General features: G+C 38.7%; 4 protein-coding genes across 10 annotated transcripts; 2 read left to right on the forward strand and 2 right to left on the reverse strand.

Annotated features, from left to right (window-relative positions):
• Positions 1-2,564: 2,564 nt before the first annotated feature.
• Positions 2,565-90,269, reverse strand: RELCH (RAB11 binding and LisH domain, coiled-coil and HEAT repeat containing). Of its 4 annotated transcripts, none has more exons than XM_037508443.2 (29): positions 89,686-90,268; positions 76,637-76,726; positions 68,106-68,177; positions 67,941-67,996; positions 67,725-67,838; positions 66,319-66,522; positions 66,120-66,211; positions 65,220-65,510; positions 62,655-62,730; positions 61,622-61,717; positions 53,627-53,739; positions 49,146-49,236; positions 46,184-46,255; positions 41,882-42,022; positions 40,926-41,090; positions 38,705-38,852; positions 33,631-33,787; positions 32,916-33,039; positions 30,737-30,785; positions 28,489-28,568; positions 26,958-27,064; positions 25,908-26,007; positions 21,027-21,109; positions 20,761-20,824; positions 18,795-18,933; positions 14,616-14,732; positions 12,306-12,394; positions 7,127-7,197; positions 2,565-4,250 (listed from the first exon to the last, which is right to left on the reverse strand). In XM_037508443.2, exons 1-29 carry the CDS (start codon positions 90,203-90,205, stop codon positions 4,130-4,132), a joined length of 3,642 nt encoding a protein of 1,213 aa, XP_037364340.1. In that variant the 5' UTR covers positions 90,206-90,268; the 3' UTR covers positions 2,565-4,129. The 4 variants fall into 4 exon arrangements, with proteins under 4 accessions (XP_037364340.1, XP_037364341.1, XP_037364339.1 ...); XM_037508444.2 differs by lacking the exon at positions 21,027-21,109 and adding an exon at positions 21,615-21,697 and having other exon boundaries at positions 28,489-28,559; positions 89,686-90,267; XM_037508442.2 differs by lacking the exon at positions 21,027-21,109 and adding an exon at positions 21,615-21,697 and having other exon boundaries at positions 89,686-90,267.
• LOC119242999 (cytochrome c oxidase subunit 7B, mitochondrial-like) lies at positions 52,002-52,376 on the forward strand. Its single transcript, XM_037508446.2, has one exon. The coding sequence runs from the start codon at positions 52,019-52,021 to the stop codon at positions 52,307-52,309; it is 291 nt and encodes a 96-aa protein (XP_037364343.1). The 5' UTR covers positions 52,002-52,018; the 3' UTR covers positions 52,310-52,376.
• Positions 90,270-91,491: 1,222 nt separating the features above from the next.
• Positions 91,492-184,932, forward strand: PIGN (phosphatidylinositol glycan anchor biosynthesis class N). Of its 4 annotated transcripts, none has more exons than XM_054694000.1 (30): positions 91,492-92,081; positions 92,527-92,662; positions 93,654-93,905; positions 97,836-97,957; positions 98,431-98,529; positions 100,319-100,425; positions 101,716-101,840; positions 102,903-103,033; positions 103,860-103,976; positions 105,843-105,883; positions 108,923-108,982; positions 110,104-110,196; positions 110,915-110,970; positions 122,669-122,747; positions 123,665-123,847; positions 128,767-128,906; positions 131,389-131,488; positions 131,588-131,680; positions 133,034-133,125; positions 134,651-134,759; positions 136,829-136,937; positions 140,083-140,185; positions 143,320-143,422; positions 145,462-145,548; positions 147,688-147,743; positions 148,015-148,090; positions 149,873-149,946; positions 156,859-156,901; positions 165,275-165,327; positions 181,350-184,932. In XM_054694000.1, exons 3-30 carry the CDS (start codon positions 93,685-93,687, stop codon positions 181,471-181,473), a joined length of 2,796 nt encoding a protein of 931 aa, XP_054549975.1. In that variant the 5' UTR covers positions 91,492-92,081; positions 92,527-92,662; positions 93,654-93,684; the 3' UTR covers positions 181,474-184,932. The 4 variants fall into 4 exon arrangements, with proteins under 4 accessions (XP_054549975.1, XP_054549974.1, XP_054549976.1 ...); XM_054693999.1 differs by lacking the exon at positions 156,859-156,901 and adding an exon at positions 178,103-178,148; XM_054694001.1 differs by lacking the exon at positions 181,350-184,932 and adding an exon at positions 178,103-178,137.
• Positions 94,636-95,057, reverse strand: LOC119243001 (protein BEX1-like). The gene has a single exon (XM_037508448.2). The coding sequence runs from the start codon at positions 95,040-95,042 to the stop codon at positions 94,656-94,658; it is 387 nt and encodes a 128-aa protein (XP_037364345.1). The 5' UTR covers positions 95,043-95,057; the 3' UTR covers positions 94,636-94,655.
• Positions 184,933-280,500: the final 95,568 nt, after the last annotated feature.

The following is a 280,500-nucleotide window of genomic DNA, read 5'->3' on the forward strand; positions in this document are numbered from 1 at the left end:
TATTTACGTGTACAAAACTATCACTCAACATCAAAACTTCTACGCATTATCTTATAAAAATACCTTACAAACATTAATGTAGAATACCACTTAACATCTTTTACTTTTTCCTACATAAATAGAAATATGAGAAACCACTTTTTTCTACATAAATAGCAACATTAGGAGAAGTCATCTCAAATATCGTTTTTGTCCACTAACGGTAGGATGCCCTGTGGTAGTGACAGTAGCGGCTCATGGTTTACAGAAACTAATATAAATGTGACTTAAGCTAAATCCCTCATATCTGTAAGCACCCATACAATCAAATTTTGCTTATATGTAATAGATGCAAAAAAATTTTTAAACAAGAGATGCTTTCACATTTATGAAAATGAAATGTTTCCAATTCTCAAAAAGTACTCGGCAAACAGTGACTTCTTAGACTGGGGAAAAACAAGGCACATGATACAAATACAGGAATCAGGTTTATTTGAAAACTCTTTTATATGGATAGTGTGAGCCTCACCCTGGAAATCCCCACTCCTTCCCACTTCTGCATGAACTCTAGTTTTCAGAACCAAAAAGGTAGCATTAAAACGTGGCTGTCACCTTTGTTTCTAGTGGATGGTTTGTCGTATTCTATTAAATATTAACAATCTTCACTTGGGCACCAAGACACCAAATGCATATATGTCAGCAAAGGAAGAACTTAATCAGTGCATGTAATTTTTTTTAATGGGGTGATCTCAAGTGAGTATTACTGGGCACAGAGTTAAAGAGAGCAGATAAAGTTAAGTAAATAGAAAACTTCACAAATCTTACTGGAAAAGCTTACTGATAGAACAGCTATTTTTATTACCCTGACATTCGGCTCTTCCTCACTACTCTTCCATGAAACATTTTAAGTGAAAAGAAGCCGTTGCTAAGTCAGTGTTTACCAGAGGTAAGTCAAGTGCAATACACCCAACAATAAAACAAAAGCATTTAACTGTACATGGGGCCACTGACTGTTGCTTACTCTGGCAGACAAGAATTCCTTTAGTTCTGCAGATCTGGTGTTCAAAATGAATGGATTTCTAAAGCGTGTGAGTAGAACTCATAGTTATCACATACCTTTGGGATATTTTGTTAGAGAAAACAGTTTCAAGTGGAAACAGGTATCTAATTTGCATTTCCTTTCAACAGAGAAAATGGCTGCATGTCCTGCACACAACCACAGGGACGAGGTTATCCTCTCTGTGGAGGGCAGTTTTTTTTTTTAAGATTTATTTATTTATGCATTCAAGAACTGGGGTACAGGCCAGAGGTGTCTGGGGTGAGAGGATTCACCCGAGACAAAGTGGAGAACAGAACAGGCAGATCTACTGAAATACACAGCTGAGGGGAGCAGTGAGCAAGACAGGAGAGGTCTGCTGCGCCATGTGGGTCAGCTCCCTGGCTGGGGATCGAACTCATGCTGTAGTGGCTGTGGGTAGCTTCATAGTACTGTGTCTTAACCCCTTGTACCACCAGGGAGGCCCTCAAAACATTCTTAAAAAGCAGAAGTATAGTCATAGTATACTGGATTCAGTCCTCCTACTACAACTGATCAAAGGCCTCCCTTCCTACCTCCTAGCCACAGCGTACAAGGCCCTATCTGATATGGCTAGCCCACTCTCCAATTTCCTCTTCTGATAATCTCATTCAGTTTACCCTAGCACAACGGTTTCTTTCCAGTTCCTTGAATATGTCACTGCTTCTCAGCTCACAGCCCATGTCCACACTGTGCTTTTCTCTTCCTCCTATATTTCGCATGGTCAAAGTCTGTTCTTCCTACTTTCTAGGTAAATTGTTGGAAATTCATTTGAAATCTAGTGAATATTTTACTAGCTGTTGCCTTTCAAAAATCATTAGCATTTAGATAAATTAATAAAAATTATCACAATCAAAATACATCATAGTTATTTACCTGGTAACAAAACATACTTATTCTACTCTAGTTCAAAGCAAATGAATTTAACATTTTTCTTAAAATCATGTCTGAAATGTGTTAAATTTAGAATAACACATTTTTAGAGAATAACACATTTATTTAATAACACATTATTATTTATTTTGTTATTTTAGAGAATAACATATTTCTGTTTTTTAGAGGAAGTAAACTAAAATAGGCAATTTATAGATTATATTCCTAAAATAAGATAGCAGTACATTTTTTTTTTAGGTTTATTATTTTAATTAATTTATGCATATAAGAACTGAGGTGTAGGCCAGAGGTGTGTGTAGGGGGTGTGTGTGTGAAAGAAAGGATTCACTAGAGACTGAATGGGGAGCAGAACAGGCAGATCTACTAAAATACACTGCTGAGGGGAGCAGCGGGTGAGACAGGAGAGGTCTGCTGTGCCATGTGGTCAGCTTGCTGCCTGGGGATTGAACTCATGCCACAGTGGCTGGTGATAGCTGGATAGCACAGACTTTAATCCCTGTGCCACCAGGGAGGCCCAGTAGTACATTTTAATGAATATATGCTTTCTCACTTTCTTTTATTTGTATATAGGATACATTGTTTGCAAATGAAAATAAATATGCAAAACCAAAACAAGTATGGAAAAACATTTTATTTATAATAGATCAACATATTTGACATGAAAGGTAGCCACTTTCAATTTCTCAAGAATGCCTAAAATCCAACAGTTTCCAGAAAGACTAGTTAATTAATTATTTCACTGTAGGGAAAAGAAATAATTTCTGAATGGACTTTTAAATGGCTTTGCTCATGGCAACTTATTTCATAAGCTTGAATGTGTGGTGAGCTAGCTTTCCAGGATGTGAACGTAATCCAACTATGTTCCAAGTATATTAAACCAGCTTATACAACAAACATGAGAATCATTTAAGAGTATCAACTGTGCTCAAACAAGAATTCTCTTTATCTAAAATATTCATTTTTTAAAAAGGCCTCACATTAACCCCTCAAACCAATCACCCCCTTCTATGTCTATGACCTCTGTCTTCCTACTTCAAGTTGCGTTACCCTAAAGACGACTGTCAAATTCCACTGGACCTTTACACTGACTTAAGACTATGTAATATATATCAAACACAGGAACAGTCACTGACTTTAAGCGACAAGATGATAAACTAACCAATAATTCAGCCGATGTCGTTTTTAGTTTAGAGGGGGAAAAAGCAGCCCCTAAATGTTCTTAACTTTTTGGTAATTCTCTATAACATACAGAATGAAAAGGTAATCTCTGAAATCAAAATCATTAGAAAATACCTTAAATAAAATATTTGATGTAAATAAGAGTTAAATTTCAGATTCAAACCATATTTTATTCTGTATTTCAATTTGGGGAAAAAATTCAGAATTATTAGCTCTTCTTACACTTATTTTTGAGTATTTTAATCGACTCCAGGCAAGTTTGTTACTTCACTCCCCATGCTTATGTGCTATCTTTCCTCAGGTAAATCCATTATATACATGTAAGTGCCGGGGAGATTTAAATAGCACTTAAAGAATACTCATGACAGCTCTGAAATGTCAAAAGTTTCATTATTATCTACTTACTGTAGGGTTTGTAATTCAAATTCATCACAGCATTATCAATACTGTGTGAATGGAATGCACGCAGTTCCTACAGACACAAACTGAAGTCCAAAAGGCACAGAGTAATGCTGGTGGCTCTTTCTAGTCAGTTAAGAAACAATAAAAAGTCTGCATTATTCGTCATAATTTAAATACTTAAGTAATCTCCACTTTTATTACTTTATAACAATGACTTCAAATTTACATTATTTTAAGTACCATTGTAATAGCGTAGTGTATAATACAGGTATTTGCTGATATCCCATCCAAAAATTAAAAAAAACACAACTCTTCACTATATATATATATATATGTATATATATATAAAATTATCCTGAAAGACAAGAACATAAAGAGAGTACAGACTATCAACTCATTTTCTTATCACCACAGTTAAAACTCCAAAATAAACAGATATACAGCAATAATCAAAAGCAGTGCAAATATCTTTGGAGGTTAGGAGAAAATTATAATGCAAAAACATACAACAAAGAAATAAAAAAGGTAAGTACTTCAAGTACACGGAACCGGTCTGCTTGAGGTCCATCTTAGTGTTTGTTGGGGGCGTCTGTCCTGCTTTTACTTCTTTCTCTGAAACACATTGGCCAACATGGCACCTGATGTTGTCAACTGGCCCATTTTGTTCAAAAACTTGGTCTTTGTATCTTCACTCACTAAGCTTGCAGCAATTGACATTGAGCTAGGAAAGAAATTTTGGCATTCATGTAAAGCAATTGAAATATCCATTTTTCCTCTTGTTAGTAGTGTCATGCTAATAAATACATTCTGAACAGGTACCACAAAAGGTAAACTAATATTTATGGGCAATTTTTAGGTACCACACTAAGTGAGGGGTTTTCATGGCTGTGGTTTATGTTAAGGAGAACAGTATAGTGGATTGATGAGGAGCAACCTTGGAACAAGGCTGAATCCTGAGTCATTTACCGGCTGTCTGACCTTGAGCAATTTTTTTTAATGTCTGCTTTCTCATCTGTAAAGTAGAGATAATGTTATTGCTCTATCTCATAGGGCCAGTGAGGGTTATACAGGTATAAGGGGCTTGTTAGCAGTGCAGGGTATGTAGCAAACTGTAAGTGTTAGGAGTTGCTCTCCTTATCAGCATCACTTCATCTATGAAGTTCTTGTCTTAATCTGTGCTGATAACAACCCCCAGGACATTCATATTCTTTTACTTTGGGAGGGGGCAAGTTCTCAATTGCCAGTTGCATAAGTTTTAATCAACACTTTCACATTCTTCTTTGATTTCACTTTTCACTTTCTTCTTTGATTTTTTTTGACCAACTTCCTGTGTAGAGAGTAAACAGAATCTAAATGACCACAAAATACTGCTTTTTCTCAACCTGCTGAACAGGGTGCTGACCAAGCACTTTATTCCTCTAGGGATCCAACAACTGTGCTGTTAAGATTCAGAAACCCAGCTTATTGACCTTGTGGCTTTGGCTGAGATGCTCTGGATTACTCTGCGTTTCCTCATCTGTAAAATGCAGATTTTAATCACCATTGCCAAATATCCCGGGGACTAAATAATAGAAAATGTTTGAGGGCATTGAGTGGCCAGGCGCAGGTGTGCAACAGGTGTCTGCTGAATCCATGCGTATGTTTGAGGCCACCAGGCACTTCTGTTTCCGAGTAGCCTTGAACGGTGTGCAGCGCGCATTATTCAGGCCCACACCCGACCACAGGCATCTAACTTGTTCCTCTGCCAGGGCAGCAGCCTGGTCTCTTCCTTCCTGTGTTTGACTACTCCTCTCCTGATGTGTTTTCCTCTTCCAAAAAGTAACCCTTCACAAGTTTCAGGATTTGGCTTTCAGTTCTTCAACTACAAAACATACTCTCAAAGTTTCATATATTGCCCCCAGAAGGATGGCTCTAAAATATTTCTTGAATCACACCTTTTTCCTGAAGGCCATATATTACTATTGTTTGCTAGATAAAGCCAATGGTCTCAAGATTTTTCTCACACTCTTTAACTTTAGAAATAACTCCCCACTTTAGAGAATGGCACATATTAAAAAAACTAGCAACAACAAATGTTGGCGAGGGTGTGGAGAAAAAGGAACTCTTCTGCACTGTTGGTGGGAGTGCAAACTGGTCCAACCACTATGGAGACTGTGTGGAGATTTCTGGACCTACTAAACATAGAGCTTCCATAGGATCCAGCAATTCCACTCCTAGGTATTTACCCAAAGGACACAGAAACATCAATTCCAAAGAACACCTGCACCCCTATGTTTATAGCAGCTCTATTTACAATAGCTAAGCTTTGGAAACAGCCCAAATACCCAAAAATAGATGACTGGATCAAGAAGATGTGGTGCATATACACCATGGAATATTACTCAGCATTCAAAAAAGATAAACACATGCCATTTGCAGCAACATGGATGGCGCTGGAAGGGATCATGCTCAGCAAAATAAGCCAGAAAGAAAAAGAAAAATACCGGATGGTTTCACTCATAGCAGTAATCTAGAAAACTTAAATAAGGGACCAGGAAAATGAATAACTATAAGAAAGTGAAAATCAAAATCAACAAAAAACTATGAACCAGAGACACTTTTTGGGGTGGGGGGCGGGAGGGGAGGGATTGGGGTCAGAATGGGGGGTTTGCAATTGTATGGGGAATATAAAAATAAAATTTATAAAAAAAACTTCACATTTTAAACAAATGAGATCCCAAATACTCTTAACATTCATGGGCAAATTATTGCTTTGGTGTTTATTTCATGGATTTTGTGTTCAGAATAGAAATCTATCAAAGTGTTTTATTGTTTTACCTTTCGGTGGCTAAACTGCAGAAGCATTCCTACAGCCCTCGTGAAAGCAAGGGTTCTGGTACATAGTAAGAAGCAAAAGGCAGTGTTCATGTGTGTATTGGGGGATAGGGGTGTGGAGGAGTTGGGGTGTGGATATGTTTACCTAACTTGATTGGATGACACATTTATTCCTGGTAGTAAGCTTTATAAAGGAAACACTTTTGAGCTTTTATGCCTAACATTTCACTTAAGATTAACTGCTTAGGGTTACTTCAGCAAGAGTTAAGAGCACACAGTAAATTATTTCTTTTCCTGAATGCCCAGCTTTACTCTTGGACATCTATGTTTGCATTTTCATGTCCCGAGTATTTGAATTCTAATTAGCTTGGTTAGAAGCATGTGATTAGAACAGTCAGAACATTATAATCCTTTATGAAGCGAACGAAGTTATATCTTACAACTCCTGCCACAAATTTCTAAGAAATGATTTTAGTCAATGATTCCAAAATCCAACTACATATTAGAATCATTTTGGAAGCTTTTAAACATACAGATCCCAAAGCTGAATCAGCAGGTGGAAAGGAGAGGACACAGCATAGGGTAGAGAGCTGAAATTTAAATTCCCCAGGTAATTTTGAGACATATGGTTTATAGATGAGCATTTGAGAGCCCCTGATATAAAGAATTTTCTTGTCTTCTAGATAAATGACTACAAAATAAAATACCATGACCATTGACAGAAAATTCAGATAGAGAAATTAGGGTTAACATGAAATCTCACAAAAAGAATTAATGTCTTACCCTTGAGGCTCTTGGACAGTCTTGTTCTCTACTTTTTGTTCACATTCTTTTATCATGGAACTTAAAATAACCTGGTTAAAAAAAATAGGCTTTAGTGAAATATAGTTTACATAGTGCAATGCTATGTTATAATCGAAAATTTTAAACTTTCCTCTTCTCCCTTAGTTTCCCCCACCATCTAATTTTAAAATTTTTTATGTATATATTATGTATTAACTATTATATATAATAATATAATAATTTAAAAGTTTATATACTTATTATATATGTTAAAAATTTACATTTATATATATATATGACATGTACAAATACATGGGAACAGACATTTTCCCAGAAAAAGCTTGTTCTGTTCCATGTACCTTTGCTTTCTCCTGGTTGCAAAGAGTAAGATGCTGTAATTTAAAGTCTACTATAAAGACCAGGTATAGGTCTGTGGCTGCTAATATACAACTGGGATAAAATGGCGTGTCTGAGAGCTAACAGCACTCCTGCAAGGAAACAGTGTGGTGGAAAGGGTGGAGGGTCTAGGTTGTTGCTCCAAATGCTAGCAACAGAATGGCCTTCCTGAATATTTGCTGGCCCATGGTGTGGGCATGGAGGTCACTAAACAACAGATACCTAATATTACCTACATGTGTAGGAAACTTATTTAGACAGAGGATACAGTTAACAAAAACAGACAAACATTCTCTCCTGGTGGAAAGCTTATGTTCCAGTACAGAATAAACACTAAAAATAGAAAAATACATAATAAACTTGAAGGTATTAGGGCTTGGAAAGAGCAAGACAAGGGGTACTAGAAGGCCAAGGTAAAAACTGCTACAGTTTATATGGCGGTGTTCAGAGCACTGTTCATAGGGAAGATGACATTTTAGCAAAACCTGACGAGATGGAAGAAGATGTGATTAGACACTGGGAGCAGTCTGAGCTGAGCAAAGGCTCCAAGATGGGAGCATGTCTAAGCAAGGAGGCCAGAGTGGTGGGTGCAGAGTGAGCAAGGGAGAAGGTAGAGAAGCCCAAGATGTAAGGGAGGAGGGGCTAGGTCCTGCAGCACCTTGCAGATGATGATGAAGAGTTGGGCCTTATTCTCACAGAATGGGACTTCTGTCATATGCATGTTGGTTTAGCGGACCAGTCCTTCTTAGAATCTATGATATCCTGCTCACACACCTAATATTTATTAGATACTTCTGTTTGGCTTTTTTTTTTTTTTTGCTTTTGTTGTTTTGGGGCAAGTTCTTTTTGTATTTTATCTTCTGTTCCCCCATTGTCTAACTCTGTTTCCGCTAGTATCCTCTTTCTTGCAGGTATATTTTCTTCTCGGTCTTTGATGTTAGAGACTTTTCTCAAGTGGCTGGTGATCTTGGGATATCCATTAAAGACTGGGACACTAAAATGCTGATTAAAATCTCTTCATGCATGAGTAACTTCACTTTAAGGTTAACCTGGTACAAACCTAACTTTTTGTCCATTTACCTCACCTCCACTGTGGGTATAGTACAGATGGCCAAAAATCCTGCAGCTAAAAAGGGAAAAGGTGATGAAATTTCTAATCACTAAGTGCTTTTACTTATAGTCCCTCTTTTTTGCTATAGCACCTCATTCCTATCTTAGCTATGCCTGATATCCCCAGTCTAGAAAATAAAGCTCTAATCTTCCATCAAGGTTGGGAAGGGAATCTGGGAGTCTGACCATTCCAAAGACTTTTAACTTTCAAAGACTCCTATTTCAGCCCCACCCTACGTAAATTTAGATCGTCAAAGAAGGCTAGCTTCTTGTTTATTCTATCCTACCAATTTTCCTTTATCTAGGATACAAACACCCTCAGCAAGATATTAGCAAACCAAATTAATGCTACATATAAAAGGAGTTACACACCACAACCAAGTGGGAGTTATTGCAGAAATACAAAGGTTGGTTTAACATGCAAAATGTCACTAATGTAGATCATTGCACAAGAGGAAAAGAAAAAACAAAAAGTAACAATACCAATCATCTCAATAGAAGCTGAAAAAGCATTTGATGATATCCAACATCCTTTCAAGATAAAAATACTTAACTAGTGAGCAATAAAAAGGATCCTTTTGGGTGCAGGAGGGGTATGAACAAAGAGGGAAGGAAGCACAGTGGACTATGGGGGGGGGTTGTCTATGGGTGATTTGGTGGTGGGTGCACTATGGTGGCAATATCTGATGGGGGTAATCAAATATTACCTCAATTGAAAATAATTAATTAATTTGAAGGAAACTTCTTCAATTTGAAAAAGGGCATTTACAAAATGAAACGAATACTAAATCTAAAAGGAGAAAATATAACTTCTAGGGCCTCCCCGGTGGCGCAGCGGTTGAGCGCTGGGTTGCGAAGCTGCCCGCGGCCTCTGTGGCGCCGGTTCGATCCCCAGCTGCTTCCTGGCCACCGGAGGAGGGTCCCACATGGCGCGCAGACCTCTCCTGCCGCCCGCTGCTCCCCTCAGCAGTGTACTTCGGTCCTTCTGCCTGCTCTGCTCCCCACTCTGGCTCTGGTGAATTCTCTCACCCTCCCGCGCTTCTGACTGTACCCAGTGCATGTATAAACAAAACAAACAAACAAATAAAATAAATAAAGCATGCCTCTATAAAAAAAAAAAAAAAAAAAAGAAAATATAACTTCTAATTATAACTTTAACAGATCTTCCAATACCTGATAGAACAAGCAGATCACCAAAAATTAATACAAATATTAAACATAAATGATAAATGCAAATGAAATATAGCAAATGCAGGGGATATGGCTAAAGGGATACTTAAGAAAAGAAGAAAAGTTTAATATAAATAATCTAAGCTTCCTATTTAAGAAGTTAGACAATATTTAACAAAAATCAAACCTAAAGCAACCAGAAATAAAGATGAAGATGAAAATCAATGAATCAGAAAACAAACAGATGAAAATCAACACAGTTAAATATTCAGTCCTGGAAAAGATTTTAATAAAATTAGTAAATCCCTATCAAAATACATAAGTTCAAAATAAAGTTATATTATTTCTATACACCACAAAGAAGGGGTTAAAAAAATAAATAACCCTAAAAAAGAGATAGCAGTATAACACTATAGATATAAGGTGTCACATTATCAAAAGACATTAGAAAAGATCTAAATAAATGTAAGACATAGCATGCTTTGGATAGGAAGAATCTAAGTCATGATAATGTTTCTCCAAATAAATTTACAGGATCAATTCCATTTTAATCAGCATATGAATGAACTCTTTCTTGGGACTTGATAAGACAATACTAAATATTTTATTATTTATTTATTTATTTATTTATTTATACAAGCACTGGGTACAGTCAGAAGCGCGGGAGGGTGAGAGAATCCACCAGAGCCAGAGCGGGGAGCAGAGCAGGCAGAAGGACCTAAGTACACTGCTGAGGGGAGCAGTGGGCGGCAGGAGAGGTCTGTGCACCATGTGGGACCCTCCTCCGGTGGCCGGGGAGCAGCCGGGGATTGAACCAGCACTGCAGAGGCTGCGGGCAGCTTTGAAACCCAGCACTCAACCGCTGCGCCACCGGGGAGGCCCAACAATACTAAATATTACATGAAAAAGCTAAGGGACAAGAATAGTCCTAAAAAAAACCTGGCAGTGTGCTGGACTTGGCCATACTAGATTTCAGGACTTTTTAATGAGGCAACCGTCATGAAGACAGAGTATCATTGTTACAGTAAGTGACCAAGAGACACGTAGGGAAGAATATTCCCCAGTAACAGATACCTACATACATGGAGACTCCATATATGACAGAGCTGGTACAGCCATCAGTACAGACAACATGAACTGTTCAATAAACAATAACAGGACAACTGGGTATCCATTAGGAAAAAATTAAACTGTGGCACTCCCTCATATCATGCATAAAATCAGTTCTAGAAGGGTCAAGAACTTTATTTTGAAAATACAACCTTGAACATTTTAAAGTGTAAGAGATTTTTGGGGAAATGATCAATCTATTTGGCTGCCAAAAAATTAAGAACGAGTACTCAGAGATGCCAAAGATATGAAAAGTCTTACGCCATATTGGAAAAAGATATTCATAAAATACAAAATTGACAAAATATTAGTATTCCAAATATATAACAAACTTCGAAGAGGTAAGAAAAGAATCCAAATGAGAGGCAAAAAACCTATACAGTGTTTGATTGAAGAACACAACTAGTCAATAGCAAAGGATGCTCAAGTTTGTTAAGTCAGGAAAATGCAAATGACAAACTATAATGAGATATCATTTATATTCACCAAATTAAAAAGTCTAAGAATACCAATGCTGACAAAGACATGGATGAACAGGGCCAGAGCTGTCAGGTCTGAAGTGTGTTCTCAGTGTGGTGCTGTCATCACCAGGGCTGTGGAGACAGCAGTCCACAGGGTTATGGCGAGGGTTGTGCCAGCGATGGGTCAACAGTGTGGAAGTTCTGAGAGTGAGTGGAGACTCTCAGAAGGAAAAAGATAGAGGGGAGGGATAAAAAGAGCTATTGTTTGTTTTGTTACATTTAAGATGAAAGAGTCAAACACAATGATAGGTCAAAGAAAAGCTGGTAGAAAAACAAGTTGACCATATAAAATAGGAAATAAATGGTAAATAGGATTTTGGAGGAACAGGAAGACCAACAGAATGAGTTGTGAGAAAGTGGAGAAGAAAGCAGGAACTTTGTTTCTAAGAAAGTTGATGGTCAGAGATAACATTGTATAGCAATTTACAGATTAAAAAATATTCATGTACACTATCTTCCTAAATTCTAATTATACTCAGTAGAGGAAAGCATGTTATTGCTATTCTGGGTACTAGAGGAGATGTTAAATCATACAAACACAGGGCTTCCCCAGTGGTGCAGGAGTTGAGCGCTGGGCTGTGAAGCTGCCCGCAGCCTCTGCAGCACTGGTTCGATCCCGGGCCACCGGCAAGGGTCCCACATGGTGCGCAGAACTCTCCTGCCTTGCCCGCTCATCCCCTCAGCAGTGTATTTTGTCAGTCTGCCTGTTCTGTTCCCCGCTCTGGCTCTGGTGAATTCTCTCACCCCCCCCACACCTCTGACTGTACCCAGTGCTTGTATGAATAAATAAATAAATCTTTAAAAAACAAACAAAAAAAACATACGAACACAGCACTGATAATCACAATGGCATTGGCATCCCAGCAGCTCACCTCATGCTCTGGAGAAAGATGTTCCATGTCAATCCGTAAACATCTGAGACCGGGTAAAAAGTGATTAACCATTAAATCCTCCGAAATGACTTGATGCAAAATAGTTAAGGAAATTAAAAAAAGCAACTATCAATAATATAGCCAACAGAATAGAAAACTATAAAAGAAGACATCTCTTAAATGCTGTTTGTGGCATGCTGATTGCTTGGAACAAACATGCTTTGTTCACATTGGACTCTCATTTGGATTAGTGTAGAGACTTCTTCTTATATTTACTCTAGTAACATTCTACACCTGTCCGAACACACAATAGTACTGAATATTTCTTCTACACAGACTTCTATGTGCTTCAGAAACCACTGCCTTGCCCAATTAAGCATTTTGGTTTTACAGAAATCACAAAATTTTCATCTTTTGATTTTCCCGAGGCCAAGAACTTTAGAAACTCTGTTATATAAGATTACATATGAGTTTTGGGCCTCCCCGGTGGTGCAGTGGTTGAGCGCTGGGTTGCGAAGCTGCCCACAGGCTCTGCAGCGCTGGTTCTATCCTTGGCCGCCGGGCGAGGGTCCCACATGGCGCGCAGACCTCTCTTGCCGTCCGCTGCTCCCCTCAGCAATGTACTTCAGTCCTTCTGCCTGTTCTGCTCCCCGCTCTGGCTCTGGTGAATTCTCTCACCCTCCCGCACTTCTGACTGTACCCAGTGCTTGTATAAATAAATAAATAAATATTAAAAAAGATTATATATGAGTTTTCACTTAAGTTTTAACACAAGACTTTCGCAAAATCTAGGGAACAGGTATAAACAAACATACCAACATTTTCTTTCTTTGAAATGCAAACTCTGCTATGCCTTTATTACTTTCTTGTAAGGGCCTCCTCACTTCTCCTTTACTAAAGAATTCTTCCTTGGTAATCCAAAATGTCACTTCCTCCTTTTGCTTCCTCTATTTTCTCTTAGTTTTAAATGCCAACAAGATAAATCAGGAATGATAGTAAGTTCTGCTTTTAGAGGAATTAAACTTACAGAAGATATACAGAGTTGCATTACAAAATTATCAAAACCTCTGCCTACTTTATAATGTGTATTATAAAAAAAATACTTATATCACCCAATAGATAGTAATGTAAGGGTCCCAAAATGAAGTGTTTAGTCAATGCATCCAACTTCAAGTGTTAACATTTCCAAAAATACAAGTAGCTCCTTAACATATAGCCTTATGTTTTTTACTTTCTCTATTTGATTATTCGAAGAAAAATAAGCTCCCTCTGGTATATTCCAGTCAAGAATCTGGTGCCAATAAGTTTCGGTGTTGTTTTGGAACAATCTCATTTTATCTAAAACTACCTGTTTACTTTATTATTACTTCAAACTGGTATATAACAATGTGGAAATACTAACACTATAAAGGGTAATCTTGAAATCTTCTGTCCTCTATTTTCTCACATGGACCACTACAAACCTCTCTCTACTGTCATTTTTTTCCTGTCATAATCATAAATCTCTGGTTATGCTGTCTAGCATGTACTTTTATAGTTCTATTTAAGGATTCTCCCTTTTACTCCTTTTTCAGTCTTTAATTTCCCCTTTCTTGAATGCGCCTGTCTTTTAATGGGAGAGGCTAGATGGTGGAGTTCACACTGCTCATCTTTTCTTCCTTCTTAGTTTTATTTCATAAGTATAGTAAAGAGAACATTTAAACAGCACAGCTAAAATTCATTGCTCTAGTCACAGTTTCACTTTTAACTATAACAAAACTGAAGCCACTAATGTCTTTAAGCTGTAGTTAACCATTTATGAAATGTAATGCCTGACTTGGGGTAGACAGTCTCTCATTTTCCTGGAGATGATTAGCCACATGGTGATATACTTTATAATTGAGTGAGGTCTACCCGGAAGATACTCATAATTTTCCACTGGATACAGATGCTTAAACATTTATACAAAAACCCAAATGCTAATACTTTGGATTATCAATAGTCTCAGCTATAATTCATGTTATAATTACAGCTCTCAGCTATAACTATAGTCTCAGCTATAATTCTTATTCAGTTATCTAGTCAGCTAACTCAAATCAACTCTAAGTCAATGTTTTCAAAACTATAAAAGCACAGAGGACTTAAAATTATCTTTTCAAATTATGAGATGGTTTGAATAAGAAAGGGGCATGTCAAATCCAATTTTTGATTTTCTACAATTCTTATATAAATTGAAGAGAGGAAATTCTGCTCCTCAACCTTTAAGAATCGAGCTTCACTGTAAAACTGGTTATCTGTAAATGTAGATACACAACAAAATAGCAAGGATACAACAACAGGAAAGTGCACTGTAGGCTTCAAAAAGATGGGTAGCAATATCCAGTCTTTTAGAATCCACAATTTGTAAGTTGTTCACCAAGGCTAACTTATGCAAATGTGGTAGGACAACTGAAAAAAGAAAAAGAAAATGCTACATTTTACTCTAAACCATGCACATCCACAATACTCATAACACTCATTCATTACAAAAACAATTTATCATTTTAAATTTATAATATATACAAGTCATTTTGTCTTATTGTGATTCAATTTCCCAATCTGAAAAATGAAAACCAAATAAACAAATATAAAAAATATACTTTTTACAAACACATTTCTTTATGAAAATCAGATCTAAGCATTGCTATTAAACACAAGCTAAACATGGTATACTTATTCAGCAACAAATCACCTCTTTTTCATAAAACTAGGGTTAGTGTCAGTTTCTCAAATTCTTAGAAGAGACAAATGTCAAAAATCATAGGTGGCTGAGTTTTCAAGTCACTCTACAGAATTAATATCTTATATCTTAAAGACTAATAAAAAATTTAAAAAATACAGACAACTAAATCTTTAACAGCTCAAGAAACAGTGACCAATTCAGCAGTATGGTGTACCCCTTGTGCCTAAATACTATGTGTTCTAAATATCATTTCTCCAGGGTTCATTGGAGAAATTGCTCCGGGGCCAGTGATGATTAACATTTTTTATCACATAGCAACTTTCTAGTCTCTTCTTGGTTGGGGAACCCAAAACACTACTCACAAGCACATACTTCTGATGAATGGTAGTGATGTCTCTCATGTTCACATTGAGTTTGTGTATGTCAAAGTCACAATCCCCTACTAGAAAAATGCCTTCTTCCTCAATTAGCTGACATTTATTATAATCACAACTTTTATGCTTACCATAGTAAATGGTAAAAACCCCCACAAAAACTTTGAATAACAATGGCCATTTGTAGGGGACTTTTTGACTTACCAAATCAGCATACTTAAGAGTTGTAGAAAAAATTGGGACACAAAAAGTTCAAACATTCATTGATTTCCCAATGAAGAAACTGAACTCCAGTTTGCTAATTAGCATGCTTAAGGCTTGCTTCAATAAAATTGCATCTCTTAACATTACCTTTCAGATTCTCTAATTCATTTCTGCTTAAATCTTTTGAAACATATCTTCCTTATCTATTCATGCATGGCTTCTTTATTCCTTCTACTTCTTCTCTGATCTCCTATATAAACAATCTTTTTCTCAGAAACTAAACAAAATTGCTTACTAGAAAACAAATCTATAGAAGTTAATTTAAACTCTGGCCTAAAGTCAGTTAAAGAAGATCTTAAAATTAAGGATCTTCTTAAATCTCAGAAGATAAAAATTTATTATAGAATTCAAGATTAATTCTTAACTAGTAACTCCTTAAATGGTTAACAGTAGTAGGATAATAAAAACTAGGAGGGTTAATGACCTAGATGTGCTCAATTTTCAATAGATTTTTGGTGGGCAAGGAAAACAGGAAATACTAAACATAAAGCTACTACTGTAAAAGCCCTTTTCTTAAGAGCAAATTGGATAAAGATTCAAAACTACCAATAAAATAAAGATAAATCAATAGGAAACTTTATAAATATAGATTACAGTAACTTAAAAAAATATTTTGAGGCAGAGCAACAGCCAAAGTAAAGGGAATCTTGCCATCTCCTTTTGCAAATAGACTTAAATATGAAACACAGAACTGTCTGAAATGTGAAATGGGATAGTACTATGATATGAAGTCTTCGTTGTAAGATTAACATTTTAAAGAGCCCTGTAAGTGAAAAGGTGAAAACAAAAAATACATGGTGATCCAGATAAGACAAATGAGCACCTGTGAAGGAAATCAAGACCAAAAGTTCCTGTGATAACTAGGAACTGTGAAAGAAAAAAAAAAAAAAAAAAAGACTACTGGAAGAACCAACGTTTTATAGTAGCTAAGAAATGAAGGAACAAATCCAAGATGCCACTCCTAGGAAGGTTTATCTCCCAGCAATGCTCTGCTTCCTCTAAACTTCCAAAGGGAATTGCCTAAAATACAGACAGTTAACAATATAGCATTATTTTTGATATGGGAACTCAACCATTAACGTAATTAACATGGGACATGACATCCCACAGGTTAAAGTTTTCAAGCAAAAGGGAAGTGAAGTAATTGAATAGTAAGTAGAAGAGGGGAAAATAAAAAACCAACCAGAAACGTCCTATTCCTGAATCCAGGAGCCAAGGCTTATTCTCCATGGCTCAGAATAAAATAAGCTTTACAGAGTTAGCCAAAGTACCTCAGAGTTTTCACTAGGATCACCTATAAATCTGATGTTAAAATGTGGGGAACTATCTCTGTTGCTAATTAAAATATTAAAACCTACTTAGTTAAATAATTGTGAAATATTGTCACTTTCTCCCCTTTCAAATTACAAATACTATTACCTTATCCAATGAGAAATAATCTCATGATTTTGTTTCTGCAGGTCAATAAGGGTTCATGCCCTCAAACAAACCTTCTGGACACTATGGTTCAAATCTTGACGTATTTTGATGACTGATCTTAAAAACAATGAGAAAATCCCAGGCTGGATATGCAATGACTAGTCTGTGGGGGGAGTCCAATTTGTACTAGAAACCAAACTGATTTAAGAAGTCAAACTTGTGGTCCTTCCTAGAGCATGTCAAATTGTTAAAAATAAGACAGCAGCAGTAGAGTAGTGCCAGTGGACATGCTTTTGGAATAATAACTACTTGATGCTTTGGTGTCACCAAAAGAAATTGTTGTCATGAGGTTGAGGTTCACAGTAGAAGAGGCAGAAACTAGATAAAAGGTTTTAGAGGACATTATCAGATCAATAGCAGCTCAATAAGCTGATAACTGACACAAAATGATGGAGTACAACAAAATGGCTAAGTGGGAGAAATTTTCTTTTAGAAAATATCACAAAAACCACAAAAATTTCCTTAAAACTAGAATTGAGTAGTAAACTCTAATACAAGGCAGCATAGTATTTTGCAGTCAACAGTTACTAAGAATTATTTAAAAAATAACTTCAAATTATGTTTATGAGTTACTTTTTGTGTCTTGAATCCTCTCACCCTCCGGCGCCTCTGGCCTGAACACCAGCTAGTGTATAAATAAAAACTAAATCTTTATGTGGTGAAAAAGGAACTCTCCTACATTGCTGGTGGGAGTGCAAACTGGTCCAGCCACTGTGGAAAGCTGTCTGGAGTTCCTCAGTTTACTAAAAATGGAGCTACATATGATCTGGCAATTCCACTCCTAGGGATCTACCCAAAGAACATAAAAACATTGATTCAGAAGACCACCTGCACCCCTATGTTTATCGCAGCAATATTTACAAGAGGAAAAACCTGGAAACAACCCAAATGCCCAAAAATAGATGACTGGAACAAGAAGATGTGGTACATATACACAATGGAATATTATTCAGCAATCAAAAAAAGATAAACTCATGCCATTCGCAGCAATGTGGATGGAACTAGAAGGAATAATGCTCAGTGAAATAAGCCAGAAGGAAAAAGAAAAATATCGGATGGTGTCCCTTATAGCAGGAGTATAGGAGAACCAAATAAGACATCAGTGTAAAAAAAAAAATAACAGCACAAAACACAACAAAGCAAAACCAGACAATTATAAACCAGAGACATACTGCGGTGGGGAGGAGGGAGAGGGAGTAGAGGGAGGGAGGGAGGAGCACAGGGGACTGTGGTGATGGTGCACGGGGGCCTTGGGGAAGAAGATTCTATGGAGACTCAATCTGAGGCAGCGGGGGGAAGCAAATATTGTCTAAAAAACGTAAAAAAATGATAAATGCTAAAATAATATATAAATATGGAGCTTAAAGCAAAAAAAATCTTTAAAAAAAATAAAAGCAAAAAAATAAAAAAATAACTTCATATTGTGTTTATGAGTTACTTTTTATGTCTTACAGCATGTGGATTACTTTCCTATAACTTACAGCAATCAGTATATAGTATCAGAACCATACACTAATAGAAATACTGGTCAATCCAAAATAACCAAATTGTTTGACTTTCAGCTTTCACTATGTGAGAGAATGAGAGAAATGTAGGAATACTTTATTTAACACATGACAAATGATCAGAGAAGCTATAATTCAGAGGAAAAAAGCAGAAAATGTAACTTACACTCATCTCGGAATCTTGGTTCTGCATTAGGCCCAACTCTACCGAATGTTTTTATGATCTCCGTATGCAAAGAATACTGGTCTTGATACTGAGGATCTTCCAGGAAAGAAGCCAACTGCATTTTCACTCTTTCCAGCAACTTAAAATTGGATATTGTACAGTCATTATATAGAATATTAAAAACTGAGTAGAATTGTTTAAAAGAAAGATACACATGAAATATGGTTTGCAGCACTGGTTACAAATGATTTATAACAACATGACAGTAGAAATTTGGAATTAAAGAACTACTTATTGAGTGTTTTGGCTCAGAAAACATTTCACATTTTTGCTTATGTTTATTAATTGTTCCCTTTTTTGTTTATTAAAAACACAAATATTCCCTGACAAACTTGAAGAACATTAGTAAAGACAGGAGGTAAGTTTATGAAGATTTTGTACTTAAATAATAATTTTTGTCCTCCCTCACCCCTCTTAAATTATAATTTAAAAAACACATCACAGGGCCTCCCCTGGTTGCGCAGTGGTTGAGTGCTGGGCTGTGAGGCTGCCCGCAGCCTCTGCAGCGCCGGTTCGATCCCTGGCCGCCGGCGAGGGTCCCACATGGTGTGCAGACCTCTCCTGCTGCCCGCTGCTCCCCTCAGCAGTGTACTTCATTGGTCTGCCTGCTCTGTTCCCAGGTTCTGGCTCTGGTGAATTCTCTCACCCTCCCGCGCTTCTGACTGTACCCAGTGCTTGTATTAAATAAATAAATAAATCTTTTAAAGAAAAAAAAAAAAAAAAAAAAAAAAAACAACACATCACAGTGCAAGTCACCCAGTTTTTCACCTTCTCAAAGCAATGAGTCATTAATGACTTACATCTTACTCACATTTCCCTAAAAGATATTTTTATTTTGGGATTTGAGAACATGTTGAAATTCAGCTAAGACTGCAAGCATTGCAAAATGATGGCTTTTAATGTTGCTTTACCAGAGAAATATATAAGTGAAAAAATGAAAGACATATCTTTCCATAACTAAGACATTTAATTTTTGTTATTAAAAAAACCCAAAATGACAAAGGGATTTTACAAATAACTCTTCCTTTTTGATGAAAAGTCTATTCAATGGAAAACCTTGTTTTCCACTTAAGTGAAGAGGTACCAAGTCCACAAATATTTATTTTCTAATCTATAGGGGTTTTCATTTGTGTAAGGACATTTCCAATTTGATAAAAGAATGACACTATGATACTAAATTCTGAGAAGTGTCTTACAGGTAATGCCACAGATAGAACCTAATAGGCTGGAAATTAAATCGTGGTTTCAGAATCAAAATACACTTCAAAGTACAAACCAGAGTACACGTTTAGGGAGGAAGACCTTGACCGTCCCCTAAAGCAGACATAACAAAGGGTTGTCATGGCTGACATGGACTGTGATAAGAGGAGCCCAGCCAACAGGAGGACTCAAGGATTGAGCCCAATAACACCCCATAAGCGTGACATACAGGTGCCGTCAGCCTTCAGTTGTAAACTGAGGTAGTTTTCCTTAAGATTGTGTTTCTAAGGTTATCTGTCAAAATAGTCTTCAAATCTGTGCAAATAGGCAGTCAGGAATTTGTGGACACTGGTCAGAAGTTACTGGATAATTGATGACTTTGGAACTAGAGCTAATTTGAAAATTTGAAACTAGAGCTAATTTGAAAATAGGTTATTCAAAACTGTCACACCCAGCTAGACTTAAAACAGCTGAGAGTTGGCTTATACTTAATTTTCTAATTGAGAAGAAGACTAGAGATTCCTTAAGAATGTGAAAATATACTTTGGCCAAACTACATGCTTCCACATACAGAGCTCCTCCTCTACTCCATAACTAAGAAACAAATGAAAGGCATGATGTTCCTGACCCCTGGGCAGATGTGTGATAACACATCATCATCATCTCCGTAGCACATAAATATAGAGAAAATGCAATCATGTCCTACCTCTCTTTGAATAACTGTTTCCATAATGGTGCCAAAGGCTGGAATTGTGGCAATCCTGACCGAGCTGTTAGAATTAAAAAAGAAAAAAACTGAAACTTTCTTAGAGACAAAAAACTGATTATTAAAATGTATATCAAAGTAAGTATAAGGTAAATACACTGTATTAGCCTCTAGCAATGACAAAATAAATTTAAAAAAAAGCAGACCAAGAAGAATGCTCAAAAAGACAGACAGGATAACTTAAGGTCGCAGTCTGTGAAACTCACAATTCAGGATCACTGGACAAGGTAACAAGGGCCGGAGCAACCCGCTTGTCAACTAAAGCTTCACTCATGCCTCGAAGAGTCAGCTGTAAACCAGTCAACATGCAATAAAAAATGGTTTGGTAAACTGGAATGAGAACTGGGTTAGCTGTGACTGAGGATGGGCAGGCAGACTCACTGGCCTTTCTTGGTTTAGTCACCCACAGGAGACATTAAAATGTTAAGCCTCTGGTTCATGCCCCTACACCTACTGATAACAAGTTAGTGAGATTAGCAGAGCATCCCTTCTTGGCTTGGAAGAAATAGTCCATCAGCATGTTTTAAGTTTTAGGAATGTTTCTTGAAGACTCATATGACAGCATTTTTTTTTTTTTTTAATACATGACCTCCAAATTAGGCTCACATTGTGAAAGATGACTTAAAAAAGACACATGAATAGTAATATGACAAAGTTTAAAATCAAGTAAGCATACTTCATTATTATTTTAAAGAGATAAATATATTCTTTAATAGATATAAAAGCTGATGGTTATTTCTTGACAGGCATATTTTGAAAGGATACTGAATGTAAAAGGCAGGGACAACACTTACATTTCAGGGTCACTGGAGAGGGTAATGAGAGCAGGAACAACTCTCTGAGCTACCAGAGTTTCATTCACCCCCTTCACCAACAGCTGATTGGTCAGCGCAGGGGGTAGTCACAGGTGATGCATGGAAAAGAGCAAACACAGTGCCACGGGAAGAGGAAAGGAACAACCAAGAGAAAGAGAGAAAACACAAAAGCAAAACCAAAATTAGAAGCTAAGCAAATATTGCTACTGGAATGCTTTATAAAGGCAGAGAATGCTTAGAAAGAAAATAAAGCTAAAATAGCCTAGCAGTCCACAAAAAACAGAGTATGTCATCAATTCAATGGCAGTTTGTACTTTTGGTCAAATAGAATGTAATTTCCATGTTCAATTAAAATGCAATTTAAAAGAAAGCTTTCTTTTTTTTTTTTTAAGAAGCCAAGAAGAAGACACATATTGAATTCTATGTTTAAAGTTCTCAAAGTAACTCATGGCCAACAAGGTACAAACTGGACTGTTTTTAAATCCAACTCAAATGGCTAGCAGACACCACTAAATTGCTTCTGATAGTTCTATAGCAGGTACATTTAAAAATCACATAGGAAAACTCCCGACCTTTTACATCAATTTTCTTTTTTGAGGTACGGAGACATAATGTAGCCTAGTGCATAGTATTACCCATGGGAATCGGATCTGGGTTCAGACTCCAGTTCTCCACTTATTAGTGTGGTATAACCTTACATATATTACATACTCATTTGAAACTCAGTTCTCTCATCTGAAAATAGTGACATTATCTATCTAAAAGTACTGTTGTGCTGCTAGCTTGCACATACTATACCTAAACATTGTGTCTGACAAAGACTAGGCATTCAAGAAATGGGGGTTTAATATTATAACTGTTTTCAAGGATGTAAGATTTGTGACATATTCAAAAAAATAAGTTATTTAATTGGTCTTTTTTGGGGGCTGAATCAAATTGTAAACATTTACAAATAGTTCTTTGTTTTATATTTCTACAAAAGTTCTAACACACTTAAAAGTAAATGCAATGAGCATAAGTAGATCTTTTTAATCTAACAAAAATAATTCATTCAGCAAGCCACCCTAAATTATAGAGTAAGAGGACAATATTGACAGTATGTATTTTGTTTTTAACAAAATTACTGAAATTTTATGAGTTCAACAGAGAAAGGCAATATTCTAATCCTACAGCTTCAATTTCAAAATGTAAAACAGATGAATCCTAAATGCTAGTCAATCTGTTCACCTTGTAAAGGAAATAGTTTATCAAAGATGGAAGATATCATGGAAATTTTAGTAATTAAAACCTAATACTGTGCATATATGGTAATACATTCCTCCTCTGCAACACATCAGAGCACAGAGCTTACTTTAGGTGAAGGTTCTAGATTTTGTAACAATCAATTACCAGTTAACAACTGACTCACTTTAGATAATGGATAATAAAGCAGGAATAAAATGACAGGTAATTTTGTTATTTCCTTAAACATTACAGTTATAAGGTTTAAAGAAAAAAGACAAATAAGTTCAAATACAGCTGAATAACACTTTCTTCTCTGTATCACTTTAAAAATAAGACACCTTAGATTTGAATCAGTAGAGTGTACCCTGAAATGTCTGCTCTCTTGTGTCAACCAAAAAGCATTAAAAAAAAAAAAGGGACAATCTAAGGGACAAGTTAAGTTTTCATTTATTCTGGGTTTTAAAGTTTAATTTCTTTATTAAGATAGAAAACCAGAATTGATCAATTGCACACTTTATATGCAATATATTGATCTTTAAATCTGATGAAGTAAGCGTAATTATGACTTGACAGATGAAGAAATTGAGCCTAAGAGAAGGTAAGTAGCTCGTTCAGGGTTTTAGTCAGTAAAAAAGTAGAGCTAGAAAATGAACTTGATATTTCTTGGTCTTTGACTAAGATCAAATGTAGAAAATGGACTCACATCTGTCTTTAAAAAAAAGACCTAAAAAAGCCTTTTTTGCATTATGCTCTAATGTTAATGACTTCTTTCCTTATGAGTGATGTAAGAAATCATTATGTGAAGTTATTTTCTGCGTCTTTTGGGAAATTCATTATGTCATTCTAGGAGTCACATGATAAAGTAGCCTAATCAACTCCAGCACTAATTTACTACTTAAAAATATATATATATATTGCCTCTTTTTGAACAAGGACTGAAATATGACTGATTGGGTTTCTGCCTGAAAACTAAGACCTAGATTTAATGTTCGTTTTTACCAAGTATTTCGTGTTACTGATTTATCATCTCACATTCTTCCAACAGTATGTGGTCTCATATTTAAATTTTAAATTATAAGTGCTATTTTTTGTTGTAATTTAGAATGAACCTATTTTGAGAGGAAGTAAGAACAATTATAAAATATCAGTATCAAAACAAATTTTATAATGAAGTTTGCTTGTTCTTAAATACAGTTTTGTTCAAACTAAGAGGCATTAAAAAATAGGTAATTTTAATTTTTCTTACTGATGCCTTTTACTGACATGCTCAGTGAAAATTTATGAGTAAATTTGAAAAAATATGAAAGTGTCTGAAATTAGAGTCAGCAGTTCATAATCAACCTGAGAGAACACTGAAAGCTGCTTAAGCATTAGATAGAGTTTTCAGACCAGCACTAACAGCAAACATATAAACCAAAACCAGGCAAAGCCACATGTAAGAAATAAGGCAGAAAAAGCCAAAAAACAAACAAACAAACAAACAAAAGGGAGGATGCTTCCTTTTATTTATTTCATTTATTTTCTTTTATTTGGTATGCTTCACTAGTTCATACATACATTTTAGAAACAAACTGTATACAAGAAAGCAGTAGGTTTTAAAATCTTTATAGAATAAAGTCCTATGAAGAAAGCATATTTAAGAAATAGCTCTTCATTAAAATGATTTATTTTCTTTCTTGGGAAGAGGGGATTAAAGAAAGACTTTTTTTCTTTCATGATAATGCCCCTTTTTTTAGCACAATGAATAATCAAAAATTGTTCACATCTGAGTGAAACTTGCATTAGACATTAAAGCAAACCTATAATGTGGCATTTCCATTAACAAAGACTTGATTAAAATTTTTTTAAATCAAATATATAAAAACTGAAGACTTTTCAACTTCCTGATAATAATGGAATTTTCTTTGGATTTCACAGATCTATATTTATTTAAGAGATTTAGGATATATATATTTTAAATATATCAGTACCCTACCATTCCAATTGCAATTTATCTCAAAATATGGAAAAATTCTGAAATTCAGGAAGAACTGAATGATCCAATTTTTCATACAGAAATAAATTGTTTAAAATATTTTAAGAGTCACTTAAATAAATATTATATGATAAATATATGATCACTGATCATTACTAAGCTCTTATTATGTGCTGGGTACTGTTTTAATGGATTTGCAAGTATTAATGCATTTAAAATCAGTCAAATTCTTTGTGATAGATACTTATTATTATTTTTATTTTGTGGCTGAGGGAACTAAGGTATAGATAAGTTCAAACTTGCCCAAATAATTTATGAAACCAGTAAGTGGCAGAGCTGGACAATGAACTCAGACAGTCTGCCTGTATGGCAAGACTCTACTGAAATAAGAAACACTCTAATTGCAGTGCTCTAATACCAGTTCTGAAAATATATTAAAAAGATATAAATACACCAGGCTATGGAAATTTTTTCTATGATGGGTATAAAAGACAGGTATTTTAATTTTCATACCTAAGTAGCAATTTAAAAAAATCTAGTTAAATTATAAGAACATCTCTCTCTTCTAAGTCTATGGGAAGTTAACTTATAGGGATTATATTCCGGGTATGATATGTGAAGAAACAGTGAAGGTGGAGTAATCAATAAAAATAAATATTTCCATAATTACAATAATTTTCTAAGGCTATTCATGAATTCAACTATATTTTATAACTTGAAAGATACCCTATGTTGTTGTAGCTTATTTTAGTAGTTATTTAGCTCAATAACCAGAAAAGTATAGTAAGAAAGATTTACAGACTGGAAATGAAGAATTTAAAAGAATATTTGAGAAATGGAACTGGCTATAGAATAACATCCAAGGAACCAATAAGGCTACAAAACATTCTAGTATATGTCAAAGCTAATTTCTGCCCCATCACACAGTACACAACTAGTACATAACTGCTCAATGTCATCAAATATACATCAACATAGCATAGTATGCAGTCTTTTTATTTTTAAAAAATTCCCATTTCCCTCTCCAAAGAAAATCATGATATATGAACAAACAGCAGCATTTGTTTACATACCTCAAACATTCTAGCAGCAGTGCACCTCACGAGGGCTGAAGTATGGACAACACCATACCATAAAACAGTTAACAATAACTCATGGTAGGCGGGATTTGCACTGAAAGAAAAAAAAAATACTGCACAAATAAAAAGCCATAGTGCCTTACTGGTATGCTGAAAAATACCATATTTATAGGGATTATTAATGATAAAATTATTGGCAAAACATATGGAATTATTTTGTATAGTTCAATAGGTCACTTCTAAGATTCTTTAAAAAGGAAGTCACCTTATAAGGTGATAAACTTTCAGGATATTTGGAAATTTTACTTTTGGCTTCTCTGAGCATTTGCAATTATAACAGAAAATGCAACTCTTTAAATAACATGAAAAGGAAAAAAAAAAAAAAAGTAATAAAATTAACCTGTGAGAAAAAAGGGAAAGAATCAGATGGGTAAACTCTGGGGTTTTAGTTTCAGCATCTACAAAAATTGGTGAAGCAATGATCCATGTCCTATTTATGTCAAATGGTTGTTAATGAGGCAAGTAAGATCAGCTCAGATCATCTATTGGGAAGGGTAACTGGCTCTGAGGCTTATCCAAATGTAAGATGGTATTAATAATAAATGCATTAGTTTTCAGTAAAGGCTGAGCTGAAACTACTTTAAGTAGCCAGATGATGTCATTATGAGAGGTAGCACTAACAGTATCAAATGGAATGGGAAAGAAGGCTAATTAATGAGCTAGTTTTGGGGTTATTTTCCATTAGGGGGAAACTAAATTTTCTTCAAATTTGAACTTGATTTTATTTCTCCAATTGCTTCAAAGAAAACATGTATCTGTGCCCTTTCCCCAATTTTGTTAATATTTTATGAAAATACATACTTAATGTAAGAATATTAAAAAGGCACAAATAAGCAAAAACCAAAATGAAAACAGCACCTTAAGTCTCACACCAAGAGATTTGGTGTGTATTCCAATCTTTTCAGACTGAAAGTATGTATTGCATAAATCCAATTTAAAAACTTTTTATATAATTTAAAAAACAATATAGACTATTGCTTTTACCCTAGTTCCACAAATGAGGCCTTCAGGCTATCAAGAGGAGCATGAGATAATGAAAGTAGGGTCATTACGTCTTCTAAGAACCCAACTAACAGTTTTCGGTCTTCATCCTACACAGGAAAAAGATGACAATGAATTTTCAAGCAATCAAGAACTAAAAATCACAATTTCCTATTTATAATTAGAAAATGTTACAAACTAAGAAGAAAATATCCTAATTTGGGAGCATTGTAAAGATATTTGTTAAACATGTCTATGATCATGTGGTGTGAGGACAAGCTATTAATGTTATATGGCTTAAAATAAACTACACACACAATTCTGTATGTATCTATACCATGAGGTAGTTTTAGAAACTAACATTGAAATGTTTAGAAGTATACGGTGCCACTTTAACAGAGCTGGAACTTCTAGTGCCAGGTAGCAAGTGATACTGTAGAACTATACTTTTAGTATTGTTAGACTGTTCTAATCTGTTTTAGAGCAAGAGTACAATATATAAGAATTGCTGTACTTTGAATTCACAGGTCAAAAGAAATAAGTTTTATTTATCAGTGGGGGAAAATTCAGGAAAAAGGGTACTCTTTTTTGATTCCCATATTCTAATTTCTAAAAATACTTTATCCTGAGTCTACATTTTCACCTTGCTGGTTAGACTGTCTCACACTTAAAAATAACTACTAGGTTTTAATAAGCACTGTGTGTTATTTACTTAAAATAATATTAAGTAAGTAGTGTGGAAGTCTGTTATATGGGTGCACCACGAAGAATCACTCCTCCTGGTTCACACCCTCCGGAATCTGGGCTGGGCCTGTGATGTGATTTAACTGACAGAATGAGAGGTACTGACAATGTGCCAATTCCTGTCTAAGCCTTAGCCTAGCAGATTCTGCTTTTGTACTCTTGGGAGTACATGGGCCAGCAACATAATAAGTCTGGCTTTTCTGCTCCAGAGAGGCACTACGAAGGGACTAAGACATGGAGACTGAAGCTCAGTCATCCCAGCTCTGCCTTCTGATGACCAATCAGTTGAAGGCAGCATCAAATCTGTACTTGATTTTATTTCAAGTTGAAGCTGAAGGAGTAATAAACAGTGAAGCAAAGTCCATAAGCAACTAAAATGGTTACAAAATTATGCTTTGGGGCAGTTTATGATATAGTAACAATAAAGAAAAATAAAGTACTACTGAAAAGTATTTTACTAAAAAGGATGATAAAATATGGTATTCTCAATCATTTTTTAGCTTATAACATGTACTGTTTATTCTTTAAGAAATTAACATGCAACACAAACTGTGAATAAGCACAATCTAATACTGGTAACTAAATAACAATAAGCACACCATCTCCAAGTTTATCTGTTCAACTGAAATCTGACTCATTTACTATTTAAATATGTTCTCTACTATAAATAATTTATGAAGTAAATAATTTTCCTTTATGGGTAACATTTTCAATTAATGTACATAATGAAAAGACATGCTATCTTTCTAACTGCAAGTACTTTTACAGGAAAATGAAGATTTTCCCTTACCTGAATATAGCATGTGAGCACTCCTGTTGCATAAATGGGAACTGTAGCTTTAGTGAGCACCCCATTTCCTGCTGAGGAATCTAAAATCATTAAAATAATTTTTTAAATTTGAGTGTATTTTAAGTGTAAAGCAAAAAGCCACAATGCAAATTATATTTATAATGATAACTTATCGATAGAAAGTTTAGAAATGAACAGGAGCATTACTTTGGAAATTGTGATTAAAACATACACTGTTATTTGTAAAAAAAAAAAAGATACCCCTTTACAGAACCATTAGCATAAATATTTCTGATAGAAGGAAAAACCTTAATAAACAAAATGAGATGCTATATATTTCTACTTCAAGAATCAGAAATTAGTTTGCTTTTAGAGTCTCTCCAATGCCTGTATAAACACACTGATCTTCATCAATTTTTTTATACTTTCAATTTTTAGCACTCAGTAAAATGTAAAGGCACTACGGTGGAAAAGCAGGCGCCCAGATACATATTATTTAGTCAGCTTTCGGACATGAAGCTAACCCAGTACTGACCTAACTCCAGAGCCCTTTCCACACCTTTCTCTAGGAGTTTTCAGTCAGGCAGAGCCTGGATTATAATTATGGAAGAGGAAGGAGTAAGGCAGGAGGAAACATCCTAGATAGATGAGCACTCTATGGTAAAATAAGAGATTTTCTTATGGGGTATCTGTAGATGATTTCAAAAGAAAAGTTTCTGAGCTAATAATGAAATGACAATTACTATTGATAGCACCAATGCTCCCGTTTATTGATCATCAGGCACTGTTTCAACTACACACTCAAACCTTTCTATTATCTTTTTCTATTTTAACTTGGTTTTAAATTCTTTTCAGATATAGAAAGAGTTGAAAATCAAAATCAACAAGCAACTATAAGACAGAGACACACTGGGTTGGGGGAGGAGGGGGGAGGGATTACGGTCAAAACAAGGGGGGTGGGAATTATATGGGGACGATAACCAAGATGAAAAAGCATACATTGTGCAAAAATGAAAAATGATGTAAAAAATATATAAAATAAAATGTTAAAAAAAAAAGGAAAGAGACTTGAAAAGATTTATTTAACCAACTACCCTACAGAATTTTCAGCAAAACAGGAAGTTTCCATGTTCATATCAATTCAATTTTGAGGTTTGTTTGTTTATTCCCTGGATAAAGAGTAATTTTTTCTTTGGGGTTGATGAAATGTGGCTGTGGTAGTTGAGAGGTAAATCTGAGGCTAGAAATATAAACTTAAGTTGAATAAATAGACTATACATACATGGGTTAATAGTCTATAAACAATTAAAAATTCATAGCTAATTAATAATTTTAAATTCTGTAGTTCCTGATAATATTTCAACTTCTGCAATAATTCATCATCAGAAATCAAAATTAAACAGATAATACCCACTAGTAGGCAGCCCAACATTTATCCTTTAAGAAGTTATTAAATATAACCTGCAGGAAGCACATGCAAAATATCTCTTCAAAACTTTCAAAATTTAAAAAAAAAAAAAAAAGAAAAAGAGTCCTTTATATAGGACTTCATACAGCCTAAAATGGGGTTTTCCAGATCACTTAAATCAAATCACTAAAGGACTAGGAATTATCTACAAAATGAAGATCAATCTACTTTAAAAAAAAAAAAAAAAAAGAGGGCAATACATATTTTCTTAACATTTCCCACCATTTATTACTTGAAACTGCAAAAACACACAAAGACAACATGAGTCACACACAAGTGAGTTCTTGTGCCAATGGTGCTGCAATAACTAGACTTCTTAAGACAGATAAGTGAAAACTATCAACAGGGGGGCAGGACTTGTCCATTCAAGCCTGAAGTTTCTTTAAAATCTTACATTTCATTTTAAAAATATGTATGGATTCTTGCATTCTATAGCATTATTTATTTGTTTTAATGTTTAAAAGGCTCAAATAACTCATTATGAATGGGATACTCTTTATTTTATAGTTTGTAGTATCTTGAATATGTTACTTCAAACCCCAAAGGGTAAAAAAAAGTATTCAACTGACCCTCTCATTTTGAGAGGGTCAGCCTTAGAGCAATTAGATTACAAAGAAGACAGATATTTATAATCAAATTGATAAAGATTAATTTCATTAACACTTCATGGGAAGAATAGTATATAAGTCACAATTGTAAAACAAAGAACTCTGTAATATAAATTTTCCTTTTCAAAGACTTTAGAGATTCAAAATTTTTTAAAAGTGGTAACACACTTACCAATGTTTTCTTCAGATAGTCTTAAAATCTCCTGAAATTGAGGCTTGACCTAAGTAACCCAAAGAAAAGAGCCAAAAAGTTCAGGTTCAATGGACCAATTAACTAATGTATGATTAAGTAAAGAAAAGGTCTACTACAACTCCAGCAGCTACTGCTGTTGCTGCTGCTGCTATTACTACTATTTGTTTGCTTTATAAAACCATTGACTCAAGTGGTCTGAAATAATTCTTCATTAAAAGGCTAACGATAGAAGAAAAGTCAAGTTACTGAAAACATCTTTAGATAAAATTAAAAAATATATATTCAGGTAGCAACATTTTCTGAGTGGTGTTTGGTCTATCACTAAGTTAATACAATTTCCAAGATGATTGTAAATGTTAGAAATAATGCATGCTAAAACTGAAACGGATGACAGAAAGGTAATTCAGGTACTTATAACATTATGCTTAGTATTATTAAAAAAACACTATATTTAAAAGGACTGAAAGGAAATTCCATTCAGTTAGTAATTCAATAATTTATTCATCATGTGATGTGATATACACCTGTTTAGATTTGTCTTTTAGTTTTATTTCTATAAAATTTAAATAACAAATACAGAATTTAATATTTTAAGTTAGTGCCACTGCTTGTTTCAATTGTTTATTATTAACATGCTCCCACAGATTTCAGGTCACTGAAGCCAACTACTTACTGTTAAATGCTTAAGTAGACTCCTACTTGCTTTTGTAAAAAGATGTCAAAAATGTTGCCAATACAGATAATAATAAAATCAAATTTTATTCATTTAATATCTAGATGTTAGCAAAAAATATAAAATGATGTTGTTTGTTCTTACAGAAACATTAAGATCTGGTTTTTGCCCTCCTTTTGGTAGGTCAGGCATATTAATTTATACATTCAACCTAAAGTGAGGGGAAAGATCACTGCTAAAAGATTAATCTAGAGTATTTTAGTTATGGAATTAAAAGAAGCAACTTCACTTCACACAAATAAGACTAAGTGCAGATAAATCACTTTTTATAGGTCACACACACAAGGCCTTAACCCTAAAATTTTACTATATGAAACATTTGATTGAAAAACATTTTAAAGTGCTTATTTTTTCTGAAGGCATTTCAAAAATAGCTTTATAAATTAACAAGCACTATGTCTTTGAATTGAAAGAATAATAAATATTCTTAAAGAAAATTTGGAGACACAAAAAAGTACAAGTAAGAAAAGCAACCCCTAATCAAAACAGAAAAGCTACTGGTAGCATGGCAATGTATTGGCTTCCAGCTTTTCCTGTATGTGTACAAATGCGTACTAAATTGGGAATATGTCCTAAGTAGGCTGCTTAAATATGCTTTAAAAACATTATTTAACCAAGAAAGCAACATTTTATTTTTTCTGTGTTGAGTGCTAGTGATATAGAATTGTAGAGGACAAACGATTTTACCTTGAATGTTTCAATAACTACACTGAATGTTTCAATAACTACACATTACGGAGTAAATAGCTGCCTAAAATTCTTACCTTTTAAATGTCTTGATTAACATCTGACTATATCAACTACATCTTTTTACATTTTTATTAGGTCCCTAAAGGAACATGTTATGAAGAAAAATGAGTTAACAAGATTAAAGAAGAAACTGGGATTGGAGGACTTTATAACTTTAATATCTAAAACTACAAAATGACCTGGAAAGGCAAATGTTACAAATGGTACTTTTGGTAGTGACTGAAATACGCAGTATTCATCTCAAGTGTCCATGTTTTTCTATGACCTAGTATCCTGGTTCAAGCAAGTCTTCGGTTCTATAACTGCATTCAGTTTTGACCACGGTGTGCAGAGCAAAGAGTTGCTTCTTGAATCCATAGCAGACAGTTAAAGTAACAAAGCACATGTGGCCCCTGGCTGATACTTCCTAGGTTGGAAATATTTTGAGATATTTACAGAGAGTAGGTCTTATTTCCAATGCTTGCTATAAACTAAGTTTAAGCTAAATCATCTTCTGAAAAATCAATATAGGACTATTAACAACAAGAATTTTCTTTTACTATCATAGCATTCTAAGATATTAAAAAATAATTAAAGGAAGGGCTCATCTTTTAATTTACTCTGTTACAGCATTAATTAACACATTACATTTCTATGTCTCTTGCACATAAGAAAACATGGAATACAAATTTTTACCTTAGTGTTTGTAAAAATTTTGCCAAATGTCCGGCAAAGGCGCCAGAAAAATCTGGAGAATTCATGGACACAGGCAGTTGAAGTAACATTAATTTTGCCAACTATTTCTATAAGTTGTGGCAACCTGAATATGAAAGGAAAGAAAAATAGGCAGGGGACACATAAATTACTGTTTCCTTGCCACTTTGTGAAACAACTTAAATCTAACAATCTCTTCTGTTCTGCTCTTCATAGCCAGTAAAATTTTAAAGTAAAGGAGCTGTTTTGGATCCTTTGAAAGGTTTTAAATTCATATTCTCCTTTATAAACATCTGAAAATAAGTTTTAAATGTTTGCTATTAAGTATATGGAACCCTAATGGTAAGAGTTTTGAGTGTGGAGTTAAGGAGACTCAAATCTCTAGATTTGATGCTTCACCCAAGTGATTGGCTAAATACAGAGCATCCATTTTAGCTTAAAATCAAAAACTTGCAGGTAGTTTATAGAGGCAGCAGACAGAGATCCTTTGATGTAACACAGCAATACCATTTTCTTTGATAGACAAGTACATATCCAGTGGTGTAGAGAGATTTACAAAGACGATGCCAAGTTATATTTTGTTATACTGTTTAAATTTTGGTATATTTTTTTCCCTCAGCGTCAAGACTAAATATAATGAGCTACCGTCTATTCAACTGATTAAGATGTAACAAATGAGTTTGGGGTGGTAACTTACAATTGATTGACAACCCATAGTAAACTCTCCCAGCCTGTTGTACCCTCATGTTCCAGCTGGTAATCATAAAGCTGTAGCAGCACTGCCAATTGCTCACGGCTTCCAATAATAGCAGACACATCTTGAAGAGGCGACATAGGCCGAGGGAACCTTGTCACTATAAATAAGCAGCAAAATAAATAAATCACATGGAAAATAAAATGGCTGGCTGGGAAGTTAGTTACTCTGTCAAAAGGAAAATAGTTTCTTCAGGTATTTAACTTTAAATATAAAATTAAAATGTAGGAATCAAATCATTTTTAGAAAAAAGAAATTAATTCTTAGCACATGCGAGCAAATTAAATAAATTTCAAAAACTGAAAAATTTTATTAAAGTTAGTAAATATCTAGGTGAAATTAAAAGTAGTGCAAACTTAAGATCTCAGCTAAAATATGGATTTAAATTTGTTTTTTTTTTTTAAAAAAAATTCACCAAAATGTTTATATCAATGCAATAGTAAATATAAGTTTCCTTTAGGAAGTAAGAAATTAATAGGTTAATAGCATAGAAAAAAACCAGTATCAGAGAATAATGATATGAAATACATTTAAGCTTGAACTTAACAGGCTTCTTTAGTATTTACTCTCCAATATTAAATAACTTATTTATAAAAAAAAATCTCCATAGGGGCCTCCCTGGTGGTGCAATTGGTTAAGACACAACCTATGAAACTATGTGCAGCCACTGCAGCATGAGTTCGATCCCTCGCCAGGGAACTACCCACATGGCACAGCAGACTTCTGACTCATCCGCTGCTCCCCTCAGCAGCATATTTCAGTCATTCTGCCTGTTCTGCTCCCCACTCTGTCTTTGGTGAATCCTCTCACTTCCCCTACCTCTCGCCTATACCCCAGTTCTCGTATACATTAAATAAATAAATCTTTAAAAAAAATCTCCATAGTTGGACAGATGTCAAATACAAAGAGTTAAAGTCAGCCAATGACCCGTAAAATAAGGCAAGTGTACCCTAAATACTATAATCAGGGTGTCATGTATATATTTTAAGGTCTTGAGAGAAAACCAAAAAAGAACTTTTAAAATTATGTAAATAGGGCTTCCCTATTTACATAATTGGCGCAAGGGATTAAGCACTGCACTATGAAGCAATTTGCGGCCTCTGCAGCATGAGTTCGATTCCCGGCTGGCCAGGGAGCAACCCACATGGCACAGCAGACCTCTCCTGTCTGGCCCGCTGCTCCCCTCAGCAGTGTATTTCAGCCAGTCTGCCTGTTCTGTTCCCCACTCTGTCTCTGGTGAATCCTCTCACCCCCCACATCTCTAACCTGTGCCCCAGCTCTTGTATGCATAAATAAATAAATCTTAAAAAAAATAAAATAAAATTATGTAAATAAAACATGACTATACTTAAAAGTTTGAACTTTGAAAGTTGAAACACATCAATTCATTCTATGATTAGAGTCATAATTAGATCCCAGACTTCATGGATGGCTAGTAAATGATTAATACAGGCCAAGAGCTCATTAACTTGGTGAGACACTCTTAATGGCCCAAAAACCCCTACACAGAAGCTAACACCCTAAAAACACACAGACACTCTAAAATATGGCATTTTCTCAAAGCACTAATGGCTTAATGATAACGTAAATTTAAAATGCTGAAAACCTCAAATTAGATGTTATTACCTTCCTATTCTGCCCCATGTTTTTAACAGAATAGGAAGTACCTGTTAGCTGAACTTGCCTACCTGCTATTGTGATGCACAAATGAATATGGACCAACATTCCTCACTGTCAGAGGAATGTTATTTGTTAATTTAGGAATCAAATCAAATAGATTTGGATGGTAAGGGATATTTACACTTCATATTTTTATATCATGTCAAGGTATGTCTGATATAATTTCAAACAGGTTATATCATATTGGTCACAATCTATTCTATGATGGAATGAATGTTTTCCCTTCCTGAAAAATAATGGAATAATTAAAAGTAAAATAGATATGTCAAGATTTATTGTAGGAAGAGTGAGGTACAAAGATTTAAAACTAGGTCCAACAGAAGCAAAACAATATCAGGAAATAAGCAACTACTTGGATAACTGTTATTACAAGCAGAATAGTTCAGGAACCGCAAAACATTATTGAATTTAACATTAACATAATTTTAAAAAATTGAATACCTAATATAACAATATAAAAAGTTTTCCTGAAGGCCATTTTAATAAGCTGGCAAAACACCAGCATTTTATTATCAACAAAGTAACCACACTATCTAGGAAAAACAGCTGCTACAAATCTTTAACCTCCTGCCAGAATACAAACTCTATGATGACAGAGATTTTTGTGTATCTTATTCATGAGTGTATCCCAAGTGGTTAATTTAGCGCCAACTGTAAATATTTGCTAACCCTGCAGAATAGATAGGTAATAAATATCTGGATGTACAGACAGAGTCATAAACATTTCTATGCTAGAAAAGGTATAATTATCTTTTATAATAATTGAAATATAATCTTGATGTAGGTATAATAACACTAAAATTTATAGCTATTGTCAAAAGTCAGAGTCAAATTATACCAACAAGAACTGAAACACGTTTATTTTTGGTATGATGGGGACATAATCAGAGAAAAGGTCACATAAACACTAAAAGGAATACATTCAAAAGGACGCTGCCAGCGTGTGCTTGGCAACAGGTGAATTTTAAGCTTTATTTGTTTGGTGAATAAATGAATGATAGCAAATGGTATGAGTTGAACTATGTCTCCCCTAAAAATTCATGTGTTGAAGTCCTGACCCTCCAGAACCTCAAAATATGACCTTATTTGGAAACAGTGTATTGCTCCAGACATAATTAGATATGATGAGGTCAGAGTGGAGCAGGGTAGGCCTCTAAGCCAACATGACTGATCTTACAAAAAGAGGAAATTTGGAAAGAAAAACAAGAGGAAGGATGGAGTGTGAAGAAGAAGGCAGAGATTGGGGTGATGCATCTATACTTAGATCTCAGATTTCTAGCCTTCAAAACTGCGAGACAATAAATTTATGTTAGTAAAGCACTCACTTTGTGGTACTTTGTTATGGCAGTCCTAGCAACAAGTATAGCAAGATAAAAAGAGAAAAAGAAGGAATTAGAAAGATAGGGGAATCCCAAGGCAGATGAAGTGCCTTGATGAGTAAAGGGGCAGAACCTGAGTTGACCAGCTGTGAGTACTTTGTAAAGTCTTCAAATTGTGAATTTACATTCTCCTCAATACTATTTTAAAACATTAAACTAACTCTACCCATTTTAAGTTTTTCAAGTAAAGCTAACATTCAAGTCATATATACCATTTTTATGCTGCTTCATTTATCTTTGGACACAATGCTTTATGGTCCAAAGATTACAGGTAGCCCATAGTTTACTGCAATTCTAAGAAATTAAGTGTCTATTGATGTTCTTGATGATATTTCTGTGTATGAGAAACCAGTAAGAGACACGGATCATTTCACATATCTGAAAAAGCTACAAAGGGATCTTACACATAATTATGACCTGCCTTTCACCATTTATGTTGGGGTTAAGTACAGTGAGAGTCACAGTTGCCATGGAGCAAAGGTCACTTACTGGCTAGCTGGGAAGTGAAATAAGAAAACACTGGGCTCCATTATCAATTTCACGTATTTCCAAAAATAAGTTATATTCCTTCTTTGGGAAATAAAGGGCAAATTCTGCTGCATGTGCTTGTATTTTTGTTAAGAACACAGTAGGAAAGAGAAATTACATTTACCTTCCCTTACTGAAAATAAGATGAAACAGCTGGGGAAGAAAAAATATAAAGAGGAAATGACAAGTTTCACGAACTGGCACTAGCAACTATCAAGTGAATCTTTTCACTGAGTCAGCTTCTTTTAATAATAATAATAAAAAAAAAAGGACACTTAGTCCAGCCACAAAAAAAAAAAAAAAAAGGTTAACGACTATAGAACGGGAATGGAAATAAAGTATAAATCTTATAAAATAATACCATGAGGCTTTCTCCATAAAAGATGGAACCTTATTGTTTACCTTTGATAGGCTACAATATACAACCACAAGATTCCACACATGTGAACACGTCAGTAATTATGCTATCATATAAAGTCTTTTTAATACTTTAATCAAAAACAGTTCTTTTGGAGCTGATGAGACGCAGCAACAACAAAGAAAATAATCCAGTCAAAAAATGGGCAGAAGAGCTAAAAAGAAACTTCTCTGAAGAGGAAATGCAAATGGCCAGCAGACATATGAAAAAATGTTCAACATCACTTGTAATCAGGGAAATGCAAATCAAAACTACCTTGAGATACCATCTCACACCAGTGAGAATGGCACATATTAAAAAAACTAGCAACAACAAATGTTGGTGAGGGTGTGGAGAAAAAGGAACTCTTGTGCACTGTTGGTGGGAGTGCAAACTGGTCCAACCACTATGGAGAGCTGTGTGGAGATTTCTGGACCTACTAAACATAGAGCTTCCATATGATCCAGCAATTCCACTCCTAGGTATTTACCCAAAGGACACAGAAACATCAATTCCAAAGAGCACCTGCACCCCTATGTTTATAGCAGCACTGTTTACAATAGCTAAGCTTTGGAAACAACCCAAATGACCAAAAATAGATGACTGGATCAAGAAGATGTGGTACATATATACCATGGAATATTACTCAGCATTCAAAAAAGATAAACACATGCAATTTGCAGCAACATGGATGGCACTGGAAGGGATCATGCTCAGCGAAATAAGCCAAAAAGAAAAAGAAAAATACCGGATGGTCTCACTCATAGCAGGAATCTAGAAAACTTAAATAAGGGACCAGGAAAATGAATATAAGAAAGTGAAAATCAAAATCAACAAAAAACTATGAACCAGAGACACTTTTTGGGGGGTGGGGGGCGGGAGGGGAAGGATTGGGGTCAGAATGGGGCATTTGCAATTGTATGGGGGAATATAAAAATAAAATTTAATATTAAAAAAAAAAACAAAAAACAGTTCTTTGGGAAGCTAAGCTGCTAATATTCCACATCTTCCTTCTAAAGTTTAAATTCTGTACCTTCTATCTGTGGCACTTCACCATGAAGCTTGGCTTTGCTGGAGAAAGGTGCATTCTGTAGCACTAACGCAAAGAGAGATGGGATCAAGGACTGCAAAGCAGAAAGATACATGTGGAGCTTATGTTCATCCAGCCCATGTTCTCCTTCCTGAAACATAAGGAGGTAGAAACTAATTTTAGTTTTCTGAGATTATGTATTTATGATGTCCTTCCTTTCTATGGTAAATAATAAAACATTCAAAGACCTGTACATTGCACTCACAGCATACCACCTAATTTCTCTAAGTATGTGAAATGTGAAAAAGCACCAAGGCACTGTAGAGTAACAAAATCTCTCATGTGGAAAGCTTTAAGGTGAACAGCAGTCATTTCCATTTGTATGAAGCTTCTTACAGGTTTTTTTTTCTCTCCTCTTAATAGGGTCTTACCTCTTGAAATTTTCTAAGTAAAGGTAAAGAAATTCAAGTGAGTCCCCGGCATCATCTTAAATGCTTAATTGTTAGAACAGCAGCAACATTTGCCACTTCCCCTCTCCTATTTCCTATCTCCTTTTATAGATTTGGTTACATCTGTAGTTGTCAGCACTGAAGGACTTTAAAATAATTCAGCACATAGACAAAATGCAGGAGAATAATTTTCAAAAGAAAATAAAAGAGAGGGGCCTCCCTGGTACCGCAGTGGGTTGAGTGCAGCACTGTGAAGCTCCGCAGCCTCTGCAGTGTGGGTTTGATTCCCAGCCAGCCAGGGAGATATCCATATGGCGCGGCAGACCTCTCCTGTCCTGCCCACTGCTCCCCTCAGCAGTGTGTTTCATCAGTCTGCCTGTTCTGTTCCCCACTCTGTCTCTGGTGAATCCTCTCACCCTCCTGTGCCTCCGGCCTGTACCCCAGCTCTTGTATAAATAAATAAATCTTTAAAAAAAAGAATGAAAGAGGCAGCAGAAAGGAAAAAAGTTGTGAAAGGATCAGGAAGACACAGAAACCAAATATTTCAGTGAGAATAGAATCATTAGAGATGAAAGTATTTATTGCTCTCCAAATCCACTTGTGATGTCATTGCTGCATTATAAAATAACAACTGTGTCAGAAATACTAGAGACATGAGTTATTTACTAGCAAGTTCTGAATTAATTTCTTCATGGAGTATTGTGTTGAATACTGCAGATATGTTTAGCTACAACGTGGAATCAAGCTATGTTATGCATGGCAACAAGATAATCAGGTATGGGTAATTGTAAGGGAGGAGGAACGCAAACACATGAGAACAATACTTTAAAAACTTCCCTAGATTTCAGAAAAAGGAGTATTGCAGTCTAGGCATTTATTTAATAAAATATTTAATACCCATTTTGAAATTTATGTAAATTATAAAAATTAAATACAAGTGTATAATATAACACCATCTATAGAGTGGCTATAATACTTTATGGAAACACCTTCTAGAGCCTTTCAATTTGGGTAGAAAAGGCAAGAGTTTGGAGCCAGAGACTCAAAAGAGATCAGATCCTGGCTCTGTCATATGACAGTTGTGGGTCCCTGGGTAAGCTCCTTAAACACTAAATCTCAGCTTCCACACAAAAATCAGAGCACAATCCATACAGTTATAGGAACAAAATAATATACATAAAGCATCTACTTTAATGGTACACAGACATTAAATAAACAATAGTTTTTCCTCTAGTCTCTAAAGAAACTTTAGTACAAAAATTTAAGACATTTCTACGATGTCCTCAACTTTTCGATTCTTTTACCATGGAAGAGTGAAAAATTCATTTAAAAAGTGAGAAAATGAACCATTGCAATGAAATAAATACAGTTAAAGCACTTCGACATTGTTTAAATAAGCAAGCTTTAGGAACGCATATTTTATCTGTTATATTCTGGGAACTGCAGCTGATATGTTAGCTAAACTATTTCAGCCTTCAGAAAAAGCTAAAGATGTATGGAGAAGCTGAACAACATATGAGTTAGTTCTACAAAGGCTCTATTTCAACTAACAAACTCAGAAAAGGTGACCTTTCTCTGCCAGAGTCACCAAACCAATGCTTCCTGCACATCTCACTTGGCTCCAGTCAAGAAGAATCTTTACCTGGCAACTTATCAATTTACTAGAATGTTCCACTAAATGAGACTGTCTGTCTCTGCTCCCCAACATTTTTCAAGATGTCTTATAACACACCTCTTACATTTTCTCAAACTATATAAATAAAAGAAGCACATACCCTGAGAAGTTTTTCAATCTTGTTCAGTAATGTAGGTATAAGATGAGACTGCAGATTTCCGAGTTCTGTAGTCCAGGCAGCATAAGCTGGTAAAAACACTTGATGTGTTGCACTAACTACTCTTTCTGAGGGATCCCCCAAGGCGGACAGCAACAATTCAAAACCCTGCCAAAAGGAAACAGACGCACCAAAGATTTTTAAAAGAATAACCTTTTAAAAAGTCTCAATTTTGTCATCTGCCTAACATGGATGGAATTGGAGAGGATGACACTAAGCAAAATAAGTCAGAAGGAGAAAGATAAATACTGGATGATTTCACTCATGTGGAAAGAAATAACACAAAGGCAGGGACAAAAATAACCAAAGCAAACCCTGGAAATATGACCAAGAACAAGGCTATTGGAGAAGGAATGATGCGGATGGGGAACAAAGTGAGGATGGGCACTGATGGACTTTGGTGGGTGATTCATGGGTGCTTGGGTGGTAAATGTGATGTGGTAACAAACACCTGAAGAGGTTTGAACTTCTAAATTATAACAGTGCTGTAAATAAATGTTACCTCAATAAAAATAATAAGATTAAAAAAAGCCTCGATAAAAAATAATAAATATGTGTTAGAGTACATTTAGGAAACATCAGAAGCAAGAAAAACAGACGTCCATAATCCTACCCTTGTCATTTTCTTTAAAGAAAATGTCATGTACCATTGATGAGGAAACCAAAGAAAAAGGGTGGTAAATAAGGCATACTTGATGCCAATTTCCTGCCACAGAGTTTGGGTACTTAGTGTAAATGCATCATAGTCTTCTTTCCTCTGAATTGCAGAATTGAAATGAGGCAGCCAACTCCAACTGATTACAGTTGACATACCTGCCATCCCTACTATATGAACCAGAGATTTGGAATATTATTTGTAATCATAATGGGGCAAATCAGGTTCAATGTGAAAAATGTACCTGTTGATATTTGTCTGGATCATCAATGTATCCCATAATGATACCGAGGCTTTTGATCACAGCTTCTCTTACCAAATCTGCCTTATCTTCCATTAACATCTGTTGCAACATTGACAGAACCAAGGAGCTACGAATTTCTTTCTGAAAATAAAAAAACGTTTTTACTATTTATTTATACTAGCAGCGGGAAAATAATATGACATCCACATTTTAAAAATCCTGATTGAATAGACATCAACACATTGCTAGTGTGCTTCAAGTTTTCAGTTTTCAAAGACATACATTACACATATAGTCTAAGAGGCATTCTCCTTTACCCTATCTCCAGAGATGGTAGCACCCACCCTAAATTCCATATTAATCATTTCCAAGCATGTTTTTACATTTTTATTGAATATGTGCAAATCAAAAAAGTCAATACTCTGCTACAAAAGGACAATGACTCTTCTATCATTATTTGGTGAACTCAGAGGAGAGCACTGAGTTACAATAACAGGGGAGATTATAAAATCCTGATTACAAAAATCACTGGTAATCAAAACATTTGTCTGGGGTAGTAGTAAGGAAACATTACAAAATCCTAGTGTTTGTAGGTTTGTTTTTTTCCTTCAAAAACTGAGCAAAAAAATTCAAACAGTAAAACATGAATATAAATTTTAGAACTATTTTAAAAGGAACTGCATTGCTATTTTTATGGGCTACTATTTAATATAACGTCTATCACTGCCATCTCTATCTTATTTTCCACAGCTACAGAATGTTTTAGCTAATTAGTGACTGAGGTTTAAAAAAGTTGTTAATATACAGATAGTTGATCTTCCTGCCCTATTTTGAAACTTTATTGTAATTTTACCAATTCAGAGAATTCTTTAAACCTGAATTGAGTTAGGTCTGTATTTTTACATGTAATGGTTAGGAAAATATATAGAGGATATGGCCATTTTCACAAATTCAGTGATACCTAGTCTGCAGAACTAGGTGCTTAACAGACATTTTAAAGTGACCTAGCTTTTGACTTTTTAAAAATAAAATTATATAATTCTAACATATTTTTGGACACATTTTAGGTACGTGAATATGCCATTTGGTACAATCTTACTTATTTACCCGTTAAGCTACAAATTGCAGTCCCAAAAGCCTTATAGTATCTTAATGGGTTTCTTGGGTGGTATTGGTACAGACAATACTACAGAGGTAAATAAGCATTAGCTGGGTTTTTGCTTCACATTGACCTGGCGATTAATTTTGTTAGACCACAGAGACCCCACAGGACATCCAAAAGTCATTATCCACTTAAGCACTTGAGATTTTGCTGCTATCGGTTATAAAGCAAGTGTAGAACCATGAAGAAAATTTTAAGCCTACTGTTAATATTGCTTAGCGTTCTCATATCAGGAGCAGCAGGGAATATCTTATCCTTTCTGAGCACATGGTATTCCTCTCTGTATTTGAACAATAAATAGTGGGATACTCAAATTTAGTTATATGTGTGCATATATATATTTTTTTATGATTTAGCATTACGATTAAGATACTAGTTTTAAGAGAGGAAAACATTAAAAAATATTTCATAATGCCTAGTTCCTGGGTAAATAAGAACTCCATGCACTGTTGATAGTATAAACTCTGTTACCTTTGTTGGAGACAATTAAACAGTGTCAAAAATAAAAAATTCAACAAATGATGAATGAAGCAAAATGCAGAGGTATTAACAATATGAGAATTTTTAAAAAAGATTTATTTATTTATGCATACAAAAACTGGGGCACAGGCCAGAGGAGCAGGGGGTGAGAGGATTCACCAGAGACAGCGGGGAACAGAACAGGCAGATCTACTGAAATACACTGCTGAGGGGAGCAGTGGGCAAGGCAGGAGAGGTCTACTGCACCGTGTGGGCAGCTCCCTGGCCGGCTGGGGATGAAACTCCTGTTGAAGTGGCTGCTGATAGCTTCTTAGTGCTGTGCTTAACCCCTTGCGCCACCAGGGAGGCCCAACAGTATGAGAAATTTAAAAAATGCAGATAGTCACAGATGCTCAGAGTTTGTCAGCAGTGTTTACTGTCAGGAATATAGAACATTATATATAGTATGATTAATTCTGGGTAAAAAAAAAAATTTAAAGGATATAAAAATGTAAGTGGGTATATATATATTTTAATTTTTCTGCATTAATTAAAAACTATTAAAAGTAAATAGATATCCTTACAGAGAATGCCTAGGGGCCAGGGAAGGTATATCTTTGGTTTTCATTTTATTCGTTTTTGTATTATTGAAATATTAAAAAAATTTTAAGTAGTAGGAGACTATAGACTATCTAAATGCAACTTAGTAAGTAGCTCATGCAATGATGTAGAATTCTATTATGTATCCTTTTTAAAGAACAATCTTACCAAAATAACCCTGTTAGTAAAGTCAGCAAATTTTATGTGAAGGGCCAGGTAGTATACACTCTTGGTTTGGGGGGGGGTCATAAGGTCTCTGCTATTGGAGAGCAAAAGCAGACACAGACAATATACAAGCAATATATTTGTTTCCCATAAACTTATTTATCGAAACTGTGGACTAGATTTGGTCTCCAGGCTGAAGTTTGTTAAGCTCTGCTTTAAATGATGGTTTTCAATTAAAATAACTGTGATGTTAACCGCATTCTCTGTACTCCTTCTAAGCTTTGGACCTATAGGAAGTCACCTAGAAGGATGAGGTAGTCCAATGTTCTCAGTTTCTTTGGTGGCAAGATTTTTTAAGTTGTTTGAAAATGAATGAGCCCCACAAATAAGTTTTGTTTTGGATGGATAAAATCTATTAACATTAATTACATTAGAAATTAAACCTGAAAAAATTTTAAACATTTATCAATTCAGTTAAAAACAATAAACTGATTAAATGTTATCATGAATAACATTTTAATGAAAACAACTATAATACAAAAAATTTGCAAGAAGAATGGCAGTTTTACATTTTGTTGTAAATCTCTAATGTCTGGTTTAAAAGACAGGTAAAATCTTTGCGCTGTTCTGCATTCAAGTTGTTGTGAAAATGCTGCTTTGGCTGAAGTATTTAAAGAAAATATGGTCTCACACAGACAATAATTGGAAAAGGAAGGAGCATTTTAAAGCCTTTTCTGATAAGAATAGATACTTTACTTTGGAAAAGTAAGAAGTGGTAGCTTCTTAAGGGTTAGTTAAAATTTGGAACCTGGAACTATGATATGGTTTATTGATAATAAACCTTTAAAACACTGATAGATTAATTGCACTGGTCTAGCTTGGATTTTGCCTAACTTTTTACCCACACATGATTTTGAATATTATGCATTGGTCATTTGGGAAACATTGGACCACAGGATTAAACAGATATTCTTTAACACTAATACATTTTATTATAATGTCAAAAAAATCACATTTGTTAGTATTGCCACTAGTCTCATCAGATAGGTATTTACATACCTAGAAGCTATCAACTCTAGGTAGTAGACACAAGTTTCCCAAAATTCTAGCTCTTACTGAAAAGCTCCAATTTTATCATTAGCAATAAATGTTGTCTACTTGTTTTCGCTGAAGGGACAGGCTTATTTCACTCATTTTTATGAAAATGTCTGCCAGATACCCAAATGTGAATAACTATAGCTTGTCTGTCAGTGGTTGGCCAAGTGAAATCAGTGTCCCATGAAAAAAAAAGCTGCCAGTTCAGCTGACAACTCAAACTTTTTGAAGTGCTTTCCTCCAAGAGTTATCAGCATCATATGAATATTTTTCATGTTAGCAAACAGAAGAGTAAAAAGATGTACACTCAGTGGTCAAAAGTTATAATTTTACTGGTTTATCAAGCCTGTATTCCAGTCAAACTGGCTTTTTCTGCAATCATAATCAGTCTATCTGGGTGTCACTGCCTTGTTACTAATGCACTGGCGTTGTGTACTACAACTTTTCCAACAACACTGTAAATGTCAGCAGAAAGAAAAAGACAAAAAATGTTTTAATATTATTGTGAAAATAATGTTCCCCTCAAAGACCTCTGACAGGATCTCCTGCAACTCCCATAGTCCTCAGATCACACTTTGAGAACTATTGATACAGTCTGATAATATATTTATACTCATGTAAACACAACAGTTAATGAACCTATGTGCCTGCAATGCTGTAATGTATCAATGTGAGCCTTTTCTTTTTGGCTTATCATTGTTTTGTTGTTAGGACAGCATGCCCTAAGAGAATCTGGATTCAAAGGTTTAAGAAATTCAAAAAAGGGTTTGCTGTTATTTTAAAAGAAAAAAAAAAAATTAAGGAAAAATGACAATTCTTACAGGAAGGAAAGGTGCCAACGCGCCACAGGATTCTGCCACAAGCAGTCGTCTTTCTGGGTATTTGTGATTAATCTGGAGTAAAACATAAAGAAATCAGGCATAAACAATACTGCCCTCCCTTCCTTCAGCACAGAATTATTTTTCACCACAATCCTGTTAAGAACACAATAAAGCTGCTTCCTTTTCCATTCTGGGAAACCCTGCGTGGCTACACCTGGATCAGAAAGGAATCAGGCTGAGACTAAAAAAAAAAATGAGGTCACAGGGGTTATCTGTTAAAGAAAAAAGGATAAAGCGAAGACAAAAATTTGGCAAGGTGTCTAGAAATTGTGGGTTTGCCAAAACTAGGCTTTCTTTAGGAAGTTAGGAGGAAGTTGGGATCCTTCCCTACTAACATCAATATACTTTAAAATTTGGAAACCCAGATTCTGTATACTACAGATAGATATGGTCCATAACATGTTCCAGGAATGAGCCATCAGTCCTCTTTTTTTACCTAAGGGAATAGGAAGTAAGTTAATTAATAACTAACCAGACTCCTAGACTAGTGACATCATTTTGTTTTTAAACATCTTCAATCCATTCCTGTTTGCATATTCGAGATGTTTGGATTTTACTATTGTGATGACTACACTGAACCATAACAAAAATAACAAAACAAAACAAAAAATGACACATACTGGGTTTTGTTCCCATATGTCTTCTTCATAGAATATAAATCTTTCTTTGACTGGAAAAGAAGTATATCTGTTCTCATATTCCCATATGAAAAGGTGACATAATTCATTAATGTATTGGATGCCTAAAATTAAGAAAAGAAATTATATAGTAATCTACTGGGCAACAAACTGGAGGTAGGTGGCTAAAAGATCCCCTAAATCCATGTATATTAAGGTTACAGAAGAAGTGGTAGTAGAGATGTTCACACTGACATCTCTGAATTAAATTTAATCCAGAAATATTAGCTTCAAAGCAGAATGGTTTGAATGTCAAAATACGTATGCATAAACTTTAATTTGCTTTTCTTCAGCTTAGCTCAGTAAGTCTCAAAATTAAATGTCCAACAAAAATCAATTGTACATCTGAAATATATTAGCAATAAAAAACCCCCAAAATTAAGAAAACATTTCTATTTACAATAATATCAAAAAGAATAAAATACTAAGGAATAAATTAAACAAAAAAACTACAAATATATTCTGAAAGCTATGAAACACTGTTGAAAGAAGTTTTAAGAATGTAAATAATGGAAAGACATTCTACACTACTGGATTACAAAGTTTAGTATTGTTAGGACGGCAAATTCATCTAAAGATTTAACTCAATCTTTAAGAAAATTCCAGCTGACTTCTTTAAAGAAATTGACAACTGATGCTAAAATTCATATGGCAATGAATTCATAAGGAAATAAGGGGCCTAGAGTAGCCAAAACAAGCTTGAAATATCAAACCATGTGTGAGGGTAAGGTTTCTTTTTCGGATGATAAAATTGTTGTAAAATTGATTGTGGTAATGACTACGCAACTCTGAAGATACTAAAAACCCATGAGGGTAAACTATTTTTTTTTTTAAAGATTTATTTATTTTTATACAAGAGCTGGGTATAGGCCAGAGGCGTGGGAGGGTGAGAGGATTCACCAGAGACTGAGTGGGGAACAGTAACAGGCAGATTGACTGAAACACACTGCTGAGGGGAGCAGCAGGTGAGACAGGAGAGGTCTGCTGCGCCATGTGGGAATCTCCCTGGCTGGCTGGGAATCGAACTCGCACTGCAAAGACTGCGGAGATTCACAGTGCTGCGCTCAACCCGCTGCGTCACTGGGGAGGGCCGGTAAACTGTATGTTATCTCAAAAAGGCTTAAAAACACCCACAAAATGTTGAAGAAATGATTAAAAATTTAATGTACATATGAATCGCTGTACCTTCAAAGCTTTGTATGTTGTTTCCAAGTTAATTTGACTTTCAATGTCACCCTAAATTAGTATGCACTATAATTTATAGAGGACATCAGGGACTGTCAGAGGTAATTATGACTAATGATGTTCAATTCATATATTGAATCTAAATATGACTCCAAATTTTAGAGACAGAAATGAATATTCAAAGAAATTGGGAACAGAATTCTAAAGGCCACATACTTTAGTGATACTCCAATATTTTCCCTTAAGAATAATTGGTATTTATCTTCATAAAAAAGAAATCCATCTTTTTAAGATGGAAAAATAAGCAGCTTAATGACCAAAATATCAAGTCTAGAAAAGTCAATGATTCTGAGTATTACAGAGGAGTAGGTATTAAAATCCAACAAAAGTATTGTTAGTAAATAGTGAGTTGAACTATAAATACAAAACCCTCTTATATCAAGGCTTATATTTACTTTCTGCCTGTGTTTTTAATACACACAAGTATAAATATAAGCAAGATATATTTCTATCACACACACCCTTCTTGCTCTTCCTTGAACTCATCAAGCAGACAAACAACTCAGGGCTTTCGTATTTTTAGCAGCTCACTTTATTCAGATTCTGTCTAAACATTTTTTCTTCAGATTCCTCCTCTGACTGTCCTTCATAAAATATCTTTTCCCATCATTCTCGAACTCCTTATCCTGCTATTTTTCTTCATATTATATATCACTATAAGATAATATATCATATCATTTTCTTTCTTCTAATCTCTCTATTAGGATGTCTCTGCCTTTCACATTGAGTCACTATCCCTAGTGACTACACTAGTACTAAGCACTGGAACTTGTGTTTTGAAGTAACTGTTAAAAAAGTAAGTAAAAACAAAGCATCCAGAGCAGTTCTTCAGCACTATTAATGACTGTGCTTGGCTACAAAAACAGCACCATAATTTATATTCCAAGATTTCCTAATGGCATTCAAAAAAGGAAACACGAACATAAATTAATATATGAGAATATAATAGCTAGAGGGAAAAACCCAACACAGTTACTTACCTGTTCCCAACACTGTGGTAAAAGTTCGGCTTCTACACGAGTTGGTCCAACATGACGTGCAAATGCCACACAGCCTGTTAGTATCATTTGCCTGGAAAGAATACACATAAGTACAAAATGCATTTGCATTCCAAAGCACAATTATGAATAAGGATGAGAGTCAGCACATCAAGCACATTTTTGTACGATTAGACTTTTCCAACAATGGACCAGACTGCCTCCAAGAAAGTGAGTTCATTAAGATTGGTTCCTCCAGAAGTAGCAATACCATTTGTGAGAGATGTGAAAGGATCCTTAAATGTGAAAGAATCTCATAATTTCAGTGCTTTAGCTTCTTTTGAACTTCAGTTTCTAGCCACTAAAACAATCATTGATTTCTCTCCCCCCCCCCCGCCCCGTATCACTGTAATTAAAAACTGTCACATTATAGTGAAATGATATTTCTTAAATTAAAATTTTGGTACTACACCCAAGATCACTATGGTAGGAAACTCCCTACATGGCTCCATAATGTCCCTCTCCCAATATTCACACTCTTGCTGCAATCCCATCTCTCTTGAGAGTAGACTAACGACTTGCTTCTAATAGACAAAATAATGGGGAGAATGATGGGATATCACATCTGAGGTCAGATTACAAAGGTCTGTGATATCCATTTGTGGGACTCTCTCGCCTGCCTTCTCAGCTGGCATGCTTTGAAGGATGCTGCCGTGTTCAAGGGGCTTGCAGGGCAAGGAACTAAAGGCAGCCTCTGGCCAAAAGTCAGCAAGGAAAAGAAGCTCTTGGTCCAAAAACCCAAGAAACTGAATTCTGCCGGTGACCAACCCTGTGAGTGAACTGACAAGCAAATCCTTCCTCAGTTGAGGCCGGAGAATAATATAGCCCCAGTCAAGAACTACATGACAGAGAGCCTTCTAAGACGCCCAAAGCAGAGGACACAGATTAACATAGCCACATAATAGTCTGATTAAAATGTGGCATTTTAAACTGCTTTCTCGTGGGGTGATTTGACACAGAATTGTAACTAACTAACTAATAACTTCACTTAACAGATTTGAAACTTAATGAAGTTTAAAATTAAATTTTTCATTCTTCAGAACAAAATTCCATTTAAAATTACAGTACAGAACTGTTTTTCCACGTTTGATTACCTAACATTTCAAAAGAGTGAAACCTGATGAGGAAAAAGTATGCTTTCAAATAGAAGTCTGAAAGCAGACAGCTTCAAGGAAAATCAAATTAGAATGTTAAATTCTGATTAGTAATAAAATCAGCATTTTAAGTCCAAGGTCTACTCAATATTATCAATTTAATTTCAATTGCAAATGAACCTTAAATTTCTATTTAGCCAAATTAACTATAACTGTTCTCTCAGGTAGAGGACAATAACAAGAAGCACCTAGACAACAATTAGGGAACTGTTGGGCCAGTGTATGTTTACTACACACTGCTGTTTCTTCTGACCACAGCCATGTGAAATTTTCTCTCTGATTCCCCTTTATATTTACATAATTTTCTTCTAGGCCTCTGTAGGGTTAGGTAAAAGTATCAGTCTTTTCTGCCCTCCCGCCATTAGGATAGATGAGGGAACCCTGTGGTCCTGAATGCATGCCTGATGGTGGGCACCTGCAGTGAGTTCACCTGGGCTGAGAGACTGAGTTCATAAGGGTGGCATCATGGGGACGCCAGCAGAAGCCAAGAACGAATGGAAACGAGAGAAGAGAAGCAGAGAGAACACCAGAGAACCCAGATAGAGTGAGGATTTGCTGGGTGCTGGGAGGACTGCCAGCCTCCCGGCCCCCCAGCACCCCTGCCTGCCATATGCCTGGTAATTCTAAATAAAAGATCTTCAAAAGCCACTGAGGACCCTGACTCCTCCTTTACCCCGTCTGCTGGATCAGAAAACCTCCTCAGTGGTCCTTTCTGCCCCTACAGCCTCTCTCTCTGCCTTCCCTGTTTTATCTATTTTTCTTCTACTTTAGGAAGGTAAATGAAATGAATATAAGGAAATGGACTCCCAGTTTACAGACAGCACTTCAACTGTTCACTCCCCAAGGAAAATTCCCTAATATCTGATAATTGTTTCCCCCCACAAGTGTTCTTAAAATAATGAGAAGGCATAAACATAGATTCCTTAAGTGTCTAAGAACTGTAATACACAAACTTTGGTGAAATGTTACCATTTCCAACACTTGTAACAAATATACACTTATATATGATCTTCCTGTGACATTTACTATCACTATACTAAAGACATGTGAACTTGTTGAAAAAATGTTAGGCCCTTCAAAACAAACTTACCAGACTTACACTGGAAACAGACTCTTGCACCGTAAAAATCAATATTGTTCCTATATGGAATATGGAATCACAGGACTGGGGCTGTTTGACCACTATTTGACATAGGTAGCAACATGGTGTCATTTATAGTTGCTGGCAAAGAGCTAGCAAAAGGCACATTTATTAAGCATAAAATTAAGTTTTCATTAGGATACAGTCAAAGAAGTCAGAAATTCATTATGGAAAAATAACTGATTCTAAATAAAAATTTTTCTTTTACAATTTATTGCCCACATTATATACAGCTAATCAATTGATTGGTCTATTTTAATAAATAATTGCACTTCTGTGAGGTGAGAGATTTAAATATGGAGATGAGTTGCTTAGATCGTGAAAGGGCACACCTTTAAATAAGGCTAAGGGGTACTTCTGGCCACCAGGGGGCATCTATTAGCTTTAAACAGGCTATAACTACAGGATTGTCTTGCCAATTTAATAATGCAATAAATGGGTTTTTCAGCGCTCTTTGCAAGGGTACTAGACGTGTAGTTGTGCCAGCCGCTGCAGTTGCTACAATTCTCTTCAACTTCAAGATGTTTCCCTTGGCCCAAAACGCACTAAGTCATCTCCAAGTTCGAAACATTCAGCAAATGATGGCAAGACAGAGCCACCAGAAACGGACACCTGATTTCCACGACAAATATGGTAATGCAGTATTAGCTAGTGGAGCTGCTTTTTGTGTTGCTGTGTGGACATATACAGCAACACAAATTGGAGTAGAATGGAACCTGTCCCCTGTTGGCAGAGTCACCCCCAAAGGAATGGAGAGATTAGTAATCATCCCAGCCGGTGTAACACTAAATTGTTTCAAAATCAGCTTATAATTGATGCCAAGTAAAAACACTGTATCCATTAAAATATGGCATTACTAAGGAAATAAAGTACATTTGAAACTTTAAAAAAATAAATAAATAAAAATGCAATAAATGACAATGTAATAAATGGCATTACACCAAGATAAGGAGTAATATTCTTTAAAAATAAAATAAAATATTAATTTTTCTGTATAGCACCATCAAATTATCTTAGAAAAATTTCAGTTTGCAATAAACGGTACGAATACAATGATTTAATTTTCTATATTTCTATTTGACTAGCATTTGAGGACTGCTGGTATAGATTGGTCAGATGTATTTTGGAAAGAGCAGGAGGAAATATATACTTGGAGTTTTAAAGCCCACATATAATTTTATTTTATAGTTGAGAGATTCCTTGTATTTTAAATTTTTAACTTAATTTGCCTTATGGTTCATTTTTATTTATGATCTTCCAACATCCTCAGGAAAGGTAAAAATTTTAACAGTCAGTAAAACAAGTACTGATTATACAAACTTACATAGTCATAAAGTACAATTCTTTCGTTTTGCAAAAGTATTAAGCAAAAAAATTCTTCCACTGAAAAAGAAAATTATACCATGAAAAAACATTTAAAGTGCCTAATTTGATCTGACTGGTGCTTAATCTGCTTACCCACATCCCAGGATGCTTTGTCGACATTCACACTTTTGTAGTTCTTACTTAGTATAATATAGGGGCTTCTCTCTGAGGCAGACATCTATCATTGTTGTTTCATCAAAACTCATCCTCTTTTCTTCTACAAAGTCACCATGATGTGTGACCCTCTCTACCTTACCATCCTCAGATGCAACTAATTTCTCCAAGCAGGTGTGCCTGGTTATGAGCATTGGCCTCAGGCCTAATTGAAACAAAATTCTATCTCTCCAGCCACACAGCAATTAGCATACAGATAGACCAATCATGCAGAAATTCATATATTAAATATTTTATTTCCTATAAAACATAACCAGTAAGAGGCTGTGATATATTTAGTTCATCTGGGGGAAAAAAGAGGGAATATTTAAAGGTTCTTAGAAGAAAAATGTGAAAGATAAAGGCAGAGGATTATTTGAATTAGAAGGCTAAAGGTAACAATATAAAAGGGTGCAAATTCAACACTAGTAGCTAAAATAGGAATGAAAACATTGCAGAGCATTGTAAATGAAGTTAGTGTTTCCTCTGCTTATTAAAACAGGTATTGAGGAAGAAAGAGGCCTTCAGATAAAGATGTTAATCCAGATGCCATATTAGTCCAATTAATAAATCAACTATATATTAATTTTCTAAGAAGTGGTTATACGTACCTTTGCTCATCATCTGGCCTCTTGATCAAATTGAAAAGTATGTGGAGAAGTTGATCTCTCTCTTTAGGCTCAGGATGTAGGCAAGCTGTACACAATATGAGGGGGATCAACTCCTAAGAAAATATGAAGGTGGAAAAATTCAAAGTAAAAATACATAGCAAAATATTCTGTTTTTCCCCAAGAGTATTTTAGATAGACATTTAAACTGAGATAAACTCCAATATAAAAAAAGTAAATTTTAGCTTTGCAAGGTTGATAATTCAAGAGAAAATACTGAACCATATTTATGTGTTGATTGTGCAAAAAGTGTAAATCAAAGTAATAAATAAAGTAACTTAAGATTCAACTAACCTTGCCTTCTTATCAGTACTTCTGAAGGGCCTGCTAGTTTTTACACTAAATAGCAATCCATCTTACTGTAAGTTAATAAAGTAATTTTAATTTTGAAAGTGTTTTTAAAACAAAAGCTGCAGAAGTTAACTCTAGAAGGAAAAAGACAATTCTCTCCACTTCCACAGATACAACGATCTTTCTTAAGATTAAATATAATTTATAACAGTGTACCCTTAGCATGTGACCCAGGAGTTAACACAAAAGAAGACCCGTTCCAAGGAGTGAATGCTCTAAGTACAGAGGCCTACCAATAGAAATATTTTCTGTTCAAATGGAATCTTTTGTTTGTTATATATTTAACATGCAAAGGTAAATTCAGTATTTTGTAGGAAATGAACACACGAAAGTTTATTTCTTCTAATTAAAGTTGGAGCATTTTTTAATTAAACTATGACAACAGTCTAAGATACACTAAAAAGATTGTCATTTTGGCATATATTTTCAAATCTAATGAACAGAAGTTCAACAGTCATAAAATATTTTGAGAAATCTTCTAAGTTATAAGAACAATTTTAAAAAATATTTTGTGGGTATTCTTTATATTTATAGGTAATTGAAAGAAATCACTGTGATGTAATAAGAAGGTATGCTTACTCACTCCCATTTCTATTTCCATATACCTCCCTACCCACAATAAGTGTTGTAACAGATATAAAATGGAAACTGATCACCAAATAATAATACTGCATGATACCCTGAAGAAGAATTTACATTGTACAAGTATTCTTCCATTTTGAAACAGATGATATGATTTTTTGGAGTTGAGACTGAAATTAAAAGGCATGATTAGTAGTCTTTTTCCATTGTTTCTAATACCTTTACATTATTTTAAAATTATAATTACCAGGTATAAATCTTAAACAGGAAGTAGAAAGATAAAGCTGAGAAGAGCTAAGAATCAATTTGAGAAGTACAAGTGAATTTATTCTGTTATCTTTTTTTCATGGGTACCTTTGTAGATTTGGGCTTACTGAATAACAGAAAAACAAAAGAAATTTAAAAATTAAGGAAATAATTTTGCACTGGGAATAGAAAACAGTGCGTATGGATTATATACTGTTATGTAATGCTTTCACCTGAGGTTTAATGTGATGCTTAATGGTTTAGTCTTGACTTTGTAGGAGAAAATATACTACCTTTTATAAAATAGTGGAGTAGGAAACTATTAATAGCAAGGATTATCCTAATCCTTAGAGGATTCCATGTAGGCTGCTAAAGTTAATGGCACTAAATGAGGACTAAGACATTGTCTCATCAGCATATCCACTGAGAATGGAAATCTTAAGACAAAAAAGTAGTTATTCTAGAAGACACAAACAAAAGGAGAAAATATTTTAATGCTTGAAAATCAAGAAAGGTCCTAAGTATTTTATTTGTATCTTTACCTCATGTCAAATCACTCTGGGTCTTCTTACTAACCCTTTTTCCTGCTATTTCTCCTAATGTCTATCTATATATACTTTACATTATCTTAATCCATTCTCTTCCTATTATATTACTCTTGAAAAATAAAGTTATGAAACGTAGATAAGATATTTGCTATAATTGCAAATATACTTTTTAAAAGAGTATGATATTTAGCTTCTTTATCCCAGAAACAAGCATATCAAAATAATTCCTACTTATTCTTTGTGCCTTATACTTTTTCTTTCTCCTTTTTTGTAATCACGAGGTTTAGTAATTCTTAATCACAGAGGAAGTTTATGCCATACTTTAATAAAGAGAATCTCTTAGTTGGAATAAGGGCAAATAAAACATACAGGAATTAGAAGTAGTACAGAAATAAAAATACTTCACATACCTTCTGCAATTTCCTCATCTATTGCTAATTTTGTTAAATTTTCTTTCTGAGATCAAAGCCTCAAAAAGGCCTCTCAACACCACACATATCAAAGCACTTCCAGCAACACAGCAGCCATTACCAATTGCTCCAAATTGACACAGCGGAGGAAACCATTTTTCAGTCCTTGTCCCCTTCAATTCTAAAATTCTTCAATTTTGGGCTTGAAATATAAAACTGATGCCCTATTGATCATTACAGAGGAAATCAGTATAGAAATCCAATTGCAGGGATTTTATTACCATGATAATAAAATATTTTAGAATTCATTAATCTAAAAAGTTTAGTAATTTCCACTTCACTCAAGTAAATGACTTTTGTGAAGACTATTTTGAATTGTACAATTTTAATAACAAAGCTAGTTCTCTTTATATAAAGGATCTTCCACCCCTCAATCTTAGATGACAGTGGAATTTTGTAAAAAATTAAATAGGAAAATGCTTTCAGTTTTCCTTCAGTTCTACGAGTAAAACAAAATAATTTCTAGCAATAATCAAGAAATTGATAAAACAAGAAATACTTTAGATTTCATTAGATTTTTACATGAGTTCATGAATATTTTTACTCATTTTTTTTTCACTCATAACAAATTTCTGAAGTCCCTACTAGGTAGTGTCTATTTTCCCAAAAACATATCATTTGAGGATTAAAATCTTAAAAAAAAACCAAACAGCCAAGAATAAGATTAGTGTGTATATAGACTGTAAAAATAGAAAAAACAAAAACATCTAAAAGAATCTAAAACAATAAAAGTTGATTTGATATAAGTGGGAGAAAGGGAAGAGAAATGAAGCAGGAAATGAGAAAAGAAATTTTTTAACATTAAAAAATGCATGGAAATATTGATAATGGCTGCAAGATCTGAAAGTTATCTAAAACAGAAAAGGAAGCATCATATTTAGATCAGATGCCAAGGCATAAATGTTCAAATACAAGAAGCAAAATTCTATATTTCTAGAAGGCAATACATTAATCTCATAAATTAAGAGTTCACTGCTTGCCTTTGTTGTTTCACTGACATTATAAAACCTGTCAGGATGCTAGATAGCAACATGAAAAGAAAAAAATAAAGAACACCAAAGACTTATATAAAGAAAAAATATGATTACTCACCTCTGGAAAAGTCCTACATTTTAGGGGTTGCTAAAACATCTACACCTAGAATTATTAAGAGAGTAGTCTTCCTTATTCCTGGGGAATATATTCTAAGAACACCAGTTCATGCCTACTATTGTAGATACTACTGAACCCTATTTACACTTATATTATTTTTTTTTCCTATACAAACACATCTATGAGGGCCTCCCTAGTAGCCTATGGATAAGTCTCAGTGCTATCACCTCTAGGGCCTGAGTTCAAACCCCAGCCAAGGAGCTAACCCACGTATGGCAGAGCAGACCTCTCCTGTCTCATTCACTGCTCCCCTTAGCCTTGTATTTCAGTAGATCTGCCTGTTCTGCTCCCCACTCTGTCTCTGGTGACTCCTCTCACACCCCTATCCTGGCTATATTCCAGTTCTACGCAAAAATAAAGATTGAAAAACAAAACAAAAAGCACACCTAGGATAAAGTATATTTTAAACTAGGTAAAAGAGCAGATTAACAACTATTACTATTAATAAATAGAACAATATAATAAAAACCTTATGAATATATCTCTGAAGATATTATTGTACATATTATTTTCAGACTGTACTCTACCAAAGATGAATGAAACTGAGGAGTGAAAAACAACAGATTAGTGGGGACTACTATATGTATAATTCCTGGGGTTCAACATTTAGGAAGCCTAAGTGAAATATTTAAAAGACTTTAAAACTCCAATAAGGCCAAAGAGTATGTGATTCACTCCCAAAATTAAAACACATGCACACTCACACACAGACAAAATAAAGATAGGCCGAGCTTATCTAATTCACTCTACTCTGTAGTTTACTTATTCACTATATTACTGTATCAATCTCAGTTATTATTATTGGGAGCTATTATTATTATTTATAAGTCAAAAAATTTGCCACTGAAGCAATCACAAATGGTGATATAAAAAAAGCAAAATTTTGTTTCATAGAAATGAACAGGTCTACTTCCAAAAATTTATGGAATTGGTTCTTATATTTGCCTTTTTTAAAAAAAAAAAAAGCTTTAATGTATCATAATTTTTGTATGTATCATACAATTTTATCCAATATGTATCCAATGCATCATAAAATTTATCTACTTCATGTACATTCAGATTTTCATATATTTAATTTTGATGTAATATTTAAAAATGCCTTCAGAAGTAATTCTTTATGAAATTTTATTTTTTAATTACAGAATTCCCCCTTCAAATGCATTTAAAGATTCTGAAAAATCAACTTCTCTAGCCTATTTACTAATTACATGTATCAAATAACAAAGATATTCATTTCACAATTAGGTGTGATAGATTCAAGTTCTTCAATCAGCCCACTAAAATGTAGGTGCAGAACATGTACTTAAGCCGCATAAAGAAAATTAGTTAATCATTTTAAGTTTTTCTCCAAAAATGAATAGTCAAGGAAAGAAGTCTTTATAAATACAAGTGCCCACATAAAAAAAGTAACAAGGTCCCAAATCAACAACCTTGCTCAAAACCATAAGGAACTAGAAAAAGAGCAAACCCAACCCAATATCAGCAGAGGAAATAATAAAAATTAGAGCAATGAAGAGAAATGAAATATCAATTAGAAAAACAATAGAGAACAACAAAATCAAAACAATCAACATGAAAGGCAAAAAAACAAACCTCCATTTTTCTATTTCTACATGCTGAAAATGCATTTGAGAAAACTCAATAGTCTTTCATGATAACACTAAGCAAACTAGGAATATGGGAAAACTTCCTTGATATTATAAGTGCATTCTGGTTTCCTAAATGTATCATACACAATGATGAAAGAATGAAAACTGTCACCCTAAGATCAGGAACAAGACAAGGATATCTGCTTTCTCAAAACATTACTATTCAACATTTTACTGGATATTCTAGCTAGAGCAATTAAGCAAGAGGAATAAATAAAAGCCATCTAATAAATCCACAAAAAATTTACTAATACTAATACATTAATACTAATACTAATAGTAGAGTAATCAAAATAGTGTGGTACAGGAATAAAGACAGGCATAAAAACCAATGGAACAGAATTAAGAGTCCAGAAATAAATCCAACAGATATTGCCAAGTGTTTTTCGACGAAAGTCTTTCAATGTGGAAACAACTTCTCTTCAACATACGGTGTTGGGACAACTGGATAACCTCATGAAAGAATAAGGCTGGACCTATGCTTCACTCCACATCTCAAAATAGATCAATTACCTAAATGTAAGTTAGAGCTATAAAACTATTAGAAAGAACCATAGGGGTAAGTCTTCCTGAATTCAATTTGGTGATGGTCCTTAGATTTGACACTACAGAACAAGCACCATCAAAATATAGATAAACCACACTTCATAAAAATAATAAACATCTGTCCACCAAAAGATATTGTCAAGAACGTATAAAGACAACCTGCAAGCTGGGAGAAAATACTTCTAAATCATATATGCGATAAGGGGTTAATATTCAGAATTTTAAGAACTCTTACAACTCAAAAACAAACAGTTCAAATAAAAAATGGGCAAAGGACTTAAAAGAATACACTAAAAGTTATTCAGATCTGCTGCATGTAGGGTTGTGGGTCACTGATAGGAGGTTTTGTTGTCATGTATCTTTATTTATAAAGATGAAAAATATATAAATATATTTATATATTTAAAAAATGTTACACCATATGAATATATTCATTAATCAAAACCTTAAATGCTATTTCTAATATTGTATTTATTTAGTCAGCTAGGATATATCTGATTGGAGAATATGTAAAACTTAAGAAATAAGAAAAAAAAGAAGATATTAATTTTCAATAACAAGACCTTTTAAAAATATAAATTTAAGGAACTAAGGTGAAATATTAAATAAAAGCAATTCAGTATCAAAGGATGAAATGAACAAAAATTTTTGTTGCTTTATGTCCTGAGATTGCTTTCAAATCAAACCAAGATTAATTATTAATTATTTACCAATTTAATCTGAGGGAATACAAATTTGGTATATAATTAATTACACATTAGGTATACATATTTAAATAAACAAAGATAAGTGATAAATTCTTGATGAAATTTTAAGTAAACATTTTTTAAACATAAAAAAAATTAAAATCAGGCAGAAAGGTAAACACCAAAAAGGAAATAATGTATGTGGTATGCCTGTATGTATGTATACACATGAATGTGTGTGTGTGTGTATATATATATATATACACACACACATATATTTAAATATATATAATGTATCTGATTATTGATGATGCAAATTTATAAATGTCATGCAGTACAATCAGTACAATCAGATTTTAGAAGTAGTGACTTCGATGATAAAAAAAAGGGGAAATAAAAGAAAAAAAGCTTAAACTGTATTTCACAATAATTAGGTTTCTGTGATATTTTAAAGATTACATTAAGGAAAAATAGTTAAAGGGATGCAAACATTAATGCACTGCATGGATTATGTTACAAGCTGAAAAAGGAAAGAAGCGCAAACATTCTCCCAGGGAGAACTGCACAACAATCTGAAATTAGACACTGATCCTTCAAGACAGAGAAAAATTTCTATACTTATTAGTATATCACAACAATTTTTAAATATTAGACAAAATAAAACATCAGTAAGTCATTTTTATCTTTTTTAATTAGAAAATAGTTAAAGGAATATTTTTAAAGTTCTTCAGATAGGTTTTCTTGAAGATCAGTACAAATTTCTTGTGCTAATGGATAAGGATAAGCTTTATGTGGGTTTTGCCAATGCATTGTGTACCTGTCATACTGTAGGTCCCATTAATTATGATTGAAATCAGTGGTAAATATTACAACGATAACAGAAGAAACTTACATTAAACATTCTAAAATACTCTTACCCCATTTTTTAATAAAAAGTTTTGGGAACTGGAAATTGACTTCAGAAATTGAGTAATTCAAATAAAACAACTAACTAAATTTGCTTTCTTTATTTGCAAGTAAATCACCTGTGATAAGTTAAATGAGATTTACAAATAATTTTTCTTTAATCTTTTATTAGGTAAATATAATTCTACATGAAACTTTCCATAGCATTCATGGCTCATAACAGACTGTGTATAGTAAATTTTTGCTACTTTTGAAAATAACAGGTTAGCTACAGGAAAACAAAAACGGCAATTTCAAAAGTTATTTTAGTCAATATTATCAATTCTATCATCACAAGACAAGTATAGTTATTGCCAAACAAATATAATAAAACTAACATTTATAATAAGTAACTACAAGTACATTAGTCCCTGTTAATTTTCAATAGGAAGAGTGTCCATTTCTATAGACATACCAAGCATATCATATCAAGAGCAGAGATAAAATAAATTAGTTAACTGCAATGTAAAAAAAAAGGACAGTGTTTATGGCACATAATGGACCTACAGTAATAGTTAGTGTTGCAGAAGCTAATGATGCTTTAAGCAAAACTGGAAAACACGAATACCATGCAGTTTTACTGAACTCACCTGACAGAGGTGTAAAACCATTCTCTAGGAGCAGAGATGCATGCACAAAAGTAAGAATATGATTGCAAGTAATAGACTTTAACAAAACAAAAACATATACTAAACTTTCAAATGACAAAAAAAAGGACAACATGATGAGATTACTGCGATGAAAATATTTTTATGTGTCTCACCTCTCTCTTTGCCAACAGCACATTAGGAACAATGTGTGGGAGGCAGCGCCCCAGCATTAACATAACGCTCTTCTCACTGTCTGCAATCCGAGACACCTAGAAAACCAGAACATTCAAGAAGACAAAGGTGGAGAACTTCTCTGCATGATGGTACTTCAAATTCAAGTGTTAGATTCTGCTACCTCTGCTCTACATACATCCAAAATTATAATCTGATGATGACTGCAGGAAGGCCCATTAGGCTTTAAGTTCTGTGAACAAGCAGAGATATCACTGGACTGGGGCACTCCAATGGCTTATCTTTTGTCTTTGAAAAGATGTCCACAAAGCTATGATTTTTGGCTAAGGTAGTAGACTGTAGAGTGAAGCTATAGGCAAGGGGAGGCCCCAACAGGCTCACCCGTTCTTTCACTGAGGATTGCCAGAACTGCATGCCAACCACCCACTAGCTCTTTCGTATTCCCAGTGACACTACAGGAAAGAAACCAATGATAGGCCAAGTGGACTCAACCACAAAAGAGAAAGGGAGGCATGAATATAAAGGTAAGAGGAAAAAATATATATCCTCTCCTGAAGAGCCCGCAACAATAACAAAGCACTTGAAGAAAACTAATCTGAGCGCTGATAACATGGCAAAGACAACTACTCCCTATGAAATTATAATGAGTAATCTAAAAATAAGAGTATAAGCAATATTACTTAAATTACTTAAATAATACTTAAATTATAAATTTCATTATAAATTAAATCAGAATTATACCAAAATGAAATATACACCATTTCAGTAGAAATAACAAATAAAAATAGACTACAAAATGTCACTTATTATTAAAAAATACCTTTAATCCAAAAACATAATCAATTGCCTTCCTTCAATATTTAGAATACTAACAGGAATTATTTTTCTTAGAGTATTATTTTAAATAATAGATCTGTATTAGAAACAGTCTTATCACACTTGTTTTTGGATGAGCTACTAAGAATAAAAATGGAATGTTTTAAGAAAGCTTTAAGTATATTTGACATAAATTACCTCTGATCCCAAACGACTATCCGCTGACATTCGACAAAAAGAGAGTAGAGCTTGGTGGAAAGCTGGAGACAATTTCCTAGAAGAAAATATTGGATGAAAAGGGGACAATACCAAAGGAGATACAACTTAAGGAGAAAGTAAGCTGCAGTCCGTTCCTGTATGAATGCTACCATAAGCCATAACTATGTGCTCAATCTAAAGAAAAGAGCCAATAATACAAAGTTACGTAGAAAGGGTTATTCAGTATACACAACAAAGTGGCAAGGCACTCAGTATTGTGGAAACAGAGTACCAGAGCTGAGTCTGTTTGCTCATGTATAGTCATCCTCTCACATTCTTTCAGTGGAGGGAGCCAAAATCCAGTTTATCTAAGCTAGGAGCTGCCAAGCAGTCTTTATCATTCCCTTTCTTTTAATCCTAAATCCAAGCAATCTTTTTTTTTTTTTTTTTCCCTGGGACCCTTGCCGGTGGCTGAGGATCGAACTGGCACTGCAGAGGCTGCGGGCAGCCTCGCAACACAGCGCTCAACCGCTGCGCCACCAAGGGAGGCCCAATCCAAGCAATCTTTAACCTTCTAACTATGTTGTAAATCTCTTCATTTCTTTCCAATCCAAGGCAGGCCTCAATTATTTCTTTCTTGGATTTTCCCAACAGATAACCCATTAGTCTCCTCCTCCAGTCTTGCTACCCTACAACTATCTCTACCCTAGAGGTCTTTTTCCAAAACTTAGATATCATCATGTCCCAACTCGCTAAAAGTGAGCTAACATGGTGTATATGACTGTGCTTAATTTTCCAACTTTATCTCCTATCAGTCTTCTCACTTGTGTTCTTTGTTTAAACCTTACCGAATACTTGGCTTCCCAAATGCACCGTATTCTTTGTGCACATGCTAGTCACATTTAGTAGCAACATTTTCTCTTACAGCTTCACCTGGTTGACTCCTACCTAGTGGTCAGGTATCAGGAGAGATGACATTTCTCTCATAAATCCTTTCTTGCTCTGATGACTAGGTTAGGTGTTCTGAGTGTGTTCCCATCACAAGCTGAACTTTTACATCACTAAATTTCAGTGATTGTCGGTATCTCTCAAACTCTAAGATATGTGACTTAAGGACTTAACATGTGTTTTGCTTACCATTATATTCTCTGAACACTGGCTGGCACATAGTTAAGAGGTAAAATATTTTCTCAACAAATCTAACCATCAACTATCTCCAAAGTGAGGCTCTGGAATATCCAGAGAGACATAAGAAAGTACTCCTAAACATTAAAGACCTACTGCAAATGCAGTGATTGTTGAATATCCTAACACAGACACTTATATCTTATCCATAATAGAATAAATGCACCTTGATGACTGAGCCATGTCTACCTCAAATCTTTCACCTACAAAATAGCTAAAGAAAAAATATACCTCTAGTAGGATACAAAAGTTGTGGCTCATGAGTTGAAAGCTTTCTTCTCACTAATTATGAGTACTGATAAGTCAAAAACAAATTTAATTATGCTTTTCCATTATGTCCCAACACTTGATGTAATTATCCTCTGTTTAATAGGAGGAAGCATGACTTTGTGGCTGAGAATATACCATAGGGTATTTGTGAGGATTAAAAAGGTCAGTATACACAAAACATTTAGAAGGACCTGACATATGCAAAAAATTCAGTAAGTAAAATTTTCTTAAAATTATTATTGACATTATAATCTAAAATTTTTTAAGTTATATTTTGTCTCCTCCACTGGAAAGCATGATCAAAAAGGGTACAGGCCATGTTTTGTCATCTCAATTCAATCACTGCAACCTAGTAAGATTTTTAAAAAATGACTTCAGAATAATGATAACAATATTAATAATGGAAGCAGACACAGGAAAAAGCATTAGCAGCAAAAACTATTCCTCTCTTTAATATAGGTAACTGCAATACTGAAATCATCTTCCAAGTCTCATAAGGAAAGACTAGAGACAAAGTAAAAGCGCTGGGTAAAAGTCTTGGCAACACATACACATTAGGTGAGGGTTTAAATAACTTAGCTCAGACAGAACCTACCCATGTATGTTTTATTCCTCTTTAATATAATTTAACTTAATGATGTTTTTGGTTTGAGGTATTTGTTATGTAAGTTCATGCCAAAATAAAAATCCATACATTTGATCTATAAAAGCTGTTCTAGGGGCCTCCCCTGGTGGCGCAGGCAGTTGAGCGCTGCGCTGTGAAGCAGTCCGCAGCCTCTGCAGCTACGGGCTCCACTCCCGCTGGCCAGGGAGAAACTCACATGGCGCAGCAGACCTCTCCTGTCTTGCCCGCTGCTCCCATCAGCAACGTATTTCAGTCCATCTGCCTGTTCTGTTCCCTGCTCTGTCTCTGGTGAATCCTCTCACCCTCCCATGCATCTGGCCTGTACCCAGTGCTTGTATAAATAAATAAATAAATCTAAAAAAAATTAAAAAAAAAAAAAAGATTGTTTTTTAAAAAAAAGCAGTTCTAATTAGAACTGAAGCTCTTTGAGTTTGACAATGTACTAAATGCAGAAAATACATTTTAAATACAGGATGCATACTAACCTATTGGGCTTGTCAAAATGGACTGTACTTTTAGTTGGTGGAGAAGAAGGCGCGCCTTCTCTTTCTCTCCTGGGGAAGGAATTTGGGAAGTTGTCTTTAGAAATAGTGGAATCAACTTCATCTGATTTTGAAAGATGGATATCCTCGTTTTTTCCCTTTTCTAAACTATTTATAGCTGGATTCTGTCTAGTGTCTTCAGAGTCTTTGTGAAGAGATTGATCCACAGAAGGCTGAACAGAGTCACAAACTACTGGATTGGCAAAGTGTTCATTTTTTAGGAAGTCCATTTCACTGTAGAAAGAAAGAAATTATCAGAGAACTACAAATTTTTAAACCTTGGCAAAATCATAACAGGCTTGTTATTTTAAAAGTACAACATATTAATAGAAGATGTTATGGCGACTGACTAAACCTTTTTTGTAGCATATATACTGATGCTTCATATACCAAAAAATGTATCTATAAACTCTTACCAATGAAGCATAAAAATGGCCTGAAAAATTGTTTTGAGTTAGCACTTAACTTTCTTTTCCTCATTTCTGAAATGGAGAGAATTCCATTGAACCCACAGGATTATTATAGCAGTTAAATGAAATAATGTATTGAAAATATGCACAACATTAATGTGAAACAGTTTTTTTATTGATACTGACATGACTTAGCAAAGTAAAAAAAAAATCTTATTTCTTGCTTCCAAGCATAAATAATTAAGATCACTACACTGATTTAATTACTTTTTTGGAAGGAAAAAAAGACATTAAATATATAAAGCAATTATAATTCCTTTAGAAATGTGAAAAATTATGTCTTACAACTGAAATGTTATTTTGTATGTTTATATAATCTGCCAAATTCTTTAAAAACTTTGAAGTTTTACAGAAATGATCATTACGTACTTACCTTTCAAGTCTTCTGATTTGCTCCATCAAAGACCATTTCTCAGTATTTAATAAACTAATTTTATCTTCTAATTTCTGTACTAGTAAGGAGTTCTAAAATAAAAATGGGAGAAAAATAGAAACTCAGGATCTCATAGCAAGCTTTTACAAAGTTTAAATAATTTCTGTGGCCTTAACCAGTTAATTAGAATATATCTTACCTCTATAGTCTGAGGAGTTTCAAGGGTTGGAGGAAGGTTGCCTACAGTTGGTGTAAGAGCCTCTAATTCATCTTCTTCTACTCCACTGGCCACATCTACAAGATCTTTGCCAGTAACTTGATGATTTCCAAAATCTCGGTAGAGTTGCAGTAAGTCTGGAGGTTTTGGAATGTTTAATCCTACATCATCCCATAGTTCAAAATCCTTAAAAATAAAAAACAATAATATAAAAAAGACCATAAGACAATTTATCCTCCATTTTTGAGGTTCTTTTTCTTATTGCATACATATCTTTAAAATGCAACAATAACAATTTTATCATAATGTCAGTGTGTATGTTTCAAGTGAGTAAATATGATTTTTCAACTTAGTTTACATGTTCTACTTTCCAATATTATTCCTATAAGTTTCCTGATATTCTAGGTAGTAATAAATGCCTTTAAGGCTATAGAACAGAAAGTAAAATAGGGTAAAATATCTTAAATTTTGGCCAGAGGCTGAACCTGAGACAAGTTAAGGGCTTTAGGTGGCACTGTTTTTAGGCAGATCAGTAGAAATTAGCACTGAATTTTATTTTAATGATGAAAGAACAGATTACTGATCATCTCTTTCACTTCCTTTATAGAAGAAAACAGGCGAAACACTCCATGACACTGGCTTCAAAGATATCTTTGTAGATTTGTCTCCAACAGCAAGAGAAACAACAAAAAATATAAATACTTGGGCATTACATCAAACTAAAAAGTTTCTGCACAGTGAAAGAAACTACCAAAAAACCAAAAAGATAACCTACTGAATGGGAGAGATAGATGCACACCATACATCTGACAAGGGGCTGATGTCAAAGATCTACAAAGAACTTACATAACTTAACTCTTTACAAATAACCCAATCAAAAATGGGCAAAAAAACTAACCACGCACGTCTCCAAAGAAGACACACAGATGCCAACAGACACATGAAAAAATGCTCATCATCACTTACTGTCAGGGAAATGCAAATCAAAACCACAGTTAGTTGCCACTTTATATCTAAACAATGGCCCACATCAAAAACACCAGAAACAATAAGTGTTGGAGAGCATGTAGAGAAAAAGTAACCTTCACATAGTATTTGGTGAAAATGTAGACTAATCAAGTCCCTATGGAAAACTGTATGAAGAAATATTAAATACAGGATTAAATATTAAATATTAAATACCATCTGATCCAGCAACTTCTCTCCTAGTTATATATACCCAAAGAATGCAAAAACACTACTTTGAAGGGATGTATACACTCCCGTGTTCTTATAGAATTTTACTGTATGTATAACTTAAAAAAAATAAAGAAATCAGATACAAGAGAACATAAGTAAATTACAAGTTATAAAGTAAATGAATCACTGTTAAAAAAATGTAACTGTACCTGGTCATCATTTTCATCTGAAAAGGTTATTGATGTAAGCTTATAGTTATTCTTCAATAAAAATTCATTGACTAAGAAATTTAGAGCTCTCTTTTCAAGAGGTTTGATTGGCTCCTACAAGCAAAAGGAAGGACAAATAATACGATAAGTTTTTCTCCTTTAATACTTATGTTACTTCTTAATGTGAAAACACTTTTAGATTTGTCATTTACCTACCTGAATTTCAGGACTTGATTTGTAATTTTTTCGTTCCTGTAAAGGAACTTCATGTTCTGGTGGGAAAAAAATATAAATATTTTAGTATTTTACATTTGAAAATATCTCAGCTACTTCTACATTGTCAAAGTGGAAAAAGTCTCAAAAAAGTTTTATGTACACCACCTGCAGCCTTTGTCAGGTTGGCTCGGAGGGCCTGAATGGTCTCCTTGGCTTTCCGTAGTTCAAACTCCAGGACTGGACAGGGATTTGGAATAAACACACACAGGCATCCAACCAAGAAAAGGGAAACAAAAATAAAAAAATAAAAAGCAAGGATGGGTATGAAAAAAAAATACAATTTGTATTGAAAACAGAAAGCATGCAATCTTTATGAAACTTGTGAACGCATGCAGCAGAGTTGATTTGCAAGCAAACTGGTGAATGCTTTCCATAGTTTTAGAATTCAGGGGACTGTTGAGCAACTGTTCTAGCTGTCTGACAAGGAAAATCTCTATTTAAAATTAAATCTATGGCACACTCTTCTTTAGGTAGATAAAAATATAGTATACTGGTGCTTCTGCTTTACTCAGTCTAGGTAAGAAAATGCAGTGGAATATTTTCAGGAGACATAGATTTAGGGGGAAAGATAAAAATTAGATGAAATTCAAGCAAATATACTTAAAACCTTAGGATTTTTTAAAAAAGTATTTTTAAAGGACATTTTATATTTATATTTTATCTAGAATAATGTTATAAATCAATGTATAGAAATGCTAGTGAATATATTCCTTAATTAAGATGTTTAAGGAATATGGCTTAACTAGTTAATAAATGTTGGGTTACCAATAAATTTCTAATAAACAAATGTATGCTTTCTATAAATAGTGTAAGTATGTTAATGTTAAACACGTATCTAAAAAAAGGTCAAGGATTTTATTCTAGGTTTCATTTAAAGCCAAAGGGTAGAATATAGTTTGTGTTTTAGTTTCTTATTAGATTATTCTAAGCAAAAGACTATGTATCATTCTAAAAGTGTAATAATCTAAAGATACTGAGTAATATTAAGCAGAACTTCAAAGTTTCTGATAACTCTTCAAATAGATTTGTTTGTTTTAAGACGTACCAATAAACTCAAAATTTTTTCCTGATTATAAAATAAACAGAAATACAATGTTCCACGAGGAGCAAGATTTTACTATGTGCCTTAACTTGTAATTTTCCTTAAATATATATAAATGCTAGCCTGAAGGAAAAAAAAAACTTAGATGTTGTGAGGGGGGGCCATTTCCAAGAATTGAAACTTTGGGAAAATTAAGTGACCTTTGTCACATGGGATATTAAAAAATTATAATATTTAAAGAGTTCTGCATAAAAACTAGGAAATCAAAATTTTTAAAAATTTGAAAATTACAACATTTTAAGATGCAACTTTCTGGTTGACTAATAAACAGAAAAAAGAAGATGGCAAATGAGATGCATCAGAGAACAAATTTATAAAAATTTATGGAAAAATTGGGATTCACTCAGTTTGCATATTTTCATTAAAAACTTAAGATGTAACTATATCACATCTAGTACATGAAGGCCAATTATTTTGATGCACAGAATTTCACTGCAGCAACACAGAAGCACAACTTAAAATTAGATGACATGTATGTTACTATTGCTTGTTGGTAGTCAGCAATGCTGATCTGCAAACATTTCTGTGCAACAAAGTTCAAACATTTTCCCTAAAACTTACAGTCCTGAAAACTCTTAAAGACTACATATTCAGTGAGGTAAGAAAATAGGTTTTTAAAAAAATCTAGATAGCTGCGTTTGGCTTTAAAATACTTAAATATATCTTAAGTAAAATGAGTATATACATTACGCTTTCAATATAACTTATAATTTACTAAGACATAATATAGAACAATTGCAGATCAGAAATGCGCTGCACCATAATGATAGAAATATGAGGAAAAAAATGGAAAAAAAAAAACTGGTCAAAACATAAACTGAAAATTTCAAATTCACTTGGTGACCAAGAGCAAAACACTGAATGATCAAGGCACAGAAAGCCAGAAAAACCCATGTCAGACGGCAAGAATTTGTATTTTTATGCACATCTACATATACATTGCCAAATGTCACAAAAAGTTACCAATGCTATGAAAGGATAGTCCCTAACAAAATTATTCACTCTGCTGCATGTTTCTTAATAAACAATATAGACTTTAAAATTTCTGAGTATCTTTGAAGCTATAGAACATCTCTATAAAGTCACAGAATAATCAAGGAATTGCAGTTATATAAGAAAGGATTTCATAAGGACTGAACAAGGTTCTATGTTTATACATATATGAAAGTTTTTTTTTTTAAAGATTTATTTATTTATTAATACAAGCACTGAGTACAGTCAGAATCGCGGGAGGGTGAGAGAATTCACCAGAGCCAGAGCGGGGAGCAGAACAGGCAGACTGATGAAGTACGCTGCTGAGGGGAGCAGCGGGCGGCAGGAGAGGTCTGCACGCCATGTGGGACCCTCGCCCGGCGGCTGGGGATTGAACCAGCACTGCAGAGGCTGCGGGCAGCTTCGCAACCCAGTGCTCAAACACTTTGCCACCGGGGAGGCCCTGAAAGTCTTTTTATTAAAAATATTGGATTAAAGTTCAAAATTAATCATCCTATAAAGAAATACATTGCACCAAACAATCTCTAAGTATTTTTCAAATATAATTCTTTACAAAAGCTTTTGAGAATTTATGTTTTTAAAAGTCATTATAGGAATAAACTACCCAACTGCTTGCAATCCTGCTGGATGTAATTGTATTGGAACTAAAGTAACAACTGCAAAGGAATATTAGGAATATTCTAATACTGCATAATACAATCTTACCAAAATAATGAATAAATCAGTAGAAGCAACTCTGAGTAAGTTGAAACAATTACTTCCTGACCAAGGTTGGATAATACTGGTGTTACAGCAGAGGTAATTAAGTGCTTACATATTGTGTTGTGTTATATGCTAACACAACTTGGGAGATGTATTACTGTGTGGAGATACCAACAGTGAAGTGCCAAATTTCTTAACAGAATAAAAATAGCAATACTTTGTTGCCCCAACTCAATATACCACTAATATTATCTTGAAATATCTGCTAGTCTTAGTTTATTTTGGCATAAAATTCAAAATACTATTTTGGAAGAATTTTCCCCCTAACACTGATCTTTAGCAAGTATTTTTTCAGTCCCATTCCTGCTCACTATCTAAGAATTTAAATCAAGAGGCCCAAGGCAAGGATGATGCCACCTCTCAGAAGACACAAAATTGTCTTATGTGAGAATTTCCTGGCTTTCCCCCCTGAATTTAATGTGATTTGACTTTATAATAAAATACTACTTTCCCATCTTTAATACTACTTTTATTATGCCAAGAACAGCTTCAGGAAAAATTCTCTTAAGAATGACTTAGAATAAAAATTTTTTTCTAAAAAAAATTTTTTTTTCTCCTAATAGCACACAAATCCTAAGATGGTACATCACTACCCCTATGCTTTAGAGCATTTTTCTGCTTACTACAGACATCAGAAAGGTACAGTACTGGGACATAAGACTTAATAAAATAGTGAGAAAGAAAACAAGATGCAGTCTTCACGGTTTGAGGACATTTAGTTTTCTATATTCTCTTCAGCGGGAAAAGCATTCTCTTATCAAGTCTTAAAACAAAAAAAAAAATTCTTCCCCTGTCTGATCCTCCTGCTCATGTTCTCTTACAGATTTCTTCATCACTCAACTCAAAGTCAGTCTTTCTCACGGTGTCAGCTTTGGGCTTTTTCTTCCGTCACACACTCCAGTGGGAATATTGACTCTTATGGCAGAAGACTCAGAATGTATCTTCAAACCTCCCAAAACCTACTTGATCATTTCCCAGCTCTGCTCACTTGAATGTGTCATAGTTTTGAATCTGATCCTGTCTAAACGAATTTTATCCACTTTCTCAAAAGTCTCTCAAATCTGTCTCCTTCCCCTACCTTCGCCCCCTTCTTGCTGTCTCTCTCCATTAACTGTAACACTATCTACCCAGTTGCTCAAACAGGAAGCCTGGAGATTAGTCTTCTCTCACCCCTTGCCTTTCTCCCACATTAATTAAATGTCCAAGCCATACTGATGCCAACACTTAAGCACCCCCTGAATAACCATTCACCTCAATCATGTCTGTAACCTGGTTCAGACATATATGATTTATTGCAATAATTACTATAACCCACTGACACCATACTAGAGGCCCTGAAAAATCAGATTTTTCCAAATTCATTTAACCAGGAAATTCTCTTTTCTTATGCTTTACCATTTTTGTTTTCTCCCATGAAACTAACAATTATTAAATGAGATACACTGAAGAACTGTTGATCTAATCATAAAAAAATCCCACAAAAACTCAATGAATAATCACTTTTATCTTTAGCTTAAAATATAACAACATGTGTTTTTTCCTTGAATCTATTTTAATTTCATGATAATAAATGCGGAGTTGCTTATGCTACCTCTCCTTTTTATAACCCTGTTGGAACATCTACCCTATTTTAAATCACACAAAGTCATAAATAACATTTTAGTATGTATAAAATAAAAAAACCAAAAGTATTGCTAATAGGAAGGGCAGGTATCTGTCATCGGGAAGAGTATAGTAAGAAGACAAGCAGCCTTACTTAATCCTGGTAAGGTGGCTATGTATACTGCAGGCTACTAGCTAAGGAATGACAGGACACTGATACTGTTTCTTATCCAAGGAACAGTCACGTTATCCCATAGGCAGTGTCAGATAACACAGGCAGTAAGTGTCATTTTAGAATGTCTAGTATCATGTAAGCTTTATAAAGACTTCCTATGTCTATTTTGTTGATTGTTGTTCTCAAAACAACATTAATATCAACATTAAATACTCAACAAATATTTACTGAATGAATGGACATCCCAATACTTGATGTCATATACAAATCTCAACCATTAATGATCTTACCAGCATTCAGGATGTCTTTCTGTACATATCAGAGAGCACAGTTCTTATAGTTCTCTAGATCCCAATATAAAAGTTATGGTGTACTAGAGAATTAGTTAACAGGTGAAGATATGAGAACAAATAAAATTAGAAATTCTGACGTTAAAAGAAGGATCAGGTAAACCTGAGATAAGGATATGACATGGTTCCAAAATCAATAGATTTTTATCACTGCCTCCAAAGTACTAAGTATTTGTTACAGATAGCGCTCTGTTTCAATACAAATTCCCTAAGGGCAGGAGCTTTATTTCATGCTTTTATATCTAGGGCCCGACATAATGCCCAACATAGAGCAGATGCACGAGATGCCTAAAATAACAGCATTCCCAATATTTTGAATACAGATTTCCTTGCTATCTTTAAGAAAAGGAGGGAATAGGAGAAAAAACTTGAAAATTTAGGAGTTGCACAGTATATGTACTAAGTAATACTAGCTTTGTTTAAAAACACATGGAAGGTTTGTTACTGAAAAAATCAGCTACATTAAGTTTTTTTAATTTGTTATCTCCTACTACTTAAATCATTTTATAAAAATTTATACTTTATCCAGAAATGGAAAATATTTAAAATAAAAAGACTTTAACACTACTTTGTAAAAAAGAAAATGGCTATACTGAAATTGTCTAGTAGGGAAGTATAATATTCTACTATGCACATTAATGAACATAGGAGGAAAAAAACCCATATAATTAGAAGTTAAATAGCAGGCTCTGGAATAAAAGCCTTTGAGCTCATGTCCTGATCTTTCCCCTTGTTGTACGGAGGCTTCTGGGCAGTTCTCAATCTCAATAAGCTTCAGTTTTTGAATATATGTGTAATATAAGTATATCATTACCTTTTTTCCAAGATTGTAAAAAATTTTATATAAAGCATACAGTATATAGCAGGTGCTCAATATAAATATCTCGTCATTTAAAGATCAAAACAGCTGTATAGATTTTCAAATTTGGAGCAAAGATGGTAAGAATGATATTGAAAACAAATGTAGTATCTATCTGTTTCATGAACAGCAACAGCTCATTAAAGGTCGGAACAGACCCAACATTTGCCTGGCAGGGAAAAGGACTCAGTACCTGCGTTATCTATAACCTCCTTCTGCCCAAAACTGATGTAAGAAAATAATAAAGAGATTTTCGTTCTTTCTTAATGAGGTCTATATGTGACCTGATACAGATGATAGGATAATTATCTATTTGGATTGCTCATCTTCTATAAGCTTTTAAATCACTACCAATGACTAGCAAGAAGTCAAAAATATGTTTTGAAATGAGAACTGTCATGAATGGAAGCTTTTGCATTAAGTGTCATTCATCTATCACATGTACATCACATACAAGAGTATCAAAAATCTAAAAGTTAGGCTCTTGGAGTAACGTAACTTTCCCTTCCTCTTCCTCATGAAAATGAAAGAGCGCAATTTATATATTAACATGCTAATCAAAAATTACTTTATCTCCTCAAAATTAGAGAGTATAATCTTTAGATTAAAAATATAAGGTCAAAACTACCATGTATTTAAAACATTTCATCCTGCCTATGATTATAACATTTTGTTTTTACATCAATATTCCCCCAATCAGAAATACTAAAATACCTAAATAATGAGAATGATTATTTCTTAATTTAATGATTATTTCTTAGATATTAATAAATTTAAAGGTCAAGATTTTGAATGGAAATTAAAGGAAGAAAATAGTTTGGTGGCCAATTTCTGGGTAGGAACTATTTTCTAATATGTAACCATTTATATAATAATAAAATTATACAAAACTAGATACACTTGGTGAGTCTCTAAAAAACCATTTAACATTTAACATATAACAAATACATACTACATAGTTTTATCTAATATATCTTGTTAATAAATGCTATATAATTATATTAACATAGCACTACTTACAATGGATTTAATAACATAAATTAGTGCTAGGATTATTTAAATAATTTCTGTTTGATTTGCTAATTTCTAGATATTACTGATGCGATATCTCCACTTTCAAACAGCTGAAAAAAGGTTCATGACTAAACCGTGTTTTGATTGGGGAACCATATTAAATTCTTCCAATGTCTTTCCAGTTAAATTTATTTTACTATTACTTACATTCCTGAATACTCTCTCAGCTTCTGCTGAACTGAAAACAGTTACTTTGTTGTTCCCTTCCAACTCATAATACTGCCTGAGAGTTTTCAATATTTAATGTCTTTATTCTTGAGCAATGAGGGGAGGGTGATGACAATCATAGAACTCAATGAGTTAATATACATCTAAAACTGTTTAGAATGGAATATATGTTCTACATAAAAATTAGCACTCACTTTTATTCATAAATGAACATGGGATAAGTAAACATTTGTTAGATTTTAACAAACTTATCCTAAAGAATCCGCATTATGGACGCTCCCTGATCCCATCTTGCTCCATCTGTCCATGAGGCTTCCCTCCTGCTCCAGGAATACCTACCATTTTGGAGGAAATAAAATACTTGACATCTGTCTGCTTCCCCACCCTCTCAGAGCCAAACTCCTACAAAAGTTACAATTCCTACAAGGCACCCACAATGAGTTCAATGGCAGGTAGTTGCAGTCTAGAAGCACAAAAAAGATACAAGACATTGAAGTCATTCTGCAGGTGCTTTGTAGTTGATCCAGGGTTGACTCAGCAAAATTCAACTGACTTCATCTTATGTGGGCAGAACACTGAGGGTACAAGTTGGTCCTCTGAGGTCCCTACAGATCTAATGCCAATGCCTAGAAGCGGAGCAAGTGGGAGGACAGGGAAAGCATGGAGACTGGAGTGAGCAGCCAAGCAATTAGAAAGGTTGTTTGTGTTCTGATTAGAATAGATGTGGTCCTGGAGGCCACTGCTGTACTAAGCATTAACCCTTTATTATTTTTTTTTAGATTTATTTATTTATACAATAGCTGGGGTACAGGCCAGAGGCGAGGGAGGGTGAGAGGATTCACCAGAGACAGAGCAGGGAGCAGAACAGGCAGACGGACCAAAAGCACTGCTGAGGGGAGCAGCGGGCGAGACAGGAGAGGTATGCCACGCTATGTGGATATCTCCCTGGCTGGCCGGGAATAAACCCACACTGCAGAAGCTGCGGACAGCTTCACAGTGCAGCACTCAATCTGCTGCGCCACCGGGGAGGCCCAACCCTTTGTTTTTATGGATTGTATGGAACTCAGGATAAATTTCTGAAGAGGGGCTGTGACGGCTGGGGAGCACTCAATGAGCTCAAGACAAAGTTTTAGTCACCAAACAGGATGGAATTTTTTAACTAATTTTTAAGAATCAGTAGAATTAATAGGTATATAACGCTTGAGTATCAGCCTTGGTTTGAGGAATCAAAGGAATAGGAGGATAATTACAACTAACTTTATAGTCTAGCATGGCTAAAATAAACTTGTTTTATCCCAGTTTTATTACTACATGGTTGCAAACTATTGGCTATAAGCAGAATTCAGCATATTGTAGGTGTGCATACCACTGGAAGAGGAACTATAGGTTGAGATGTTCCCTTTAGCCAATAAATTGAGTAACGTAACTTTATATATTAACTACATAACTATATTCACGTACCAAATTGTAGTAAAAAGAGAATTCCTCAAGTAATTTTATTGTTTCTGGAATATAAAAGAATCCAAGTCCAACTTTACAAATCTCACTCACCTGCCACTCTCTCATCTGTTTCCCTGTTACCATCATCTGAGTATCTTGCAAAGTCTAAAGAATCAAGGGTACTGATGCTCCCAGCTCGATCTGTAATGAGAAAAAAAAAAGTATTAAACAAATTTTTACTTAATTATCAAGACAAGGACTTGGAAAATAAGTGATCTATTTTTTCCAGTTAATAAAACTATGATTTTTAAGATCTAGGAATATTATTAAAACAATAAGATAAAAATGCTCACAGCAATTTATTTTAAAATAACTTGTTTCCTTGCACAAATTTCTGGCTAACTTCTGAGTAACATACATATAGAACATACTTCAACCAGCCCAGCTAAGAATAAAAGACTGAATGAAATTTGAGCTGATACCCAATATCTTGAGTTCAACAAGATAATTTGTACTAAACACACAACATTGTTGAAAAAACAGAACAGAATCAATCTAATTTTTACAATGTAACCAATACATTGTCTTGTGTATCAAGTTCAAAATTACTTGATACAGGGCCTCCCCGGTGGCGCAGCGGTTGAGCGCTGGGTTGTGAAGCTGCCCATGGCCTCTGCGGCGCCGGTTCGATCCCCGGCTGCTCCCCGGCCACCGGAGGAGGGTCCCACATGGCGCGCAGACCTCTCCTGCCGCCCGCTGCTCCCCTCAGCAGTGTCCTTCGGTCCTTCTGCCTGCTCTGCTCCCTGCTCTGGCTCTGGTGAATTCTCTCACCCTCCCGTGCTTCTGACTGTACCCAGTGCATGTATAAACAAAACAAACAAACAAATAAAATAAATAAATAAAACATGCCTCTATTTAAAAAAAAAACAAAAAAAAAAAAAACAAAATTACTTGATACAAAAGAACCAGTGAAATGTGAATTATAATAGTCTCTAGAAAAAAATACAATCAACAGGGATCAGTCCCAAAATAATCCAAATGATGGAATAAGGAGATAATTTATTTTGAATAACTTATAATTGTGCTCTGTGCAAGAAATGATATATGTACACACAATGAATGAAGGTGAAGAAATCTTAGCACAAAAGCAGAGACTATAAAAAAAAAATACCAATGGACATTCTAGATCTGAAAAATATCTGAAATCTAAAATTCACTGTATAGTTTAATAACAGAATGGAGATAACAGTAAAGTCGATGACCTTAAAATAATTTAGTGGAATTTATCTAATCTGAAGAATAGAGAAAAAAGATCGAAAAGAAAATTAATAGGGCACTATGGGATAGTAACAAAAGGGATACGGGATAGTCTGACAAAAGTAGAACTGGAGTCAACAGATGTAAGAATTGGGACAAACATAAATTCAAGAATCCCAGAGGACACCAGATAAAGAGATGATAGAAACCTACATACACATATTTGTAGAAAGCAAAAATGAAAATATTAAAAGCAGGCAGAGAAAAAATAGCATATTATATGCAGAACAACAATTTAAAATGCTGACTTCTGATTTAAAAAACAAAAACAATGGAATCAAAGCCACTCAGATTATAAAGGTGACAGTTCTCTATATATTTATGCCTATATGAAGATTGTCTAGATATATATATAGTAAGGAATCCATTAAAAAACAAATGCACCCAATGAATCAGTTTATTGGAGTTTTAGAAAACAAAGTAAATACACAAAATCAATCATATTTTATACTGTGTTGCAAGAACTGTTCTCTTCCCTAGTATTTTGAAGCATATGCACAAACACTGTTTAATAGCCACTTCAAGGTTAGCCAGTTATCTTTTGTCCTACAAAGTAAAAAATTAATTAAATGTAAAATTTCCTTTTCATATTATCTGCCCAGATAAAGACAACAATTAAATTAAAAATTGATCAGGATCAATGTGACTGCTAGAATTAAAAAAGTTCTAATACTGGAAAATAACTATTATCTCTTATTGTCTTAAGAAGCAAAAGGTATTCCGAGTGTTTTCTCCCTCTTTCAAACTACACAAATGGTAGTCACTAAGAGAAAAGAAACTTCAAAATATGGTGTAAATTTCTAATTATTTTATTTAAACATCTTTAAAAGGTGAAAATATAAAATGATAGACTGGAATAAAGCACTAACCTATAAATATACCTGGTTGGTATATTTATATTTCATTATAAAATGAAACGCCTGGGACATAATATATATATATGACACTTAAAATTTCCAACTCCTTAAAGAAAACTAATCTCACCACTTTTCTACAATGTTTTGTAATATACCACAAAAGATCTTTTCTCTAAAATTATACAATACATAGCATAAATATAAAGGTACATTAAAAACTACATAATCACCCCAATCCCACTGAAGTTGGGGGTAAAATGAGATATCATTAACATTTTCCCTAGAATTTCTACTCTTTTTGGAACATTTTTCCTATATCTGAGAATGTAGATATAGAATATGTAGAAACTGAATACATAAAATTTTGCATTCTACTTTTAAAAAAGCTTATATAGTGAGAATTTGTCATCTTATTAAATATTGATTAAATATCCCTATTACTTTCCAAAATAAGTATTTATAGCAATTTGAGTTCCATCAGCAGCATATAATAGCAATTGTCAATAGATTATTTTTAATCTTCAGGAATTCAACATATGTATAAAATTAGTCTGGTTTAATATATACATGTCTTTTAATCCTGTTGAATATCCTTTGAAAAATATATTGGCATCTACTCTTTTTTTTTTTTTTGGTAGTGTGAGAATTTCTATACACATTCTCTGATCATCTAGATTTTCCTGAGATATTCATTACTGCCCCAACAAGACACTCTACTTTAATACTATCCCTTCTGACGTCTTAGCTTCTCACTAACTCTTCTGATGCCTCCACCCTGGATATTAAAACATATATAAATCCAATAGGATCAACTTTCATCAACAAATATTCTAGTGTCACTGTACCAGTCCTCACTGTTTTATTCCTGATTTTTATGGAATATTAAGTGTGATGTTGGTTGTTAAGTTCAGATATTTTTTATTGTTATCTGTATAACAATGTATTTTTATTCTAAGTGTTTCTTTTCCTCCTCCCAGTATTTTTTTTTTTAAGATTTTTTATTTATACAAGAGCTGGGGTACAGGCCAGAGGCGCAGGAGGGTGAGAGGATTCACCAGAGACAGCGGGGAGCAGAACAGGCAGACGGACCAAAAGCACTGCTGAGGGCAGCAGTGGGCGAGACAGGAAAGGTCTGCCACACCATGTGGGTATCTCCCGGGCCGTTTGGGAATCAAACCGGCACTATGGAGGCTGCAGACAACTTCACAGTGCTGCGCTCAACCTGCTGCGCCACCAGGGAGGCCCTTTAGTTTTTTTTTTTTTTTTTTTGAAAGATTTATTTATACAAGCACTGGGTACAGTCAGAAGCGCGGGAGGGTGAGAGAATTCACCAGAGCCAGAGCGGGTTACAGAACAGGCAGACTGACGAAATACACTGCTGAGGGGAGCAGTGGGCGCGGCAGGAGAGGTCTGTGCATCCTGTGGGACCCTTGCCGGCAGGCGGGGATCGAACCAGTGCTGCGGAGGCTGCTGGCAGCTTCGCAACCCAGCGCTCAACTGCTGCACCACCGGGGAGGCCCCCCCTTTAGTATTTTTAATACTAGTATTTTTAATCATACACACAGACCCAGATGAACACCTTTTTGAACATGATACATCAATCTCCTCCAAAAATCTCCTAATTCATTAAAATCTGTTCTACCATATCAGGAAAAAATTATGAAATTTCAACTTTGATTGGATTACACCTACAATAGATTTGGTAAGTAAAGTCTACTTTGGATGTAAAGACTAATTTATAGTTCCCAGATAATAGAGATTGATTCAGTCATAGTTCTCTTTTAGGGCAAACAAATGCCTTTCCAAATACTCTAATATGAAAGAGGGAGAGTTTGGAAAATTAACCTCCCTTACTAAGAAAGAAGCCACCATTTTTTAATATGAAGTACACAACTCATTTATTAAAATTCTAGATTGTATAACTTCTTAAGAATTCACTTTATAAGTCAGAGACTGAAATACTGGGACTTTCATTGTAGTTGGCAAACTGGTAAACCCTGTTGTACGTTTTAAGTCCGAGGACTAAATCCATTATATACAGTGTGACTGTAAGGCACACATATGCATATTGATTTTACAAATCATATATGAAAGCATCCCTTACATTTCCATTATCATTTAGTACTGACACAGTACCGATACAGTGTACTTTTACAATAGTTAAAAAAAGTGAGTTTCAGATCCTTGAAAAGGTATCTTTTATGGAAATTGCATAGTACCCTAGAAAGTAAATGCAGCATAAAAACTGAGCAGCTGCTGCTGACTGGTGGTATATTGGTTATTTCAATTAAACATTTATTGAGTGACTAGTATTACCAGGTTAATGACAGAAATTTGCATAAAATATTAAAGGATACCTTTTTAAGGGATCTGGCGTTTCTTGTGTATGCTCATATATGCGTTAAATGTTTTTGTATAGTAAGCTGCTAATTATAATGGACTGTAAGGAGAATTAAAAATTTTCCTTACATACTCTTCTTTCCATTGTTTGAATTTTTGATTTGTATGTTTGGCATGTTTCCCCTAAAGACATTGAATACTTCTAATAAATTTATATATATATAAAATAATTTAAAAGTCATGAAAATACTCAATTCATAATTACAGGATAAAGAGAAAATAATATCAAGCAATTAGCTTTAAATTTCAATTCTTTTAATAAGTTATTTTACTAAAACATTCTTTAAAAACTTATAACGATCAAAAAAAAAGAAATACATAATACATAAATTCAATAAACAAGTAACAAATTGATCTTAAAAGTAACTATATTAAATACATATTAAAAATCCACCTTAAATGTTACACACTTAAAACACAGACCTCAGAGATATGACAATGATAAAATTCAAGTTATTATATTTTCTGATTCTCAATTCTTCTCCAAAGCTTGGATTCATTTTCATTGATCTATATGTTCACAATATTTAAGAACTAGGGAGAATCCTAGAGATAGTCCAACCCCCTTCCCTCATCTTTAGAAATGAGAAAACCAGTTTATGTATTCATTTAGTGAATATTTATTAACCCAAAGTGGGGACAACAAAGATAAATTTAGTTAAGACTTGTTCTTTGCTTTAAAAAAGCTTATTAAAGTACTGGAATAAAGTCAGGTACACACTATCATAAAAACAATACAGTCAGGGCTCCCTGGTGGTGCTGGCGGTTGAGTGCAGCCTTGTGAAGCTGTCCGCAGCCTCTGCAATGCTGGTTCGATCCCCACTGGCTGCGGAGATAAAACCCCATGGCGCAGCAGACCTCTCCTGTCTTGCCCAACTGCTCCCCTCAGCAGTGTATTTCAGTCAGCCTGCTTGTTCTGTTCCCCACTCTGTCTCTGGTGAATCCTCTCACCCTCCCACACATCTGGCCTGTACCCTGGTTCTTGTATAAATAAATCTTTAAAAAAATATACAATCAAGTCACTTTATGTTAAAGATTAAACAAATTAATCTGTAAGCAGGCTAGGTGTAGAATTCAAGACTTCCAGTTTGTGCAGTCTACTGTCTTGTCTTTGTTGTCAAAAGATTTCACAATAGATGAAACTTCAAAATCAAGAAATTTAAACTTAGGAAGACTTAAAAGTTGAAACTTCATTTTTCCCTTAAGTTAAAATTTCTATAAAGTTGGATGATTCTCCCATATTAAATTCTGTTAAAGAGGAGGATTATTAACAACAATAGTTATTATTATATTCAACATTTTTGACCACTTATTTTGAGCCAGATACTTATTTTTTTACCTTTCTACTAATCCCCTGCAAAAGGAATTACTACCATCTGCATTTTATGGCAAAGGAAACAGAGACTACAGCGGGTCATATAACTAGAAATGACAGAGTAAACAGATGAACTCAAGTTCTTTGACACCAAGTCATGAGCTCTGAACTGTCAGTTCCCTTAAACAAAATGTAAGATCATGCAGGCTCAGAGGTCTTAGATCCAGGTAAGTTGGGTTTGAGAATGTGAATGACTTCAGAATGATCAGCCTTGACTCAATTTTGCTCAGGCAGAGTTAAAGGGAGAAAGGGTAATTTCACAAGAAATATATCAAAATTTCCTAATTATAGGGTACTACTAGTGATCATTTATTTAATGAAGCTTGTTGTCAGGCACAGTATTAAGTATTGGTCACACAAATATAAGTAAAACATAGTCTCTTTTTCATACTCATGAATTGCCTTCACATATATTCTATCATAAAAACTTCATTAAAAACCCTATGACTAGTGCTGGGTAGAAATGATAACTCTCCTGCATGCAGAATAAGAGAGTGATATACCCAAGGTAATATACCCGGCAGAGACAGGACAGAAGACAGATGTTGGTACTACAAATCCATTGGTTTTCAAATAGGCCAAGTGCAAAAGTGAGGTTAGTGTAAACTGGCACAGACCTACTGCTGCCTCAGTTATGTATCTTTTCACTGCCACTCTTATCAAACCTATATTTCTCTGTTTAGTTCAAACCAAGTGAGAGATTGTATATCTTGTTACAATTCAAACACATCAACCCTAGGACATTTTTCTTGATCCCGTGGTAGTAAACTGTTATCTTTGGTGGATCTTAGAATATTATTGCTGTATCCAATGCTATTGAGTATTGGGTTATCAGAAATCTGAGGAATCTATTTTAAAGTAAATTAACCAATTTTTATTCAATTTGTCCAAATTCTCCTATACAGATTTCCTATATGCATGTATATGTGGAGTTAGAGTCATCAGTGTTGTCCCACACCAGCAATTACAAGCTTCCAATTATAAGTCAGTCCTGGGGATACAAATATACAGCATGTTGAAATATACATATATAATGTACAGCATGTTGACTACAGTTAACAATATTGCATATTTGAAATTTGCTGAAAGAGTAAATCATACAAGTTCTAATCACAAGACAAAAAATTTACGTATGGTAATAGACAACCAAATTTATTTTGGTATTATTTCATTATATACATATACACTAAGTTGTACACCTAAAACTAGTACAATGCCTTCAATTATATTTTAATTAAAAAATTCATTGCAATATTAAAACAAATACTCGTATAGTAAGGGAGTTGAAATGGATCATCTCAAAAACCTAAGAAAATCCCCTTAAAGTTAAAGAGGCAGTATGTTCAAAGTATGGTCAAATAGCAAGAAATGTTTTACTTAAATATCAACAAGTATGTTTTTAGTTTAAACAAGAAATCATACTTTATCTCATATCTTTCCCTAGAAGCCAGTAAAAACAATTACCTGTAAGAAAAAAATAGGTTGTAGTATTTAAGTCCTTTCTCAACAGATACATGTAAATTAAATATAAACGTTATATTTTTAGATCAAGGTAAAAACAATTTTAGATGATCATTAATAAACTATGGGGGGAGGGTGGCCCAAGAAAAAAGTATGAAAAAAAAAATCTAACCAAACTTAACCAATTATTTGATCTCAAAACACTTAGCAAATGAAATTTACACCAATCCTTAAAGGCTTTTTCTAACCAAGTTAACAAATAAACAACCATACATCCTGGGTCACCACTAGCTTTCTTGTTCAAAAAATAGAAGGTGTAATTTTAATTTTTGATAGAAATAAGGTCTGTTTTGCCTGATTAATATTCCTATCTCACTTCCTTTTAGGGTAGGTACCACAACGTGAAGCTTCAAACTGCATTTTTACAACTGCTCAAACGGAATCACTTCATTAAGTTGGTCAACCACATTACGGTAAGCATGTTCCCATATGTTTTAAGCAAGGCAAAATATAAAATAAGTATTATCTTTTCTTTACCCTCACTTCCTTTTCCTGACTCAGGATAGAGTCTAACTATGGTCAAGTAATAGAGTTACTACTTAACATTCCACCCATCATCAAGGGTCAAATTTAAATTTTATCTGGTCCACCAGGACTATTTCTTTACCACAGTCAACAATGACTTCTCTGTATCTGAAAGTTTACACGATTATCTGCACTACACAAGCCTATTCCATAATCCTTTCATGTGTTAGTCTTACCTCCTCATAAAGTATATAAGCTCAAGGACCTGCATTAAACTTCCTTTGAATTCCTATAATCCTTAAATGATAACATAATTTAATACAGTAATCAATGTAAAATACTGAGTATCAACTATATTCAAGTCACTGTGCTAGGCAGTGAAAATACCTGATCAAATTTTCACAAGAATAATTTTGAAATTACTTAGAAAGGGATAAGCAACAAATACATGAATTTAATAAAATATATGGTCAATTAGCTAAATGCAGTGAACCCAGCAATTTTTAGAAATATTCTGTTGATATTTCTCTATCAGAAATTAGAGGAATTGTTAAGCCAAGTCTAATCTCAGAAGAATGTGCTTTATAAAGTTGAAGAGATGGGAAATTTGGAAGATTGTAATCATGACATGATAGCATTCCTGATAATAAGAAAAGAACATTGGGCACAGTAAAAGAACACTGAGCACAGTAAGATATGTACTCTGAAAAGTTCCTAGAAAAGATAAGCAGGACCACAAAACGGAAAATTTTAAAAGGGAAGATGACTCAGGAAGGTTGTAGGCTCACAAGTGAATATGACACATTCAGTCATAAATGACTGCCTCCTAAGAAGCTGTCTTATAAACATTTGAGGGCATGGCAAAATCGGAATAAAAGAAATCCATCACTGTGAGGCATGTTACTTGCTCTTCCCATTTGACCACCTACTGTTCCTACTATACAAAAACCTGGGCTCATCCTATGAAATTACAGTCCAATTTTGATCAGCGCTCGAGGATTTCAAGTGGAACAGCATTTCTCTGGCTAAAATATCACAACCTGTATTAATGACATTGCCACAAATTTCCTCTTGCAATCTAATTAGAAAGCAAAACACTACTAAATACAATGTGTGTGTGTGTGTGTGTGTGTACACATACACTATATATATGCTGTGTATATATTCAAGCAAGTAATGGTAAATGTAAGATATAAAAACTTTTAATAAGCCAATCAAGTGACCTAGTAGTAACACCGTGACGATGCCACAATTTATCCAACACTGAGACTTGCTCTTAAAGCATCTTACACTTATTTAGTTAATAGAAATTCTTCTTCCACTGATAAATATCAGGTATAAAGCTGTAATTCTTTTAATATTTGAATCTTTTATAAAGGTGGATTATTCTTCTAGTCAAGGATAGAGTATGAAGACTTTGTAACACCTTTTAAAACCACCACTACTCTAAACATATTAACCTATATGTGTATGATTCCTGCAGATCAGTTGCAATGGGGGTGTCCAAGCTTCCCCACATCAAATAGCAATTCTTGGACCCCAGCAGGGTGTTTGAGAATATAACTCAACTGCCTCATTGTCTACTCAGAGAGAGCATCAAATCCCACAGGTTAAGCAGCTCAGTTTTCCAAGACGTCCCTCTGTGTGACTCACAAATTGTAAGACCTGTGCTTTCGACCGACTGGCAATAGATCAGAGATTTCCAGGTCACCCTCCTCAGGTTTGATTAATCTGCTAGAGCAGCTCACTGAACTCAGGAAATCCATTTACTCTCTAGGTCAATGATTTATTATAAGGGATATTATTCAAGATCAAGCAGATGGAAGAGACAACTAGCACAAGGCATGGGGAAAAGTCTAAGAATTTCCATGCACCCTCTGGGTGAATTATTCTTCCAAAATGTTCATGTTTACTACCCCCTATGTTCTCTAAGGCCCTCCCTCTTGGATTTTTGTGGGTGCCTGCTTACTTCCTTATGCAGACATAAGTGATTAAGTCATGGGCCATTGGCAACAGAACTCAACCTCTAACTCATCACTCCTTCCAGCAGGTCAGAGGGTAAGACTGTTAGTTCCAATCCTCTAATCACAAGACTAGTTTCCTCACCAGCCTCAGGTGCTTCCCTAAAATGTCACTTCATTAACATAATGAGACATCTTTATCACTATTAACACTTAGGAAAATACAAGGTGTTGGGGAGCTGTGATATGAAGACCAAATAGGTTTAAGAAATATATTTGTCATCTGGATAACCAAATACATATTTCTTAAAATTCACAATAATGTACCACATCAACAGATATTTAGGAAAAAATTCACTGTATCTTGCAAAATAAAATTGTTTTTAGACATCATTAAATAAAGGAAACTACTTTTCATTGTATAGTGATTATTCTGAAAAAGTATTATCAGATCAGACAAAAACCAAAATACATTAAAAAAATAAGCGAATGCTTTAGATAGTCCATATTACCAATCTTTAAACTGTCAATAAACCAAAAATTGCTTACTGAACGTTGTAAAATCATAACCCAACTAGCAGCAATCAATATGCTAGAACTAAATATAGAGAACATTTAAAAATAGGCAGTAGTCCAGTAGGAAAGAGTCTTCTTAAGTATTCCTAAAATATAAATTGTGTGGTCAGTAGCTAGTCACTAAGCAGCTTCACAGACCAATTTACCATTTATCTATTTTCTGACCAGATAAGGCATTTATAGGTACTAATATATGAAATATACAGTGCATTTACTCTTATACAGTACTATCGCTTATACTGAAAATGTCTACACATTTATAGGAATATTTAAGAAGTATTTCATCTTTCTATGATACTTTCATTAAAAGGCAGTCCTGACATTATTGACTTAAAAGTGAAAGCTAAAACTGTAAGACTTCTAAAAGAGGAGAAAAAAATTTGCAATCTTGTGGTAGGTAAATATTTCATGTATAGGACATAAAAGAGCATGAATCATTAAAGAAAAACTCATTAGTTGTCTTTTGACATAATGAAGTAAAAAAATTGTTCATAAGACATTACTTAAAAAAAGAAAAAGCAAATTATATTGTGAGAAAATATTTGTAAACCACAGATTTGATAAAGGACTTTGGTCCTTTACAGGCAAAGGGAGGGGGCACTTTTCCCTGATTGAGAACCATTTTTATAAATAAGTTTTGTCTGCCTTAAAGTTTCATATAAATGCAATCATGGAGCATATATTCTTTTCTGTCTGACTTCAGCACAATGTTTTTGAAATTCATCCACCTTTTCCTTTGTATTAGTAGTTCATTCTTTTTTGGTTTATCCATTCATTTGAGGTTGGGCATTTGTGTTTTTCCAGTTTTGGACTATAGGAATAAAGCTGCCAAGAACATGTTTGTACAAATTTTTCGATGAACACGTTTTCATTTCTTTTGGGTAATACCTAGCAATAGAATTGCTGGGTCATACATACAGTTAATATTACATTTATAAGACACAAACTGTTTTCCAAAGTGGTTATACCAGTGAAAATTCCCATCACCAGTGTATTAGAGTTGCAATTTACATACATTCCTCCAACACTTAGTATTTTCAGGCTTTTTATTTAACTCATCCTAGTAAGAGTGCTGTGGTATATCATTGTGGTTTTAATTTTAATTTCCCTGAGGATCAGAGATGCAGAGCTCCTTTTCCTGAACATTTTACCATTAGCATAATTTTATTTTTGCCATTAGCTTATCTTCTTTGGTGCACTGTGTGTTCACATCGGGTGTTTTTATTGAAAGCACTACAATGAGAGAGAGCCAAGTAACTAAGTTAAGTCTGGAGAGTGTGGCAAGCATTTGCAAAGATGATATTGGAGCTGGGGTCTTGAAGGAGGTTAAGCTATAAATAAATATGTATACTTACTGGGAAAAATTCTATATTAGATAGGGGGATCTACTGAGGATGTACTTTGATAGAAAATGCACTCTGAACTTTTGCTCAATCTGAGTTTCTCAACATAAATCTCTGTTACCACTTAAAGGTACAGAAACAGGGCCTCCCTGGTGCACAAGGAGTTGAGCACCGCACTATGAAGTGGTCCGTAGCCTCCGCAGCACATGTTCAATCCCAGCCAGCCAGGGAGCTACCCACATGGCGCAGCAGACCTTTCCTGTCTTGCCAGCTGCTCCCCTTAGCAGTGTATTTCAGTCAATCTGCTTGTTCTGTTCCTCACTCTGTCTCTGGTGAATCCTCTCATACACACACCCCCACCCCCATCTCTGGCCTGTGTCCCAGCTCTCCTATGCAAAAATAAATCTTTAAAAAAAAAAAATAAAGTACAGAAACAAAAAATGATCAATTTTAATACAATCTTTAAATTACATATTTAACTTATGTTAGTAAACTCCACATGTACTATATACATATGTCATATATAACAACACACAAAAACACCTCACACCAGCATAAGGGAAAAATCTAGGATGTCTCCCAAAAGGGGACACGGGGAACCCAGCATACATCTTTACAGTAAGTTCAAAAACCCTAAGTAACGTCATAAATAGAAGACGATTGGGGTAAAGGATTACGCTGAACTTCTAAAAATGATTGCAAGGCAAGAAGCAAATTTCTACCTTATGCAGAGACGGGACCAGGCGGCACACTGCAGACGGAGCTTGCCTACCCTGCTCCTAACAGTGCCTGTCATTTTGGAAACTACTGAAATGCAGGCATCGAAATTGAACGACACAGACCTCATTCACACAGAAAACTCAATTTTTGAGTGAGAAAGTCAACCCAAAGACAAAGAGAGGGTCTTCAGCGGACCTGACTTTGCTGAGAAACTACACTTCCCATTCCTTCCTCTCTCGACTTCTAAGCAAGGAATTGCAGCAAGCCGGTTCCGAGAAACACTATTTCCTGGGGGTGCTGATTCAGGAAGGTGGAGGAGAAGGAACCACGATGAACGCGACAAGCTGGTTCACCAGGGAACCTTCTGAGTTCCGACAGTCAGTGACCTGGAAACTCTGGCGATTTTATAAACCCAGACCCCAAAGGGGAGCCGGGAGCAAACGTCAACTCAGGCCAGGGCTGGAGGCACGCAGGGGACAGTCTCGCCAGATCCTCTGCGCCCACCTCAAAGACTTCGCCCCCCGCCCCTTCTCTCGAAAACGCCCCAATTCTCAGAAACACCCCCTTCCCCCACAAAACTGCAACCCCAACAACCCCGACGGGGCGACAGGCTGCGGTCACTTACTGAGCTGTCCCCCGCCCGACGTCGTGCTGGGCTCCCGGCCTCCCAGGCCTCCGACGCCCGCGGCTCCAGGGATGCCCGGCGCCCCCATCCCCGGCGGGGTCCCACTCTGCCGCTCGAAGTTGCCCGGGTTGGAGAAGTAGTCGCGCAGCCGAGGCAGCTCGCGGCCGCTCTCCAGCAGCTCGGTGTGCAGCTCCAGGGCTGTCAGCAGGTACTGATCGCGCAGCAGCTGAGCGGCGATCGCGTCAATCGACAACCGGGCCGGGGGCTCCCCAGGGCCCCCCAGGGCCCCCGCGGCCGCCGACGCCTCCCCCGGGAGCCCCGGCCGCGCGCCGCCGCCCAAGGCCACGGGGTCCTGGGGCGACAGCGAGTCCGCAGAGCCGGGATCCAGGCCGCTCCCGGCGCCCAGCCGGAGTCCCGCCCGCCGCTCCTCGCTCGCCGCCACCTCGTCGTCGTCCTCGTCGGAGTCGCTGAGGAACGGGTTCACGCCGCCGCCGCTGCCCCCGGGCGCCATGGCCGCCATCTTATCCAGTCAGGCGTGTGGGCGCCTCCCTCGCCGGCTGACAGGCCGCGGCCTGAATCCCCCCCGAGTCTCAGCCGGCACCGAGCGCCTCCACAGCCCGGGCCCGGGCCGGGCCGCCCCCCGCCTCCCCACCAGGGGACCAGGCGCGGGCGCGGGCGCAGAGGACCCCGAGCAGCCGCGGCCGCCGCTCCAACCGCTGCTGCACCAGCAGCCCAGCTCTGCAGGCGTCTTCCTGGTCCCCAATCTCGCGAGAAGCCGAGCAGGCCCCGCCCCCGCTCCCCGCCTGAGCCCGTCTCCGCCCCGCCCACTCCCAGCGCCAACGAGCAAAGATTGAAGGCCCCGCTCCCCGCTCAAAGGAAAACCCCGCCCCTGCTCCTGCATGATTGGCCGGAGCACAGGACTGGCATGGCGGAGGCGGGGCCTGGAGTTATCGCGAGAGCTGCGGCCGGACAGGTAGGTGCCGGGGGCGTTCCGCGCTTGGGGGTCCAGGGGGCCGACTCGGGGCTGCGGGCTCTGGGGTCGCGGGGAGGGGCCGCAGGCCGGGGTCCTGCCTTCGCCCTGCAGCGGCCACCCCCAAGATCGGGCGGGCCCGAGGGGACCCCGGGAACGGCCGGCCGCGCCCGCCCCGGCGCCTGAGCCCGCCCGCTCCTCCGCGGGGCCCGGGCCGGCGGCCGGATTCGCCCTCCCCGCTCTCCCCGGGCTGCCCGCCCGCCTGCGGCTCGGCCCGGCGCGGGCACCGCACGCCCCTGCGTGTCCGGGGGCGCCGTCCCGCTCCGAGGGAAGCGCGGGGGCGACAGTGTGTTAAATGCGGGGGGGTGGGTGCTGCGCCCCGGAGTTGGCTGTTTGTCCGGCAGAGGCAGTCGGACAGTCCCACGTGCAGGCAGATGCGAACTTGACTTTGTGACTATCCCGATTGCCTCTGCTTGGATAAATAAAAATACTTTCAACGCTTAGTGTTATAGGGCAGCCCCGATAATGAACGGGTTCCTGGCTGTGGGTCCTCACCCGCGCGCTAAAAAGGGGCTTATGAATACTCCACTACAGGTACACACAAAAGGTTCATAAAAGGTTTATTTACAAGGGAAAAGGAAATAAGGAAAATGGACAACTCAGGGAGAAAATAGGGAAATAAAGTCTTTAATGCGTCCTACCCGATCTGCCGACCTGGAAACCCAAAAAGCACTTTCCGAGCTGGCCAGAGGCTACGAGCTGGCGGAGAGCCAAAATGGGGGAACCCCCAAAGCCCACGTGTCTGGTTTTATACCAACCTGGCTGCTTAACCCCACCCTCAGGTCCCAGCCACCTTCCCTTGGGTGGTGATGGGATTTGGAGTTCCCAGGGTCTTTGGCTTTGGCCTGGGGTGGGGGTGGAGTCCACAAAGCCTGTATGGAATTAGCTTTAGGACAGCCTTTTCCCCCTTACATTAGTAGTAACAATGTCCCCCTCTCGCTCCCTCCCCCCAGCCCCCAAATATGCAAAACCAAAGCAAACCAAAGTCTCAAGCAAATGAAAACTGGTTTGCTGAGTCTGGGTAAACTGAAATTAATGCAAACCATTTGCTTGAATCCACTTGCCTCTTCTTGGATAAATAGCAAACTCTCAGGGCTCAGGAAGCACCAGCATTTAATACACACGTTTAATACACACATTATAGGTCCTTCAAAATAGCTGCTGTCCCATCAGTAGAAAGATAAATGAATTTGAGACTGGAGACGTTTGATGACCTGGTCGAGTCCACCATGCCAATGAGTATTCAAAGGAGCTAAAAGATTGTGCTTATCAGGTAGAAGAGCCTGAAGTTCATAGCCCAGTTCTACCAATTATTTGCTGTGACTTCTCTCAGCCTTAACATTCATCTGTCAAAGCCATACTGAAGGTATACAGAATTAGAAATGTGCTTGTCATACTGCCTGGTACCTCCTACACAATAAATGTCATTATTGTAGTAATTTATCAATTAATACAGCATTAGTTTATATTGAGAATATTTGACAGGTTTTAAAAAATAAAACAAGTATCAATAGCAACTCAGGGTAGGAAAAGCAATTAAGTCCGATCCCCGGCCACCTACGAGGGTCCCACATGGCGCGCAGACCTCTCCTGCCGCCCGCTGCTCCCCTCAGCAGTGTACTTCGTCAGTCTGCCTGTTCTGTTCCCCGCTCTGGCTCTGGTGAATTCTCTCACCCTCACACGCTTCTGACTGTACCCAGTGCTTGTACAAATAAATAAATCTTAAAAAACAAACAAACAAACAAGGGATTCTCTTTAAGGTCTGAATATAAAATATAAATTGAAAATAGATTTAAATTATGTTTCCTCAGGGCTGTGAGAAATTGGATATAGAAATTCTTCTATGATTGCTTTTCTATGCAAATCTGTACTTCATATCCTATAATCATGGACTTGTTTATATGACTCTCCAAGCTCATAACACACATCAACTGACCAATCTTCTCAGTAAGTACTTTTTTCCACAATACAGAGAGCTTTACCTATCAAAATTTTTTAAGAAGTAGCATATACTGGAGTATTAATTATTACTGATCTGTACTTATAATAATTTATTATTAATATTGTTGGGAAGTTTTCTATTTATAGGAGTTACATTAATCTAGGTCTATACAGGTAATGTTTCATTGAATAATCAGGATAGTCATTAAGGCATGTATCTTAACTATGAAAATGGAAAAGATCGCCTTTTTTCAAACATTTAAATCATTTCAGTAGGGCCTCCTGGGTGGTGCAGGTGGTTGAGCACCACACTGTGAAGCTCTCTGCAGCCTCTACAGCGCCTGTTTGATCCTGCCGGGCTGGGCGAGGGTCCCACCTGGCGCGGCAGACCTCTCCTGTCTCCCCGCTGCTCCCCTCAGCAATGTATTTCAGTCAGTCTTCCTGTTCTGTTCCCCGCTCTGTCTCTGGTGAATCCTCTCACTCTCCCACACATCTGGCCTGTACCCTGGTTCTTGTATGTATAAATAAATAAATCCTCTCACCCTCCCGCGCATCTTGTTTTTTACTTTTTGATCTTATGTTAATTTTATGTATTTAAATTTATTATAAATAATTTATTGATGCTGATTGCCTATTTTGGTATACTTCTGTTTATTTTTATTGAGGTAAGATTGGTTTACAATACTGTGGCACTGAGGGGAGTAGTTTCACACTTGTGCAGGTATGTGTGACCACACCACACCATACCTACCACCAAGCTAACTGCCTCTTATACTTGACCTTTTTCTTTTTTGCTTGAGTGCACTTTTATCATGTGTTTGATTTCAGTATTATCTCTTATTAAAAAATGTTTGTTGTTACCACAACAAATGAAAATGACCTAAGATCAACAGTACTTTAAAGTATATATTCAATTTACTTGCAGTCTTCAAAAAATGAGAAAGTATGTGTCAATGTATTAAAGTTTACCTATATTTAATTCTGTCCCCTCTTTCAGTTTTTTTGAAGATTAAGTACTTGTGCTGGATATGATGCTCTTCTTTATTTTGGGACTGTTCGTACATTGTGTGTTCTTCGCCTCCATCTTTGACATTTACTTTACATCTCCTTTGGTTCATGGAATGACTCCTCAGTTTACACCATTGCCTCCTCCAGCCAGAAGATTAGTTCTTTTTGTTGCTGATGGCCTGCGAGCAGATAAAATTTATGAATTAGATGAAAATGGAAATTCTAGAGCACCATTTATTAGGTAAGCATGTCAACTGGTATGAAGACATCTCTGGAAAATACTCTGATTCTACTTATCTCACATTAGGCACAAGGATAATAATGAGAAGGAACAGGGTTAAAGACGCAACCTATTGAAGCATACCGTAGACACTGCAGCATGAGTTCGATCCCAGCCAGGGAGCTACCCACATGGGGCAGCAGACGCTGCTCCCCTCAGCAGTGTATTTCAGTCCACCCACATGTTCTGTTCCCCACACTGTCTCTGGTGAATCCTCTCATCCCTCTCACCTCTGGCCTGTACCCCTGCTCTTGTATGCATAAATAAATGTTTTTAAAAAAACCCTGTTAATTTTTTAAAATAACATAACGACTAGCATAAATATTAATGAACTATTAATTATAATTGTGATTAACTAGCAGATATAGACTTCAACTTAAGATACATCTTTTATAAGATACATAAAACTCTTCCAAGTCTGTATCACTGTTCATTATAATTTTAGATTCTCTCTTTTTTTTTTTGCTTTTTTAAACTGCTTTATTAACTTCACAATATATAATGAGCTTTTTCCCATGCAATAGGTAAAATTCCTCTGCTAACAAAATCTTACAGGCTGGCTGAAAAACACAACATTCAACTCTAAGTTGGTAGTAAGAGACCCACCAGAAATTAATGACATCAAAAGGTTTACAACAAAGGTACATCACAAACATGTAAGTTTAGGAAGCAGGCATGTCTCCCCATTAGCTTCAGGCGAAACAACAGGATTCAAGGCATAAGGCAAAACTCATCATGATGGTCTTGGCGAGGGGGCTCTGTGCTAACTGCGCGCAGACTCTGACTGGACTGCTTTTCCCTCAGCTTTTCCATCAGCTGCCTCACCTCCTCCCCAGTCCTTTCCATATTCTCCTCTCTCACCCTCGCCTGTGGCTCTCCAAGCTTCTCAATCACTGCCCATCTATACTGCTGGATGGGCTGCCGGGCGTGGGACCGCCTATGGCTTCCTCTAGGCAAAGAATTTTCACCAGCTTCCAAAGGGAGGGCCAAGGGCTCTCCTTTATTAGGGTCGTGCTCCTTTTCCTCCTTTTTCTCATGCCCCGCGTTGGTATTTTCCATGTTGAGATCTTTTGCCACTTGTTCCTCTTTGGACTCCATTATCCTGGGCCTAGCCTTGCTGTCTCCTCGCGATTCACGCTGTGAGGTGCGCTGTGCCGCTTGCGCCAGCAGACCTGCTCTGCGCTCCCCGGCCGGATGCCAGCCCGCCATGCAGTTGCCTTAGAGCTCCGGGTCTATGTGAGAGCCCCCAGTCACCGCAGAGCTCACCCTCCTCCCCACCCCACCGCACCCCACCCCCATAATTTTAGATTCTCTTAAGTGACTTTGAAAAGACATGTTTAATGTTTGAACTTATGGGGATTCTGCAAACAATTGCTCTTTTCCCAATTAGTAGCAAGCTCCTCAAAAGCCTTTTATGTTTTGAAGTATTTAAAATTCAAATTCAAGTGGAAATTTATCTAAAATATTCCATCTTTCCCTGTACCCATCTGTCATCATCACCCATCGTCATTCTATTTATCCTGTTTTATTTTCCCTTATAGTACTTAGCCTGTGCAAGTTCCTTGAAGTCTGGGGTTTTGCTTTGCACACACCTATCTCTTAATTCCTAGAACATAGTCGGTGATTAATAAATATTTGTTGATTCCCAGAAGAATGAATAGACTTGAATTTTATGTTGAATTTCCAAAAATAAATTTATGGTGGCTCAAAGAATTCCATAATAAAGGATTAAAAAATGAACAACTCAGGGCAATTTAGGAAAATCTGAGTAGGAAAATAGATCAAGTCAGGATTAAGTTCAGTATTCACAAATGTATAACAAATTCCTACAAATTTGTGGGATATAATTGGGTGATTTCAAAAATTTAAGGGCTATATTTAGGTGGATTTCTTAGTTGCCAAAGAAAGTTAAAAAATGCAGGCCATTGAAAAATTAACAAGATGAAAATATACTGGTTGTTAAGGAAGAGGCAAGCTTTTCTGGCAGCCCTGGTTTCTCTTATGGGTGTTTTATTGTGGCCCCAAGGCTGCCACAGGGGATGTGCCTTGTGTTGTATTCTGTTGTGTGCTTACAGTTTCAGGAATCTTCTGGTTCATTCTAAATCTGTTTTTGAAAGGTTCTATTTGTTCCAGTCTTCATATTTTAAAAAATTGATCTGAATTGATCAAAATGCTTTAAAACAGAGGTATCCAAATTTCTTGAGAACTCCCTTTGTGTTTGAGCTCAGTTTTCATTATATAACTGAAGAAGTTGAACAATATTTATCCTTTAATATGTGGGTTAGTGGGGGCCTCCCCTGGTTGCACCGGCAGTTGAGCGCAGCGCTGTGAAGCTGTCTGCAGCCTCTGTAGCACTGGTTCAATCCCTTCCATCCTGGCTGGCTGGGGAGATACCTGCATGGTGCAGCAGACCTCTCCTGCCTCGCCTGCTGCTCCCCTCAGCAATGTATTTCAGTCAGTCTGCCTGTTCTGGTCCCTGTTCTGTCTCTGGTGAATACTCTCACCCTCCTGCACAGCTGGCCTGTACCCCGGTTCTTGTATGCATGAATAAATAAATCTTTAAGAAAAAATGTGGGTTAGTGGTTTTATAGCCTTTTACTTACTATGTATGTGTTTTATACAAAATACCTTTATTATGAGGTAAATCAGTATTAAAAGTATCTAAACTAGTACTTACATTTTTCTGCAGAGCTTTTCAGAGTCAAGCATTTATTTTGAAAATAAAAACACTGCAGTGTTTCACAACTTGTTGCTATGCTGGCCTTCTACCTGCAAGGACATGGTGGTGGCTTTGCTTTCTTCTCCACATCTAATATGAATCATTGTGATACAACTGAAGAATATTGATACATTTTAGCAAAAGAAACATATTGCCTGTTTTAATCTCAAATGGAGCAATATAGTTTTACTTCTAACAGGAGTGTAGCCATTTTCCTTTCCTCAATTTTTTATTTGTTTTTTAAAAAATAATCATTTATGCATACAAGAGCTGGGGTACAGGCCAGAGGTGTGGGGGGGGGGGTTTGAGCGGATTCACCAGAGACAGAGTGGGGAACAGAACAGAGTGGGGAACAGAACAGGCAAACTGACTGAAATACACTGCTGAGGGGAGGAGCGGGTGAATCAGGAAAGGTCTGCTGTGCCATGTGGGTAGCTCCCTGACCACCTGGGGATTGAACTCATACTGCAGAGGCTGCAGACAGCTTTATAGGTTGTGTCTTAACCCCTTGTGCCACTGGGGAGGTCTCCTTTCCTCAATTTTTTATTTTGAGAGTTTTTCAACCATAGAAAAGTTGAAATTATTAACCTATATACCCTAAACCTAGTTTGAACAATTTGCAGTTTTTTTTCATATTTGCATCCTTTCTCTCAATACACATTCCTATACACCTGAACACACATGCTTTAACTTTAAACTATTTGTTCCCTAACAGTTTAGAAGCATGATTTTTTGGAGGCTTCATCCCTAAACTCTTTGGCATGCATCTATCTGCTTCAAGGACGTTCTCCTACATGATCACGATACCATCATCACACTAATAAAACTTAACATGGATAGAATAGTGTTGTGTTTAGCTGTTGTTCCTTATGTAACAAGCCATGTCAGTACTTCTTGGGTTAAAATGGCAATAGTGTGTTTTGTCTCATGATTCTGTTCCATAGTTGGGTGATTTTCTTCCCTTTACCTGGTTTCGCTTCTGGTCCTCATCTTAGCAGGTCAGAGGGCTAGGGCTCACTCAGCTGGGGTCAAAAAGATTCCTTCTTAAATTTGACTGGCTTTTTTTTTTTTTTTTTTGGTTTGATTCCTTCTGTAATAATCTTATTTTTCTAAAGCCTCAACAATGACTTGATCACAGTCTATGATAACTATTCCTCTGCAATATCTTTTAGAAGCATCATAATGCATGAAGGCAGCTGGGGGATATCTCACACCCGTGTGCCAACTGAATCTCGGCCAGGTCATGTAGCCCTGATAGCTGGGTTTTATGAAGATGTTAGTGCAGTTGCCAAAGGTATGGTCTACTTAGATGATTTTATCATATGAAAAATTTATTGCATAAATACTTCTTCTTTCATACTGAATCATGACACAAAGTGTAGTGTGTCTTGTGATACTTCTGATAAGTGTTTTAGCATGCCTTACCCCTGGAAAAGTTTACACACTGGTATTGATTTAAGAATTAAGCTTCAGTCTTTTACCATTTTGTGTTATTGATTGAGTGGATCCATGGTTTTCTTACATGTCCAAAGTTCCAAAGTGAGTCTTATTTCAGTAAGAAGTAAATTATTTATTGTGAGGTTTTTGAAAGAAATTGTGACAAAATACATGTAACATAAAATACATGTAACATAAAGTCAATTATTAGTTTTGAGCTGTTCTGCAACTAATTCCCATTGTTATTAAAAGTACTTCTTCAGGGGCCACTTCCCCATATATCTATTTTACTCTTGTTATTGCTTCCTTTTTTTTCTCAATGACGTGAAGGATGGAAGGAAAATCCTGTAGAATTTGATTCTCTTTTTAATGAAAGCAAGTACACATGGAGCTGGGGGAGCCCAGATATCTTGACTATGTTTGCCAAAGGTAAGAGTCATTGATTATGTTTCATCAGAGAGTAAAAAGGCAAGAAATTAATATGGTAGTTTTTTATATATTACTTATTCATTATATTGATTTTGAGATACATGTTTTCATACATTCAGCATCTCTGAAACAGGGATGTGTGTTAACAATGGCTAGGCATACCAGCTTTTCTGTATTTGATTTTTCTATATAAGTTGTACTTGAAATGTTGGGATGTACACTTATTAGTATCTTGGATTTGATGCAGTGGTTTATGGCGCTAACATTTAACAGCTTTATAATGTTGGACAAGTTAGATAATATCTCTGAACTTCAGTTATCCTTTTTTGTAAAATGTAATAATAGTAACTTATTACTTCTATATCAAAGACTTGTTTTTAGGATTAAATTAGATACTTCATGTGAAACATTTGGCAACATGCTTATCACATAACTCTTCAGGATGTTGATGTTTAGTACATTTGATAAATTATTAAGGCATTAGTAGATACATAAAGATTAATGTTAAAGCTTGTAGCTGTACTTCTATCTTTACAACTTAATTCACATCTTTTGGGTTTGTTGTTTGTGTCTGTGCATGAGTTTTCTTCAAGTATTAGAACATCTCTTGATTGGAAAATTCCTTTATGTTATTTTATAGAGTCAGCGGATCCCTTTTGAATTTTATGTCATGAAATGGTTTTTAATGGGAGCAGAATGGCCATTTCACTTCATGATGCATTTGCAGTATTATTCTTAGCCATGGGTATAATTTACATAATTGTAATTGTAATTATTGTAATTATATCATGAAAGTGTAATATATACTTAGAATTTTATGTATGCTAGTAGAACATTATTATGTATGGCAGGCTGCAAAAACCTCCAACTGCTTGCCATTTATGTACATTTTTCTTAGGAGGTAGTTTAGTGTTGAGGGTGACTGGTGGTGTAGTGAGGGTAGATTAAGCTGATCACAGTTGATAGAACAGGACCAATGCCTGAATCAGAGACAGTCAGTAGGAATGGTAACCAATAAACCCAGTCAGATCTTTACTTAGGATTTGGGAAGTAGAATGACTAAGCAGTAGAATAGTGTCATTAGGCTGAACTGGTGAGAGATTATTATTGCTTTGTTATAGTCTTCCTTATAACCGTAAGAACCCATTTAACTATTTAACTCAAAAATCATTAAACTATAGATTCTTAATAAAATCTTACAAATGTATAATTAATATATTTGTTGATCCCTCAAATTATTTGGCAGTAACATTATATAATCCCTTGTATTAAGAAAAATATATACCCTATGAATAAAAGAAGTGAAATATTTGAATTTTCTTCTTGCTTTAGGAAGTTTTGTCAACCACTTATTTTAGATTATAAAATCCTAAAATGCACATAGTTTTTGAATAGTTTAATTTTTACAGGGAGCTGGACTTTGCTGTTATTTTATGCTGTTGTGTCTTAGCATTGTGATTTTGGCAAGTTAATTAACTTACATGTAGTGTGCAAAATTGGAATATTTTATTTTGAGAACAAAAAAGCAGCAGCATCTGTTAAATATTAATCATCTACCCATCTTTCTCTTCCCCATTGTACGTTGTGAAAAATTCTGTTTACTCACAAAAAATCTTTAAAACACTAGCTCAGATAGCTCTCCTGCCCGCCTGTGACTGCCTTTTCCTAATAAACCTGTCATTTTAAAATATAAAGGAAAAGAAAAGAAAAAAAGAACTAGTTCATATTTTTAACAGTTTAAAAGGTTGTTAATGTTCCCCTCCACACACCCCCCCAATTTCCTTTTCAGGTGCTAGTGGAGACCACGTATTTGCACATACGTATGACTCTGAAAATGAGGATTTTGGTGCCCAAGATGCATCAAAGCTGGACACCTGGGTTTTTGATAGAGTTAAGGTACGTACTATTGAGTGGAATTAGTCTACAGCGCACACATTTGTACCTGAAGTTGTAGAAATGGTTTTGTTATTAAATGCATCTTAGTTTTTTTTTCCTCCTTGCTTGAACTTGAAAGTTCTGTGTTATAGCACATTTTATTAAAAGACTGGATTCTATATTTCACATCTTTTGTCAAAAGACCACCTATCTGAAAGGTAATAGCTATCTATTTCCTCAATGAGTATTTCCTTGCTTATCAGATCTTTTGTCCATTTACGAATGAATTATAATTTTTGCATAGCTGAGTATTTTTTATCAAATGGAACAAATTACAGATTTAACTCAAGCTTGGTTGCTAAGTTTTATTGTTTCTTTCTTTCTTTTTTTTTTTTTCTTTTTTCTAGCTTTCAATTATATCTTTGGAATTTAACTGTTCTCTTGCAGAAACTACCATAAGACTTTTGTCGGAAATTTAAATATCTCTTGCTAAAATTAATGTCTTAGAGATGTTTATGTGAACGATAATTCTATGTCTTGACCTAGCCTGTTGACTTATTTAAAATAAATTAATAGTAGTTTCCATAGGTACTTGCTTACATGTTCATGTATATGTTAGTACAAAGTGAATGCTTTCTTTCAGAAGAGGTTTACCATTCCAGTTTTCATTTGGAATTAATATAAACATTTTGGAAACAGATTTCATTGAGTGAACATTTTTCAACCACGCAGCATGAAGAACAGAATCTAGCCTTGGGGTAAAGGAAGTAGCTATGAGACTATTTGCAATCTTCCGAGTGAAAGATTATGGTTGTATGAGGGTGGCAACAGACAGGACAATTAGTGCAGCTCTGAAAACATTTATAAGTGATAATAAAGCATTCCTAAGCTGTTGCCTCTAGTACTCTTTTGTTTTGGACTCTTGTTAAATATTTCTTCAGTCTGCTGTATTAGTATTTTTTTTAATTGCGGTAACATTGGTTTACATTATTGTTGGGATTTTGGAAGGATAGGATTCCCCTTCAGATATTGCCACTGTAGTGAGATATAGGGTGGTTAATGTTATGAAATCAAGATTTCCAAACTTTTTTTTGGCCTAATTATAAGATAGAGAATCGTTCCTTGTTATTTGAACACAGATAGATGTCTGAGCTAACAAGAACTTTGTTTTGATATGTCCTGAGGTCAAATTTAAACAAAACAAGATTATTTAATGTTAGTGTTAATGTACGAATTTCATGAATGTGTTCAGAATTATTTTTTAAATAAAATATATGAACTAAATCTTTTCCACTGATTTGTTACGTATAGGAATTCTTTCATGCTGCCAGAAACAACCAGTCTTTGTTTTCTCAAGTAAATGAAGACAAAATAGTTTTTTTCTTACATTTATTAGGAGTAGATACAAATGGACATGCTCACCGACCATCATCTAGGTAATTTTAACAGTGTGCTTACTTTTATGTTTTTGAGGGTATCAGCTATAATGTTTCAACTTTTAAAGTGTTATGATGTTTTCTTTGTAATTAACAGCAGAAATTATATTTTAATTAATTCTAAAGCAGAATACAGTCTCAATTATGTGAGCTATAGTATGATATATTGGATAAAATTCCCTGTGTTGGTCACCTTGCACATTAATATAAGTAAAGTATTTCTTGTACTTATATTCCATATTCCAGGGTTGGGAGGGAAAATGGTATGTATTTTAGAAATATTTCAGGTAATTTTTAAAAGCATTTTATGGTGATCCTATATCACCATAAGGCCTAATTTGCTATTCCTTGTGTTTCACCTAATCAATATTATATCTAGCAAATAAATGTATACAGTTTTATATGTTATGTTTCCCCTTCATTCCTTATGCAGAAGAGCATATATTTCTCTCACTTTTGCAGACCATAAAAAGGAGGAAGTATACACGTTACGCTTCTGTTCTTTACTTCAAATTTGGTTTAGATTAGTCTGACTGTAACTGGGAAGCCAACAGTTAGCTACCAGTAATGAATGCCTCACGCTTGTCTTTTACATGATGCACTTTAAATAATAGAATTCATGCCAAACCAACCTAGTTCAACTGTATGGAAAACTAAATACATTGTATTATATTGTGTTATGCTAATTATATCTTATATCACAAACACTCTAGGTGATGAAAATATTCTTTACTTGGAACAGGGATGTAGCAAGAACATGTTTTGTATTATGTGGGAGGTAAACTTGAAAGTCACCATTATCACATTTAAGACTTACAAGAGCATTCATTAAATTTTCCTAATCAATCCTTCCTTTTAAAACCATTTCTGAAAACTTTCAGATTTTTTTGCTTCTTTAAAAGGAAAAAATTAATTTTAACAATCTCTAAAAAGCTTTGATTTTAAGATATTGAAATATAAAGATATTTCAGGAATTATTGACTTTGAATATAATGAGCTCATATCGGATAAATTTTCCAAGTTAATGTAATTTACTCTTTTTTTTTATTTCTTTTTAAATAGGGAATATGAAGACAATATTAAGACAGTTGATGAGGGAATAAAAGAAATTGTGTCTGTGTTTAACCATTTTTATGGAAATGATGGAAAAACGGCATTTATCTTTACTGCCGATCATGGAATGACAGACTGGGGTAAGTGTGTCCTTAAGTAATGTATAGTTTCTGATTAAGGTAGTGGTAAATGCAGCTTGCAGATATACTGTTGAAGAGGATTAGGTGTCTCAGTATATGTATAATACCTAGCACATAATATTGCATACTTCAAATGTTAATATTTATGAGAAAGATTTTTTTATACAAAGAATCTTCTAGCTGTAAAAGAAATATATTTTCATATAAAAGGAGAAACTACAGAAAAGTGTGGGAAAGAAAACAAAAGTACCTATTTACCTAGAGTTAACTATGCATGATGGCAAAAGGGCGAGTTGTTCGTGTTCTTTTACTGAGAGTCCTAGGGTTACTGAAAATGCCGCCTGCATGAGCCAGTCCTCGCTGAGAGATTCCCAGGGTAAATACAACATGTGCACAGAGAAAAAAGATGAAGATGAGGTTTGGGTCTCCCAGTCACAACGTAGAATTCTACTTAGCTGGTACCACTCTTGGAAGGAATTTTGGTTCTCCAGGCAGAGTAGCCTGAAAGAAGGAAGTGTGGAGGCTCTGGCGTCCTTTCCCGAGCAGACCTGGTCCCCGCTGCTGCCCCACACTGGAGGACCACTTCTCAAGGGGTGCTCCCTGTTCCTTCTGCCTTGGGTTCTACTCTGGTGCCATCACCTCCAAGTCTTATTGGTATTCTTTCAGCCAGTCAGTAGACATTCCACTTTTTGATTTTGTTTGATACTTGACTTGCTTTGAGAATGTTTTAAAACTAATTGTATACAGAGTTGCAAGCAATAAATATTTAGGTATAAATCAGTTCTTAGGTACTTTGTACTGTCTTATCATTCTTGTTGTCTTGTAGGTTCCCATGGGGCTGGTCATCCTTCAGAGACTTTGACTCCTTTAGTTACCTGGGGAGCTGGAATTAGGTATCCCCAAAAAGTATCAGCTCAGCAATTTGATGATGCATTTTTGAAAGGTATAAACATTCATTTTTATTGTTTTTACAAATGTAACATGTAAAAACCAGAAGCAAAGTTTAATATAAAAAAACCTTTTTCAAGTTGTGTTCACTTTGATATTTGTGTCATTATTGTTTTTATTACTTTTTTTTTTCAAGATTTATTTATTTATGCATATATGAACTGGGGTACAGGCCAGAGGTGTGGGGGGTGAAAGGATTCACCAGAGACAGAGTGGGAAGCAGAACAGGCAGATCTACTGAAATACACTGCTCAGGGCAGCAGCAGGTGAGACAGGAGAGGTCTGCTGCGCCATGTGGGTCACCTCCCTGGCCAGGGATCGAACTTGTGCTGCAGTGGCTGCAGATAGAGTCATAGGATGTGTCTTAACTGCTTGCGCCACCAGGGAGGCCCCTGTTTCTATTACTTTTGTATAATTTCGTATCATTTGGTTTATAACATTCAGTTTGAAATTTACAGCCTCACTTACCTTATGAAAGTGTAAACTACATATAGTATTGCTTTTTGTAAAGTCTTAATGTTACTGGGATTTAGATGAAACCCGAGTCAAATCTTAACCTATGATGACTATGAGTCAAACAAATCACACATATGTCACAACTGATGTTTCACAACAGGACAGATTTTGTCCTATCTAGAATTTTGGAAGACTGAGTGTTGCCCAAACCTCATTTGCTTCTCACTCTATGAAGAAAAGGAATTCTTTTTTTTCTTGGCATTCTGAGTATTTTGTAAGGTAAAGGTTTTTTTTTTGAGTTTTCACCAGTTGGACAAAATTCCTCTCAAATGCCTTACTCCAAATTAGCTTTTATCCAAACACTTATTAAAGATATAAATGTAAAAAAATACAGATTTCCATGCCTTAGCACTAGCTATTTGATTTTGTGAATCTGAGTGAGGTCCCAAATTTATCTTTTTAAAACTTCCAGGGATTCTGAACTCATAGCCCTGATTAGGTATTCCTACCATAGGAGACTTTTTTTTTTTTTTTAAGATTTATTTATTTATTTATACAAGCACTGGGTACAGTCAGAAGCGCGGGAGGGTGAGAGAACTCACCAGAGCCAGAGCGGGGAACAGAGCAGGCAGACCGATGAAATACACTGCTGAGGGGAGAAGCGGACGGCAGGAGAGGTCTGCGCGCCACGTGGGACCCTTGCCCAGTGGCTGGGGATCGAACTGGTGCTGCAGAGGCTGCTGCTGCGCCACAAGGGAGGCCCAGGGGAGACATTTTTTTTAAATGATACATGTGTCTTGCAACAATTTTTTTAAATCTTTTTTTAAAATTTATTCATTTATATTTGCATAGAAGAACTGGAATGTATGCCAGAGGTGCAGGGTTGGGGGGGTGGTGGTGGTGTGTGTGTGAGAGGATTCACTAGAGACAGAGTGGGGTGCAGAACTAGCAGATTGACTGAAATACACTGTTGAGGGGAGCAGTGGATGAGACAGGAGTGGTCTTCTGTGCCATGTGGGTCAGCTCCTTGGCTGGTGATCGAACTCAGGCCATAGTGGTGATAGCACAAAGACTTAACCCTGACACCACCAGAGAGTCTCCCTGTCGGAGACTCTTTTTTTGGCTTGTATAATAACATTTCCTTAGATTTTTTTTCCAGATTCTTTTTAATTGAGATATAATTCTTACACCAGAAAATTTATGTTTTAAATGTACAATTTAGTGATTTTTAGTGTATTCACAAGGTTGTGCAATTGCCGGTACTATCAGGGTATGCTTTACAGAGCATTTCATTACCTAAAAAATACTCCTTACCCATTTTCCATTAAGCACTGATCAATCAAAATAATGAGGTGCTTCATTCTGTTTTAAATCTTAACATCAGTTCTTGCTTTGCATCTTTCAGAATGGAAGTTGGAGAACTGGAAGAGGCAAGATGTCAATCAGGTATTCATTTTAATGAAGTCCAAATTTAATCTTATCTCCTATAAGAGGTCTAGATCAAAAAACCAAACAAACTGGAAATATATATTGATAATAATGATGTGAGGATTTTTTAAAACATTTCAGTTACCAAAGGAAATGATCTTAGTACAAATATTTAAACCAATTAATTATTTTTACAAAATATAAAAAGCCGCAAGTAAAACTAAAAGGAGAAGACTCCCTATAAATAACACTGGCTAATGAAATAATTAAGTAAATTGAAATCTGCATGCCTGTTAAAATTCTGGGATTTCTTGTCATCGTTGCCTTGCTTAATTGCATTAGGTGCAAATCTAATAAAATCTCACGATAGGTTTCTTTCTGACCATTTCTTTTTCATTAACACATATTTTATCTTTAATTCTACTCCATATCCTTATAAATACAGTTGGAAAAAAGTGACAAGAATATACACTACTCAGCCAGAAGCTTTATGTTATAGCAAAATATATTACCAACCTAATCAGTTAGACTAATAACTTCATCTGTAAAATGAGGCTGTGTAAACAGCCATCTGCACTATTTTTAGAAGGCTTGATATCATTGGTAGGTAGCTTCCAAAGTGGTAGAAATATCGTACCTTCCCCAGGTCACCTCACAAGTTGACCTTCTTTACTGTGGTGGGTAAACCAAGGTCGAGAATCTCATTTTCAGGCCTGTGATTGCAGAAGCATGTTCTTTCTTAGCATGTGAAGAATGTCAGGATGGATGTGTACTACCTGTGTAATGAAAATATATAAAATCAGAATAGCAGCTTATTAATTTGCTATAAAAATCACTGTAAAAGAGATAGGAATAACTTGAAGATCATAAAACAAGACCATGTTTTTCTTATAACTAAAACTGAATATAAATTCAGCTCTTGCTCTTTGAATATTCCCACTTCAGATCTATATTAGATGAGAATTGATTTATTTCTTCCTTCCATTAACATTGCTATATGTCTACAGTGTGTTTATTTATTTATTTTTTTTTTAAAGATTTATTTATTTATTGTATTTATTTATACAAGCACTGGGTACAGTCAGAAGCAAGGGAGGGTGAGAGAATTCACCAGAGCCAGAGCGGGGAACAGAACAGGCAGACTGACGAAGTACACTGCTGAGGGGAGCAGCGGGCGGCAGGAGAGGTCTGCGCGCCATACGGGACCCTCCTCTGGTGGCCGGGGAGCAGCCGGGGATCGAACCGGCGCTGCATAGGCTGCGGGCAGCTTCGCAACCCAGTTCTCAACCGCTGCGCCACCGGGGAGGCCCTCTACAGTGTGTTTAAACATTGTATAAACATAACATTAAAATAATATTAAACACTCTGTAAAGGATATAATGTGAATAAAAGCAGACACAGTCTCTGTCCTGGAAGCTATAATTTAGGGTGAGAACAAATACTAATCAAATTATTATATAAATAGATGTAACTATTTACATATATAAATAGTTATCATGTAACTATGATAATACTACAGAAGAGGCCTGTGGAGCCAGAGAGAGCAGAGAGTGGATGCATTAGATAGACTAGTCAGCAAAGGCTTCCTGAGAAATGGAGGGCTGGGCTGAGATTGAAGAGTAAAGTTACCAAGCCAAGGCAATAGGAGAAAGGCTTTTCAGGTACAGGGAGCAAAATGTGCACAGCTGGTATATATGTCAACTTTTAAGGATTTTGAGGGAAACTGGTGTACAGAGCAACAGAGACTGGTGTGATATGAGGCACTCACTCTTGCAGGGCATTATGGGCATTCTGGACTTATTCTTGGGGAAGCCCTTAAAGTGTTCGAAGCCTGGAGAGTGACATGATCTTTTATTTATTGTGAACGGATTTCTCTGGATGCACAATGGAGAACAGACTAGAGAAGGTCAACAGTAGACTCCAGGGGAAGGAGAGAAGGTGATTAGGAGGTCTTTGGGGTTTTCCAGTTTTCCCTGGCATAGTACTTACCAAGGATCCAGATGGTAAGATGTATGAAGGATTGAGAACTGGGACCAAGCTCCAACTTTAAATGGGGGAGACTAGAGAAAATACCTGGAAAGCAGCCTCATAGTAAGAATACTCTCAGTTGAGTGTGGTGTCACAGAGGCACGAGGGAGTGGGCCACACAGTTCTCTGCGAGGCCCACTGAGCAGCCACAGCAGCGCTTGGTAGCCACTGGTCCTGGCAGGATTAGCACGCGCCAGGTACTTTTTAGCCACTGAAATCTCACTTAATCCTGCTGTAACTCCGTAAGGGGGAAATTTTTGTTTATTTTTTAACTGATAAGGAAACTGAAGCATTGAAGAGGTTAATAACCTGCCCAAGGTCTCAGAAATTGCTGGCAAGGATTTGAAACTGGCATTCTGATATCCAAGCACTTTGCTGCTTGAAAAAATTATTAGGACTGAGAAAGCTGTCAATGAGGTTTAGGAAAATGAAAGATACTATCTTAGTGAAAGCCGTCTGTGGGGTGGCAAAGGGTCAAGTTCAAGTGGGCTGAGGGGCAATGGGGAGAGGAGAAATGGAGGTGGGGGGAAGGGCGCAGGGAGGGGCTGGGACCAGAGAAGCGCCTGAGGGAGCTCCCCAAAGCAGAGGGGCAGGCAAAGCCCATTCCGGGCTGTGCTAGCCATGGGTGCCCCTCGGGCTGCACCCAGTCCAGGGAGCGGGGAGAAGCCAAGCCAACAAGAACAACTCTCCTGGAAAGATGAATTGATGGGGAGCCATCCAAAGCAGTATTTGGGGTCTTGTGTCTACAGAGCTTCTTGCCTGCTTTATATCTTTCTTTAATTAATATTTACATTTTTCTAGCTAAACCCTACCAGGGGCTGTTAGTGGCTGCTTTTCAAAAAAAAATTTTTTAATGAATTCATGTACCTGTTTTAAATGACATTTTTAGAGATCATTATCAATAAAGATTTGAAGAAAATGGATTATAATGAAGACCATGGTTAATTCCAAAATATATTTGCATGAAATTCTTTTGTGTATTTGTTGATGTCTGTAGACTTTGTAGAAATGAAGTTTTTTTGTTTGTAGGCTGACATTGCACCATTGATGGCTTCTCTTATCGGAATTGCCTTCCCCCTTAACTCAGTGGTAAGGAATACAGTTTTATTATCAGATCTCAGAATAAAAGATTCTCGTGCAGTAAATTTATTTTTATGTTTCTGAATAATCTTTGATTACATTTAAAACTATAATTCCTTATATACTTTGCAGCTATGTACTATATTGTGTATATATTATAATCTATAACATGGAACATAATAAGCCTAATAGTATTTCTTTATAATTTTTTTATTTTCTGAAATATACATAGATTCTTAGCTTTGCAGCTTACTTTTAAGTGATGAAGATGTGTAAATAACTTGTGATTGCAAGATATTGGTGGTTTGCTAAATCAAAGGCAGGAATCAGAGAACTCCAGAGACTCAGAAGAAGGAACCAAACCATGTTCTCACAGCTGGGCCTGCCTACTCAGGGTGCCAACACCAGGGAGAGTAACCGTACACTGTGTCTTGACTAAGAGTTGACTTCCAGCACATATATTGGAGTGGGGAGGGCAGGACCCCATCAGAGAATCCCTGTGCTGTGTTCAGTGGGGAGACTGAGGGCAATGCTGTTAAGAATGGGAACCTGGTACGGAGGAGTCAAAAAGCAAACAAATATCCTTCCCAGTGAGCCCTCTTTTCAACTGTTTAAATTAAACTTACTTAAAAAAAAAGTCATCTATTTTAGGACTTGAGCAAACAATGTGACGCTTATAGTTGTAAGTGTGTGTGTTTGTGTGTGTGTGTATAACTGAAACAAGTTTTATTAAACAATTTAAACTCATTTATACAGTATAATCTCATATTTTTTATTATATTTCTTTTTTTCTTTTTAAGTATGCTGGCTGTAACCCCCCATAGTGATTGTTTTGCATGCATAGAGCCATTGGTTCACAGCCCAGTACAGAGAAATCTTGAAATAAATATTAGGCTTATTGAACTTAATGAATCTCTTTGGCTTTATTTATTTTATTGTAACTACTTTTGTGAGAAAAGTAATAGAACATCTTTTATTTAAGATTTTAATAGAATTTTTAATGTAATCATTCCAGTAATCTATTTGTCCATATGACTTATCTTCCTTGTTTTTCCTTTGCAAGACTGTTTGTTTTAAAAGAATAATTGAGCTTTGTTAATACTAACATTAAGCCATTTTATTATTTCCAGGGAACCCTTCCTGTGAATTATCTTAACAACACTGATTTCTTCAAAGCAGAGAGCATGTTTACAAATGCAGTACAAATTCTTGAACAGTTCAAGGTAAAACAAGGCACACACAAAAATGGATATACGACAATTCAAAAATATCATGTGTTAAGTAAAAATATTTGATATTGTGTTTTAAGAAATGATTTTATACAATTTATTATCTTTGAATTTGGTATTTGACTAGTGTCATAAAGTTTTACATTTCTGAGGTGCAGTTTCCATGAAGCAGTTTGAGGATGAAGAATTATCTTTGAGGAATGTCCCTAGTTCTAAGACTACCTTATGTGCCAGTGAAGATACAAACCAAGTCTTTATTGATTAGAATTTGTCATAGAAGGAATAACAGACATTGCAACATTTCTTGTCATTCCATATTAATTTATATATTAAGAACTTAAAGAAGTGACTGAATCTTTTATTACTGCTGCTTCTGTTAATGCAGCTTGGTTTATTTTGTTTTCTAAGAGTTAAAGTAGTAAATTTTAATTACATTCAGTATGTTACTTTGCAAGCTTAATGTATGTTAATTACTTTCAGTGTGTTACTTTGCAAGCTTAATATACTTAACTCTCAACTTACTGTGAGAGAATGGTAATGGTTTTCTTTAAATATTTATGAAATAATATAGTATTACAAACTCCATTTATTTTCAAAGTAGTTAATCATCTCTGAAGAATCACTTTAGAGAGTAGATATTTTTATTTCAAAATAAAATTAACTTTTTCTTCTCATTTATAATATAATAAAATATGTTCATAATTGATTCCAGGTGAAAATGAATCAGAAAAAAGAAGTTACTTTACCATTTTTGTTTACACCATTTCAGTAAGTCTCTATTCTTTTTTTATTAACGTGTATGAAAAATTTTTAATGAGCTTGATGGTGACAGGATAGTTACATAGAAATTTGTCATTTTTGTGTACTTTTATGCAAACTCCAAATAGAAAGTCTCTTCTATTGTTTTTGTAAATAATGAACCAAATGCTAGATGCCTTTGAATGACTAGTAGGACAAATGGAGGGCAGAGAGCAATAATGAAAATACTGAGGAGATGAATTCAACAGGATTTGACGGGTCTGCTGAGAAGATGAGGGAACTCTTGACTTGGCTGATTGGGAAGATCCTGGTACATCAGGACTTTCAGAATGAAAGAAGAGCTGATTTGAGAGGCAAGGGTGATTGTTACTGAGTTCAACTTATGTTTTAAGTTATGAATTAATTGGTTGGAACTAGGAACTTGAATCTCAAGATAGAGATGAAGATTGGTTATGAAGATTTTGGAAACATCAACATAAAGATGGTGGTAGAAACTGGTTACACGTGTAGGAGGTTCTAGGAGAGTGTGGAAAGTGACAAGAAATGGCTAAAGATGAAATTTTGGGAAACACTGACAGTCTCTGGGTGGGCAGAGAGGAGTACTGCCTTTGGTGAGCAGCAGATTTTGCTGTCACAAATTCCAGAAAGATGTGGTTTCCTTGAATCAGGAACTAGTCACAAACCTGACTGTACATTGTGGCTTGGGCAGGTTTATGCAGCCTCCTGGGGCTTCATTCTGAATTAGTAACGATTTGTGTTTGATAAGGAAGAATTTTGCTCTTGGCCAAAATAAACAGAAATTGTTTGAAATATGAGTGTGAGGGATGTGATTGAGTGACTTTATTGAAATTATTTTTTCAACTTAGGTAGCATTGATATAGAAGACTTAAATATTGCATTGCCATCTGAAAAATGTGATTTTATGTGTGTATGTCTGAGTGTGTGTGTATCCAGGAGAGTAAAAACAAATTATTTTTTTTAGTCTTTTCTGGCATGAATTTTGCAAACTTTGATCATCTGAAATGAATTATCCTAACTGTTGTATTATAAATACACCAAAAGAAATTACCTTTGAGGAGTGTCACTATTTCTAAGATTGTAATATCTGGCTATAAAGAATATAAGCCAAGTTTTTATTGGTTGGGATTTGTCCCAGTTAATACCATATGTATATCATATCCATCTGTTTATGCTATTGTGGTATAGTCAGGCCATAACAAAATAAACAAATAAATGAACGAGAGATATATTATTGATTCATGATGTGCAGAAAATACCCAGGACAATGAAAGTGAATAAATGAGAGTAACTTTAGATCATCTTTAGAAAGCCTGGTCTGGCAAAAACTCTTCTACAAAGGGTTCAAGTACACACTGTCCACCTTCTTTCATTTGTCCTGTGGAGAAAACTAAAATTCTCCTTCAGGATGTAACAGAAGATATGAAAAAACATTGTATAGTAATGTTTAACATTGTAAAATTGTAATCCTTTCCAGATCACAACCTAAATATAGCATAATAGCCAAAGAATTTTAACTGTAACTCAAGATGATGATTCTAGTTTATATGGAAAAATAAATTTTCAAGACTAGTTTAACTGATATTAATGGTACTGAGAAAAAGACCAAGATAAAGAGATTTGCTCTACTGGATAGTAAAACACATTTTAAAGGAGTTTTAATTATACCAAATGTGCTATTGTTGAGCCTGTACATGTAGATTGAGAAACAGATTAAAGAATACAGAAACTGTAAGGGATTTTGATTATGATTAAAGATGACATTTTAAGTCAATGAAGGAAAGAATTATATTTGGAACATTAGGTATTCATTTGGAAAAATTATAGCTAGATCCCCTACCTCACCTCATTCACAGAACTAAACAGCACATTGATTAAAGTATTAAATATTTAAAAATAAGTGTAAGTGTTAAGGCTGTAATTAAGAAAATGTTAGTCACAGGAAAAAAGTGGATCATTTGATTACATCAAAATTAAATGCTTTCAAGGCCTCCCCAGTGGTGCAGTGGTTGAGCGCTGGGCTGCGAAGCTGCCCGCAGCCTCTGCAGCGCCGGTTCGATCCCCGGCCACCGGCGAGGTCCCACATGGTGCAACAGACCTCTCCTGCCATGCCCACTGCTCCCCTCAGCAGTGTACTTCCGTCCTTCTGCCTGTTCTGCTCCCCGCTCTGGCTCTGGTGAATTCTCTCACCTTCCTGTGCTTCTGACTGTACCCAGTGCTTGTATAGATAAATAAATAAATCTAAAAAAAAAAAAAAAAAGAAATTCTTTAAGGATCTGGTGGAGGTAAATTAAAAAAAAAATTAAATGCTTTCATTCAGTAAAATAAACCATGAAAGTAAAATAAGTACCGGATTAAGAGAAAATATTTATTAATTATGTAACAAGAATTATTTATAGATGCTATAAAGAGTCTTATATATCAATATTTAAAAATAGACAAATGATAACTGAAAATTCACAAAGATAAAAATGCAAATGGTTCATAAATTATGAAAAGATTTGCCTCACAAGCAATAGCTAACCAGCATTTACTGAGTGTTCAGTATTCACAAAGTACTGTTTTAAGTTCTTCACATGTATTAAATAAACCCCCCCCTTCCATAGTAAATAAATTATTTCTCAACACAATTGAGTAGCTATTTTTCCTGTTTTACAGATGAGGAAACTAATGTACAAGAAAGTTAAGTCAATTTCCTTAGATTTTAGCCTCTTAAGTAGCAGCACTGGGGTTTGAAACAGCCCAGCTCCAAAATCAGATGTACTCAGAGAAATACTTGCAGTATTATTCATCATTGTGGCAACAACTTCAGTGGTCACCTTAATGTTACGTTAAGGATTTAATGCCCATACGGTGAATTAGAATAAGGCATGTACTTCCATACTTATACAAACTTGAGAAAATTTGTACTATTGCTTGGTGAGTGAAAAGTATACACAACTATAATACAATAAGATATCATTAATATTAAAAATATAGATTGACACTACCAGTACATTCGACAGAGTGCTCTAGTGAAGATATTAAGACCTTATTAATTAATTGTTTGTACATTAAATTATATAAGACACCTAAACCAAGTGGGCTACTAAATTGAAAATTATTTCTGTCATTGGGGATCTCCAAATGAGTGGTTTAAATTGTGTTTAATTATTTTTAAAAGAGTATTTACTTTTACCCATAAAAAATTTATTTCTCCTTTCAGCTATTTAGAAATAATTATACTTGGAGGCATTGACTAAATTTTAGCTCTTGTTACAACAGTTTAATGTTCAGTATACCAGGAGAAACAATTATCACCATTTACCATCTGAGTATAATGGACTGTTTCATTTTTATTTCTCTAATCCAATGAATTTTTTTTCATTTTTATACCATCTCTTTTCTTTTAATCACAGTTATACATACATGTGAATTTTAGCATTTTCCATTAGAATTTATATCAAGTAAATATTGGCACATAAATATGTAAAAGGTGAAAGAATACTGTGTCACGTATCCTTTTTGCAAAACAGCCCAGATTCTTATAAACTATTGTGCAATGAAGTCTGTCTCTGTTGACTAAGTGCCATATTTCCTCTAGTGCTTAGAACTGCTTTGTTCACTCATAAGTTCTTAAATTGAGAAAATTTATCTTGTGAATATTGACATCTGAAAATTCATAGTCGAGATTTTACTTACATGATCCATTTTACCGACATCACTAGATCACAGTCTGTTTCTCTACCATTATTCCATTTTTTTCTTTAGTCTTTTCTAGCATGACTAACTGATGAATAATGAAATAATTCCTAGGGTGATGAAATAATGAATGTTTTGAGATAAAGGAAGAAGAATGCCAAGATCCTGCATAATCTTAGACTTGTAAAATTGTCTAGCTAATTGCATGCCCTGTTTTATCCTAACCTTTAAAATATAAGTAAATCTTATCTTTGATATTTTGAAAACATCTAAGAAATAGCAAAAATCATGAAATATCTCTTCTGATATTTCATGTTAGAATTGCTAAGAGGTAAAGCTAAAATTTGGTCCATTGGGCCCTGATAGTATGCCAAAGGATGACCAGCAGGTGGAGCTACATGACTAGGAGAAGCATAAATGGTTTGACTATATTGGAGAAAGTACATTACAGAGGATGAAAAACTCTGTATTTGAAAAGTGTATATTCTAGAAGCCAAAGAAAGTAAAGAGCCAATGAAATAGATTAAAAAAAGGTTTTTAAAGAGTCAGTTTAGGGAAAAATTGAAAGGAGATATACCTCTCCAAAAAAAAAAAAAAACCCAACAAAAAACTAAAACATCTGTTATTTTAAAATCACTATTTGAAGTCAGGTTAAACTTAAATTTTATAAAATATTTTAATCTATTTTATACTAAAATGACATACATATTTTGGTTCATTTTAGTGTATTGATTAGTTTAGTCTGGTATATATTAAAATTCCTCCCTTACATCAAATTTAAACACATATTTTAATGTGAATCTTTCTGCTACTTCACCTATCTGATATACTAATTACAAGAAATATAATTTACTGCTTTAGAACTGAAATTCTTCTTTTAAAAAAATAACATCACATATATATGCAGGAAAATATTTGTTTACTCAGTTATGACATGAACGATAAAATTCTACACCATTGATAAGTCTGAAGGAATGCAAATTATTCTAGAAGTAATTTTTTTATCCTGCTTTCCTTTTATTTATCTTGAAACATTTTCCCCTTTAATCTAAGTATATATTATAAAGTGAATGGCCTAGATATCACTAACTTTCTCTAAAATATGTGTAAATGCAAGTGAAATAGTCTTAAAATGAAAATCTGAATACAGTATTTCAGAGCTGCATTTTAAGGAGATTTTGTCCTCCAAAACACTAATTTACCCTGAATATTTGATGATAAAATTCTTTTTTTTTTTTTTAGCATTTTTTTTAAAGATTTATTTATTTATTTATACAAGCACTGGGTACAGTCAGAAGCGTGGGAGGGTGAGAGAATTCACCAGAGCCAGAGGGGGGAACAGAACAGACAGACAGATGAAATACAGTGCTGAGCGGAGCAGCGGGTGGCAGGAGAGGTCTGCGCTCCATGTGGGACCCTCACCAGCGGCCGGGGATTGAACCGGCGCTGCAGAGACTGTGGGCAGCTTCGCAGCCCAGGGCTCAACCACTGCGCCACCAGGGGAGGCCCATAAAATTCTTGGTAATTCTAAAACATGATTTACTTTCTTCAGAAAATTATTTTCAAAAGAAGGGATAATAGCAATCACAGCAAAGGAATGTGCACAGTTAGTACTTCTCTTTTTACTTAAGCTTAACATGTGCTAGCAGATTCTTTTAAAATTTAATGTTTTCAATATAAAAGATTTAGTCAATGAAAATTTTCCATACAAATTACAATGTAGAAATGTGTTCAAGCATATTGTTATTCAAATAGTACTCTATTCATATCTGTAATCATACAGAGATTAAGGGTGAAACTAACAATGTAGAAACTTTAACATCATTTTGTTGTTGAGCAGCCTGCATTTGGGCAGGTACTAGGAAGGTGTATTAGTTCCCTAGGGCCACCTTCACAAATTACTGTATCCTGCATGTTTTAACACAACAGAAATTTATTCCTTCATATTCAAGAGGCTAAAAGTCCAAAATTGAGGTGTCATCAAGGTGATCACCCTCCAAAGACTTCCTTGCCTTTTCCTAGCTTTTCCATAGCTTCTGTTGGTTACCTGAAGTCAGTCAATTCAGGGAGGGGGCACCCCTGAACCCCTAAACCTGCCTCCTCTAAATAGGTTCTGCCATCTGCTTCATCAAGACAAACATACCCTAGTGCACAAGACCATTAATGGAAAGGAACTTTAATACAATTAGTGTGCAACAAGCAAAAGACAAAGAATATAGATTCTAAATCAAGCACCTGAAGTTACCCATCCCCTCGTGGGCAAATGTCCAGCCAAACAGGGTTGCTCACAGCAGGACCACTGAGGCCTGAAAGCCTGCCGTAAATCTAAGGCATCTCCTAGTGGGAACTGATAGGACAGGGGCACACGGGGCCCAGCATGTCTGAGACAGAAGGAGCAAAATGAAGGTAAACGCTGCCATTGTTAACCTCCCCACAGGGTCACTCACCCACGTCTGTTTCAACCAATCCAGGACCAAGAAGCAAGCACAGGTTCTTCACATGTCTGTCTGCTCCATGTGCCTCCTCCTGGTCTCCTTCTGGCCATCCATCCTTCTGTCCTGCTTCCTTCCTTCTCCAGGCTCCTCTCCAGCCTCTTCTTCACCCTGCTCAGGTCTACCCTCCCTTGGGTGAGGCAGGGTATCTGGAACCTCCCCTTTTCCTGGAGACCCCCCTGTTACAAATCCTTGTGACCCTTGACTGTAGCTATATCATTCCAGTCTCTGATTACTTAGTCTTCTGTCCTCTGTGTCTTTCTGCAAATCTTGTCCTTTTATAATAGCAGTTATTAGATTTAGGGCCCACCTGATATATCTGAGATATGTAACTCATCTTAACTTGGTTATATATACAAAGACCCCATTTTAAAATAAGGTCTCAATCATAGATACCAGAGGTTAAGGACTTTAACAGATTTTTTTGTGGGGGACACATTACAGCCTTCAACAGAAGGTAATAGTTCACTTTTGTCATCATTTCGCCACTGCAGAGAAATTCCCTATAATTCTTCATTAACTTACCCAGTGTAAGTTAATGTGTGTGTGCCAGGCGCTGTATTGGGTGTTGGAGATGAGACCGACATAATGCCTATGCTGGTGGGAATAAAGACTAACACAATACAATAGTATTATATGTAATACTATATTAAATATTATAAAATTATGATAGTACGATAAGGAATAGTGCATTGTGATACTTGTGTTAATGAATCACAATATGTTTTCATCAGAACACAAAGAGCCCAATAATGAGAGATATAAATTTATAGGAGCTAGAGAAGGTTGACAAGACAACTCCAGCGAAAACAGTGCTGGGAAGAAGGTATTTGTATTTCTTGTTGCTGCCTCAGAGAGAAATGTAAGATGGAAACTTAAGTCTTAAGCTTAGCACCCTTCTGAGGTAGTAAAAACTCACAAAGCTGTTCTCATTAAGTTGGCATTAATTGCTGTGGACTAGAGTGGATCATACAGAATGAATGTGTAGGTAAGAATGTGGGACACTGGGACATCCCTGGTGGCACAGGAGCCAAAGTCTCAGCACTATGAAGCTATCACCAGCCACTGCAGCATGAGTTCCATCTCCAGCCAAGGAGCTACCCACACGGCACAGCAGACCTCTCCTGCTTCTCCCCTCCGCAGTGTATTTCAGTAGATCTGCCTGCTCTGCTCCCTACTCTGCCTCTGGTGAATCCTCTCACCCACACCCTGTGCGCCACCCCCCTCCCCCAACCTCTGGCCTATACCCCAGTTCTTGTGTGCATAAATAAATAAAAATAAATCTTAAAAAAAAAAAGAATGTGGGACATAAAGTAGGAAAGTATTGCAGTGATATGCTGGTAAGAGGACTCGGATTCGGTGGGGGGGGGTGTGTTGATTAGTAGCGTTTATCAATTTCAAGCTACCTAGGAAATGACAAGACCTGTGCACCATTGCCTCTGGGGAGTTAGTGTGAGCAGGCTCCAGAGGCTGCCTGCAAGGAAGCTAGGGGATGAGGCAGTGGGGAGCAAGTATGGGGGGAAGCTAAGAGAAAAGCCCATCAACTTGTTTCTGAATTGTCCTTTGACGGTTACTTTGCACTGAGTGGGACAGATCTGCAAACCTCTCTTTTAAATCCACATAAAAGAAATGTAATAGTTCTTTTGCTTTATGCTTTTTCATGTTAAAATCTATTAAAGCATGAATTATGGCACAGGGGATAGTAGATCCAGGCAAGATAATGAAATATAGCTTCTAGAAATCATGGAGTATATAGAATACATTGTTTTATATTAATGATTCAAAACCCACTTTGGTAATACAAAAACAAAAGAGGCTCTTTTCCTTATATTGACCTACATGAACTCTTTTACTCTTTCTTTTCTCTCTCTCTTATTTTTCAAATCTCAGCTGTCCCATGTGAGGCTCCAGTTATACCCTGAGTTTAAGCTGTGTTCTCTAAGGACTAGGCAAGGATTCCTGAGTTGAGTACTTTTCCCTCCTGGTGAGCTCTTATGGACCCCATCTGTTCTAAAGTTCCTTGTTTAAATGTAAAGTACCCCCTGTAGCTTGGTGGTTTTAATTATATTTCTGGCTTTGTGATCTGATCACTTAGGAGTGTCTTTGGCCCTCCTCCTGGCTGGCCTCCAGCCATTTCTTTGTTTATACTCTTTTATCACAGCCAAACCTCAGCTTTTCTAGAAGTCTTCAGTTTGTCTTAGCCTTTGCAAGTGTCCAATAGAAGGGGAGAAAAAAATTCAGATTTCCCCCTCCCTCAAGTTTGAAATTTGAAATTTTACACTTTTTGTTCTAATGTGTTACACTGTATAGTGATTTTTTTATGTGTAGTTCTTTTTACATGTGATATTTTAAAATTCAGGAACAACTATAGATGTTATGAAATTTTTTTTGACTTTTCATTAAAAATAAGTCTTCTGAACCAAGAGTCAGAAAATTTAATGAGGATTTTTATAGTTATTAATATATTTTTCTGTGTAATTTTCTACTTATTTTTTGTATTTTTCATTGCGATATTGTAAAATACCAACCAGATTTTATAAAGCCTTCCTATCCTAAATAAGACTGGTTTAGCACAAAGGTAAGTGTGGAACCAAGCTTAGCCGAGGTTTCGCCATTTTGTATATCCTCCACCTTGCTATGTTAGTCCTTGTCCAGCCGCATTCCGGAGATAGTTTCAGCAGTCACAACCCTCACTCCACTTGGTGACGAAAAAGCAGACCACCCCAGCCGCCAATGAGGGCAGTCCTATCCATAAATGGGACAGCATCTCTAACCGTCCAATCAGTTTGAAACTAACCGTGCGCACCAAAATGCCTTTGTAGCAGCCAATGAGTAATTGCCAGCTTCTTGCAAAGTTCGCGTCACTCGCGACCCTATAAGATACCCCTGCTTCCTCTGTTCGGGGCTCTCGACCTCTGCCGTTGCATCGGTGCGTGTCGAGGGCCCGGTCTCGAGCCCGTAATAAACTCCCTTTTGCATTTGCATCAGCTGTCTTTGGATTCTTGGAGGCTATGCTCGCCGAGTCTGCTGCTCTTGGGCACAACAGTAAGTTGAGTTCGGGACATTTGATTTGGCTAAATGGAGATGCCATTTTCTGAGAAGGGGAAGGGAGGAGCAGTTCAGGAAAAAATCATGTGCTCACTTGGCATTAGCATTACAAGGTGTGGAAGGAGGGAAAACAGGAGGCAGAAAGCCAGCTGGAAGACTGTTGAAGCGACTACAGCAAGCCTTGAGGTCTTGCTTCATTACCTACCGTCCTCACAAGACCTGCTCACATTTATTACATGCGTAGAGTATGTCAGGCACTGTTCAAGGAATTCACATATACTAGCCCTTTTAAGACAGGGCCTCCCCGGTGGTGCAGCGGGTTGAGCACAACGCTGTGAAGCTGCCCGTAGCCTCTGCAATGGATTTGATTCCCGACTGGCCAGGGAGAGACCCACATAGCGCGACAGACCTCTCCTGTCATGCCCACTGCTCCCCCTCAGCAGTTTATTTCAGTGGATCCACCTGTTCTATTCCCCACTCTGTCTCTGGTGAATCCTCTCACCCTCCTGTGCCTCTGGCCTGTACCCCAACTCTTACATAAATAAAAAAAATAATAAAAAATAAAAATAATTCTTAAAACAGCCCTATCTGGTTGGAACTATTGTTATCTCAATTTACACATGAGGAAACTGGAGCAGAAACTTCCTCCAAATAATAGAATTAGTAAATGTTGGGGCTGGAGTGGAACCCTAACTAGTCTGATTAGTGAATGCCCATCTTGGTTTCCCCAGCCAGTAAAAGTAAACAGTTTGAGGAGAAGGAAAGTAGTTTAATTTGTCCACAAGTTGAGGAGGGCAGCAGACCCACGTCTGAAAGATGATCAACCCGCTCTTTGGCAGAGGGTAGGGTATTCATCCAGAATTACAAGGGAGTAGAAGGGGGGAAGTAGGTAAGAGTTAGCATGGCTATCCTTGTGATGCAGGCATCTGGAGATTTGGGGGGAGATTCAGATTGGTGCCAGCTTGCTTTGCTATCACTTGGTAGTCAGCAACTTCGATGCTATCTTCTTAGGGACGTTTCTTCTTTCCCTGGATTGTAAGAAAGCAAGGTTGTTAAATCTAGAGGGTCTGGTGGGACAGGAAGAGAGACATGTCCTTTTATCACTGCATCATTCCTGTTTCAATTTTATACTCATATGTCCTAAATATGCATTTGGGATAATGGGCAATAAGGTAGAAGAAGAGATGATTATCACTAGTCTAGGAGATCTAGAATTGATGAAATATACAAGCTTCAAGTAATTTAGAAGGCATGGTGAGTATTTTAGGGCGTTTAGTGCTGCACCAGAGAAAGGAGAGGGATTTCAACTAGGAGGGTGTGAAAAATTCAGCTTAGATATAGCCTTCAAAGAATTCCTGTGGCTTTGGCTCAGTGCTTTCATTTCTAGACTTTCAGGAAATCTTTATATAATATCAGGTGTTTGAAAGACAGGTAACTGGGTCATAGCAACATTTTGAAGTAACTTGTTTTTCTTTCTTGAGTTCTTGCTTCCCTAATGCCTTTTCCGCCCAAATCTCGGTGAATCCAGGGATGGGAGTTTTCCTGCAGTCTGAAATAATGATTGAATTCCTCTGAGTTGAAAGATTTGGGAGGTCTTGGAGTACTCACAGATTCTTAATCAGGGGTTCTGTAAACACTAAAGGGATCATGGATGAGCTTTTGGGGTTCATAAGTTTTCTGAAATATAGATTATGTGCATTTTCTAGACAGAATTTATCTAGACTGTTAAAGAACTCAACGACCACATCCATATTAATAACAATTAAAAGATTTACTTCCTAAAAGCCTCAGTCATCTCTTTAGAGACTGCTAGAAACAAGTAAAAAAAGAGTGATACACACACACACACACGTGTATATGGCTTATGCGGTATTAGAAGTGTGTTGTTGTGTGTTAAAGATTTCTACTGTGGCAAAACAAGGCCAGGAAATACTGGAAGGAGAAATGGAAGACTGGAAACCAAAAAGATATATGGTTTACTATACAAATGGCAAACAAGTTCAAATTGTTCACTAACTTTGAGTGTTGGTTAGGCTCTGCCTAGAGCTCTTTGATAAGGAGAATTCTCAGGTCTTCTCTGGCTCAAGGTACAGAGCACCATCATGGATCTGCCCTATCTGCCATGAGTGTGGGGAACTCAGCAGTAGGATTCAACCATGTATTTGCTATTCTGTTAATTACATTGTTTTAATTATAATTTCTTTGTAGAGTATTGCATTTCGTGAAAGTGGATTGTATGACTCTCATGAGTATCGACTGGCATTAAAAACTTTGAGTGGAGAAAACGAAACAACTACAAGCTGTTTCTTGGAAAAGTTCAGATAATCAGCAATAATACAATTAGCTACGGGCTTCTTTCGTTTGTTGTTTTGTTTTGTATATATATATATAATTGATATGAGATTGATATATATATATATATAATTGAAATGAGAAAACAATTAAAATTTAACCTCTTTCTTTTGTAGGTTGCTGTCTGAGTCTAAACAACTCAACATTTTAAGAAATGCAAGATCTTATATTAAGCAGAAAAAGTATGATGAAGCAGTAAGTATGCAAACTTGTATATATAAATACCTGATCATCATTTCAGGTATAGGGAAGGATGTGATGTAATAATGGGGGGCAAAATGGACACCTCAGGAAGCTTTCGTTAATCTTCAAGAAGCTTAGTTGCTGCTTTAGATATGGACATACTTCTCTTATTTCAGCTAATATTATAGGTAAACCTCTTAGGTTAGCATTGGAAATTAACAATTGCCATTTTTATAATGAGTCTATTCCAAGTTTCTGTCACCTTTCTGCTTAATATTTTAGAGTATGGCATATTTGTACATTTGAAATTATCAACACACAGTCAGAAGTCTAATGATTCATATCGAAACTTTGACTCTTCCAAACTCCTTCCCACTATTTCTCTCATTCATTTTGTCAATGTTAAATGGTCATATAATTTTAAAATAGAAAAGAATTCTATTTTCAGTTTCTAAAATGTCTAACTCATACCATGCATTTCTAATGCTAATTTTTGTTATGGTTTTAAGATGATAAGCTATTTTTTACCCTCTAGAGTATTAAGCTATTTTAATATTTTTAATTTATTTGGGTGATCTGATATGATATATGGACATCTTCATATTTGGTACCTATTTTAGAGCGTCTTCATGTCTTTCTTTCTTGTATCCTATGAAGATTATTTCCACAAAATGAATTATTTTAAAACACTACACATATCATGGATAGTTTGCTTTTTTTTTGATAGTTTGCATTTAAAATGTTCTTATCAAGTTGTAAAATTTATTGTATTCAGGAATTTTTGTACTTTCAAGAAAATCTTGTAACAAATAAAATCTATTCTTGGTCCATCATCTACAGTTATTCTAATTTTAATACACTTGCTTTCTCTGAAACTTAGGTTTACTTATTCTTTCTATGTGGCAAGTTACATTTTTCTTTCCCCCTAGGTCTCGCTTTGCAAGGAGCTGATTCATCTTGCACTAAAAGGATTATCCTATTATCATACTTATGACAGATTCTTTTTGGGCATCAATGTTGTTCTTGGTTTTGTGGGGTGGACGTCATATGTGTCTCTGCTGATCATCAAATTTCATTCCAACCTCACCAGATGTGTTAGTAAAGAAATTAAGGTATGTTCAAAAAATATAATGAAGATTCAGAGGAAGGTATAAAATAACTAGTCCTATAATTTAAAAGGGCTATAAACATAGTTGTATAATTTAAATTCTCCTATGGCATTGACTGTGTTGGTTTTCTTTTTTTTTAATAATCATTGAGCATGTTGTAAGTATTCTATATCTTTCTAATACAGGTGGCTTGAAAACTACTTCAAAACAATATGTCAATATGTTAAACTTTATCTGACAGTGAAAATTGAGGGATTGGAAAGTGCTAAAAATCAATTATTCAAAATATTTCTTTTAAAATAATGTATATGTATTTCTAGCACTATTCTTCCTTTTTTTAACTTTCTGAAATTTTTAAATACACTTTCCAGAACTTTCTATTCTCATTTTAAGAATTGGTATCTAATTTAGTATACTTTCAATGCAGAAAAAACCCTCACAAAGCTAGCTTTAATAATATTTCATATAACTGGGAGAACAAAACAATATATATCTGTTTCTCCTACATTACAACACTTTACTCTTTTAAAAATATACTGCTAGCTATCATGTACCAGGGAGAATATGCTACTTCCATTTCCTTTACTTCTTTCTCTCAACTGATTATTATCATGTCCAGGTCCTCTAAAAAAGCAATATATCAGATGGTGTATTATTAAGAATAACAGTTTGCAGACCTTTCCAGTGGTAACTTTCTCCAGTTTTACATTTGATTTTTCTGTAATGGAAGGAAGAACAGCTATGTTTATTCCTATTTTATAGTGCTTTAATGCATCATAAATAATTTCCCCGATAATTTTCATTAATTGAATGTATATGAAATTGACTTGAATAGGAATAACTTCTTAGATGTTAAGAAAAAAGACAAATACAACTGTGTTCAGCAATGGATATATCTAGGCATTCTGCTGTGTTCTTGGAATTTATTTTGCTGTTTTAATCTCATAATAGTACTGGAAGTAGATATTGTAATTTCTCTTTACAAAAGAGAAAACTGAAGCATAACATAACCACCTTGTCAAATATAAGCCACTATATTACACTACAAAAGACAGCTTTAGAGTGTAACAACATAAATATATGTTAATATGTTTGTGATACAAAGATTCATGTTTCAAATCAAGGAGAGTTCACTTGAGTTAAAGTGATATAACAGGAAAAGATAAGTCTTGGTGGAAACTTAATAGACTATATAGGAAGAGGATGAGAATTAAAGTAAAATGAATAATATAAACAGCAATGGAATTGGAAAATGTATTATAATACCAGGATAAGTAATATTTATTGAGCACCACTATTCCAAGACTCTCCTGGGAATTTTACATGCATTGTTCAGTTCAACTTACCACTACCTTAAATTTGGTTATGATTTTCATCAAATGGATGGAGAATTTGAACTCAGAGAGATATATGTTTTCTTCAAGGACCCACCAGAATTAAATGACAGAACTAACATTTTCTAAAACTTAAATTCATGCTCTTTCTACACCATGCTGCCTTCAAAATAAATAGTTCAATTTGGGAGGTTTGTTCAAGGATCGAATGAGAGATAATATTGACTGTAGATTAAATCAAAGTAATCAAAGGCATCAACTGCTGAGAGTTTCACTTTATTATGGTGATGAGTTGGCTAGACTTAAACCAGAGGAACAAAACCAATAGGATATTAAGAGATTTAATGTAAGAGTTGGCTTATATGATTGTGGGGGCCAATTAGGCAGATTCTAAATCCATAGGTTAGGTCATCAAGGACACATTGGAACTTGCAGACAGGTGTTCTTAGTCTCCTAAGAACTGTTCTTTAAAGTCTTTTGACTGCTTGAATCAGGCCCAGTCACATTATTAGGATCCTCTCTCCTACGTAAAGCCTACCGATTGTGGACTTTGATTACATCTACAAAATACTTTTGGAGCATCTAGATTAGCATTTGATTGAATAACTGGGGACTATAACCTAGTTGACACATAAGATTGACCGTTACAGTTGACTGAAGTAATTAAAAGTATGCCCTTTGGTTCTGTTTATCAAGACATTGATTCCCCTTAATCAAGAGTTTATAGTCCAGTGAAGTGACACAATTTAAACAGTTCTTAAGGACAAAGAAAATGCTGGCAGTCCATAGCAGTAACTGAAGGGAGGCATGGTGAGCTGTCAGGAGGTCTGACAGTTGACTACAACTGTGCATTTATTAGAACACGATGTTTGCAGTTGGGGGTTGGGAGGGTTCACAGAGGAGGTTATGGCCAAAGTGAAATCTTAAAACGTGAATAGGGTAGCCGAGAGTGTGGGGTTGGGGGGGAGGGAAAGGCAGTGCAGAGAGCAGCAGGTGCTGAATGAGGAGTGGGGCGCATGGCTTCTTGAAAGAAGTGCAAATCATCAGCATGGCTAGAAAGAGAGGGCCTCTGGGGGAGCCAGAGGTGAGGTGAGCTGGCAACAGGTATCCTCCATTGACAGGTGAGACAACAGCTTTAAACTAGCTAAATGGTTTAGTCAAATTGACAAGCAAATGGAATGTCATCTTTGGAATTAAATCTAAGTCTAACTTCAAAGTTTGTCACTTCTATCTGACAGAATCCCTCATGTTAGAGGGTTTTGTTTTTTTTTTTTTTTTTCCAATTTGCCACTGTCACCACTAAGGGAAATCTTCACTGAATATTCTGTTTTCTTTAAAGGTAATTGCCATAGTGTCTCCTCACTGAACTCTGCATTTAACTTCTATATACTCATCTTCTTTGCTCTTGCTAATTCTGGTGTCTTTTGCTTAATACTAAGTATTTTTATTTTGCTACATGCTTCCTCTTGTTCTCTTATTACCTAGTTAAGTACCAACATATGAACCCCTTAAACCAAATCTCTTGATTCTCTCTTCACTGTATGGTTGTGTAAAGTCCTTAAAGGCCAGCCCCTAGTACAGAGCATAACATATGGCTTAATAAATGTTGGATGGAGGGGTAATCACCAGACACACAGGATGGTTTATTATCATGGGGTGTTGGGGGTGGGGGAAATGCCAGGGAGTCAATTCATGATGAAGTAGAAAACACCCCCCCACTCTTATTATTTAACACTTGCAATTTTTACATCAGCTGTATCAAATCCTTTGCTCTATGATTTCGTTTTCTACAACTCGATGTCCTTTGTAAGGTCTGTTACTGTATGTGTAAAGGATCATGTAATTATACCATATTGTTTTGGGTCTAGAAAAATCCTTGGAGTGTTTTTTTAGGTACTCTTTGAAACTTAACTTTATTATTTTACTATTCTCAAAATGATGTGAAACCAGTCCTCAGCTGCCTCATGAATACCTGCGCCTGCCACCTTGAGCTTGAGGCTCTACCTGTCCACATCTCTTTGAGATTTGCCTCTTCTACTCCCACCTCTTTGCTATGGAACCTCCATTACTCCATCCCTGTCTCCACCTCTTCATTCTCAGGCTACTGATACATTTCTGTAGAAACTGCTAGGATGGAGACAAAGAATAGAGGGGGAGAAAATAAGGATACAGATAGTAATAGCAGCCATTAGTATTAAGCAGCAGTAATATTACGTTTTGTTAAGCTCTTTACATAATAAATACACGTGGAATCACTCTTTCCATTTTATAGTTGAGATGAAATGAAGTCTCAAAGAAGGTTTGTTTTGCTGATGCTCTCACATTGAGCAAGTGACAAAGCCAGGATTTGAATTCTGATCTATGTAGCTCCCAGCTTTTAACCACAGTGCTGTGTTTCACTTAACATCCCTTTTGGCACCTGTGCCTTAGTTTCCCATGCTTCTATTCTGATATTTTATGCCAGAAGGGAGTTATCAAAAGGAAGAACATCTCTTGCTTTTCTTCCCTAAATTCCCCTACTACACCAAATCATTCTTAATTCTCACCTTACTTAGCTTTGGCTAACAGAGCAAGGGGAAAAGAGAAAGCAGAAGGGCGGCAGTGGAGCGCCACATTAGCCCTCCCTTATTGATGTCTTCCCTGTGCTGTTCTTAGTCACAACTTCTTGCGCATGGCCTAATCACTGGAATTTCGGTCACTGACTTTTTTTTTTTTAAGATTTATTTATGCATACAAGTGCTGGGGTACAGGCTAGAGATGCAGGGGGTGAGAGGATTCACCAGAGACAGAATAGGGAACAGAACAGGCAGACTGACCAAAGTACACTGCTAAGGGGAGCAGCGGGCAAGACAGGAGATGTTTGCTGCGCCGTGTGGGTTGCCCCCTGGCCGGCCAATCGAACTCGTGCTGCAGAGGCCGCGGATTGCTTCATAGTGCGGTGCTTAACCCCTGTGGATTGCTTCATAGTGTGGTGCTTAACCCCTTGTGCCACCAGGGAGGCCCTCGGTCACTGACTTTTGCAGTGTTACTTCTGCCCAGCGCTGGTCTGCTCTGCTATCACTGGTGGCTCAAGTGGAAGACTTCCTTGTTTGGAAGGTGGGTGGGATGAGTAGCTGTGACTAAGTGAATCTCCTGTGACTGGATGCTGTGGAGCCAGGTGTGGGCTGTGTGTCACTTTGGAGTTTGCATAGCTGGAAGCATTGTTCCAGATAAAGATCAGGTTCCACAGTTGATTGTGGATTCGGTTGACTTTTGTGAACTAATCAGAGAACTCAATCAACATGTATAAATTGTTGCTAAGGAGAAATACGTTCAGGCTTTTGAACAAGTTACTTGCAGACAAACTATAGGAAAATAGTCGCTTTTAAATTGAGAATTGTCTAATTGTAAAAATTCAAGGCTATCCAGCTTTTTCGTCAGTAACATGCTTCTCCAGTGACAGCTTCTCTCAAAAGCAGTTCTTCGATTAATCATCTAGTTGTAGAATCCTCAAAAAAGGAATACATTTTCTTCATTTTATGTCTTTTTGAAAAGTTAATTAGCATGGATTTGAAAGTATTTCAATATATTTTTATTTTGATTTTTCAGAAACCAAGCCATCTCCTGTCATGTATTTTTATAGCAATTGGCATTTCAGTAGTATTTTTCTTACTGATTCAATCCTGCCCCTGGACTTACTACATATATTGTTTGTTGCCAGTGCCGATATGGTATGCGGTGCTAAGAGAGTAAGTAAGCATCTTGCTGTCTTGTTTTTCACTTCATTGACAGTTAACTTTGTATTTAAAATGCAGATTTCTATAGCATAAGTAATCAGAGACTTACCATACCGTGAAATCTCTAAACCCTCCTCGTTTGTAACAGTATAAATATTGCATATAAACATCCTTTCTGTTTTACCTTTTTTATCTTCATCTTTACTGCCCTGAGGTAGCACTGGCCTTGTTCTTTTCTTTGTATATCTTTTCTGAGGTAGCATTGGCCTTGTTCTTTTCTTTGTACATCTTTTCTAAGAACAATCTGGAGTAAAGAAAGACAATCCTGATTATGTTATGCCAGAAGTCACTTAACCTTCTCACCTTGTCTCATCTCAGATTCCAGTGTATCTTCTTATATCACAAAGAAGTCAGCATATTTTCATCCCTTGCATTTTTTGTTGCTCTTTCCTACCTGTTATGTGAATCAGGATAAATGTAACTGCAATTAAAATCTACTGTAGTAGTGTATATGTACCGGGATTATATATATTATTTCCACCTGTTTGACTCTACCTTTAAGTGCGTCCTCCTAAGTTGAACCTAAGCTAGATTGTCGTCAGAGTGGAAAACACCAGAGGCAGAGTTCAGACATTTGAAAAACCCTCCATTGTGCTGATTCATGTTCATTGGCAGCAAGGATCCTGTCACAGATCTTGTTGATGTCTCTATTTGCACCAGTAATGTACAATTGAAACTTAGTTTTGGGCTACCAAGCATCCTCTGAGAAAACCGGACCCCAAAAGCAGGTTAGGAAATGAAAGCCTGGATTAAGGGGTCTTTTCACGCTGGGCTGGCAGATGTACCTTGACATAGGTATTTATGCATTCTAAGTTTTGCTAACTCCAGCTTTGACCATCTCTTCCATCCTTTAGAAAATGAAGTATTAAAAAAGACACTGACTATCATACTGTTACTTCTCCATTTTAAAGGAATAAGGTTCTTAGACAAACACATTTAAATCAGATTTTTTTCCTCTGGTTATTTACTCTGCTTTTAAAATTCTTAGGATGAAAGGTTTTTATCCTTGCAGAAAATTCTACTATAGAACATTGTAGGGGCAGGAAGGAACAGAGCAGGATCTCTATGATCCAAGCAGATGGGGTAAGAAGAGAGTCCTGGAGCCCTCAGTGGTTTTTGCAGGCGTTTATTGGGATTTACCAGGTACACAGCAGGCAGAGGTGCTGGGGGGCTGGGAGGGCTGGGAGGCCTTCACTCTTTCTGGGCTCTCTGGCGTTCTCACGCGTTTTCTCTTTTTCTCTCGTGTTCCTGCTTCTGCTTCTCTGCTTCTGCTGGCATCCCCGTGACGCCGCCCTTATAAGCCCTGTCTTAGACCAAGTGAATCCCATCTACATATGCCCACACCCTATTCCAGGTGCCCACCATCAGGCATGCATTCAGGATAGCAAAGATTCATCATCAATCCTAATGGCGGGAGGGCAGAAAAGCCTGATACTTTTTCACTTACCCTACAAACATCTTCTTAGTAACTAAAAATTCTATTTATGACAAAGACACATTTAAATTTTAAGAAAAATTGGCATTACCCAAAATATTTTGTACTCTATCTTTCGATAGACTATATAGTAAATAAAACATAAAAATTCATTCTTCAAAAAAAATTCTAAATGACTTTACAAATTTATCTCTTATTTCTATTTGTCCTTCATAGTTGAAAACAAAAGAAACATTTCTGCTTTTGACTGGTGTTAGCTTTTCTGTCCTGCATGGCACTTTAACAGTTTTATATATTATGTAACCATTGTTTTCAATCAGAAAAAGATCATAAATTTAATGATATTAACCTTTTATAATTACCTACTGAAAATGCTAAAGGTTTTTTTTTTTTTTTTTTGGTGATGAAATGAAAAAAGTAACCCACGTATGTAATACATTTTTAATGGTTGTGAATTCACATTTAATTACAATTAGTGACACTTTAAATTGGGTTTGGAAAGGTTATTTAGCTCAGTGAAAAAGCGCAATTAAATTTTTCTCTTCTTAAATAAGGAAAACCCACCTTTATTTCATTAAGGCAATTGAGATTTCAATATAAAAGTAACCTGGGTAAATTAATTTTCTTTCAGTTTTATTCATTTGGGTTAATGTTATTTTATTTGTTACTGTACCTGTACTTAATTCCATGTACCCCTATTTAAATAAGATCAAAGACTCACTTAATGTCATTAATGTTTATAAAAAAGCAAGCAAACTTGTGTTCATTATCAAATGAATTCAGAAATTACATTTTTTCCTAAGATATTTCTAGATTTCAACAAAATATTTGTTACAGTTATTGAAACAAATCTATTAAAGAGATTATCTTAGTTCTTGAATTATCTATGAATTGAAAATTCCCTAATTTCTAGCTTTGTGCAAAATTTTTATTTTTTACTTTGTATGTCTTAATTTTTAAATTCAATGCAATCTTTTAATAAATACTTCTGTTAAACAGATTTCACGTTATTCAAGACCTTGTCACATCACTATTCACCTGTCCACTGAGTCATTTTGCTGGGTACCTGCTACTCTTTACTCTGGGAATTGAAGTATTAGTAAGTCATTTACCAAATTACATTTTCAGATCTTTTTTATGTATATGTAATTCCTTAAATGATCTTGTTCTTCATTTCTTCTTTGAAATGCATTGCTAGGTTCTCAGTTTTTTCTACCGCTATATGCTCACAGCTGGACTTATTGCATTCGTGGGTTGGCCATTTTTCACTGAGCTGTGGACTCGAGCAAAGGTATTAGCACTCACTTTGACAGATTAGTAGCTTCTTTGTTTTCATATGTGCTTAACTTGGGGAATTGTTCATTATTTTAAAAGATTTATTATTTATGCATACAAGAACTGGATTATAGGCTTGAGGTGCAGGGGGTGAGAAGATTCATCAAAGACAAAATGGGGAGCAGAACAAACTGACTGAAATACACAGTTGAGGGGAGCAGCGGGCAAGGCAGGAGAAGTCTGCTGCACCATGTGGGTAGCTCCCTGGCCCACTGGGGATGCCAGGGATTGAACTGGTGCTGCAAAGGCTGCGGCTAGCTTCTCAGTGCTATGCTTAACCCCTTGCGCCAGCAGGGAGGCCCGAATTGTTTGTATTGAAAGAAAAGGCTAGAATATGTCCTTACATAAAGAGTCTGTTCCTTTTTGACTGGAGGATTGTGAAGCTGCTTTAAGGTTTCAGTGATTCACGTGGACTTTCACATGACAATGAACTAGTGGTGTTTGAAATGCCCCAGACACAGAGGGAGCAGAGGTGCTGAGTCCTCCTCTGAAGTACTCCTTAGTTCCCTGGAGGAAACTAATTTCAATCTCTAAACGATGGAGCAGCCAAGGAACTGCCCAGAGCAGGGCAGGGACACAGGGTCCCCCTCTAAACTCTGGTCACAGGAGTCACCACCCTCCTGAGCTGACCTGAGGAGTCACCTCCTATCTCTCTTTTTTCCCCTAAAGAAGTTTATATTCATGGTACATTATTTTTAAATATAATTACTCCTAGGCTGGGTGTTACAATGTGCTTCTCCAAAGAATACTCTTCATATTTCCATTTTTGATACTTTTTGATGGAAGTACCAGGAATACAGAGATATCGTCTTTCTATCCTATGAGAAGTTATAAAATTCCCCAACTAATGAGGTTATTGATCATTTTTATCTTAATCTAATCATAAAATATTTTAGCTTATTTCCCTGTGGGGCTCAATTATTTGATGATGATTACAGGCCAACTTTGTAATAGATGTGATTGAGGTATGGTATAACATTAATTGAATAAAATTCTTGCTTTGAAATATCAAGCCCAGGTTTATATACTGGCTATTTCATTTACCACCATGAATCAGTTTCCTCATCTGAAATATTGTGAAGAATATAACCTACCTCTTGAGGTTATTGGGAGAATTAAATGAGATAATTCTCATACCTGATGTAGTAGCTACTGAGTAACATCCTTGGCAAAAAGTGGCTATCTTACTCTTTAAAGTAAACAGATGTCTTGTATTTCCTTTTAGTTTCACAGCCATGTAGTCTGTGAAATACTGAAGGCAGTTTTCTGTATGCTATTTATCTAAAGATAATTGTTTTCTTTCTTTTAGAGCACCTCACTGAGTTGGGCCTTCTTCTCTGTGCTCCTGGCAATGTTCCCGTTGATGCCTGTCGTGGGACGAAAGCCAGATATCTTTCTAGTGTATGAACAGCATTTCAACTTATTTGCAATGCAGTTATTTTTCTCAATCATCACTATGAAATATGAATCTAATCTTGGTTCTGAGTTTAGAATCACATGAACAGACTGGAAGTTAGAAAGTCAGCTTCAAACCAGTAGTCATGATTTGGACTTGACTCTGAAAGGCATTAAACCTCCCTGGAGATATTTCTGGACTTTGAGAAAAAATGAAATTGTGCCAATTAATGATAACTTAAAATGCAAAAAAAAAAAAAGCCTAGATTTTGTATATTAGAGAAATCATAAAAGGTTTCATATGAAAAAACGTTCTGTTGCCAAAACAAAAAGGTTGAAAAGTCATTGATACAATCTCTATCCTTGTTCACACATTAAATATCTTAGAAAAATGCAGTTCTCTGCTGTTATTTTCCAAATGGAATAATCTCCATGGGAAGAAGCACTGTGTACTTGGGCAGCTTTCCCATGCTGAATCACTTCAACCATTAGAAAATTCTGTATAACTTACCTGAATTTGCCATGCTGCTGTCATATTTCTCCTTAGTATGTCCCAGATAAATCTGGAAAATAATTGGTTCCCTTTGCTTTTAACTTTACTTTTAAATTATTACTAAGTAAGCTGTGAATGTGCACACACTAACTACATGACCATTATTTCATTTTAACAGCCCCTCTCTTTTTTTCCTAATCATGTGGTATCTTTGTTACTTTCCTTTGACTGCTGTATAACCAACTTCTTTATCATCTAATCTTTAATAGATGAGGGTATATGTTTTTTAATTGAAGAAAGGCTAAGTAATATTTTTTAAGTGAAGTATTAATTTTGAAGTACGTGCTTTTTATAAAATAACACATTTTATGTCACTTCTGTGAGAATTACAGTATGGAATAGGTCAGGAATTATTCTAGTAAGTCAATTTAATAGCAGAGTCCAAAATAATTTTGTTCATTTCTAAGACCATATTGTAAGCTATCCTTTAATAGTTACTAAGGAAAAACATTTTGCAGTTGTCATAAACTACAGTGGTATGTGAGAAGATGAATTAAAATATCCTCATTATTTCTTGCTTCCCATTGTTCTGTGAGTTCTCTTGTCCCTGTGAAGCCCCTTTTTGTCCTTCTGCATTATAAATGCAGATTCTTATTGTATGAGTAAATGCCCTTAGTCAAACATGTATGTTGTAGCTACAGATGCTATGTTTGCTTAGCTATTTTTCATATTTTTTGTAAATTTATTCAAGTCATGCTAAGAATTATGATAGTATCCATGAGTATTTTAAAAATCAAGCTGTAGAAATAAGGTGAAGATAGTTAAAAATTGTGAGAAATGACAACCCCACCCCTACACTATCTTTATTTTAAGAATTTTATTCCTATTATACCTGTGTATCCACTTTGCTATTTCATCTTGGTTAAACCACATGAATGGAAGACTTTCTACTGAGTAAAATGGCTACTATTTTGATATTATATGTGTTCAGTAAATATCTTAAGAAAATTTTAAATTGTGAATTGTGTTTTAAAACAGAATGGGTGCAGGCTTGCTGGTTCTTCTGCTGTCCCTGTTTGTTGTAGCATCACTGGTAAAAAGAAAAAAGAGCTTTGTAAATGGAGAACTGTTGTTGCATCTATTACAGGTCAGTTATACATTTTCTATACTATGTTACACTGACAATATACAAAAATGTATCTTATACATTTATATTTAATCATGTTGTTCTTAAGATGCCATAGTATCTTCTGCTTAAGATACTACATGGAAATACATTCTTTTCTAAAAGGTATGAAATAGCAAAAAGGTCAATAGGAGGTAGCTCAGTGATGCCTAGAGGGCAGAGGCTACAGAGATGTGGTCTATATTGACTCAAAAATTTACCTGAAAGAGGCCTCCTCTGGACTGAGATTCTGTGTTGTCCTCATTTGGCTTAGGAAAAGGTAACTTTGAAGTAAAAGCAGCCTGTGCATGTTTATCTGAAGAAAAACCACTTTAAGATTTTATACAACATCTTAGGAGAAAATAAACTTGATGCTAGTTGGTGGCTCTGGTGTGGTGAAAATACTGTGAACTTGATGTCTCAAAATAGTGTCGTTACCCAGTCACACTACATGTTAGATGTGTGATTTTCAGTAATGTAAATTCAGTATGCTTGTTTTTAATCTACACAGATAATACCTAATAGCTTGTGAGAATTCAAAATTGAGTAATGTCATCTATGAAAATACAGCTTTTTCACAGACAAGAGTAGAAACCACTTTTTTTCTTTTAAACCATTTTAAAAAAATAAAAATACATCTAGAACAGTGACCAAAAAAAAAAAACCACAGCTTATATAAGTCTTCTCCAAAACTCTCCTCGGAACAGAACTGAAATAAGAAAGTATTTCCAAGAACACTCTGAAATAAAAATATGCAACACTTAACAGATGTTAATTCATTCCTAGAGAACATGTAAAAGAAGAGATATTTTGTCAAAGATCCTATCTATTTTTTACTTTTCATGGTACATGACTGGCTCTTCACTCAATATGAATAGCTATGACAGAATTTACCTGTTGTAACAAGCACTTTGAATGTAGTGAATATTTCTGAATCTCAACCTCTAAGAGCCAGGAATATCCTGTTAAAATTCTTAAGAACTTTGCTAAATGTCCTCCTGAGTGTAAGGTAAATCTGCTTTGAAATCCCTCTTTACACTATTAATTTGCATCAATTTCCTCTGCTGCGGGGTATATTTTTCATTGATGTCTTTTCACATTTTAACATCTCTGAAATGAGAATGTCGTACAATGTACAGGAATCTAGGATTATGTCATAGCTTTATTGGTAGCATTTTTTTCCCTTTTAATTCACTGACAATATAAGATAAAATATATTTTTATATAAAATATAAAGATATAGGTGAATTCTATCACTAGGAGATTACTAATTCTATCGCTAGGAGATTACTAATCTGTTTTCTAAGAGAGTTCACAGCCATAGCTTAACTCATTTCTTAAAATGGCAGTTATTCCACTAGTTCAGGGGTCAGCAAACATTTTTACTAAAGAGCTAGACTCTAAGTTTTTTAGTCTTGTGGGTCACATGGAGTCTGTTGAAAATGTTCAGCTTAACTATTATAGTACAGAGGAAGCTATAATCCACATGTAAATGAATGGCAATGACTTTGTTCCAATAAAACAGAATTTTCAGAAGAGATCAACCATCTACAGGCTGTAGTTTCCCAGCTCTATGCCAGTTTCTCTATATTCCCTGAAGAATATTATACTCCTTGTATTTCAGCGCCAGCCAAATACTCAGATCACAAATACATGCTGAATGAATAAATGGATATGACTGTAGGCAAGGATGGAAATGAAAGACACTAAACCATATACACTAAACTTTACATTTCATCACCCTCTGCATTTCCATGATTTAAGAAACCTTCAAGATTAATAATGAATATTTCGAAGTATAGATTGTGTCAATGATTGCCAGCTTACTCTTGAAAGTGTAAAGTGCCTCATTTCATGTTTGCTTAGGGAAGATCTGTGCTGAGTGCAAGTGTTTTAACTCAGCCTTGGCCTCAGAAGGTTAGCTGATTGAATTTCAGTAGCAATTTGGCCAAATTCCAGTTGATCAAGCACTTTCCTAAGTATTCTTTCTAATATGTAAATTAGTACCTCACCGCTTTTCTTTTATTCACATGCTCTGTGTTTGTTTTCAGATGCTGAGCACAGTGCTTTCCATGTGCGTTGTGCTTAGCACCAATAACAGTCTACTCAAGAAACAAGGACTGCCTCTTCTGAATCAGATCATTAGCTGGACAATATTAGGTAAGATGTCAAGCAAACAAATGGGATAACTTTACATCAAGTTATATCTTAAAATTTTCCATTTACATCTATGTTATTATTATAGAAAGACATAATGTTATTGCAGGGAAATAATAACCAGCTATTATTTCTATCCTCTGCTGGAATCTGCAAAGAAAATTAGAACTTTGCTGAGCATTCACATGTTAATAAGAATTACTTAATAGAATTATTTATCAACTGATAATAAGACTGTGCACAGTGATAAAAATCAAAGTAATTCCAAAGAGAGCCTGTGAAGAGATTCTTAATGCTGAAATTCATGTCAATGCATAAATTCTTACACAAAGACTAGGAAACAGTTAAATTTTACCTGTATTTCTCTTGCTGAAAATAGCATTGATAAGTTACCCCCTAACACATTATATGTTTTAAAAAGCCAGGCGAGTGTTTCTAAACATGTCTCTCTATAGTACTCTGAAGGATGTTGGAGCAGATACATGATTTAAGGGCCAGGGTTTTGCCTCCCAACTGGAAGCCAGTAACAATCTTCAAGTCTAGATTTTTCCTTTATAAAACACACTATGTGGGTTGTGCAGGCACTTGAGCGCAGCACTGTGAAGCTGTCTGCAGCCTCTTGAGTGCCAGTTTGATCCCCGCTGGCCGTGGAGCAACCCACATGATGAGTGGACCTCTCCTGTCTCGCCCCCTGCTCCCCTCAGCAGTGTATTTCGTCACTCAGCCTGTTCTGTTCCCTACTCTGTCTCTGGTGAATCCTCTCACTCTCCCACACATCTGGCCTGTACCCCGGTTCTTGTATAAATAAATAAATCTTAAAAAATAAATAAATAAATAAATAAGACACTGTAATTCCTGGGAATGGTGTGACTTCCAATTTAATCTTTATTTTTTTTAATGATTTTTTGTTGTTGTTCATCGTTAAAAAGAAAAAGGTGTTTGGTTGGAATTTCACCTTAAGAGGAATAAGAGATAGGGGTGTGTTTTTTTTTTTTTTCTTTTCTTTCTTACTCCTAAGATCCAAGCAAAGGCTTAAAGCTGCAACAGGAAGTAGACATGTATCTCCTAAAATTTTGATTGTTTAATTTTCTGAACACCTTGCTCAGTGTTTAAGTTGAGGTTATACTTGGACAAGCATGCCTATGTTTATATTTGTGATTTCACCTTGCCTATGTAAATTTCGTTTCATCATGGGCATTTTGCAAGTCTTTACTTTTAAACTATCTCCATTTGCAGAGTTACTATTTATGTTCATTCTGCATGTACAATATTAATTAATGCTCCTTTATTTTAAAGATTTGCTTTTGGTTTGTATGATGTTCTGGCAGTTCTGGTACCTGAGAGTAATAGACCAAATCCCTGGTCACCTGGAGCCCCTATTCTGCAGGGACACTGTTGGGTGGGGCACTAATATTCTAGTGAGGCGACGCTATATGTGAGCATCTCTCATGGTAACATATTAGCTTTCAAACCCACAGACAAGCCAAAAATGATGAATGGAGCTCTAACATTAAAGGGAGTCTTTCTCTTAGTCTGCACACCTTCACAATTATACGGTCACATACAGCACACCCAGCAGATGGACAATGTATGGCAGATAATAGATAGAATTCCATGTCCTTAACATTGCAGCCCCTCTCTTGCTCACTACAAGCCTCTGTGGAGCCTGGCTCAACTCCTTAGTTTTCTTTCCTATTGAAGGATAAACTACAATGAAGAAGAGAAACAAACAAACAAACAAAAAACCAGAATTTGTACATACATCATTATACCTTATTTTTATATATCTAAACCTTCTAAAAAGATAAAAATTTAAAAATGTACACTTACCAGAATTACAGAAAACTTCGAGTGCTTTTCCTTTATCTGTTATTAGTATATATGTGTATAAAAATACTTAAATACCAGAATCAATATTTTTATCTCTTCTACCATTCTCATGTTAATTTTTCAATTGACTTAGTAATGTCCTTTATGGTATTTTTCCTTTCTTTGTTTTTCATGACATTGACATTTTCAAAAAATATAGTCAGCTTCAACCAACCCTCCCCTCAATGGACTGTTACTCAATTTGTATTGTCTGATGTTTCCTTGTAATTAAATTGAGGCCAGGCATTATTGGCCAGACTACTGCATAAGTGATGTTGTATCCTCCTTAGGGTCACATTGCGAGGCACATGATCTCTATCTGTCCCTTATTGGTGATGTTAATTTCCATCACCCTATCAAGGGGTTGCCTAGTCTTTTCACTGTATATTTATACCATATATTTAATGTTTTTTCCCCCCTCCCTTGCAACTAATCAGCTCTCTGGGGAGACACTCTAAGACCAACAGATAATCTTCTCATCAAAATTTCTTCCTAAATATTTGCACATTTCCTTTCCAAAGCAGACCCTGGGGAGGGGGTATGTGTACTGCCTCCTCTCCCCACCCCTCATTTCGTCTGCCCTTCTCCATTAAAGTAGTTGCTTTCTTATCCAGTGGGGGAAGGTTACTTTATTTATTAAGATTAGTCCTAAGAGCACAAGGGACTACGGTGATGGTGTATGGGTGATTTGGTGGTGGGAATTTTATGGGGACTACATCTGAGAAAAGAAAGCAGCCATTGTAAAAAAATGAACAATTATGTAAAATATATATAAATAAATAAATTATTTAAAAAAGAAAAAAGATTACTCCTGTTACAACTCACATGTATGGTGAAGCCCTTTTGTCTCTGATTTTCTAAGTAGCATACTATAACTTTCAGTGCAGTTTGTAGTGGGAAAACTTGGAGGAAGAGAGGGTTACAATAGATCAATTTCTGGGATGTAAATGCCTAATTAAGAGAAGAGTTGCTGACTATTCAGTAGTATTTTTATCATATTTTTTATTTGCATTAGAAAATAACATTTGGAGTTAATAGAACAGTGAGTTAGGCTGACTATAAATTAAGAAAATCTGAGCAAATTGTTGTTAAACCAGTGAAATGTAATTTTCATTTAGACTGTGAAGTTTCAAATTTCTTACAAAAATGATCAAGTTAGTGTCTTGTTTTAAAGCAACGCAGACAAGAAATGCTATAAACAACGGTAGATTATTCAGTGCCTCTAAAGTCCTCAGTTGTGGCCCTAGTGCTGACACTGCCCTGGTTTGTTTTATTGCAGCCTCTTCCTTCATCTTGCCACTGCTGAGTCCCATGGTTCTCTTTGAGCGATTGTTCAGCATATTTCTCTCCTCGATGGCCACCTATCTACTGCTAAGCACAGGGTAGGAACAAACTGCTTTTCAATTTCAAGTAGCAAGTTTTAAATAATGTATTGAAAATCCCTATGAGTTTAACCTCTCAAAATGAAAAGTGTATAAATCTTGAGGAAGAAATTATATGCTTTTTAAGAATTGTATATGACAATCTCAATTCTTTAGTTTTCTTTTTCCTACCATTTTCATGGTACCACCGGTTATCTTTGTCTTTGTTTATTTCCTAAAGTATCACTATTGGTGATAATAAAGTATTTTAAATAATCAGTTTAATAATTATAAAAGATATCAAAACCTATTATCATAAGCATATTTAAGAAAAAGTAAAAATTTACTCGTAAATACAGAATACTGATGAATATGATCTTATTAATGAATGTATTAAGAAATATATTTTTCAACATCAAAAAGTGTATTTACCTTTGTAAAGAAATTTAATTAGGCTATGCTCAAAACAGCACTGTCTAATAATTTCAATTACTGTAGTTTTCAGTGTTAAGTCAGTTTTGCAAAATATCATCTACCTGTTATTGTTCCATGTCACTATTTTGAAAGACATGGTGGGTTCACTATGGAAATTAGTGAATAGTCATAATTACAGGATATTTAAAAGAAATGCAGATATATTACTTTATAGAAATCAAGTAATAGTAATCCTAAATTCTAACAATGCATTCTTGATTTAATGAATAAAAATTGATTTTTAACCAGCATTTATTTTTATGCTAATGTATAATTGAAAATAGTTATATTTTAAGTTGTTAAACCTTTCCCCTGAAATTTTATTCATATGCCCCTTTGCTTAGCAAACTATAAAACAAAGGTAAATGTCTTTTTAGCTTGTTCACTTTGCAGAGACCAAACTAGCAGGCCCTAATTTAGTAAGGTTTTATCATGTGTACTGTGAGCTGTGATGACATTTTATTGATATTTCATTTTATTAATTCAAGTATGCAGGCTTGATAGAAAAATATTGATTGTCTAAAGTCCCATAGGAAGATTGTGTCAGATTTATTTACCTCATTTTCACAAAAGAAAATAATCATAGTTTATAGTTTTTGAAGGAAGATAAGTCTGCAGCACTATTCGTAGAACTATTTGTGTCCTTATATATTAGGAAAGAATAATTTGATATTTAACTACAAATATTTTAATAATCATAATCCTTTTTTGCTTAGCATTTACACCTTCTTGATTCAGTTAGCCAACAATTGCTCATTTTCACATCTCCAGAGTCCTGAGCACTGGACAGATATATAAGCCAAACAGTCCATCCCAGGTGTATAGTAGAGTTGTAAGTTGCTATAAAATAAGGATGTTATTTTCCAATATAAAATGCAGCAGTTTATTGTGAGTTAAATTGTAACTTGTTTGACATAAAGAATGACTAGAGAAAGAATTCGAGTAGGGGAGCTGAATTGATACCATCAGTGATTCATGTGGAAGTTGAACTAAATTTTGAAGAATGGCATTCTAAATCTTTGTTTTCAATTATTTTTTTAATCCTTGTAAAAGTAGCATAATCACATCTAGGATAGTAGGAATAGAGAAAAATCATTATTAACCCACCCCTCTTGTTAATGTTCTGGTTTATTTCTTTCCAGTCTTACCTCATATTTGTCTTTTTATCATAGTAGTAATCCTTGTACTATTTTATATTTTTTTCCCTACTCAACATTATTATAGAAGCTTTTTCCCATATCACTTACAAGCTTCCTAACTTGCATTTTAATAGATAGTTGATATTTTCCAGTGTGGCTGCACCTTGTACTTAGCTATCATTCTGCTATCATTTTGTTTGCTGCTGCTTTTTATTGTCATGACTAGTATTTTGAGTTATGTTTTTATATATAAGATTTTATACAGTTTAGATTATTTCCTTTGTTCATGTCTCAGATGTAGTATAGGTGGGCCATAGAGTATGAACTTTTATTTTTAAACTTTTGCCTTAAGGACAAGACAAATTTATAATAACACTGGCAGTCTTTGGGGGATCCTATTTCATCAGAGAATATTAGAGTTCCTTTTCCATTATGCTCTTGTCAACATTTTTTAAAATATGGGTAAATATACCTTCCTTCCTATTAGTATCCCATTATTTTAATTTCTACATCAGTTATCAATAAGGTCAAACAGGGGCCTCCCCTGGTGGCGCAGGTGGTTGAGCGCAGCACTGTGAAGTTGTCTGCAGACTCTGCAGCACGGGTTCGATCCCGGCCTGCCAGCAAGAATCCCACACGGAGTGGCAGACCTCTCATGTCTCGCCCGCTGCTCCCCTCAGCAGTATAGTTCAGTCAGTCTGCCTGTTCTCCCCACTCTGTCTCTGGTGAATCCTCTCACCTTCCCGCGCATCTGGCCTGTACCCCAGCTCTTGTATGCATGAATAAATAAATCTTAAAAAAAAAAATAAGGTCAAACATATTCTTAGATTTATGGGCTCTTTTTTCTTCTTGAGATGTTTCTGTTCCTACGTTACACTCATTTAAAAACATTTGGGACATTTTCTTTTCTGTGTATATTAATAATATTACTTGAGTCACCTCTTTACCATTTTCTTAATATTTTCTTTGTTTTATGTATATCTATAGATTACTTATGAATGAATTTTATTTTTAAATTTTTTTTAAAGATTAATTTTTTTATGCATACAAGAGCTGGGACACAGGCCAGAGATGTGGGGGGGTGAGAGAATTCACCAGAGACAGAGTGGAGAACAGAACAGGCAGACTGACTGAAATATACTGCTGAGGGGAGCAGCGAGTGAGACAGGAGAGGTCTGCCTCTCCTGGGTTGCTCCCTGGCCAGCCGGGGATTGAACTCGTGCTGCAGAGGCTGCGGATTGCTTCATAGTATGGTGCTTAACCCCTTGCACCACCAGGGAGGTCTTTATGAATAATTTTAAATATACCTACCATTTTAAAGACATAATGATCTCAAGATTTGATAAATTTCAAGAAGATAGTGTTGGAATTGATATTTCAATGTAACTTCTCTTCTTCTGGAAAGTTTAGAAAATATAAATTTTGTGATATTATGACTTAGAAGTGTTAAAAGGATTGTTTTAATTTTGAGAAATACCTCAGTATAAATTTACATTTATATATATATTTTTTAAATTTCTTCCACTCCTTTTGCCCATTTAGGTATGAAGCTCTCTTCCCTTTAGTGTTGTCATGCTTAATGTTTGTTTGGATACACATGGAACATGAAACCCTACAACAATCTGGTATTTCCTGTAAACAGAAGGTAGTTTGTCAGCCACTGTAGCATTTATTTGAGAATATTAAAATATTTGCTGTTCTATAATGAAGCTATGTTATTTCATCTGCAATCATTCCACTTGAAATTTTATACTACCAATGGCATTAATAATTAAGTTAACAAACAGTTTGTAAGAAAATTTTTCACTTAGTAAAAAAAGCATGATTTTTTTTGTTTTATAGGCATTGTACAGGTTGGACTTTTCTTAGACCTTATTTGAGAATCACCGATGTAAAAAAATTAATGTATGTAAAGAAATGGAGGAGAAAAAATGTCATTTATTGTATTTTCCGCATCTAACTTTTTTCCTCCATTTTATTTTAATTGGAAGAATGTTTATTTTGTTACAAATCAGTTTATAAATTTGATCATAAGGTGACATTTACCTAGTGTTGTTTTTCCTTTCTAGTCATCCTAGTCCAAAATGCTTTCTGTCACCTTAGTGATTGGGCCTCAGTCAAATTGTAGACTGTTTATACACGGTATACTTTTATTTGACTAAAAGCCAGCCTCATTTTAAGGGCATGATTATCATTTGGAGCTACAGAATTAAACTGATGTCTATTGCCTTTGTTTTAGAACTGAAGTAATTATAAGAAAGTGGTGATAGAGTATTTATAATTTTATCGCGGTCAAATAAAATGAATAATGCAGAAAAACACCTTCATGGTTGATCCATCCTTAACTGGTTCCAGTTGAGTTTACAGGAGTAATTGGTAATTTAGAATAATTAATTTCAATTAAAAAGAAACTTTATTGAAGTATTTGAATAATTACTGGCTGTTAACTTTTAGCCAGAGAATATTAATATATGAAAAGCAGTTTTAATGCAATTTAAGTAAATGGTCAGATTGTCCTTAATATTAAGTACTTTAATATTAAATAATAATACATTTAAATTGAAGGTCATTGTATCTTTTTTAAGTCTTTTATTTATTTGTTTGTTTATTCTTTATTGAAGTAACAGTGGTTTACCTCTGTAAACCAAAACACTGTATATGGTTTGGGGAAAGACTGTGCACACATCCTCAGATTATGAAATCTGTGTAATGAAACATTTCATTATTATGAAATATTTTTCATAATATTTCATTATTATGAAATAATGAAACATTTCATTATTATGAAATCATACAGCATTTGTCTCTTTCCTCATGACTTATTTCATTTAGCAAAACCCACTCTAGTTTCATCCACATTGCTGCAAATGGCAGAGTTCATCTTTTTTCATAGCTGAGTAGTATTCCAAAAAAAGAGAACACTTCACAGATTTGCATATTATGCTGGCAATGGGGCCATGCTAATCTTCTTAGTCTATGTGCTGCCAAAATAAGCACTTAATTCTTTTTTTTTTTGGTAGCAGAAATTACATCAGTCTTTTTCTAGAAAAGAGTATTAAAGCATTCTGGAATTTATTAGGAGAAAAAAAACTTATTGGGAAATCACACTGGAAAATTCCCTTATTCACCCACCAGGTTTTCTTTTTATGGGGGAGAGGTACTAAACAAAGTGTACCCGTCATGTTGAAATTGAGTAACTTTCTATTTTACCAATGACAGGAATATTTTGATTTTTTTTATAAAGTGAAAATTATTTGTCTACAAATAGAATTAGCAGAGAAACAAGGAAACAAAGAAATATTTAATTTTGCCATGCTTTTAAAAAATACCACAATATAACTGGGTTTGAGAAGGGCTCTAAGACCTTTACATTGTGAAGAGCAGAAGAATTCTATAGGGATTTAAAAGGGAAGCATTCATATGGGATAAGAAAAAGCCCAGTTCTCACTTTCATTGCATATGAGACCATGCTTCAACCCTGTAAACTATGTTATTAGCAACATATTTTACCTTCTGGCAGATTTTATTAAGGAATAATTAAGCTACAAGAAAACATTTGTTTTTGATTTTTTTTTGGTCAGTACAGGGTATCTTTCTAACTATTATACCTTAACCTGCAAGTTTGCCTTTGAGGATAGAAGTAAACTGTTATTGTGCATTCATATGTTTCTTATTACCTTATAGGTCAACAGTATCCAGTTTGCCTACAATACTGATATAACCCAGTTTCGACAGCTCTGTCTAGATGACATCAGGAGGGCCTTTTTCCTTGTATCCTTTGTTTGAACTTTTGTTTTAAGGAGCCACAACCTCCTGTTTCATGAAGTAAAAAAGACATGGAGGTGTGTCTGTCCATTACATAGCAGTGGTTGTTACCTTAGCAGCCAGTTTATTCCCTTCTCAGCATAAGCTTCACATAGTTCACACATAGAAAAAATGTTGAAACTATAGAACAACAAACAAATTGATATGTATTTCTGCTATCCAAGATGTTAACAAATAGTCACACATACATACATTTTTTAAAAATTAAAACATCACAGTTAAAATTAAAGTCACGTGTCTCTGCTGAAGCTGAACTCTCAGTGGTCTGCATGGTCTTCCTGAGAGTGCAACTTAAGCAGAGAAAACCACTCTGAGAGCTACTCCTCCAGTGTTGACCGAGTCTCTCCTGACCTTAAAAACTATGTATCAGGCCCTCCCCAGTGGCGCAGCAGGTTGAGCACAGCGCTGTGGAGCTGTCTTCAGTCTCTGCACCACGAGTTCGATTCCTAGCCGGCCAGGAGATACCCACATGGCACGGCAGACCTCTCCTGCCTCGCCCACTGCTCCCCTCAGCAGTGTTTTCAGTCTGCCTGCCTGTTCTGCTCCCCACTCTGTCTCTGGTAAATTCTCTCACCCTCCCGCACCTCTGGCCTGTACCCCAGTTCTTGTATAAATAAATAAATCTTTAAAAAAAAATAAACCATATATCAGACATCCTACTGGGCCTCACCAAACATGTTCCTAAACTGACAACAACTGCCTACCCCTCTCTAAGTCACCCCTGCAGGCTTCATCTCATCTAATGGCATCAGCATACTCTCGCTGATACTACCCTAGCCAGCAAACTTGTCACATTTAGTTGCTCTTTGTCCAGTTCTAAAGTGCATCTTTCTACCTTCATTCTTGCTTTCCCCTCCCACCCGTACCAGTTCAGACCTACCTCGCCACACATGGACTAATGAAACAGCTTCCTCATTGGATCTCCAATCATCTGTTTTCCTGTCTGAATCTCTGTCACTGGTATTTCTTGATTATGTCATTCACCTAAGTGATACATTCATTGTCATTGTCTCACACTAAAGTTCAAGGCCTCATTCTCTCCACAGTAAAATTCAAAGCTTTTTATTAGTATGCCTCCAATCCAATTTGCCTGCATCTTTCAGTATCTAACAGTAAACCCTATGCTTCTCTCAAAATGACTCTGTCATTTTCCCACTGTTCCTCTTGAAACAACCCCCCCCATGTACTTATACAGAATGTCATAATCTTAGTCACTAAATACACTTCATTCAAAACTTATTTAATTCACATTTCTGCCTGTGACATATACTAGACAATAAATGTTGATTAGTTGATTGGTTGAATGAATGGATTCATGAGTACATTGAAGACGCAAGTCACCAAATGAAATGACACTTTTTCATTGAAAGTTGTCATGATTCATATTTCCTCTTCAGGGTTTCTATACCACTTTTGTGTGTGTGTCTATAATAACAAAAACAGCTAATATTTATGAAGCCCTTTCAGTGGGCTAGGCACTATTTTAAGTACTAACTTAGCAGTAAGTTCTTAGATACTAACAGAAAAATAGCTACTTTTGATTACTGCACTAATACAAGTTTAAGAAATGTCAGAGAAGATGTTGAATATTTTCCTATGTCTCATTCTCTATTGAATTGTTGTCGAACATGGTATCTTATTTCTTTCTGAGCTTTCAAAAAAACCTAGCACATTTCACATGTAGTGGATATAGAACATGTGTATATGAACAGTGTTGAAGCTGATAATGTCTATCACATACACTGGGCCCACATTCTCCTTTTGAAAAAACCATTAGCAGCTAACTACACATAGAATAAAACAACTAGTTCATGTTAAAGAAGAGGAAAATAGTAAACTTCCCAAGGTGCCTGATGACAAGTGAGGGTGACCTCCAGGCCTGCTTGTTCTTAATACTCGGCTTCTTCAATCTAGTTCTTTAAAATGCAGTCACAGACATCGGTGGAGCATCCATTTACAGTTTATGATCCCCTGCCCAAGTGAAAATGCAGATTGCCCTCATGGTAGAATAGGCATATCTTTTCTAAATGAAAGGAAATTTTTATGATTTCTGACTCACGTTGGCATTTCCTTAACCTTATTTAGGTTTTCTTCTTAATGACAGCATTTTTTGGAACTGGAAATATAGCTTCTATCAACAGGTAATTTTAAATGAACATAGCCTGTGTATAACCAAAAATAATACAAATTGGAATTTTGTTCTATACCTTGCTTTTGGAGATTGGTATCTATTAGTACAAACAGACCACCTCATTCCTTTTAGTGACTTTGTAATATTCCTTGATGTGAAGTATGCTTGTGTTTTAGTAGCAGTAGATTTCAAAAATTAGCTTAAGCAGTGTTTTAGCAGAACAGTCTTTTAATGTTATAATGTGGATTCTAAAATCCTTTTTCGGTATGTTGTTTCCTTAGTTTTGATCTTGCCTCAGTCTATCGCTTTGTGACCGTGTTTAGTCCATTTGTGATGGGAGCCTTGATGATGTGGAAGGTTAGTTCTATTTTCTTATTTTATGAAGACACTGATTTATTAAGAATAGGAACTAATTGTGACATTGAGATTGTGTGATATTAAAAATATTAGGTCATATGCCAGTTACATAGCTGGGAACGAAGATAGCTCCTCAGACCCTGTTGAATCCTGATGGGACTCTCTAGCTGTTGTTCCAAAATATAGTTAATCTTTTTGCTACTTTTAAGTACATTTAACTTCAAATGTGTAAAGATTCATATGTTACTCCTGGAAAATCCTATCAAAGGAGATTAAAATCTGTGGGGAAATGCAGTGCATTGCTTCTCACTACTCTGAGGCACCCCAAACCATGTTTCCTATCCAAAAGACTGTCAACATATAATCTTTTCTCATTCTCCAACATATAATCATGTCTACCTAGAAATGATTCATTCATTCACTGAGTGTTTACATTCAGTAACATGCCCTGTACCAGCTGCTCCTGGGGGTACTGAAACAATGACACATGCTCAGCTTTTCAGGGGTTCAGACGCTCTGCGTTTTTTTCTTATGCTCATCTTACTCCCTCTACCATAACACCCTTGGCACATTTTATGTAGTTAATATATTTTTTGATTAAATAAAATACCTAATATGTATCTCAAATCTAATTGCCTCTGTTCAATCACAGAAGTAGTAATTATTAAAGGTTATATGTCTCTTATTAGGGTTAATAATTTTTTGTCACTGTACAAAAACAGATGTGATTTTAAGAAATGTTAGAATGATGTTCAACATTTTCCCATGTTCCATTCTTTATTGATTTTTGAAATGTAGTTTCTCATCTTACAGTATATACAAAAATTGAATCATTGTTGTACACCTGAAACTAATATAATGTTATATTCAATTACATCTCAATTAAACAAAAGCATGTATTGTTTTCTTGATCTTATTTACATTTTTTAATGTGGTTGTTCTTTTTGTGGCCTATTAAAAACCATGGATCTTTGAAAACAAGAAAAAAAGACAAACAAAAGTTTAAATTAGAATGCCCAATATCAGTGAACTTAACTGATAGAATGTGCTTGATAACTTTTTTCAACCTATGTGAATGTCCCCTGAGCTCTGTTTGAGTTACATATTCTTTACCTGCAAAAGAATCTTATGCAACTTAATCATTTCTTTTCCATAGCTTTCCCCTCCCATCTTTTTTAAATCATCAAGTATATATGCACACACATATGCATACATGTATGTATTTAAATTGGTCATTGGAAATCAGTATCTTAAAATATCTTACTAGCTCTGGATTATGGATTTTTAACTAATATAGATTTTATTACACCTTTCTCTATTTTTTCAAATTTTTTTACTGTCATATGAATTTTATAATAGAAATGATTTTTTATTAAAATAAAATAACTGAAAGCAATGGTGAAGCAGCTAAACCAGCTGGTTTTGGGGATCTATGAATCAAATTATCGGGTTCCATAATTTATTTGATTTTGGCATTCTGTGCTTTTCATGACCTCTTGGAATCATTTGAGCATGGTCATTAATTATAATGAATTAAATAGAATGAAAATTTATAATGGGTTTTATTGGGATGTGTGTTGATGTCGATTGCCTTTTTATACCACGTTTGCTATTGAGTCCATTTTTAAGTTATATCATGGCTTTATTTCAATGTTTGTTTTTCAGTAATACATAATAAAAGTTATCTGAGAAATTGAAATATTTCTACAAACAGAAGTAGTATTTATTTGAAAATTTTTCAAATACTTTAGCTACCTGTGACATCATTTGTTCTTTAAACAGATTTTAATTCCCTTTGTTCTTGTGATGTGTGCTTTTGAAGCAGTTCAGTTGACCACCCAGTTATCATCAAAAAGGTAAGGTCGATGTTTAAGATGCATTGGATTTGTGTATTCTTAAGAAGAGTCGCATTTGAGGATATTTCATGTGATTGTTACTAAGACACTAACATAGATTATGTGCTACAAAATGAGAGAGATGTTACATCTTTTAAATAAGAGTTTAGTTTTCATTTGAGGAAAATGGTTGATTAGAATCCTAGCAGACAGATTTCTTTCTCAGTAATAAAAATATAACAGTGTATTATTTTGGTTAGTGAAGAAGCTTCCTAGAAAACAGTAAAACATAAATATTCAATTATTTTGTTGATGACTTGTTTGTTTTAGATATAATTGTGCCTGCAAAAAAAAACAAGGTATATCATTCTGTTTTGGGCTACTTCTTAAATTGAATTATACAAATATAATAATACTAAAATTATATCATTTTAATTAGCTTAAAATTATTCTAAATACCAATAATTTACAGTTTCTCAATTTTGGTTTCTACACATTTGACAATTGGGATGGGAAGTATTCTTTCTGAGTTTGAGGAATTTCTGGAGCAATTCCAAATTTAGCAATGAAGACTCAAAGAGAAGCTGTCAACTTACTATTTGCTTTTTTAAACCAATAAAATTGCCTTATCAGCCCAAGGCTGATCACCCTCTCTGAAAAACACATGAAATAAATCTGAAGCTTCTCAGCAGCTTTGTTATTCTTGAATCAAATTGGCATATTCCATGCTGAAAGAAATAACTGATATTAGCATAAATTTGCATGTTCTTCTTGATGAGTTTAAACTACAACTCAGTTTAACATATTATGCATATGCCATTATTTTAAAAAGGGATTTCTTCCACTGTTTAAAAATAGTAGAAATCTCATTTCTAGTTTGATTTGGTATAGTTTTGCAGGATATTTATATGACTTTAACATTGAAAGCAGTTACACTTTGTCAATAGCACATACTAGGTGCAATGGAAAACTGGTAAATACATGTACTCTCTTACATCTCTGGTAGTGAATGCCTTTATTTAGAAGGGATTTTAATTAAGGTTTAAATAAGAACTGGGAACATGTGGAGTGAGAAAAGTAGAAGGCTCATCAAAATGTATGTGTGTGCGTGTGTGTGTGTGTGTGTGTGTGTGTGTGTGTGTGTGTGTGTAGTAATTGAATCCTGAGACTAGAACAATGGAAAATTAAACACAAAGGGAGAGAAGTCAAGCAAAGGTAACAAAGTTAAGACTTTAGCAAAGTCTTCTCTTCACCTCTAAACCTTTACATTTCTTCTTCAAAGTCACCCTTACCCCTCAAATATAATATGTCACACCTTGAATCCAGTAATTCCTTTTTTTTGTACTGATAGTGAATGCATTTTTCTACCAGCTCTTCATCCTGTTTTCTTTCTTTAATCCATTACATAGCCTGTGTCCATCTGTCCTTCATTGCCATGTCCACTTGCTGATTATCACTGACATCATCACTGACACCATGTTTTATATTATCCTAATCTGCTATATTGTTAGATCTGTAATGCCAAGGACATGTTGCTTGTTAGATCTGTGATGCCAAGGACAAGTTCAGTGTAGCCAGTGAGGTGATTCTGCTTTTCTTTCAGCTCATCTCTGGAGTAGTGTTGAACAAAGGTTAAGGAGAAAAACTGTGTGTTAGCATTATTTTGTTTTACATGACTTAACAATGATTTTCTTCTAAATATCAGTTTCCCAAATTAGGTAGCAGTCTTGATAACTGACTTTGTCACCAAAGATTTGTGTATTTTGAGTAGAGTCCACTAAATGGAAGTATCTGAACATGAAGGTTATGATGGATCCATTAGGAATGCTTTTGGCTCTAAGTAATGAAAATCTAAGAGTAGCTGAGAGGTAGGGATTTATGTGTCTCACATATCATGGGGATAGGCCGTCCCTTAGCAATCCTGCCTTTCTATCTGCCACTCTCAAGGGGTTGGTTTTTCTCCTCATACCTCTGTGAATTACATCTGCCATAGGCAGAAGGGGAAGGGAGAAAGGTCTGTGTTAGCAGAGTCTCCCTTACCATCAGGGAGGCAGGGTCTTTCTCAAACACTCCATCCAACAGATTTGGATGATATGTCTCAAAGGCCAGAACTCTATGTAGCACACATTCATTCTAAATTAGAAGGTGGTTAGGGAAAAAGAAGGGGGTGAAAAGGAGTTGAGGGTGGGAAGCAGCCAGTCAGAGCCTCTATCACGGATGGGGAAGATATTTGAGGTCTAATCCATTTTACAGTATGAGGTAATAGGCCCTTTGAAGACCTTTGTTACCTTCAGAATACAAGGTGTACGAGTATCAGAAGGCAGTTGAGAAGACAAATCTTAGAATTATGGAAGTATTCAATAACCAACCAAATAATGAGATCTAAAAGGAATAATTTTTCAGTTCTAGGTTTGATTCACCTATACAAGAGAGTCATGGTAAAATGGTAGTGTTTGGGGGGAAAAACCTGGGGCAGTCAGTAAAGTGATTTAGCAGCCCAAAGGCTTGTTTTTTGTGCCCTATGTGAATTGAAATGACTGAGATGTTTTTATACATCATTTGGATATATCATTTTGCTTTATTGGATGTTTTTACCTTCAGATGTTATGCTCTCAGATTTAAGAATCCAAATTAGAATCAGAATTAAAATAATAGCAAATAACTTTTATTGAAAGAGTATTTTCCAGGAGAAACTCTTAGTAAGTCCACTCATTTTTTTTTTAATTTTAAATAAAGTGAAACTGAACTATTTTCAACTATTTTCATTTAGTTTTTTTAATTTATTGAAATTATTTTTATTGGGGCCAATTATTTTTTAAACTTTAACAAAGAAATTTTGTTCACCTTCCTGGCTTTTAAAAACAATCTGTCTTAAGATCTGTGACTTTAGCTCCGGCTAGTGTATGTTTTTCTTTTATGGTTATTACGTCTGCCAGGTCTAATTTATGTAAGTCAGATATTATAGACCTGGTTTTTGTCAAGGTTTCTTCTTCACATTATGATTTTGTCAGTTATGGATTTTACTCTATGGTTCTAGCTTTTTATGGTGTAATTTGGTGGTCTTTCTACCAAGTCTGTTTTTTCTTAGATCAAATTTTTTGAGAATCCTATACCAAAAAGAGGTTCTTAAGTCATCTTGTGTCTAAAAGGGATGTCATTAGCCAGCTTCAATGCTGACTCTTTCTATTCAGTCTGCACATATGTTTCAAGTTCTATTATATGCCAGGAACTGTTCTAGCCACTGGTGATACACTGGTGAACAGAGCTTACCATCTTTCTTGGGGAGACAGATAAATAAAATGCCTGCTATAACAATAAAATGTCAGGCAGAGTTAAATGTTAAGAAGAAAAATAGATTGATTAGGGGCGGCTTCTCTGAAATGTTTAAGCAGAAACTGAATAAACACAGAATGAACCATGAAACTGCCTGAGTAAAGAACATTGCAGGTAGAGGAATGTACAAAAGGCCTAGGTTGGACGTGTGCACAGTGTACTTGAGAAACAACCTTTAGTGGAGTGTGCTAGTGGAAGAATTGTAGGAAGTAAATGGTGGAGAGGCAAGCATGGGTTGGATAATGAGGAACCATTGGCTATAATTAGAACTTAAGAATTTTCCCTAGTTATGGCTAAAAACCATTGGAAGTTTTCAGAGATCTCATTGTCTGTTCTATGGACAACACCTTTAAGAGTACAAGAGTGAAAGCAGGGAACTCAGTTAAGAGACCATTGCAGGGAAGCAGTCATGGTGGGTTGGTAGAGAAAATAGAGGTAGTTTTCACTATCAATTGGATAAAAACCTGTAGCATGTATTTATACGATTCAAAGAATATTCCCTGGGTAAACCTAGAAGACCTAGGTGCTCAAAACAGCCGAGAGATAAAATGATGTCCTAAAACTAACGTGCCTTTAATGGAAATTGTATCCAGAACAAGGAGAGTGATCGCCCCATTCTGCTTTCATGGTGATTTGATCACCATGAATATTGAAGAGGGTGTTTGATTTATACTTCTTGTTTGAGCGATTTATGAATAAACAAGGGAAACAAGCGACACATTCAAAGGAAAGGCATGCATGTGCTGAAGGCTCCTGAGCGTCAGCAGCACCCACAGGGAGAGTGAGCCTGATGCTGAGGAGCTGACTCAGGCCAGACGCCACACGTCAACAGTCTGCCTGCTCACTACCTGGGTCATCTCGGACGCTTCACTTCTCATTTCCCCAGTTTCCATAGAATGGTTAGAAATATGACTGTTGATCTGGGAAAGGCGTTTTCCTTCTTGTTAAGGCATAATTCACACATCATACTCTCTCATAAGTTTTTCTTTCCCGGCTGTGCCCTTCCCCCCAAATTCCTAAGTTAGATAACTCATATGGAAATAAAATTATCTCTTACTTTACCATTTTACTCCTTATTGTGGGCTAAATTGCGTCTGCTCCTTCACCTTCCCCCCATTCATTTGTTGAATGTGACTGTATTTTGATATAGTGCTTTAAAGAGACAATTAGCATAAAATGAGGTCATATGGGTGGACCTAGCCCAGTGTAACTGGTGTCCATATAAGAAGAAGAGACTAGGACACAGACACACAGGCAGAGAGAAGATGACCATCTTCAGGCCAAGGAAAGATACATTGGAATGAAACCAACCCTGTTGACACCTTAATCTTAGCTTCCAGAACCTTGAGGAAGCAAACTTCTGTTACTAAAGCTACCCAGTCTGTAGTAGTCTGTTGTGGCAACTCTAACTAGTGAACACCTACCCCATGAGGCAGAGAGTGGATCTTTCCTTGGATCTTTAATTTTATTTAAAGCTTATGTTAGTAAGAGTGAGAAAGAAACCAGTACTTTAGACATTTACCATCCATCTATACTTACTGTAGCAGGTTCTTTTTTTTTTTTTTTTTTTTAAATTTATTTATTTGTTTGTTTGTTCGTTCGTTTTGTTTATACATGCACTGGGTACAGTCAGAAGCGCGGGAGGGTGAGAGAATTCACCAGAGCCAGAGCGGGGAGCAGAGCAGGCAGAAGGACCGAAGCACACTGCTGAGGGGAGCAGCGGGCGGCAGGAGAGGTCTGCGCGCCATGTGGGACCCTCCTTCGGTGGCCGGGGAGCAGCCGGGGATTGAACCGGCGCCGCGGAGGTCGCCGGCAGCTTTGCAACCCAGCGCTCAACCGCTGCGCCACCGGGGAGGCCCAGCAGGTTCTTTATGTACATTGCCTGACCTGATTTTCCCAATAATACAATGAAGCAGGTATTGTTATGCCCATTTGTAGATAAGGAAACTGATGCTGGGAAGACAGTAAATAACTTAGTCAGATGTGTCATACATCATCCATGTTTTACAGTAAAATTTTTTTTTTTTTTAGAAAAACAGCATTTAAAAATACCAAGCAAAACTTTAACAAATATAGTTTAAGGTCTGTCGCATTTAAATTGTGTTTATTCTTTTTCTTCTATTCCAGAATAACTGGATCCATAGGGTAGAAGTTTTGTTTCACTCATGATTCAAAGAAGGAAAGCACTGTTGGAGCTGTCTAAAATTGGGGTAGAATCTGTTACTGGAACCATTAAGCTAGTGCTAGACAAAGCCTTCATTGTAATTGTTACTTTAGGAATCCATGCTTTCAGTAGAACCATTGTATTCTCGACAAACTCTTAATTTGATTAACCATTTTATTGTATTTATCTTTTATCACATTTGTTTTGAATGATCATACTTCACTAAGGATCAATCTGACTTGTAGTATCTATCTACATATGTGAGATACTTATTGAGTTACCTTTCTATGTATCAGTCCTATAATCAGGCTAACAATTATTTTTTAAAGTCGTGAACCTTGACTGAAACCTTATATAAAACTTAAATTGGGCCAAAGATTTAAACTTTCAGAAAAAAATTAGAAGAAAATCTTTGGGATTTGAGCTAGGAAAAGAATTAGAATTAGACACCTAGAAGGAAAAATTGGTAAGTTGCACTTCATCAAAACTAAAAACTTTTGCTCTTCAAGAAAACAGTTTAGAGAATGAAAAGAAAAATAACATACTAAGAAAATATTAGGGCCTCCCTGGTGGCTCAGCGGTTGAGCGCTGGGTTGTGAAGCTGCCCGCAGCCTCTGCAGCGCCGATTCGATCCCCGGCCACCGGGTGAGGGTCCCACATGGCACGCAGACCTCTTCTGCCGCCCGCTGCTCCCCTCAGCAGTGTACTTCATCAGTCTGCCTGCTCTGTTCCCTGCTCTGGCTCTGGTGAATTCTCTCACCCTCCCGCACTTCTGACTGTACCCAGTGCTTGTATAAATAAATGTTAAAAAAAAAAAAAGAAAGAAAAGAAAATATTTACTAAACACGTATCTAACAAAGAACTACTCTCTAGGATATATAGAGAAGTCTTAAAATTCAACAGTAAAAATAAAACAATTTGATTAGGAAATAAGCAGAAGATCTGAAGAGGATTTGCAGATGACAAAGAAGTGGATGGAAAGATTTTCTGCATTATTGGCCATTGAGGAAATGCATAATAAAACCACAGATTATCTTTATATGACTATCAGAATAGCTAAAGTAAATGTAATTACTAGGTAGCTGGTGATAAGCTTTGTAATATATCACCATTGGGGGAAACTGGTCAAAGGGCACAAGGGAATGTCTCTATATTATAATTTCTTGCAATTGCATGTGAATCTATAATTATCTTAAAATAAAAATTGCAATAAAAAAATTTAATTCATGTTCCTTTTATACCACTAAAATAAATATTCAACATGTTGAATAACATTTCTGCAGTTTAGTCCATCACAGTAAGCTTTTGTCATAAGTAGTATATTTAGAAGCAAAAATACTGACAGAATAGTTATTTGATTATTCTCATTTTGATTTCAATGTGCTTTAGAAATGTACCTATTGTATAATATTTAATTTTTCTTTTTTTTTTCCCAGTCTTTTTCTCATGGTTCTCGTCATATCAGACATTATGGCTTTGGTAAGATGTTAATGGATATTAAATATAAATATGATGGAGAAACTCAGTGCTGAATTAATTTAATCAGAAATATGAATTATTTCTATACATGATATCTTTAGATTGTAATCTAAAAGTGCTGGCCTAATTTAAACATATCTATTATTTTTTTTTTTTTTTTTTTTTTTTTTTAAATATTAAATTTTATTTTTATATTCCCCCATACAATTGCAAACGCCCCATTCTGACCCCAATCCTTCCCCTCCCGCCCCCACCCCCCAAAAAGTGTCTCTGGTTCATAGTTTTTTTGTTGATTTTGATTTTCACTTTCTTATATTCATTTTCCTGGTCCCTTATTTAAGTTTTCTAGATTCCTGCTATGAGTGAGACCATCCGGTATTTTTCTTTTTCTTTTTGGCTTATTTCACTGAGCATGATCCCTTCCAGTGCCATCCATGTTGCTGCAAATTGCATGTGTTTATCTTTTTTGAATGCTGAGTAATATTCCATGGTATATATGTACCACATCTTCTTGATCCAGTCATCTATTTTTGGGCATTTGGGTTGTTTCCAAAGCTTAGCTATTGTAAACAGTGCTGCTATAAACATAGGAGTGCAGGTGCTCTTTGGAATTGATGTTTCTGTGTCCTTTGGGTAAATACCTAGGAGTGGAATTGCTGGATCATATGGAAGCTCTATGTTTAGTAGGTCCAGAAATCTCCACACAGCTCTCCATAGTGGTTGGACCAGTTTGCACTCCCACCAACAGTGCACAAGAGTTCCTTTTTCTCCACATCCTCGCCAACATTTGTTGTTGCTAGTTTTTTTAATATGTGCCATTCTCACTGGTGTGAGATGGTATCTCATGGTAGTTTTGATTTGCATTTCCCTGATTACAAGTGATGTTGAACATTTTTTCATATGTCTGTTGGCCATTTTCATTTCCTCTTCAGAGAAGTTTCTTTTTAGCTCTTCTGCCCATTTTTTGACTGGATTATTTTCTTTGTTGTTGCTGAGTCTCATCAGCTCTTTGCAGATTTTTGTGATCAGTCCTTTATCATTAGTGTTGGGTGCAAAAATGTTCTCCCAGTTGGTGGGGTTTCTCTTTGTTTTTGTTATTGTCTCTTTTGCTGTGCAGAAGCTCTTTAATTTGATGTAGTCCCAGCTGTTTATCTTTCTCTTCACTATCACTGCTTTGGGTGATGTGTCTGTAAAGATGTCTTTGATGTGCAAATCCCGTAGTGTTTCGCCTATATTTCCTTCTATGTATTTTATGGTTTCAGTTCTTATGTCTAGTTCTTTAATCCATTTTGAGTTGATTTTTGTGTATGGTGTGAGGTAGTGGTCAAGCTTCATTCTTTTGCATGTAGCGACCCAGTTTTCCCAGCACCATTTATTGAACAAACTTTCTTTGCTCCAATGCATAGTCTTTGCTCCTTTGTCAAAGATTAGTTGACCATAAATCTGTGGGTTTATTTCTGGATTTTCTATTCGATTCCATTGGTCTGTATGTCTGTTCTTGTTCCAATACCATGCAGTTTTGATGATTATGGCTTTGTAGTATAGTTTGAAGTCTGGGAGTGTGATGCCTCCATTTCCTTCTTTTTTTTTCAGTAGAGCTTTGGCTATTCGGGGTTTTTGGTGATTCCATATGAATTTCATCAATAATTGTTCTATTTCTTTGAAGAATGCCATTGAGATTTTGATTGGAATAGCATTGAATCTGTATATTGCTTTTGGTAGGATGGCCATTTTAATAATGTTTATTCTTCCAATCCATGAGCAGGGGATGTCTTTCCATTTCTTTGTGTCTTCTTCTATTTCTTTTAACAGTGTTTTATAGTTTTCTTTGTATAGGTCCTTTACCTCTTTTGTTAGATTTATTCCCAAATATTTGATTTTTTTTGTTTCGATAATAAAAGGGGTGGTTTTTTTGATTTCTTCTTCTTCAGATTTATTGTTTGTGTATAGGAAGGCTACTGACTTTTGCGTGTTGATTTTGTATCCTGCCACTTTACTGAATTGATTGATGAGTTGAATTAGTTTTTCTGTGGAGATTTTGGGGTTCTCTATGTATATTATCATATCATCTGCAAATAGTGATAGTTTGACTTCTTCTTTTCCTATTTGGATTCCTTGGATGTCTTTCTCTTGTCTTATTGCTCTGGCTAGGACTTCCAGTATTATATTGAAAAGCAGTGGTGAGAGTGGACATCCTTGTCTTGTTCCAGATCTTAATGGAATTGCTTTCAGCTTTTCACCATTGAGAATGATACTGGCTGTTGGCTTGTCATAGATGGCCTTTATGATGTTGAGGTATGTTCCTTGTATCCCAAGAATTTCAAGGGCTTTTATCATGAATGGGTGTTGCACTTTGTCGAAAGCTTTCTCAGCATCTATTGATATTATCATATGGTTTTTATATTTCTTTTTGTTGATGTGTTGGATAACGTTGATTGATTTTCGGATGTTAAACCATCCTTGTGCCCCTGGAATGAATCCAACTTGGTCGTGGTGAATTATCTTATGGATACATTGTTGGATTCTGATAGCTAAAATTTTATTGAGGATTTTTGCATCAGTGTTCATTAGGGAGATTGGCCTATAGTTTTCCTTTTTTGTGTTGTCCTTATTCGGTTTTGGTATTAGTGTAATATTGGCTTCATAGAACGTGTTTGGTATTGTCCCTTCCTTCTCAATTTTTTGGAAGAGTTTGTGAAGGATAGGCACTAATTCGTCTCTGAATGTTTGGTAGAATTCATTTGTAAATCCATCAGGTCCTGGGCTTTTGTTTTTGGGGAGGTTTTTAATTACCATTTCAATTTCGCTGCTTGTAATTGGTCTGTTTAGGTGTTCTATTTCTTCTTTATCTAGCTTTGGGTGATTGTAGAGTTGTAGGAATTTGTCCATCTCCTCTAGATTGTTGAACTTGTTTCCATATAACTGTTCATAGTAGTTACTGATTATTCTTTTGATTTCTGCTGTGTCCGTTGTGATTTCTCCTCTTTCATTTATGATTCTGTGTATTTGTGCTTTCTCCCTTTTTTCCTTTGTGAGCCTGGCTAGGGGTTTGTCTATTTTATTTATTTTTTCAAAGAACCAGCTCTTGGTTTCATTGATCTTTTGGATTGTTTTTTTAGTTTCAATTTCATTTATTTCTGCTTTGGTTTTTATTATTTCTTTTCTTCTACTGGTTCTGGGTTTTTTTTGTTGTTCTTTTTCTAGATCTTTGAGCTTCGAGATTAGGTTGTTTCTTTGAGTTCTTTCTTGTTTTTTGATGTGAGCTTCTATTGCTATATATTTTCCTCTTATTACTGCTTTTGCTGCATCCCATACATTTAGGATATTGGTGTCCTCCTTGTCATTCAATTCAAAGAATTTTTTAATTTCTTCTTTGATCTCCTCGTTAGTCCAGTGGTCTTCCAGTAGTGTGGCTTTTAATCTCCATGAGGTAGGATAGTTCCTTGCCTTCTTTTTATGATTTATTTCTAGTTTGATGCCTTCGTGGTCAGAAAAGATGGTTGGTATGATTTCAATCTTGGTGTATCTGTTGATGTTTGTCTTGTGCCCCAGTATGTGATCGATCCTGGAGAATGATCCGTGTGCGCTTGAGAAAAATGTATACTCCGTTTTTTTTGGGTTTAGTGTTCTATAGATGTCTGTTAAGCCCAAATGCTCTAGGTCCTTATTTAGAGCTTTAGTTTCTTTACTTATTTTTTGTCTTGTTGATCTATCCATTGTTGATAGTGGTGTGTTGAAGTCTCCCACTACATATGTGTTTTCTCTGATGTCTGTTTTCAGAGAGGACAACAGTTGTCTGATATATTTTGGTGCTCTTTCGTTTGGTGAGTATATGTTAATGAGTGTTATTTCTTCTTGAAGTATTGTCCCCTTAATCATAATGTAGTGACCATTGGGGTCTCTTTTTATTTTTTTGAGTTTGAAGTCTGTTTTATCTGATATAAGTATAGCTGTTCCTGCTTTCTTTTTTGGCCCATTTGCTTGTAGGATTGTTTTCCATCCTTTGACTTTGAGCCTATTTTTATCTTTTGTAGCTAAATGTGTTTCCTGGAGACAGCAAAAGGTTGGGTTTTGTTCCTTAATCCAGGCTGCAACTCTGTGTCTTTTTATTGAAGAGTTTAGTCCATTTACATTTAGAGTTAATATTGATATGTTAGCATCTGTATTTGCCATTATGTTTGTCTTTCCTTTGATTTTATTTATTTATTCTTTTAATAACTTTTTTTTTTTTTGGTCTTCTTTTGTTGTTATTCGTCCCTCTGAGGTTCTGGCTTTAGGATTCCTTGTAGTATTTTTTGGAGTGGGGGTTTAGTCGCAATGAAATTCCGGAGTTTCTCTTTGTCTGGGAAGGTCCATATTCTTTCTTCATGGAGGAAAGAGAGCTTTGCGGGATAGAGTATTCTTGGTTGGCATCTGTTTTCTTGGAGTCTGTTGACTATGTCCCTCCACTCTCTCCTTGCCCGTAGTGTTTCTTCAGAGAAGTCTGATGTCAGCCTGATTGGTTTTCCTTTGAATGTTATCTGTTTCTTCCCTCTTGTCAGCTTCATTATTTTTTCCTTGTCCTGGATTCTTGGGAGCTTTACTATTATGTGTCTTGCTGTGTTTTTCCTTTCGTCGTGGAAGTTTGGTGTTCTTCTTGCTTCTTGTATATCAATTTTCAGCTCCTTCTTCTCATTTGGGAAGTTCTCTTCAATTATATCCATGAATATTTTCTCTGTTCCTACATCTCTCTCCTCTCCTTCTGGAATTCCTATAACTCTTATATTTCCTTTCCTCATGGAGTCAGATAGTTCCCGAAGTCTTTCTTCATTCTTTTTCCTTCGTACTTCTCTTTCCTTTTCTGTTTTGGTTCTTTTTATTTCTGTGTCTTCAAGATTACTTATTCGTTCTTCCATTTCATCTATTCTGCTTTCATTGCTTTTCCCAGAGTTCTTTAGTTCCTCCATTAATTCTTTGATCTCCTGCATTTCTCTTACTTCCCTCTTTAGGGACTCAATTTCCTTCTTCTGATCTATCACTTTTTTAATCATGGCAATTTTAAATTCTCTTTCTGGAAGGCTCAGAAGTTCTTCCAAGTTGCTGTCGTTGCAATCTGGGGAGTGGTTTTCTTTTTGTGGTGTGCTTCTTTCCTGAGGAGTTTTTAGGTTGCGTGTGGTTCTTCTACTCCCTACTGTCTGTTTTCTAATTTGTCGTATGCGTTGGGACACTGTGTTGCTCGGACTGACTGACATCTTGGGTGAACTTCTCCGCTCCCCTCTGGCTCTTCCAGGAGCCATCTCTGTCTTCTGGGGGAGCTTTCTGCTGGTTTTAGGCAGTTTTTACTGAAGAAATGTCCCTGTTCTCAAATGGCGAAGCGGGATGCAGTCCCTGCGCCTCCGGTTTCAGGCACACTCTTCTGCGCACCCGGTCTGCCCCGGACGTGGGTGCCTGCTCCCTCTGTGGGCTCAGACTGCTGGTCGGAAGGGGCCTGGTGTGGAATAACTTCCCGGCTGGCCACTGGGTCCTCCAGAAACCTTCTGCCCTTTTCAAGCAGACTTAAGAGATGTCCTGTTTTATAGGGTGTTAGTGACTTTTTTTTTCCTGGTCGCTAGGTGGCGCCAGAGATCTCTCCTATTGTCCTTGGGGGGCTGTTTTTCGCCTCCCCCCACCCCGTGGGACAGAGAACAGAGCGGGAATGGTAGGGTACACCTCAACAGCTTTGGGGTGCTGTGTCTGCCTTGTGCCCCACCGTCGTGGAGAACCCACGCCCCGAATTTTCGTGCCGCGGGTCTCAGTTCAAAGCCCACAGGTCCAGGACGCGGGCTGTAGCCCAGTTCAGTGGCGCGGGAATGGCGCCTTTTGCACCCGGCTCCCGTGCCTGGGCGCCTGGTTCCTGCTTACTCAGGGAGGGACCTTCACCTCAGTGAGGACCTCCGTGCGTCTCCCCGCAAGCCTAGGTCGTCTCCCCGCAAGCCTAGGTCGCAGGCGCGGGGACCTGGGCAGCCGCGATCCCGGTCTGCACTTGCTTTTCAAGTGCGCCAGGCGCGCCGCGTTTCCCGCGCAGGCTTACCGGCAGCCCGGGCTGTGTGCGCGTCTCCCGGGGTCTTTGTTCTTCTCTAATGGCGCCCGGAGCCGTTCGCTCACCGCCGCGGCGGATCCTGCAGGGTTCGCCTCAGCTCCCGTTCACGGGGTGTGGTGGCTGCAATAGTTCCTTTCCGCTCACAGTCCCGCTTGCTGCGTCGTTTGTTCTTGTTGGTTGTTTTGGTTTGTTGTTTCCTCCTCTCTGCGGGTCGGAGAGTGCCGCCTCTGTGGGCGGGGGAGGGGAGCAGGGTTCTGCGCTTCCCTCCCTTCTGGTCCTCTTTTATGGCCACTTTCTTCTTCGGGCAGTTCGCTGGCGTCACCCGTTTATCTTCCGTGTCCCAGTTCTCACTGGGACCTGCCGCTTTTCCTCCCTATTCACTTTTTTTAATGGGAGATCTTACTCGCAGCGTCTCCTCGCCGCCATGTTGCTCCGCCCCCCTCGTAAAAATTTCTATTATTTTTTTTTTTTTTTTTTATAAGACTTACACAGTAAGAATGCTCTTATTAAAGTAACCTGATTTATACGTCTGTCATTTTATACTGAGTCCTCCATGACGCATTGTGTCTGAAATGAACCATCCATAGGAAATTGACCGCAGAAGCTAACCTTAGATAATTCATCATTTTGCTTTGTGAAATGTTGACTTTCAGCCCTATAATCACATTGAAAAATAAGGGGGGAAAAGGAAGGAAGAATGAAGGAATGAGGAAATAGAGCTTTTCGAATCAAGACAATAGCTGTCATTTTAAATGAGTTCTGAGTGAGGTGCATGTCGGTTGGCCCCTTGTATGTAGTGTTTTAACAAAAAGGACCTGCCAAGTTCAGAATTACCTTCAGATTTGATAATTCTTTAGATGGATTCATAGAACACACACAGCTGTTATGTTCGCAGTTACGGTTTATGACAAGGAAAGGACACAGATTAAAGTCAGCCGAGAAGAGGCAGAGGGCAGAGTCAGGGGGGTCCCAGAGCAGAGCCTCCACGTGTCTTTTCAGGACAGCGTGACCCTCACCAAGCTGAGGTAACAGTCTGCCTGGAGGCTGTGCCGGCCAGGCTCATGGGGCAGTGGTGTCCAGACTCGTCCCAGGGGATTCCCATGCTGACCTTTCATCTCCAAATCTTCTAGAGGTGGAAATGACTCCACGGTACCCAAAGCCTCCTACGTAAATCTCTTCATTGGACTGTCTGGTGGCTGAGATCCCACAAGCAAAACACTTGACTGGGCATGACATTCCCAGGGTCTAGAAATCCGCACTCAGGAGTGAAGGCAAAGGCCAGACTTCCCTAGGGGCAGGCTTGGTGCTTCGCTCCATAACATCCTATGCCAGAAGTGGCCAGAGACCCCACTTAGGGTAACTTCCTAAGTCACATTCCTGGTCACTTGATTTAGATGAGAGCATTTTGCTTTGTTAATTGGTTATCCTAGCTACTGTTCTAGTGAAGTTGATCACACAGAATATTAGAACAAATCAGCTTTGAGTTTTGCTTACAAATTGACAAAAAAGATGAACATTACATTAGTGGAAAGAATTTAAATTATCTGATTCCTTTTCCTTGTGAAGCCATTGCAGCTTGTTTCTGCTCTCTTGACAGGCCTTTCCTCTCACCTCTCTCTCCTTGTTTCTCTACACCAGCCTCACTTTGGACCTGCCAAGCTCTACCTGGGCTGTTGATGTTTATATAAGTCATTGTCTGTCACAAACTTATTTCTCCTTCCATCTCTCCAAGCTCCTGATAATTTGAATTATTCACCAGATTATACACCTCCTGAGAGAGTTTCTCTCCCAGACCTAACACCTATAGGCAGTCAGTGAATATTTGTTGATGAATGGGTGATGTGGCTCTTTTTCACTGGGGCTTTTGGTATTATTTAATGTCTTTTATTAAAGTTGGCTGGTTTTTTTTTTTTTTAAGTCCAATGTATTTTATTATTTTTCTCTTATTGAGGTAAAATTAATTTACAACATGGTGTACGCTTGTCGTGGGTGTACAGACAGTGCGTCAGGTCAGCAACTGTATATATATGTCACCTCCCATCACCAGCCCATCAACCCCCACTATCTATTCGCTACCCCGGTGGCTTTTTTGGCTTAAGAATTCGAGTTATTCACAAATTTCACTTTTGTGTTCATCTCATTGAATAGTGATGCTATTTCTGGCTTTTAGTATAAGCAGAAAATCTCAGAAAGAAGCATATTCTTATTGATTCCAGTCAGATCGTAGAGTCAGCTCCGAAGCACGTACTCCTGAAACAATGCTTTTTAGATGCTAAATAGTCTTTGTTTTTAATGAAACCTATTTTATTTTACAGCATTTTTTCTTCTTGGTCAAGGATTATGGAAGCTGGCTTGATATTGGAACAAGGTATAGTATATATTCACATAGAAATACTTAAGAGTACAGGGGAAAAAGTAACTTGATACCTTAGCATATATAAAGGTATCAATTTGATTCTTGAGGTAAGCATAGCAAGTGGCAATAATTTTAAGTCTCTGGAAGTGAGACACATTTCTGTAGTTCTTGGCAGTAACAAGAGTTTTCTTCTTAGAGGATGTGGGGATAGATATTAAGTTTGGAGAAAACTGCAGGATGGTGCAGGAGAAACTGCTTGAATTTGGATTTCAGGGCAGGTCACGCCAGTGTCTTGTCCTTTCTCAGTCTCTATTTGGAAAAATGAAGCTATTCAAGTTGCAGTGTGAATCTTATGTGGCGGCTGACATTTCATGGTGCCTCTTAGGATCTTTAAGATGGGAACATTTTGATGTGATACCTGTAATATTATGAATTATCGCAAAATCTGAACATGAAACCAGTTTCCTTTTTATTGTGATTTGAAAATCAATGCCAAAATTTGTTTAAATTCCTTCTCTTTGAGAGGAGAAAGCAAAGGTGATCCTTTTACCATTTTGTTTTCAAATGCATTGGGAGACAAGCTACATTTTTATAGGTTGACTGGCTTTGTTTAGTCACTGCGTAGTCAGATCTGCATGTCAGGGGCTGTGCAGGGCTGGGCAGCCACTCTAGTTCAGTCCCTTTCTCTGCGGCAGCTCAGGGCTTTTCCTGCGTCTTCCTCATGCATGTCGCTGCCTCCCCCAGTAGTCCTCGGATTTGAATTGCTTCCATTCCACAAGTGCTAGCACATCAAACATGCTCCATACATCACTGATTTTTTTTCATTAGCTCTTAAGTTTAAGGACTTAGGGCAAGTTTTTATATCTCTCTTCTCACCAGCCCTCCGGTCCTAAAGTATCTCAGGCAGATCGTGGGTCAGAGTGTGGGCTTTAGAGCATGTGGGATTGAATAGTTTCTGCCACTTTGTAGTTGTGAGACCATCGCAAATGTCTCCTGTCACTTGTAGTCATTTCAAGTAGATTAATCCACATAAAGCATTTAGCACATGCCTGGATTCTAACAGACTTCAGTAGATGGAAGTTGTTATTGATGTCATTTGTAGTTCTATTTTTTTTTATCCTCATAGTGTGTCATATAACTGGCATACCTCTTCTTACTCTCTCCAGAATTTGATTAATTTTTCATTTTAAACATAAGGTAGAATTTTGTTTGGAAAATTTTCCTCCCAAATGCTAATAAAATATAGCATTTGTGTGTGTGTCACTTTTCATTTTATTTTTTTGAAGTTCCTTAATATTAACAGATTATTTCTTTTATTTCTTTTTTTAATTTTTTATTTAAATTTTATTTTTATATTCCCCTCATTTTATTTTTAATTGAGGTAAAATATGTGTATTATAAAATTGCCAATTTAACCCTTTTTAAGTGTGCAACTCAGCAATAATAATTATACTTCCATTCTAGTGCAACCATCACCACCATCCACCTACAGAACTTTTTACCTTATAAAGCTCAAATTCTGTGTCCACTAAATAATATCTCCTGTCCCCCTTCCCAACATTCTGCTTTCTGCTCTAGGAGTTTGACTACTCCAGGTTACCTCGTAAAAATGAAATTATACAGTAGTTGACCTTTTTCCTTTTGTGATTAACTTATTTCACTCTCTGATATGTCCTCACTGTTCATCCACATTATAGCGTGTTTGAGACTTTTTCCCCCACTTTATGGCTGAATAATATTCCATTGTATGTATGCACCCCATTTTGTTTATCTGGTCATCGCTTCTTGTACTCTTGGGTAGCTTTTGCTGTTGTGTCCACTGCTGCTATGAATACAGTATGAGCCTGTTCTAATGGGAGAAATTCTCTAAAGAGTTGCCACAGAATGAAGAGGATATAATTTTCACATGAAACTATGCATCATTAATTTATATACAGCATCATTAATTTATATTATATACATTAAGAATTTGATTTTCTCTAATTAGCTTGAGGTTTATCTTTACCAGGCAGTTTTTCTTCAAAGTACAAATTTTACTGTTACTAGCAGAACTGACATATAAAACACAGAGCATACCACACATATTTACTGATCCCCAACTATATGCCAGCTGAGTTGCTAGGGAGGAAAAACACAGTCTTGGGTGTTTGGGAAGCAGCAAACAGATATATGAGCTCGTAGCATGGTGCAGTGTGACAAGTTCTAGAATAGTCTTGTAGGTCCTATGGGGACATTAGCCAGGGCATCTCCCCCAGCCTCGCCAGGTAAAGGAAGACGTCTCAGGGGAGGGACTGTTTAAACACTAAGTGTGGGGTTTAGCGGAGCACCCTGGTCACAAAAGCCAGGGAGAATTTATAGAGTGAGAAAGAAGAAAGCTGAAGAAGCATTTTAAGAAACCACTGATATTTAAGAGCAGAGCAAAGTGTGGAAATGAGACTGAAAGACATGGTCAGGAAGGCAGCAGACAGCCAGGGGAGCATAGTGTTGTGGATACTGAGAGAGCATTTGGGCAAGAAAGGGGTCATCCAGATGTTACAGAGAGATGGGTAGGAAGAGACATGAAGGTATTAAACATGCAGGTCACTGATGGCTTGGGAGGAAAATTTCAGGCAATAGACCTAGTCCCAGAGGGCCTCACTCAGTCAAAGCCACCCATTTCCAGGCAAGAACTGCAGGCCAAAGACAATCATTTCTTTCCTCTCTACCAAGACCCCAATAAAATAAACTGAGCACAAATGAAGAAAACAGAAGACTGTCAAATGCGTGTTCAGCTGCTTCCTAGAAGGGAATAATCAGAGAGAGGAAGCAGCAGCCCAGAATCAGTGGGTACTGCCACAAGACAAGGGACCCCAGAGATGCACCTCTGCCAGAGGGTAGTATGGACAGTAGGAGTAGGGGGAACCAAATGGGATGAATTGAGTGTCTGTTCACTTAAAGATGGCATTAGCCCGCTCTTCCTCCTTCCTTAATCCCTATGCAGAACGTGCTCCAGGCATTTACTCCAGGGAAAAAACCCAGAGGACACCTGTAAAAAAACTGGGAAGAATTTCACTGTTATGATGTGTGTTTTCCACTTCAGAGAAACGCCGTCCTCCATTCTAGCGTGTTCAGCCCCCTCTCACCCTCACACATAGGCAGAACAGGTGCCCCTTCTGCTCATCCTAAAACACAAAGGAGCAGTTTCTGTCACATGCACACACCTATTTGTGGGTGAGATCTAGGAGGAAGCAAAAATGTCTTAAAAGGTTAAGTGTGTATATCGCACCGCGATTCCATGCTTACCCAAGACAGAGGAAAACATGTGCACAGAAGGATTTGTATAGGCATTTTCATAGCAGCATTATTCAATAATAGACAAAATCTGGAAGCAACCCAGATGTTCATCAGCCCATAAATTGATAAATTGTGCTATATATGTACAGTGGAAGGCCACTTATTCATAAAAAGAAATGAACTGGTGAACTTATGTATGGGGTGATACTCAAATTTTTTTATGGACTGAAAGAAGCCAGGTACATAAAAGCACGTGTTGTAGCATTCTACTTATATAAAATTCTAGAGCAGGCCAAATTAACCTATAGTCACAGAAAGCTGATTGGTAGTCAGCTGGGGCTGGGAAGTAGGATGCGTTTATAGAAGGACAGGTGGGAACTTTGGGGGTGATAGAGATGTTGATTATCTCAACACTGGTGATGGCTATATGGGTATACTCATCTAACCGGACACTTAAAATGGCTCCATTTTCTTATACATAAATTATACCTCAGAGTTGATTGATAAGGAAAAGTAGAACTGAAGGCTCTGAAATTGAAATGAATCAAGTGTACTCTAAGTAAGCTAAACCTTTCTCTTTCCTATCCAGGATTTAATAATGTATTAAATGTATGCATCAGTGAATAACAATATAAAGACACTGATTCATGTTAAGGTGGAAACCACCAGACCTCGAAGTGGTTAAAGTGGTGGCTCTGAGAAGTGGGTAAGAGGGAATGAGGGATTGTTGCTTTTCACTGTAAATCTTTCTCCACTATTTTGCTGTCTTAAGGCTGCACGTATGACCCCAATGAAAGTTAGAGGGAAATACATAAATGAAATTGGGACTCAGGAAGTAGAGTTTTAAGTCTTTCAAGCTGGAATAGAAGGGGAGGAGAAATACAGGGCAGGAACAGCCTGATTAAGGCCACACCCCTTTATGAGATTTTCTTATTTCATTTTGCTCTTAAGCTTGAGGGACGATATTGCAGTTGGATGGAGTGACTGTGCCTCGTTACAGCCATTCTAATCACCCTCTGTCAAAGCTGGGGTTTTGGAACCAGGTTTGGAGCCCAACTCGAGTAAGCTCCCCTCCCCCGGGGTCAGCACCAGGCTGCGGCAGCCTACCTGGCACTGGATTACTTGAGTGATCAACCCTGAAAGGCCTGAGAGGCAGTTCAGGGAGTAGGGAATGTGCAGATATTAGGTGAACAACTTTAAACTTGGGTGGGAAATGCAGGCTGTCTGTCAAAGGGCTGCCGCAGCCCCACCTCCACCACATTTGGCTTGTGCTGTGGTGTTTGCTGTCTTCCAGCACTGTTTCACAAGATCTTTTTCACAAACTGAAGGAGAGTCTTTTCCACAATAGACATATTCATTGTCTCCTGCAGATGAGGACACTGTGGCCCTAAGGACATTGTGACTTGCCCATGTACAGGGTCCTGGGCAGGTCTGGAGGCAACACTGGGGTGACCAGGGCTGAGGGGTGCCCACTGCCCCTCGCCACCTCTGCTGAGTCTTTGTAACTAAGAAACTCGTTTAAAAAATAGCTCTGTATCTCAGCCTGTCTTTGATTGTTGCAAAGGACCCATTCAGTGCCAAGTTTTGAGTTACACAAATTTAGGATTTAGAGGATGAAGAAATATTGATCAGGAGGGAATGAGTCAAGAGGAAGGGCATCCTGGGTCAGAAAAGTGCTGTTTTGACAGAGTCCTTTGTTATATATTCGGAGCACTCATGTCTTCAAAGAGAAACTGCAGAAGTGGGGGAGACCCTCACGGGTGTCAAGTGTGTGTGTGAGGTAGGAGACACCTTCCTGGGGAAGGCTGTGATGGGGCCTGCAGGCACCAACAGGCACCCCTCATCCTACCTAACAGTGGCGCTAAAGCTGTTGATGTCAGAAGACACAAACATCCTGAGTCTCACCTTGTTGCTTGAGAGACAAGCCTTGTAATGAGCAGAAGTCTCGGTTGCCAGAAGAGTGAAAGCATAGGCTTTAAGAAAGACTGCAGGGGTGTGTGCTCCTCTGAGGCTTTGTGTGGGCCCTGGGGGCACTTTTACTAGGACAGAGAGTCAAGGGCAAATCCAGGGACGTGGCAGTGCAGCAGGGTTCCCATAAACAAGCCCCTCAGCAGAAATCTCCCTTTGCTGCATCACCTTGGCTGACCTTGACTGCATTTATGCTCGGTCTAAAGTAGAGGAAGTTTCTTTTCAGCTCTGGCTTCCTGAATTCAGGCACTTTTCGCCACTTACTGACATACTCCATGGTTCAGGTTTACATTCAGTTAGTGCTTATTGAGCAAGGGTGATAAGCCTGTCTTTTTAATTCTAGACATTCTGCCCTCTGCTCAATATTCCTAACCTGAGCAGTCCGTCTCTTGTTTCCTCCTGGATTCCACTCCATTCAGCACCTTCTTTCTCATTCCTTTCGGTCACCCTCAGTCTTTCATCTAAAACTTAATGTGCAGGATATTCCCCTTCATATCACATCAACTTGCCTTGCCTTTCCCTGCCGCTTTAACAATGTATGTTTCATCAAAAACCACAAAGAAGACAGGAAAAGAGAGTGGGAGAGGGAGACAGCAGTGACAGTGCAGGCCTTTCACTGTGTCATTGCACCAAATCCAAGCTTTTTCCTTTAAAAAAATTATAGATACATGACATAAAATACCATCCTAACCATTTTTAATTGTATGGTTATCATTAAGAATATTCACATTGTTGTGCAACTAATCTTCAGAACTCTTATCTTGAGCCATTGAGACTTGGTGCCCCTTAAACAATAACTCCCCATTACGCCTTACTTTCCAGCCTTGTCAATCACCATTCTCTCTCTCTCTCTCAATGTGTGTGTGTGTGTGTGTGTGTGAGAGAGAGAGAGAGAGAATGAGAATTTGGGTGGAATCACACAATATGCATCCTTTTGTGGCTGGTTAATTTTACTTAGCATAATGTCCTTAAGGATCATCCACATTGACTGTGGAAGGGACAAGAGGGCTGGGAGCCGTCGGGATGGAGAAACAAAATGAATCTTAGCAGTGTTAGACTGTCTAAATGGAATCACCCCAGCTGATGCTGTAAGGTGAGGTTTTGCTGTTGCTGCCGCTGCTTTCCGCTCAGTTAGGATGCTCAGCTCATCTCTTGACATCCTGTTATACAGCAGCCGTGGCTTTCGCTGCTGCAGTGAGCCACGTGACGCAGGTCTAATGGGCAGGAGTGGGTCATGCATCTTCGTAAGCATCTAATTGATTGCCAGGAAAGGGCTTGTGGATAGGCAGGGAGAGCTAGGGGGTAGGTTCAAGATTCCAAACTAAACCACCATGTAATAGGGTTTACATAACAAATGTCATTTCACTTTTTCCAGATTTTTATTTGTGAGAATGTTGCTTTAAGCTTTGCTTTCTAATCATCCCTATATAAATGTGTATTTGGAAAGCTGAGATGTTTCTTGTCATGTTGCGGATCTCATTAAGCTTATTGGCAGAGTTTCTTGAATGGGAAAAAGGTTTATTTGGATTGTGCTCCTGCAGGGGTTTTCCCTTTGTGACAAATTTTATTTCTAACCTCCTTTTAGTAATATAGTTAATACCTCCATCCATCCTGTGTGTGTTGATAACAGGAATAGAAGGTTGTTCTTTTGTCCTCACTATTTTGTTTATTGCTTCATGAATACAGAAATGGTGCAAATCTGTCCCACCGTGTCCCAGAGAGGAGTGAGAACTAACCAAGCCCTCGCTGTTGTCTGGCATGTATCGTGATGGTTCTCGCACCTTCCTGGTGACTGCTGTGGACTCTCAGTACATCTGAGAGATTCCTCAGCTGTTAATTTCAGGTTAATAAGTAATAGTTTCTGTAAAAATAAAGATTGCATTACTAGGGCACGAGACAGTATGTGTTTAGTTCAGTGTGTTTAAAATGTATCTTCAGAGCAGATTTTATCAGATTTAAATGCAGATTCTCAAATGAATATGCTCCTGTTCAGATTATCAGGTGAAATGGTGGTGTTCAGGGATCTCTGGAGACCTAGTGGCATAAGGCCTTCTTTAAACAGATGTGTGAAAAATATCTTGCCCACGCTATAAAACAGAAGTAAAATTTAGTATTTTATCTTTTCATCTTTCACATTGTGTCTTCATTTGTAGCAGGTCATCAACTTTACCAAGTATTGCCTTTCACATAGCATCTTGAAAGAAGTAAACAAGAGGAAAAAGGTCCTAAGATGATTTTCATAATTATAAAAACATACTTAAATGAATGTTCTAATTATATTTGATATGAGGTGAACAGAGTCAGCATCATGAGTTTGAACTGTAGTTTGATTTGATAGTGGTGTTCATTTGGACTTGAATTGTTTCCCATTTGTGCTATTGTTATGCCTTATTAAAATAGAAGTGACAACCGACGTATTTTTTTCTTTTTAGGTGTACTTGTAATTATGCTCAGTAGTATTTTAATGTTCCTAAATATAATTAGTAAGTGCCACAAAATCTTTACTCTTATAATGAATATTAAACTTTTTTAAAAATCAATGATTCTTAACCTTTTCCCTCCCCAATGCACCTTACAGGACCTTCTGTTGCCCCTTACTCTGATTGAAAAGTACAATGGACCCATCATCACCCACTGTACAGGTTGAAAAGACCTGTTTAGTGATTCTGTATTCCCTCCACACACACACTCTCCCTCTGCCTTGACACACACACATATATATATACCTTGAGAATTGCTGATTTAAACGATGTCAAATAGTTGTGGGAGGAAAGTAGGAGCAGCTGAACTTATTTCCAGTTGAAATTTGATGCTCCTGTAACTCTGCTATGCTGAGATGACACCAAGACTTGATGGATGGAAAATATCACAAGCTGAATGCCTTATAGCTCAATTGCATGAAGATGATGAGTCTCATAACTGTTCCCTGCCAATAATGTTAGCTTAAATGAGCCAGGAGTCAGTAATTTCAGGCCATTCTAAGGAGATAAGTGATCTGTCTCTTTTATAAATAGACTCACTAAGTTTGAGGATGGGTTACCTACTGAAAAAACTTACTTTGTTAAGAAATTAAATCATATATTTTAAAATAGTAAAAGTTATTGTTAAAAGGCCTGAAAGTGATAGAAAAATTGAACAAAACAAAAATCTGCTAGAATATCTTTTTTCTTAACATCTTTATTGAAGTATAATTTACATATCATAAAATTCATTCATTTTAAAGGTTTTAAATGATTTAAATAATCTTTTAAAACATTTCAATGATTTTCAGTAAGTTTATTGAATTGTGCAACCATCACCACTTGTGAGTTTTTGAACATTCCTGTCAACCAGAAGACTCTGCTGTACACGTTATGATCTAACCCCATTCCCATACTCAGCTCCAGGCACCCATTAATCTGTCTTCTTGGTATACATTGCACGGGCACTTGACTGAGTGTGTATTCTGTTCTTGCATCAAATATACTATAATTAGCAATTATATCCTGTTGATTAATAGTGGTGTTGAGTTCATGTGTGTCTGCTGATTTTTAGTCTAGTTATTCTTCAGTTATTGAGAGAAGGATGTTGACATCTCAAACTGTAACTAGGGATTTGCTTATTTCTCTTTTCAGTTCTCTCAATTTTTGCTTCATACATTGTACAGCTCTGTTTGAGGCATTACGTATAGAACTGCTATCTTCTTGATAGATTGAACCTTTTTATCATTACAATATGTCTGACTCTGGTCATTTTCTTTGCTCTGAAGTTTATTTTATCCAGTAGTAATATAATTCCTGTTTCATAATGTTTGCATAATATTTATTTTTCATCTTTTTATTTTTAATTTTTGTATATCATAAAGTGAGAACTCGTGTAAATAATACATGGTTTAGTCATGTTTTTAATTCACTCTGCCAATCTCTGCTTTTTAGTTGACACATTTAGACTATTTACATTTAATGTAATTAATGATGTGTTAGTGCTTAAATCTGCCATTTAGCTTTTTTGTTTTCTATCCTTTCTGTTTGGTGTTTCTCTCATTCCTCAGTTACCTGAACAATTTATAGAATTCCATTTTTACATATCTGTACTGTTTTTTAGTATATCTCCTTATGACTTTTTTAGTGGTTGCTCTAAGTATCATACATACATAACTAATCACGGTATATCAGTGGTTTTGTTTTGTCAGTTTTCGTATATATAGTAACCTTAACCTTTTATATCCCATTACCCTCCTCCATATACAATTGTTTCTAAATCTTTGATCTATGTATAATTGAAAAATTTATTTTTGCTTTTATCCTTCATTTTATCTTTTATCCTTTATAGTCACTTGTCCCTTTCCTCTCTACCTCCCTCTTAACCTCAGAACTGTAACGGTGTTAACTGATGTCCACTGTTTTTTTAAGTATTTCATGTTATCAAATTGTCTGCTATGCAAATGCCTGGCATTATCAATATTTTTATCATTTTGATTTGCTTTTATACACATAATCCTCTCAAACTCTCTCCATTTTTGTTGAAAATTATTGCATGTCATCCTTTTTACACTTATATAGTACTCCATAATGTGGTTATACCACATCTACTTGATCCAATCATCTGTTGGACATTTAGGTTGCTCCCATGTCCCAGCTATTGTAAATAATGTTGCTATGAATGTTGTGGAACATAAGGGTTTTGTGTTAATGTTTTCATATTCTTTGACTATATAACCAAGAGTGGGATTAGTGGGTCATGTGGTATTGCTGTTTTTAGTTTTTCAGGTATATCCACGTTCCTTTATCTAATGGTTATACCAGTTTACATTCCCACCAATAGTGTAATAGGGTTCCTTCTACACTGCATCATCTCCAACACTTGCAGGTTTTTTATTTATGTGCCATTTTCATAGGTGTGACATGGTATCTCATGCAGGTTTTAACCTGCATCTCTCTTGTCAGAAGTGATAATGGACATGTTTCCATCTATCTGTTGGCCTTCTGGATAGCGTCTGTGAATTGGATATATCTGGTGAATTATCAGCTGCCCACTTATTAATTAGGTTGTTCTTTTTATTGTTGAATTGCATAAGTTTTTTATGTATTGAATATTAATCACTTATCGGTTATATATTTTGTGAATATTTTCTCCCAGTCTGTGGGGTGTGTCTTTAATCATCTTGTAATGTCTTTTGCTGTATAGAATTTTTTTAATTTGAGGTAATCCCCCAATTGTTTATTTTTAATTCCCTTGCCATAGGTTTGAGTCACTAAAAATATGGTTGATATCTACTGAAAAACTGAGTCTACTGACAGTCTGATTGGTGTCCCCTGTTTTCTATTGATGTTTTTAATATTCTGTCCTTGTTGGCTTTCAGCAGTTTTATTATGCTTTGTCTGGGAGTGTGTCTGTTTGGTATTATTTTGTTTGGAACTCTTTAGGCCTCCTGAATCAGAACATTTGGTTCATTTCCCAGAGTGAGATGATTTTCAGCAATTTCTTTAAGTAATATTTCTATGCTGTTTCTTTCTCTTCTCCTTCTGGGGCCCACATGGTATAGATGTTATTTCACTTTAAGTTATCCCAATGGGATCTACACTACATTTTTAAACTTTTTGTTCTCTGTTCTTCCATTGTTCTCCAACATGTGTTTTCAAGCTCATTAATTCTCTCTCTGTCTGCTGTTGAGGTTCTCAATTGAATTTCTTAATTCAGTTGTGGTGTTTCTTAGCTCCATTATTTCTAATTGTAACTGCCTCATATTTTCTTTATCTTTATTCTGTTGCTTTTTCATATGCTCTGTTGTTTTTGCGAGTTCTATAAGTGTTCGAACTGTTACTTGAACTCCTTTTCAGTCATGTTCTGCAGTTTTGTTGGGTTGAGGCTCCTCTCAGGGTTTTGTTGTGCCAGCAGTTGTGTTTTTCGCTCCCCCATCCCCCATTCTAAACTTTCCATTTGTTTCTTCTTTATGTCTTCTATTTCGTTGCTGAGGATTTCTATTTCTTTTGTCAAACTTCCTGTTTTTTCACTTATTTCAAGTATGTTCATAATTGCTCGCTGAAGTGTTTTTTTTTTTTTTTTTTTTTTTTTTTTATAGAGGCATGCTTCATTTATTTATTTATTTGTTTGTTTGTTTTGTTTATACATGCACTGGGTACAGTCAGAAGCGCGGGAGGGTGAGAGAATTCACCAGAGCCAGAGCGGGGAGCAGAGCAGGCAGAAGGACCGAAGTACACTGCTGAGGGGAGCAGCGGGCGGCAGGAGAGGTCTGCGCGCCATGTGGGACCCTCCTCCAGTGGCCGGGGAGCAGCCGGGGATCGAACCGGCGCCACAGAGGCTGCGGGCAGCTTCGCTGAAGTGTTTTTATCATGGCTACTTAAACGTTTTGCCCAGGTAATTCTAACAGCTCTGTCATCTGTGTTCACATTATTATTATTATTATTTTCATTCTATTTGAGATTTTCCCAGTTCTTGGTATGGCAAGATTTTTCAATTAAAAAATCAATTTTGGGGTCATTCTGAGACTCTGAATCTCATTTAAACCTTTTTTTTCCAGCTGGCTCCTTCTGATACTACTTTAGCAGAGAAAGAGAGGCTGCCCCCTCATTTCTGACAGGACTAGAATCCAGGTTCCCATTCAGTCTCCATTGATACCCAAAGGGGGCTCTTCATTTATTGTAGGGCTGCAGGAATTAACCACTGCTGTGTGCCTCCACTGACACCTCCCCTGGCTAGGAAGGTGGGAGGCCCTCCCACCAGAGACAGAGCGAGGAACAGAACAGGCAGACTGACGAAATACACTGCTGAGGAGAGCAGCGGGCTAGACAGAAGAGGTCTGCCTCACCGAATCCCATTTTTTCTAAGGTGTTTGGCTGAAGTAAAACAGCTGGTATCTAAAAGTTTTCTTTCTTTTGGGGCTGTCCCTTTCCTGTCTGTCCTTTGGCTAGAGAGAGCAATCTTTTGTTATTGTGTTGGATTTTTTTTTTAATTTGGTCTATTACCACTGGCATTTCCTGGTTGCTGGCTTCTTCCTACAAGTTTGGTACATATAAGGCAAAATGAAAGTCCAGAAAACTCATCCTGTGTGTTGTTCCTTGGGTCCCAAGTTCCCTAGCCAGTCTGCCATCTTCTTTCCACTGTTCAGTTTTATGTTTATTGTGTTTATATAAGGTCCAGAGTTTTAAATTTCACTTGGCAGGAAGAAAAAGGAAACGTATATCCACCCAACCTCCTAGAAAGGGAAGTTATTTTGGACTTAAGTTTCCAGTTTTCTAACAGTATGTTTTCCCACCACTTCTGTGATGTGATAAACTTGAGTTGCTCTACTTTGGAAGACATTTGAAGTAAGATTCATCAACCAATTACCAAATTCTGTGTGAGAAAGTGTCAGCATGGCTCACATAATTTTAGTAACATAATCTTGTCGATTTGAGCATGAGCTTTTCAAGAGAATTCAGTTAAAATCAATATTGAGGTAATTTTATTCCCAACAAGGATTGATAGATTGATAAATAAATCTAGTCTTATAATCATTATTTTCATTTTAAAATAAATAATTATCAGTGATTTATTTCCTCTGCAGCTACTAAAGTTGGAAAATGGCTTTGTAAATTCTACATAATTAAATGGTAGGTAAGATCTATGTCATTTTCACTCTGGGTTAAAAATATAGCCAGATGCACACATAAATTTAAGTATAAAAGAATCCCAGGCCCAATATTTTGTCACGTTATTTCTGCAGTGAAAAGAAATGAAAATTAAAAAATCTTTAGTGATAATATTTGTTTACAATTGTTAAAAAATAAGTTCAGAAATTTAAAGGTTTCATTGACTTTATTAAAGTGTTCATGACTCAGGCAGCATATGGTGTAGACACTGCAAGGACTCACACAAAATGGAGGACAGTTATAGACAGAAAGGGGGTGGATAAAGGTTATTAATAAAAGATTATTTTGAGTAAAACCATCTTCCCTGGGGGTGCAGGCATGGGGTTTCTCGCCAGGCAGATGACTTCACAGGTGCTGACCAGGAACCTCCAGATTGATTGGCTTAGGATTACACTTTGGGAAGAAGTTAAAACTGCAGTGAGATTAGCTATGAACTTTGGGTGCCCCCTACCCCCATGAAGGACTGTTTCTGGCTTGTTCTTTCCATTTTTAACACAATTAAGGATCTAATTTTATTGTTTTCTATTTAGTTCAGAAGTCTACTCTAGACCAGAACCAGATCTCTAAAATAATTATTCTAATTCTTGTTTTTAAATTAGTCAACTTCTTCTTTTTTAGTATCAAAGTTGCTTTATAAGATGACTTAGATTCTAAATAAGGATATCCCAACCACTGCCTTTCCAAAGACAATCTTATCAAGCTGTGAAACTTTACAATTAAAGTTCTTACTTAAAAGCTTACTAACTGGAATAAGTCTCAATGATAGTTAAGACAAAGAGTTAAATAATCAAAAGGAGGATTCGAACCTGGGAAGCAATTTGATGGGCCTTACTCTGTGAGAACTATTCCCGCACACACCAGTTTGAATTTAGTTTGTACAGGTAGGAAGGCAGTGAGTCATTGACATTAAAAATATAAACAGCCTTGACAGGGAGGGGCTTCTGGTTCTAAGTTGTTTTCACCCAAAGATGTGTTGATGCTATTTGTGTGCAGGGATTTAATCTCTTCCTTCTCACAGCGGCTATGTATAAAGGCAGGAATGGTCACTGAGCAGGTTTTCTATGATCCAGCAGACCAGGTAAAGGAGGAGTCAGAGTCCTCAGTGGTTTTTGCAGGTCTTTTATTGGGATTTACCCGCTACACAGCAGGCAGGCCTCCCAGCCCCCAGCAAATCCTCACTCTATCTGGACTCTCCTGTGATCTCTGCTTCTGCTTCTGCTTCTTTGCTTCTCTCTTGGCTTCTCTTTCAGCTTCTCCTGGCATCCCCGTGACGCCGCCCTTAAAAAGCACAATCTTAGCCCAGGTGAATCCCATCTACATGTGCCCACACCCTACTCCAGGTGCCCGCCATCAGGCATGAATTCAGGACCCCAAGGATCCATCATCTGTCCTGATGGCGGGAGGACAGAAAAGCCTGACATTTTTCCTTACCCTACACTCTGCAAAGTCTGGAATGCAACGTCTGGGTACCTATCATTTAAATCTTTATCATAAAGTGAAAATCAAATTCAACAAGCAGCTATAAACCAGAGACATCCTGCAGGTGGGGAGAAGGGAGTAGGATCAAAAATGGGATGGGAGGAGCACAAGGGACTATGGTGATGGTACACGGGTGAATGGGTGGTAGGAATCTCATGGGGCCTGTAACCGAGATGAGAAAGCATACATTGTAAAAAAAAAAAAAAAAAAAGAACGATGTAAAAAATATATAAAATAAAAATAAATAAATAAACAATAAGGACAAAATCTTTATCAGGCTCCTTGGTCAGTAGTGGGGGTTGAAAAGACTGGCTTCATGGGCAGGTAATAGATCTTGCCTAGCTCTTTCACAGATTTCTTTGCTCTCTTGTCTGCTTTGCTGTCTTGTCTGCTAGAGCAAAATAAATAAATGAATAAATACAATCTGCATAGACTAGAAGGCCTTCCCTTCTGACCTTGAGGAAATTGCCTACTGGTGAAAACCTGACTGCTTGCCAAAGCTTTGCCTAGTTTGGCCAAGGGCCAACAATCTGACATTAGGCAGTTGCCTGCCTAATGGACTGAAGTTATTGAGAAGGTGACCTCAATCCCCTGTGAGACCTTTGCCCTCTCTCCTAATCTCCAGGTCCCTCTAGGTGATGGGTCTAGTTCACGTGTTCCAGGCAGTCACCTGCCCAGATGCCCCAAGGCAAGTTCCCTGAGCTTGTCCTGTGGAACTTTCCTTTGTAGGGGCTTCTTGAACTACCTGGAACCCTTCCTGCTTGCCAGGAAGAGAGAAGAGGCGGGGATCACTTCCCTCTATCAAGCCAGCTGGTTATGGGCCTGCAAACATTCTCCCCTCCCCCACGCTCCATCCCTCTTTGTGACGGATGTAAAACATGTGAATCTACTGTGAAGTCAGTTAAGTCTAACTTGATAGGCCTTGTAAACAGATAACTTCCCGCTGTAGCTTGGCAGGGATGATACTGTACTAGTATCACTGCGTGAAGCTTCTGCTAAATCAATTTGTCAGATCTTTGTCCTAAATTTCTTCCCATATTGCTAAATTTATCATCAAGCCATGTTCTGTGGAGTACAATTGCTGTGTTTAAAAAGAAAAGCCGAGCATTTACTATTGCTGATAATGAGAGCAAGGACTAAGTAACTTTAATAGTTTTTATTATCTTATTTTTTTCAAAAAGTCTGGGAGACAGTAGTTTAACTGTGAGACTAATGAAGTGATATATCCTTTTTTCCTTGTTTAGAAATCACTTGATGCCTTCACTGAATTTGAGTTTAGCTAAAATTTCTCTCCCTGGTGGCTGGTACAATAGTTTTACCAAAGTTCAACTCACCAAGCCGGTGGGCGTGTTCTCTATGGCAGTTCAGTTCACTGGCAACAGCCTGCAGAGTCTGTGGGTGTTTTTCAGAGGGCCCAAGAATTAGAGGAGGGAAGAGATCTTGATTTTTCTAAAAGCTTTTAGAAATTCAGTTTCTGCTGTTAACAAAGGTGTGGGTACTGCTAAATACCAACCAACCATTTTCACAACATATTACAGTTATTGGAAATAAACAAAATGTTACTTATGTTCATCTCTACTTCTCTAACAAATTTGTTTTAATATTTTAATGTCAGTTTTAAAGTCATCAGTTTGCAGTTCTGTGTATCTTATATATATGACATGCTTCTTTCTCTTTCTGTAGCATTAGCCACTACGTGATCGTCATGTCCCTGACCATCGTGCTGGTGTTGCTCAATGGCCTGGCACAGCTGCTCACAACAAAAAAACTCCGACTGCATGGCAGACCCAAAAGCCATCTCATATGATGTTGCTAAAGCCAGCAGTCAGCATCTCGTTCTCCTTTTAAACTGAACAAGGATTCAGTAAGAAGAAGGTACTGGTGCATCGCGCGTGCTACTCCTATAACAGAGATTGTATGAACAATTCGGCAGTTCAGGAACTGTTTGTCTGGAATAAAGGAGCCGGCATTTTCTTTAGGAAATAATGGCCATGCATGGAAGAGGGGTTACGTCTGTGGAAAGCGTAGTAAAGCATTCTCCATTTTCATTGTTGCCGGTAGCTGGCAGCTCTTCTCACGGATGCTTCAGAATCCTGGAACCCAACTACACGGCTTCTGGTACACAAAGAGGAGGGTGTTCTGGGGGGACGCAGGGGGAGGGCAGTAGTGATCACAGCCCAAGTTAGCACTGTGGCTGAACTTAAAGGGAATCACCCGATGGCACCATAAATATTTATTAGCTCTCAGCACTGGTTTTGCAAGTAATTGTAACTGCTAAATGATGACTCTAGAAAGACAATCAGGATGTGTTCTTTGGAATTTTCTAAAGTGTCAGTAGAAAAAAAAATGTTTGCAGGTGTTTATCATTTTTCTTCAGTGTCTTAGACTTCTTAGTGCTGTTTCCAGGGTTCTCGTGGCCAGTCGGCTAGATCCAGGTTTCACCGTCACTTTCTTTTTAATTCCTGGCTTCTCATGGAATTTCTAGAGCTAGAAAAAGCAGGAATTGCTTGGTATTTGTGTCTTGTCCATGGGGAAAATTTTCAAAGGTTCATTTTTAAGTGGAGATTCACTGTCACCCCTCCCCCCATTGCTTATCAGAATTCTTCAAATCAGTGACCAACCTTCTGATAGTATCATAAGAAATAGTGTTAAAATTCTTTATTTCTGGTTGTGAGGTCATAGCCAAAGGGCCTGAAATCCTCTCATGAAAGTTATCTTTCCATTTGTAAACTGACTCCAATGGAAAAAATATTTTGAGAGTAATTTTTTTGGATTCTCATAAAGCTGTTTTTACACATCACTGCAGACTGACCTTTTGCCTATTGTGTGCGGGATATTTTAGCTAAACATCATTGGTCTGAGTCCCAACTTTAGAAAATAATTGCTTTTGAATTAAGCTATAGTATTACTACTTCACATTAACGATGAGGAAGCCCTGTATCAATTACTAGATTTTTCAATTTCACAGGTAGAGAACCCATGAACTTTTTTACATTGTTTCAAAGGGTTTTAAATCTGCTTTATCAAAAATCAGAACTGACTTTATAAACACATTTAACACTTTATAGGTCTAGTCTTGCCTTTCCCAGATTTCCACACAGAGAAATGAATGAATATTTTATTATTTTACTGTAAAAGGTGCTCAGGGCGTTTTTACCTTTATTTTGTTCTTCAGAGCATGTCTGTTTCTTTTTTTTTTTTTTTTAAGATTTATTTATTTATGCATAAAAGAGCTGGGGTACAGGCCAGAGGTGTGGGGGGCTGAGAGGATTCACCAGAGATAGTGGGGAATAGAATAGGCAGATTTACTGACGTACACTGCTGAGGGGAGCAGCAGGCAAGTCAGGAGAAGCCTGCTGTGCCATGTGGGTTGCTCTCTGGCCTGGGATCAAACTCATGCTGCAGAGGTTTCGGATAGCTTCATAGGTTGCGTCTTAACCCTTTGTGCCACCAGGGAGGCCCAACATGTCTGTTTCTTAATGTTGTTTGGAATTGGTGTGAGTTCACAGAGCAGGAACAGGAGCTGCAGCTGCAAGCCTGCCTAACTGCTGTGACCGGACCCCTCAGATTTGCCTCAGAATGGAATTTGCTAGACGGGCCTTTTACTGCATGGCCTACCACATATCTTGGAATCTTGAATAACAGAAAATAAATAATATTTAAGTTAAATCTTATTTAACTTCTGTTTGAGGCATTTACTTTGTCATTCTAACTGGAGCAGATTCCTAAATCAAGACTTAGGACATTTGCTGATTAACGTTATTTAAACTAGGAAGTAGGCATATCAAATTGAGAAAATATTGGACAACAAAAACCCATGCCATGTTACATGGACCATGAATAAATCTTGGCGGAAACTGAGGATTTAGGGAGCTGTTCTCTGTCCATAATTTACCAATGGTTTTGTGCTTTGTAGCATCATATTTAAGGTACAGTATTTGGAAAACATGCTATAAATGGTAGTATGTTTTCACAATAACCCCCTCCCAATTATTTAATACTAGAACTGAGCTACTCATCACATCATATTTTCTTATGAAAATATTCTACACTGTAGCCAGCTTAGATGGCAGAACATGTTTGTCCCTTACCCCGGCCTTCCTTTACATGAGTAGTAGACTAGGGACTCTTTTACCCATTACCTCTTGGTTACATACCTCTGCCCAGGGAAGCTGGGGGTCAGCTATCCAGGGGAAAACCAGGTGAGCCCCCCTATGTCCACCAGTTGCCCTGTGGTCAGGGCAGGGGGGCTGAAGAGAATGGGATAAACCATCTCAGTCATTTGGAGAAGATTCTTTTAAAAGACCAAAGTTAGATAACTTTGGTAATGTCTCATCTTCTCAGAGTTGTTCTTTTTCCCTGATAGTCTCTTTATTCTCTTCAAAATGCCTGCACATGGCCTGGTCAGGCTGGGTGCTGGCCGTCTGTGGTCACATCTGCAGCACCCCCATCTCCATATTAGCAGCGTTAGGGTTAAAAAAGGTAGCTGCAATTTCTGCACTTAGTACTCATTCTAGAAAAAGATCATTCAAGAAGTAATGTGTCACTTATTTCTTTGGAGATCCTAGAACAGATTGTAATTGTTGCAGAACTCACCACCCTTAGAACTAGTATTTATTTGCCACATAGCAGCATTTCTCAAAGAATGTCCCTTAGAACATCAGTTCCTTAGGATACAAAGAGATGTCATAATAAAAAGGGCCAAATGTACAGAGTTAAACGGGTATATTTGTTGACGGTACATGTGCTGGGAAGGGAGGGTAAGGAGAGGGCACCAAATTTCCACTTGCTTGACTGCAACTCTATGTTAGGGAGTCTCCCTCCTGACTGTAACACATCCTTCACACGCTCCCTATTGACATTTGCACCAAAACCTCAACTTGTCATACTGCTCTTAAAAAATAGGCATTGAATGTTAATTGAATCTTTTTCTGAGAACTGGAAAATCATTTCGATTTTAACCTTTAATGTGGGAAAAATTTTAACTACGCTAACAATTTTACCTGCCTCTGTGAGTTGTTCGTCACTTGGATGTCTGCTTGGGAACCACCTGTTGTCGTTCATCACAGATAGGGGGGCAGCCCTGTCAGTTTGCACTGCCCCATATCTAACCTGTTACATCCCTGACCTGGAAAGTAAATTAAAAAAAAAAAATACCAACTTGTTTTCTTATGATTTGCCATTATAGAGGGGGATTGATAGTTAAACTCTTTTTTTTTTTTAAAGATTCATTTATTTATTTATGCAAGCACTGGGTACAGTCAGAAGCGCGGGAGGGTGAGAGAATTCACCAGAGCCAGAGCGGGGAGCAGAGCAGGCAGAAGGACTGAAGTACACTGCTGAGGGGAGCAGCGGGCGGCAGGAGAGGTCTGCGCGCCATGTGGGACCCTTGCTGGTGGCCGGAATGGAACCGGCGCTGCAGAGGCTGGGGACAGCTTCGCAGCCCAGCGCGCAACTGCTGCTCCACCAGGGAAGGCCCGATAGTTAAACTCTTTATGATGTGTTGTTATAAAAATTATGAATGGAAAGCATCAATTATCAAGATTTAATTCATTTCAAAGAACTAAAACCTCAAATGACCATGACTTTTTCCCCTCAACTTTATTGAGTATAATTGACAATATAAGTTGTAGGGAGTTAAGGTGTACCACTTGGTGTGATTAAAATTCTTATTACTGGGCCTCCCCTGGTGGTGCAGGTGGTTGAGTGCTGCACTGCTAAGCTGTCCTCAGCCTCTGCAGCGCCAGTTCGATCCCGGCTGCTGGCGAGGGTCCCACATGGCGCAGCAGACCTCTCCTGCCACCCGCTGCTCCCCTCAGCAGTGTATTTCATCAGCCTGCCTGTTCTGTTCCCCACATCTGGCCTGTACCCCAATTCTTGTATAAAATAAATAAAATAAATCTTTATAAAAGAAATTCCTATTACTCTTGAGTAAACTCAGGAAAAGATAAATTCCACACAACTTTAAAATGTAAGCATCGCCTCTTGCATCAGATAACACATCAAATATCAACCGCTGCACACGTTTTTTACAAGTGATTTTTACTTCAAGTAGGTAAGATTCAGTGGACTTACTAATAGGATTGCCAGAAGGACTAACAAAGATCATTGTCAACCTTACAAATATTAACTGCTACCCAGACTATCTCAATATCGCTGTGTACTTAGGAATAGTAGGTCAGTGAAAAGTCCCCCTCATACTTGATGAGACTTGTAACACCTGTAAGTCAAATTTGCTTGATGTGCTTTACTAGGTCACAGATTACTGTGATTGGGTTTGCATGTACTGAACATGGCTTGCACTACCCCGGCCGGGCCTTCAGCCGCAGTGGTGCTGTTATGATGACAGAGGTATCGTTGATGTGATAACAATCTTATGGTTACCCCCCTGTAGGGTAAAGAAAATATCAGGCTTTTCTGCCCTTCCGCCATCAGGATAGATGATGGATCCTTGTCCTGAATGCATGCCTGATGGCGGGCACCTGGAATAGGGTGTGGGCATAGGTAGATGGGATTCAGCTAAGCTGAGACTGTGCTTTTAAGGGCGGCGTCATGGGGGGACGCCAGCAGCAGCAGCAGCAGCAGCAGCAGCAGAACCTGAAGGAGAAGCCGAAGCAGAAGCAGAGAACACCAGAGAGCCCAGATAGAGTAAAGACTTGCTGGGGGCTGGGAGGCCTGCCAGCCTGCCAGCCCCCCAGCCAGCACCCCTGCCTGCCATATGCCTGGAGAACCCCAAATAAAAAACCTGCAAAACTACTGAGGACTCTGGCTCCTCCTTTACCCGGTCTGCATGGGATCAGAAAACCTGCACCGTGTCCTGGTCCTGACCTTACACCCCCACAAACCCACCAGCCCATTCTAATCACAAGAGAAATGGGCAGATGCCTGTCAATAGAGACATCCTACAAAACAGCTGATGAGTGCCCTTGCAGATTGTCAAGGTCATCAAAACCCAGGAAGGCTAAAAAAGAAGCTCACAGCCAAGGGGAGCCTGCAGAGACAAGTGCTACATGGACTGCGGCTCCCTGGATGGGCTCCCGGAACCAAAGGACTTTAGATAAATAAAAAACTTGAAACTGGGTGAGGGAATGGGTGGGAACTCTGTACTGTCTTTGCAATTTTTCTATAAATTTAAAACTGTTCAAAATATTTTTTTAAAAAAATAACTGTCTTGAAAAGTTACGCTGTGTACACAAATAATGTTTCACAAGTGTGCAAGGAGTGTAATAGATACACTGAGGGGGGGAGGTGATTTGTGCATGCCCATGTGTTTATTTCTTCTTCTGTTTTCTCTGTACTCAAGTCACCCCCCTTTCTTAGCCTTACGGACCCCCCATGGACACAAAGTCCCCCCGTGGACACGAAGTGAATCAGTTTCCATCTTGTCCGGTGCAGGGGTGGTGCTGTCTGCGTGGCATTGCCGCCTCCACTGCTGACTGACAGGAGCCAGGTGCTTTTTGGTGGCTTTTCTCCCCACAGTTGGCTGGTTTGGGGGTGCACCCAAGATGGGTCAAATCGGAGTCATTTGCAAGACTTTCAAACCAGAACAAAAAATTTCTAAGATGAAAGGTTGAAGAGTGTAATGGCAGGAATGGACAGTGCAGGTTTTCTATGACCCGAGCAGACGGGTGAAGCAGAGAGTCCTGGAGCCTACAGTGGCTTTGCAGGCTTTTACTGGGATTTACCAGGTACACGGCAGGCAGGGGTGCTGGGGGAACGGGAGGCTGGTAGGCCTCCCAGCCCCCAACAAATCTTCACTTTTCCTGGGCTCTCCGGTGTTCTCTCGCACTCTCTCTGCTTCTGACGTCCCCGTGATGCCGCCCTTATGAGCCCAGGTGAATGCCATCTACCTATGCCCACACCCCACTCCAGGTGCCCGCCATCAGGCACGCATTCAGGACTGCAAGGATCCATCATCAATCCTAATGGCGGGAGGGCAGAAAAGCCTGATACTTTTTATTTACCCTACAAGGAGCTATGGATGGCCAAGTGAGTTCCTCCTGGAATGTTCCATCACACACTTATTCAGTAAAAAGGATTATTTTTTTTGGTGTGCCTAAGAACACAGTGGAGAATGACAAGCCCAGCACTCCACTTCAAATCTTTATTTTTGTTCTTCACTTTGTGCTTTCCACATCGGAATCTTTGGGGCAGAAGTCAATGTTCAGTGAAAAATAGTCCACACTTCATCACCCTGATCCACATAGTATGGCTTTCACACCTAATATTACGAAATGTTTAAGTACCCTGATTTAGTATTAAGTAGTGAAAACAGTAAATTGAGAATATTAACTTAATTAGCAGTAAATTAAGAATATAGCCTCCTCCAAAAAAATGCAGAGCACTCTTAAATAAGCATCCCTCCAATTCAAAAGAAAAATTCTCTCTTAGGTGCTACTGGATAAACATAAGATTATTTATGGGGCCCCTGCCACGGGTAGTGCCCTGGGACAGGTACTTTACATTCATTACCTCATCTAATTGGATCATTGTAGCCACATGGAAGGGTCAAACCTCAGTGAGCCTCCCACTAAGAAAGTCCTAGACTCTGCTACAGTTTGCTTTCAGGAAAAGCAACAAATAATCAAAGGAAAGATAGTAGCAAGAGGGGGTAGGGGAATAAAGCATAAGTATTTGCAGTCCTTCCAGGTCTCCCTAGCTCATCTTGGCAACCCCAAAGATTAGCCAATGAGAATTAAGACCTGCAAAGTTTTGGTGCCGAGTGTAGAATCTTTTTGTTCACCCCTCTGCAGCATATTTTGCAAGACTAATGCTGAAATGTCCAGAGAAAGGAGCACCAATATATCCCTTTTTGGGTGTCAATTTTGTGTCAACTTGATGGGGTCTTGGGGTGCCCAGATATCTGGCCAAACATTATCTCTGGATTGTGCAGGAGAGTGTTTGCAGGTGAGATCAGCTCCTGAATGGATGGGCTCAGGAGAGCGGATTTGCTCCCCAGTGTGGGCGGGCATCACCCAATCCATTGAGGCCTGAGCAGAGTGAAAGGTGGAGGAAGGGAGGATTTGCCTTTCGGGGGGCTGCTTGTTGTGGAATCTGCTTTGGAATCAGACTCCTGTTTCTCGGGTCCCGTGTTGAGACGTCTAGATAAAAATGAAACAGCCTGGCCCAGTGTAAGGGCAGGAATGGACACGGTGCAGGTTTTCTGATCCCATGCAGACCGGGTCAAGGAGGAGTCAGAGTCCTCAGTGGTTTTGCAGGTTTTTTATTTGGGGTTCACCAGGCATATGGCAGGCAGGGGTGCTGGCTGGGGGGCTGGGAGGCTGGCAGGCCTCCCAGGCCCAGCAAATCTTCACTCTATCTGAGCTCTCTGGAGTTCATTCTGCTGCTTCTCGGCTTCTCTTTCGGTTTCGGCTTCTCTTGGCTTCGGCTTCTACTGCTGCTGCTGGCGTCCCCGTGACGCTGCCCTTAAAAGCACAGTCTCAGCTCAGCTGAATCCCATCTACCTATGCCCACACCCTACTCCAGGTGCCCGCCATCAGGCATGCATTCGGGACAAGGATCCATCATCTATCCTGATGGCGGGAGGGCAGAAAAGCCTGATATTTTCTTTACCCTACACCCAGCCATTTGGTGATTGCGACTGGTCAGTTACTGTCAACAGTGGAACAGACTTTAGAGTGTAGCTCAAACCTCAAGAGGGACACTGATGTTCATCGGGGGTGGGGGGAATAGATTCAGAAAACAAAACCAAAAAACTATTTCCACAGCTTTCTAGTTATGGGTTGAAAATGCTTCCCGTTTCATTCATTGCCCACCCGCCCACCTTCTCCAAGATTTTACCACGTGATCAGGGAAAGACAATGACGTTAGACCTGACTCTGGCCCTCCAGAAACTTATTGTGCAAACCGCGGGACAGAACCCTGTTGCTTATTAACACACACCCTAGAATCAAGGTGAAGGCCTCAGTCTCCCAAGACTCCACTTCAGGGACCAGTTGTAAGCCCAGCTGTTACCTGTACTTCTGACCAACCAGCTGTAAATCAGAGAACCACAACCCCCTTCTCAGGTTCAATTATTTTGCAAGAGTGACTCACAGAACTCAGGAAGCTGCTTACCCATTAGATTTGAACACAATGGGTATTAAAGAAGATGAATGGATGAATGGACCCACAGTCTGATGAAGAGACACACAGGAGATGACTAAGATCCTCAAAATAAGATCTTCGACTTCATTTTTTTTTAAGGTTATGCGTACAAGAACGGGGTACAGGCCAGAGGTGTGGGGGGTGAGAGGATTCACCAGAGACAGAGCGGGGAACAGAACAGGCAGACTGACGAAATACACTGCTGAGGGGAGCAGCGGGCGGCAGGAGAGGTCTGCTGTGCCATGTGGGTAGCTCCCTGGCCGGGGATCAAACTTGTGCTGCAGTGGCTGCAGACAGCTTCATAGGTTGTGTCTTAACCCCTTGCACCACTAGGGAGGCCCCTAGATCTTCAACTTTAGATGCATCCAGAAAACAAAACAAAGAACTTTCCAGGCTGCCTTTGACTTAGGAGGACCACAAGACATAGCAGTAGTGACCCAAGGCCAGCATCGAGGGGTCCCCTGCAGGGTCCCCTTCCCCACCTCCTGCTCCTTCCCAAGTCAGGCATTTGTACTGGCGCCTCCTCCTGGAAGAGCCTTCCAGCTCTTTGCAAGCCGGGCTCATCCTCAGCCCCCAGGTCCGCTCACCTCGACGGTTCCCCAACCAGCGTCCCAAAGTCGGGGGGGCAGGGCCCTGAGCACAGTAGGGGCGCAAGGAACGAGCCTCTGCCCAGGCATGCGTCTGCAGCTTCAGACACCTTGGGGAAAAGGGAGCTCCCCAAGTCCTTCCTGGGGAGACAGGAGCGGGCAGCCCGCGTTTGCAGCGTTTGCATGTATTTGCAGGCGTCCTTGCATGTATTTGCAGATCCGGAAAAATGGTGGGAGGAGGAGGCTGGGGTCCTCCTCATCCCCGGCTCAGGGGCGGCAGGGGTCCGCGAGGTCGCAGCCCCGCGGGAGGGGCAGCGCGCGGGGCCGCGGGAAGACCGCCGGGGACCCTTGGGGGCGTCTGGGGTCGCGGGCCGGGTGGGGTCGGCTGGAGGCCACCAGGGGGCGGCAGAGGCTGAGCAGGACGGCGGGGCTCCCCCCTCCACCCCCGGCTCCCCGCCGCCCCAGCAGGAGGAGGGGCGTCCTCTCCGGACTCCAGCCCCAGCCTCCGGCCTCCAAATCCCCCCGAGCCCACCCGCCGAGGACCCCAAGGGGCGGTGCCTGCGTCGTGTGGCGGGGCGACTCCCCATAACTCGGTTTCTAAGTTTGCGCGATGAGGACACGCCGGACACGGCCCTCCCAGAGCCTCCTGGGGAGGGGGTTCGTGGCCAATGACAGACTCCCCCATCGGTGACCCCCATTACAGGGCTGGCGAGACAGAAAGGGACAGGAGCTTGGCTCCCTGCCAGGCAAACCCCCTCCCAGGGCCCTCCTGCCTCCTCAGCCCCACAGCTCCTCACCGGGGCCAGAGGTGCCACCTGCGCCTCTTGGCTGACACGGAGGCAGGGACTACCTGGCGGGGGGCCCACAGATGTCAGGGCAGGCCCTGGGGCTTTGAACTCCGTGCCAGGGGATGGTGCCTTCCCACCCCCACTGCACACACACACACACACACACACACACACACACACACACGGGAGGGTTCTGAGGCGCGGCCCCAGGCAGGGTGGAGGGGCAGGAAGGCAGGAGCCTGCATCCTGGTCTCTTCCATGGAGGCGTGCCCGGGGCGCCGCCCTGCTTGAGCAGGTGTGTGCTCACGTGTGGGCACGAGCTGCTGCCCACCTTCAGCAAGGGGCTGCCTCTCTGCAGGTCAAGCAAGCCCTGAGTGATGAGAAGGGCGAGGTGGGGCTTCTGGGATGTGCTCCCCTCACCCAAATCTGAGGCCACCCCTCCCTGCGTCCGGCGCCCTGCTCGTCAACCGGCTGCCTTTTCCTGAAGGTGTGCAGTGCAGGTAACGGTGGCGTTGTCAGACCGGCTGCATCGACTGTGACCGTCTCCTTCCAGGTGTATCTCTGCCCCGAACCAGGTGAGTCTGCCCAGGATCCAGGCTCCTAGACTACGCCAACCCCCACTCTGATGTATGGAGGCAGGGGTGTAAAAGCATTCCTAGCAGAAGAAAAAGCTGTGCAAAGGTCCAGACGCAGGAAAGAGCTTAGATCCAAGGAGGCCCTGGAAGGCGTGGGGAGATGAGGCTGGGAAGCAATGGGGTGCTGTGTGTGTGTGTGTTTATGTGTGTGCACGCGTGTGTATGTGGGGGGAGTATGAGCACATTCAGATCTAGAGTCAGAGACCCCCTAAGAGATATCGAAGAGGAGACTGGATCATGGCTGAGCATGAAATGATGGCGTTCAAATTAATAATGACCAGCTTCCAAGTCGCAAGCACCAACTCTGTGCCTCATGCTGTTCCCTTCAGTTTCCCATCAAATCCTTCAGCATGTGACAAGACCAAGGCTGTCACAGTCACCACTTTGCAAATGAGGAAACTGAGTCTTGGGGGAGGTTAAACTCCTGAGCTGGCATCCCGCTGCTCCAGAGCCCACCAGGAGGGGGACGTGCATCATTTAGGCTGTGTAATCTTCAGGGCAACCCGGTGCCTCAAAGCGTCTGTCCTATTATGCAAAGGCAGACACGGAGACACCCCATGTCCACTTCTCTACTCTCCTCTGGCCCCCAAAGATTTAATCCTTTGCTAGAGGGTTGGGGTGGGGGTGAGGGGCCTTGCGGTGCTGTTCCCGGTGCTGAAATGTCTTTCGTCAGGGCCAGCTCCACTGGAAGAATCCTGAAGCCCATAGAGAGGTGGAAAAGATACAGAGAAGCCACCGCACCAAATGCCTCCACTTTTCTCTGCCCCTCACACCAAGACGGCTGGGTCCTTGACGGCTGTGGTGGGACCTCAAATGGCAGAGAGCATGGGTGTCCCCCAGGGAAATAACGGCCACCCTGGATGACAACTTGGTGAAGGTCAGGCTTAGAGCTGGTCCCTGGGGTGAGGAGAGGGACAGTGGCTTTCGGTGCTCTGGTGTGGCCATATCTAAGAGGAGGGATGTGAGTCTCCTGTCCTCCACTGGAAGCTCTCCGTGGGGAGCTGATGTGTCTTGAACACTTTTCACTATCCCCTTTAATAGGAGGAAGCAGAATTTTATTTTTTTAAGATTTATTTATTTATACAAGAGCTGGGGTACAGGTTAGATGTATGGGAGGGTGAGAGAACTCACCAGAAACAGAGCAGGGAGCAGAACAGGCGGACAGACTGAAGACAGAGCTGAGGGGAGCAGTGGGGGAGACAGGAGAGGTCTGCCGCGCCATGTGGGAATCTCCCTGGCTGGCCGGGAATCGAACTCGTGCTGCAGAGGCTGCGGACAGCTTCACAGTGCTGCGCTCAACCTGATGCGCCACTGGGGAGGCCCCAGGAGAAAGCAGAATTTAATCCTGTTTATTTTCATCATTTTTGTTTTCACAATCACTTCCAATTAATGGTAGGGATAACTGGTTTGCTTTTAAAGTATCGTGATGAAATCTTCTGTAAAAATAAGATCACTTAAATCAAAAGCGAATCATCATCCCATGGTCCTGTGGGAAGTGTCTTGAATCCAATGTCTGTGTCCTTATAAAAAGAAAAAAGACACACAGGGACGAGGCCATGTGGGCAGAAGCAAGACGGGAGCGATGCTGCCACAGGCCACAGAGCACGGACGATGCTGCAGCCCCGGCAGCCGGGAGAGAGGCCTGGAAGGGAGACCCTCTCAGCCTTCCGGGAGAGCTCGACCCTGCCGACAGCTGGATTTTGGACTCCCAGCTCCTGGAACTGAGAGAATACATTTCTGTCGTTCTGTTATGGAAATAACAAAATGAATCCATCCCTCTGGGTCTGGCTTTTCCCCTGCCCTCCGCAACTAACCCTGTGCGCAGGCTGTTTGGAGAGACCTTCAGATTTGGACTTAAAACTGACCATCGCACATTTTTTTAAAAAGATTTATTTTATTTATTTGAGCATACAAGAGCTGGGGTACAGGCCAGAGGTGCAGGGGGCAGAGTGGTGGATGAGTGGGTAAGAGGATTCACCAGAGACAGAGTGGGGAGCAGAAGAGGCAGACTGACTGAAACACACTGCTGAGGGGAGCAGCGGGTGAGATAGGAGAGGTCTGCTGTGCCATGTGGGTAGCTCCCTGGCCAGGGATTGAACTCCCGCTACAGTGGCTGCCAATAGCTTCATAGTGTTGAGACTTAACCCCTTGCACCACCCGGGAGGCCCCACCACAGAGTGTTAATCAATGACAAGGTAGGGTGAGAAACAAACATTCCAGGGCATCATCATTCCTTACTCAGAGTGGAGCCCAAGTAGGGATGTGAATAGGCTTGAGGGGCAGATGGGGGCTTCTAAGGTGTCCTCCCTCCCTCTCTCCTACTTCGAACCCTTGTCAAGCTGCTGTTTTATAGACCTAACCCTGTTGCTGAGCGGGTCAGTAGTTCATTCCTTCTGTTGCTGAGCAGTATTCCAGGGGTGGGTCTTGCATTATCTGTTCTTTCGTTTTTGGCTTCTTTCATCTGGCATAATGTCCTCGAGGTGGCTCCATGCTGCTGTGTGTGTGAGAATTTGCTTCCTTTTCAAGGCTGAATATTATGGCATTATATGGCGGACCACATTTTATTTATTCTTTCATGGATGGGCATTTACATTGTTTTCCACCATTTGGTTATTGTGAATAATACTGTGAAAATTCATGTAAAAATAGATGTTCAATATTTGCTTTCAATTCTTCTGGGCTTATACCTATAAGTGGAACTGCTGGGCCATATAGTAATTCAATATTAGTTTTTAGGAACTGCCTTATTGTTTTCCACAGAGGCTGTACCATTTTACCTTCCCCCAAGCAATGCACAAGCGCTCCAGTTCTCCACATCCTCGCCAACACTAGTTATTTTCTGATTTTTTTTTTTAATCACAAGGGATGTAAGATAGTATCTCCTTGTGGTTTTGATTTGCATTACCCTAATTATTAGTGATACTGAGCATCAGCTTCACATGCTTGCTGGCCGTTTATGAACCTTTTTCAAAGAACTGTCTATTTGAGTCCTTTTCCTGTTTTTAAAATTTCATTCTTCCTTTTGGTTGTTGAGTTTTAGGAGTTTTAAAAAAGATATTTATTCTGGATATGAACCCTTTTCAGAGACATGATTTGCAAATATTTTCTCCCACTCTGTGAGTGACCGTTTTTCTATGCAGATTGTGTCCTTTGATGGACATTAGGCTTACATTTTCATCAAGTGCAATACATGTTTTTCTTTCGTTGTCTGTGCTTTTTGTGGCATGTCTAAGAAACCAACGTCAAATCCAATGTCATGAATTTTTTCCTCTATTTTATCTTGCAAGAGTTTTACAGTTTTAGCTCCTGTGCTTACGCTCTAGACGCGTACGTTAATATTTATATATGGTGTAAGGCCGGGATCCGGCTTCATTCTATTGTTTGTGGATATCCAGTTTTTCTTGCACCATTTGCTGAAAAGCCAAATCATCAGCAATCTGTTGTAAACCCCACCTCCCCACGTGTGTTGGTTTCCTAGGGCTGCCATAGCAAATTATCACAAACTGGCGGCATCAAATAATAGAAGTGTGTTCTCTCGTAGCTCTGGGGGCCAGAAGTCCTAAGTCAGGGTGTGGGGAGGGCCAGGCTCCCTCTGGAGGCTCTCGAGGAAGAGGCTCCCCTTGTCTCTTCCACTAGGCCTTCCTGGGCTTGAGGTTACATAACTCCAGTCTCTGCTCCATCTTGACAAGGCCTTCTCTCTTTTGTCGTCTCGTGTGATATAAGGATAGTTGTCACTGAATTTATGGCCCACCTGGGTAATCCGGATACTCTCATCTCAAGGTTCTTAGCTATTATAATACATTTGGGAAAGTGAACTTTCCAGAATCGTCAGTCACTTCTCTGGCTGAATCATAGCACTTGCCTGACTAACTCATACAATTTACTGGGTCACGGATTTGAATACCATAGTTCACCCTGATATATGTAAATATAAAAACAGCAGCACATAAGCCTGACAGTGGAGTTAATTACTCCTTAATGTAAAGATTGCTGATGATTTGGCTTTTCTGGAACATTCTTGCCATTATTCTCTGGAAGGAACAAAGAGATTCTGAGTTTCCTTTTATCTTTGATATTTTTGGTAGTTATGTATCTGGAAAAAATTGAAACCAGAAAGTTGAAAGCTTGTGATAAGCCCTGTTGCCCTTTAAACCATTGCCCTTGGGGCTTACGTGGGAGAGCCCCACCCTCAGTGGCTCTGTAGCATCTGTGACCTAATCCAGAATTCAAGAGGGAATTTTCCCACAGAAGCCCAGCACACCAGTCCTCTCGGGCTTGATCTGGGTTTGGTGTAAATTAGACATGCCACCACAGGCCCCGCCAGGCTGGATGCCATCACAAGAGCATTCCCTGAACCTCAGAGTGAAGACTTTGAGTGGCATTTCCTTTGTTAAGCCACGAGTCTTGTGTAATGTTAACTGACATTCTGATTTATAAGATCTTATCTTGTGTCAGTCTGCTGGCTGGAGCTGCTGTTCTTAATGCTGCCAGGACCTCGGAGGCTGACCCAATGCATTGGTCCTGAAATGAGAGAATAATGAGGTGAGGGTGTTAGCCATTCCCCATCCCCTGCATGTGCGAGCTCACATAGTCAGAGGCTCAGCGTTGCCCTTATTTTACCTGGTGGACCTGCTCCTCCAGGAGGCTGAGGCCATCAGGGAGAAATCCGGTGAGGCCTGGACCTGGCTTGATGAGCTGGGCCCAGCACACTGGCTGCTTTGCTGTAAATCACAGATGAGCGTGAGTCCTGCCATGGCATTAAAGGAAGCTGAATGAAAGGCTGGTTGGTACCTTCTCCTGAAAAGGATCCCCTTCCACTCCTTTCCCACTCCCAGTTTCCCTCCTTGTTTGCCAGCTTTTACTGTTGCTTTTCTAACTGGCAATATAAGGTTCTGGCCTTGCTCTTGGCCATGTCCCTGTGCCACAGACCTCATTCCCTCATCATCTAATCCCACTTTCTGGATCCAGTCATTTCACTGGTGGCCAGCAGGGCCGAGGCGCTTTCCTTCAGGAAAGAAAAGGAGTCACCTCCTTTCATGCATGTGTCCACCCTGAGAGTCTTGCCCCATGGTGTAAATGCGACAGATAACCACTCCCCCCACCCCCTGCATGTGGTCAGGACCGGTCAATATTATAGGATACTCATTCTCTTAAGCTACGTTATTAAAGACTCCACCATAGCCAACTGGAGGAGATTCTTCTGTTGCCTTTGGAAAAATGAGCTGCCAACTTGCAAGGTGGGGGGAGCCTGAGGGGAGTCTCCAGGATGGACATGGACTCTTAGCTGATGTCTGCCAGGAAAAGCAGGACTCAGTTCTTCAACTGCATGAACTGAATTCTGCCAATGAGCTGAGTGAAGTTGGAAGGGGCCCCTGAGAGCTGGATGAGAATGCAGCACAGCTGACATCTTATTTCAGCCTTGTGAGGCCCTGAGCAGAGTCTGCTGCACCCACACTTTCAACCTCCAGAGACGGTGAAAGGAGAAAGAGTGGAGGTTTTTAGCTGCTAAGTTTATGGCAATTTGTTGTGCGGCCACAGAAAATGTACCATCTGATGACAGCTGCCAATAAAAAGTTGGCTTCATTTTCTGCACAGAAATCCTGGGGCAGTAACTTGCTGGAGTTACTGGTCAACCTTCTATCAAGCCAGGCCTTCCCAACCTCAGAGTTTCCTCGTCTGTAATGTGCCCTACTGTGTGTGCAGGCAACCCCTGGCTCTCTTTATGAACACCCAGTGGGACTGCACAGTGATGTAACTCTGGCTACTGCTAGTGCCTTGAGTAACAAGCTGTCTTTAGCCTCTGGCCCAAAAGTCCGCTCTCTGGGAAACTGACAAGAGACCTCATTGGCATGCAAGCAGAGTGACCTCTGAAACCCTTCACAGGCCCTGACTTGACATACATCACAGTTTGTTTATTTATTCATCTTTTAACCCAACAGGGTTGATTCCTGTTGAAGGTTATTATAAATAAAACTGCTATAAACATCTATTAAGTCCTTGCCTGAACATGTCCCCTTTTCTCTTGGAAGATCTACCTAGGAGTACAATGGCTGGTTCATGTAATAGGTACATGTTTATTTTTCAAAAGAAATTTCCAAATTGTATTCCAAAATATTTATAATGTTTTTTATTTCCATCAAAGGAAGAAGAAAAATCCAAGTTCCCCCCATCTTCATCAATGCTTCACATAGTCAGTCTTTATTAATTTTAGTCATTCCAATAGGTGTGTAGTGGCATCTCATAGTGGTTTAAATTTATATTTCCCTAGTGACTAATGTGCTGCTGTGCTAATGTCCATATGTCTTTTGGTGCAGTGTCTAGTCAAATCTTCTGCCCATTAAAAACAAAATCTGCTTTAAAGTCCTTATCTGCTAAATTCATCATCTCTGTCACTTCTAGGTCTTTCAATGGACTGTTTTCTCCTGGTTATGGATCATATCTTGCTGTGCCTTCACATGTCTGTAGATGATATATTATACACTACAAATTATGAATGCCACATAGTTGAATGTCCAGATTTTGCTATCTTCTTTAATCGAGCGCTGAATGTTGTTCTGGCTGGCACTTAATCTCAGATCATCTTGATATTTTCAAGCTTTGGTTGAAAGCCTTGCCAGGCAGGTCTCGAGCAGCTTTTCTGGGGTCTCATTGAGTTCCTGAGTTTGGTGACATTTCTCCAACCTGCCCAGTCAGTCTTTGAGCACCCCAAGACCTCTTTGGGTTCAGTAGTTGTTCCACAATCAGTTCCCCAGTGTTCTTTGATCAGCCTCCTGGAATCCTGCACTATGCATGAATTGCTTGCTCTTTAGCCAAAGTCTTACGGGGACCCCCGACCACAAATACCTGGAACTCTTGTTCCCTTCACTGGGGTACTTTACTTTGCACATTCCAGCTGTCTAAGAATGGAAATTTCCAATTTCTGTCTCTTCAGCTCAGCAAGACTGCACAGCATTGTGCTTGACTTGTTCCTTGTGCTACAATCTGGAAAGTACCTGTTAGGGTGGCTTCTTGCAGAGTGGCTGGTCTAGTACCAGTTAATTTGCCAAAACTGGAAGCAGAACCTCAAATATACTGTAAGGGGGACCTTCCTTTAGAAAAGCAGGTCAAATCGGATGCTTCCTTGAGGAAGGGATGATGGCTGAAGAGAGATGGCAAAGAAGGGGCCACTTTTGGCCCCTTCACTGGTTCCTCTGGAATGAAGAAAAAAGGTCATTAGGATATTTTGATTTGTTTTTGGTTTTCAACAACCTCACAAAACTAAAATGTGTCTAGAGCTAGCTAGCTCCTGCTAAGTTTTTCTAATGCTTTACTTTTGTGATGTGAATTTTTTAAACAGCTCTCTGTTTTGTTAGTCTAAAAAGTAAAAACCTTAATGTAGTTCATGAAATGCCTTGAAGGAACATTAAAGATTGAAAATGACGTCCATCTCTGGCAAAAAGTTGAATCTAGCTTCTGCAAAAACCTAAAGGCATCAGTTACATAGACTCTAAGTTTGTGTGGGGGGTAAAGGGAACTAAGAGGCAGGGTTTATTTAGATGGTCACTCTGCCTTTTATAACCGTCAACCTGGCAGCAGGTCCTTGACACCTCTTGGCAGTGTGTGTGTTATGGGGGGAGGGGCGAGAGAGAAAGATAGAATTTCTTCTACCCACCTAAAAATTCAAGAGGTAATTAAAAGGGAAAGCATCTACTTGGGATCAAAGAATAGCACTTTAGGGTACACAGATTCAGGTGGAAACCTAAAAAGTAAGGAATTTTTAATCAAAGGAAAGAAGAAGATGAAATATGTGGTTCACAAGTTGATTAATGCTAACAATCTTAAACTATTCTTGGCTGTGCATAATTGATTACCGATTCTCTGGCAAAAAGTCCATACTCATCGGTTCTTGCCACCTGCATGACTTCGTAAACAATGCTTGCTCAAAGGCTTCTTAAAACAATTGCTTTTGGCTCCATCCAAAGCTCTGACCCACTCCAAAGGTCTGTGACTTGGCTTAAATGAGACAGGTAATGCAATTTCTCTGTAATGGCTCCCCAGTTTCATTTAAAAAACGTCTTCACAGATGTCAACTTTTCATTCTGTAAAGAATGTGAGACCAACTCATTTCTGGCTTCAAGAGCGTGAGTAGCAGCTTAGTTCCATGCTTATGATTTAGAAATCAGTCCAGAAGACCTGGCTTAGAACCCACAGTTTGTGAGGTCTTGGGATAAATCCTGCTCCCCCTGGTGCCCCAGGCTTCTCATCTTAAAAACTGCAACAACGTGAAGGTTATTATGAGGATAAATAGTATAATAAACATGTGCTCAGATAGAAAGAAACTTGTGATGGGCCACAAAAAATGAACTTCCTAGAAAAATGGGTGGTCAGTAAACTCAGGGCCTGGGGGTACTGATTGTGATCTATTCAGGCTGATAGCGGTGGGTAGCCCTGTGGTGCAAATCTTAAATGGGGAAAGAGTAATTTGAAGCACTTAAATAGTGAAGGAGGCAGTGATTTTTACATGTGTATGGATCAAATAGAATTGTTCCACTGAATGTGCATAAACGATCCCCTGAGGACCCGCAAATGCAGCCAACAGCTGTTTTTATTTCCGGCTTCAACCCGATCTCTCCCACCCCCAGACTTCTGCTCCACCCGACCAGCTGGAGGTCTCTCTGGCACTTTTGTTCAGCTTCCTTTGAGGGAAGCAGGGGTCTGCTCTGCCTTTCCAGTACGTTCTCAATGATTCCTCTGTTCTTGACTTCATCCCTCCAGCCCATTACTTCGCAGAGCTGGTTCCTTGAGCCCTGACCTACTGCCAACGCCTCTGATTGTGCCTTTTCAAGGTGGGAAGGAAAAAATAGAAGGAAATAGATTAAACTCTTGGGCATTTATTATCGGTGGAAAACTGAACACCCACTTTGTCTTTTTTCACTTACTGTACCTCAGTTTTGTTCACGGTGGCCCCAAGGCAACATTGATTATCAAGAACTGCTAACATCAAAAAATGGGAAAAATCATAAGTGCCTCCAACACCACCAACTGAAATGTCAAACCTGAATCTCATTCAACTTCTAGATCCAGCTACCAATTCAGGGGAAATACACAGGGCAGAGATGTGAGGAGAGAAATTCAGACTGAGGGAAATGTGATAGGACAAATAATCTACCTCCCTAAACAAATACATTGCAGCGGAAAAGTAAAGGAAATCTGTAGATAAAAAATATACTTAAGGAGCATATCAATTAATCATAACTTTATTTTAATTTGACATGAACAAACTAGAAAGATGAACTTAGAGCATCTTAGAAAGAAGTTTGAACTCTGGACATCTGATACTAAGGAATTATTTATTTTTTTCTGAAGTATGATGGTGGCATTATTTTTTAAAAGAAGTCTCATAATTTAGAAAAATATTGTAAAATATTTATAGATAATGTGATATGTTATCTAGAATTTTCTTCAAAATAATGCTGGGAGGAGAAAGGCAGTAGAATATAGCTGGAAAAGATAGCTAGGAACTGGTTGAAACTGGATGATGAGTTCATGGGGATTTACAATGCTGTTCTATCTACTGTTATATATCCTTTAAAGTTTTCATATTAGAAAGATAAAAGTTTCCTTTTGTGTCAGATGGTAATGAAATGCTGCATTTTGGAGGTGGAGCGAAGAATTCAGTTGGAGATGCTTTTAGTTTGGATTTAGTGAGATGTGTTTATATGAGGTTAATTTTTTTTTTTTTTTGGTAGTTTCTTCTATGTGTGGTTATTTCTATTCGTCTGGAGCAGCAATGGCTTTGAGAACTGTTCCTACTGCCTGGTGTGTGGGTTCACTGACATCATGTCCCAAAGGTGGTGCCGGGAACTGGATCATGATCTCAACGTGTCTGTTCAATGGTGCCCAGCCATGAGAGATATGTGTGGGTTAAAGAGAAACAAAGCTTGAACACTGGTCTGTGGAAAATTCCTTTTATCAGATGTGGAAAATAGTAAGTACTTTTGGTAAAATTTAATTCTTTGATACCTTATCAAAATGGAAGTTCTCTTCTATCAGGAATACGAGAATGCAATTATGCATGTACATAGTTATATCTTTATATCTATACACCTATGTCTTTACATATACATACATGTACTTGTCTTTTGAAAAATAAGAATCATTTGAAATCAGACTTAGAAGATTGTGTTTGTGGTGCTCAAGCCCCTGCCAGGACTATAAACCGCAAGCAAGTCTGTATGGGAAGATACCAATTTTATGCAGAGAAACTAAAAATAATTTAAAAAGTGGCCAATCATGCTAGAAGGAAGGCTAATTATTTTTCCATTTGCTCTGTAGAAAATAATGGCACAAAATAATTGCAATGTGAAGAGTTGATCAAAAAGAATGCAACCAAAAAACATTGGGATAAAAGTATTACAGGGGAGTATCAGGCAGTAAATAATTTAAAATATTGTGCTGCTTATTGTATTTGTCAGATTACAAAAATCGCAAATTGGTGTGTGATCTCTCTTCCCAGCCTAAGCGAATATTCACTTTTAAATTTAATTGTTATTTGTCACAGGAACAGAGAGAACAGTTGCAGAGATCAGCCTCCCCCCAGGCTCCATGCAGAGCCTCCCAAGTCACAAGCCCCGCTGAAGCAGGAATGCGCTGGGGAAAGGAGAGCAGGAAAGGCCGCTCCCCGGACTCTGGGCTGTGGGGCAGCAGGGCCAGCAGCTGGGAAGAGGAGCTGGGCTGGGACGGGCTGGCATCCCGCAGCACCTCTGTCTGCGTCTCTCGGCGTCAGCCACACACTCCATTTCCACATTGACATTCCCCTCAAATTTCTTTTTTGGTCACCCTGTAGCCGGATTCCCCCCATTTTCAACAAAACACTCCCCTAGGCTAAAAATTAGGAATAAGTGGGATGGAACTCTTTTTTTAAAAAAAAAAGATTTATTTTTTTTAAAGATTTATTTATGCATACAAGAGCTGGGGTACAGGGCAGAAGTGTGGGGGACAAGAGGATTCACCAGAGAGAGTAGGGAACAGAACAGATAGATTGACCGAAATACACTGCTGAGGGGAGCAGCGGGTGAGTCAGGAGAGGTCTGCTGTGCCATGTGGGTGGCTCCCTGGCTGGGGATTGAACTCGTGCTGCAGTGGCTGTGGGCAGCTTCATAGGTTGCATCTTAACCACTTGCGCCACCAGGGAGGCCCCTGAAAGATTTTTTTGTTTACCCTAGAACTGGGGTACAGGCCAGAGGCAGTAGAGGATGAGAGAATTCACCAGAGACAGAGTGGGGAGCAGAACAGGCAGATCGACTGAAATACACTGCTGAGGGGAAGCAGCGGGAGAGACAGGAGAGGTCTGCCGCACCCTGTGGGTCTCTCCCTGGCCGGCTGGGAATCGAATCCACACTGCAGAGGCTGCGGACAGCTTCACAGCACAGCGCGCAACCCCGCTGTGCCAGTGGGGAGGCCCAGGATGAATCTCTTAACTACCTGTCTTCTCTCTTCCCTCAGGCCCTCTTCCTGGTTAACCCTCAACTGGCTCCACCTGCCTTCCTGTGAACTGGGAAAATCGACTCTTCCATCACTGGTAGAATTTTCTGTGCGCTTCTGGGGTTCACAGTGGCATCAGGTCAGCAGATGGCTGGGAAATCCCCTGTGGAAAGCCAACCACCTCGACTCCCAAGGCCCGGGTGGCTGCACCGCCTTGGGCAGGGAAATGGGAAGCCCTGCACTGTCCCCACGTTTCTCCCCACCCCCTTAATATCAGCCCAGCACCCCTGCCACTCAGGGACCTGGGTTTTTTTGGGTGCCTCTCCCACTGACTGCCTTAAAGGCTACTTGAATAAACTCCGTGTAAAGACATTCCTCAAGGTTCAGAATTTGGCTTTCTGGGCACAAGCGAGCCACCGGCTTGGTGGTTTACAACTGGACCCACGCAAAGAAAGCGACTCCGGCACGGATAATGCTAAATTAACACGGTTCAATACTGCATGCAGGTGACCTCGCTTGCTCTCCCGGCTTTAAATTCCACCCAAATTCTGATGATTCACAAATTTATAATTCCCGTCTGGCCTTCTCTGATCCAGGGTTATGTCTGAATCCCTTCTTACATCATTGCTTGGAAATTTCATAGACTTCAAATTTCGCACATCTGAAACTGAGCTTTTTTTTTTTTTTGACCCCGTTCTTTCCAGACTCTTCCTCTGAGGAAGAGTCCAGGTGCTCAGGTGAAAATTCTTGGAATTGCTTTTTATTCCTCTCTCTCCCTCCCAAGCTCCCAGTCATCTATGAGGAGAGTCCTTTGATGATTCCTTCAAAAAATATTCAGTATCTACTACTTCTGTGGTAGATTGAAAAATTGCCCCTGGGGTCCCCTAAAGAGACCCATATCCTAATCCCTAGAATCTGTAAATGTTATCCCATGGGGCTAAAAAAGGAGGTAGAGGTTTTTTAAAAATTAAGGATGATGGGGCGTTATTTGGATTATCCAGGTGAAGCCTAATTACAATCCCAATTGTGCTTATCACGTGGCTGCGATGGAGCCTTGATATGCAGAGAGGGGAAGGGTGTATGAAGATGGAGCAGGGAGAGATCGGAAGATGCTGGCCTGGAAGAGCAGAGCTGTGCGGCCACAAGTCAAGGGTGCTGGTCGCCTCTAGCAGCTTCAGGAGGCATGGAACAGTGTGGAGAGCGCACAGCCTCCCTGTTGCAAGACTTCGACCCAGTGACCCTGATTGAGGACTTCAGTATCTGGCCTTCAAAACTGAGAGAGACTACGTTTCTGTTTTTGAAGAACTGTGTTTGTGGTAATTCATTACCGCAGCCTCTGGAGACCAATACAAATATTTGTCTTTTTTTTCTACAACTACCTTGTTTCAAAGCCCATCTGCCTGGACGATGGCAGTGACCACCTGTCTGACCGGCCTCCTGCTTCTGTCCTCACGCTCTCTAGCCTAGTCTTGACGCAGCCACCAGAGCCCAGCTTTAAGCCTGTAAGTCAGACCACATCACTTCTTATTCAAGACCCTTCAGTTATTTCTCATCTCGCTAGGAAAACCCACAAATCTCATGCTGGACTACAGAGACCCGTGTGACATGGCCCTTCCTAGCCTGTCTGTCTCGACCTCCTACCCCCACTCTAGAGGCCTCAGCGCCTCGATATTGCTCAAGCATTCTGGGTAGGCCCCTCCCTCAGGACCTCGCTCTTGCTCTTCCACCTGTTTAGGTTGCTCCCCCTACTTTCCATAGCCACATGGCTTATTTCTTTACCTGGTGGATGAGACCTTCTCTGAGTACTCTTCAGACACCCACCCTCCCTCTGAGGAGGTGTGAAGCTATTCCCCGAAATCATATATGGTGTTGTAAACCAATGTTACCTCACACATACACAAAAGTGACTAAGTCAAGGGATGCCCAGATATTAAAGATAAATACACACAAAACAAAACACCCCTAAACACCAACCTTTCAACCTCATTTGCATGTTCTAATCCTTTCCCCTTCTTACCTGCTCCAAAGTTTATTTTAAATTCTGACATATTCCTGCTTAGTTGTTTGATTGTCTACCTGCCTCCCTTAGAATACAAGCTCCATGAGGACAGGATTATTTGGGGTTTTATTTCCTACTGTTGTATCCCCAATGCCTAGAAAGGGTTATGGTATATAATGGATGCTGAATATTTGTGCAGGAATAAATTATCCAAGATTGCCAAGTTAGCTTTATATTACAAACATTTTACTCCACCGAAAGGTCATGCAATGAATTGTAATAAGCAAAACTCACTTCTTGTTTCATTAATATTCTCTGGAGCCAGTATGTTTCCACTTTTCCAAATGTCACTCTGGCCGGCAACTAAACCATAGGTTGTGTTGGGTTGTACTGTAAATGTTCAACAATTGTGCATTCCAGCGATGGAAGCCTTTTCTCCATTTCTGTGCTTTTCCCTGTCCCCTGCTTGAAGCTGGAGGAAAGGGATCAAGTGGGAATTTGGTGGTTCTTAAAAAGATTTTTGCAAGCTAAATCTTTGATTCTGCCTGTGGGTTTAATAAGCAACATCCCTCATTCACCTCCCTCGGCTCTGCAGTCGCTCTCTCTCAATTCTTCCTCTCCCCAGTCGCTTCCTGTCACAGCAATGGTTTCAAAATTAAACTCCAATTCTAAAACAAATGAAGCAAAGGCAGGAAGGGGGAAATGAATCATGAGCATATGGGAATGGTTTTGTTTGAAAGCATGATCAGCATTCTTTGCAAACAATCTGTGGCCATGTGTGGCAGGGTGTGGAGGAGGAGTTTTGAAAATACAAGCAATAAACTGTGATAAATGTCTGAATTATAGAGAAAGCTCACTAATGATTGGTTTGATAGTAAGAAGTGATGCATTGAATGAAATCTCTCTCTCAGGAGACAAGGTTTTTCTGTCTTTCTTTAAAGCCAAAAGAATCCTAAGAGGTAGCCTGTGGTAAGTTAAAGTTCTTGCCAAGTATTAGCAAAGAAACTATGGGCAATTGGTTGGAACTTGCTTCTTGGCTAACACCTGAGTTCTGACCAAATGCCTGGCATAGTGTTAAACCCTGAGTATTCAGTGATGAGCAAAAAATCCTGAGCATTAGCGGCATGAGCAATCATCACCACAGTTCCTGCCTGCATGGTGTTGCAGTCCTTTGGGACACAAACAAATGAAAATTAATCACCATGTTTTATGCTGCCAAAAGCACCTAGCATGGGCTTCTGGATGGGTTGCCTGACCTCATCTGGGGAGTCAGGAAAGGCTACCCCAGATGAAGATGAACTTGCAGTGGGGAGAGGACTCATTCAAGAGGGCAAAGGGGGTGGTTAGTGTTCAGAAGGAGAGATGTGGGCAGTTGCCCTGGGGCAGGTGGGATTGCAGAGCATTCAATGAACCAAAAGAAGATGAGGCAGGGAAGGGCATCGGAGCTTGGTGGCCAATCTCAAGGGACAGGAGAAAGGTGGTGAGGGGAATGACCAGCCCATACCTTATAGGTTGTGGTAAGATTTTGGTCTCACTCTCAGGAAGTCCTTGGAAGCGGAACAGCAGCTAGTGAAGACCGCCCCTCTTCCCCATGATCTCTTCTACAACCTTCCATTCTGGGTCACGAGAACGTGCTGTAGCAAAGTAGAAATGGTATATTAAAAATGTTTCCACTAAATCAACCTGTCATCTGACAAATGTTATGAATGATTACTGCCTGGCAAACATTGTTCTAGGACTTAGGACTCAAAAGATAGACCAGAAATGTACTGATCTCCCCTTGTAAGACTTACAGTCTAGGGTACAAGGTGTTTTATAGTCACATCAGTGGATAATAAATTATAATTGATAGAATGCAACAAAAGATCATTGTAGGAGGCTCTGAGATCACAGAATAGGGCAGTAGCTTTGGGTGGGAATAGCAGGGGAAGCTCAGGGAAGTTTCCCACTGAAGGTCAGGCTGATTAAGTGTTATTGGTAGGAGTATTGGAAAATTACTGGGAACCTTAATTAGCCTTCTGTTCTCTATACCAATCCTTATTTCACTTGGTGACCTTGACGTTTACATTTTCTCCCTTTGTATATAAATGGCAGTGAGTAGGACAAACGAGCCAGTGTGTCTGGTAGAAATGCAAAAGCCCATTTATTCTGAAGGCCAAGTCTGGAGACACATATGACGTGTGAAACAATAACTCTGATCAGACCATTGGGCAGCTCGGAATTTCCTCCATCCATATATAATCCACCAGGAGGGTAGTAGTATTGATATTTCTAAATTAACAGCCCTTTCCTTACTAAACCAATTACTTCCAACATGTTACAGTTCATCACTTCAAACTTGTTTCCCACCCCCCCCAATCAGCTGAAGACAGGAAATCCATATGCAGTTTATCACTATGTGATGTAGTTTGTGTTTCAGAGCTGCCACCAATTTGGATTTTCATTATTCTCTTTACTCTTAACCCAAGCTCTTTATAAATTAATGTTTTTATGTGATAGCAAGCTGTAATTTTTGTTTATGTATGTAGCCTAGAAACTAGTCAGAGCATATTTCCCAGAAACTTTGGTGGTGGTTGGTTTTTTCCTAGAGATAAAGCTCAGTATTATTGTTCTTTTGAATTGACCTTTACTGAAAACAGATCAACCCAAAACTTATAATGGGATTTTATGTGGTGATCCATGAAGAATCTTTGTAGTATTGCTTAAGATTCCATCTTAGTCAATTGATAGTCATATGTTTCTTGGAACTTAAATTCTCCAAGTGTTGCTTTGTTCTTCAGAAAAATAGGAATCATTTCTTCCTTTTTGGTCTAGTTGTGAAATTAAATGAGAAAATATTTGTGAATATACTTTGTAAACTCTAAATCAGTATTTACGTGTAGGATGCCATTATTGCCATACATGGTAGAATTGCTTCCTTGATCCCGATTCTTCACCCCTTCCTGTAACTACACTCTTTGCCAGGTGGTTTGCAAATATTTTTCAAAAGTGGGAGGCTTTATTTCCCTGCCTCCTCACTTTTGCTTGGCTATCTTTCTTGCTTTGACCAAGAGAAACGAGCAAAAGCAACAGTGCACAGTTCTGAGTCTGGGTGGGAAGTAGCCAGGGATGTATCTGCTTGCTCTTTTGGCTCTGCAAATTGCCAAGAAAAGAACACAACCAAGTAGTTAGGTCCCTAGTCCCCAGAGAAGGATGATGGATTATGGAGCAGAGCCACTCCAGTCTAGCTGCCTGTCTGCTCCCACTGACTCCCAGCTGACTTGAAAATACCTGGGTCAGGCAGCACAGACAAACTACAGAAATGCAGCAGATGTACATTATGGAGTGACATTGAGGTTTTGCTGCAGTTTGCTATGCAACTATGCTGTAGTAATAACTGACTGACATGTCTTCCATCAACCATCCTCTTACCCAATCAAGCCGGCATTGGCTCACTAAGACCACAGTATCTTCCAGGAACAAAGATGAGATATCTCAGTTTTGAAATGGCTTTTTCTTCTCTCTCTGTGCTCCTGTGTGATTTTCCTTGCTTGGCCCAATTATCAAAAGTCCCAAGAGTTGCATATATGAAATTTTCTGCATAACACCCCAAGTTATCTGGATTAAAAAGTACAACAGAAATCTCAAAAGTATTTTTTGAAGGTTTACTTCTAATTGATACATAGATGAGCCTGCTAGGATCTCATTCTTTGTGATAGTCTAATCAATAGACTTAATTGATATATAAGTATGCAGAAGGCATAAATGGGCTATGAAAGTTCAGTAAGTGTCTTTGGGGCTCTTTCAGGATGGTTCTAATCTAACAATTCAATTAACACATATATTGAATATTCATCACATCTAAGCATAGTGTAAGGTCCAGGGGATATAGAAATGAACAAGATACAGCCTCTTTCTCTTTATGAGCTAGGGAGAAAAATGAAATGCCAGCTACTGATGACACTATCTCATTAATTATGAGATACACATTTTTTGCACTTTTTCACATGAAGTCAGGTTGGTGTGTTATAGTTCAGTTATAGCTAGTGGCTTCTTTGCTTTCTTTCTGGTATACCACAATGATGCAGACTACAACTGATAGCCTCTCAGAGTCAAGAAAGAAGGGAATAATTGCTATGTGACCAACACATATACCATGCCATGGGATCACAAAGCAAGAAAGGATGGCTGCTCCCTGATAACACAGGCAAAAATTTCATGGAGGAAGAAATATTGATTTTTTTTAAGGTTAATTTATGTGTGCATAGAAGAGCTGGGGTGTAGGCCAGAGGTTCAGGGGGCTGAGAGGATTCACCAGAGACAGAGTGGGGAGCAGAACTGAAATACACTGAAATACACTGCTGAGGGGAGCAGCGGGTAGGCAGGAGAGGTCTGCTGTTCCATGTGGGTCAGCTCCCTGGCTGGGGGTCAAACTCATGGTGCAGATAGCTTCATAGTGCTGATACTTAACCCCTTGCACCACCAGGGAAGCCCGGAAGAAGCATTTATAGGCGATGCCAACGCCATGAACTATCTCAGTGATAGTCAGCTCTCTTCTTCCATTAACAGTCTTAGGTGATCTCTGAAAAAGGGTTGCTACTCCCTAGGCCCGGAAAACTTAACAACCATGCAAATCAAGAGGTTTGTGTTCATTTTATTTTTTTATTTTTTTTTTAAAGATTTATTTATTTATTTATACAAGCACTGGGTACAGTCAGAAGCGCGGGAGGGTGAGAGAATTCACCAGAGCCAGAGCGGGGAGCAGAGCAGGCAGAAGGACCGAAGTACACTGCTGAGGGGAGCAGCGGGCGGCAGGAGAGGTCTGCGTGCCATGTGGGACCCTCCTCCGGTGGCCGGGGAGCAGCCGGGGATCGAACTGGCGCTGCAGAGGCTGCGGGCAGCTTTGCAACCCAGCGCTCAACCGCTGTGCCACCGGGGAGACCGGTTTGTGTTCATTTTAAGAACACTTGTCAAAGTGCTCCGGTCATCGTATGCACATCTGAAAGGCCTCCGAGTGTCTGGAGGATGTCACTCTACAGAAGGGCACACCATCTGGCCTTACAAGGCGGGGTTGGTAGGTGTGCTCAGGCCAGACAGCAGGGCTGGATACAGGGTTGGTGGGTGGCCCAAAAAGAGTGCTGAATTTTTACTGCACATACTTCAAAAATGCAGAGAGTAATGCAAACTTTAGGGCTTAGGTGTAGATTCTCTGGTCGTTGAGCACATCTTGGCCAGTAAGCCTGCAAGTTGCATCAGAGAACTTACATAGAGCTCATGGTCGGGCGAAGCCCTACATGACCCCCCAGCTTCCACCTGGAGATGATCCCTACTGAAAAAGAGCAGCTGGTTCCTAAGCCAGAAGAAGAGGCTACATAGAAAAAAAAGAGCTCCCAGAAGAAAGTGAAGAAAGACTAACTTATGGCCCAGGAATAAATTCAACATAAAATAAGAGGAAATAAAAGTGGAAAAGAACTAGAATAAAGACCATTGGCGGTCGACTGGTTCCTAAACTTTTATCACCAAGAAGCATTTTCATTACTAGCCTCCCCCTCCGATCCCATGTTGCTTTCAAAAAGATTTTGTCATTTTAAATAAATTGGTGTTTATCAAGCGATACGTCTCCATTTGAGAGCAAAAGTCATGCATTACTGGCAATTGGAGTTTTAATCAAATGAGAGAATCAGTATTCTCATACTGAGTTAGCATTGTTGGCCCAAAGCCAGGGAACATGTTTTAGTTACCCTGAGAAGCTATTATTTCAAGTAAACGTTTAATTTCTATTGTGTTTTTTTAAGTATTAACATTTAATCCTAGACAGAAACACCATTTTAATTGGAAAATTAATCTTAAGAAAATACATAGACATGCCCCCCCCCACCCGCCAGGTGTTTGGCCAAGTGCTTTGAGCAAATGAGCCAAGACGAGGGGTGAAGAGACAGGCATATGAGAGGGACAGATTATGGAGAATCCTGAATGCCATCCTCAGGAATTTAGTCTTTTGTTGTAAATATCACTGAAGAAACCACGAGATCGAATATAGAAGGAATAATAGTATGACTGTGATGAAAAAGAAGAAGAGAAAGAGGCAGGAAAAGAAGAATTCATACATATCAAAGCCCCCTCCAAAAAGTGAATAACTAAATTTCTACCAAAAAAGCACAGACATGTCACAGCTTATATGCTTACCTACAGTGGAATAGCCTCCAACAAGCCAATTTGGGAAGAAGGTGTAAACTTCACCACTGAGTCTATGTTTCTTACCTGAGGGTTCCAGGCAAAGTGCTGCGTAATAGTTAAAAACTTAAATTCTAGAGTCAGGTCACCTGGATTCAAATTCTGACTCTATTGCATGATCATCTTGACCTTCAAATTTCTTACTTATATATAGAAAAGTAATATCAGTATTAGAAACTCTTTGTAAGGATGATATAACATCTAAGTTTTCTGGTACATTATTAGTGGGACTTAATTTCTTTAGATTTGCTTGAAACCCAAATGTCAAGAGACTTCGCGGTGGTGCATAAGAACAAGTTCTGTCTTCTCTCCTCTCATCATTTCATAAGATGCCCAAACTGGCTGGCTATCAAGACCCTAAGGAGAAGGCATATGCTCCAGACACCAGCTTCATCTTGGCAATGAACAGCATTGGACTTGACAGTAAATAGGAGGTGACAGCTGAATCCGGTCTGGAGATGCCAGCGGGGTGGTTTTCCTGGAGGGTTTTCACTAGAAGATCACCCATGGCAAATAATTACCATTGTTGTAAATACCTGAGGGCAGGGGCTAGGGAAAGCATCTTGCAGAAGTAAGCCCTGGAAATCCTGGGTAGTTCTGAAAATAGGAAGTGAAAATGCTAGAGCTTAAATCCTGTTGATGAGGCGGTGGCTGCCATCCCCACCTCTGTTCCATGAGTTTCAGTGGCAAATCCTGGTAGTCAGCCACCTCTGAAGCCAAGCCTGCAGAAAACATTTTTCTGATGATGTGCTTAAATATATGTTAAATAATAATAACCAACCTGTATCTATTTTTGGTGTGTTCGAGGTGCTTTCTCATGTATAATTTCATCTGTTTTTCACAGCGCCCTTTCGAGCTGTTATCTCCTGTTCCAAAGGAGGAAACTGAAACGCCAACAGGCACAAAGAACTTAGCTAGTGCTCTCGGTTATTAAGGGGAAAGGACCCTGTCTTTGGACTTAATTTGAGCCTGCTTTGTCCTTTTTCCTGCACATACTTAAAAAATGCAGAGAGCAGTGCAAACTTCAGGGCTCAGGTGTAGATTCTCTGGTCGTTGAGCAGAAACATTGTCGTTATTTTCCCAGCAGAAAGTAATAGTTACCCTCTATGCCTGTGCTGGGAGACTATATCCCCTTCCTTCCACCCCCAAATTATATTTTCTTCTTCAACAACTTTGCATCTGCACTTGCTGCTTCTGAGCTCATGACCGACTAACATTTGCTGCTTCTCATCCTGCTTATTTCTTGGAGGTTGCTATGGAAAACTGGCAGCACATCACTCCCTTCATCTGGTTTGCTCCAAGGCCTTCAGAAGGTGGAATTGAACTTCTCATCTGCCTGGACCGAGGCTTGAATTATTGAACACCTGGTCAAGGTCCGATCTCATTTGTTTTCATGCCTTTCAAATCTTCTTCCTTTCTAATCTTTATAGACTAGGATGTCGGTTGTAACATGATCAATGCCCCTCCTTCTTGCTTTCAGGGGCCTCTCAAATATAATAAAATCCACTGTCCTTAAGAAACAAAACTCTCTTCTCTAGTTGTGAGCATTTCACATTCCTTCCTTGTTACTCAGTATTTTAGAGTCATTTTGAGGCGAAGACATCCATTTGCCTTCTCGTTTTAAACAGGAAGCCTCCTCTTAGAAACTCTTGGGTGAAGAAAAACAATTGAATGAAGTCATTGTAGGATACCGCATGAAAATTACCATAGCTTTCTTTTTGCAAAAATCTCAGTGTTCTCATTGTTCCACTACTAATTTTACTTATAGATGAACAACATTTTATCAGTCGCAAGTCCTTGTAGTCAGCCACATCTGACTTAGCTGAAGTCAAATCGCCTCTCTCATACACTGCAGGACTGTTTGGTTGTATCTACAGTGCAATGAACCATTCCAGGATTTAGGGGCTTAAAACAAAAAGTGTTCACTTGCTTATGATTTTGGAATTCGGGCAGGCAGAAGAAAAAGTAATTTCAGCAGCTCTTCTCATCTCTCCTGGAGTCGCTCCTGCAGCTGCCTTCATCTGGAGACTTTACAGGGAGAGGAACATTTGAGGTGGTTTCTGTTTTAGGTTGAATATTACCTCCCCCAAATTCACATTTTCCCAGAACCTCAGAATGTGGTTGTTTGGAAAAGGGTCTTTGCAGATGTAACTAGTTAAGGTGAAGTCACACTGGGTGAGAGTGGTCTCAAATATAATGTGACAGGTGTCCTTAAGAGAAGAAGACACAGAGACACACACAGGAAGAACACCATGTGACAACAGACAGAGACAGAATGATCCAGCTACCAGCCAAGGAATACCAAGGAGTGCCAGCTACCACCAGAAGCTGGAAAAGGCAGTAAACAGATATGACTTAATGTTGTTATGAAATGGAATGATATTGGAGGGCAATGCAGTGGATGTCTCTTTCTCAGACCATTTATATGTTTTCCCTTCAAAATGTAATTTTACTATCAGATTACATGCCATAGACTATATATATTCTATATGTAAAGAAAAAAGAAACACAATAACAACACAAACTGGGTGTCCACAATCTAAGAAGTGGGACATAGACAGTATCATTGCATCAACCTTCTTCCCCTTCACTCTCTGACCTTCCAGAAGCAGAGCTGTGAATTTTGTATTTATCAGCGCCTTGTTCATTAGGCACTAGAACTTCATACTTGAACTAAGAGGGGAAAATCTAGCTTGTTTTCCAGTTAACTGCAAAGCAATTTTCTGGTAAGACGCCAGCATATGAACTCACCTGTTTTTTTGTATATTCTATGAAAATGTGACAGTGACACTTCTATGATAGGCAAACTTTAGGAGCAGGCGTGACTTCATGAGAGCTATGGTTTATGTAATACTGCCTCTGGTTAACCAATGTAATAGTTTCCTTCTTGTTTTCACCTCCATGTTGTGCATCCAGGGGAATTTCAAAACCTTTTTTTCTCATTTTTCTGCTTTTAAATTGCTTCACTTCATCCTCTTCTACTTGGGTGTCTGGGTCAACTCTATTGACACTCAACTCTGTGACTTCTAGAAGATGGGAGAATCTATTTCAGACCAGAAAATGTGGCAATTGTGGAGTTGTACTGATAGAAATTGTAAAGCAGTTTGCACAATCTGGTTCCTAAGAAAATAGCAAAAGCATGGAAAGATTTTTTCGAGGATTTGCAAAATCTCAAAGGTAAAGAGTCCACTTGGGAAGTATTTCAGGGGCATATAACTTAGGCAGATTCTGGTATGGTCTCCTTTCTTGCCAACAAGTACATTTTTTTCCCACTTGGAGAGTTGTTAATTTCATTTCTTTTATCAAGGTAAAATTCTAAGCACCTGGGTGCTTTCATTGTATGGAAGATTTAACAATCAAGTTCACCACTGTGTCCTCTCCCATCCCTGGTCCCTTTCCTAAGTGCCAATGAACAGTTTTCATTTTCAGTTCTTCTCATGGCTACGCAGACACCTTTCAATAATGTACCATTCCTTCTCTTATCAAAAATTTTGTTTATTCATTGATCCCTAGTGCACTTTGGTATTATTTTATTTGCTCTAAAGGTTACAACTGCACACTCTCTTATTGCTCTCCCCAGTTAAAGGACAAGCCTTCCCCTTGAGTCCACCAGGCTTGCTCCTGCCTCCATTTCCCTGTTTCCACTAGTCTTTACGGGATTGTCATTGCGATGAGACAGAGCTGGGATTTAATCCCAGGCAGTCTAACTGCAAAGCCCCCACTCGTAGTGGATGGTATAAGCTCAAGTCAAGGATGACAGCTTTAACTACATTTTGTTTTGTAATTATACTGAAATCTTTCATGAGTGGATTCTGGAAGCTTAAGACCAATCATCTGATTTGGCAGTGCATGCCGGGATCATCGTCCCTTGAGGCAGGTCCAAGGTCATGGCTCTGCCAGTCAGAGGAGACTGCCCCAGCCTACACTGTCCTTGGTGGGCCTTTCACTTCAGCCCAAGCTCCCCTTTCTGATTCTGGTGCCGGACACTGTGGTCAGTTGGAGTGGTCTGTCCAGCCCTGAAGTGCCCGAGGGCTGTTGATCACTCGCTCCCTTTGCTCTTATGGGTTTATTCCTTTGTTTCCATTGACTGACATCTCAAGGGTAGTGGGAGGTAAGGCAGAGTGAAGGAGTGGGGGGCAAAGACCAGTGCTCAGTGAAATGAGAGCACCCAAAAAAATTTTTAAATTTTATTTAAAAATGGGTATCTGGAACAAAGAAAAGGGAAGGGAATGAACCAGCGTTTCTTGAGGGGTAACCACATGCCAGACACTGTCATATGTACTTGTCATGTGTCAGCTAATTGAATTTTATTTATTCCCATTATACGTGAGTACACTGGTTTCCATTTTATAGATCAGGAAACTGAAGTTTACCTAAAAGGTTAAAAAACTTGCCCAAGATCACAGATGAAAGGCTAAACATCCTGGAATGAGAGGGGGATTCTAGATGCTTGAAATCTTCTCTGCACACTCCAAGCCACTTGGGGACTTTTACAGCCTTCTCACCAGGGTGGTTCAGGACAGCAGATACAGGATAAATATGGGTGTCTGGGCGTGAACTCCTTGAGGAGAGTCTGTGGCTCTTGCTTGCCTAGAGCCTCCCGATGACCGTCGGCTCGCTGGCCAACAGTGACTGCATCTCTCAGAGTTGCAAACCCCAGGCAGAATCTGTCCTGGATTTACCTTGTTCCATGAAAATTGGTCGGGTGCATTCATGTCCTTCCAGACTCCATATTTCCTGAAATGATTGCATAAAGTGCTTAATTTGTAGGTCTCGAAAGAAGCCTGAGGCTTCTTTAACTACTGATACAACCTTTGTTTAGAGTTCATTGGATTAAACTATTTTTCAGATTTACATACAATAGAGTAGAAGACTTGGAACTCCCTAAAAATAAGGGCAGATAAAAATAAGGTCATTCACAATGATACCCTCAAAATTGCAAATGTAACTTTGGTGAGGCCTGGCTGCGTGGGGGAGTATTTCCCAAACTGCCTGACTTCTTCCCCACCAGAACCAGTTAGGATGGCAAAGGTTTTGCCTAAGGGAGAGTTGAACCAGAGGGACAAAAACTGGTAGTTTTAGAAAACCCTCTGGCAAGTACAGAATTACATTTTGTAGTAAACACATTAAAGTAACTTCCAACCCATGTATTATGAGGAAATGTACTGCCTCTGTGCTGTCTTGAGAAATTCAAATTAAGTCCTTTTTCAAAAGGAAAAAGAAGTTGCATAAATGCTAAGGTTGACTACTTCTGATAACTATTCCCAAGCAGACAAACACCCTGGAATTACTTTAGGAAGGCTTTAAGAAAGCTGTCAGCTTTTCCTAGTTTGGTTCTAAATGAACTCCTCATGCAAAATGTTCCTGATTTAGACCTTGACAGACCCCACCTTTCAGATGGATTGAGCTCCCCAAATTGGATTCTAATCCAGTTGTTTGGAAATAAGAATACATATTTGCAGTGAGCCAAGGTTATAAATGATGGTAAGAGTCCTTTGCAGGCACACAAAAGTCTATTTAACTCCCAAAGTTATAGATGAGTGTTTTTCAAACGGAAAGCCACAACCAATTAGTGAGTCATAAAGGTAATGTTCAAAATAGTGAGTTACTACTATTCACTAGTAAAAACAAACTACTATTCATTTTTAAAATGACAAAATAAAACAGAACGGAAAGGGAAGGTCAGAGTGCATTGCATGAAGTAAGGACAGGTCGTGTTTCCTGGCGCTTCCGTGCCACATATGCATGAGTGTGTGTGTGATGATGCAAATGTGCATCTTTATTGTGGCTCTAAGTCAAAAAGAGTTTGAGAAGCCTTGTAGCAGGCGAGACTGTTGCCACCAAGTGACGTGTCTCCCTGTAGCAGGAAAAGTTCAGAACCACAACTTGAAGTGTCAGGATTACATTTTTGCAGATATCTTGGGTTTCAAGTGACTTTGAACCAACACCGGTAAGGTGGACATGGTTTGCAGCAATGTGGAACACGTGTGTGTGTGTGCGCACGCGCGCGCGCTCTCACACACACACACACACACACACACACACATGCGCACAATTAGCTCTTGGTGAGAAACTGCAGGTGAATCTGGAGCTCCTTCTTCCCCTCCCCCCACCTCTGGGGCTCCAGCACTTGGCCCCAGAGCCCGCTTTCGGGCAGTGCAAGTGGCGGTGGGTGGTGAGCATTTACTGCCCACCGCCAGTGGCCCCACTGGGGCTCAGGTTACTGACAGAGGCCAGCAGTGATGGTGGGCATCAGTTGATCCCCTACCATGCCGCCCCTGGTTCAGGGCTGCAGGGAGCAGCATGGGCCCCACTGGGCCAGTTCTAGCACTCAGCCTCCTCCAGCTGCAGGCGTTGGAGAGGCCCTTGGATTTGGTGCCTGGATGGTAGAAGGGCCCGATCAGATGTGAGCTGTGAGCTGATGGGTAAATGGTCCAATCAGCCAAAGAACCGATGATCCGCTCAATTCAGACTTGTAGGTGGGAGAGGCTATAAGGCATCGCGTTAGTAACTAGAATGTATAGCAATTCTAAAAATCAATCAGAGAATGATATCCAGTAGATAAATGGCAAAGGCTAACACTCCGCACAGATGAAAAGGAATTAGAATGACTGATAAACACGAAAAAATTCCTTCCCTGATCTCATGCCAGGGAACAGAAAATGAAAGCAACATTGATTGTGACATCACTTCACACACATCAGAAAGGCAGAAATTAAAGTCTGACCATGCCAAGCACAGTGAAGCAAGAGGAATACGTGTGCGTTACTGGTAGGAGCATAAATTGTTTCACCTACTTTTGAGAACGATTTGGGAACAGCCGGTAAAGTTGAAGATGAGCAGAGCCATGGTTCATATTTAATATGCAAACACTGCAGTGCTGCCCCCCCCCCCAGTGGCGCCTGTGCCAGCAGAAAAGCCCTTTGTTGCTCCACTAAATGGCTAGACTCTTCGTTCTATGTGTGGAGAGTATTACTTTGATGTTTCGAAAAATTCTTATGAAAACACTCTTAGTCCTGAATAATACAAAGTCAACACATTGATCATTTTGGCAAGGCTTGTAGTTCTGCTTTTAACATCCAAACACTCCTGAGGAAAAGAGCATCCTTCATTGAATAAACACAAAGATCATGACATTAAGAACTCAGGTATCAAATCATGAACAATTGACTTATTTTTCCATTAGTGCTTCTCAAATTTTAGCAAGCTTCAAAGAGATCTGGGCCCCACCCAGTTTGGCGGAGACCCTGGAACCTACCCCCAGAGTATCTGATATAGCCAGCATGGGGGGGAGCCAGGAATTTGCATTTTAAATAGGTTCTCTGGTGAGGTGGTTGCTGGTTGTGGGGACCACATTTTGAAAACTGCTGTTTCAGGTCTTGCTCACTGTCAGCCTCTTTGTGGGTTTTAGATGTCTTTTGGAAATGACCTCTTTTATTTCATCCCCTTGGAAGTTAAGTTCTGATTTTAGGCTTAAGAACTAATAGGTCCTGTGCTTTGCTTCCTGTGGTCTATCCCATGACAAGATGTAATACTGTCTATATGGAATCTTCCTATCACTCAGCCCCCTTCTCCCTGGATTTTGAGAGAAGAATGCATAGGATTTAATGTTAGGTTATTGAAATGTGTAATTACCAAAGGAAGCAACAAAGATGGCTACCGTACATTTTTAGCATCAAAGATTGCCACTGAATCTTTTTAGCATCAAAGATTACTACTGTATCTTTGCAGCAGAGAATATAGGCTACTCATTTGTACATGTGCCAGAGGTAATTTTTAAATTATTAGAAATTACACACACACACACACACACACACGATCTGTGTGTATAATTGTGACAATGGAAAAGAAAGACTGATCAGGACTGAAATAGAGTCCCAGGGCATTAAATTATCTGTATCTGATTCTTTTGTCTGGTTTTATTTCTGACTTGCATTTTTACTTTGCTCCATCAAATGGATATTTTTATTTAAACTCTCTCGTTTCTTCCTCCACTTAGGGACCAGCTTCACCCATAGCTGGCTTTTACAGCACTCATGACCTTAAAGAAAGAAAAAAAGAGGAGAAAGTTTGACAGGAGAAAAGGAATTACAGGCCTCAGGAAGATTGTACTTAAACCTTCTTTTCCTGACAGGCTGACAGACTAAGTTGCTTAATCAACTTGGCCTTCCGGGTCCTATATCACCCAAAGAGGAATCTCACAATTATTTTAAGCAATTTGGAGAAATAAGACTGCGTTCAGTAACACATGTTAGTAAAAAAGGAAGAAAAATATGTATTCTTCCCCATTTTTTTTTTAACATCTCATCTCTTTTGATATTAATTAAGTAACAAAACATGCAGGTCATATTCACAAATACGCCTTGCTTTTCTTTCTGAGCTGACTTTTTAATTTGGCTTATTTTAAATTTGTTTTTTCTCCTTTTTCTTTTTCTTCTTTAAAAGCTAAATTAGAGTCATCATCACAGTAGCAGGGACAGGAGCGACTGGCCTCATGCTAACTGAACAATTTCTTAACCTCATAAAAATAGATGCCAGTGTGTCTTCGATCACTTAATACCCTTTTGTGGTGATCAGTTCTTATAAAAGACTGTCCTAGGATTCAAATGGATTTAAACTAATATTCTTTAATGACAATTACCATTGATAGATATCTAGATTCATAATACTTACAGAGACCTAGAGGAGGGAGTTCTGCATGTCTATTTAAGACACCAGATTTTTGGATAATCTTCTCACTAGGGCAACAGGGGAAAAAAAGCAGAAATGTACTTTCTCACTTGTGAAATGACACTTACTAAGATCTCTTTGAGGAAACTTCTGCTGAGTCCTCTGGACAGAGATGGACAGTCACCCCAAATCCCTATCTTCTCATTATATTTCCTGCACTTCCTGCTGCACCTGCTCATCCTTCCTTTATCCGTCCCTTCCACTTTATTCTTTCCCATACTCTTTTGTCTTCTTATTTTCCACCTCACTGTTCCCTCTTATGTTCTTAGCCTTCCAGAAAGACCATGGTGATAAGCTACATATGTGCCAAAGGAAAGAGTAAACAATAAAGCAAGGTATGTTTGTATAGCAAGGTAGTACTAGACAACTAATTATATAAACAAAAAGCAGGAAAATAAAGAAAGGAGCAAGTTTGGAGTGTGTGTGTGTGTAGGAGTAGAGAACTTAATAAGAGTGACACACAATAGTCCAAAGATTTGGGAAAAATCCCAAGTTCTATCAACAAGTAGAACAAACAGATAACAGGTCACCAATTGTGGTATATACATACAGAGGAATATTACTCGGTCATAAAAAAGAACAAAGTACTGATATATTATGACATGATAAACCTTGAAAGCATGATGTTAAGTGAACCTGATTCAAAATGTCAGGTTAAATGATCTGATACAAAAGGTCATTGATTTTATGATACTCTTACCCCAAATATTTAGAGCAGATATATCCATAGAGACAGAATTAAGATTGGGGATTGCTAGAGACTAGAGGGAGAAGGAAGTAGTGAGGTTGGGAAATATTTTGAAACTAAACAGAGGCGAAGTTGGACAGCAAGAGATCATTGCAGAATTGTTCACTTTAAAATGGTTTCTATATCATACGAATTTCATCTCAATACATTTAAAAAAGTTTAAGAGGGAAATTCACTAAAATTTCCATATCTACTTCTCTTATCCCATCTGCCTTTCTCTTTAATTTTATCCCAAAGAAAGTTTTGCGCTTAATTTAGTTACTAAGCAAGGAGAAGTCCTGGGTTGACCTCCAAGTCTTAAATAGTGTAACACTCTGCGATACAATAACCGTAATAACAATGGGAATAATAAAATCACCCTATGAGTCAGTGATAGAACTGGGAATGGATCCCAAAGAGCATTGCCTTTTAGTCTCGTCTAAATTCTGTTGCTATCTCTCTATGTCCCCGAAACTCCTGACATAATTGAAGATGACTTGTCAGTGATGTCATCCACCCAACCAGGAGAAAGAGCTTGGAGGAGACTTGAACACAGGTTAAGAGCTCCATGTCCTCTGCAGATTGCTGCAATTCAATTCAATTTTGCCCTAAATTCTGAAACACCATAAAATTCTTCTGCTCTTAACTCACTCCTTTCTGTATCCTAATGCTCTTTGGGGTCTTCCCCTTTATCCTTTAGGCATCTAGAAGGAGCGTTTTTTTCCTTCCTCCCTTTTCCTTATTCTATCTACACCAGTATTCAGAAAAGGGGTTGGCGTCATTCTTCCCTGGGAGTGAATTTGACTAAGTGGCTCTGACTGACTACCATAATGGGAGCTGGCTCCACTTTGACACTGGATATTTTTGCAGGGTTGCTGGGTGTTCTCAGGATGGCACGATTCAGGGAGAAGTACCTTGGGGTAAATCACACTGCACATCATTGTCACATTCACGTCTGGTTACCACAGAGAAGAAATAGAGAAATACAGTAGGGCAGCCTACCAAGTAAACTGACTTTCAACAGTTTGAACTATAGAAAATTGGAAGTATACAAGAGTGATTAGGATTCTGGCTTTAGCTTGGCCCAGAGGCGAAATGGCTAGATTTCTACACCTAAAAGGATCAAAGAGAATGGTTGACTCAAGGGTCCAATTTGGACTAGATCTATGTTAACTCAAAAATAGTTTACCCTCAGGGAGTTCATGAGTCATTGCTGTGTTCTCCTCCGCATCCTACATGGTAACCACCTATAAAAATATGCACCCACATTATCCCTGCTCATCCAGGTCACCAAGATGATGGGGCACTAGGTGATGGGGAGTCAGACTGTAATTAGAAAACAATATGTCTGTGCTTGCAAATAATCCTGTTTTAACCCCTCCCTTTGCTAACACAACCTCTTTTCACAACTTCAGAAATCTTAGTTATTTTCTAGCTTCAAAAAAAGCATACCCGTTTCTGATTGTTATTGCCCTGCACCTAAGAGCATCCCCACCTTTTTGGAACACAAGATGTTATTAGTGTCAGATGATCCAGTTAGCAAGCGTTGAGAACTGCTGGGCAACCAAGTTGTCCTTGGAGCTTATCAGAGTTCAGGGGCCTCTTGGAGACGTCAACTTGCTCTTTGCACCACCCATTCCCATGTCAGGTCACAACCATGCACCAAAGAACCGGAAGGGTGACCAAAGATATTTAGGCCTACATCTCACTCCTAGTTCTCTAGTGTTTTAAACACAAACTAATACAATCTGCAGGAAATAATGGCAAAGTGGTCTTACCCTTGTATCTTCTGGAGGCCATTTCGGAAACCTTATTCTTACCATGAGACTTCTAACACTCTCCTGCGTCTTTTGTTAACGTTTTGTTTTGCTGGGTTCTCATTCAATACTTGGCACTGATTTTTATGAATCTTTTTTTGTGGGGGTGGGAGTTACATTTCACCTTTTTTCTTATTTTCAATATTTTCCTTTTGGAGTTCAATCTTTTGGGGAAAGTTCCTTGGTCTGTGTTTGGGAAAATTACTTTTGGGGCTGATGCCAAAACTCTGGGTGACTTTGAAGTCCAGACAGCACCAAACTAAACATGGTCATCGCCCTGTGTTGCTATTTGCATAAGTGTCAGTTACATTTGGGCCTTCTGGGCAGTCCTAGGGAATCTTTGGAAATTAGATTGACTTCAATAAGCAAATGAATTCAATGATACACTCCAGATATAATCAACGTGGTTTGATTATATCTGGAGTGAACATTTATATACATGCTTTAAATATTTCAAAATAGCCTCAACGAAAGAGGTGAAGTCATTTTAAGCTCTTTATCCACACCATTTCAGAAGACCTTAGAGGTCAAACTGAGATAACTCTTTTGGGTGGATAACTTTTGCAGAATTTTTTGTAGGACGGGTTACCTGATGTTGCCAAGCGGTGGGACTGGTGCTGGAGAATGACTTTATTTCAGGAAGTTCAGGTTGCTGTGACATCACTTAGAGAACTGGCTGAGAAAATATACCCATGACATTGATACAGAAAATGACTGACTGCACTTTCGTTCCTCATCTGTTTAACCAAACCTCTGTTTACATAGTATTTGATTCTACTCTACTCCATTTCTTACTGTTCTTCCCTCATCGTGTCCCCAGATTGTTAGCCCAGTTAACCCCTGAGATGTTGAAACAAACCCTGGACTCAGTGGAAGGCAATGGTGGAATAAGCACAGTTGCCTCCAGGCGACTGTCCCCAAGTTTAATAGCTTAAAATAGCAACAAATATTTATCAACTCACAGTTTTTGTGGGTTGGGAGCTTAGCTGGGTGGTACCAGCCCACGGTCTCTCCACAGCACCACCAGGTAAAGATGTCAGCCAGGGCTATGGTCATCTGAAGGTTTAACTGGGCCTGGAGTACCCGCTTCCAAGAAAGCTCACTGAGAGTTGGCAAATTGATGCTGGCTGTTGGTGTCACCAGGTGGACTTCCCCAGAGGGGTGCTTGAGTGTTCTCATGACACAGCAGCTGCTTCAACAGAGATGGATGCTGGGAGATACACCATCTCATAGAAGTCACAGGCCATGATTTCTGAAATGTCCTCATAGAGGCACAGGCCAGCCTTAATCATGTAGGAGGGGAGTCACGAGATGTGACTGCCAGATGGCAAGGATCACTGGTGCTATCTTGGGGACTGGCTACCACACCTAGAATTACCTGGTCACGTTATCTTAGACCAGGTGGAATCTAAGGCTAAGGCTCTGTTTGCTGTGGCTTCCCTGCAGATAACAGACTAGCCTGCTCCCTGAGGCCTGTCCCTAGTGACAGCTCCTTGATTGGCTGTGTGCTTTATAAACTATTAAAAAGTTCTATGACTGGACTCCAACTTTAAAAATCCTAGGAATGAGAACTTACCAGAGTTGGAAAGGTCAACATGATCTGGTCTAATACCCTCCTTTTAAAATGAGGGTCTATCATTTGTCATAAGACCAATCTAGGATGACTCTTAGGTAAATCATCGATGATGAGCCATATCCCTAGATCAAAGAGAAGGACTCTAGTGATGTGAGTTACTAAAATCCAGAAGTTGGGAAGTTTAAGAGTTACTTTTACACTCTTTAGAAGGTTTTGTGATTTGCAACATGGCACATTCCCGTATGCCTACGTACTTGCAGTCATAGGACTGAACAGACAGAGAACCAGTTTTGATTATAAGGAATGAGAGAATTACTTACAGTCTTTGATGCCAGGAGAGTGGAGACGGTAAAGAGCCGTGAGAGACTGGGGCACTTTAATTCACAGGACACCTGGTATATGCTCCTCCCTCCCACTTGGCGGGGCTTTGTGTGTGTGTGTGTGTGTGTGTGTGTGTGTGTGTGTGTGTGTGTGTGTGTGTGTGATGCTGGAAGCTGGAGGAATCCATGCACCAAAGCTGTCCTACTCACACATCCACCCTTCCTCAGGTCCTCGGGGTCAATTTTCCAAACCCACTGTGGAAACAGAAGTCACTTCTTCTAAACTAGCAGTGAGTAGAAAACTAAAAAAAAAATGCATTTCTTTTTTTATTAATTAATTAATTAATTTATTTATTTCATATAATTCTTACATCTTTTTTCATCTTTGCACAATGTATGCATTTTCATTTTGGTTATATTCCCCATACAATTGCACGCCCCCCCCCCTTATTTTGACTCTAGTCCTTCCTTTCCCTGCCCCTCCCTCCCCCTCCCAGTGTGTCTCTGGTTTATAGTTGCTTGCTGATTTTGATTTTTACTTTGTATTGATTAGTCTTTTTCCTGGTCTGTTATTTAGGTTTTCTAAATTCCTGCTATGAGTGAGACCATCCGGTATTTTTCTTTTTCTTTCTGGCTTATTTCGCTGAGCATGATCCCTTCCAGCGCCATCCATGTTGCTGCAAACTGCATGTGTTTATCTTTTTTAATTACTGAGTAATATTCCATGGTGTATAGGTACCACATCTTCTTGATCCAGTCATCTATTTTTGGGCATTATTCTGCACAGCAAAAGAGACAATAACCAAAACAAAGAGAAACCCCACCTACTGGGAGAAAATTTTTGCACACAACACAAATGATAAAGGACTGATGACAAAAATCTATGAAGCTGATGAGACTCAAAAAAAAAAAAAAAACCAAAGAAAATAATCCAGTCAAAAAATGGGCAGAAGAGCTAAAAAGAAACTTCTCCAAAGAGGAAATGCAAATGGCCAACAGGTATATGAAAAAATGTTCAACATCACTTGTAATCAGGGAAATGCAAATCAAAACTACAATGAGAGACCATCTCACAGCAGTGAGAATGGCACATATTAAAAAAACTAGCAACAACAAATGTTGGCGAGGGTGTGGAGAAAAAGGAACTCTTCTGCACTGCTGGTGGGAGTGCAAACTGGTCCAACCACTATGGAGAGCTGTGTGGAGATTCCTCAACCTACTAAAGACAGAGCTTCCATATGATCCAGCAATTCCACTCCTGGGTATTTACCCAGATGACACAGAAACAGTAATTCCAAAGGGCACCTGCACCCCTATGTTTATAGCAGCACTGTAAACAATTGTATTTCTTAAGAGACTACCACCAGAGTAAAGAAGCAGAACAAAAAATAAGGCCTTTCAGGCTTTCTTTTGTAGAACGCTATTTATTTTTTGACGGGCCCTTCGCCATCAGTCTCCATTGCAATTGTACATATTCACACTGCACCAGCTGGCAACACCAGCTCAGCTTGGAGGAAACCCCCAGCTCGTTTCATTGCGGGTCTAATCTATGGACAAGTGACACTGTGAATATTTTGTTTGGGCCAATTCTGGAGAAGTCTGAAACAGTATTGTTCCAGGGGAAGAGCCATAAAATTCCTACTGCAGATGATTAATACCTGGAATTCATTCACCTGGTCTTCCCTTCAATATCTAAGCAATACAGATATTTCTCACCATGTTCTGCTGGCATTTTCCTATCCATCTGGACATGAGCCAGAGGTAACCCCTCTCACAAAGAACTTGGAAAATCTGACCTGAAATAATGTAGACTTGCATCATTTTTAGCTGTTTGGCAAAGCAGCTTGAAAAATGTGTGCACTTGAAGATTTCAAACTGTTGGCAATAATAGGATCTTCTGTTTCCAGGAACATTGTCAGGCTTTAGATCTTGTTCTGTTGTAAATTATACCAGATACAAGCAATATTTTTAAGGGTCTTTTCTAAAGTTGGGCTTGGGGATTTGCGTGTGTGTGTGTGTGTGTGTGTGTGAGATGGGGGTGGGGGAGTAGTGGGAGAATGGGTGAGCTAGCAGAATTATGGTTGACTGCAGCCCCTGAGGGAAATCTTAGCGGCAACTGGCACTACTGTCAGAGCATCAGAATTGGAGTGGAAGAATTAGGTGGGGGTTGGGTGAAAAGTTAAGAAAGTTTGTAGGAACAAAAAGCTGCCATGAACATTGGGAGGATGAGGAAAATACAGGGAAGGAAACATTCTTATTAAAAACAACACGGCACCCAGGCCATCTGATTGGTGGTTCCTGACAGAAAGGAATTGGAGAATGTCACAACCCAGGAGAAATGCCATTGGCTTGAATAAAAGGTGACTCCTCCCCAGCTTCTGAGAGCTGTCGCCCAGGGCTGTAACCTCCCACCCCCAGCCAATGTCAAGAGCATATCCAAGGGCTTCTTTACAGTAATGGATGTAACACATTCTCAACAGACACCGTGTAGCTTTTCTGTAATCCAGCCAGAGCAAAAGGAAACTCCAAGAAATGTGGACGAGCTGAAATAGGCCAGGTCACATTCACGACAGCCCGGAGGAGTCAAAGTCAAAAACAAAACAAAAAGCTAAACAAAGGGCACAGATCCAGGGATTTTAGGGAGCCTAGAGAGGGAGGTGCTGTGTGAGCTGATGCCTACACATACATGCAGTCATGCTATAGCAGGCCCTTGCAAAATGGTGCTCCATTGGACGTCACCTCCTCAGTCCCTTAGCTAGAATGTTGGGGAGACAAAAATGATGCCAGCTGGCTTTGCACGGGACACCATCCTTCGAAGACCTGCTTTTTGTATATGTTGTTTTGCTTAAAGTTGCCACTTCCAAGAACCTGTCAGCCATTTTAAGGACCTCCTGTGCTAATCCGAGGCAAAAACCTGCCCAGATTTTTCAAAATGGCATTGCTTATTGTAGTCTTATGTAACCAGTTTGTGAATATCATTTAAATCTTTCCACAGGGTTTGAAGAACTTCCTAGAAGTAAACATGTCCTGAAGAGACGTGTTTATGGGAGCCAGATTCATCAACAGTCTCACACACAGGCCTGTGCCCACGGCCTTCCTCACCACAAATGATGAGATCACAATATGGGCCGTTATCGCCAAGCTGCTCACACAGGTTGGTGTTCCTGGGAGAGTGAGTGACTAAATGAGTGTAAAACTTGGACATTTTATATATATTAGGATTTCAAGAATTGATAAATATCTCTGGAGAGGAAAATCATTTAGGGTAGATTCGTGAACGTGGCTGGTCTAATATGTATGGTGACATCTAAGCCTGAAAATCTCTTCCCTAGTGTGCCCTAGTCTTATGATCACTAATGATCACAGCAGTGAGGGCTTGTTTGGAATAAGGTGTGTTTTCTGTGGTGAGGGTGTTGTAATCTAGTGATCATTCACATGCTAGCATGAATTATTTTATGCAGATTGCTTCTTTTCTATTATAACCAGTATTGGTTGTACTGAGGCAGTGGACCCATGATTTGAAAGCAAATGAATGGCAACTAGGTGACCACCTGGACCATTTTGAGGGGATGACACAGTCCCTGAAATTGGAGGGACTAGGAATCAAGGAAAGGAGCACAAACCCTAATAACTTCTGTAGGCTGTAATGTTGGACTGTACACATATGGTCCGAGATATGTGCTAAGGATGTGCTAAGGTGTGCACATCCGCAAGTGTTAGGATAAAAAAGCTCACTTCAAGTCAAATAGATTTAAAAGTTTCTTTGTTACTGGATTTCTCTGAGCCTTCCTATGCTAATGAACTCCATTCAAAAGGGCATTACAGTATGCAATGTTTAATGTGTTTATTTTACCAAACATTTGAAGAGTGTCTCCTGAAATGTCTGCTCCACAGGACTCATTTTTTGGGGGACAAATTTATTGTTTACTCAAATAGCATCAAAAAATCTTGGGTACCACTTAGTGGTCAACAGAATGGAAGGGGAAAGGCTGGGTAAATTCGTAAAAAGGAGACAATGGTAGATTTGGACTTTTAATAGTGAATTTAACGCAGTGGATACAGATGTTGATTCTCAATGAATCTGAAACTTATGTAGTGTTATCATGCAGTACTACTTCAGTAAAAATTTAAAAAGAAATAAAAAAGTCTTGGGTAGTATTTTATCCCTGAACCTCAGCTGAAAATAAGAGTGTTAGATCCAGCATCTGGCTCTTTCTAATCCCACAATCTACAGCCCATGAGAAATGAGAGCAGGTGTCTCTGAATGAAGAGTGATTGGGCAGAAGTAGGATCTCGAAACAGCAGCAAAGGCCACACTCAGTCATTGTGAAATATTTTCAAAGCCAATCTTACTCTGAAAATGGGAAAATTCACTTCTTCCTACACCTATTTTAGTCTACACTGGCCTGGCGCCCAGAGATCATTGTCTCAATTTCCAGTTGCTCACATTCCCTCTCTCCTTCAGTCCTGCCTAGCACGCCTCAGGTAAGCCCTGCCAACTTTGCTCCTAAATTGTTCTCACATCTGCCCCTGCCTTCAGCTCTCCCTCATCCTCACTTGGCATCCTGTTGAAGTGGGCTTCCATGTCACAGAAACAGAAATCTAGTCATGTCACCACCATCTAGCACCCACACCCCAATCTAAGGCCTTCTCAATTTTCTTATGACATGGCCAAAACTCTTTATTGGGGATTGGAAGGCCCTGTGTGCTCTGCCCTTCACCCAACTCTCCTGCCTCTTCTCATCCTAGATGCCCTTGCTTTATGCACTCGGGCCACATCGACTTCCCCAGGACCTCAGACTCCCTGCTGCCACTTGCCACAGGACCTTGATGTGTGCTGCCTCTTTGCCTTTGCCATTATCCACCTCTCAGCTCAAGCCTCATTTTCTCAAGGGATGCCTCTCTGACTCCCCTGGCTGACAGCCAGTCCTCATGGTGCTGCATGCCTCTCCTTTTTTCACTATAGTTCATTTTGTTTTTATGTCTGTGACTGAGATCAGGGTCTTCCTTCCACACTAGAAGTCGTGTGTTCAGGGGGGCACCTCATCTTTACCCCTCATTCCATCCCAAGAGCTTTGCAATGTGCTTGCCTGTGAGAGACCCTTAAAGAAATACAAGGACATTCTCTGAGAGTATTATTCCATTCACAGCATAGCAGGTTGGGAGGACTTTGATCCCCTTAGAACAGAGGCTTTTGCCTGAGATTCGGGTGTATATGTATCTCCAGAAAATGATATTTGTCAGATGTAATTTTCTGATGGGAAGTGTCTGTGTCTTTTAACATGTTCTATGAGGGATCTGTGAACTCCTCTCCTGTCTCCCCCCAAAACTTAATATCGGTGGTCTTGAGGTTGCTTGGATTTTCAAAGGAATTCCCTTTTACCAGATGAGCCTTAAATAATTAATATGTGTCAAACACAAGCCAAACAAGGCAGGACCAAGGCCAGGGCCTGAGCTGCTTTTAGAGACAGTTTATCCGCTACATAGAGGGTGGAAGGAAGATGAGCCGAGTGCCAGTTCCCATGAACCTCGTCCCCACATGCGAGGATGACACCAAGCAAAGGGGACTAGTTCTTCCCTGAGGCTGAGGGATACTCTCTATCCCAGGGCCAGCCCAGGTAGGCAGCTGGGGGTTGTGTCCACAGCTGGATTCCAAAGGGGTGAGCAAGAAAGTCTCATTCCTCTTCAGCAGCTGGGAGGTGTGGAGAAACTACCTCTCAACAATTCTCCTGGGGTGTGGGAGAAGAGTGGAGCAGACCTAGGAGGCCTGGGGGACAACTAGGCCTTTGGTCAAGATTCACACCAGGTGTGTGGAGTCTCACCTGGGTGACCTTGTGGCTAGTGCAAAGTCGTGATTACTTCACAACATGCTAGCAACAGACATTGCTCCCGGGGGCCGGAATTGTGGCAGGTCCTGTCATTCATCATAAAGGCAGGTGGCTTCTACCCAGTCTGCTCCCTTGGTACCAGGTGCCCCAAACTTGTCCTGCTTTCTATTCCTCTACCCACGGAGCATCTCTAAATACCCCAACAATTATTTGTCTTTTTGTGTCACGTTTCTCATGAAGGTAGCAGTGGGCCGGGGCTGGCTGATCCTGAGAACGACATGTTTCTCGACCTGGGACTGGTCTTGTTTTGAAGGGGCCAGGGAGCTCCATCTGCACTTCTCACAGCAGCTTTAAAATGCACTTTCCGGGCCTCCCCGGTGGCGCAGCGGTTGAGCGTTGGGTTGCGAAGCTGCCCCCGGCCTCTGCAGCGCCGGTACGATCCCCGGCTGCTCCCCGGCCACTGGAGGAGGATCCCACATGGCGCGCAGACCTCTCCTGCCGCCCGCTGCTCCCCTCAGCAGTGTACTTCGGTCCTTCTGCCTGTTCTGCTCCCCGCTCTGGTGAATTCTCTCACCCTCCCGCGCTTCTGACTGTACCCAGTGCATGTATAAACAAACAAACAAATAAATAAATAAATAAATAAAAACAAAAACAAAAACAAATAAAATAAAATGCATTTTCCAACATGGAGGATTGTTGTGTTGAAGGCAGGGAGGGGAAGGAAAGCTCCAGGCTTTGCTGAGATCTGGGGGTACGTGTGGTGGGGGTGATTCATGGGCCAGGGGATGAAAATCCCACCCGCATGCTCGCATCTGCTGTACTCCTGGTGAGGAGGCTTCCAGAAAAGGAGGGGAGATTCCCTCCAGCTCTTCCGAAGAGGTGAGGGAAAATCCCGGGAGGCTGGAGAAGATGCAAATTGAGTTCTCCTGCAGGGAACTGCCTTAGCCCCAGGTAGTGAGCGGCCCACGCTCCAATTTTAATAAGCTTGAGGGTTGGTGCTTCTTTGTAATGAGCAGACTTGAAAGGAAATGAAACCAACTCATGAGTTTAGTTCATTTGTTGTACAGCAGAAAGCACCCCGATTAGTGATGGGAATAGCAGCAGGTAATGTTTTGGAACCAAGTGACAAGTTAAAAAAGGACTTTGGGAGAAGACTAGTTCTCCAGGCTACTTTTCAGCAGAGAGCATTGCAATCTCTCTTCCCAGAAGAGTGTGGGGCCCTTCTCTGATCAAGAAAGGGAGAGCGGCTGGGATCCCACGCTGGTGCCGAGCAGTGTTGAGACAGACGGCCTTTACCCAGGGAGCGATTTCATGTTCAAGCCGTTGAGAATAGTAGCCTGAACACACCTGGGAGCATTTTTGGACCTTCACCAGGAGAGAATGTTGGGGGGACTCAGCAGGCATCTCCTAGTTGAAATAAATATCCATGTGCCCCCGAGCAAATGCTCCATGTCTGTCATACTTAACCACAAACAACAGAAACAGGAGCTGTCTCAAGGCTTCACCGTTTCTTGGGTAACAGGTGGAAGCAAGAACTGACAGATGGACAACAAAGTGCAGGACAACTGAGGGCATCTCTGAATGCAGCACAACCAGACACCTCAGAACTGATGCGTCCAGTTGAGCCATCTCAGGTGCTTGTCTGCAGGAACTTCAGGCTCCTGGGGGCTTCCAGTAGGGCTCACAGACATGTGTGAAGTGGCAACAGTGACAATTCCCAACCATGGTTGGGGGTGGCTGATGGGGAAGCAGTGGCTATGAAATCAGAGTAGCTGGGAAACCTTAAGAAAGGATCACTGTGGGCCTCCCTGGTGGTGCAGGGGTTAAAGTCTCAGTGCTATCAAGTTATCGCCAGCCACTGGGGCATGAGTTCGATCCCTGGCCAAGGAGCTGACCCACATGGTGTAGCAGACCTCTCCTGTCTCGCCCTCTGCTCCCCTAAGCAGTAGATCTGCCTGTTCTGCTCCCCACTCTGTCTCTAGTGAATCCTCTCACCTCCCACATCTCTGTTCTACACCCCAGTCCTTATATGCATAAATAAATAAAAGTAAGAGAAAAAAGAGAGAGAAACGATCACTGAATTGGGAAAATCAAGCCCTGGGTCCTAAAATGCTTTCTCAGACATGAATTTGCTAAATGCCCTTGCATTTTGTTTTTTTCTTTAATCTGTGAAATGGGAATGTAATTGTGCTCCACTTTTCAAAGATGCCAGAAAAGTTAAAATAATGTAGCTCATGTTTACAAATATAAAATGCGGATATCAAAAAAGAATAATATGATTGACCCTGTGTAGCTTAAGAACAGAATTAATGTGGATGCAGAGAGTTACATTAACATGGTTTAAAATGAGTGCATTTCCTTTCTGTTGGGGTTTTAATTCAAACCTGTGCCTTTAGGAGAGAAAACACCCCGTTGAGCATGGACAAGGGCAATTATTTGGAGAGGAAAATGTGATTTTGAAACTCACACCAGGGCTGGTGTCTGAAGGCACACATCAGGTGTCTGCCCTCCGGAGAGTGCAAATGCAGATTCCCTTTGCTACTGGTTTGCAGTCTGCGGCAAAAATAAAACACAGGTGGAGATTTCCCTCAGATCTCAGAGAAGGGAAATAAGGGGGAAAATTCCTCTGCTCCCATTTCAAAATGACACCTCAGTGAAGTGAAAATCCATAATAGTGTTTATCCTTCAGTATCGCTCTGCTTCTCAGCTTGGCAAAGGACGTCTTCAATTTTACCTCTTTTCTGCTTTTAGCATCCCAACCCCCTATGCCTAGTGGAGAGCTAGCATTTCTGTACTCTTATTTGTAGACTGAAACTCAATAACTGAAAATGCAAATCACTGCCTGGCAGAGCTGGGTGGATGGGGGGCAGCGGTTACCTTCTAGCAGCCAGGGAGAGGACTGAGGTCTCATTCTCATCATGATTTGGCTCCAGGGTTTTGCATTCCTATGCTGTTTCAGGTCCCATCACGCTCAATGACTCATGGGCTGGGCACCAATTAGCACATGGATATTATTATTAACAAAGGAATACGAATTAAATCAATCAGACAGCAGGGAGGGTGGCGCATGCCCTGGGGATGCTGAGCAGTTGGAAATGGTGTGTGGGCTGCAGGTGCGGCTGTCTCAGGCTGGGGTATTTCTTTCTAAGTGGGAAAGGTGAGAGGGACCATGGCCATCATCTTGATGGCAACAATGCTGCAGTGTTTTTGTCACAGTTCAAAAACATACTGTCTCTTGGGTGAGCAGAAAGAGGAGCCTCCACCGGTGTTTCCATGGAGGGAAAATTAGGGCCTGATGAGCATTAGGCCAACTGCCCTATCGGGAGGGGCAACAGGTGACTTTGGGCCATGTTGGGCCTGTTCAGTGAGACGAGGGGCAGGGAACGGGGTCGACACTTGCCGTTTGCAGTAAAGAATGATCTTCTTAGCCTCAACTTTAGAGCTAATGAGTGTCGGACATGGATTTTTAAGTTTTTAAACATTGAGGTGTAACTTAAGTACATGGTCTTAGTTCATTCAGGATACTATAGCAAAATACCACAGAGCTGGGGTCTTATAAGCCACAGAAGCTTCTGCCCCACAGTTCTGGAGGCTGGAAGTCCACCATTGAGCACCAGCATGGCCATGTTCTGGTAAAGACCCTTCTTTCTGGTCCATAACCAGCGCCATCTCCCTCTGTCCTCGTGGGGTGGAAGGGATGAGGGATCTTTGGGGTCTCTTTCATAAAGACACGAATTCCATTTAGATGGGCTCTACCTTCATGATCTGGCCAACTCCCCGCCCCCACCCTGACACAAACACACGTGTTACATCAACTTTGGGGGTTAAGATTTTATGCATGGGGCCTCCCTGGTGGCGCAAGGGGTTCAGCACCATACTATGAAGCAATCCGCAGCCTCTGCAGCACAAGTTCGATCCCCAGCTGGCCAGGGAGCATCACATGACGCGGCAGACCTCTCCTGGCTCTCCCGCTGCTCCCCTCAGCAGTGGATTTCAGTCAGTCTGCCTGCTCTGTTCCCCACTGTCTCTGGTGAATCCTCTCACCCCCCCCCACACTTCTGGCCTGTACCCCATTTCTTGTATGCATAGATAAGTAAATCTTAAAAAAAAAAAAAAGACTTCATGCATGAATTTGGGTGAGGGCATAAGCACTCTGTGCAGTAAAGTTCCATACAAACTCGATAAGGTTTTGCCTGGCCAGAGACCTGTATAAACCCACATGAACAGCCACCATTTCTTATACCCCAGGACTCCATGTTCATAACAGCATTTAGAGGCAACCACTTCCTCACTTTATCATCATAGCTAATTTTGCCTGTTCTGAGCTTCCTGCAAATGCAATCTTAATATTGACTCATTGCGTCTGCCCTTTGCTCTCAGCATTATTTATGTGAGATTCTACCTGGCTGGATGCTTCAGTCAGTAGCAATTTGAGGGACATGTTTTTCCCTTCCTTTGGTATTTATTTCACTTTCACTGAGGTTGCTATTAAGTGTCAAGAGGACAGATATGATAATATTCGAATTCTTCAAATTGAAAGTTCTGCGTAATTATATCTGACAGCCCGGACGAGGTCTACAGCATCCTGCGGGGCCTCAGCAGCTAAGCAAACACTCTTGATGTTGCAGTTTTGCTGTGTGTGCCTCTCAGCTTCCCCCTGTGCTGAGAGCATTTCCCCAGCCCTGCAAAGGTGGCCTTTTGTTCCCAAATAGCCACAGATCTGCCTTTGGCTAAATCACAGGGTGGTTAAGGCTGTGATTGAAATTTAGGAGACAGTGTCCAGTGTCACCTTTGATGATCTAAATTTGCACACAGGTACACTGGAGCTCCTCCTAATTGTCAGCTCAGAGGCCCACTTTTGGATTGTGTACTCACAGGGTCTGGCCTCAGTTGACAGATGTTATTAAACTTAAAGGACCCCTCTGAGAAGGAGGTTTTGCTCCAAATAGCCATGTTCTCGGGGAGACTGTGACCTGGTGACCTCGCACAAGTGAATCTTTTTCATTTTATAAAGAATCTGAAGCTCCTTGCCATTAAGCAGACCAAGAATAGCAGCACATTTTTTTCCTTTTCTGCTTTAGCACATTCCAGGGGAGCATGGGCTGTGCTTCCTGAACGTAACTGGGGCAGCAGCTTATGGAAATATAACGAGATGAAGGATGCGCAGAGCCAAGTGCACGGATGCTGCGCAGTGAGAAGCACCGACGCACGGTGCACAAAAGGGTCCCCTTAGCTTTGGTGGCTGGAAAACAAACAGCTGTCAAGATGCACAGCCCTTCCCTGCAGACCAGGAGCCCCACGTTGCTAATGAACCCCCCTCAGGGGGACCGGGGGACTGCATGCTCTCTTTTCAGTGAGTGTAAATCTTTGGCCTTGGGGCCCCTGGGGTAGAAGAATGGTGTGGCAGGCAGTACGGTCTTTCTCCTCAGCCATCACCACCCAGCTTCCAGGGGGAAATCCTCCAATGACAGTGGGACCCTTGTGGATGAGAGTGTCTGATTGAAAACAGGGCAGTTTTCTTCAAATTTTGATAAACCAAAAGACAAAAAAGCATTTAGCAAACAGAGGTGAGAAAAAGCTTGCAGAGAGATAAAGGGAATCAGCTTTCAAAAGAACCAACCCTCCAGAGAAAGGACCAAATAAAGGAGAAAACTATGTGTTTAGACTTTAGTCAGATTTATATTTTTGCTTCAGAGTGGAAGACTAACATTTCCATACGATTATCCTGTCCTTATCCATTGGCATTGCAGAAGTCAGGGCTAAAGTCATAATTTGTTTAGGAAGCTCAGGTTTGTGGGAATTGCTCAAAATTTTATTATCACTTGACCCAGATATACACAGAGAGACCCAATGATGTTTGGTTTATCTCAGGGTGCAAATTCTGATCGTTTCTTCTTCCTGACCATGGTATGTCAGATCCTTAATCATGGTGGAAACAGAACGAAGTATCAGCTTTCCTTCTGGAGTCTTCCTACACTCAAGTGCTGACCCTAAATGTGGATGCAGCACAGAAGATGCTAACTGGTTTTCTGAGTCAGTGTGATTAGTTTGATGTTTGTGTGTTCGATGAGTTTTATTTTCAAGGAGTAATGAATATTTCATACACAACGACCCTCTGTACATTCAAAAGAACTAGAACATGATATTGAGAATGATGAGTTATTCTATCTGGGAGACCTTCTGAGGCCTCTAGTATTCATTTACTTTCATGAAGTCTCAGAAGTCTTTTATCTTTCTTGTCAGTTTGTCCAGGAGATCAAGAACCAAGAGCCAGCAAGTTCAGTTCTACCAGGCTTTCTACACAACACCTTGGGTGTGTGTATTAGGACCCTCCAGAGATTCAGAACTGATAGGAAATAGAGATAGATCATATTTGGATGGCTGGTGGATGGGAGGCTGGCTGGCTGGCTGGCTGGCTGGATAGACATTGTGGGTAGATAGATTATAGGGCATTGGCTCACGCAATTATGAGACTGGGAAGTCCCATGAGCTGCTATTTGCAGCTGGAGACCCAGAAAACTCATGGTGTCTGAGTCCAAAGTTCTGAAAACCAAGATCACTTGTCCAGTGCAGCAATCTGGGGCAGGAGAGCACTGATGTCCCAGTTCAAACAGTGAGGCAGAGAGAGGGCACTTTCCCTTGCTCTGCCTTTTTGTTCTATTCAGACCTTCAATGTGTTAGATGAGGTCCAGCCACATCTGGAAGAGTATCTGAGTCATGGCTTACCTATGCAAATGCTTAGCTCGTCTGGAATCACCCTCCTGGAGCATCCCTTGACCCAGTCGAATTGACACGTAACACAGAACATCACAATGTGTCAGGGTCTCATCTTTCCCCTATGTTTGTCATTGTTCCCTGCCTGCCTTGAGGCAGGGCTTCTAGATGCACAAGGGCAGTTCTTGGCCAGGTTCTTGTTTCTGTCTGTGAAGACATAATACTTGGGGCATGTCTTCCTTAGTTAGATGAAATTGTTGGCATGATCATAGAATATATTTGATTTTATTTGTTCAATGGATTTATAATCTATATGAAGATCTTTAATAAGGCCTCCTTCCTTCCCCAAGACTTCTGAGTTTTCAGTTGGAATAAGATACCATTTAAAGATAATTTTGGAGTTCCATACGGACTCCACGTCCTTACTCCTGAAGCCTTTTCCAGGTTCTGACAAGAGCCAGTGGGGAGTCCAGCTGTGAGAAGTAGCCCCCCTCTGTAGCCAGAGACTCCCGAGAACTCTCACACACCAGGTCTCACCTGCTTTGCATTGCCAGTCTCCCAAGTCTTGCCATGAGGAATGCTTCGGCTATTCTTGGGTTGTTGTGCATCCAGATAAAATGTTGAAATAGCTTAGCAAGTTCCTTGAAAATGTTCATTGGATTTTCATTGGATATGAGGTGAATCAACAATAGAATAGCAAGCAGAGCCAGGGTATCAGAAAAACCATCCTAAACATCTTCCTTTCTTTACATTCTAGAAAACTAATGCTGCAAAATATGGCTACCTACATACAAAGCCATTATAAGAAAAAAAGAAGGTAAACAATCCTATAGACAACACATCATGCCAAAGTCATACCTCCAAAATAGGTGAAGATAATAATCTGATATCTTAAAATAAGTTAACAGATAAATGACATAAGAGATGAAAAAAGCACAAATGTCAGATTTAGATAAACAAAGAAAGGAGGTTAAAATTTCTTAAAAATTATTTCAGGGCCTCCCTGGTGGCGCAGCTGGTTGAGCGCCATGCTGTGAAGCTATCCGTAGCCTCTGCAGTACCGGTTTGATCCCAGCCGGCGGTGGAGATACCCACATGGCGTGGTAGACCTCTCCTGTCTTGCCCGCTGCTCCCCTTAGCAGTGTGTTACAGTCATTCTGCCTGTTCTGCTCCCCACTCTGTCTCTGGTGAATCCTCTCACCCTCCTGCACTTCTGGCCTGTACCCCAGTTCTTGTATGCACAAATAAATAAATCTTAAAAAAAATTATTTCAGACATGAAGATAAAATAAAGACCACAAGACCAAATAAACAGAACTGACAAGGCTTTAAGAGGAAAGGATGGGGAATATAGTAAGAGATGTGTGGGGGTCGGAGCAGTGGGCCCCCAACGATGTCTTCATCCTAACCCCACCACCTGTGACAAAAGGGACCTTGTAGGTAGGATTAAATTAGGATGTAGAGATGAGGATAATTAGGATAATCAAGATGGAGTGATGGTCCTGGAGTCCCATCTAATCACACGGTTCCCACACAGGGAGAATGTTTTTCTGACTGTGGTAAGGAGGTGGAATGAATGAAGAATGGTCTCAGATAAAGCTTTTATGTCCTTGAAGACAGAGCAGAGGCCATGAGCCAAGGAATGTGGATTTCTGGAACCTGGAAGAGATAAGGAGACAGATTTGCCAGAGTCTCCAGAAAGGAATGCTGGCACCATGATTTTAACCCAGAGAGACTGGCATTGAACCTCCAACCTATAAAACCTGTGAACATATTCTGAATGTTCTGGGTCTTTGCAAGAGAGGAAAGCCATGGGCATAGACTTTAAGTCAGATCCAGCTCTGTCCTGCACTGTGATGCAGTGATTCAGGAATCTTGTGCCTGGGGATAAACCAGCCTTTCCCCCCTCCTCCCCCCACTAATGACCAAGGGGCCAGATAACAAAAATTTAAACAATGGGCAAGCATTTTCACAGTACATTCTTTGGACATCAGGAAAATCATTAAACCCCAGCATTCGCCCTCCTCTGCACATAGATAGTAGCACACTGGCATTTCTTTAGGTCAAGAGAACTTAGGAAATTGAAAGATCCAAGTCTATAGACGAAAACAAGAAGCTCCTCCTCACCCCCCAACCCCCAAGAATAATTATGTTTTTGATGTCAATGACTCACTATTCCTACTGCTATAAACTAAACTCATACTTGCAGTTGTTGGAAGAGTTCTCTCAAAGGAAAATCTGCCAGACTGCTTTCAGGGGTTGAATCCTCACTTTGATTATTTAATAAACTCTTTGTATAACTATGAACAAAAATAGAGGGTTTTGTACATTGAACATGGGTGACCTGTAAAATTGCAGGTCAGTGCTAGGTTAAAAAGGAGAAGAGTTTTCCTTACATGTTCTATTTAAAATAGAAAACTAGGGCCTCCCTGGTGGTGCAGGCGGTTGAGCACAGTGCTGTGAAGCTGTCCGCAGCCTCTGCAGCACAGAGGTTCGATTCTGGTCATCTGGGGAGATACCCACATGGCATGGCAGACCTCTCCTGTCTCACCCGCTGCTCCCCTCAGCAGTGTATTTCAGTCAGTCTACCTGTTCTGCTCCCCACTCTTTCTCTGGTGAATCCTCTCACCCTCCCGCACATCTGGCCTGTACCCCGGTTCTTGTATACATGAATAAATAAATCTTAAAAAAAAATAGAGCCCACTTTATTTCTGTTCTTTTTCTCCTCAATAAACTTTTTCTTTCTTTAAAAAAAAAAAAATAGAAAACTAGCCACAATTAACTCAGTTCATTCCATTCTAGGGAATTAATTTGTGTTGTGTTGGTCTGTAACTAAACAGTTAATTTCCATGAAGCTCTTTGCTTTTGGAAGGGAAAGTTCTTGAAATCCTGACTTGGTCTCTTGTGGTCTCACAGAGTGCATTTGGGGGTGTGTCTTACTATCATGGGAAGCTTGTCTCCAAGGGTCTTGTTCTTAGTTACAAGGACCTGGTTCAGTCCTTTACCAAAGCTCTTCTGATATTTCTTCCAAAAAACTCCATTTCTGACCTGTTCTAGTATCAAGGATCTTTAGATGACTCTTAAGGGAGAAACAGAAAATGCTTCTGGGTAAGTAAGATTCAAAGGTGCTGGTTAATTTATTATAATAACCAGTAGTATCAGAAAGTATGAAAATAGAATCATCTATTGAGGTACATTAGCAATTGATTTATAAGGATTTTGTTAATGTTTATTCTGAGAATAAATGCACACTATCAATGGTGAGAGCATAGCCAACTCTCCAGGGTCTTTTTTTTTTTTAAGATATATTATTTATTTATTTATGCATATGAGACCTCTGGTGTAAGCCAGACAGCAAAGACAGAGTGGGGAGCAGAACAGGCAGATCGACTGAAATATACTGCTGAGGGGAGCAGCGGGGAGACAGGAGAGGTCTGCTGCGCCATGTGGGTTACTCCCTGTCCGGGGATAGAACTCATGCTGCAGTGGCTGCTGATAGCTTCATAGTGCTGAGACTTATCCCTTGTGCCACCAGGGAGGCCAACTCTTCAGGGTCTTTATCCATAAAGTGTCTTCTGGTTATCATCAATCAACAAGAGGACTTAAATAGAAAATCAAGATGTTTTAAATATTAATCCATTTATTGACGGCCATTGTGTACATGAGTACAGGTATATTTCTGACATAAAAGTCTATAAGTGCTGAAATGTTGATATTTTATTTATATATAACTAATACAGAGAGGCTTAGCATCTCTTTGTGACTTGCTTGTTTTTCATATTATGGATACAAGATTATTTCTAGTATCTTTTATTTTAAAAGGTAAAAGATCTACTCCTTGTGATACCAGATAGGCACTTGAGAACATCTGAAGATCATGTAGCTACAACGAATATCTTTGCACTTTTGCGGTGCTGACTTCAGGTCCTAAATCAGGGAAAGGCAATATCAAAAGAGTTATCAGAGCAAATGTGGCAAAAGCATCAGTTACAGGGGCCTAAGGACAAGAAATGGCTTTGGGTAATATTTAAAGGAAACACAGCAGTGCATAAAATGATTATTTGGAAATTTACTTGAAGATGGAAGCTGTTTTGCTAAAATTGACTCAAAAGTGTGACAAAAACAATGAATTACTGACTAATTTAGTAAGAGCAAACACTGAACCTGGGCACAGACTACCTCTTAACTCCTTTTCCTTTCTTTTTTTTTTTTTTTCTTCGTTGTTGTTAGGATCATTCTATATACTGAAGGGTCAATTTATCATTTTAACAGAAAGAGACCCAATTTCTTATCTTACTCCTTTTGAAATCCATCCTTGTAGCAATTTGCAGGAAAGGATGCACAAGTCTGTTTTCACTTATGAATAAATCAATTATTACTGAGCCAAATTTGCAAAATGTTCAGTGTAAGTCTTTGCTTATTTCAGATTCTTTATACGCAAGCAATACAAGCCCAGGCTCATGAGTTTACCCTCCTTTCTTCCCTCCTTTCCACACTTTTCTCCTAAATTGTGATATACCTCAAATTATCTACTATCTTCTTTCATGTACTGGCATAACTAGAAAATTTTATTTGAAACAAAACACATAAAATATATTCATCATTTTATTTTATTTTATTTTATTTTAATTTATTTTTTTTTATAGAGGCATGTTTTATTTATTTATTTGTTTGTTTGTTTGTTTTTTTGTTTATACATGCACTGGGTACAGTCAGAAGCACAGAAGGGTGAGAGGATTCACCAGAGCCAGAGCGAGGAGCAGAGCAGGCAGAAGGACCAAAGTACACTGCTGAGGGGAGCAGCAGACGGCAGGAGAGGTCTGCGCGCCATGTGGGACCCTCCTCCGGTGGCGGGGGAGCAGCCAGGGATCGAACCTGCGCTGCAGAGGCCGCGGGCAGCTTCGCAACCCAGCACTCAACCACTGCGCCACCGGGGAGGCCATATTCATCATTTTAGATATGTATATATCTACATTCAAATATATCTTAGAAGGTTCTTACTAGTAAATTTATATATACATTTTAATCTGCTAAATGATGGCCAAGAGTATGGTAAAACTAGTGTTTCCAGGTGTACAAGATATCTACTAATAGCTTGATTTACTATTATTTCAAAGTCTGAAAGCTAATTAGTAAGATACAAAATGATACAAATGCTGTGGAAAACAATTTGATTGTTCCTGGAAAAGTTGAACACAGAATTACCATATGACTCAGCAGTTCCATTCCTGGGTATCACTCAAAAGAACTGAAAACAGGCACTCCACCAATCCTTGTGCAAGAATGTTTATAGCAGCACTATTCACAAGAGCCAAAAGGCCCATCACTGATGTGAATCGATAAACAAAGTGTGGTGAGTAGGTGCCATGGAGTATCACTCAGCTGTGGAAGGGAATGAAACACTAAATTATGCTACAGTGTAAGGAGCATTATGTCCTATAAAAAGCCAGACACCCAAGGTCACATATTTATGATTCCATGTATGTGAACTATCCAGAACAAGTAAATCATAATAGAGAAAGCAGATGGGTGGTTGCCACTGGATGGGGGTAAGGAGAAATAGGGCATCATTTCTTAATGAGTATGAAGTTTTCTTTGGGGGTGATTAAAACCCTATCTAGTTTTGGGATTAGGTAGAGGTGCTGGTTACACAACATTGTGAATGTGCTAAGTGAGAATAAATTGGGCGCTTCAGTGTGGTTAACTTCAGAGTTGATGAATTTCACTTTTATCTAAAAAGTAGGGCATTCCTACACATTTCATACAGATGATGTACAGTTACAAATATTTAATAGGAGTAAATCCTTTAAAAGGATATTCTCATTGCTTTAATTGGGCAAAGTTTTACATTTTTATAAATAACAAAAGTTTCTTGCTCATAAAAATTTAAAGACTCAGATTAATTACTTTCCATGACTAAAATAAACTCAAATCTTATATGAACTAGAATCTTACTTTTTATATTGTGATAAACTATAGAAATATGATTGCTTTATAAGAATATAGTTGTTTTAAATGAAAATGTTCACCATGAATAAGACGGTTTATTAAACTTTGAAATACATTTTTTACTTTATAAATATCTAAATTTCTAAACCAAATATTAAAAATCCTTTAAATTGTGTTCAAAGTCCCTGGGCAATTCTTGCTTTTTATCATGTACTCTATAATCTTGCTTTTTATCATGTAATTTATTTATCTGTGAGTTGAAAAACTTTTTTAGTCCTTTGAGATATAGATTTGGCAAACATTGGAAGCTTCTTAAGGAACTCTCACATTGAAAACATTAAAATTTGATTTTCTACCTTTCTGAATTGCTTTTAAAATTATTCTAATCCTTTAAAAGTACTATTTTACATCTAAACAAGTGCACTTTCTTGCATGTCAGTCAGGACAAGCACTCTGATAAATATAGAAATATTTATAATGCAATTTGTTAATTTTTGCTACTTTCATCTTACAGAATCACTAACCATATAGCACTCACAAAATGAATAAGCTTGATAACCAATTCATCTCTGAATTTTTTTTTTTTTTAGTAGGGGTGGGATGTAGAGAAGGTAAGGGGTAGAGGTAGCCACAAATACAGAATGTGATGAAATATTTAGCTACCTTTCTTTTTGCAAGGAGAGAAAAAGGGGGGGAAATGTCACCTACAAGCTTCAGTTTTATAACCTCTGCTAGAGATAAAAAACAAACAGAACACAGGAGCTCCGGGAGCAGGCCTTGTAACTCTTAAAAGGTCATTCACCTTTCCCATATTCAGGAAATTTTGTTGAGTTTCCCATCTCATGGTCGGGGAGTTGTTCTTGGCTGGTGACTCCCACTGAGACCTGAGCCCACAGCCTGGGAGGGCGAGGCCGACAGGCTCTTGTCCCCTTTGGGCCTCAGTTAAGACTCCAAGAAAATTGGCTCATGGTAAGTTTGGTCCATCCTTACATGGACGTGATGCGTCTTCATTCTAATGCTAATCCTCTTTCCAGGGTGTCTGGACCATCCTTTCAACAACAGAGATAAGAAGCCTCCGCTCAATGAACAAACAAGGCAGACAACCCAGAGCCGTGTTATCTGCCCCCTGATGGAGCTCACAGAAGCACACCCCGTCTTTCAGGCCTGCCTTGGGGCTTCCCGGCCACCCACACTCAAACCACAGCCGGAACCAGACCTGATCCAGAAGTGCAAAGAAACAACCAGAAAACTAGAATTAGGAAGGAAAGAAAGTCAGCAATAGTAAAACTCTGTTGCAGCATTGGGTTCCTTCGAGAACCCACAAGAAGGTAAGTCACGGTTCCCTCAGCACCTGGGGTTAAGTTTGGTTCTCAGAGAAAGTCCTGTAGGCACCTTGGGCAGGTGAGGCCCCTTCCCTCCTCAGATTCATCTTGCTGCAAAAAGTCCAAACACAAAAGCATGTAGAGGGGGAAATGTTTTTCTTCACTTTCAAAGCACAAGGGTATCAGATCTCAAAAGGCTTGACGTGCTGAATGAAATCCACGACAGGTGTTTCGTAGAAAAATAGGACACCAGTCCAACGGGTGGATCAGGTTCAGACTGTGGCCTAATACATTTCCATTGATTTGATTTATTTAATTCGCTTTTACTAGTAGTCTGTTCATGAGGGGAAAAGAGTAGCTTCCACAGGGTCACATTCACAGATTATGTTGTACCTATTAACACCACTATTATAAAAGTCAAAGATAAAGCATTGCATCCCACCTTTTTTTTTATTTTTTAAAGAGGATTAAGGTTTATGTGTGAATTTTTATTAAGTGGGAATAGTGATAACTAAGTGTTATTTTGGTATATCTCAAGGTGCAAAGCTCATCTTCCTTTTTCCTGGGTCATGTTGTATGCTTGGCCGTGTCAGAGCTAGGAGAGGGTGTCAGTCTTGTGGACATGATGGCGTGCAAATTTTCTGGAGACGTTGGCATCTCGTGTCATCCCTGCTATGGGCTCAGTTGTGTCTCTCCAAAAATTTATCTGTTGAAGTGTTATTGAATGTATTCTTCATAAAAAGGGGGGCTTCCATGTTCCCTGTCCCACCTAATGAAGGGTGGAGCTGAGTGGGAAGAAGAAACAGGAAAAGACTTGGAGGAGGCACGTGGAGCAGAGGGAGACATGAATGTGCACTTGTTCCTTGGCTTGGGGCTTGCACCAGGGACTTGGGGCCGTGGAACGAGACACACGACATCAAAACATGAAGAGACACTTGGAAGAGATGTGGGTGAGAGTCACATGAGGAGGCTGATGACGGCAGCCTTTAACTTCATTTGATTTTCTTCCTTTCATCCCAGAATTGCCAGGCCCCTGCGCCTTTGCGATGGCGCCCCGCCAGAGGGTCCCTCAGACTTGTGGCATGATTTTGGACCTCAGTGGCCTTGTTTGGCCGGGCATTTACCCACAAGGAGGTGGGTAACTTCAGGTGTTTTACCAATTGGAGATTGGTAACTCTTTTCCTTCTCTCTCCATGCTATGCACACTGCTTCTATTAAATTGCTGTTAAGGTTCTTACACACTGTAGGGTAAGGAAAAATGTCAGGATTTTCTGCCCTCCCGCCATCAGGATAGATGATGGATCCCTGCGGTCCTGAGTGCATACCTGATGGCGGGCACCTGGAGTGGGGTGTGGGCATAGGTAGATGGGATTCACCTGGGCTGAGATGGGGCTTTTAAGGGCGGCGTCACGGGACACCAGTAGAAGCCGAAAGAGAAGCCGAGAAAGTAGCAGAAGGAGAGGGGGGGGGGAGAGGGGAGAGGGGAGAGCCCAGGTAGAGTGAAGACTTGCTGGGGGCTGGGAGGCCTGCCGGCCCGCCAGCGCCCCTGCCTGCTGTGTACCGGGTAAACCCCAATAAAAGCCTGCAAAAGCCACTGAGGACTCTGACTCCTCCTTGACCCTGTCTGCATGGGATCCTAGAAAACCTGCCCTGTGTCCATTCCTGCCGCTACACACACTAAGAGTATTCTTTTGTCTTTATGTGGCGGGTGGCAAAACCCATTTAGAGTGTGCTGGGGTGGGGGTCCAGGGGTGCCCCTCATTCTGTACTCTAACAACCTCCTCCCCATGTTTTAGAGAATGATTATTTAGATACAGGACCTTGAAAGAGGTGATTAAGAGGAGGCCTCTGGGTTGGGCTCTAATCCATCTGATGAAATGTGGGCTAGAGGGAGGCACCAGGGACACGCAGGCCTGAAGCAAGGACCCTCTGAGGACAGAGTGAGGCGGCCAGGGACAAGCCAAGGAGACAGGCCTCCGCAGAATCCCGCCTGGCCAGCAACTTGATTGCTCTTCAATTCTGAGAAAATAAAGTTCTGTGATTGAAGTAACCAGCTTGTAGCCCTTTGTTTAGGCAGCTCTGGGAGGGGCTTGTCACACCCTGTACATTCCCCAGAGAGTTAGTCCTGAAAACCAGGCAGGGAGGCAGCAGCTGTTTGACTTCGAGTTGGGCCTTTGGGGCCTCTCAGTCCTGCATGTAGATTAGAACTCTCTAGGGTTGAGTTTTTGGGGTTTTTTTTTTGTTTGTTTGTTTTTCTTTTTAAATAGCAATTCTCAGCCTTTACCTCCTGATTCTGATTTCGTTCATCTGGGGTGGAGCGGGCGTGTGCTTTTTTAACCTCAGGTAGTTCCAGTGTGCGGGCAGGACTGAGAATCCACAGCCACAGGCCCACGTTTCGCAGAGGCTGTTTTCACTATGTAGAAGTTAGTCTACCGAAGCTTCTGAGTTCCAGTGTATGATTTTTAAGCTGCATGGACATATTTTCCAAGTCCTGCTGGAAAAACAGGAAACAAAGCTTGTGCTCCAGTTTGTAAATCTAAAGTAGGGCACTCGAAGGGCAGCAGACTGTCTCGTCTTAGGAGCTGGGAAAAGTAGTGTGGCTACACGTATTTGAAGTAGGAAGAAATCATTTAAAAAATTCAGTGACCATCTTTTCTTGATCTTTGAAATGATGTATCCCCTTCTGTAGGAACTTAATATTTGATCATTGAGATCAACAAACTGATTTTGGTTATTCACTCTTTACTGTGCTTATATTAAGCCTGGTATTTTCCTCCTGGAAGGGGGCGTGGAGAGGAATAGGCCTTGTGAAAGTTTAGAGTAGTATTTTTAGTACATCCAATAAGAAAAATGTCTGTTAAAAAAAATCTGCATCTAGCTAACACTGGGAAATACTGCATGCTGTTGCCTCTCCCAGAGATTCATAATCACATTAACATTTTCAGGGATCTAAGAAATCCTGCATTAATTAAATCAGCAGTTTGCAGACTTCAGTGACCAGCCACCCTCCACCCTTTTCTTTTGTTCCCTTCAGGTAACATCCATTAGCATCCGCAGAACCATGGCCCGTGGAATATACTGAGACAGTGCTGTATTACAGGATTTTATCTCCATTTTGTGGGGGTTGGTGGTGGGTTGGGGTGAGGATAAGACACATTTATTTGGGAAATAAATGCTTATAACTGAACTTTTTTTTTTTAATTTCCCTGCTTGATTTAGGGGGTGTGACCTCCTGCGGCAGAAGATGCCTTCTGAGGTGTTGTGTACAACGTCTGCATCATGTTTTGTGGTACGTGGCACTGTGAAGTTTCTGGGTGCATCTTGGCCCCTGAGTTCTGAGAGATGGCAGGTGTGACATGTGCCTGGCACTTGGTAGGTAATAGATGCACAATAAGTTCTTGGTTGAATTAATAAGTGTTGCTTCTGCGGGAGGGAGGCTGGTAGCAGAACCACAGCCTCCTCCACCAGCCTGAATTTCCATGTCTTGAAAATGAATATATATTCTTACAGGTTATAATATAGCAAGAGGTCTGCCTGAGGAGAAGTTCCTCTTAGCCGCTTCCCAGAGGGAGAAGCAGGCAGAAAAGAACTTTCTCTGCTTTGGGCCCCTGTCAGTCTTCAAACTGGGGCCCCAGGAAACTGGCTCATAGTGAGTTAGGCCCATCCTTACATAGATTTGATGGGACGTCTTTCTCTATTGAGTCTTGCTGCCAGCTGAAAATGTTTCTAAAACACTTCTGTTCTTGTTGCATAGGATGTTTATACTAACATTTCACTGGCAGAACATTTTCAGTGTATTACTGAAATTACTTTTATCTTCCACGTTGTTTCAGTGACAAATGGTTTGCAAGATTATAAATCTCATGAAATAGTAATGTCAAGACAACAAAAATCTTATGTAAAATGCATAAGTTGTGCCTGGAAGAAATGAGTCAGTAGCAACAAGGACTTAGATGTGATGGTGAGTGTTCTCATGACGGCAGATGATTATTATTAAACCATCATCTCAATATATTTGACACTCAAATAATTCATTGTGAGTTAACTAGCCATGTGAGTTTATTGACAGCCCAGCCCAGCACTGGGGATCAACTAAATAGACAAGGCAGTTCCTTCCCTTGGAGAATTTCCAATCAAGTTAACATGACTAAATATCAACATATGTAAAAGCATCCATGTATGCAAAAGGAACTTCCTAGTAAGGGGTTGAGATTAAATGAACACATTTGTACTTAAGGTCTGTGGACCAAAGAGTGAGTCAGGACCTGGGTTAATCAAGAAAAATGGAGCAGATGAGTTGTTAAGGATGACTGCAAGAGCTGTGACTTTTACAGGTAAGAGAAACCTGTAAGAACAATAGGGACCAAACTCACAAATAGATCTATAGAGTAATCGATTTATTAATTGAATTAATTAGAATAGCACTTGAACATCTAAATTGGGTTTCTGGACCCAATTCCAACATGGGTGTATTTAGATGGTTCAGACACCAGCTGAAACTTGTACCCCGCATCTGGTCACCAAGTGTGACCAAGTGTGGGGGAGTGAGCTCTCTACAGAGACAACCAAGCAATGCTTGGACACCAGTAAGATGTCTGAGAATTCAACTTAATTCTGACACGGTTTACCCAGCTAGTATTATATTTCTCCGGTAAAAGGCTCAGTCTCCAAGACTGAGCACTTGCCTTCAGGTGCCAGTCACAAGTTCAGGTTATTTCTGACCATGGCTGTAAACCCAAGGTTCTCGTGACCACCTCCTCAGGTTAGAGCAGCTCGCAAAACTCAGAGACACTCTACTAAGAGGACACGGGTTCATCATAAAAGGTGCAGCTGTGTGGGAGAGAGGCCCTTTCTAGGTGTAGGGTAAAGAAAATATCAGGCTTTTCTGCCCTTCCGCCATTAGGATAGATGATGGATCCTTGTCCTGAATGCATGCCTGATGGCGGGCACCTGGAGTAGGGTGTGGGCACAGGTAGATGGGATTTAGCTGAGCTAAGACTGTGCTTTTAAGGGCGGCGTCACGGGGGGACGCCAGCTTCAGTAGCAGCCCCAGCCAGCAGCAGCAGAACCTGAAGGAGAAGCCGAAGCAGAAGCAGAGAACGCCAGAGAGCCCAGATAGAGTGAAGACTTGCTGGGGGCTGGGAGGCCTGCCAGCCTCCCAGCCCCCCAGCCAGCACCCCTGCCTGCCATATGCCTGGTGAACCCCAAATAAAAAACCTGCAAAACTACTGAGGACTCTGACTCCTCCTTTACCCGATCTGCATGGGATCAGAAAACCTGCCTTGTGCCCTGTCCTGCCCTTACACTAGGTTGAAAGGTTAGGGAGTTCCCAGTATATTTGCCTTTTCACCCAGAAGCTCTCAGACCCTTCTCTTGGGTTCATAACAACCATTACTTAGGTATGGTTGATTCCAACACTGGCCAAGGACTAAACTCAATATCCAAGCCCTCCCTTCTCCCCTGAGTTTTGAGGGTTGGACCTCAAGTTCCAACCCTCCAAGCACAAGATTCGTTCCCTGGCAACCAGCCCCCATCCCTGGGCCATCTCAAAAAAATCACCTCATTTACATAACAAGAGACACCTTTTTCAAACTCAACACATGAAATTCCAAGGGTTTTGGGTGATGTGAGGGAGGAAACTTAGATAAAGCAAACATGTCTAAGACATATGTTTGGTCATCTGAGTGACCAAGTACATGTTTCTTAACAAATCTAAAATATCACAACATCAAAGCGCAAAAAAATATTTGCAAAGATTTGCTCATGTTTTAAATTCTGAAGCTGGAAGATAAATGAGAGGTGTTTGTGGTCTTGTAAATGTGACACCTGGTGTTGTCATAATTTGGAGTCTGGCATGAAAACGGCCTGTCTGGGGGATTAGACTCATTTCAGATCCTCGTTTCTGTGCGGTTGGCGAAGAGGCAGATGCAGGCTTCTGGCCGTGAGTGTTGTTCATTTCTTTCTACAACTCACATGGAAGGCAAATATTTTTCTTGGTCCCAGGATTTAATGCCCCAGAACTAGAAAACAGTTTAAGCCTATAACAAGGAAATTGAATCTGAGAACTCCCTAACCCTTTCAAGACACTGATAACTTTCTAAATTTAGTCCCGACAAGGTGAAATTCTTGTAAGGGAAGGCTGAGCTCGCTCTGCCCTGTGGCGGTTTGAGAGGGTTACAGTGCTTGTGTTCGCTTGTGTTTGGGGGAAATTTGAGGTGCCAGTGAAAAAAATACTAGCAAACACTGGCCTGGGGAGGGGGCAAGGGGAATTAGGGGAGAGAAAGAGGAGAAGTGATCTTGGGTGTATCCTTGGGTCCTCACAATTCCATTCCATGTAGAAACCCAAAGGGAAAATTCAGGAAGGGCTTGTGAACGCTAAGTAGCTTGGCTTTCCCAATATTTTATAGATTGAGAGGTGCTAAAACAAATTCTCTGCAATCCTCAATAAAGAAGTTTGGATTCAGAGAAAGAAAAGAATTATGAGGTGCTATTGGAATGGTGGTTGAGAGGAGATTGAAGAGAGAAGATAGACATTCACGGGTTCTCTCTTTGAGGAGATCTCAAATGGCACAGATGACAGGACAAAATGACATGTAAAGGCTTGTTACTGTCCAGACTACTAAATCTTGGGTCTGGGCTCAGGGTAACTCAAGCCTTGGAACCATCATAATCCTTTAACCAGCGCCTTCTCTTTGAACATCCTCACTGCTGACAAATCTTCATCCTTTGGAGGATTAAAGGGGATAATATTTCTAAAAGCACCAGTGCAATTCCTAGTCTTAAACAAGTGGGAGGCATGATGCATTTTTATTTGACAAATATCAATATTAGATTTGAGTTTTTGCAAGCAGTAAAAAATAACTTAGAGGGAAGTCTGATGAATAAGGAAGGAGGTCAACCCAAACTACGGCGTTTGGAGTCCAAATTGTAGGCCCAAATGGTGGGATCATTTCATGTGGTTCATAAGCTGGGAGTGAAAGGTTATCTTTCACTAAAAGCTACTGGAAAAGAGAAAGCTTCGAAAATATCCTGAGAGTATGTGTCTGCTTGCTCCAAGTGACAGGCCTCATTTGTATGTGTATATTCTGGTGTACTTTTTGCAGGACGCTGCAGGGAGTTCAATGGGCAACATAAAGAAAGAAGCTCAAGAGGTCTGTGTTGCCAGGGAGAGTGGGAGGGGAGGTCGGGTACACCTGGGAGAAACCAAGTCGTAGGATTCCAGCATGACATTCTGAGGCTGCCCATGCTGTAGTGCAGAGCCCCACCTTGCTTCTGGTTAGTATCAGGACTGAAAGAACCCTTATGGGTGGAACAGAGAAATAGCCTGCAAGGCAGCCTCTGTGACTTTGGAGGGCGCGGTTTCTGGGTGGTGGGACAGCTCTGGGTTTGGATTCTGGCTCCACCCCCATTAGCTGTTGAACACATGATTTAGTCATTCTGAAATCACTTGTTTTTTCTAAAAGATTGTGGAATTTAGCATGTTATTCAAAGGATTTTTATTTTATACTAAGAAAGCTTTCAAGGATTTCAAAATCAAGCAGAATACTATATACAGTGAACCCCTATATACTCATAACCTTGCTGCAACACCTACTAAGTTGATTTTAATTTTTCTCTTTTACTCTTCACTCCCTACTCCAGATCATTGTGAAGTAAAACACAGCTATTGATATTTTGCCTTTTAATCCATAAATATTTCAGAATCGATATCTCAAGCACAGTCTTTTAAAACATTTTAACAATTCTATAATCACACCTAAAAGCATGACCAGTGACTCTACAATTGCAAATTCCACCTGTCCATCTGTGTTCACATTTCCCCGATGGTGTCAAGCACGTTTTTAAGAGTTGGTTCAGATTGGGAGTAGAGCAAGGTCCACATGTTGCAATTGATTGGTGGGTTTCTTATGGCTCTTTTGACCAAACCTTCTCTCTCCTCATTTTAATCCCTTCCTGTTTCTTTTTCTCTGCTGAAGAAAATCTCTGCAGTTTTGTCATTTGTCTTGTGCAGGTCTCCCATGGTCAAGGTGTTTTAAGATGTAGGTTTTATTTTGGTCCAGGAATGGTGAGGTCAACAGATCAGGAGACAGCTGACACTGAAAAAATGCTTTGTTACTTATGGCAAAAATAAAGAAGAGATTATTTGTTACTTCCCAAGAGGAGGGGATGCCAGGGCCTGCAGAGTCATGAGGAGAAGCCCCAGGGTCAGGCAGAAGGCAGACCGAGCAGGAGCCTGGATTATGGTTCTGTGGGAAAAGCAAGAGAAAGTAGCACAAGTAACCTTAGAATTGGCCATTTGAATAATTCCAGCAGGCCCTGGGGTCTAGGGGCATTCTCTAATTGCCTGGTACCTGGCCCTGAGGCCATCAGGGCCAGGGAGTCTTGGCCCTGAGTAAGTAAGAGCCAGAAGGAGGGCCTAGGGGCACTGGCTCTGGATTGGCTCATTGGCATATGAAAGGCACCCTCTAAGGCTGGGGATGACCCTCTAGGAACTGCTCCCTGGTCCACAATACCTCCCATGTCCAAACAAAATTAAATAAACATGTGCTTAAGACATAAGATTTTCCCTGTTGCATCCCCATGATGTCTTTTTATATCTTTCTCTTTCCCTTGTGCCTGCTATATATTTGTAATTAAATCTGGAGACTTAATTGGATTCAAGTTCTATTTTTTTTGGTGACTTCCATCACAGAGAACATAGTCTCCAATTATCTCTGTTGTTGTTATGCTAGCAACCACTGATGAGCAATGGTTCATTATTTAATTAGGAGTTGCAAAAGAGATATTCCAATTCTACCATTCCTTCCTTATTTAATTTTTTCTATAAAAAGAAATGTCTCCTCATCTACTATTGGTAACCCAGAGACAGATTATACAGGAAAGGCAGGTTTAATGCTTCATTCTTTCCTTTTATTTTTCTGTTTTCTAAAACAGTCTGGTGGTGGTAGCACCCTCTAAAGATGGCTGTGGGGTTGTTTCATTGATTGAACATATTTGAATGATTTGATTTTAGTCCATTGTAATTATTCTTATTTATGCTATAATTGCCCATTTTAGGCCATTGGGAGCTTCTGTGACCCCTGAATTATTTTAACATATTGTTAGCCTGTGACCAAAGGGCACCCAGGGACCCCAAACTGTTCTGAAAGAGGTTGAGCCATTCTCCACACAAAGGCAAAAGTAGCAGACTTAGTGTAAAAGATACTTTTAATTAATTAATTTTTTATTTTCTACATCATTGTTCATTTTTAAACAATATTTGCTTCCCCCCAACCCCTTAGTGTGAAAGATTTCTACTAGCATTGGTGTGCACAAAGAGAGAAGAGAAGAAAGGATATTTCTGATAATAGTTTCCCAATAAAACTCCCCAGATTACCCATCCCTTATGGGCAAGTGCCCAGTGAAACAGGGTTAACCCAAAGTGGGAAATCTGAGGCCCAAAATCTTGTTGTAAGTCTAAGGTACATTTAGTGGGAAAACAAGAAAGGGGTTTGGCAGGTCCCAGAAAGATGGGACCAAAGGGGAGCTTCAGAATTCAAAATGTACCCAATAATCCACTACCAAGGATTAGGAACAGCCTTCCCATGTGTCTCCCATTCATGGATATTTTCCAAGTTGTCTCTCGTCCATGTGTCTCCCCTAAGTCTCTTTTCCAGCTGTTCCAGGGTACAAGTCAGACTGCAGAAGCAAGCAGCAGGCCCACCCAACTGCTTTCTGTGTTCCTGAGTACACTCAGCTCTGCTTATGCTTCCCATTGGCTCCCCTGTTCAGGAAGCCCAGTTCATGGTATACTGGAACTTGTAATCTAAGGCAAATAAGTGGGGATGAGGAAAATCAAGCATTAAACCTTTTCCTCACCCCCACTTATATGTTCAATGCTCCCTCCCCTTTCGTGGAGACTTAACTGTAACTGGACCACCAGTGGTGTCTAATAATGGCCTGTCTTTTGGAATGAGACAAGTTCCAGGCTTATACATTTTCTGTCCTAGACCTGCAATCAGTCACCTATCCAAGGAGGTCTGTTCCTTTAATGGAGGACAGACTATGGAGAACATAATCTCATTGCTTTTCAGTACTCATTACTTCTGGTCATGTCTTATCAATGGACAGAGTGAGGTCATGTCTTGTCAATGGACAGAGTGAGGGAATACATGTATAAATAATTGGTTACCAAGTTTATTAAGTTTCTTTTAAGTATTGATTTCCCCTCTCAATTTTACTTCTTAAGTCTACTCTCCTTTCAATTTGGTTGATACTTCCAACTCAAATTCAAGTAGGCAGGTATTTTCCTAACTTTTTCTTTTTATTAAAACTTTTTTTTAAAGATTTATTTATTTTTATACAAGAACTGGGGTACAGGTCAGAGGCACGGAAGGGTGAGAGGATTCATCAGAGACAGAGTGGGGAACAGAACAGGCAGACGGACTAAGGACACTACTGAGGGTAGCAGCAGGCGAGGCAGGAGAGGTCTGCTGCGCCATGTGGGTATCTCCCTGGCTGGCCGGGAATTGAACCTGCGCTGCAGAGGCTGCCACAGCGCTGCCCTCAACCCACTGCGCCAACCAGGGAGGCCCATTTTCCTAACTTTTTAAAATTAATACATCTATCTGCATTACCTTCTTTGATGCTAAAAATCCTGGTTACCAACTCAAACCAGCATATTTACTCATATGCTTTATCTCAAAATATACAGCCCACAGCAGTCTCAGAATAACAATTTCAGCATTACCACCAATAATGTAATATCTAAAACAGATTAAATTTTTAAAATTCCTTTGTCCTTAAGTTTATTTCACTAGAGGATATTAGTTTAAATTCTTTGTTTTAAAGTCATTAGAATAATCCCTTTCCATGAGCTTATGCTGACAGCTTGATTCTCCACTAGCCCATCCATTTGCTTCATTTTGGTTTAGATTTTTAAGAAAAAATTGCATAATTTTTAAAATTTAAATTTGCTTTATATAATCAAGGTATATTCAGAGAAGGCTGTCTTTTTTTCAGTCTTCTTCCCTCCTGTTCCTATTATTTTAGGTTTTGGGGTTATCTTTATTTATTTATTTTTTTAGTGTAAGCAAAATTTTAAAATGTAAGCAAGTACTGATTCCCCTCCCCTTCTGTGATAAAGGCAGTACACTCTACACACTTTTCTTTACTTGCTTTTTTCCATTTAATAGGTGCTGCAAATCACGGAATAGGAATATTTTAAATGCTAAATGAAATGCAAGTCCACAGGCCCTTTTCCTCTATTCCCAAATCCTCAAAGCTCTGAAAACCCAGAATATTGTTATAAGCTTGCAGCAAACTCATTTGGAAAAGGAAATCAGATCTGAACACACATAAAGTTATTTACTGTCTTTATTTCTTATACTTACATACATATTGATATGCTTTGGTGCCAGAATATTTAATACATTTGACTATGGGTCAAGCTACATCCCTCAATAGAGATATTAAGCAATATATGGCATGTGTATCATATTACTTTCTCTGAAGCCTGAAAATTATAAATTCTGGAACATATCATAAGTCATTCAGAACCTGTAATATCAGCCTTGTCCCTTTCCTTCTCTCAAAAATGTTTTTGGATTTTTCCTAAAGTATTGTGACTAACGCTCAGTCTCCACTTTAGTGTAATCAGGTGACTCATATGATTCAGAATGAACAGAGTGGAAAGCAGAAACCCATGCATTTCCTTCCCACAACCAAGCCCAGGTGGGGGTTAAGGCTTTTTCCCGGGTAAAGTAACTTCAGGGAACGAGAGGGACAAAGTCTTCCCATGAGAAGCATCTGAATCCTAGATGAGATTCTAAAATGTTAAATATATTCATAAAACAGATGCATTTTAAAGGAAATCACGGCTAAAGCATTTTCACAGGGCCCCCAGACTTTTTTATTGTGTTGTTTTTTTAATTGTGGTTGCATTGGTCTACGACACTGTTTTGGTTAATTTCCAGACTTTGTGGACTCTCTTCTAGTTTAGACTATCGTAGAAACTTGAGGTAGAAGGAATATGGGGGCACTGTTGATAAATACCTTCCTGAAAAACTGGACCAACCTACTCTAATTTTTGAAATAACTGGAGACGTTCAATTAATATTCAAGAAGTTCTTTGGGATCCCATGTATATGGCAAATATTAGACACTCATGTCATCTCTGTCTTCAGCACTAGCAGGTATTCAGTATTATAAATACGTTCACCATCAGACGGAAGTGAAAACAAGGTGACTAAGAGATTAGAAATCTAGGAAGCAGAGAAAGATGAAAAGGCGACACAAGCACTATCATGATGGACGAATTTGTTTGGGATTTAATGTTCCTTGTTCTGAACTGACAGAAAGGATTTTTGAAAGAAAGGTGCTTTCATCAATCTTTCTTATTTCTTTCACCAGAATGAGATGAGAGGTTTCATTTCATAAAAAAAAGAAAAGAAAAAGACTGCTCTGAGGTTGGAATTTTAAGAAGTTTAATTCTGACATTGCATCTTTGTTTTTATGTGAATGGGGTTGGGGGTGGCAGGACCCGCCCTCTCTTTTTTCTCTCCTTGCTCCTCTTTTTCTTTCATTTTGTTTAAAGAAAACCTCTTTGGGCTAAGCTTGTTGGGTCTTGGATTACCCAAGTCCATGAAGAAGGTGTATTATGAAGATCCTCGAAGTTCAGGCAGTGACAGGTCTTGGGAAGACTACTGGATGCTATGTCCTCTTGGAATACTAATTATAAAGCTCTAGAATATTTGTGAATCTTTGAGGAAATCTGTGAATCTTTGAGGAAATCATTAAGAGTGGGAGATGAAATGATCTGAAGGATGCTGGGAAAACTCACCACTTCCAGAAATTCTGTTTATTGCTCCCTGTTACCAAAGAGACCTTGAGTCAGTATGTCATGTGCCAGGACCATCTTGCTTACCTGTCTATTTGGTATACATTTTTTGCTTTTATTTATGTATTTTTATTATTCAGATCTTCTAATATTTTAAAAACAACAATGCCAGAATATCTAGATGCAAAAATAAACAAAAACCTCTAGCCAGACTAAAGGAAGAATAACAATAATCAACACATATGATTTTTATCAATGTAGTCTAGATGATTGTCTATTTGCTATTGTCTCAGAAAAAAATAACAGAAAAATACCAAGAGTAAATACCAGGGTTCCATAAACTTTATTGAATTCTTACCATACATCAGACTTTCTAATACTCATTCTCCCCGAAATAAGCAATAAGGAATGACTTCAGTATTGGCACACGATTCATAATTATAGAACAATGAAAGAGATTGAAATAATCCATTGACATGAACCAGTTAGACTCGATTTAATTTAAGATGTGAACTGAGAAGGTAAGCAAGACCCACAGAGAAGCACTCAAATGGAAGAGGCTCAATCTGGGCACTAAAGGCAGCAGTTACCCTTTTAATTTTCTAAAATTCACTTTCCTTACCTACTCTAATTTTTAAAGCAGCTTGAGACACCTAATTAATATTCAAGAAGTTACCAAATTAATATTTGGTAGTCACCAATTAATATTCAAGAAGTTACCAAATTGAACTTGAGTCAATATGTCACATGCCTACTGGCATTAGGAAAATTCAGATGGTTTATCAACTTTCAGGTGACTGAGTGGCCAGGTCAGAAATGCAAATCCACTAGCTGAGAGGTTCAGGCACTCACCTGAAAATTTTTATTACTAGGTAAAACACGCGTTTCTCAGCCCAAATGCCCAAAAATAGATGACTGGATCAAGAAGATGTGGTACATATATACCATGGAATATTACTCAGCATTCAAAAAAGATAAACACATGCAATTTGCAGCAACATGGATGGCGCTGGAAGGGATCATGCTCAGTGAAATAAGCCAAAAAGAAAAAGAAAAATACCGGATGGTCTCACTCATAGCAGGAATCTAGAAAACTTCAATAAGGGACCAGGAAAATGAATAACTATAAGAAAGTGAAAATCAAAATCAACAAAAAACTATGAACCAGAGACACTTTTTGGGGGGTGGGGGGCGGGAAGGGAGGGATTGGGGTCAGAATGGGGGGATTGCAATTGTATGGGGAATATAAAAATAAAATGTATTAATTAAAAAATAATAATAAAAAATTAAACATAAAAAAAAAACAAAAACACCCGTTTCTGTTTGTAGGGTAAGTGAAAAAGCATCAGGCTTTTCTGCCCTCTCGCCATTAGAATTGATGATGGATTCCTGTGGCCCTGAATGCATGCCTGATGGCGGGCACCTGGAGTAGGGTGTGGGCATGCGTAAGTGGGTACACCTGTGCTGAGAGACTGGGCTTATAAGGGCAGTGTCACGGGGATGTCAGCAGAACCACAAGTAGAGCAGAGAGCAGAGAAGCAGAGATTACCAGATGAATGCCGGAGAGCCCAGATAGAGTGAAGGCTTGCTGGTGGCTGGGAGGCCTGCCAGCTTCTCGGCTCCCCGGTACCCCTTCCTGCTGTGTACCCAGTAAAATCCCAATAAAAGCCTGAAAAGCCACCGAGGGCTCCAGGACTCTCTCCTCCTTAACCCCGTCTGCTTGGGTCATAGAGATCCTGCTCCGTGTCCTTCCTGCCCCTTCACTGTTGAAGGCTGATTATAATAGAATAATTGTGATGAATCCACTCTAATTGACTTGGAAATTTCAAATAATGCAAAACAATTTTTAAGAACATAGAGCGTATATATATTTATACCTACAACCAGAGCTCTGTTTCATTCTAATTCTGACAGAACTGTAGGAAAAAACATCCTTGATTCTCTCCTGTGCCAGTATGAACTCAATGCTTTAGTCACCTATAATTTGAGGACAGCAAAATATCCTTTCCCTTCCATCAGCTTTTTCTTGCTCATAGATGTTTGAACAGGTAGGAGAAAAATAAGTTCCGGCAAGCAATAACGTGTAACTGCAGCTGTCCGGGGAAATAAGAAAACAACCTAAGTTCAATCCAGTGCAAAGAGAAGCCTGTTGGCCACTGTCAGTAGCAGGATTAAGCAGCAAAGACGAGCTCTCTGCCCAGCCCTCATTTACTGTTTTATGACTTCCCCACAGCAGTCTGGCAGGCACGAGGAACTCTTGCCTTATGTAGAAGAACTTCGCTGCTGCAACACTAATTGGCGAGGGTCAATGAGGTCGCCGGGGCTGTTCTGACTGTTCTGCTCACAAGGCACCAAAGATAGGAGGACATTTCTTATGTCCTAAGACAAACCACGTGAGGGCCCCACCTGGTTTATTATTAAAAGGCCCCAGGTTATTATTAAAAGATCATAGGGAGCAAAAATGAAAAGAATTCATCAACATCCAGACTCACATTTAGAGAGAAATCCTAAAGGGGTTACAAGGAAGCATTCGTTCAGAGCAGCAAATGTGAGGGCACAGACACCTGAATCCCTCTACACGTAGGAAGAGGGGAAAAGGCCAACATGGCTCACAGAACCCGTCAGAGGCCAGGCCGTGGTGGGGCACACAACGCAGGAAAACCCTCAAACAAACAGCAATGGAAGTAACACTAAGCAACAGAAATGGAACTTAAACAGACCATAGCAGGAAGCCCTCAAAAATTAAAAAAGACAAGCCAAGCCAAAGCATAAAACAAAAACACAACAAAATAGCAATACGTACCTGTATCGCAGTAAAGATGGTTCAGGAAATAGGGAAAGAAAGATAAAAAAGATAATTAGTGGAAACATCGTACTAGAGCCTCACCCTGATTCCCATGGCTGTTACCTCCTTCTAAGTAAGAAATTCATTCTGTAGCCCTTCAGGCAAGGTAGCAGGGCGTCCACTGAGGAGATTAAGTTCTGGTAGTGTAGTTATGAACAGTCTCCATGGTATTTACATTGCTGAGATTTGGGGTGGGCTGAGATAGAAATGGTCATGGAAAGTTATTGGTAAACATTTTGGAATTTCTTAAGGAACTAGAGGAGATAGAGGTCACTATATCACCAGAAAGAATTCTGCACTTTTAGGCAAAAAGCTGACAAATTTTGGTGATCTAACAAGACTCATTGGCTATGCTTATGTTTTCTGTTTGTTAGTGAGATAAGTTAACCCCAAAATAGTAACTTTACAAAAAGTCTGAACTATGTATTATCTCATACAGTTCCTGGGGGCTAGGAATTCAGGAGTAGCTTAGCTGGTGGCTCTGACTTGGGATCTTTTGTGAGGCTGCTCTCATCGGAAGGTTCAACTGAGGCAGGCACCTGCTTTAAGAGACTCATTCCTGTTGCTCTTCATGTCTGGAAGCCTGTTTCCTGCTATGTATGCACAGACAGACATGTGCACACACACACACACACACACACACACACAAAGTTCTGTTTCTCTGGAGAACCCTGACTAGAGAATCCTGACTAGTAAAACTGACATAGTTGCCTTAGGAGGTAATAATCATTTCCGTAATAATCATTTCCTAGGGGATGTTTTGTAGTGGCCACTTCACCGTCAGGAATGCATGATTGATATGAGGCCTAAACTAAGTGACTTCAAACATTAGCAGTGAGTTTACTGTGAAGCTAATGAAACTTCCAGGTCCTTCTCTCATCCTTTTGAAGCCTAGCAATGTGTTTGCTTGTCATATGCTTGTATAAATGCCCAGATCTTTGTGTCATAATTGATTAAGACCAATCTTTCTATTCCACTTTTATCTTTTTCTGGGTATTTCTCGAAGTAGAATTTATCGGAATTCCAGGGTTTGTAAGTAACACATGTAGCAGTGCTGGAAAAGAGTATAATTCTGTGTGAAAGTTGAACGATTTTATGCATCCCAACATAACGAATTGAATTTTAGAATCTCTGACACATCTTGTCTCCACAAAGGAGGGTGGTTCCAGATGAAATAGCAAGCAAAATTGTCACCAACATAGCAGAATAGCTTGAAAAAACAAGTGACGATGGCAAAGAGCAAGTTTCAGTGAAAAACTCGTACATTAAGAGTAATTTAATAATGTGAACTGTCTTTACATATGACATAACAGTAATTGTAAAAGTATTCCAGTTGTTTCCCTGTGCTTTAATTTTAGATTACACTTTAATATTTTTCATAATTATTAACCAATGAAAATTTAAAATGTGATGAGAAGTCTCTTTGTAAGAACACAAGAGGTGTTCTAAAATCGAATGCTGGTAGTTTTTCTTTGCTTCTAAAATTTATATCTGTTGAGATCTCTTTTCTCAAGCGAAATTACTGTTCACCGTTGCATCTAATTTGGCATTCACGCCAGGTCCCTCTTGGTTTCTTTTACTTATAGGGACCCACATATAATTGGGAGCTGCCCTTGGGGGCTTTTTGATTCTGAGATTCAGAGTTGGGAACTCTCCTGCTTCTGAAGCTGAATGGTAACCGCAGTCTTGTCTGGTTTGGAATATTTTGTAGAGTGGATAATGAGAGGGATGCCCTCTAAGCTAAAAGATACAGGGAAAATTTCCAGTCATGTTTTAAATATAATCTTAAAATACAAAGCCAGGCTGCAGAGACCGTAGGCATTCTCTCTGTGACCTTGTCCCTCTTGGAGGGACTCCATTTTGGATTCCTAGCCACATTTTCTACAAAGACTCTCATAACTAAAGGGATTCTCTAAATGTGTTATTTATAATCATGAAAACAAAATGGTAAAACTATTCTTTTGAGTGTTTTCTAATCTATATAATACTGTCCCAGGGATGAAAAAGTTAATGATTATATAAATGTATGATGATATTCATCAGAATGGCCAACAGGAGAAGAAAACAATAATAAAACAATTAAAATTGAGTAGTTATAAAGGAATAAGGTTATGTTCTAGAGCAGGGATTAGCTTGTGGACCAAATCTGTCTATCTTGTAAATAAAGTTTTAGTGAAACACAGCCATGCTCACTTATTGGCATATTGTCTATAGATGCTATGCTACGAAAGAGTTAGTACCACAGAGACCGGATGGCATGCTGTGTTTAATACTTACTATCTGGCTCTTCATAGTAAATTTTTTTTAAAGATTTGTTTATTTATGCATACAAGAGCTGGGGTACAGGCCAGAGATGCAGGAGGGGTGAGAGGATCCACCAGAGACAGAGTGGGGAACAGAACAGGCAGACTAACTGAAATACACTGCTGAGGGGAGCAGCGGACGAGTCAAGAGAGGTCTGCTATGCCATGTGGTAGCTCCCTGGCTGGCTAGGGATCTAACTCATATACTGCAGAGGCTGTGGATTGCTTCATAGTACGATGCTTAACCCCTTGCACCACCAGGGAGGCCCTATGGTAAATTGCGCCACCAACCTCTAGTCTACAGACGATCTTTGGGCAGGACAAGGTTTGTCTCTGTGGGCCATGGATATGTATGAGGGAAAATCCTTTTTCTATTAAAAACCTGCTCACAGTAAAAGGAATATTAATTTCTTGATGGAAGAATTTTAAAAATTAAAACACTTTTTGGGGGTGGTGAAGTTGTGAAGGTCTCTCGATTCAGGTCAGGCTGTGAGGAGTACAGAAGAGGCAAAAGATAGGGCTTCAAAGTAAAACTCGGTGTTAATTGGCATCAGCTGTTAGCTTCCTAAGGAACGCCTCTAGTTTATTATTCTCAATTAGTACAGAGAAGGCTTGCTCTTACATCTCTGGGCTGAGTCTGTTTAAAATGCAGGACTTCTTCTATGTGAGGGCTTTTCTCCCACCCCACCTTTCTAAACTGCTGCCTTCCAAGCCACATGTACTGTGTCACCTTTTGGTAAATTCCTGAGCTTAGCTGCTCCCACTACCTTTCCAGCATCCATAGCCATCACTTCCTCCTCAAGGCCCCATGGTGTGATTGTCTATGCACAGCTGCCTGGGCTTGCTAAACATGTATGCATGTATGCACACACACATGTACACACACACACTCCATGCCTTGGCTGCATTAACATCATAGCTCTCTACTTATCCATGAACTTTCATGCCCCCTATGTCTTTGCTTTTACTTTTCCACACCCAACCACTCATTTGCCCCAAAAATCTAGCTGTGAAGAACATGAAACCAAAATTGCTTTCTTGTCCCTGGAGCGAGCTTGGGCCATGTGCTACTCTGCTCCTTCCTCCTGTTTCTGAGCTTTCAGTCCCATCCCATTGGGAGAGTGAGAAATGCAAAGGTTCTAATTAGTGGTTCACTGTCCTGGGTCTTCAGAGCTACATTCTTAATACTTTCAGGAAAATCCTGAGTTCTCTAAACAGCTACAGCCTGCAAACCACAGAAAAGTTTTCAGACTCATTTCCAGGCAAGAGCAAAGTCTTTTTAACTTCAGCTACAACTTCCCTATTAGCCCGGTCAGGGCAAGGCTAGTGCTTTATTCTGAGTGGCCACTCAGCCCCCATGACAGTGACTGGATATGACGGCATGTAGTAGAATTTCTACTGTAAAAAAGAATGAACATGGACTCATGGAGGTAGAGAGTGCTTCATAGGAAGGTGAATGGTTATCGCCAGATTGCTCTCTGACATTTTAGTGACATATTGGGCGACTCTGACATGTCTGGCAATTTCTCTTAGGCAACCTGTTTGTCATTGTTGCCTTTCCATGATGCAGTGTGGCGCCATGTTTGATGACTTGGAGATAATGGGTGTACAGACTGACCCTCCATATACGGCCACCTGAGGAGGTGCTAAGAGTGTGATTTGTGAGGTAGATGTTCCTAGATTTGATTCCCAACTTAGTATTTACTAGTTTCTAGATCCTGCACAAATTCCCTAAAGTTTCCAGACCTGTATTTCCTCATCTTTAAAAATGGGGGAATTATACATTATTGTGTGGTGATGAGGATTAAATGAGATGAAGGCATGACACAAGAAAATGGCATATGCTAATAACCATGCCTTCTATGGTATATTCTGTGGCTAGTTGTGAATCGCCACCAGGAACTTATGGCACTGTAACCTATCTTGGCATAGAAGGGTTTTGAGGCTGTTATTTGTGAGTGACTGTTTGAGTTCCCTTACCACATACTGGGTGGCTTAAACAACAAAAATGCATCATCTCATAGTTCTGGAAGCTAGAAAATTCAAAATCAAGGTGTTAGCAGGCTCCAGGGGAGATTCCTTACTTGCCTCTTGTAGCTCCGGCTATTGCCAGAGCCTTGGTGTTTCTTGGCTTGTAACTCCACCACTCCAGTCTCCACCTCTGTCATTTCCTGGCGCTCTCCCTCTGTCTGTGCCCAAATTTCCCTCTTTATTATAAGTCTTCAGCTCATAGTCTGCCTTCATCCATATGACGTCATCTGGACTTGATTGCATGCGCAAAGACCCTATCCCCAAATTAGGTCAGATTCACAATTATGGGGGTTTCAGATTTGAACGTATCTTTTTGGGGGACACAATTCAACCCTCCACAGTGATTATGGACATAGTTTGGGATGGTGGCAAGGAGGAAAAGTTTCTCCAGGACTTACTGTAAGATTTTGGACTAGTCAGTTAACATCTTTTGTCCTCGCTTCTCTCACCTGGACCCACTGTGAAATGGGGAGATTAGATCAGATCCCTCAACCTTAATATTTTATGCTTCACGAAGTATCTCAGGTTCCATATGTGCTGAGCCTAAATTCATGATGTTTTCCTGTAACTGGGGCCTGAGGAAACTAAAGAAAAACCAGCATTGGCCTTCCCAGGTGTGCTCCCTCAGAACCGGCCAGCGTGGATCCTGCCAGCCCTTCCTCCCGTTCCCAGGAGCAGCTCCGGACAGCAGTCCTCACACCACGGGGCCCTTTTCCCAGTGAAATGGGTTCTCCATTCTTTTCTTTCATTCCTGAACCACTTATATAAAATTTAATTTTGCTAATTTCTATTTTTACAAAGACTGCCTCTGTTTTAGTTGAATGCTATAGGGCCCAGCTTCATTTCAATCACACTGTCGGTAACTTTAAACACTCACAAGAGGTGAGATGAAACACAGCTTTTTTTTTGAGTAGGCGAGCCCACATGGGGGACTTCAAATGCGTTTGTTTTCATCTCGTGTCTTTAAAAGCCCAGCCCCTCCTGTGGGAACCCTGACGTCCTCCTGCTTATTGACTAAAAATGGACCTAGAGATTCACATCACTCAGACCCGAAATAGGGGGAAAATCCTTTAGTCTAGTAAACATTCCATAAGGAAGACTGTTTGTTTCATACTTGCGAAGCAATTGAGCATATTTCAAAGTCTGAGGGTCTCCCTAGAGCTATATTGTTAACTAACTTTTAAAACCCCAAAGCTGCCAGAGTCTCAGAAGCTGTAGTTTTTGTTATGAATGATGTCATTACCTAAAAAAAAATAACCACCCAAACCACATTCCTTGTAAGGATTATATTGCATGTACCACAACAGTATGGATTTTTCTGTATACATGCACTAAACAACATAAAGTTGCTGAATTGATTATGTAGACTTGGGAAAATAAGGAAATATTTACTGCATAAATATTTCTAATATCTGTATTCCGTATAATATATACTAAGAACTATATTTTACCTTCTTATTACATTTAACAAGAATGACTTAAGAATAATAACAAGTCAATAGGCTATTGAGTATGGAGTCAATAGCAATACAGCATTTTAATTAGAATAATAAAAAAATAATTTATATTATTATGAATATAAGTCTTACACAAGAATATAATTAGTTTCTTGATTTATTAGGAAGGAGTTTGCAAAGATAAAATTCAGTTTGGTTCCTATTAATATAACACTGATTATTAATTAGTGGCATCTGAATTAATGAGGTTTTATTCTGAGTGAAAATTTACTCTTTTACATTTTTTGTTTTGATTACTTAATTTTTTTGGCGATTGCGACCATGATGTCTCACCAATAACTGTAAGCAGCTACTCATGGGAGCCAAAGAAATCACTCTAAAAGTCACCAGCAGGGACATCATTACTGATGATGTGCCTGACTCTGGACTTATTTGTGATCATGGCAGGTTATTTAAATCCTGATCAGTGGTTTGTTCCCTAGAAGTCTGCCCTCTGATGATGATGGCTGGGAGGCAAGGAGGAACAGAGTAAGGAGTTCAAATTCTGGAATCAGACAGATCTGAGTTCAGATGACTCTTCCATGGCTTACTGGCCCATGAACTTGGCCTTCCTTAACTTTTCTAAGCCTCAGATTCCTCATCTGTAAAATAGCTCTACTTCATAGCATAATTAATAGAATCGAACAGGGTAACATAGGGACATCCCTCTTAAATGTGTTGGATACATGTCACTTGGTGGTATGAATTACCTCCAGGTCTTAGGTTCCTATCCTTGGCAGTGTTTCTCTCATAATTGCTTATCGGAAATGTTTAAGGGCCAACACTGAAAGCACCACTGTATGTGGGAGGGTTTTGTTTTTAGCTTACTATGGGAGAGTTGGTTTGGAGAGAGGATTTCATGGAGCCTGTTGAGGTTTATGTTAGTTGAGACTATGTAGTTTAATGAGAAATACATATTTGGTCTTCCTGGCACTCAGCTCCTAAAACCCTTGCATCATGTGAACTCTAAGGACAATGGGAGCATCTTCTGTTATTCATAACTAGTTTTTCAACCATTCCTGATCTTTTTCTTTTTTAAAGATTTATTTATTTATTTATACAAGAACTGGGGTATAGGCCAGATTCATGGGAGGGTGAGAGGATTCACCAGAGACAGAGCGGGGAACAGAACAGGCAGATGGACCGTAGTACACTGCTGGGAGCAGCGGGAGAGACAGAAGAGGTCTGCCACGCCATGTGGGACCCTCGCCGGCTGGCCGGGATCGAACCGGTACTGCAGAAGCTGCGGACAGCTTCACAGAGTGGTGCTTAACCGCCTGTGCCACCAGGGGAGGCCCATTCCTGATTTTTTTCTAATGAGCTGGCTCTTGAAGGCTCTTCAGTAGCTTCAGGATGGGAGCTGAATAGAAGGTTGGCACTTCAATTCCATTCTCTGAACTCTGAGAGCAGAAGGGTTGGACTTGGAGTTCAGTCACCAGTGGTTGGTGATTTAATCAGTTGTGCCTACATAACGAAACCTCTACAAGATAACAAGGGTGTTCGGGTCAGTGACACATCCAGGTACTGGGAAGGCCATGTGCCCCAACTCCACAGGGACAGGGCTCCTGGGCTCCTGACCCTCTGGACCTCACCCTGTTCATATATATACTGAATAGTGCGTCACTCTAGCAAGTTCTCAAACATGAGGGCGAGGTGTGCAGACCTGGAATTTATGTGCAAGTTGGAAAGCAGAGCAAGCAGCTGGGACACCGCATCTGTGAGGATGTAAGGGGCAGCCCTTAAACCCATGGATCTAATGTTCACTCCAGGCAGGTAGTGTTAGTTTTTAATTGAATTATTGGAAAGCCAGTTGGTGCTGGGGAATCAGAGTCTGAGAGTTGAGAGTTTTTTCTGATAAGTTTTGCAACCCAACCTGCCTGTGTCTCTTGCTTGTGAACCATTAACTAGAAAGGTAGATGGGACCAAGGTTCTCACACTTTAGGCTGGTGCCAGGGAGAGGTGTGTGTGTTTACACAGTGCTCGTACAGTGACACCAACAAGGAAGACTGTCTTTCTCTTCTGACGTTTATCAGCTGGGCATCTCAGGGTGAGAAATGGATGGCTGAAGAGTAAAGAAAATGGAGAGATTGGTTACCAGAGCCAAGGTCATCAATGGACTGCACAAGGGGATGCTGTGTGTAAGACCTCCTACTATGTGCCTTATGTAGAACAAACAGCAGCCTTACTGATGTGTCCACAACACTGCCAGACCCCATTCAGACTGAAAATATCCCCACTGCTCCCTAGAATTTCTTACCCAGTGCAAATCTTTTCTAGAAATGGGAAGGGTATGGCAAACACAGATCTCTCTCTTTATTAGCTGATAATAGCACCAGGATGAATCTCACTCTAAGGTGCTTCTGTGCCCTCTGGTATCATGTGTCTCCTCCTGTGGCTCATATTTTCAGTTTTCAAATGCTTCCCCACAACCATTTTCTTCTAAGTTCTCAGCCTATGAAGTGAAATTAATTCACTTGCCTCCTTTCTGTGGTGTCAGCTCAGCCGGGTTAAGTTGCATGCTAGAGGACATGTGTTACGATGTTCCATGAGAACTGAAAAATGTTTTCCAGCTTGTAAATGGCTTTTTGTTTATTTAATTTTGTCTGTCACGGACTATATATTCAGCATATGCCTCTGGGGTCTTGTGCACATTAACAATCCAAAAACCACTGACCTATAATCATATTAAAACTCCCATTTTATCAGTTTACCCGTAATAGAATCTTCTACATGTGCTGGGCCAAAGTCTTGTGAATAGATAATCTTGTCTCTAAAATGCTGTGGCTTTTGGAGTAAGTAGGGATTGTAAATTCAAGTCATGGGTCATTTTATTATTGTAGATTTTGTCATTGTCACCATTATGAAGCATTCCAAATTTAGTTAGTTAATCCATTTATTCATCTCCTGATGAATTTGTTTTTTCTTTTGGTCTATTTTGCATGAGTGACCCTCCCATCAGGTGACAACGAAAGCAGTTCATTGTGAAGGCTACTGCTTCTGGATTCCTTGCTGGTGAAGAATCAGACCTGGGGTCTCCGTGATTCGCGAGCAAGACGCCATATTCCCAGCAACCTGGGGGATGGTAGGAGATGGGATAATTCACCTAAGCATCTTGTCCTTTCAAAAAGTAGTTTAAGCTCAGGACATTTGAAGACTTGGCTGAAATTTGTTACTCCAGTTAAACTTTGTCCTTATTAATCTTCGAGGTTAGCTTCTTGGCCTGGTTCCGAGTGGAAAACTGAAAGTGTTTGTTTAAAACAGTAATTACCCTCATTGGCTGCCAGGTTTTTGACTAGCTAGACAAGTCATGATGTCATGTTACTGACGGCTCGAACCAAGCGCCATCACTCAGTTGTACTGGGGGTCGTATTCCATGCAAAAAAAAAGGGGAGACAAATCTCCAGCTGCAGCTACATGCTGGTCAGTCAACCTTCTGTGTAGCAGCTCGTTTTATTTGATTTTTGCACAATTATTTGAATTACCATGTAGTTAAGCCAACTGGGTCATTACAACTGCTCCCTGAATCCATCATGTAATAGCGTGTTTATTTTGGCCACACTACGACAAACGAGGTGATGTATTAAGGCTCTGTAACCAGCTTAGTGGATGGGATGCTCTCATGGACACGAACAGGACATGTGTTATTTATTTTTCCCTTCCCGGCATTGTCAGATCTCTGATGCTTGACCTCTGAAGTACTGTAGGCAGGTCTCATTGCTTCTGATTGACTCTCATTACAAGACTATTCTCTCTTGGGTTGCTGCAACTTATTTTCAAGAGTTAAAATGTCTCTTCTAGTCTAAGTCAAGACTTTGGGCACCCCTTCATCCAGAGCTTCTTCCTTCCCCACATTGGCCTCACCCCACAGCCTCCAGACACACGGAGGAAGGGTTGACTCCTTCAGTCTTCTTCCGTCCCCAGCAACCTCCATGAGGTGTCCTCAGCAGCCTCCCATAGCGAGCCTGGAAGCAGGGAATTCTATCACTGCCACTGAAAGCCTTCTTTAATGGCTCTTTCCTATTCCTGGCCTTTCTTAAATACGTTGCAGGTAGACTGCAGAGATTTTTCTCCTATTGTCCTCAGCATTGGGGCTGTACTCCCCGTATATGACAACGAGAAAAGTCCCACTGACCATCCTTTAAAAAAAAGTTATTTTCTTACATCATTGTGTATTTTCAGCAATTTGATTTCTCCCCTCAGGTGTAGTCCCCATAATTCTCCCACCACCACAGCACCGGTAACCATCAGTATAGTCCCTTCTGCTCATCCCTCCCGTTCTGACCCCTCTCCACCACCCCCCGCCCCTCCTGTGTGCCTCAGATCTGTCTTGCCTGCAAGTTTTGTCTTTTTCCTGATCTTTTGTTTGTTTTCCTATATTCCCCCTATAAGTTAGACCACCCGTTATTTTTCTTTTTCCTTCTGACTTACCTCGCTGAGCATAATCCCTTCCAGCTCCATCCATGTTGCCGCAAATGGCATGAGTTTATCTTTTTTGATTGCTGTGTAATACTCCATTGTGTATATAGACCACATCTTCTTGATCCATTTGTGTGTTTTGGGGTATTTGGGTTGTTTCCATATCTTAGTTATTATAAACCCCATTAACCATCTTTTTCACAGATACATATATCATGGCACAGGCATACTCCAATGTAGAAACTTCACTTCCCCTAAAACAAAAGCAGTTATTCCAATAATAAAAATAGCTTTATTTGGTAACAACCAACAGAAAAGAAGGTAGATTTGAGAGTGTGTTCGTGGTGATACCTATGGGCATTTCCCCAAATTCAAGGCTAAGGACCCCCTAAGTCCCCTCTTGGACCTCCTTCCCCAGTTCCAAAGGAGGGGGAAACAGCATCACCTCCTGTGGGAGTTGTAAGGCATGCAGGCCCTGTAGTTTGCTGACTTACTCTTTCTAGCCTCCTGACCTCATTTTAATAGAGTTTTGAATATTAATGTTCACCCTTCATAAGATTAGCCACTATTCACCTTCTGATGCTGTTATTTTGCACTTGAAGGCCAGGAAGATCTGAGTGTTTTCTTAGGTTTTTTCACTTGTAGATTTGTAAGGTGACATTGTGTCCCCAGGGACACAGTGGTTCCTGCGTGTCAGAGACAGAGCCAGGGTCATCTGTTTCCTCTGACTGCTTTTGGGGAAAAAGGAGACCTCCCCGCCCCACCATATCCCTCTTGATTCTTCTTGGGTTGGTAGTATTTCAGAATAGTAGGGAGAAAGAACAAATTTAATTACATACGTATAGATCTACACAGATGTGGATTATAAAACCAACGGAGCAAAATGGTATAGATCCAGAGCTAAGGAGTGGATAGGAGCTTGGGTCTTCAAGGAAAGAGGAGAGGGACTTGCACAACCAAAGGAGAAGGACTCATGATAAAGACCAGAAGCTGGTATTGGATGTCTGCCCTGCCATATAGCTAGGTTTCACCGATAGACAGGTTATTTCTAGTAACAACCCTAACTTTGGGTAATACCCCAATTTTCACTCGTCCAGATAGTTAAAGGAGCCTGCAAGGCCTCGATTGATCTCAACTAGAAATAATCCACATGCCTAAGTGACTCATCTTGGGGAGGCCTAGCTGGCCATCAGGGAGACCTATATTTCAGCATCAGCTCTTGGTGGTGGGTGGTCTGAATAATGCCGAGAGGAGTCCTGAGTCTTGTGCTGGCCCTAATTTGTTTATATTTTCACTTAACTACTCTGTTGGGAACCTTAAGTCAATGTGGATGGTTTTTTGAGAATATAATCTAGAAAATTCAATTATTTAGTGCCTGGAAGGGTTTCAAAGATTACTATACTGTGTAAAAAAATGTGTAAGCATTTATTATTAAAATTAAATAAATGTTTGCTCTGTACAATTAAATTGCGTTGTCAAAAGGGTTTGTATAACTCCTCAAAACAGTTTGTTATTTTTGTTTCGACTTTTCCTTATTCCCCCAGGCAGAATTAGAAACTGCTTTCCTCTGTGGCTCCTGTAGCTTTTTCCCTTTCTCCCTCTCTTTTAGCTAGATGCTACTCAGTTTGATTTGATTTTGCTTCAAATAATATTTATAAAGTGTGAACTGTGTGCTAGTTATTTTGCTGGGCCCTGAGGAGCACCAAGTTGAGCCACACCTTCTATCAAGCATCTAGAGTGTGTGTGTGTGTTGCATGTGCGTGTGTGTGTGTGTGTGTGTGTGTGTGAACTTTCATGCTCTTCATTCCATGGTAAGAACAAAATTCAAAGGCGACAGAGGGAAGCGAACACCTAGAAGGGTTCCAGGGACTGAGGCGTTCAAAGATGAATGCTTTTGGTTCACTGAATGAATATGAAAGCTTTCAGCAAAATTATGCCCCTTCTCTCCTTTGGAAGGATTTAAATCTTCATGAATCTGTGGAGAAATTTCCTCCACCCATCACCCCCAGGAAGAGGCACAACAGACAGCTGTAGCAGCAGAATTTTCCTTTCACTAGTTGTGCCCTTGAACTTGGTGAGCACAGCTCTGCACATTGGAAATATTTCTGAGGTTTCCAGGTTGTTCAAGTTTCCAGTGTGTGTGCCAAGCCCGATGGCAGACTTCCTGTAGCCCAGCAGCTTTCTTCACTAGCTCATAACTCTAGCTTGTTTACTGAGACCTGGTCCTGAATATTAAACAGTGTTCAGGGGAAAAAAGGTATGAAAAAGCATTCGTGATGACAGCTGAGAGCTAGAAAGTCAAGATTTTGACCTAGACCTTTGATTATTAGCAGACATTTTAGAAGGGAAGGATATTAAATAAAGTGAGCCCCCCCCCAATTATGGGTTAAAGTTAATACACAAAAAGACAGAATAATAATCACAAACCATCTGTCTTTGTTAAAAAAATGCAGGATAGGAGTCACCCACATTATAGATATTTATTATTGAAATTTTGGATTCTGAAATGGATGGAAAAAACATCTTCCTGTTTATTTCTTATCTATAAACATGTTTCACAGTCTATTAAAAGCTCCTCAGAGGCAAAAACACTTTTTAAGCCATTTTTGTAAGGCAGCAAGTTTGATAGAATATGAGGTTAACTGAGTGTAAAAGACTAATAAAATAAACAAATGGTGAAAGATAGGAGCAAAAGAAAGTGAAGGGAAGGATTACAAAATAAATGGGCTAATTTCCATTTTTTACAAGCTCTGGAACAAATTATGGAGGATGTGAATTTTCATTCCTGGAGAATTTGAAAGAATCTATTAGTAAAATGATCTGGTTCTTGGGCCTCTTCCTTTTGGGGAAGCTATTGACAGTTTTCTCAATTTCTTTTATTGTTACTGTCCTAGTTCATTTTATATTTCTGGTTTCAATTTTGGAAATTTTTCAGAAAAATTTGAGACTCATTAGCATAGAGTTGAACATGGTATAATTGTTGCCATTACAAGTCTCTGTTGATCTATTTAAATTCCCCTCCGTTGTAACTGCTGCATCTTACCGCTTCTAAATTTGTGTTATTTCTATTTTTTTCTTCAATAATTTTTCAGATATGGCCTATCTTGTTTATTTTTCCTCAGATAAAAAGCTCTTGAATTTTTTGAGTAATCCCTAATCTTATTATTTCAGGATTTTTACCTCTTATTTTCATCCTTTTATTTTACGTATTATATGATCTTTTTCTAGCTTCCACATTCAAATGACTAGCATTTCGTTTTCAATCTTTCATGACTAAGAGTGAATGCTTTTAAATTTTTGAATTTGTTTCTGGGTAAAATTCTGTCTAAATGCCCTTGTGGTTTGAATTTATGTTTCTTCTGAACAGTTTGTATTTTTATGATAACATAATAGGATGTATGAGTTGTCAAATGGTGGAATATTTTATTTATTTAAACTTTTATTACTTTTTTCTTGTTTGTATTAATTGTTATAAAAATAGGATCTATATAATTTCTGCTGTCTGAAATTTATTGAAGTAAATTTTCTTACTGCATATTTAACTTTGTGTGTACACATACATACATATACAGAGGTGTGCACATGTGTATCCCGTGTATGCTTTTAAAAATACTATTCTTAAACAAATACAGTTATTAAGTTAACTTGCTAAATAGCTTAATCAAATATGTAATTCCTGTACTTCTGTTTTAACACTATAGTATACAAATACATTTAGATCTCTGCAGTGTAGCAAGTTCTCTCAATGCTGCTACTCCTGCAGGTGATCCTGGCTCTCACCTTATCTGCACCAATGTGTTTAGAAATGTCAACCACCACCACGTGATGGTTACCAGAAAGCAAGGGAAAAGGAGTGAGGGCAATTGGTTGGGGGCGGGCAATCAAGGGGGTGAGTAGTGCTAGAATTTTGGTGGTGGGTGTGGTGTGGTGTGTAGTTCGTGGAGGTGGGAAGCTGTACTCTTGAAACTTACATGGTCTAGTCCATCAATGGCATATCAAACAAACTAACAAATAGTGTCAGCTATACTTGCCAACCCCAGAAGCTCTCTACTCCCTCCCTCCTTAGACTCTTAAAATTCAAACCTTTAAACCTTCTCTGGGGACAGACTCTGAGGTAGGTGGTGGAGGTGTGATTGCATGAGATCCATGACCTGGGTTAACGTTGGGTTTGAATTCTGAGACTCACATCAAGGTTCTGTAAGGTGTGGGGTAGAAGTCAGCTTCCCCCCAGGTGGTTAGGAATCCCGCTTGCCACTTACTCTAACCCGGCGGCCACTCCTGGGGTGAGTGGAGAAACAAAGGCTGGGCAGCAGCTTCTCTGAGGAGAGAGGCTTTCTTGTGCTCTGCCCTTCTTTCAGTCGTCTTCATGGGGAGAGTAGACTGGGCTGTGTTGAGGCTGTGGCTGGGAGAGCGGAAGAGTGGCTGGACTAGCGGGTCCCCACCATGCTGGAGTGTTCACTATGGTTCAGTGGAGACCAGGAGAAGGGGAGCCAGGAGTTTGGCTGATGTTTTGTCCTATCAGGTCTTTCATTCAGAGTGGGGGTCTGTTTACTTCTCCACCTACTTGTGGGGACACACTGCCCTTTCTTAAGCACTCTGGAAGCCCACCTTAGCCTGAACAGAAGACTCTAATCTGTGCTACAGATCATGTTTTTCTGGGCACTGTCTCAGCCTGGCATGATGCAAATGTTTTAAGCCACTGCACACTCTGCCGTGTGTGACCCAAAGGGCTCTGTAACTTACAGTCAGCAAATACGATGGTCTCTGCACAATGACGATTCACCCTGCACTCCTGAAGTAGCCATGCATTATTATAAAAATTGCGACTAAGGAGTGGGGTTTCTTCTTCCAACACCACTCTGTGTCTCACTGTTTAGAGGTCAAGTTGCCTCGCCATCCAGGCTTGCTGTCCTGGCAGCCCTGCTCTTGCCCTGCTGGACTTCTCCTGCTCTGGACCCCATGACTCAAGGTACTTGGACACTCTCTTTCTCTCTGACCCACCCGTCTATGTCAACATCTGACTGACTTCTCCATCTGCAAGACCACGCTCCATACAACCTCCTCTAGTAGCCATTCTCCATGCTTTGTTCCCTGGAGCCCTTCTTATTGAGAATCTTGTTGATCTCATTCATAACTGGGATTTTAACAAATTCCTACCTGAATTGCTATTAAATCTAATCCAGATTAATCTCAGGGATTTCAGTCTCATGTCTCTAATTGCTTGTTGATCTTCTGCACCTGAATATGCTATCGGCACCTCAAATATATCTGGCTCTAACACTGATCTTCCCCTCTAGCCACCCTTGTTGAGTGCCTTCAGCTTCAAGGATGGCATTGCTACACTTCCACCAGCCCCACTGTTTCCCCCTGGGCCACGAATCTGTGAATAGTTGTGGGAATCCTAGAGGGAAACTCCCTCATGGGTATTTCCAAGGACGCAATTTGATGTCACTGAATAGAAGTCCATGGGACAATCAGAAGGACCACTGTCCCTCCCGCTCCCTTGAGGTTAGCTGACCCTTCCTCCACATGTTTGCCACACACTGGTCGGCTATAATGTGTGGATGACCATTTGCGAGCATATTGAAAGCAACAATTTTTTATATTCTAATTCTGAATGTGGCTGTTTCAGTGTAGTGGATCCATTCTAGATTGGGGGGGAGTGGTTGTTGAGAAGGTTAGTCTTCAGACTGAAAACCTTGGTATTTTTCTGCAATGAGTCAAGTCTCCTTAATTTTGCTTCCATTGCCAGATGTTCTCAACCTAGTTGCAAATTAGGATCCCTGAGGAGATTTCAAAAGCTCCCTTGCCTGGGTCTCACTCAAGACCAATTTAATCAGAATATCTGAGGGGAGGTGGAAGCCATCTTATTGTGTAGAAGTTCATCCTGTGATTCTAATGTGCTGTCCGGAGCTGCTGCCCTGGTGGCCGGGGAAAAGCATTATCTGGGGGACCTGAAGCTGACCTGGTCTTTCAGGGCCTTCCCCTGGAAATCATGCACACCTCTGAGAATCAATTTGCAGTTCTAGAAAGTGTGATAAATTCTCCCAGCAGGATTATTGAAGGAGCAATTAGAACAGTGGTCTCAAAGGCAAGGTCACTGTAAAGCCTGAGATACCATGGTCACTGTCACGGCTCTCTCATCACCACTGGGCTCTTCTCGTCCTCGTCACCGCTGTGGGTGCTGCGGCGGTGGGTTCAGGCTGCGCACCTGGCCTCCAACCTCTCTCCAATTCATCCTCCATGCCAAGTCATATCAGCTTTCCTAAATCACTTTTACTCAAATATTACTCTGCTTTTCACTTCCCACCAAATTCAGTCCACCAGTCCAGACGTTCTCAAATAGAAAACCAAACTTCTTCCCTAACCTTGTCTTCAACTTCCTAATTCAAGGTCATCTGTATCCAGGACCAGCCAGTCAGCCTGTGAATGCTGCAGAGTCACATAGCACCATCGGACCAGAGCTGCGGGGACATGCAAGAAGGACCAGAGGTACATGGCCCAAGAAGCTGATCGTTGAGAAGCTCATAGAAAAGGATTTGCTTAAGTGCAATATGATCTTTGATGACACCTCTAATTTTTCCGTCTCTCTGCCTCTGTATTCTCCAATGCAAAAATATGCACGAGGCACATTGGACCTTAATGGTTTATGAACAAACTTGAGGAGATGCGTGAACACAACATCATTATCAAGTAATAGAATAATTGGTGTCTGTTTCTCTGTTTGGAGAATTACAATGGTTGGCAGGACTGGCTTCCTGGCCAGTCCCACGGGGACCCACAATCTGAAGGGTCCAATGATTGATTTAAAGCCCTTGCCATCACCATCTTAAAGTTCTTAAAAATTTTGCGCAGGGGACCCACATTTTCATTTTGTATTTTCCTTGTATTCTTTTTGTTGAGTTGTTTGATCTTGTAGGTCTTGGACGTTAGCTCCCTTTGGGATGTCTGACGTGCAAGCATTTTGTCCCATTCCGTAGGAGTCTTTTCATTTAACTCTATACTTAAAAATGGTTCAAATGGTTAAATTTATGTTATGTATAGTTCACCACAATAAGAAAGAATGATGTTTCCTCTCTGTTGGGTATGTGAAACTCTGAATGGCAGGGAATTTGAGGTTATTGCTTTCTAATAATAGGACATAAGGAAAGCAGATTTGTAGAAGTGGCAATTCAAGATGATTTCAACTGTAAGAAGCAGAGAACGCAGTGACTTTAAAAATTCAGGGATTTATTAGCTCACAAAATGAGAAATGTGGAGGATGGTTAGCTCACAGGCAAAGTGATGTCACTCATTTGGTCCTTACCAGCCTCCTGCCTCTTTTGTGTTCTCATTGTTACAAAACGGCTGTCCCCATCCTGATAGCACATGCAGAAGAGGAAGCATTCGTCAGCAGAAAAGAAACTGCTACTGCTTTGTGTATCTTTCATTGTGAGTGAAGAACCTTTTTCTAGAAGCCTTCCAGCTGACTTCCTCTCCTGCCTCGTTGCAGAGCTTAGCCACATACTCATCCCTAAGCCAAAGCCTGTTAAGAGGAAAGGCCCCACCATGAGGGCTGCATGACCAGGCAGGATGGCTGGAGTCCTGTGGGGTGAGGTTGACACTGGAACAGAAGAAAGGTCACATGTCTGGAAGAACGACTAATAAATGCCCAACAGATCTCAGCCAGCCTGGATCTTGTGCGAAGTATGATCCCGCTGATGTCAATAGTTTCGAGTCTCAATTCCCACAACTGTGAGCAAAAGGTAATGAGACCCCATTCAGTTGGGTGGCTGGAGCCTTAAATAAGATAATATTTGCAAAGCAGGGACCTCCCTGGTGGTGCAAAGGGTTAAGCACCACACTATGGAGCAATTTGAAGCCTCTGCAGCACGAGTCAATCCCCGGCTGGTCAGGGCTACCCACATGGTGCAGCAGACCTCTCCTGCCTCGCCCGCTGCTCCCCTCAACAGTGTATTTCAGTCAATCAGCCTGTTCTGCTCCCCGCTCTGTCTCTGGTGGGTCCTCTCACACACACCCCACCCCAGCATCTCAGGCCTGTACCCCAGCTCTTGTATGCATAAATAAATAAATCTTTAAAAAAATTTGCAAAGCACCTAGTATAGTGATACACACATTATTGTTTTGACCATCTCTTATGATTAACATACGCAAAAAGTGCTTCCTAAATGCAGCTATCATTACTATTTTTCTTCTCCTGCACATGTGAATGAGTAATTGTTCTCTTATCTTTTTTAGCTTACCTAATGTAGGCAAGTACTTGGGAAATAAACGGTACCTAGTTATTCCACAGCAATGGTGGGGGTGTTGGGGAATATAATTCTGTGCAAGCAGGAGTTCTAGGTGTATGTTTTCCAGGGCTGCCATAACAAGGTGCCACCAACTAGCACAATAGAAATGTATTGTTTCATAGCTGTGGAGGCTGGAAGTCAAGGTCATGGTGCCTGCCCGACTGGTTCCTTCTGAGGACTATGAGGGCAGGATGGGCTCCAAGCTTCTTCCCTGGGCTTGCACGGGACTATCTTCTTTCTGTGATTTATGTCACTTTCCTTCTGCATATGTCCAAATTTCCCCTTCCTATAAAGATGCTAATCACATAGGAGGAGGGTGAACTCATTGTAACTTGAGTACCTATGGGAAGCTCTTACTCCAAATCTGGTCACTTTCTGAGGTATCAGAAATTAAGATTTCAATGTGTGAATTTTGAGGGGGCACATGTCAAGCCATAACATAGAGTGAAGTAAGAATATGGGTAAGAATTTGGGTAAGAATATGGGGAAGTTCATGTATCTGTAAGCCCAGAGTGAGAATTCTCATGCTGTGTCATAATTCACTAACCCCAACCCCTCTTCTTAAGACCTCCCCAATCTCTTTATTTGAAATGGATTTGAAGTAATCCTAAATCCCATGCTGAGCTGGAGAACTGGTTGTTATAGATCAGTGAAGAAATGACTTAGAGAAAATTCCCTGAGGAAATGTAAGAAGATTAACCCTGGAAGGGAGAATAGAAACTCCTGATTGATCACTTCAGGTGAAAGTTTATTAAGCACCTACTATGTGCAGGGCATGAACAAACTCTTCTGAATGATGCTGTGGGGTGTTTGTGTGGGTGGATCAGGTGAATGAGCAACATTTCCAGTGTTTAGGGACCTACCGAGGTTACAGGCAGGTTATAGACAGTTGGCTATGATACAAGGCAGAATGCAGTTAAGTGCTAAATAAAAAGACGACCAATAAGATTACACAGAAGGAAAAAATGAGTCTGGTTAGAGACATTTGAGTGAGTTTTAAAGAGACAAGTCAGGTGAGAGGTAAAGATGTCAATAACCCCAGACAATTTGACAGCACCCTCTCTTTGGGGATCAACAGAAAATAAATGTAGGTCATGGAGATGCAGAAGGTACAAAGATACTGTGCAGTGAGGATAAGGAAGGGCAGAAACCTTGGAGGAAATGTGGGATCCTACACCACCATGTGCCACACAGGCTTAGAAGTCACTTGCTGACTCTCAGCTAAAATAGGACACTGTGATGCATTTGAGTCAACTCTAGTGAAGTTGCCTGGAGAATGCTGTTTGCGGGAGGAATATTGGTTCAGCAATTTAGGGTAAGTGCTTTGGGTTCGACAGACCTGGGTCAAGTTCATGTTCACCATTTACAGGTCACATCGGTTGGGCTTGGTGCTTAAATTCTCTAGGCATCGGATTCCTCACTGTCAGAGTACTATTCACCTTCAGATCATGCTATTTCAGATTCTCATGAGGCCAAATGGAAATGCTGGGAGCACGGTCAGCAGCTCTGCCTGGTACATACGCCCAGCCACTGGTCCTGAGCAAAAATGAAAGTATTGTGATTTACTGATTTGGAACTTGATTCATAGCGTGAGGTTCACTTGCCCTGTGGCAGAATAATCTGCGTTCTTTAAAAAGTCAAAAATGTTAATGTGCTTAACTGTCGTTGTACACTGAGAAGAGGGAGATTTGAAGTGATTGAAGGAGAAAAATGAGGATTGAGTGGGGATTTATTCTGTCTCCCAGGGCACTCCACCCACTGGAGATTAAAGCAAGAAGAGATAGAAAGAACAAGGGGAGGGTCTTACTTGGCATGGGCTGGGACTACTTCTACCAGGGATACCCTCAGAGGTTGCCGCTGC

Source organism: Talpa occidentalis, unplaced genomic scaffold (genome assembly GCF_014898055.3).
Source record: "Talpa occidentalis isolate TD23 unplaced genomic scaffold, MPIMG_talOcc4v2.1 talOcc4.13, whole genome shotgun sequence".
Lineage (NCBI taxonomy): Eukaryota > Metazoa > Chordata > Mammalia > Eulipotyphla > Talpidae > Talpa > Talpa occidentalis.

What these genes read in the sequence shown, in the direction of transcription:
- LOC119242999 (XM_037508446.2), top strand. Translation starts at nt 52,019, where the DNA reads ATGTTTCCCTTGGCCCAAAACGCACTAAGTCATCTCCAAGTTCGAAAC.
- RELCH (XM_037508443.2), bottom strand. Translation starts at nt 90,205, where the DNA reads ATGGCGGCCATGGCGCCCGGGGGCAGCGGCGGCGGCGTGAACCCGTTC. An exon ending in TGAAGTGCCACAGATAGAAG is followed by an intron (nt 33,788 to 38,704) that starts GTACAGAATTTA and finishes GCTTATTTATAG; the next exon opens with TGACAAGGTTCCCTCGGCCT. An exon ending in AAATTTTTACAAACACTAAG is followed by an intron (nt 30,786 to 32,915) that starts GTAAAAATTTGT and finishes TGGGTTACTTAG; the next exon opens with GTCAAGCCTCAATTTCAGGA.
- PIGN (XM_054693999.1), top strand. Translation starts at nt 93,685, where the DNA reads ATGATGCTCTTCTTTATTTTGGGACTGTTCGTACATTGTGTGTTCTTC. An exon ending in TCTAGAGCACCATTTATTAG is followed by an intron (nt 93,906 to 97,835) that starts GTAAGCATGTCA and finishes AATATCTTTTAG; the next exon opens with AAGCATCATAATGCATGAAG. An exon ending in AGAGGCAAGATGTCAATCAG is followed by an intron (nt 105,884 to 108,922) that starts GTATTCATTTTA and finishes TTTTGTTTGTAG; the next exon opens with GCTGACATTGCACCATTGAT.
- LOC119243001 (XM_037508448.2), bottom strand. Translation starts at nt 95,042, where the DNA reads ATGGAGTCCAAAGAGGAACAAGTGGCAAAAGATCTCAACATGGAAAAT.